This window comes from Bos taurus, chromosome 21, assembly GCF_002263795.3.
Source record: "Bos taurus isolate L1 Dominette 01449 registration number 42190680 breed Hereford chromosome 21, ARS-UCD2.0, whole genome shotgun sequence".
Classification (NCBI taxonomy): domain Eukaryota; kingdom Metazoa; phylum Chordata; class Mammalia; order Artiodactyla; family Bovidae; genus Bos; species Bos taurus.
Window position 1 is genome coordinate 45762663 of NC_037348.1, and position 250593 is coordinate 46013255.

Genomic DNA, 250593 nt, shown 5'->3' on the forward strand with positions numbered 1-250593 from the left:
GGGCTGCCGTCTATGGGGTCGCACAGAGTCGGACACGACTGAAAGGACTTAGCAGCAGCAGTAGTGTTCTCTTCAATCCAGCCCTGACTTATCTTTCCAAGCTCAGCTCCTCTCCTTGGCAGCATCTGCTCACCACAAAGGACATCAGACTTCTTGCCCACGTGTAGAGAATACAGTGCTGTAGTGCCCACGTGGCAGCAATCTGGGGCCAGAGAGTTTAAAGAACTTGTCCCAGTCGTAAAGCAGGTAAATGGCAGACTAAGAATTCAAACTCAGGCCTGACTCCAAATCATGGGTGAATCCACTCAACTACACTGTCTTCTGTCTTGGTATGTTTTGTGAATCTTATTTCAGTAAAACAAAATTAATTTTGAGCACACCAAAAGCTATGCCCCATCAGTGCTCTCTGGCATCATAACTGAGTATAAAATATCAGCCAGTCACATAAATGAGTCTGCTATTTCTGTAGAATTTATAGTTGCCACCAATGTCAATAGTTCTCCTTTACCTCAGTAATAATAATGATAGTACCTTCCATTCATTTAGGGCTCACTGTATGCCATCCGTTGTGTTAAGCCTTTAAAATACATTAAAATATTTAATGCTCAAAGCATTCTTTGAGATAATTGTTACTATTTCTATTTTGTGATAAGGAAACTGAAGCTGCAAAAATGCTCAGTAAGGTGCTTGAGATGAAACAGCTAGTCGTGGAGCTGGAACTGAACTCAAGACCATCTCACTTTATAGCCTGTGCCCCTGACGACTACACTATTCTGTCTCTCCATAAAGCTCCTGAGAGACAGAATAGTGTAGTTTAATCTGGATTAAACTTGTCAATAACCTCCATGCCTTGCGCCTGAAATTCCTTGTTTTCCACATAGGCAATCTTATCTTGCAAGTCTTGTCTTTCCATCTAAGTAGACGGCAAGCTTCTTTCTGCTCTCATTCTCCTGGTTTCTGGGGACTGAAGAGCTTGAGACAAAAACTCTGGTTTAGAAGCTGTTGTTTATTTTCCCTGGAGGAAAGGACTTCAGAGGAAGGGAGTGGGAGTGATTCAAGCCATGGGTCAAGCGAATGAGGTGGGGAGAAAAGATCTTTCAAGGATGTAAAAATTCAAGGAAGCCCTTTCTATTCCTCTCATTTTTTTCTGTACCAAGATTCCCAAATGTCTAGAATCTGGGATTCTTTATGACTTTGTCTCCCCTTTCTGTGCTCAAGGTGGGCTCTAGATTTATGGTTTGCAGTAATAAAAAAGAGATGCGTTTATTTCCTGAGTCAGAGAGTATGTTTATTATATTTTGTGGACAGTGCCAAACTTTTTTAAAGTAGTTGTACCGAGTTAGCATCCATTAGCAGTGTATTAGAGTTCTAGTTGCTCATGCCAACACTGAGATATTAACGGATTTAAATTTTAGTCATTTTGGTGGTGGTGTCAAAGCATTTTACTGTGGACTTAGTATTATATTTTCCTGATGATGAATGAATTTGAGCACATTTTCATTTATTTGGATACAGTCTTCTGTGTAGTACCTCTTGTTTCTTTTCTACTTGATTGTGTTTTATTGTTATTGAATTTGTAGAAGGTCCTTATAAATTTAGGATAAAAATCTTTTGTCACATATATGATGCAATACTTCTACTCTGTGCCTTTTTCACTTTTTTAAAATTTATTTTTTATTGAAGTACAGTTGAATTAAAATGTGTGTTAATTACTGCTGGTGTAGCAAAATGACTCAGTTATACACACACACACACCCACAGCCCCCATATATGTATATAATATGTATATGTATCTCCTTTTTCATATTATTTTCCATTATGGTTTGTCTCAGGATACTGAATATAGTAGGACCTTGTTTATCCGTTCTATATATCCCACTTGGCACAGAGATGCCTTTTTAAAATCCACTGGCTCACTATTTTAGTCATTAATTCATTTACAACTGTGCCAGACATTGTTCTAGATACTGGATATACAGCTGTGAACAAAACAAAGAAGAGCTTTGGGGGACAACAGGCAATTAACAAATAAACAAGTACATATATAATGTGGTGACAGATTGTGGTAAGTTCTGTCAAGAGAAAGCAAGGTGAGTGGTAGAGGGATAGCAAACGATGAAGGGTTCTAGTGAGTATGGGCTGCCATTTCAGGTCAGGTGGTCAGGGAAGGTTTTTCTGAGGTGGAATTCTTTAAATAAAGACCCCAGTGAAGTGAAAGAAGAAGTTGTGAGCATATCTGCGGAAAGAATGTTCTGGTGGGATGAATGGCCTTGAGGTGGAAGTGTACTTGTCATGTCTTGGGAAAATAAGGAGATCAATATGTATGGAACAAAATGAGGAAGAGCATGGTGGAAGTTGTGGTTTAAGAATCACAGGGACCAAGTCAGAGTTTTGGATTTTATTCCAAATATGGCAGGGAGTCATTTCAAGATTTTGAGCAAAAGAGTGAAGTGGTCAGATTTATGTTCTAATGGGATCCATCTTGCTGCCCAATGAGAAATACATTATTGAGGAGGAGGGGTGGAAGCAGAGAGACTGAAGAGAGTACTGCTGCTGCTAAGTCGCTTCAGTCGTGTCCGACTCTGTGCGACCCCATAGACGGCAGCCCACCAGGCTTCCCCGTCCCTGGGATTCTCCAGGCAAGAACACTGGAGTGGGGTGCCATTGCTTTCTCCGAAAGAGAGTACAGTGGAAGGGAAATCTGAGAAGTCTTCAGACTCAGGAAATGCTTGAGCTGACAAGAACTGTTCACAGATTGAATATGGAGTGTTTGGCTTCAGTCAGAAGTTTTTGAAATTTGGTTTAGGCAGCTAATTGAATAGAGGTGACATTTACCAAAGTGAGGATTAGGTTTAGGAAAATAAATCTGGTGCTTTGCCTTAGATGAATGAGAGGCCATTTAACTTACAAGTTCTTGCGGGAGAAAAGGCCCATAGCAGATGACTTGTATAGGGGCATGTCTGTGTTGAGGCGAGGCAGCAGAGAAATAGAAGAGATAAAGTTCCTTCTGAGTAATCATCTGATATTCAAGTGACTAGAAAGTAGGTCAGTTATCTGAGCTTGTCTTACATACACTATGATTTCAGGGCAAGAAGTCTCTCTCTGTACAGAAAATTTTTCCCATTGCTATTATCACAAAATTCCTGAATTTATGTCAAAGTAATTCATTCCATAATTAGAAATAGGAAAATTAAAATGCAGATAGCTTGAGAGAGAATTCAGTGTGTATGACTTTTTATCAAACTATACCAGAGCAGATGAAGGTCCTATTGTGTATTCAAAATGTCTTGAGTGGTTAAAAAAAAGAAAAAGTGTGATTATCAAGAGAAAGGATGTATTATAAAGAAAGCAAAGATTTCACAATCTTTCTAAGGGCTACCCTATTTATCATAATTTCTAAGTGGGAAAATGGAAAAAGAAGTGTTCATATGTTGAAGGATTATCTGGATTTACAGCTAAGTGGAGAGTATCCATCTAAATTATTTTTCTCCCCCCTTTAACCCCCTTTCTACCTTTTATTTAACCCCTAATCTCTCCCTCAAAGTTTTCTTCAACTGGAAGGCCATGGCATGATAGAGGCTTTTCATCTCTTTTCTGGGCCCTGAGTTCTGGAGAATGTTACTTAACTGTGCAATTCCCATTTGATGTCCCACGGTCATTTCTGCAACAGTGTCCTGGAGGAGGAGTACCACGTCTAATACCAGAAAGGATTTAAGACATTAATTTCCCCCCTCATTATCAGAGTGCTATATGCTTATTGCAAAGTTTTTTAACAGAATTTTTAAAAGAAATCTCTACTAATTAGAAGCAAATCCAACAACCTTCTGGCATATTTCTTTCTAGTCTTTTATTCATTTTGTACTTTCATAATTGAGCTTTTTATTGTACATGTAGCTTTGTAGCCTGCTGTTTTGCTTAACATAAAGACATACACATTTGTTAGTGTTATTGCATTTTTAAAATTTTTATTCATTTATTTTTGGCTGTGCTGGGTCTTCCTTGCTGCACAGGCTTTCCTCTAGTTGTGGTCTGTGGGCTTCTCATTGTGGTGGCTTCTCTTGTTGTAGAGCATGGGCTCTAGAGCACAGGCTCAGTAGTTGTGGCACATGGGCTCAGTTGCTCTGTGGCATGTGGGATCTTCCCGGACTAGGGATTGAACCTGTGTCTCCTGCATTGGCAGGCAGATTCTTTACCACTGAGCCACCAGGGAAGCTCCAGTGTCATTGCATTTTTATGGCTACATAATCATCTTTAGGAGAAGGCAATGGCAGCCCACTCCAGTACTCTTGCCTGGAAAATCCCATGGACAGAGGAGCCTGGTAGGCTGCAGTCCATGGGGTCACTAAGAGTCAGACACGACTGAGCGACTTCACTTTCCCTTTTCACTTCCATGCATTGGAGAAGGAAATGGCAACCCACTCCAGTGTTCTTGCCTGGAGAATCCCAGGGATGTGGGAGCCTGGTGGGCTGCTGTCTATGGGGTCGCACAGAGTCGGACATGACTGAAGCGACTTAGCAGTAGCAGCAGCAATCATCTTTAGTAGAGCTGCATCACAATTTCAAGGTAGTTTCAGATTATATACAATTACAAAAACACAGTGAAAAATGGCTTGTGCATGTATCTTTTCCCTTCTTTTGGATGATTTACTAAAGGAGGAGTTGGTGAATTAAAGGGTATATCTATTTGTTTTAAAGCTTCTGATATTCACTGCTATACTGATTTCCAGAAAGGTTGTTATCAAGTTACACCTGAGGGGAAGTGAGGGAGGACTATTAGAACTTGGATCTGTAGAAAATATTTGGTAGCAATTTTTCTTCTTTTTAAAAATAATAATGCTTTTTATTTTGAACATACAGAAGAGAAATGACTATGCGTTTTTTATGTGTGTCTGTGTGTGTGCTCAGTCTTGTCTGACTCTTTGCAACCCCATGGACTGTAGCCCGCCAGACTCTTCCAGAATCTTCCAGGCAAGAATACTTGTGTGGGTTGCCATTTCCTTCTCCAGGAGATCTTTCTGACCCAGGGATCGAATCTGTGTCTCTTGCATTTCTTGCATTGGCAGGTGGATTCTTTACCACTGAGCCACCTGAGAATTGTTACGTACTAATCATTAGTTGCTCTGTTTCATAGTGGTTGCTGCTGCTACTGCTAAGTCGCTTCAATCGTGTCCGACTCTGTGCGACCCCATAGACTGCAGCCCACCAGGCTCCCCTGTCCCTGGGATTCTTCAGGCAAGAACACTGGAGTGGGTTGCCATTTCCTTCTCCAATGCATGAAAGTGAAAAGTGAAAGTGAAGTCGCTCAGTCGTGTCCGACTCCCAGCTGACCCCATGGTCTGCAGCCTACCAGGCTCCTCAGTCCATGGGATTTCCCAGGCAAGAGTACTGGAGTGGGGTGCCATTGCCTTCTCCATTCATAGTGGTAACATAGGGCTAACTCAATACTAAGTAAGTATTAGCCTTAGCCTATGGGGTAGCCAATACAAGTGTTACAGAGTAGGGAGAATAGCAGATGCACTTGTGCTTTTAATGGAGGTCTGATGTTCACTGGATATTGAGAGAATGGGATGATGAGGAAAGGAAAGAACAGAAGAGGCATTCTGGGGAGGGGATGAGTGAGAAGGAGGTGGCTGTTTCCCCCAGAGGAGGGGTAATTGCAGCAACAGCAGAGCAACTCCCAGGCAGGCAGTCAGCTCGTCCCTGGGAAGCAATGAAGCAGAGCTGGTAGGAGGACGGGTCAGGAGCAAACCCTTTGGTAGCCCAGGTGATGCTGATGTCCAATGGGTCAACCAGAAATTTCAGGGTAGATTTCTGTAAAATGGTAGTCAGGAACAGAAATAGTACAGGCCAGACCCTCTTCTCCATGAATTTGTTTATCTGAAAATAAAGATAATCCTTGAACACCATGTTTCTGAACCATCACAGAAAGATTACAGAGGAGTTACTTGATCTGATTGAATGGTTGTACAGATGGAAGAAGACAGGATGTCTGGAAGCCAGGAGGGCTAGAAGGATGCTTGGATAGATGGATAGACACACTCACTAGCCATTTAACAATCAGAAACATTCATTCAAAAAATATTTATTGAATATCAGCTCTGTGCCAATCACTTCACTAAGTATTCTCACCTTATAACTGCCCTTCTGACTTTTCAAGTTTCCATAATTTTTTTTCCCTCTAGAAAATAGATCCACATTTTCAGAAAGGTGAAAGACTGAGGAGACTGCTTTATCTGTGTTTCCTTTTCTCTCTCTGGCAGAAATTTTAGGCAAAGATATTATCCCTCATGCAGTTTCAAAAGCAAATGTCACTCCCTCACTGTAAAACTTTAAGTGACTCTCTCTGCCTGTCCTGTGTAATTAAGTCCAAATTACATGACTTAGTCCTTTACATTCTTTTCACAGGCTGATATGCCATGGTTTTGCCTTCCACTCTTTTTTGGTGTGTGTGTGAAAATTTTTATTGTGGTAAAATATAACATATATAACAAAAGTGTCCATTTAAACAATTTTAAATTGTTTAAATTTAAACATGTGCAGTTTAGGCATTAATTGAATTCACAGTGTTGTCCATCTCTCACCACTACTAATTAATAAACCTTTTTCCATCACTCCAGAAGGAAATTATATAACCCTCTTAAGCTGTAAGTTCCCATTCCTGCAGCCCCTGACAACCAATAATAATCTTTCTATTTCTATGAATTTGCCTAGATATTTCATTTAAGTAAAATAAGGATAAGCATTCTTTTCAATAAGCATTATAGACATTTCATGTAAGTGGAATCTTGGAATATTTGTCTTTTTGTCTTTGGCTTATTTCAGTTAGTATACTGTTTTTGAGAGTCCCCATGTTGTAGTATGTGTCAGAACTTCAGTTCTTTTTATGGCTGAATAATACCCTGTCAGTTGTATACACTACATTTTGTTGTGTGTTTGTTGGTGGACACTGGGTTGTTTTCACCTTTGGGCTATTGTGGATAATGCTACATTTGATGGACATCAGTGTGCCAACGTGTGATTCAGTCTCTGTTTTCAATTCTTCTGTGTGTATACCTGGAAGCACAAATGCTGGGTCATATGGTTGACAGCAATTCTGACACGGTACTATGCACCCAAGGAAGAGCCACCCCCCCAAAAAAAGGGGCTATCGTAAAGTATTACAATTCTTATATTAGATTTTCCAAACCATACAGTATCTGGGTCATTAGAAGTAAGAGGAGAAAAATTGAGAAGTTGAGTTAGAAATCATACATAAAGTGGCACGTCAGAAACGATCAATTCGAAAAACAAAGCTTACCTATACAACTAAAGGACTCAAATATTGTAAGTAGTGATTCCGAATATTAATTTTGATCATAAAGTATCGGTTTATTTAATTTTGTATGGTTTCATGCTATTTAATGGGAGACATCATAATGATGGTGTTTTTCAACCTGTGGGACGTAATCCATTAGTGAGTTATCAAATAAATTCGTTTGTTATGACTAGCTTTTAAAAAAAATAAAATAGAAGTGAATAGAAAATACAAAAATGCATTGCACCTAGTTAAGGGTAAATGTTATTCTGTAAAACTTTTGTTTCATTTACCTGTGTGTTCTGTAAAATATTTCTTAATGTGGGATGTGATCAGAAAAAAAAATAGTTTGAAGACACTGGTCTAGTGGAAAGTCTGAGCTTTGGAATTAGTGAGAACTTGGTTTGATTCTGGGCTCTGGGTGGCTTCAGCCAGTGATACAACTTCTCTTGTGGCTCAGTCCCCTCATCATAAAAGGAGAATAATATCTACTTCTGTTTTGTGTTTGTGGAAAGATTAAAGATTACTTAAGTAGAATGCACAAAATATAGCCATTGATTAACAAATATACAATTACTTCCAAATTTTCCCTCAAATACTGCTCTCTATGTAAAAATGCTTCATGCACTAGAAGGAAGACGATATGTGTTATTGATGACTGGATCTGTTATGTCACAGTCTACTCTGAAAACATATTGGCTCAGTCTGTTTCTCCAATTTTACTTAGGCTTGAAGACACAGTTCTTTCCCCTTCCTATTCTCAGATTGTACTTGTCTATACCATGGATTTGGGGCACTTTACTATGCATCTGCCATATATATTCTAATTATTTTTCATAGTTCAACTAGTATCACAAACTTTCAGATCTCTTCTAGTGCTGAAAACAGTGCTGGATGAAAATGTATTGAGTTTTTAAAGGTCCCTATAGCACATCTTTGGCAAAGTATCTCTTACACAAGGGGAGCAGAGGAAATTCTGATTCCACCAGTATTTCTCACTCAACCTACTCCATGCTAAACAGTTCAGTTAGGCACTGTCATGTCTCAGGGTAGTACAAGTGGAAGGTGCGAACAGAGAAAGCACTTTATCTGAGGACAGTCGAAAATTAGATCCTGTTTTCCCCTCCCCGCTCCTATTCCCATGGGGAGGAGGCATTCATAAGCCCCGAGGACCGGGGCCCAGAAACCTGCTGGCGTCCTGAGCTCCAGAGGCTTGCCAGCACGCACGCTCTCCCGCACTGAGAGCCCTTCTTCCCAGATGAATTCTCATAGTATCACAGACGCGCGCAGCCTCGATCGATACTGGATGGCAGACGTGCTCCCACCGTCAAGTGTAGTCACAGGGCGGTGGAGTCAGCCGCCCTGCCGCTCTGTCGCAGCTTCTCATCAGCTCGATACCAGCAGAGGACGTTAACCCGTTCGCCGGCTGACACCCAACTCGTCGCCTCCCCGGCACCTGCTGCCCGGCGCCCTTCTTCTCAGCTCTGCTCCTGCAAAGTGGAGGAGGGGTGCGGGGGGGGGGGGGAGGGCTTTTTCATCAGCCTCCCACATGTGGCGGCAGCAGGGTCCCGCCCGCAAGGAGGGCGCTGTGAGGTGGCTTCTCTGCCCGGCACCCCAGACAGCCCCTGGAGGCCGCTGAGGCAGGGAGCGCCGAGCTTCCTCACTCTCCACACCTACCTTCTCGCGTCTTCGCCGGGTGGGCGGCAGGGAGGAGGCGCAGCTAAGCCGGGCCAGCACCGCCTCCCGCCTAGTGGACCCGCGCGAGCCCGGTCCCGTGAAAGCCCCGCCCCGGCGCCCGTTCCCACTCCTGATTGGCTGGTCCAGCCCGAAGGCGACCCGGCAGCCCCCCGGCCCTCGTCGCAGCTATAAAGGCGGCGGACGCATGACGGCCGCGGCGAAGCTCGGGCAGCTGCGGTGCTCGCCCTCTCGCAGACCCCGCGGCACCTCTGTCACTCTTTTGCCCCTGAGCCGTCCGACTCCACCATGCCTAGGGGCTTCCTGGTAAAGAGAACTAAACGGACGGGCGGCTCTTACCGAGTGCGCCTAGCCGAGCGGGTCTTCCCCCTCTTCCCCCGACCCCCGGGGACGCCGCCCTTCCCCGAGGAGGCTTCCAGTGCCCCTCAGCCCGGTGTGGAGCGGGAGGCACACCCAACTCCGGAGGAGGAGGAGGCCCGTGAACTGTCAGGGTCGTCCTGTCCGGCGGCTAGGGTGAGCCCAGCGGCGGGCGGGCGGGAAGGCGCGGAGTGGAGGGCGGATGGTAGGGAGGGTCCGGGGCCCAGCCCCAGCCCCACGAAGCCGGCGGGCGTGGAACTGCGCAGGGCATTCCTGGAGCGCTGCCTCAGCTCACCCGTCTCTGCTGAGTCCTTCCCCGGGGGCGCTGCCGCCGTGGCCTCTTTCTCCTGCTCGGTGGCACCAGCAGCTGCACCGACCTCGGGGGAGCAGTTCCTGCTGCCGCTCCGGGCACCGTTCCCGGAGCCCGCGCTCCATCCGGACCCCGCGCCCCTCTCGGCCACCTTGCACGGCCTGAAGCGGGCCACCGGCGGCGAGCGCCGCGCCAAGGCTCCTTCAGGCTGCGCATCTGGGCCCGCGGCCGCCGGAGTCAAGAAACCAAAGGCCATGAGGAAGTTGAGCTTCGCCGATGAAGTCACCACGTCCCCTGTTCTGGGCCTGAAGATCAAGGAGGAGGAGCCCGGGGCGCCGTCCCGGGGCCCCGGGGGTAGCCGCACGCCGCTGGGGGAGTTCATCTGCCAGCTGTGCAAGGAGCAGTACGCAGACCCCTTCGCTCTAGCTCAGCACCGCTGCTCCCGCATCGTGCGCGTCGAGTACCGCTGCCCCGAGTGCGACAAGGTCTTCAGCTGCCCTGCGAACCTCGCCTCCCATCGCCGCTGGCACAAACCGCGTCCCGCAGCGGCCAATGCAGCCACGATCTCCTCGGCCGACGGGAAGCTGCCCCCGTCGTCGTCCTCCTCGGATTCCGGGACTGTCGCATCTTTCCTGGCCGAGGGGAAGGAGAACAGCCGGGCGGAGCGAACTGAGGATCAGCACCCACGGGCCAGGGACAGCTCCGGGACGGAGCAGCACCAGGACAGCGCCCCACAGCCCGGCCTCCAGGTGCTGTCCCACCCCGAGCCTCCGCTTCCTCAGCTCCCTTATACGGCGGGGGTGTTGGGGCGCCGGGTGCCTGAGCCCGGCAGTGCCAGTGGTGTCGGGGGACCCGAGATCTTCGTGTGCCCATATTGCCACAAAAAGTTCCGTCGCCAAGCCTATCTGCGCAAGCACCTGGGCACTCACGAGGCTGGTTCGGCCCGCGCGCTCGGCCCCTGCTTTGGCTCGGAACGCGGCGGCCCCCTGGCCTTCGCTTGCCCGCTGTGCGGGGCGCACTTCCCGTCGGCAGACATCAGGGACAAACACCGGCTGTGGCATGCGGTCCGCGACGAGCTGCTCCTGCCCGCTCTGGCCGGGGCGCCTCCCGATGCACCGAACCCAGGCAGGGCACCCGACGGGGATGCTCAGCAAATTTTCTCGTGCAAGCACTGCCCGTCCACTTTTTTTAGCTCCCCGGGGCTGACCCGGCACATCAATAAGTGCCACCCCTCAGAAAGTCGGCAGGTACTGCTGCTGCAGATGCCGCTGCGGCCGGGCTGCTGAGGGCTGAGAGACGAGGAAGATTGTAAGGTGGGCCGTGGAGGAAACGATCCTGGGGATTTCTATGGGGTTTTCTTCAACTTGCGAGTTTACCCTCTTTCCTTATTTTCTCACCTGAAACTCTCAATAGTGTCAATGTTCCGCCTGAGGAGCGGACAGAGAAATGTAAAATCTCTCTCTAGAGCAGGTATGTATATGGTATAAGCGTTCCCGGTCAAGAAGTGTCAGCTTTAAATCTTCCTCACAAGATAGGATTCCCCCCGCCCCCACCAAACTCTGGAGACCCCAACGAATCCTATATGACTTGTAATTCCTATGGAAAGTCGCAGTGAGTGCGTGCATGTCTCTACAAAGGATTCTGGCTACCAAAAGTGGAGGTCCTTTTTTTTTTTCCTCTAGCCATCGCAAGCGCCTCTGTAGTTTCTGTCTCAATAGGGTCAGACGTCTTGCACTGTATATTCTGTGAATTAAAAGTTATGTGATTGGTGCCAAACTTACATTGGGTGGGTGGGAAATACAAGACCAGTGTCTGTGGGCAGGAAATGTAAGATGTTTACGCACTTTTGGGTGATGTGGAGCTCTCCTTGTAAACTTTCCTTTTCTCAATGCTTAGTCCACTCTGAAGCTAGTGTCTGGAGGTGGGGCATAACACCTCTTACTGAAAGGAGTTGAGACCCCTCCCAGATTCTCACCTCTAACCCTTTTGTGTGCAGTATTCAGGAAGATACTTTAAACCTTCAATATAAGCTTTTGGGAAATACAGAATTCATTTCCTAAAGTTTCAGTTTTAGTAGGGTTTCATCCAACTTGTTTTAATGCTTCTGTTGTAAATCTTATGTGTATTATATATGACACTGTGTTCAGCGTTAAGGAAGATGTTAATACTTATAACCCACTATGAAAATGAATGGCAATTCATTCAATATTTCAGCAGCAACCTGGTTTTGAATTTTTGTAAACCACATTTAGCATGCATTCTGTACCTATGCCCTAATAGCCAGAGTTTGGAACACTGGCTGAGTACTGCTGGACAGGTAGCCCATATTTGTAAGATGCTTACCACCAAATAAATGTACATAGCTGGTGCTTTGTTGTGTTCTGTGTTTGTCTAAAGAATCCCATTGAACACAGCCTGTTTCCAAATGCCACACTTCTCATCTCCCCAAAGCCAGTAATCTTGGTGACCCATTTAGTTGGAATACAGACAAGAGAAATTATATTTTGTAAATGATTATAATGGTGCATAAATGGGAGATTTTCCTTGGAAGTATGGCTGCATAGACTGAACTCCAAAAAGCAAGGGATATGTACTATTCTTCAAATATTAAAGATACTTTACCACCCAAAAATGTCAACAGAAAATATTTTACATATTTTCTTCTGTTTCAAAATTAGTGAATGGTTTATTTGAAGATGAGTAAAATGTTAACTGTGCTAATTAACTTCAGTCTTTTTAAGTTAGTATTTTCCCTCCAATTTGTTACATATTATCAAACCATTAACTTGTTCATTTTTTTAAAAAAAGGAAAAGCATTATAGAAATTTGTAAGTAGGTATTTTATCTTTTTTGCAGTTCTTCACTTTGGTTGTGGGAAACTGTTTGTATTGTTTAATCTTGTTCCCAGAGCTCTCTCTATCCATGTTTTTCCTTTATATAAGCTTTAATGGGAATTTTAGTTTATTTTCTACATAGTTTCATAGGAATTTTTTATTTACAAGGAAATCCAAAATTTTATGTGCACAGGAACTCTGAAAGCTTCCTTTACAAACTGTAAAAAATTTTGTTCCTGAATATATATTACCAAAAAAAGTAAAATTTAAGTAATCAAAGAAGCATTTAAGTGAGCTAAATAGAGGCTTTATTAACCAAGTGCACTGGAGGAAGTTTCTGGTGAGACGCTATGAAAGTGAAAAATCTCCTATTTTTAGTAATTGTGGTAGGATCTCCGAGAAATAAACTGGGGTGTATCCAAAGAAGAGAATTAGAATTCATTTTTCATGATTAGTTAAGATAAACCTAGGTTCATGCTTTATGGCCCTGCTTATTAAGTCTGAAAAAATATAAAAGACCACTCATGAACACAAAATGATAAGAATATTTTTATTGTATTATTAAATACCATCTTTTTTCCACTGTTACAAATTTGTAGATACTACATGAATGATGATACATAATTTATATTTTATAGTTTGCCGATATGATGTATTTACACATGCAGTTAGTACCAATGTCATGCTACATTTCCTTAGGAGATGCTCGTTCAAAAAAAAAAAACGTGAGCAAAATGTGAGCAGCTTATCTACTGTAGGAAAATATTTCTGGAGGGTGGAATGTATACCAACCTGCACCTGCATGTTCAGTATTAACAATATTAGATTAATTTAGACTCCTGGGTCATGTTCCCTTTTCTTTTAAAATAATACACATAATTTAAGCCACACACTTAGAAAAGTTTTCTTCTTTTTTTTCTACCCACCCCACCTCATTCTTCCCTTTTCGGTATTTAAGAAAGAACATAGATATACCAGGGTCCAGCAGCCAATAATAAGGGGCCATAATCTCAAAACAGAAGTGGCATTTAACCGTGATACCATTTAAAAAGCAAAACATTAGAAAAATATTTGGAAGCTAAACATGAATCAGAGTTCAGCAGTGATTTTTCTGGTTATTAGATATGTCATGGCATCACCTGCTGCACAGCCAAGAAATGAGACACTGCTTTGGGAAGAAAAAGGTAATGCTAAAATTATTTCAGCTGGAACTTGAGATGCTAAAAGACCATTTAAGTCGTTTATTTTGATAACATAAATAATCCATACACATCAAGTGTATTAACAGATCTGTAACTTTTGCCACAACGTTACAAATGTTTAAAGATGTACATTTATTAAAAAATTATATATTTACTGAGCCATGAAGTTGTAATGGGGCATGATAAAATCATGAGGCTATCTGTCCAATTATATTTTGGCTCAAAGTTAATTATGAAATTGAAAGTAAAACTACTTGGACATAATTATCGAGGGAAGGTAAAGGGTATAGAATAAAGCTTCACCCCTTACCCCCCATATGGCAGCTTGGAGTGTGGGGGAAAAAACCAACCAAATAAACAACCCAAATCTAAAATACTAAGTTACAAATTATTTAAATCCAGTGTTTTCTAAAATAAATGTTCAGGAAGGAACATGCATATTACGGCAAACACAAAGCCTGGAAGGGTTAACGCCATGTTCATGCTAAGGTGGCTACTGGTGACCACTGCCAGGCTGCTGTCTCCTTAGGATTTATTGGCGGAGCCAGAGGAGCGACGCAGCTTCATGGACATGCGGCTTTTGCTCGTTCGAGGAGACATTGGAGAGGCCAGGTCGGCCCCGTCTACCTGCGCCGCTGTGGGAGTTTCACTGGGTAGGATCTCTGGGTAGGAGCCTGTGGGAAACAGCAAGCACATTAGTGCAAATCCTCTGGCTCTCCTCCTACAAGAGTAATTTCTCTGCTACAGATCCAAAGACCTTAGTGAGGTCTTTTGAGAAGAAAGAGCAAGCCCCAAATTTGCTTGTTACAAAAGTCTACTAGTATTTTATTTAAAACCCAGTGATCTGGTGGCTCATGTCATCATAGTAGCCAGAAAGCACCAATAATTATTTCCAGAACCAGAACCAACCAGAGAGCTCCCCAGAAGAAGCAATGGGAAGCAAGATCTTTAGGACAGAAAGGACAGGGATCCAAAGCACCATCAGCATGCACGTGAGGGCTTAAGAAGCAGGTGAGAAGGACCAATTCCTATCTCTCGGGTACAGAATATAATCAACAAAAGGGCCTTCACTGCTCAAACTGGAAAATAAAACAGCACCAAGCATTCCCAAAAGGGACTTAGTAGTATAAGACCATTAAACATGCTAGGAAGTTAAATTTAAATATGTTTTTAAGAAGGAACAAGATAAATTCCAGGGGGAGAGGAGGGTGAGGACAAGATCTCTCATCTGAAAGTCAGTTCAAAAAGAAAAAACTGCTCTTTCTCAAAGTGTCTCAATTTAGAAGAGATAAGTGATGCTCTTGTTTTCTTAAACTTCTGTAGTTACCAGTAGAGTCAGTAGATGTAATATTTGAAAGAAGCAAAAAAAATGAGTTCAAATTGGAAAATTCTTCATACCATGTACAAAGTAGTTCTTCACTTTTGTATGTTATTTCTATGAATTATGATTCTCTACACACTTCACACACTATAGGCACTCAAATATTTCGTTAAAAATAAAAACCCCTGAAAAAACAAAAAATCTGCAAATAACAAAATTTTTAACATTCTGTATATTTTGAGGCACTTTAATCCAGGTTTCCTTTATGTACATAAAAATTATCTTTATGTGTGTCACAAACAAAGGTACATGACACAGGCTGCAGGCTTCAACCGACATAGCTCCTTACTCTGTAGGAAACTTTTGGCACATCTGTTAGCCACTGGAACTCCTCACTGACGCTCTGAGCTTGGGATACTTATACTACTACTTCCATATAATGAAACACTTGTGCCCAAGTTGAAGGTATGAATATTTAAAAAGAAACAATACCGTTCAATAGAGGTACAGATCCTACTGACATGTCTTAGGAAATTAAGAATGTATCTCTGTAGAACACTTCAAAATGTTTTCAAGGTCAAATAGTATACTCAAGAACAAGCGTATATTGTCAAGGAAAAAATATTTTATCACTAATCCTAATTCAGGTAAATTGTCCTCTTTTTCAAAGTAACTTCTCCAACATTCTTTTCTAACTGAAATGAGGTTGGCCTTCAAAATACAAGAAGGACATGTACTTCTCTGTTCACCTTTACTCTTCCCAAAGATCTGAACTGGTTCATACTGGACCCATACTGGAAATCTTAGAGAATATGAATCCACGGCCCTTTTGAGGGGAGCACTGCAGATGGATGGCAGAAGGAAGGTGAAGAGCAGTAGCTCATGCTTTTTGGGTAATGCATACTTATTTCCGGCCAGTCATGAGAGGCCTTCCCATGTCTGTTTACCTTGAGATGGCCAATGTTTTCTAGTGGAGGTTTTGGGAGGAAGAGAACTATCACTGCATTTCTTTCTTTGTTGTGAATGAAGAAATGGAGTAGCAAGCAGAAGTGAGAAAACAAAAGAGAAGAGAGATAACAGATATGAGCGACATAGTGCAGAATTTTACAGGTGTTAACAGAGAAGCAGAGAAGACAGTAATCAGGTTTTATGAAATACAATTGGGCATGCGATGTGTTAGGGTGATGAAGTTTTACAATGGACAAATGCTTTGTACATTCAAATGTTATACTTACCCACTAACAAAACAAGTTCAAATAGGAAAAAAGAAAAGAAAAAAAAGGTCTATGAGCAATTCTATAAACATCTACCTTTTAAAGTGTTCATTGCACTGGTGGCAGGTTATCCTAATCACTCAATCATAAATTCTCTTGGGCTGTACTGTCCAACATGGTAGCCACAGCCACATTACAGTTAATTAAATGAAAATTTAAAATTTGGCTCCTTGATGCACTAGCCACTTTTAAAGTGTTTAGCAGTCACAAGTGGTTAGTGGCAACCCTAATGGACAGTGCAGACACAGAATATTTCCATCATCACAGAAAGGAATGCTGCTTAGAGTATGCCAAATTCAAAGAATATTTTTCTTCAGAAACAGCAATTCCTCTATGTCCCCTTTACTGCCTTCAAGGTGAAACCCCTTTCAGTCAACTGAGTCAAATCAGACTTTTTAGTATGTGTGTGCTATACAGCTATTAGGACCTCCTCACGTTTTAGCAAAAGATATTTGTGATGGATACTCAGCATACCCAAATTCCATAAATAATCGATGGTGGATAGATCTCAATTTTAGATTTAAAGAATAATGTGATACTTGCACTTCATTTCACATCCTACTCTAAGTGTTGACTTACGTCACCTGAGACATAAAGAATATTGATTTATTTCTATCAATAAAATATTCTCAAGTATCAAGTTTAAAAAGTATACGCTCCTATGTTTTACAAAATGTATCTATTACTAATGTTTTTACAGTACTCACACAGACTGGTGTCTATATCTGGATGGTACAATATATTGATTCGTACTTTGTACACTGATTACAATGAACTTTATTACAAGAAACATGAAGAATATGACTTTGGGGATCTATAAAGATTATAAAAGGGCACTTAATGGATCATTATTTGTTGTGGCTTTGATTATACTACTTGCTGACAGGTATGACCCATTTAAAACTGCTAAAGTTACTGGAGGTACTAAACGATGCCTTTAAAAATGTGACTTTGAAAGCAGTTCTAAATAATAATGAACTAAGAGGTAGTGTCATGTTAGAAACAGCATGGGCCTGGGTTAGACAGACCTAAGTTAAATGACAAGTTTAGTTTGCTGGATACTGGGCAAACTAACCTGAGATAGTTTTCTTATTTGTAAAATGGAAACAATACTAGCTGTATTCCAAAGTTGTGGGAATGAATGCCTACAAATGCAAAGACCCTGGCATATAGCAGGTATATATTAAGTGTATACAATAAAACTACAATAAGAGCAAAAATTAACAGACTTTAAATCAAAACAGATGAAGATTAGAAAAGATGGGATAGAAACTAGAAATAGTTTTTGAAGAAAATGACCAATAACAAAATGTTAATTGGTAAAATGTGGAGAACATAACCGTTTAGTTTGGGGGAAAATAGAGCATTTATCCACTTTTATGTTAATATTCCTACAACATAACCTTTGTTAAAGAACAGATCACCCAAATAATCTTACTGCTTTAATATCGGTAAAGGAGTAGATACGTGGTTAAGATTAGTGTGGATGCACCACTGAATGTCATAAAGTTAACACATAATTTAAAATAAAATAACACAGAAATACAGGCAAACATGAGGTTTCTTATTAAGATATTCAAAAACTACCATTACTGCAGACTGAGAACATATCAGTCTAAACTTGTCATATTTTATCTCCTTACAAATAGGAAAACTGGATTTAAGATAAATGGATTCATTTGAGTTCATGGAGATAAACAGGAGAACTAGGATTTAAATCCAGATAAGTCTGACTTCCAAAGCCCATAGTTCTCCCATGGCAACCTTAAAACTATATAAAAAATAATGAAGATTTTTCAATGGATGGAAAAGTAGAGCCTTCAAAATAAAAATTTTTAACAAACTCTAATTTGCAAACAAGACCGGTTACTGGGCAATTTCTTTCCTCCCTCAATATCAAGAAGGGACTGAAAATATTTAGACTAAATGAATCATTATATTAGTTAAGATCATGCACTCTGAAGTCAGACTTGACTTTAGCAGGTGACTGGGTAAACTTTTTTGGTTTTCATCTCACAGAAGATTCAATGAGAGGATGCACAGTGATTGTTCAATTACTGTTATTTTCATCATACAAATTTTATATCTGAATGGTCTATGTGAAAACCGAACCTAATAATTATTGTTATTAAAGGTTAATGGACTTTAATATTATTTGCTTCTTGGTCAACATACAAGCCAAATTTCTAAGTTCAAAATACTGAAAAGAGAATATACTTGGTTGCTTTAAATTTCAGGCTAACCTACTGATAAATAAATATCATTAGGAATTTGTTTTTAAAAACACAGTAAACAAACTTATAGCTTATATGTCAAAGGTAGTTGATTTTCTATTGGCACTCACAAATAATATTTAGGATATATATAAAATAACTATCTTCTGAAAAGCTAAAATCTTTTCTTCTAGATCATTTCAAAGCCTGGGAAAAGGAGAAAACTTTAATGGCTAAATTTTGATGATTCATTCCATTGAAAGATTCAAAGAGATGGGCCTGACAATTGTAATACTGTCTCATCTACATGTGGCAATATAGATTTTATGAATTAATAGCAAAACTGGGGTTGGAATAAAGAAAGATTAGATTCTACTCTAGGTCTTCATAATCATTATTTGGATTATTTGAATCTTATTACTAATTTTTAGAATATTTACTTAGGAACCTATATGTTTTCTAAAGGTAATTATACAAAGTGGTATGTATATGTAGATATACGTATTACGAGTATATACAGCTGACCCTTGAATGTGGGGATTAGGGGTGCCAACTCTCTATGTAATGTGCCTGTGACTTATAGTCAGCCCTCTATAATGCAGTTCTCCCTATAGGTAGGTAGGTCTTGTTCCTCTGTATCTGTGGTTCTGCATTCACGGATTCAACCAAACTAATATTGTGCAGTACTGTAAAATGTGCTACTGAAAAAAAAATGCATGTGTAAGTGGACCTGTGCAGTTCAAACCCATGTTGTTCAAGGGTCAACTGTACATGTATATGCATATATGTATGTATATATGTGCATATTCAGAGGGAGTCAAATACCAATCAACCCTTTACTATTTAAAATACTAAAATTTCTAACACTTTGTAGAGAAACAAATCCAAAGGGAGGTATCTAACACTAGCTCAACTAAAATAATAGAGTATTAGAGGTAATTCTAGATATGCTACTAACAGAATGTATTCAAAAATACTTATGGCTGATGATAGTAAAAAAACATAACACTGGAAAAGACTTGGGATGGGGGAGAAAAGACAAGACTTACTTTGAGAAGATAATGTGACATTAGGGGAAAATATCAGGATTTTGAACTGCCAATATAATCTGACCAAAAAGAGGAGTAATTTCAAAGTTTAGAGTCAGAGGAGAGGTGTTCATGAATATTAAGACATTGAAAAAGAAAGTCACTGTAAAACTTTTGATATTTTCCACACACATGCCTGACAAAGATAAAGGGATTTTTTTCCTGTAATTTTTTTTAAAATAAAGGACATGAAAAATCTAATAATGTTTTAATGTGGTTATGGAAGATCAACAACGTGTGACATCACGATATCTCCCTCAATGACCTTAGGGATAAAAATAATTTCCCTTAAGTATCAGTCTACTGCTACAGACAGAGTCCATTTTGAGAAAATACAGTTATGAAATTTATGGATCAACTATGATACACCAAAAATGTTTTTCATGTCTATTTAAATAATACTAACAATTACCTAGAAAAATCCTCCTTGGATTTCAATGTCATCACAACTGATAAATTACTGTTATACAGGAAGTAGGTATTAAATAAGCTTGAGCCAAGTAAAGTAAACTTAAGGTAGTATTTTTCCACTATTCTACTGAATAGAATTATATTATTATAATATTATAATTCTATTGGTTTGAAGGAACAGATTATATCCTTTATATGATTATTATATTGATATTCCTTTAAAACATAATTTCAATTTATTGTATTAGTATTGATTAGTATTAGTTTATATAGATGTGGTATGCATAGGCTTATCTAAATTGATTCTCATCTGCAGTTCTGAATGCCATTTCCTCAGTGTGGCAAATCAATTTTTTCATTATATTAAAAAGTAATAATGAACCTAAAAATCTTCACACTACTATGCAATTTTTGCAAACCATAAGTCAGGTCCATATAGCTATTATGTGGCCTATTTTATGTCTTCTCTCTACACTTTAAAATAACTTTAAAGGGAGTTCTGCATGTATCAGTTGGTTTGTGATAGGAAAATAAAAATTTGAGCTGACTGGGGAAAACAATCATTCTTCAGATGTCATTATGTTTTTGCTACTGTAAACGGGTAAAGGTTTCCTTTTTTACATTATTGTGTTGAGTTGAAAACCACTCTGGGGTCTCTCTGGGGGTCTAGGGGTGAAGACTTCACTTTCCAATGTCAGGGAGCTAAAACCCCACATGCCTTGGGTCCAAAAAACCTAACACAAAACAGAAACAATATTATAACAAATTCAATACAGACTTTAAAAATGGTCCACATTAAAGGAAAAAAAAAAACCACCTTAAAACTACTCTGATAAAAATTTTAACTTTCATAACTATTCAAGTCTATAAAAAAGCATAAAAATGTATTCAGTAATATTGGAAAAGTTATTTACAGGTAAAAAGACCTTGTAAAAAAAATTCAAGGTCATGTTTCTAGTGTTTCCTAAAAGCAAAGACAACTGAAAAAAAAATTAACCAGGGACTTTGCTGGTGGTCCAGTGGCTGGGACCTCTGGGCTTCTTCTAATGTGGGGGCCAGGGTTCATCCGATCCCTGGTTGGGGAACTAGATCCTGCAAGCTGCGACTAAGACCAGGCACAACCCCCTCACCTCCAAATTAACCAAAGAGCCTTGACTTGGCTGCTGTATCATCCTTTACCTAATGTCTCAGAATGTGAGAATACTACTTACTTCCCATATTATGTATCTGGTCAAATGTGCAGGATAATACATAAAATATAAGAAAAACATTAAGAACAGGAATATGAAGGACTCCAGCTAGTAAACAACTACAACATAAAAACTGACAGCCTGTATACATTTAAGGGGAAAAGTTAGTCTGAACATGGTCTAATCAATATTTTCACTTGTGAAACTTATGGTTCAACTATATGATACACAAAAGTGTTCATGTCTATTTCAATAATGTCTGATATTTTATCAGATATTCTCTATTATTAAAAATGAAATGTCCAGGTATACTTAACTAGTTTTTACTTTGTTGTTCATTAATTTATTTTTAGTATCTTTCTTTTACCATCATTCTTAATGCCAAGCTGAGTAATTTCAGATAGTGTCAATCCACCAAAGCAAACATTAAAAGACTTTTTAATCTTTCAAAAGATTGAACCCAGTCTAATATAATTTTCTCTTTGTTAGGTATTTTATATTATTAATTGAAAGGGCTCCAAGTTTCTTTGTAAAATTATTTTTATAATGGCCAATTAAGTGGGTGACAGGAACGGAAACTTTAATTTCACAGACTAAACCTCAATTGAGAATTATTGTTATTTTTTTCAAACCAATTAGGCCAGAAGAGGAGTACTGTGCCTATTAAACTTATTTAATACAAAGAAAACTTATATAATATAAAGAGAATTTGAAGGCTTGTTATAATGAATTCCAAGTATACTGTATTCTTTTTTCCTGCTTCCCCTGAACATCATTAAAAAAGTCTTTGTATTTCAGGTGCCTAGTACAGTGTAAGGCACACAACAATAACTATTTGATGAGTAAGGATATCCAGTAACAATGCAACACATTACAAAATACAGACACACCATTTCAGTTCAGGAGGACTACTTTTTCATGCTGAGAAACAAAAAGGTCAATACAACAAGGTGTAACTAACTTCAACCAAGGGTTCTATTATTAGTTATTTTTATCCCAGAACCAATGTTAGTGTTTCATGCAGACCTAGGTTAGTAAGTAGAATTCTGGAAGAAATTTAGTGACAATTTCTGAAATGTTTAGTATGAACCAGGGCAGTGTTAAGTTTGCTTATTAACTGAGTTACAAGCTTAGTGCTTGCTAATTTTTAAAAAAGGAAATGGGGGAAGAACAAAGGGTGTTTTGTGTGACACTTTGTCTTACCTTCAGATAAACAGAACTGATATTTAATGATCTAAAGAGGGAAAATAAAATAAATGAAACAATCATAAGGAGTGCAAAGTATTACAGAATAGGAAGGCCATGAGTCATTTATTTTCTTACTGATTTCTTCAAAATTAGTTAATTGTAAAAATGCAGTACCCTCTTATAATCTTCAGTATTACAAATAATTTAATCTGTTAAGTACTTCTAAATCTAGACCAGTTATTTTAACTTTATTTGTAAAATCAGAACAAATAAGGCAATATTCTTGGCCATAAAATTTGATCCTCCGAATTTGAGAGTGCCTGCTCAACTGTGTTTCTTTTGCAGATACTTCAGCAATGATTCTGTGAAACAAAATTGTTACTGCCCTTTAGCTAAGATAAAATGTAGTGTATGTGTTTTTAATGAAGACGGTTGATGTTTAAAAGAACTGTATTTAGGTAAAAGAAAGTATAAATCAAATTTATAGGCCAAATATGAAAATAATGATGAAAAATATCTATACTTCAATGACTGGAATTGTATGCAACTAAGTTTTTCATTAAGAGTTTTTTTTCTCAGAACAAAAGGGTATTGCATTTCAAGTTCGAATAATGACCAGTAACTAATACTTGCTTTTAACCTTACCGGCATCAGATGGTAAATGATGGTAGGGAGCTGGAGAAAAAACCTGTGCTGCAAAATCTTCAAATGTCGTTGGTTCTAAATGGTGCTGGACAATCGTTTGCAGATACCGTGCTCTCTCCTCATAGCTGATTTCCTTCAGTTAAGGTTGAACTTAAATGCAGCTTACATTGGAAAAGAACAGATCTGCTCAAAAAGGCCTATCACTGCTAAGCCATTACTTCTTAATAAATATATTCGCCAACTATCCTTGCATATCACTAAGAGTATGACTTTGTAAAGAGTAAAAAATTATAGCTATTAACGTAAGTTTACTCTTCCAGACACCATTATACCTGGTAGCTTAACAGGGATACATTTATTAGAATATAACTAACAGAAACTGTTGGAAGAAAGAAAGGATAACAGTTTACTTGGAAGAGGATTCAACTGCTACCAGGGTAGCCTAGGCTCATCTTATCTGGTTAATCAGCTTCGATCTGCAATGTACTCTGAAAAGCCACATGATAAATATTATAATGCTGCTTAAAATACTATGTCTGAAATTCTATTTTTCATTTGCAATGATTTATTGTGAAAAATTCCTGCATATCTTCTTCTTTTTCTAAATCCCTGCATTTTCCCAACAATTGTTCTCATTTTGAATGGAAGACTACTGTTGCTGTAATCCTTGAATAACTCCATGCAGTTAAGATAAATACACAGTTGAATCTGTATGTCAGAAAAAAATACCTAGTCAATTATAACACTGAAACAGGCAGGAATATTTGCAAAGAGTCCACAGGACTCCTAAATACTGTCTAACAAAAGCATCTACAGGGCACTGACACTGACAGAAAAATACTGTACTTCCCTTTCACCACATTTTCTTCTCTGATATTATTGACAAGCAACCAGTACCTTGAAGTGTTGTTGCTTTTGAACAACCCACTCCAGGCTTCCTGTTTCAGCAGGCCTGATTGTGCTGTTAGCACAGAGAGGGCGAGAAAGAGAGAGAATATTTCTGTTGTTCACGAAAGCAACTATGGAAATGGCTGTCAAAATGTAGAGCAGCAGGCAGCAACATACAATTATCAGGAAAAACTCACATGCTGACTTCATGTCGTATAGTTCCTGAACTGAGAAATCAGTTAACCTTTCTGCCACAACTTTTGAAAGTTTTCCTGCTGTACTCAGTGTGCTATGTTGATAGGCTTTACATAAAACATATAAATAAGTATGAAGGATAATAAAAATTTGCCTATTGCTTCTTCTCTATTCACTGAATTTTTGCTAAAACCCATTTTAATATTTTACCCTCAAAATTCATTATTCTCTCTTTTTAAAATTGCAATTCAATTGTTGTTCTTCAGTTCTTTAAACTGTAGACCAGGTCTATAATCAAGACCAAGAAAAAAATTTGAGAGGAAGATAATTTAAAATGTTAATTCAGTGGGAGATCCCATAGCAAGTTGCATTTACAAGGCATTATTGAGAGAAACAAAGTTAAGTCTATATTCATTATGCACTTAAGACTGTGATGTCTTTTGCCATCTAAATGATTTGAGTAATCTCTTATACTACATTTTATGTATCAAATATTCAAATAATCTTAATTCCAATTCCTTATAATCCATTATTTTCACTTCTGGGGCTGAACTTCAAAATAATTTCACTCCTGCAATGGGGAGCAACAGGAAAAGATGCTATATTAAAATGATCAGCAGTAAGGATTTTATAGAAGGATCATGCAGACATTTTTGAGTGTTAACCTAGAAAAGTAATATAGCACTTTTAAAAGAGAGTATATGGTTATAAATGAAAGGGGATGAAACTGATGGTTCAATCTAAATAATACCACATATCTCACAACTTGTTGGAAAGTACTTTTTTCATTGGGGGAGATTCACAGCTGCCGAATTTTCTGCAGTTAATAGAGTCCTTTGATTCACAGCAGTGCCCCTTGTACAAAAAATACTGGCCTTTGTGTATTACCAGAAACTAATTTTCTATTTGGCTGAAAAGGGAAAAATGGGGTTATTGCTTCTCCCTCCTACAGAGCTTTTCATTATGCCTGATGCACTCAACTTCTAAGCTCTTCTGAGAAAAAAAATAACTGAAGAGGCAAGAGGTAGAAAAATGAGCTTGTTAGCACATTAGAAGTGAAGTATCTTGGTGGGCCCTAGAAATTCCCAGTGGTGTGTTAACTTATCACTCTATGCATGCTGGCACTGATAGTCTCCCAATTGATCACTCTCTTTTCGCACCAAAGGTGCTGCCAGGAAGCAAAGGCTGAAGGCCCACAGGAGAACAGTCTGCTATCAAAACAAGCTGTTTTTAAAAGTCTGCTTGAATGGGTAAAATGCTTCATGAAAAGTAGGGTGGAGACACCTACCTGCTTTTAAAATGCTCTACTTTCAGAGGGCCTATAAATGAAATATTTTACTTTATCTTATTCTATTTAGAGTTTACACAAAAATTAGGCAGAGAGAAAGCAAATTTAGTATTTCTAAAGCAAGGAGAATACTTCCAAAGTAGTAAAATTTATTAGAACAAGAAATGAATATCTAGAAAAGATACATTTTGGGGTATAATTCTATTTTACTATATAAAAGGTGATTCATAAAACTCTGAAGAAACTTCAATATATAAAACTATACAAACTGAAATTATCTAGACATAATGTATTCATTTTGTAGAAAAACCACATGATGTATTTAATAAAATTGCAAAAAACATTAGAGGTAATAATGCTCACTAAACAATTTTTAAAGTCCAAGTATAGGTGGCAGAGTAAAGGAAAACAATCACTGATGGTTGAATTTAAATGAAAAACTGTAACGGTGATGTCTGCAGTTTCCTTTTGGGGGATTATTTTCAGAAAATAGCTTAGTAACAGTAGACTACAGTAAACCACATTCTAAAAGCTAAATTCTTTTTAATTTTCCAAGTTTGCTGTAGTGAAATAAAGCACAAACAATAATATCAAAGCAACCCAATCTACATACTTACGTCTTTTCTTCTTTTACTTTGGAAAACATATATTAAGGTGATATACTGAACTTGAAGTACTTAAACCATAATCCTGAGTCCACAAACAAGGAGCCTTTTGTGACTAAGATGATTATAAAGTTCCAAACAGTGATGTTAGCATCTGCAATGGTAACCATAATTCCAAACAGTTAATTCCTACATGTCCTTAAAATAGGTTACCCACTTACTCCTTAAAAGGCAGCTCTCTAGGGAAGAGTTATTAGTACCTACAAATTGAGTGGCCTACACAAACCTGATGGATAATAACAATTCAAGCTATATTCCTACTGCAATTGTATGTTGCCATTGGCATTGAAATTACAAATGAAATGGGTGAGATGCTAAAAAGGTGATGGCATACTTACAAATTCAGAGTAAAACTTAAAGTACAAGTCTAAGTTGAATTAAGACAGTTTTTGTTGCAAATCTAAAACAACCCAAGCCAAAACTAGCTAGTAAAAAACCATTTGATGAAGGAGACTTTTGGCTGGTAGGAATCTTTAATACAGAACTAGCCAATCAAAAGAAATAACACACAGGTGCTGCAATCACAGCAATATAATTATCCACTAATCCTCCTTTCCTTCTACTTTCTGCAAAAGCAGAAATGGGGGGAAGAAGTATTACCCATTCTAAAAATAAGAAAAAGGAACTAAATATTTATAGTATAAATAGTTTAAACCCAATCTGTACTTCATTAACACAATGTTAACATCAGTATGCATTTTAAGTAACTACTTTTGATTTTAAACTTACATGTGAAATAATAAATAATGGCCCTGTGTCACTGGATCAAGATCAGCTGTCATGAAACTAGGGTTCAATTTCAGCCCACTCCTGGAAAGAGATGCATGAATTCTCTGTGCCACATCTTAATGTGAATGTTAAAAACAGTTATTTTGACCTCTGACTCAAGTCCTTCTATCAGGTTGGTGCAGAAGTGCGGTTTTTGCACTGTTGAAATTTGCCGTTTGATACTGGAACACATTCTAAATTAATGTGGTTATGTTATACATCATCTTAATTTGCAACTCTTGCTTTTTTTTTTTTTTTTGCTGACTTATTACTTGCTGTTTACATTTATTTTAGACTATGGAAATAATGTTAGATAAGAAGCAATTTCGAGCAATTTTCTTATTTGAGTTCAAAATCAGTCGTAAAGCAGCAGAGACAACTCACAACATCAACAACTCATTTGACCCAGGAACTGCTAACGAATGTACAGTGCAGTGCTGGTTCAAGAAGTTTTGCAAAGGAGACGCGAGGCTTGAAGATGAGGAGTGTAGTGGCTGGCCATCTGAAGTTGACAACAACCATTTGAGAGAGACCATCAAAGCTGGTCATATCACAACTACATGGGAAGTTGCGGAAGAACTCAACATCAACCATTTTATGGTCTTTCGGCATTTGAAACAAATTGGAAAAATGAAGAAGTTCGATAAGTGGGTGCTCATGAGTTGACCAGAAATAAAAACATTGTTTTGAAGTGCTGTCTTCTCTTATCCTATGCAACAACAATGAAGCATTTCTTGATCAGACTGTGACAGGCAACAAAAAGTGGATTTTATACAACAACTGGCAATGCCCAACTTAGTGTGGTGAGACCAAGAAGCAGCTCCAAAACACTTCCCAAAGCAAAACTTGCACCAAAGAAAGTCATGGTCACTGTTTGGTGGTCTGCTGCCCATCTGATCCACTACAGCTTTCTGAATCTCAGTGAAGCCATTATAACTGGGAAGTATGCTCAGCAAATCGATGAGATGCACTAAAAACTGCCACAACTGCAGCCAGCACTGGTCAACAGAAAGGGCCCAATTCTCCATGACAACGCCCAAGTGCGTGTCACACAACCGACACTTCTAAAGTTGACTGAATCAGGCTACTAAGTTTTGCCTCATCCGCCATATTCACCTGATCTCTCACCAGCGACCACTTCTTCAAGAATCTCTACAATTTCTTGCAGGGAAAATGCTTCCACAACCAGCAGAATGCAGAAAATTCTTTCCAAGAGTTCATTGAATCCCAAAACAACATATTTTTATGCTATAGGAATAAACCAACTTATTTCTCGTTACTAAATAATGTGTTGATTGTAATGGTTTTTATTTTGACTAATAAAGATCCATTGGAGCCTAGTTATGATTTAAAATTCACGGTCAGAAACCACAATTATGTTTGCACCAACGTAATAAATAGAAAGTGTTGTCTCCATGTGGACACTTTTCAGTACCAGTTTAAGAAATATATACATGCATTCATTTGCAAGAATGCTTTGATAAAACTTGTCTATGGTACGTACAAGAGGAACTTCTGAGTTATTCTGAGAAAACTGATTTCTCATGAGAAAAAAGAATATGAACAAAAGAGATGGTAAATAGTTAATTAGTGCCACTTATTTCAACTTTACTAATGTATAGGAAAAACAGACAAAAGGTAATTTTTTTAAAGGTAGATTTGGTTTTTAATTTTTCATTCTCCATAATAATTTTCTTAACAATACAGTGTAATCAGGGGATTTATACGTCCAATGTAATTTGTGACTAGCTTCAAAGAAATTGAAACTTGTGTGTATGTATGTGTGTTTATATATGTATATATGTGTGTACACATGTAGTATGTAAGAACAAATATAAAGTATAATTTTTCATAAAAAGGTGTTACGAAAATTATAAGCAGACATCAAAGGCCTATCACTGCCTAACTAATTCCTCGTAAATTCAAGTTTAATGTTTTCTTTCCAAAACAAACAAAACCCCTACTGACTCCTTTTTGAGTAAAGGCAAAGTATGAAGTATCTGTATCTGTGCTTCACAGCACAGCCTCAGGGATTCAAGGCCCATTCTGAAATTCCTAATGCAGTAAGCACTTGCCCACACTCATAGGAATGTGGTTTCTTTGCTGTTTTACCAGTTAGGAATTTCGTCTGCCTTCTCTCTATAGAAAATTCCAAGAATGGTAATTGCAGGAAGAGACAGAGTTTTGCATAGTGACTTAAATTTTTTTGTGAATACTACCTACCTTATTTACAAAGTTTGCAAGATGGTTGGTAGCTTGGTATTGACTCTGGTGGGAGTTTTCACATCATGGAACTCAATAAATGCCACCAATCGAGCCTCTTCCTGCTCTCCAGAGCCAGCTGTTAAGCACCAAGTGTGCCTCTTTCCTCATGCTTGTTCTTCTAATAAACTAGTGGGAGACTAATGTCTGAGGGCGGAGGCCATGCCGTTCTATCTTAATATCTCCAGCACCTAGTACAAGACCCAGTAGTACTCCTTGACTGTTTATAAACTATAGAAGGAATGAATCAAGTTGGTTGATAATTGATTAGGAGCCTGTTGACTTCCCTGGTGGCTCAGATGGTAAAGTGTCTGCCTACAATGCAGGAGACCTGGGTTCAATCCCTGGGTTGGGAAGATCCCCTGGAGAAGGAAATGGCAACCCACTCCAGTATTTCTGCCTGGAAAATTCCATGGATGGAGGAGCCTGGTAGGCTACAATCCATGGGGTAGTGAAGAGTAGGACACAACTGAGCGACTTCACTTATGCAGAGAGCCTGCTTCCTCTAATCCCAATTAGGCTCTCCAGAGACAAACCCCTTGGGGCAAATATAGTTGGGACCTTCCTAAGATTGAATTTAGAGACAGAGTTTGAATCTTACTTATGAGGAAGAGTTTGGTTCTACCCCTATCCTTAATCTAGCTGACTTTTTTTTGAAAGAAGTGAGTAAAGCACTGTGTATACCTATGTAAGGTATAACATTAAAAGAAAGCTGATATTAACATAAAATAACTGCCCACAGAAGAAATGCTATAATATTCAACGTAATCACAACTCATTACAATTTAGCACTGAAATAAACATTTTGTCCCACTGGTTGGGATAATTTTTTTTTTAAGAAATTAAAAAATTTTTCATCAATTCTACTTATCATCCAAGTGGCCATCTGCAGTGAAGGGAGAAAAGGAAAGAAACTGGGAATATCTCTGTAGATAAAATAAAATGAAAGGTATTTTCAAAATCATTTTAGGCAGATATCCAAAACTGCTCTGTACACTCTAAGAAGAGAGGTAAAAATATCCTTGAAAAAAATACTTGGGAATTTAAATATTTAAGGTTTTAAAAAGGCAATCTTGAGAGGACTGATCCCAAGGCATCATTTATAGAGAATATTTTAGGACAAGTCAGAACTTGAGGAAGGATACAACAAAGATCTACCAACATTAATTTCAGGAAACTCAGCAAAATGCTTATTCAACAATAAGCTTTGCCTTGAAGGAGAATATAAAGATTTGCTTAGAAAAACAAAGCTGCTGACTGACTGGTAGTTGGGACTAGAACCTTGGTCATTTAAGAGTCCAGTGCTTTTCTACAGACTATCTCAATGATACGAATTTTAGATGGAAAAAAAAGTATAAAAGGCATTTTAGTCAGCTCAGGGATGGCCAACACAATGACTATTAGCTTAACTTCTAAGATTGGCAATTTTCAAAAAATGTTTGTTTATATAGTTGAATCCCATATGTAGTATAGTAAAAATCTATAACATGATCTAAACAATGAGAAAATAAACCACATTTGGCTTTTCAGTTCTAAAAGGCCATGAAATATTTTCAAACATTCTGAAGTAGTATCATTATAGGATCTTGAAAACATAATGGAAAATTAGAATTTTATTGAGATATAGTATATAGGTAGATACATTTTATAAGTACAACTCAAGGATCTCATGACTATTATTATCAGGAGTAAAGTGGGATACCTTCCTGAAATACACAGGGCAATGAAGTATCCCACAGACTAAAAAGCACCGCTCCTTTATAAGATAAAAGTAAGGTATATTGCTTACTTTATAAAGATCTAGTAAATTAACACTCCATTTCTTTCCTACAGCAACTAATTTCTTTAAGGAACATGGAGTCTAGTTCATATGCAGTAAAAATAAAATTCTCCTACATAAACAGCATGAATCTTAGAATTGTTAAACAGAAATTCTGAAAATCCACAACAGGTTATGACAAATAATTGTGTATGATTTTTATGATGTCTAATATTAATGAAATTCTTTAGTAGTTGATACTATCTACACCATGAAGGAAAAGCTGTGATTTGTCAGAGTAGACAAAGCTGGGCTTTAATCCATCCTTTTAACCATACTGCCAAGTCTATATTGTTTTCACTGCGTCTCAATTAGGAGACAGGCAGGACACCTGGTACTTCTTTATCTAAGTCCCATGGGCTGCCAGATGACTCAAAATCCATAACAGGTGCTAAGGCACTGTGAGGATAGTCCTATTATTGAAAGCTGGAGTTGTATAAAATTTGGACCATATATAATTGCTCATAAATCAGTCAATTATTAAATGAAAACAGTAAGTAAAAAGTTGATAAACCCAATTCTATATAACAAAATTTATGTAAACACACTTAAAAAGATTAACCTTAAATAAATAGGATTAAAAATTTAAACCTACCTAAAGGTTCTGAAAATCCTTCCTGATTTAATAATCCAATAATCATTGGCAGCTTCTAAAAAGCACTAACATTATCAAATATGTATATGTTTCACTTTCATGAAAGCTGTATAAACCAAATCATCTACAAGAAAAACTAAGTTACTTGGATTTCAAATTTAATACAATTAAAATTTTGTACTCTCATTCTCAGTAAGATCTGCTTGAAAATATTATCACTAAGTAATAATGAGACTTTCACAGTCAACAGAGAACTGCTTCAGAACTACTAAGTATTAGAGTAAGAATTTTTAAAATATTGAGGGAAAATTAGAAACAATCACTTGTGTTTTTTCCTTTTAGGAACAAAAATTTCAATACATTAAGTTAAGGAAATCAATGTGTTTGGAATAAATACTAAACTTGGGTTATGTCAGAAGACTGCAAAAAGGGAAAAAATAACTAAGTGAAATTTTACAGTGTACAATTACTTAAGTGTTATCTCTACCTAAATGTGCACTAACTTAATTAAGATTCTGTTTAAATGCTATAATTATTGGGAGTACACAAAGTGATTTATTATCATGGTAAATAGTTACAGGGTACAGCAAACCATCATTTAAGACAGTGTCATAGAATCTATGATAAACAATATATTGGCTTAAACTAATGCACTATATGCCCCCAGGGAATAATAGGCTCAGAGACAGGACTTTAACATTAAAATCTACCCATTAATCTTGACTTAACTATAATCTATTCTGTAGTAAAAGGAAGAATGGGTATTCAATGAATTACTGTTTTTGAAATATTGCACTGGGTGCTCATTTACTAAAACAATTTAAGCGGATATGAGAGATGGAATAGTAGTTAAATTTTACAGAATGTTACTAATTTTATAAAACATGCATTTGATTTTCCTTCAGTTTAGCAAGGACATCAAAATTTTAAAAATTTATAGATTGAAAAACTTTTCTTAAAATAACTCTCCCTGATCCTTTGAAAGGACATGTTGTATAAATTACAATACTGCAGTATAATTTAGTCAACTTAATTTCTGCTGGAAAAAAAGAATCATCTATGGAAATATATTATGGGGTCAGGATCTTGGGGGCTGAAATAAGCTTTTAATATTTTTTTAAGTTGTACATCATTGTTTTTTTTGCATGAGAACTTCCAACTGCTTGATTAGACTGACCAGAAGAAAATGTAAAGACCTAGAGTGGTGTTTATATAAATATTACAGCATACACTGACTCACTTTTAAAAAAGATATCCAAAATAGAATTCAAGGAGAGAAAGATAATCATGAGTGACTGAAACAGGCATCACCTCATTTAAATGATAAATCTAGTATTTAACCTTAAGATTTGTGACTGTTATGCATAAAATTGATTTATATTTCTGTATCAGTATAGCTTATGTATATTCAGATGATATTCAGGAATTGTTAAAAGCACACAGTAAAGGAAATTAAGTCAAATTTGTCTCTAACCTTATGTGATGTATAAACTTTGGTGGTTTTAACCCACTGTCCTTTATTTTAAATTTCTATCAAGATTACAAAACATTATTTTCATTTCATTTAAACATAAAAATATCCTAAAGGAAAACTGATTTTTGCTCTGCTATAATTTTGTGGGCTGTTAACGGAATTACTACAGGTGGTTGCTTAAATATATTTATTTGCTTTCTTTTTGATAGCAGGTATGTGCTAAATAAAAATCAACACCTTTATCAAGAGAGAATAAGTAAATGTAGAAACATCAGTTCTACAACAGCTATTTTGCTGCTTCTCTTTTTCTCAACAGCAATTAGTAAAGCAACCCCTTCCCCTCCTCCCTAGTGCCGTCAAGCTGTTCAGAGCAGTTTGCAACTCGACAATGGTACCATTGTGAATGCTCTCTGGGCTTCCTTCCCACAGAGAGTTAAATGGGCAGTTCCTGCTGCCCATGATTGGTGTCCAGTGAAATAATACTCAAGAGCCAGGTTTTATCAGCTTCACGCCAAAGAAGTGAAGCCAGGGAACCCAAGCCTTCATATCATACTGGACCATATGCCAACCCTGATGGCCCCAAAGGTTTATCACTAAGAATCAGGATCCATCATGTCCCTTGTGAAATTTCACTTCACATACCTTATGTGAAATGCAAAGCTTCACTAAAAACCGAACCTTCTTTACAATTGGCATGAACAGATGGACGGTAACAGTGGTTTGGCAAGCAAAAGTTAAGATTTAAATAGGCTGTATTCTCGTGTTTGAGAGGAAAAGCAGTTAGAAGAAAATGCGGAGATCTGTGATCCATAGTTTAATTTTAATTCCATTATTGAGTTACTAAAAATTCAATAGCAAAATCCCTTATATTTAGTAAAGGAAATTAATGGATTAAAAGCACTGCAATTCCTTCATTAAACAAGGTTAGAGTAATTTCAGCTTTACATCCTTCATTCTTTGCTCTCTGAAATCCCCAAATAGCATATGAATCTACTACTGTTTTTTATTTTTTAAAGAAGACTAGAATAAAACTTACATATTATGTAGTAGGTATACTTAATAATAACGTAGGCACACTAGTGCATCTTTGTCACTAATATCAACAACATAAGGGTTTAATAGAGAAAAAGTTCCTTTCTAGCACAGGTCAGAAGTTCGTAAAGATACAGAAGTAGAGAAACTTCAAGTTTTGTTTTTACGGAAAAGTTGGACAATCACCTGATAGTTTTCTAGTTTCTTTCTGGTGTACTATGATATAACCCAACTATCTAGATTGGACCATATGCGGACCATACTGTCATGTTGGATGTGACAAAACAGGTAAGATGCTGGTAGTGCTTTCTTTTCCTATCAGAATAGGATAAAAATACTTCATCTGTCAATACATGTTAAAGTATAATAATATGTAAAAGCACATTTTCTGAGCTCTTGCTACATGGCAGACAGGCTGCTTAGTGCTTCATATGGATAATCTCATTTAATCCTTACAACATTCCTGAGTTTGGTACTCTTTTTACAGATTAAATAAAAATCAGACAGAAAGACAGTGACACACTTAATAAACGGTTCTGGATTCTGAAGCCCATGCTGATTTCCCAACAGTCAGCTGCCACACTTTAAAAAATAATTAATTTATAATTAAGGACTTAGGATAGTCTGTATTTATCAATATTATCTTTGGAGGAAATGATCTACAAAAGACAGTAGATATATAAATTTATGTAGTTTCTCAATAAACTCACTTTCTTCTAACATGAAATGGCAGCAATATTGATGGGCCTCCCTAAGAGGTTTTATAATGTTCTATCGTAATGAATGGCAAACTGCATTAGCGGAGCCAATCAATTACATTTCATTTCGTTTTGGCTCTTATACTTTTGCAACAGGTTCTTTACATTTGAGTAGCAGAACTGCAGGGATAACAAACTGTGACTAATTGAAGAATGATCATTGACTTCTGGTAATTTGTCTGATAAAGTTAAACAGAAACCCATTTCTGGCATTTACGAAAAAAGTCAAATCTAAACAGATTAGAAGAAATCAAATGATATTGGTTTGGTAGGGAAGAATATTAAATCTAGGAGGAAAGTGTTTTTTTAAAAGATAACCATTTAGTTTCATAATATTCCTTATAATGTATATTTCAGAATATTACATATGTATTATACACATATATACATAAAAATCTAAAAATATAAACGGCAAGGATTATAACAGACATGCTCCATTCCACCTACTCAAATCTCACCTTTGAGGCCCAGATTTTCTACACATTCTTCCCTAGTTTTCTGACTCCAAAGTAATGATTTTTTCTTCAGGACTCCCAAAGCATTTTATCTACAACCTGACCGTGACACATTTTACCTTGTGTAATTTTTAGTGTAAATATATATTCTCTCTCCTATTAAATTATAAACTTTATAAGAGATTACCATCTGATTTGTCTTTGCATTTCTCTCAAAATATTTACCATTACTATGTAAGTGATCAATAAATATTTTTGATAGAAGAAAAACAGTATAGTTCTATCTTCTTACCTGGTGGTGGTTAAACTAATTATTCATCATATTTAAGACTGATAAAAGTTTTTTCAAATTATATCTTGGAGTAAGAAAGGCTAAGAAGAAACCTTAAGAAAACTAAGACATGGGAGATGGTTAATTTTATGTCAACTTGGCTAGGCCATGGTACCCAGTTTTTGGTTAAATACCAGCTTAGATGTTGCTCTGAAGGTAATTTTTAGGTGTGATTACTATCTCTACCCTAACTCCCACAGATTTCAGACTTGCCAGTACCCACAACCATGTGAGTCAATTCCTTAAAATCAACCTCTCTCTCTATATATACTTAAGAACACACATCCTACTGATTGCTTCTCTGAGAACCCAAATACAATATGATTATATACTATAACTTCTGAAAATTTTCTATGTATAATAGGTCTCACATTAAAGAAAAATAGGATGTATATAATATCAACATATTTAACATTTATACACAGTCTTAATGTCTCTGGAATCAAAACAAATAATTTAAAATTTTTATTTAAGAAAAAGCCATGATATGACTTTTAATCATGAAACTGATGTTTTAGAATTATATTCTTACAAAAAAGTCAAAAACATCTAAAAAAACCCCAAACCCCACACCAAAACACACATACACTCTCTTTCAACAGGTAACTACTAAATGATGGCTAAACATCAACCTGAAATAGTCCTCAGGTCCAGTGGTTACCCAGAATGTGCCTACTCTTCCTCCCCAGTGATGCATTTCAATTCTAACTGCATGATCAAACCAACAAATTGAGCTCGAGACAAAAAAAAAAAAAAAACAACAAAACCAACAAAACCTAGCTGAGAAAGTCAGAAGTTGTAAGGAAATGCTTTTCAAGTACAAGTAATGCAAGAAATGACAAGTGAAGTGAAGGAGAGGTTTCAAAGCTTGAAAGACAGTCATCAATACTGACAGATTACTGTAATTCTGGCTGCCAGCATGATCGATTTGGGCAGCATATGACAATCAATATTGTCCTCGTTTAGTGAACAGCATTAGATTCATAGATACAGAAGATGTTCCTAGGATAAAATTTAAGCTGTATTTAATGATCATAAATAGCACAATTTATGCTGTGGAATCTTAGTGGGTACTTTTATTGGGCATAAAATAACTGACACAGCAGTTCAATTATCCAAATATAATTGAGTTTATTACATATTCTTTTACTCCATTTCTCTTATGAGGATTAAAATAGAACCTGATGGTTTTCAAAGCCTATTGAGATCTCAATTTTTATTGTAATTTCTCATAAGCTTTATTGATCTGTTTTAGAATACATGATTTTTTTCCTTAATGTGAGCTTATCTGAATTTGTCAAAACTGCATATTTAAAATTTTATTATTTCTGAAATATTCACTATTTAAAATGAAAGGAGATCTATAGTTTAGTATCTTAAAATGAAACCATCTAGTTGTAATTTATTATGTAAACTTCCACTTAAAAATCAAGTAATCTATCTATATTGTCAATTCCCTCAATGTTTAAAATTAATATACACCTTTGTGAACCTTTGTGAAAAGAGAATATAGTTCTTCAGATCAGCAAAGGCTAAGAGTATCTCTACAATATACTTAAATATTATGGGGAAACAACTTCTATACAGCTTCTAAATTCAAGCTTCTAAGTCAAGAAAAACTTGTTTGATTTGATTTAATATTTTTACTGATTGTTGCTGAAGTGGTTTTCCTGATAGAAGTTCCTCACATCTGCTGGGTAAAGTGTTCATATTTACTGTTTTCATCTTAAATTCTCTCTCTTCATCTTAGAATTTTCTCCAGTGTAGTATCTATTAATGTCTCAGCAAGATTAACTATAAGAACTTCATGAAACAAGCCTGAAAATCCAATTCAATCAATTAACCGACCAACCAACCAAATATAAAAACCCAATTAGGCAATTCCTTGCTGTTGGGTAGAGTTGTTTTATATTGACTGTAATCTTTACACATAACAGAATTAATCACGGCACAAAATAATGTACCTTATTTCATTTACTAGGCGCATCTAAAATTCATTATCTCATTTATTCTTTGCCACAATTCTGAGATGGTTATTAGCATGTTTGTTATTAAAGATGAAGAAAGTTAGGGTTAGAGATTCTGGGACTTGACTATGATCACAAGGCAGACCTCAGGTTAAAATCAATGTTTCTAACTGCAAATCCAGCTATTATACCTCTAGTGTAACATGCAAATGGGAAATAGTCCTCAAGAGGTGCAGGTAAAGGAAATTAAGCCATATCCTCACTTTTCATTGGTATACTTGAACTACTTAGTAAGATGTGCATCTTACATGCTGTTTGTCTCTCAGGCCAGAAACAGTTTGTGTTAGTTCAATAAATTGAGTTCCTATTGACACTAGAAGCAAGTAGAGGTTTGTATTACACTCTAATCGCACTCTCATCACTTTCCCAAAAGATTTAAGGCATTCTTAGAAGCTTTTGCACAACGAAGGAAACTATAAGGTGAAAAGCCAGCCTTCAGAATAGGAGAAAATAATAGCAAATGAAACAACTGACAAAGAATTAATCTCCAAAATACAACACACATTTCTCCAAAGAAGACATATGGATGGCCAATAAACACACGAAAAGATGCTCAACACTGCTTATTATTAGAGAAATGCAAATCAAAACCACACTGAGGTATCACCATATACCAGTCAGAATGGCCAGCATCAAAAAGTCTACAAACAATAAATGCTAGAGAGGGTATGGAGAAAAGGGAACCCTCTTACACTCTTGGTGGGAACGCAAACTGGTACAGCCACTATGGAGAAGAGTGTGGAGATTCCTTAAAAACGGAACGAACTGCCATAGGATCCAGCAATCCCAAATACTGTATATTACTGTATATAATGCATATATATGGAATTTAGAAAGATGGCACCAACGACCCTACATGTAGCACAGCAAAGGACACGCAGACTTTGGGACTCAGTGGGAGAAGGTGAGGGTGGGATGATTTGAGAGAATAGCACTGAAACATGTATATTACCATATGTAAAAGAGACAACCAGTCCAAATTCGAAGCATGAAGAAGGGTACCCGAAGCTGGTGCTCTGGGACAACCCAGAGGGATAGGGAGGGGAGAAAAGGGAGAGAGGGGTTCAAGATGGGGAGACACATGTATACCTGTGTTTGATTCATGTCAATGTATGGCAAAAACCATCACAATACTGTAAAATAATTATCCTCCAATTAAAATTAAAAAAAAAAAAAAAAGGCATTCTTTCTACTGTGTCTTAAATCAAATGATGGAAAACACTAACCTCAGGATGAACATCAGGATCAGGGGAACTATCAAGAGGCAAAGGTCACAAAGACGACAATTGTAGTAGAGCTGACAATGTGGACAGAATTAGTTTATGCATAATAAGCTTTCTAGAGATATTCAGGAAATAATAAACTGAATCTTTACATTTCATAACAATGACCACTTCAAATCTGAGTTTTCAACTAGAAGTAAATGAAGATGTAACCACTACAAATAAGAAATGCTATATAAATGTCACTAAGCTTAATTAATCAATGTAACACATCAGAATCTACCTATAATTCTATTCCACACTGTCAGAATACATGAGAAATTACACAGAAATCAGGTTACTTAAGTCAATGTTTCTTAAAAGAAGAAAACATATGCTGCAGACTTATGATACATCTATTTCACATGCAATAGGGTATTTTAAAAAGCCTTCCTTGTAAAGCTTAACATCTACAGTTTATTATGTAGAAGAGAAATAAGTGAAATGTTTTTAATCATATAGAAAAAGTATATGAAGACACAAATCCACTTTACGAATGAGTAACGAAAACAATTTAACTTTTAAAACTGTGTGCCTACAAAGACAGAAATATAGATCAATGGAACAAAATAGAAAGCCCAGAGATAAATCCACACACATATGGACACCTTATCTTTGACAAAGGAGGCAAAAATATACAATGGATTAAAGACAATCTCTTTAACAAGTGGTGCTGGGAAAACTGGTCAACCACTTGTAAAAGAATGAAACTAGACCACTTTCTAACACCATACACAAAAATAAACTCAAAATGGATTAAAGATCTAAACGTTAAGACCAGAAACTATAAAACTCCTAGAGGAGAACATAGGCAAAACACTCTCCGACATACATCACAGCAGGATCCTCTATGACCCACCTCCCAGAATATTGGAAATAAAAGCAAAAATAAACAAATGGGACCTAATTAAACTTAAAAGCTTCTGCACAACAAAGGAAACTATTAGCAAGGTGAAAAGGCAGCCTTCAGAATGGGAGAAAATAATAGCAAATGAAGAAACGGACAAACACCTAATCTCAAAAATATACAAGCAACTCCTACAGCTCAACTCCAGAAAAATAAATGACCCAATCAAAAAATGGGCCAAAGAACTAAATAGACATTTCTCCAAAGAAGACATACAGATGGCTAACAAACACATGAAAAGATGCTCAACATCACTCATTATCAGAGAAATGCAAATCAAAACCACTATGAGGTACCATTTCACGCCAGTCAGAATGGCTGCGATCCAAAAGTCTACAAGCAATAAATGCTGGAGAGGGTGTGGAGAAAAGGGAACCCTCTTACACTGTTGGTGGGAATGCAAACTAGTACAGCCACTATGGAGAACAGTGTGGAGATTCCTTAAAAAACTGGAAATAAAACTACCTTATGATCCAGCAATCCCACTGCTGGGCATACACAATGAGGAAACCAGGAGGGAAAGAGACACATGTACCCTAATGTTCATCACAGCACTGTTTATAATAGCCAGGACATGGAAGCAACCTAGATGTCCATCAGCAGATGAATGGATAAGAAAGCTGTGGTACATATACACAATGGAGTATTACTCAGCCATTAAAAAGAATACATTTGAATCAGTTCTAATGAGGTGGATGAAACTGGAGCCTATTATACAGAGTGAAGTAAGCCAGAAAGAAAAACACCAATACAGTATACTAACGCATATATATGGAATTTAGAAAGATGGTAACAATAACCCTGTGTATGAGACAGCAAAAGAGACACTGATGTATAGAACAGTCTGTTGGACTCTGTGGGAGAGGGAGAGGGTGGGAAGATTTGGGAGAATGGCATTGAAGCATGTATAATATCACGTATGAAACGAGTCGCCAGTCCAGGTTCGATGCACGATACTGGATGCTTGGGGCTGGTGCACTGGGACAACCCAGAGGGAGGGTATGGGGAGGGAGAAGGGAGGAGGGTTCAGGATGGGGAACACGTGTATACCTGTGGCGGATTCATTTCGGTATTTAGCAAAACTAACACAATATTGTAAAGTTTAAAAATAAAGTAAAATTAAAAACAAAAACAAAACTGTGTGCCTATTTCGTCCCAGGCAGTGCTCTAAGAGTTTTACACATATTGACTCATTCAGTTCTCAATACACTATAGGCTAGATATTATTATCATTCTTCATTTTATGGATAAGGAAATGAGGCGGATAAGTTAAATAACTTGCCCAAGCTGCAGGACTAAGGAAGAGGTGACCAATATTTGAGTCCAGGCAATCTGGCTCCAGAAGTCATGTTCTAAAACACTCCATGTCCTCTCATACTTCCATGTTTCTGTTTATGTTGTTCCCTCTGCCTGGAATACTCTTCTTAATCTCATCTACCTGATTAACTCATTTATCCTTCAAGATTGGGTCAAGCCTTATATTCTCAGAAGTGTTTGCTGATACCACCATCCCTTCCAGCTGAGAGGCCCCTTGTTATAATAACTTGCAGAACATTCTGTGCATAACTCTTATTACAGTATAGATACTGAAAACAATATATTTCCTCAACTAGACTGAGTACTTTGTAATGACTGTTTTGGTTATCTCCGCACACCCAGATTAGCAGACCACCATTAGCAGTATATGATGGGGCTCTAATTAATTAACCAAAAGACAAGTACTGACTACAACTGTATAAAAGAAAATACCGTAACTGTTTAAACACTGGGGAGGAACACTCCATCATCTATATGTCAATAAACAAGAACTCCATAGGCCTTAGCACATTAAAAGAAGTTACCTTGGAAAGTAGAAAACAACTGTTGAACCAACTGTTAAAAAGGATACAAGTTTTGATACAATGGAATCAGCGATTTCAGAGCACGGCTTGCATTTATAGCTGTTGCTCGAACCATAATAGGTAGGACCTTTCCATTCACAATAGCACCATCAAAGAGTGGACCAAAGAAGGGAACCTGATTGAGAAATTAGAATAATTTAACAATTCAAACTGGAAAAAGGCTGTAAATAACAACAATCAAAAAGTTTGCATATAAAACAATCTTTCTGCTTCCTCTTTAGTTCTTCCTTTAGTAGAAATGCTATTCCAATTTTCTGCCAAGATGGGTCATTCATACTAGGACAACAAACAAAACAAAAAATGCCAAAGGTCTACAGGGGTTCCATTCAAAAGAATTATGTGCTTCATGTAACTGATTAAACAACTTATACTACCTACCACTTTTCCAATTTTTGTAGCCTCAATTGTATACAAAAATCCAACACTTCAAGTTACTTTATTATTTTCATGCAATGCCAGCTTTACCAATGAACCTAAAACATTATTTTTTTTTATTATATGGTTTATTAGAAAAAGATCTGGCACTATTATCAAATGACTGATATTTTCAAAAGTATTCCATTTCAATATGGCTAGTACAAATGGCAGCTAAAGGCAAAGAATGAGCTATGGATAATACAATAAATATTGTATGTTTTGTGGCCACATATTGTCTCTGCTGTATATTCTTCAATTTTTCAACTGAGAAAAACCCATTAAAAATGTAACATTCATAGCTTGTGGGTTATATGAAAACAACAGGAAACGGGCCATCATTTGCTGACCTCTGATTAGATGAATCCTAAAAAAATTTGGCCATAAGCCATAAGCATTGTTTCACACACGGGAAACAATCCATTTCAAGAAGATTCATGATCAACAGTCAAAAACTAGTTTTTCCATAACAAAATGTCCTCAAAAAAAAAACACAAAAAAACAAAAAAAACCCAAAAAACAAACACCAAAATACTGCCAAACTTTTATTCTTTGAAAGAAAATACTTCTTCAGGTGTTTCAGCCGTATAAGACATTCAACTAGAACTACTTGCTTTTTTAAAACTTTGTAGAATTCTCATTTATTAAGTGACATAACTAATCATGTAACCTTAACAAAATGTATTAACTAAAAATATAGGAATCATACTGTTCTAAAAGGGAATGATTACCTTGTGTTTTAGGAAACTCTAAATTGTCCTGTTAATAAAGCTAAGTCTTTTTGTGAGGTTAGTGTAAAGGAACTTCCACTCTGGCGCTACCTAGCCTTGTCCCATTCAAATACATTTCTATCTGTTTTTCCTGTTTTAGCTTGTTCTGAACTAACCTTGGACAATTCACATAGCTACTTGAGTCTGTGTCTCATCTCCTCTCAATTTTTACATAGCCTAATTCATCTGAGAGAAAGAAACTCATAAATCCACATAGAACTCAAAATATTTTATTAAAATGTAAGATAAAGAATTCTTACCTCTGGTTTTTTCATTATCTGGATACTGAACATGTGGTTTTTCATCGGGTATATTACAATAAGGACATCACCAAATTCTGTAGGAATAATTCCTCTCCTGTAGTCTCTAGTATGCTCTGACCAAACAATGTGCACTTCATCATTTCCTAAATGTCTCAACTGGAAAACCAAGAAAATAGTTCACAGTGCTTGAGAAAGGCCCTGTGAATATTGTCATACAGCTACTGACAACATACTAGAAAAAGATTAAAAGGGAAAGAAATTTTAAAAATATTTTTAAAACTTCATTTGACCATTTTTCACAACATGCAAAACACAAACACTCAAAAAGATGTTAGGAGATGCTGCAGAAGACCAGATAATTTTCAACTGTCTACAGTCAATGGGAAACAGAGAAATTAGATTAAAAAAGATTCACATACAGTCCACTCTTCTTAACCAGCAATTGCACCAATTTTCCACTACCAAACCTTTTCAAAAATTGTTTAAAAGAGTGTTTTAAAGAGTGACTGATTTAAGACTGTTCTTTTTTTCTGACCACTCTTTGGAAGTGCCTATGACTGAAAGTGAAAGGGACTAAAGGAGGCAACAGGAAGAGAAGTAAAAGAAGTAAATAATTCATAAATTACCTTTGAAGTAAGAGAAAGATGATTATACTTGGCTTAACACATTTATTTCCAGGTTTTCTTTGCCTATGAAATTTTGCCTATGAAGGTGTTCTTGGCAATCAGACATTGTGTTCATTAAAATTATAAAAAGTATCTACAAGTTAGAGTTCTATTAAGTTATTAGAAAAATTAACTTAATATCCATCAGTACTGAGTTTTCTTCAAGGAAATATGTTTAAACATGTATTTTAATATACAGTTTGGTTATCTTGGTAAATTTATTGATTCTGCCACTGCAAACATTTGAGTCCATTATTGGTGCCTAACTCACGGGTTTTTCTATTACCTTCAGATAACTTGAGATACTGTAGACAGAAATGTGTGCATGAGAAAATTAGGATAAGTGTTGTCAATATTCTTAGTATGAGCTAAAATACAGGCAATTTCTGTTTTTGAAATAGTGATTTATTTTGGCTTGCTTACTACACGGCAGGATTACAAACATGTGATTTAAACAAAGAAAGGAATTAAGTCCAGTTAATAAAAGGTTCTCTTCTGTCATCCTTTAACCCTGGAGTTCCTAATCTGGGTTCAAGGGAATCTATGTATTTTGCAAATTCTATGTATTTTTCTGACAAGAGTCTATCATACAGGACTAGGTAACACAAAAAAACCCAAGAACCAATGTTATAGTGGTTCTTAAAAGTCCCCAACACCAATCTATCTAGAAAATCCTAATCACTATGAATAAAATTAAGTATGTGAAAACACAAGGTAAATCCCTGAACTTTAAAATTTATATTCCTAAGTAAGAAACGTCCTCTCTTCTTTGACGGATTATAAGATAGTGCCAGCTATTACTCTAAAGACAGTGCCTAGCTAAATCTATAGAGCAGGATCTATTATTTTAGAAATATAAAGAATTTTATTTTCTTTTAAAGACATTTTTTTTAGGTTTAAGTGGATTAAAGTTTCTTTTTGGAAAACATAAATGTGCTTATTGTCCTAAATACACGATGATAGACCTCAAACATCAAAACAATGTTCAAGTTTTAATTATCATTATTTACAACAAACACACACACACACACACACCTTGAATGATATAAATGCACAGCTTGGGCTTTGTGACATTTTTAAAAACCAAAAAAGATTACACAACTCAGAAAAGCTATGGCTCTGTAATTTCATTTTTTAATCAAAATACTTTAAAAATATCCTTCCTATACAGCCATCCCCATGTGTCAGCTTCCCTAATAGGTTTATGTTAACTGAATACAAAAGAAATGTGAAATAAATTTAACCAGGAGGGATGATCCAATCTAATTTTGATACATTAATGTCATATGCTGTACATGTTACAATAGCAGCCAGATCTAATACTAAGCTCCAGGCTATACTGAGATTTCCAAATGGCAGATTGTTCTAAGTGATATCAAGTATAATTGAAGTAATAAACGATAGTAAAAGCTGAGCACACTGTCAGGAAGAATTTAAGTATTTACTTTTTAAAATTAAATGAGTTAGGTTAGGAAAGACAAGACAACTGAAATAATGCAGGTCTCAATTTACAGAAAATTCCTTTTATTTATCTGCTACATTAACCCTTGAACTCTTGCCAAAGCTATCTATAATTTCTAGTGCCCACTTATCTAAAGAAATGAGAGAAAAGGGCAACTGTAGTTTTATTTTATAATGAAAGTTTGTCTTCAAATATCTACCACAGAGTATTAAAAGTCTGTTATGGAAGTTTAACAGAAAATAATATATTTTTACAAAAATCCTGTAATGCAGATATTTGTGGCATCAGATCAGATCAGATCAGATCAGTCGCTCAGTCGTGTCTGACTCTTTGCAACCCCATGAATCTCAGCACGCCAGGCCTCCCTGTCCATCACCAACTCCCGGAGTTCACCGAGACTCACGTCCATTGAGTCAGTGATGCCATCCAGCCATCTCATCCTCTGTCGTCCCCTTCTCCTCCTGCCCTCAATCCCTCCCAGCATCAGAGTCTTTTCCAATGAGTCAACTCTTCACATGAGGTGGCCAAAGTACTGGAGCTTCAGCTTTAGCATCATTCCTTCCAAAGAAATCCCAGGGCTGATCTCCTTCAGAATGGACTGGTTGGATCTCCTTGCAGTCCAAGGGACTCTCAAGAGTCTTCTCCAACACCACAGTTCAAAAGCATCAATTCTTCGGCACTCAGCCTTCTTCACAGTCCAACTCTCACATCCATACATGACCACAGGAAAAACCATAGCCTTGACTAGACGAACCTTTGTTGGCAAAGTAATGTCTCTGCTTTTGAATATGCTATCTAGGTTGGTCATAACCTTCCTTCCAAGGAGTAAGCGTCTTTTAATTTCATGGCTGCAGTCACCATCTGTAGTGATTTTGGAGCCCAGAAAAATAAAAGTCTGACACTGTTTCCCCATCTATTTCCCATGAAGTGGTGGGACCGGATGCCATGATCTTCATCTTCTGAATGTTGAGCTTTAAGCCAACTTTTTCACTCTCTACTTTCATTTTCATCAAGAGGCTTTTGAGTTCCTCTTCACTTGTGGCATAGAACCATGCATGTAACAAAGTCATTCAGAACATATTGAATCATTTTAACGAAAATCTTCAAGTACATTCCTTATCATTTATATCCAAATGCTAAAAAAGTAATTATTTTATGCTGTTATGTTGAGGCATGTTTTTATATCTTTGTCTTTAAAAACCTGTTATATAAAATTAACTAAATTACTAATTATTATATAATAATTAAACAAATGGAGAAATTGCTAATCACTACCATGTATCTTGGGAGTTTTTAGACTACTGAATATAAGGATTTTGAGTGGTTAACAGTTAATGGAAATTTCCAAAGTGTGTTTGACATTTGACATAAATATTTTATATAGTATTTTATATTTTAAATTATTTTATCCATACCTTATCTTATAAGGATTTAAAGGATTGTGTGTTATGTACTGGTTTCTCTCTGGGCTTCCCAGGTGGCATAGTGGTAAAAAATCTGCCCGCCAAAGCAGGAGACACAGGAGACTTGGGTTCGATCCCTGGAGGAGGAAATGGCAACCCATTCCAGTATTCTTGCCAGGAAAATCCCATGGACAGAGGAGCTTGTCCGTGGGGTCACAAAGAATCAGACATGACTTTAGTGACTGAACATGCGTGTAATTATGTATACTGAGAAAGTTTTTCTATATACTGAAAACTCACAAAGGAATTCCTACCTCCGTATTTTTGTACCCAGATGCCAATCACTTCTGAAATAGAGTATAAGAATTCTATATATGGGATAGGTCTGTTAAAATGACTGACAAGCAAAATACTCTTCCAAATTCACTTTGACTGCTATTGAAGTCATTTTGGAATTCAAGGTATATAACATAAGCTGCAGATTATCATTATCAATTTATGAAGACAAAATGGTTAACTTTACCAACATTCATTTTCCTGGATTATTATCTCAGTTTATTGATATTTCTACTACATTTTGGTGTGTGGAATAGAACAATATCACATGTGGAATGTGCTCAGTCACTCAGTTGTGTCCCACTCTTTGCGACCCATGGACTCCTCTATCCGTGGAATTTTCCAGGCAAGGATACTGGAGTGGGTTGCCATTTCCTGCTCCAGGGGATCTTCCAGACGGAGGGATCAAACCCGAGTTTCTTATGTTTACTGTACTGGCAGGCAGACTCTTTACCACTAGTGCCACCTGTGGAAGAGAATACAGTATCTACATATGCTCTACTACAACCAGAGGCTACTTCCTTTGTTCTGTACACTCAATTATTCTCTGCATTTTTACAACACTGGCTTAAATGGAAGCTGTAGTCAATTCAAACCCTTAAGACTTTTTCTTAGAAACTTTAAGTAGGTACAACTGACTATAAGAACTACAGCTCTTAATAAATTTTATCTTACCAGGTTCTGATTATCTTTAAACCTATCAGGGTCTTTTGTTAGCATGATTCTTCAACATGTTGGCTCTGACTTTTCTAGATTTGGGTTATCTTTAAAATCAAAATTTTGTGTCTTTATTTAGATTTTGGATAAAAATGTCAAAAGGGACAGATCTGGGTAGGAGCCTTATAGCAAGTCATTACAGATGTCCTTCTTAGTTAAATGAATATCCAACAGTTACTAAATGTTTTCTATTCTAAGTGCTCTGTGATAATTTAATGTTCACAACAACGATATAAGGTAAGTATAACTATTATTAACCTTATTTTTATAGGTGAGGAATTGAAGCTTAAAAAGACAAAGTTATATAACTAGTGTGGCAGAGCCAGGATTGAAACCCAAGCAGGTTAGTTTCAGAAACCACACTTTAACCACCTCTATACATTGCCTCTGATTAAATAATTAATTTATGTCTCTAGATATAATTATACAATCGGTCATGAATATACTTATTGAACTATTATTAAGACCACATTTCTTCAACCTGTCCACAACAAACGACTTAGTTAAATGCTTTATACTGTCTATTGCCTTCCCTGATGTAGTAATCCTATTAAAACAAATTAAGTTACTTTGATGTGATTTGTTATGGTGAACTCATGCTAGCTCCTAGTGATCACTACTTCATTACCTAAGTGCTCACAAACCATCTGTTTAATAATCCTATTTTGCCAGGCATTGACATGAAGCTCATGAATGTTAGTAATTTTTGTACTTGGTGGCCTGTTCCATGTCCTTTATGAAAATCAGATGTTTGCCTATCAACAACAGTGTTTCTCATTTTCCAGGATTATCAGGAGAGATTCCAGAGTTAATTCTAGATTTCCTCAATGAAAATCATTCATTTGATGCTGGAGACTAAAATTCAGGTAATGTAACTGTATCATCTCTTTTACAAAATCAATGTATCCCCCGATGTCCCTATTTCTATTAAAAGCACCTAACAACTAATTTGGAGAAGGCAATGGCACCCCACTCCGGTACTCTTGCCTGGAAAATCCCATGGACGGAGGAGCCTGGTAGGCTGCAGTCCATGGGGTCGCTAAGAGTCAGACACGACTGAGAGACTTCACTTTCACTTTTCACTTTCATGCATTGGAGAAGGAAATGGCAACCCACTCCAGTGTTCTTGCCTGGAGAATCCCAGGGACGGGGGAGCTTGGTGGGCTGCCGTCTATAGGGTCATCAGAGTCGGACACGACTGAAGTGACATAGCAGCAGCAACAACTAATTATGATTACTTAGAGTCAAAACCCTAAAGTCTTCAATTTCCGTCTTCCTTATAGTATCTCTGGGCTTCTCTGGCGGCTCAGATGGTAAAGAACTGGCCTGCAATGCGGGAAACCTGGGTTCAATCCCTGTGTCGGGAAGATCCCTTGGAGAAGGGAATGGCAACCAACTCCAGTATTCTCACCTGGAGAATCCCATGAATAGAGGAGCTTGGCAGGCTACAGTCCATGGGGTCACAAAGGGTCCGACACAACTGAGCAACTGCACTTATAGTATCTCTAACAAGCTCATAAAAAAATTTAAAAAGTATTATCCATTTTTGTACTTTCCTTCCTAATGCCTCTACTGTTGCTCTACATAAGATATAGTCATCCTAACAGCTGGACTAGTTCTTGAGTTCTTAAAAGGCCTTCCCTCTCTCTTTCCTATCTACCTTCTTTCAAACATTGGCAAATATTGAGAGCCAAATGCACTGTGAAAATGTTAAGTCGCTCAGTAGTGTCCCACTCTTTGTGACCCCATGGACTGTAGCCCACCAGATTCTCCTGTCCATGGAATTCTCCAGGCAAGAATACTGGAGAGGGAAGCCACTCCCTTCTCCAGGGACTGAACTTGGGTCTCCTACATTGGCAGGCAGATTCTTCACTGTCTGAGCCACCAGGGAAGTACTGTACCAGTTACTGGAGATACAATGGTGAGATACAGATGTGTTTTCTTTTCTCACAAAGCTTTAAGTCCAGTGGAGTGAAAGTAAAAAACTATTCAATTAATGAGTAATTAACAGCATAGGCAATGATATAAATATACTTCTCTGAATGCAAATAACAAAGACAACTGAACTATAATGGCATTTGAAGAATGCATAGAAGATAATTAAGTTAAGGCAGTTACTTCAGGGGATTAGTGGTAGATGTGTAGAAATTGAAACTGAGTTAGTACTCACTGTCCCAAGCCCTTCATTCTTTGCCCCTCATCCTCATATGTAGCAAAACATAGACTATCATATACTCTTCAACCATGTGAAAAAATATACTCTCATACATTTTCATAACTCACTTGCTGTCTGGATCATTCATTCCTAGTAATTAGGAAAAGCTTCTTGAAGGAATAGGAAGAGCATCTAGTATTACAATACTTCAGCAGAGTGGACACTTGATAAATATGCTATTAAAAAGATACACCATAGTACTTAGCAATTTTTTTTTTCTATTATTACATAGTGTACAGCATAAAAATAAAATCACCTGCACTGATGGCTTTACAACTTCCCTGGTGGCTCAGATGGTAAAGGGTCTGCCTACAATGTGGGAGACCAGGGTTCAATCCCTGGGTTGGGAAGATCCCCTGGAGAAGGAAATGGCAACCCACTCCAGTATTCTTGCCTGGAAAATCCCATGGACAGAGGAGCCTTGTTGGCTACTGTCCATGGGGTGGCAAAGAGTTGGACATGACTGAGTGACTTCACTTCATGGCTTTACTTAAATACACCATTTAGATGGTGATAAGTGCTTAAAAATATAAAATAGGATAATGTGGTAGTGTTACTGGGTAGAGAGGGCTTCCTTAGCTCAGATGGTCTGGAAAGATCTCTCTGAGGAACTGTCATGTGAGTCTGAGAATAGAACAATGCAGATGAGAAAGCGTGTGTGTGTGTGTGTGTGTGTGTGTGTGTGTGTGTGTGTGTGTGTGTGTGTGACTGTGTATGTGCGTGTGTTAGTTGCTGTGTGTGTGTAAGTTGCTCAGTCGTGCCCAACTCTTTTCCACTCCATGGACTGCAGGTCACCGGGCTCCTTTGTCCACGAAATTCTCCAGGCATGTATACTGGAGTGGGCTGCCATTCCCTCCTCTGGGGAGAAAGCCTGATGAGGTGGCAAAAGAGCATTTCAAATGGAAAGAAACAGTAAGTGAAAAGCCCAAGTTGGGAATGAGCTTGATGTGACGGCAGGTTAGAATGATAGCCAGTGAGGCCAGGTTCAGGTAAATGAAAAGGAAAGTGACAAGAGATGAGATTGAAGAAGTAGACAGGCAAATAGCCACATCTTGTAGGGCATGGAAGGCCGTGGTAAGCAATCAGTTTAATCTATGTGCAATGAGAAGCCACTGCTATACCATCCAAATTAAACCAGCCACAGTGATAAGATAAATTTACTCTGAACCATTTATATTTCCTGGTTTCTCTATCTTCGATTCTTATCAGGAGTGTATTTATAGAAACTGGGTTAAAGGTGTTAGTCATTCAGTTGTGTCCAACTCTTTGCGACCCTGTGGACTGTAGCCTGCCAGGCTCCTCTGTCCATGGAATTTTCCAGACAAGAATACTGGAGTGGGCTGCATTTCCTTCTCCAGGGGGGATATTCCCAACCCAGGGATGGAACCTGCATTTCCTGCACTGCAGGCAGATTCTTTACCACTGAACCACCTGGGGTTAAAGGTAGAGTTTATTATATTAAAATTATTTTATATAATGTGACTAAATTTGGGACTAAAATGATGTATATAATTCCACAGAATTATTAACTATTACATTAACTACACTTTTACTAACACAAAGAAAAAATTTTTATTATTCCTTCAATTTGTTTGTCATTTTCCAGACTATACTAGAATATAGTTCCTTGGAAAATGAAGTATCTTAATTCTATTTCTAGATAAAATTCAGAAAAATGGATTTAAAGTTAAAATCAGACCAAGCAGTTCTATAAAGCTCATTTACTTGCGAAACTACTGTGACCGAATGTCAAAACAGAAAACAAACGGCTGTCCAAGACACTAACAGTGTTTCAGAGGGAACTGACTTAAATAAAGTGCTTCTTTCCTCTCTTTTGGGGGGTCCAGGAAATGAAAGATAGGCTAGAGAGTCCAACTAAGTAGGTTACAATTATCTCAACTTGATCTTCATCAAATTCCTAAAAGGGTGATTCAGCTACCTATGAAGCAGAGTATCAGCAAGTGGCTAGAACAAGGAGACAGAGGAAATGAGACAAGCTCCTGTGAACACTTTATACCAATGCTTGCAGCACTTTTGATTTTTAGGGGTGAATAAACTCAGTTAAGTGGAAATTATTTTTAACCATTTTCCGTCAATCTTCCTCAGGTAGAGATAATTTACAGAACAGAAGGTTGGACTGGAGTTACATCAAGATTCTTAATATGGTGGTGTAATATTTCTGAGAGAGACTACTTTGTAGACTGAATGCTTGGTTAATTTGTTAAAAAAAAAAAAAAGTATAGTCCATGTTGTAAAAATTCTGTTGCTATCATTTTGATCCTTGAAAAAGCCTTTCTTGACAAGAAATAAACAGCTACACTTATTTACCTCTATTTAACAAAGATATTTACCTCTAATTCTAAGAACATAAAATGCTTAAAAATAATTTACAGAACTACCACATGATAGTTTAAATAATAAGTAAAAACTAAAATTAGTTTCTATAAAAAAAATATAAATGATTTTCTCCTATCAAGTTTAAAACAAAGAACCAGAGTCATAAATAATTCTACCTCGCCAGAGGCACAGCTATTTCTTTATACTGACTGTCGAGTATCTAATTTAATTAGAGGTATTAAACTCCATGCTGAGGTCAACAAGCCTTACTTCCTTCAATATTACACTTCAACCAGTGCTCATTAATGTGTCTACTGAATGGATTAACACACCTAAAGATATATGTACAAAGGAAAGGGGGACAACCTAATGATATCCAATTGTTCATTTGTAATAGGACACATGTTCTAGGCCTCAACTTATTACCACTAATGTGGAATTTATTAAATTCAGGAGAAAAAATACCAATACAGAAAGCGATTTTTTTATTAAGGAGAACTGGTATAAGACAACTAGTTTCTATGATGAAGTTTAAGCATTTAACCTTTTATTAAAAAGAAATTGATACTATAATAGAGCTAAAATATAAGCTTGTTACTTAGAAAAATCTTATATACTAGGACTCTGAAGAGCACTGAGCAGAGAAAATAAGTAAAAAGAAACTCATATAGAGAGCAATAAATATAAAGCTTTCTTGATATCTATGAAAAGAACATCTAGAATAATTTATACTGAATTATGAAATGGGGTAAATTTTTCCTCTCTACTGAATTAAGTGAAATATTGCATCAATTTAGTCCCACCTTGATAGAGAAGATTTTAAGATTACTTAAATTACTACTGGAGAAAATAAGAGAACTATACCTTCCAAAATGATATCACTTTATTACATACTGTTTATAATTTTGACAGGTTTTGTTTTTATATGGTGTTTTGTTTTTATATGTGAAAGAAGTGATATTTTGAAGATTTTTCACTACAACAAACAAACTCCTAAAATGCTTTAGGTTAAAAAAGTCTATCTAGCCAGGATAATTTTCTTCAATAAAACAGGTACAGTTACTTTAGCAACTAACATAACAGCATGCTTGCATTATAAATTTTAAAATGATAATTATGTGCTTACATTTTTTTTTCTACCTACCTACCTATTTATATATTTATCCTGGCTGCACCACAAAACATGTGAGATCTTAGTTCCCTGACCAGGAATTGAACCTGTGCCCCTGCTTTGGAAGTGCAGAGTCTTAACCACCGGACCACTATGGAAGTCCCCTGTATTTTTAAAAGTTACAATACTTCTTACATTTCAGTATTAAACAACTGGGAAATTATGCCATGTATCTGCCTGCATTCTTTTTTTAATAATTTGGAAAAAAAAAAAAACACCCACTAAGTAATTAGAAAAAAATACCTGTCCTATTCCACTTGGTAAATTGTTAAAATATACAATTTTACATTTATAATTAATTAACTTAAAAGAAGAGAAAAACTAAAATTTTTGTCTAGGGTGTTGTGTCAGCAAAATCGTGGACCAAGGAATTGTTTCTTTAGAGACACTGAAAAAACACAATCTTATATACAGAAAACCCTGATTCTACAATAAAATCTGTTAGAACTAATATGAATTCAACAAATACAAAATTAACACACAAAAGTCAGCTGCATTTTTAACAACAGAAGAGGAAATTGTAAAAACAATTCAATTTCTAACACATTAAAAGAATAAAACATTAGCATAAATTTGAGGAGGAGAAAGATGTTGACAACTACAAAATATTGCTGAAAAAACATCAAAGACTACATAAAAAAATGGAAACATTTCCCATATTCATGGATTGAAAGGCTTAATATTATTAAAATGACTACTGCTGCTGCTGCTAAGTCGCTTCAGTCGTGTCCGACTCTGTGCGACCCCATAGATGGCAGCCCACCAGGCTCCCCCGTCCCTGGGATTCTCCAGGCAAGAACACTGGAGTGGGTTGCCATTTCCTTCTCCAATGCATGAAAGGACTACTAAAGTGATCCAAAGAGTCAGTGCAATCTACTGAAATCCCAACAAGGTTTTTCACAGATATAGAAAAACCAATCTTAAAATTCATATAGAATCTCAGGTGACTATGAATAATAAAAACAATCTTGAAAAAGAGGAATGAAGTTGTAGAATTCATATTACTTGAATTCAAAACTCACTACAAAGCTGCAGTAATTAAAGCATTTAATTAAAGCAAAAGGACATTCAGACCAATGGAATAGAATAGGGAGTTCAGAAGTAAAAGTTTTACACAGATGACCAATTGATTTTTGACAAGGGTGCCAAGACCACTCACTAAAGGAATGCGTATCTTTTCAACAAACATTAGTGCAACAAATGAATAGCCACATGTAGAGGAATGAAGTCAGACTTTTACCTCATACTCTACACAAAAAAATAACTAAAAATGGATCCAAAACATAAACATAAAAGCAAAAATTAAAATACTCTTAGAAGAAAACACATGGGAAAATATTCACGAATTGGATTTGGCAATGAATTCCTCGATTCAGAAGCAACAAAAGAGAACATAGATAAACTGAACTCCATCAAAATAAAACTTCTGTGCATCAAAGGACACTATTAAGAGAGTGAAAAGACAACCCACAAAATGGGAGAAAGTATTTGCTAGCTATATATCTGATAAGACAGTAACATCTAGAATAGATAAAGAACTCCAATAACATAACCAGAAAATACAAGCAACCTAATTTAAAAAATGGGTGGAAGAGCTGAATGGACATTTCTCCAAAGAAGATATACATGTGGCCAATAAGCACACAAAAAGATGCACATCATTATTCAAAAGGGAAATGAAAGTCAAAGCCACAGACAGTATAACACTCTGCACCTATGAGGATAGCTGATAACAAGTAATGGCAAGGATGTAGAAAAACTGGAACTTTTGTGCATTGGCCAGTGGAAATGTTAAATGCCACAGTCAGTTTGGAAAACAGCTGGAAAGCCTCAGAAAGCCAAACATATACTTTCCATGTTACCCAGCAATTCCACTCGTTAGTCCATACACCTAAAAGAACGGAAAATAGGAATTCAAACAAATACCTGCATGACAATGTTCACTGCAGCATTATTCACAATAGCTAAAAAGTGGGAACAACCCAGTATCTATCAATAGATATATGGACAAACAAAATGCATTTACATATCATGGGATACTATTCAGTCATAAAAAGGATGAAATTCTGACATGCTTCAACATCAATGAAGCTTGAAAACATTATGCTAAATGAAATCAGACACAAAAGGACAAATACTATGATTCCAACTTATGTAAGATATCTAGAAGTGGAAAATTAAAAGAGAAAGAAAGTAAATTAGAGCTTACTAGGGGCTGGGTGTAGGTGGTAATGAAGAATTATTGTTAATGGATATAGAGTTCTGTTTGGGAGGATAAAGTTCTGAGATTTCCAGTTTCCAGCCTGGCAAGTAAGGAAAACAGAAGTTATCACTCTGTCCTAGCAACAAGTAAAAAGCTGAACAACTGAAAAATCAACTACAGTACTCTTCTTAGATCAGAGAAGTGAGGTCATAGGGAAAACTGCTGTCCCAAAATTGGATAGGCAAATATGATGAATAATAATTTAACAGAGCAGAAAGCTCTGCAGGAACCAGTGCCAGAGCAGGAAAACCTGAGTTGTTGTTGACAAACTGCTGGAGACTCAGTGTAAATTAGAGTGACAGAAAGAACATCAGAACCAGAGTAAGATATGGCAGGGATATGGGAATTACAACTATGATTAATATGCTAAGGGCACTAATGGAAAAAATAAACAACATGTAAGAACAGACAGATAATGTAAGCAGAGAGATGGACATTCTCAGAAAGAAAAAAAAGATGATAGAGATAAAAAAGAACAATGTAAGTAAAATGAGGAAAGCCTGTGATGGGCTCATTAGTAAACTGGACAAGGCTGAAGAAAGAATCTCTGAGCTTCAGGATATAACAACAGAAATTTCTGAAACTGAAAAGCAAAGAGAAAAAAAAAACCCTGGAAAAAACCTCCCAATATCCAAGAACTGTGAGACAACCACAAAAAGTGTAACATTTATGTATAGGAGGAGAGAAACAGAAGCAGTAAGATTGAGAATTGCCCCAAATTAATGTTAGACACCAAATAACAGATCCAGGAAGCTCAGAGAACACTAAGCAGGATAAAAGGCCCCCAAACTACATCTAAGCATATCACATTCAAACCTCAGAAAATTACAGATGAAAAAGCCTTGGGAGAAGCCAGAAGGGGGAAAAACATTTTATCTATGGAGAAGCAAAGATTAAAAATTACATCTGACTTCTCCTAAGAAATGAAAGGAGGAAGAAAGTAGGGTAAAATATTTAAAGGGCTGAGACAAAAAACTACTAATCTAGAATTCTATACCCTGTGAAATTATCCTTTACTAGTAAAGGAGAATAAAGACATTCTCAGACAACAGAAACTGAGGGAATTTGTTGCCAGCAGACCTGCCTTATAAGAAATACCTTTTCAGAGAGAAGGGAAATGATATACGATAGAAATTTGGATTTGCATACAGAAAGGAAAAGCATCAAAGAATCAATAACTGAAGGCAAAATAAAAACTTATTTTTCTCATTCTTAATTGATCTAACACATAATAGGTTAAGGTAATAAATGGTAACAATGTATTTGATAATGTATGCTTATGTATATAAGAGCTTCCCTGGTGGCTCAGACAGTAAAGGATCTGCCTGCAATGCAGGGGTCCTGGGTTCGATCCCTGGGTCAGGAAGATCCCCTGGCAAAGGGAATGGCAACCCACTTCAGTATTCTTGCCTGGAGAATTGCATGGACAGAGGAGCAGCGGGCTACAGTCCATGGGGTTGCAAAGAGTAGGACACAACTGAGTGCCTAACATGCTAATCTATATACATGGTTAAGTAAAAGTAAAATAAATGATATTGCAATGACACAAGGGATAGGAGGGAAAAACTGGGCATATAGGTACTTTTAGTGAAGCACCTTGTGTTATTTGAAAGAGAACTTAGTTATAAATGAATAGTACAAACTCTAGGGCAAGAACTGGAAAACAATTTTTAAAAAAAGCACAAACGATATGCGAATAAAAGAGAAAATGGAATCGTAAAATGCTGTTATAACCACAAATGGCAGGAAAAATGTAAAATACAAAACCAAAGAACAAGAGTAACAAACAGAAAATAATAACAAATATGGTAAATATTAGTCCAATTATATTAATAATCACTTTAAATGTCAATGATTCAAATACATAGAGACTGTCAGAGTGGATAAAAAAGAAAAAAAAAAAAAGCCCTAACTATATGTTGTCTACAAGAAATCAACTTTAAATATAGAGACACATACAGATTCAAAGTAAACAGATGTAGAAAGATATACCATGATACCACCAATAAGAAAGCAGGATATACTAATTTCAGAGACAGCACACTTCAGAGTAAGGAAGATAACCCAGGATAAAGGGGGGCATAACCTAATGATAAAGAGGTCACTATTCCAAGAAGACATAATCAATCCTAAGGTGTATGTACCTGAAAACAGGGTGTCAAAATATGTGAGGCAAAAACTGACAGCACTGCAAGGAAAACAGAAGAACCCACTATTATAGTTGGAGACTGTAATACCCCTCTCAGAAAACGAGAGACCTAGCAGGCAGAAAATTGGTAAGGATACAGTTGAACTTAACAGCTTCATCAATCAAGTGAATATAATTGACATTTATAGACTATTTCATTCAACAATAGCAGATTACACATTCTTCCCAGACTCGCACACAACATTCACCAGATAGACTATACGTGGGCCATAAAACACACCTTAACAAATTAAAAAAAAAATAGAAATCATATGATGTCTGCTCTTAGACCACAATGGAATTAAACTAGAAATCAATAACAAAAAGATAGCTGGTAAAGCCCCAAATGCTTGGAAATTAAACAGCACAGTTCTAAGTAACACATAGGTCAAAAAATATTTTTAAATAAATGGAGAAATTCTGGAAATGAATGTTTGTAATGGCTGTACCACACTGTAAATGTATTTTATGACAAAGAACTGTACGTATTAAAATGATTAAAATGGTAAATTTTGTTTTATATACATACTTTACCACAATAAAAAATTTCAATGCATATAAATAAAACAAACTATTAGTATTTAAGGTTTAATCCCTCAATATACTCTAATATATCCAATACTTAAAAATTTCACCATTTAGGGTATAATTTTAGTTAGAACTCAACCATTTAACTATTCTAAAATGGTATTAACACATTTCCAAAATTACTTTTGCTATAATGGATTGTTAAACATCCATTTCAGATTCTTCTTAAATAATTAAGGAAGACCTTTGTGACTGTTGTGAAGGAAATAAGAAATCTTAATTTAAAACATTTCTACAAAGGTTGCAAAAATACAACTTAAAGTACCTTATAACCATCAGGTTTAACATACTGAAGTAAAAATATCCTACATAAGTTTCTTTAAAAAATTTTCAACAAAGAATGATATACTTTGTTCTGCTCTTATGTTTGCAATTGAAGATACTATTAATTTTAGACTCTGCTCTGGGGTTTAAAAGTTGTATCCACGGTTCTGTGAAAATGAGGATCACTGACAAGTTCTTAATGATTACAATAATTTATCTTTTTGCACTATACCCATCAGATCAGATCAGATCAGTTGCTCAGTCGTGTCCGACTCTTTGCGACCCCATGAATTGCAGCACGCCAGGCCTCCTTGTCCATCACCAACTCCCGGAGTTCACTCAGACTCACGTCCATTGAGTCAGTGATGCCATCCAGCCATCTCATCCTCTGTCGTCCCCTTCTCCTCCTGCCCCCAATCCCTCCCAGCATCAGAGTCTTTTCCAATGAGTCAACTCTTCACATGAGGTGGCCAAAGTACTGGAGCTTCAGCTTTAGCATCATTCCTTCCAAAGAAATCCCAGGGCTGATCTCCTTCAGAATGGACTAGTTGGATCTCCTTGCAGTCCAAGGGACTCTCAAGAGTCTTCTCCAACACCACAGTTCAAAAGCATCAATTCTTCGGCACTCAGCCTTCTTCACAGTCCAACTCTCACATCCATACATGACCACAGGAAAAACCATAGCCTTGACTAGACGAACCTTTGTTGGCAAAGTAATGTCTCTGCTTTTGAATATGCTATCTAGGTTGGTCATAACTTTCCTTCCAAGGAGTAAGCGTCTTTTAATTTCATGGCTGCAGTCACCATCTGTAGTGATTTTGGAGCCCAGAAAAGTAAAGTCTGACACTGTTTCCACTGTTTCCCCATCTATTTCCCATGAAGTGGTGGGACCGGATGCTATGGCTTATTTTCATACAGATTTAAAATGAGAAGATGGAAGAAAGTGCTTAACTGAAGTTTTACGCCAACCCAAATCTTTACCATTTTCTTGTCAGTATTTATGTCTCATTCTGTATAACTAAAAACTATATGCTAAGATATTCTATAGAAAATCTGTGACTAAATATACTTACCTTCCTACACATCAATTACCTATACCTTTACTATTCATTCCAATCTAATTAGCATTCATATATTAGTTATTCTAAACATTACCCATTTAGTAGGTAATTTCCAACAGTACTCTAAAATGTAAACAAAAAACATCAAGGGTATTAATTCAATTTTATAAAGTATTTAAGAGGAATTCTGAAGTTCCTTTTCAAAACAGTATAAGTATGAAACTGTTTTCATAGGTTTTAATGAACTGTTACGAGCTCTGATATTAAGTAACATTAAGAGTATTGAGTAAAATGATCTGCTATATTAAGCAGGTTACATTCAGCAGTGGTTTTGAATAAACTGAGGTATAGGAAAAAAAGAAGATAAAAGAAATGGTGGACAAGGTTTCACTTGAAAATTATGTTTCTCACTAAAAACACCAAACATGGACTGAGCACACACAACTTTATTCCAGGATATGTCTGTGGTCACTAAAATGATTTTTGAATGCTGGCATCAGCTACAGCAAAATGGTGGTGTAGGTTTTAAAAGACATGGGCCATTAAAACCATTTCACTATACCTCCCATAAATTCTAAGGCAGTAAAATCTATTTTAATGAATTAAGACTTATTTTATCTGCTATATTAATTTTAGTTAAAATTTATTATAAAGCATATTTTATTTTTATTTTTTTTAAATTTTATTTTATTTTTAAACTTTACAATATTGCACATTTTAAATGCTTTATAATAATTTACATTTTCATTTTTTTCCCTTTCCCTTAATCAATATAAATGTTATACCCATCTCTGTGTGGGGACGTGAATTATAATTTCACCAATCTGAACATATACAGTAGTTTTTCAATTTGTCAAATGCCAATTTTCTTGAAGGCAAATGCTTTTTTAAGACTATAACCTTCAATCATATCATTAAGGAAAACAGTTTACTCTGCAACAATACTGTTCCTCAAGACAGTACTAGGTGAAGAACAGACTACTCAGAAATAGCTCTTAATCAATTAGATTACTTGCTTACATATTTTTCTAAGATTCTAACTCTGAGCACTTTTTTCCTTAGCACTTACTTTTTTGGTCAAAGAGTCATCAGAATCCGAAGGCATTCTTGTTGACACGTGAAATATTACTTCAACTGTAGAGGTAGCAAAATATGGTGTGGTCAATCCAGTGCTTTTATTTTTTTGTAGTCCTCCCATGAAACCACAATGGTTTGTAAGATTTACCTAGAAGCAATGAAAAGACACAAAATGTTTATTAACAAAACCAAACTAAACTCACTACGGAAAAAGACTCAAATCTCTCACTTTGCAAAAATATGGGGAATGAAGTCTTTTGCATACTACCAACCATGGCTTGTCCCAGAATTATTAGTTAGAGCTATTCTATACACTGGTAGATCTTCTTAAGTATCTGAGGATCTCTAATTAGCAGGAACTAATTAGCAAAGGAATCAACTGCTGAGCACTATGCATCTTTTGTTAGGCTGCTAGGTGTTAAACTGTAAAGTCTGTGGGGGAGGCACCGAGGGCAGAGAGGAAAAACCAAGTGGCAAAAATCAAGACTGGAAATGATCTGGGGAAAAGTTAAAAAAAAAAACCCAGTAATGTCATCTGATTAAGTAATTAGTTTGGTGTGACATATTTATTCATCAAAACTAGTTTCTTAATTATTAGTACCTATCATAGCCCAGGACAAAAATACAAAAACGCACACTTCAAATGCATTTAAAAAAAACTTCAAATTAATCTTTGCAAAGACTTTTAAATCTCTTTTTCCCAATTATAAGTATGATATATTTAATATCAGGGTCATTTCACTGGATGATATCCCCTGGACTTGTTCAACACACAGACCAGTAACTTGTGCTCATTGTAAAAAACCAAAGAAATATTGTAAAGAAAAAAACTAAAACTTAAACACTGCTTGTATCTCTCCATTCAGAGAAACAAGCTATGTATACGCTTGTAAAAAACAAAATATAAGTTAAGTGCAAAGCAAAGACTTACAAAAGCAAATTTCTGCATATTTGAACTGAACATGTCTCTACTAGCAGTATATCCTATTAATGGCTGAATGTATAAATAACAAGTTAGCTGTCATGCTATTACCATAAGATTTCCTCATTTATAATGTCTTAAATTTATTTTTAACTAAGTAATACATTCATACAATTAAAAGTTCAAAAGACTTATCACCCAGCAATCCCACTGCTGGGCATACACACTGAGGAAACCAGAAGGGAAAGAGACACGTGTACCCCAATGTTCATCACAGCACTGTTTTTAATAGCCAGGACATGGAAGCAACCTAGATGTCCATCAGCAGATGAATGGATAAGAAAGCTGTGGTACATATACACAATGGAGTATTACTCAGCCATTAAAAAGAATACATTTGAATCAGTTCTAATGAGGTGGATGAAACTGGAGCCTATTATACAGAGTGAAGTAAGCCAGAAAGAAAAACACCGATACAGTATGCTAACGATATATATGGAATTTAGAAAGATGGTAATGATAACCCTGTATGCGAGACAGCAAGAGAGACACAGATGTATAGAACAGTCTGTTGGACTCTGTGGGAGAGGGAGAGGGTGGGATGATTTGGGAGAATGGCATTGAAACATGTATAATATCATATAAGAAACGAATCGCCAGTCAAGGTTCGATGCAGGATACAGGATGCTTGGGGCTGGTGCACTGGGATGACCCAGAGGGATGGTACGGGGAGGGAGGTGGGAGAGGGGGTCAGGATGGGGAACACATGTACACCTGTGGCGGATTCATGTGGATGTATGGCAAAACCAATACAATATTGTAAAGTAATTAGCCTCCAATTAAAATAAATAAATTTTAAAAAAAAGTTTAAAAGATACATCAGTATTTTTTCTTCTTCCGTATTTCTCATCTCTAGCTACTCAGTTTCACTCTAACAAATCAATTTCTTAAGTATGCTTCCAAAAATGTTCTCTATATACAATTAAATTTTAAAAGTATGTATGTGCGTGTGCACACACACACAACATAGATATACAATGTTCTGCAACTTACTTTAATGCACTTAAAACTTCTTGAAAAATACTCCTTATTAGTAAGTAAAGAGACTCCTCATCCTTTTGTTTTTATGACTTCACAGAAGTCCTTTTTCTTGATATACAATAATTTAGTGCCCTACTTGAAGGATATTTAGACTTTCCCAATCTTTTGCTATTACAGTCAATGCTGCAATGGATAACACTGAACACATATCATGCTGCATTTGTGAAAGCAGATCTGTAGGACAGTCAAAAGTGGAAATGTAAGTCAAAGGACATGTGCATTTCTGATTTTGAAACCAACTAGCAAATTGGTCTCTGTAGACTGTACCAACAGTTGCATAAGTGTTTCTCTCATATGCTCTCAAATATATTATCAAACTGTATGACCTCTGCTGATAGGTTAAAAAATGATATTTTGAGTGTACCTTTTGTTGCTTTCTTTTAGAAAGTTATTTACTTTCAAGTCAATTTTCTGAGTACATAAAGGAGAAAGTCTTAAGTTTAGCACTCCTTGCTATACAACAGTTCTGTAACATGTGCAGATCTCTAATTTTTAATTAAATGTTTTATCTGGAGATTAATTATAGATTCTACAAAGTTCTAAGAAATAATAGAAAGATATACCCTTTGCTGAGATTCCCCCAATGCAGAACCATATTATAACCAGGATACTGATACTCATATGATTGAGACAACATTTTCATCACCACAAGGATTCCCCGTGTTGCCCTGTTACACAACCCACACCCACTTCCCCCCTACCCCACCTCCTTCTTAATGCCTGGCAATCACTAACTTGTTCTTTACTACTAGAACTGTCATTTCAAGAATCGTATGTAAGTGGATTATGTGGCACGTAACTTTTCCAAGTGTTTGGAGAGTTTCCCATTATTTCTGTTAATGATTTCAAGTTTGAGCCTACTGTAGTTGGAGAACACACTGTGTGATTTCAACACCTTAAAATGTGCTGAAGTTTCTTTTAATGGTTCATACATGGTCTATCTTGGTATATGTTCCTTAGACACTGAAAATATGTTATGATATAGCTGGGTGGAGTGTTTTATATAAATGTTAATTAGGTCCTATTGGTTGTTGGTGGTGTTGAGACCCTCTATATACTTGCTGATTTTCTGTCTACTCTCTCAGTTGTTGAGAGAGGGGTAAAGTCTCCATTTATAATTGTGAATCTGCCTATTTCTTCTTTCGGTTCTATCAGCTCTGCTTCACACATTTTGCAGTTCTGTTGTCTGCTGCACACATGTTTAGGATTTTTAAGTCTTCTTAGTGGACTGACCCTTTTATCACTGTTATAGAATGTCCCTTATCTCTGATAATTTTCTCTGAAGCCTACCTTATCTAATATAAATTCAGTCACTCTGGCTTTAAGATTTGCACAATGTAATTTTTTCTGTCCATTTACTTTCTACCAGCCTATATTATTACACTCAAAGTGAGTTTCTTTTACAATGCATATAAGTGAGTCATGTTCTTTAATCCACTCAGCCAATTTTTTGGGGAAAAAAAACAAACATCTATTTATTTGGCTGCCTTGGGTCTCAGCTGAAGCACATGGGATCTTTCGGCATGCTGGGTCTTTCACTGCAGCACGCTAGCTCTTTGCTGTGGTTTGCAGGCTTCTCTCTCAAGCGGTGGTGTACAGGCTTTAGAGCATGTGGGCTCAGCAGCTGCAGCACATGCATGGGCTTAGCTGCCCTGCAATATATGGGATCCTAGTTCCCTGACCAGGGATCAAACCTGCTTCTCCTGCACTGGAAGGTGGATTCTAAACCACTGGAGCACCAGAAGTCCCAACTCTGCCAATTTTAATTGTTATATTTAGATCATTAATATTTCCTGTAATGACAGATAAGCTCACCATTTTATTTTTTTGTTCTCTGCACATTGCTGTTTTATTTTTCTATCTCCTACAGGTTACCTGAAACATATTTTAGAACTCTGATTTTAGTTATCATTTTGAGTGTATCTTCTGTTATATGTTTCTTACTGGTTTTTCTTGGTATTTATTATATTAAACATACCTTATTACAGTCTACCGATGTTGTCATTTTACCAGTTTGAGTGAAACACAGAAACCCTATGTCACTTTATGTCCTTTAACCCTCCCCTGTTTGTAATATAATTACCATGAATATTTGCTTGGTGGTGGTGGTGTTTAGTTGCTAAGTTGTGTCTGACTCTTTTGCGACCCCCAAAGACTGTAGCCTGCAAAGCTCCTCTTCCATAGGATTTCCCTAGCAAGAATACTGGAGTGGGTTGCCATTTCCTTCTCCAGGGGATATTTCTAACCCAGAGATTGAACCCACGTCTCCTGATTTACAGGCGGATTCTTTTAACACTGAGCCACATGGGAAGTCCAATTTCCAGTATACTATAGTTATATATGTGTTCTTTACATATATTTCCCCTCACACCACAATTACTGAAGCCCACGTGCCTAGAGCCCACAACAAGAGAAGCCACTGCAATGAGAAACCCATGCAACGCAATGTAGAGTAGTCCCTGATAGACACAACTAGAGAAAGCCCACATATAGTAATGAAGACAGCACAACCAACAATGAATAAATTAAAAATAAAAATTCTAAAAGTGGGTTCCTCCATTTATATATATTTTAAATATGAATTAAAATTTTAAAATATGATGCATATATATGTATATTCATCAAATCTCAGAGCACAAATTTTGCTGATCCAATATATATAAAATGTCTGCTATTAATGACAAATCAATCAGCCACATCAAGTTCATTTTCTCTTAGAACATGTCTGCCTCACCATTTTACAATTTAAATAAACATACTAATTCAGATCTATTACAAACACCTCACTTCCCAGCTATAATTATTAACACAGACAAATTGGTTCAGGAACCTTGACATGAATTGGTTGCTAGCATGACACAGAGTGCAGCACCTTCCAATATTTTCTACTTTGTGATTGGAGATACTCTCTCTCAGGAACATGCCCTCTTGAATGAACTGTCTCTTTTTTGGGTACCAAACCTTAGAGGGCAATGTAGGCCTCAGGTGAGTGAGAGGTATACTTTAACAAAGATGAAGAACAGAAAATGAGAGGCAAGAGACTGGTAGAAGGGTTCTCACACATTAATTTTAGTTAAGTTGAGGATTAGAAACTTATCTCCTCATAACTAACCATGCCAACATGGTTAGTTAGAATCCTTGGGACAGTCCTAGAATATTTATATGTTCATTTTAAGATCACTAGTCTAATGGTCATAATTATGAGGAAAATCTGGATCTTTTAAGTCTATGAGTTTAGCACACTCTGACAATATATTATATGATAAAACAGTCAAAAGATTTCCTAAGTCCCAATTGCTGCTGTCTTTGTAGATGAGACATAAGGCAGAAACAATAACAAATCCATTGTTAAGTTGCTGAGTCTCCTAAAATAATGCTTCTAAAGTAAACTAAAAGGAAAAAGAAAACTGCTGCTTCCAAATAGAAATAAAATGATATTTATATAATTTAAAAACAATACCTCCCAACCAAGACCAGCTACAAAATCTTCATATGCTTGACTTCCTCCTGTATTGGTGAGAATGGAATGTTTGTCTTCTTGTCCTTCAGCAACATAAAATACTGCAATTTTGTGTGTCTCTCGGCTATAAAACAAAAAATTTCACCATTCATTTAATCATTCATTTATCCAATAATAAACTTCTAAATATGGAGCAATAAAAAAGATGAAAATGAATTAAACCTTATAATCTACAGAGAGTAGATTATAAGTAACTATAAATTACTTAGATTACTATAGTTACTTAAATTGTAAGTAACTATAAGTAAAAAATCCTGAAAGTTACAAAATTGTGATTTGAACAGGAGAAAAGCATGATTACTTTTGACTGAGAAATTAGATAGAAATTTAAAAGAGAAGGTAATATTAAGTTCGGTAAAGGTAACTAAGATTTGACAGATGAAGAAGAGAAGGTATCAGGAAAGACACATAGGTGTGAATACACAAAGCATCTGAGGAGCTGCCTGGTGTACAATGTAGCTGAATCCCAGAGTCAGAGGGACTGTGTTTTAGAACTAAAGCTAAGTAGGAGTAAAGAGATGAATAAGAAATGATCCATTTCTCCAAATTACTTGTAAGAAATTCATACATAAATACTATAAAACTTTATGAAATAACTGACAACTTCTGAGACATTTTAGTTTTAGTTCTCCCTAAAATTAAAAATGCTCCTAGCAAACTTGTTGTATGAAATTTGGGTTTCCAAGGTAACAATAAACGACTCAAGCAAACAACAACTACCAATGTACTTCTGATTCAAAGACACAAAGTATAAAGTAAAAGAAATGGAAAAAGATGCTATGCAAACAGTAAGCAAAAGGGCTGATGTTGCTATATTAGACTTTTAAATAAAAATGTTATAGGTAGTTCAGAGAGAAGTCTTAGGGTGAGATGGGGGTTGGTTTGGGTACAAGGGATTATTTTTTCCATTCTGTGTATGTATGTCATTAATCTGACAAGTCTCCTTACTCCCCACTTGTCTGTCCCCATTCCCATATCTGAATGGTACAAGCAATAAAGACTAAAAAGCTATTAGAGCTAGTAAATGACTTCAGAAAGGATTTAGGACATAGTATCAACATACAAAAAACCAACTGTACTTTTATAAACTAACAATGAACAATCCAAAAACAAAGAAAGCCATTTCTTTTATAATAGCATCAAAAATACACAATAATAAAAATGCTTAACAAAAATATTTTATACTAACAAAAGTACAAAACTTAAATACTCTGAAAGCCACAAAATGTTGTTGAAGAAAAGTAAAGATCTTTAAAAAAATCCCATATTCATGGACTCAGAAACTTATTATAATATTTACCAAATTGATTATAAATTTAATACAACTTTTACCAAAATCCTAGCTTCCCTTTTTTTTGTAGAAGTTGATAAGCCAATTCTAAAATTCACAAGAAAATGCAAAAATTCCAAATAGTCAAAATAATCTTGAAAAAGAAGAATGAAGTCAGAGGACTCATAATTCCCAGCCTTTAAGCCTGCTACAAAACTATAGCAATCAATGGACCGTGGTACTATCATGGAAGTGAAAGTAGATCATTCCTGGCCAACTCTTTGTGACTCCCTGGACTGTAGCCTGCTAGGTGCCTCTGCCCTGGAATTCTCCAGGCAAGAATACTGGAGTAGGCAGCCATTCCTTTCTCCAGGGGATCTTCCCAACCCAAGGATCGAACCTGGGTCTCCTGCAATGCAGGCAGATTCTTTACTATCTGAGCCACCAGGGAAGCCCATGGTATTACTATAGCAGAGACATATATATGTGGTCTTTTGTGACAGCATTTTTAGCACAGTGTTCGCAAAATTCATCTATGTTGCTCAGCATTTCTTCTTATCCCTGAATAATACTGCATTTGTAAATGTACATTTTGTTTATTCATTCATAAGTTGTTGGATATTTGCGTTAGTTTCACTTCTCAACTGTTATGAATAGTGCTGCTATAAAATATAAACATTTGTATCATTTTTTAATGGACAAAAAAGGCTTTCTGCAACAATACCAAGCCAATTCAATGGGAGAAAAAAATTAGTATTTTCAACAAATAGTCCTGAGGGAACTGGATATCTGAAATGCAAAAGAATAAAGTTGGAATCTTACCTCACAACATATACAAAAATTAAAAAGCATTACAGACCCTAAATACATGGTATAAAATGATAAAAATCTTATTAAAAAGTTCACAGAACTATAAAATGTCCATGTAAATAACGACATGAATGTTTATAGCAGGATTATTCATAACAGCCAAGAAGTGAAACTAACGCAAATGTCCATTAATTTATGAATGAATAAACAAAATGCAGTCTATTCACAAATGAATATTATTCAGGGGTAAGAAGAAATGAAGTGTTGACATATGCTGCAACATAGATGAATTCTGAGAACACAGTGCTAAAAAGCCCTCACAAAAGACCACATATGTTTGATTCCTATTATATTAAATATCCAGAATAGGCAAATCTATAGAGAAAGAAAGTAGATAAATGTCTACAGCTGGTGAGTAGGGGGTAGTGTTCAGGGGTAATGGAGAATGACTAGTAATGGGAACAATGTTTCTTTTTGAAGCAAATACTCTAAAATTGCTCTGAGAGCTGTCTATGAATATACTAAAAACATGTACACTTTCAGTGAACCTTATGGTATGTGAATTACATCTCAAGAAAGATGTTAAAGTTGGAAGTATGAAGTAAATTTAAGTTGGAAGTATGTGTAAATTCTGATCCTGGCAGAAAGGGGACCTCTCAGTGTTCTCAATATTCCAGGTAAAGGGCTATCAGCTAGAACTCATAAATCACAATTAATAAAGTTGAGCAGAGTTATATAGAAATGTTCACCTATTACTAAGTCAAAAAGAGAAATACATGTGCCAAATAGGAAAATTTAGAAAATAAATCTTTAAAATGCAAAAGTAAAGGAGGAATCACTTTATATTATCTATGCTCTTTCTAAAATTTGTAAAAGTAGAGCTTGTTGTTTGGTCACCCAGTCGTGTCTGACTCTTTGCAACTCCATGGACTGCAGGCCTCTAATGTGAAGGAGACTTTACCTGCCCTTTAAAGTCAGATGTTAATTTTTCACCATTTCTTGTTTTTCTACTTACTACTTCTACTAAAATGCTTGGTACATATCAGATTGCCATTAAATTATTAGGTACCACAACAGTGAATGAAGTAAAAAATTTTACAAAAAAATGAGTTTAGTGAACTTGTAGGCACAAATATTCTATAGGCAAAATATTATGAGCTTACTATTGGAAAATTAAAAGTGAAATATGCTAAGTTACAAGCACTCTTGATTCCTTATATATACATTGCAATAGAAAGAATGATAAAAATAATTGAGATTTGAAATTTAAAAATATGGTAGTTCAACCATGCAGAATAGGAATGAGTTAATCTAGTCAAAGAAAAGAGAGGATATATAAATGGTTGAAGAGATAAGACTATAAAGAAAGTATCTTTTCATTTTCTTTCTTCCTAATCCTGGAGACAAATAATCAGGTTTGTTTCCAGATTCTTGGCTTAAGAAGAAGCTCAAAGTTGTCTTACTATCTATCGCATAATTATAATGAAGTTTTACTTGAACCCATTATGTCAGAAGAAAGGGAACTGGTTTCATTATTTAATTCTTATAAAAAAGCAAAATAAATGTCATGTGTTCATTTGGCATATAATATCAAAAAGAGAATCTATGCTGTCTCAGTGAAGATGTCCTCCATACACTCCAGCTATATATGAGAATGGAAGTAGTTTAGCAGCAGCCAAGAAACAGAAAGGCATAAGGTAATGTAAAGTAACCATGAATAGCCGAGATTGGCTGGTATGGTCTGAGTTCTAAAGAATCTGATCAGGCACTGGGAAGTCACTAAGGAAAAAAATAAAAATTTTATTTTAAAACAAAGTAATTTTAACATGACTTTTGAAGCCAGGGTAAAAGAACATTTAAAGACAGAACAGACACATGGTAGAAAAAAAAAGAGAGAGAGAGAACAGACGACAGTATTGAATTTTTAGGGGATATAATACTCATGAGGTTGTTAGGGCAGAAACTATTCTGTATTATATTGTAATGGGGTATGTGCCCTCAGTCGCTTCATTTGTGTCTGACTCTTTTGCGACCACATGGACTATAGCCCATCAGGCTCCTCTGTCCATGGGATTCTCCAGGCAAGAATATTGGAGTGGGCTGACATGCCCTCCTCCAGGTGATCATCCCACCCACAACTCTTGTGTCTCCTGCATTGAAGGTGGATTCTTAACTGCTGAGCCCGAATGGTGTACATGTGTCACTATACATTTGTTAAATTTCATTATCTCATACAATACACAATGCCAAGAGTGAACTCTAACATAAAATTCAGTTAATATAGCAGTAACTATGTGTTACCCACAATCAAAGAAAACTAACCAATCTAATCACATGGACCACAGCCTTGTCTAACTCAATGAAACTAAGCCATGCCATGTAGGGCGACCCATGGGTCATGGTGGAGAGTTCTGACAAAATGTGGAGAAGGGAATGGCATACCACTTCAGTATTCTCACCTTGAGAAACCCCATGAACAGTATGAAAAGGCAAAGAGAGAGAGGACATTGAAAGATGAACTCCCCAAGTCAGCAGGTGCCCAATATGCTACTGGAGATCAGTGGAGAAATAACTCCAGAAAGAATGAAGGGATGGAGCCAAAGCAAAAACAACACTCAGTTATGGATGTGACTGGTGATAGAAGCAAGGTCCAATGCTATAAAGAGAAATATTGCATAAGAACCTGGAATGTTGGTCCATGAATCAAGGCAAATTGGAAGCAGTCAAACAGGAGATGGCAAGAGTGAACATCGACATTTTAGGAATCAGCAAACGAAAATGGACTGGAATGGGTGAATTTAACTCATATGACCATAATATCAACTACTGTGAGCAAGAAACCCTTTAGAAGAAATGGAGCAGCCATCACAGTCAACAAAAGAGTCCGAAATGCAGTACTTGGATGCAATCTCAAAAACAACAGAATGATATCTGTTCGTTTCCAAGGCAAACCATTCAATATCAAGGTAATCCAAGACTGTGCCCTGACCAGTAACACTGAAGAAGCTGAAGTTGAACGGGTCTATGAAGACCTACAAGACCTTTTAGAACTAACACCCAAAGATGATGTTCTTTTCATTACAGGGGACTGGAATGCAAAAGTAGGAAGTCAAGAAACACCTGGAGTAACAGGCCAATTTGGCCTTGGGAGTACAGAATGAAGCAGGGCAAAGGTTAATAGAGTTTTGCCAAGAGAACACACTGGTCATAGCAAACACCCTCTTCCAACAACACAAGGGAAGACTCTACACATGGACATCACCAGATGGTCAACACGGAAATCAGATTGATTATATTCTTTGCAGCCAAAGATGGAGAAGCTCTATACAGTCAGCAAAAACAAGACCAGGAACTGACTGTGGCTCAGATCATGAACTCCTTATTGCCAAATTCAGACTTAAACTGAAGAAAGGAGGGAAAACCCAGTAGACCATTCAGGTATGACCTAAATTAAATCCCTTACAATTTATACTGTGGAAGTGAGAAATAGATTTAAGGGACTAGATCTGATAGACAGAGTGCTTGATGAACTATAGATGGAGGTTTGTGACACTGTACAGGAGACGGGGATCAAGACCATCCCCAAGAAAAAGAAATGCAAAAAAGCAAAATGGCTGGTTGAAGAGGCCTTACAAATAGCTGTGAAAAGAAGAGAAGTGAAAAGCAAAGGAGAAAAGGAAAGATATACCTATCTGAATGCACAAAGAATAGCTAGGAAAGATAAAGCCTTCCTCCGTGATCAGGTCAAAGACATAGAGGAAAACAATAGAATGGGAAAGACTAGAGATCTCTTCAGGAAAATTAGAGATACTAAGGGAACATTTCATGCAAAGATGGGCTGAGTAAAGGACAGGAATGGTATGGACCTGACAGAAGCAGAAGATATTAAGAAGAGGTGGCAAGAATACACAAAAGAACTGTACAAAAAAGATCTTCACAACCAAGATAATCACGATGGTGTGATCACTCACCTAGAGCCAGACATCCTGGAATGGGAAGTCAAGTGGGCCTTAGGAAGCATCACTACAAAGCTAGTGGAGGTGATGGAATTCCAGTTGAGCTATTTCACATCCTGAAAGATGATGTTGTAAAAGTGCTGCACTCAATATGTCAGCAAATTTGGAAAACTCAGCAGTAGCCACAGGACAGGAAAAGGTCAGTTTTCATTCCAATACCAAAGAAAGGCAATCCCAATGAATGCTCAGAGTACCGCACAATTGCACTCATCTCACACACTAGTAAAGTAATGCTCAAAATTCTCCAAGACAGGCTTCAGCAATACATGAACCGTGAACTTCCAGATGTTCAAGCTGGTTTTAGAAAAGGCAGAGGAACCAGAGATCAAATTGCCAACACCTGCTGGATCATCAAAAAAAGAAAAGAGTTCCAGAAAAACATCTATTTCTGCTTTATTGACTATGCCAAAGCCTTTAACTGTGTGGACCAAAATAAGCTGTGGAAAATTCTGAGAGAGATGGGGATACCAGACCACCTGATCTGCCTGAAAAATATGTATGCAGGTCAGGAAGCAACAGTTAGAACTGGACATGGAACAACAGACGGGTTCCAAATAGGAAAAGGAGTATGTCAAGGGTGTATATTGTCATTCTGCTTATTTAACTTATATGCAGAGTACATCAGGAGAAACACTGGGCTGGAATAAGCACAAGCTGGAATCAAGATTGCTGGGAGAAATATCAATAACCTCAGATATGCAGATGATACCACCCTTATGGCAGAAAGCGAAGAACTAAAGAGCCTCTTGATGAAAGTGAAAGAGGAGAGTGAAAAAGTTGGCTTAAAGCTCAACATTCAGAAAACTAAGTTCATGGCATCTGGTCCCATCACTTCATGGCAAATAGATGGGGAAACAGTGTCAGACTTTATTTTGGGGGGGCTCCAAAATCACTGCAGATGGTGACTGCAGCCATGAAATTAAAAGACGCTTATTCCTTGGAAGGAAAGTTATGACCAACCTAGACAGCATATTAAAAAGCAGAGACATTACTTTGCCAATAAAGGTCCATCTAGTCAGGGTTATGGTTTTTCCAGTAGTCATGTATGGATGTGAGAGTTAGACTATAAAGAAAGCTGAGTGCTGAAGAGTTGATGCTTTTGAACTGTGGTGTTGGAGAAGACTCTTGAGAGTCCCTTGGACTGCAAGGAGATCCAGTCCATCCTAAAGGAGATCAGTCCTGAGCGTTCTTGGAAGGACTGATGTTGAAGCTGAAACTCCAATACTTTGGTCACCTGATGCGAAGAACTGACTCATCTGAAAAGACCTTGATGCTGGGAAAGATTAAAGGTGGGAGGAGAAGGGGACGACAGAGGATGTGATGGTTGGGTGGCATAACTGACTCAATGGGCCTGAGTTTGCATGAATTCTGGGAGTTGGTGATGGAAAGGGAGGCCTGGCGTGCTGTGGTTCATGGGGTTGCAAAGAGTCAGACATGACTGAGCGACTGAACTGAACTGAATATTCATTTTATGAATCTGGCTGTAACATTAATTTTAAAAATATGAGAACACACAAAAATTAAACTAAAATATTCTAACAGATGAACCATGCCCTAATTAAATATGAAATTGTAGTAAATTTAACCCAGCAAGAAGTCATAGGACCTAGGAAGGTTTATCCCAAGAATTCAATAATTATTTAATATAAACAATCTAATTAATATGTATCGAATAGGTAAGAAAGCAAAGGCTGAATGCAAAATAAATAAAAACATATGAAAACTTAAATTGATGCTGAAAAGGATTCCCACAACATTTAACACCTGTTCATTATGAAATTTCATAGGAAACAAGCTACTTTTTCAGCATGATAAAAATAATCTATTTCAAACTAATAACCAATATTTTACTTAAGGATTAAATAGAAGAATCATTTCTATTAAAAGTAGAAAAGACAGGGATGACCAGTCTTCCTATAGCTATTTAAAACTGTAGTGAAAGTTTCAGTCAGTGCAATAAGACATGATGATATAAGCAAAAGAAAGCATAACCTTTTTTTTGTCATTACTTTTTGAAAGGAGGTGATTTGCAGAAAATGATTACACACCTTAACAAATCCTAAGAGTGAGACAACTATAAAATGTTTAAAATCAATAAGAGTCATCCCAGGGTGCACTGGGATGACCAAGAGGGATGGAATGGGGAGGGTGGTGGGAGGGGGGTTCAGGATGGGGAACACATGTACACCTCTGGCAGATTCATGTCAATGTATGGCAAAACCACTACAATACTGAGAAGTAATTAGCCTCCAACTACAATAAATAAATTTATATTAAAATAAATAAATTCCTGATTTGGTAATGGCAAAAAATAAAATCAAATCAATAAGAGAATTCATTAAGGTATTTGGATAGAAAAAGAGTGAGGGGAAAGATTCTACTCAGAATATGCAACACAAAAGTAAAATATATCCCTAAGAGTAATGTCCAGGTCTCAGAACAAATAAAAAAACACTCTATGATTATGAATGGGAAAGTGAAAGTGAAGTTGCTCAGTCGTGTCCGACTCTTTGCGACCCCATGGACTGTAGCCTACCAGGGTTCTCAGTCCATGGCATTTTCCAGGAAAGAGTAATGGAGTGGGTTGTCATTTCCTTCTCCAGGGGATCTTCCCGACCCAGGGATCGAACCCAGGTCTCCCGCATTGTAGGCAGACGCTTTACTCTCTGAGCCAGAATGGGAAGAATGATGATAATAAGGGTATTTCCTCTTTCCACAGGAAAGTTTTATTGCAAATCCAATCAAAATATCAATGGGATTTTTTCCCCCTGGAAAATAACATCATAATTCTAACAAAACTCTGGAAGAAAAAACAGGTAAGAACATCTACAAAAAGAAGAATGTGTTTGGATGAAATGAGGAAGAAGACTGATCCTATCAAATACTAAATTATAGAGCTGTAATAAACAGTAACATCTCCAGAAAATTGACAAATTAATAGCAATAAACAGATAGCTTTAAAACAGCTTAATATTTGATAAAGATGATATCAAGTCAATGGGAAACATATGGTCTTTAACAAATTCTATAACAAATTATAGAAATAGACTATTTTCCAACATTCAATGTGGTTCCATTTCTCATTCCATAAATCAAAATACATTCCAGATGGGATAAAAAATTAATATAAATATTTAGAAACCTAGAAGGAAACATAACTATTAAGACAGATTTTAAGACAGAACTCTCTAAGCACAAATACAGAAATTAAAAAGAAGATTGAGAGATAATAATTACTACATAAAAATGAAAAACCTGTATGTTAAGCAACCTAAAGATGTTGAAAACTGAATTAGAAGAACTCCCACAATAAACACAAAAATTAATCCTTAAGACATATACACATGTAAAAGAGCTCTTATAATTAATAAAATTCCTAAAGAGGAATTTGGAAACATCAAAAATTTTTTAGAAATATATGAAAAATATTAAGTTTACTAGTATTTAAAAACTATACGTTAATAAGATACCATGATCTGCCCCTCAAATTATAAAAATTAAGAAAATGTGATTAGTATCTTGTGCTGAATAGGCTGCAGTTACACAATGTTGGTGGGATTAGAAATCAGTACTTACTGGAAAGCAATTTTATAATATATATGGCCTGAAATAAGTTCTTTTGCTTGACCTAAGAATTCTATTTCTAGGAATCTACCATAGGGGAAGAAATAAAAACTCATGTCAAAAATTCATATAACTTGGTGCCATAAAAATATATTTAAGAATATCAAAATGGTTGAAAAAAATACTTACAATATAGTTTTTTTAAAGACATAACTTACTACATATTACTATGATTCCAATTTTGTAAAACAAAAATGATAAATATGTCTATCAAAAAGATAGACTAAAATACATAAAGAAATGTTAACAATAGTTTTATGAATAACAATAGTGTTATTTTTCTATTTTCTGTAATAGCCAAAGAAATCATACATTATTTTAAATAATTATTATGAGGAATGCTAAAAACAAGGAAAAACAAGAATGACTGGAAATGAATAAAAACTATATTTTTTTATAAATCTGGTAGTAAAAACATGAAAGGGATGTACTATAGCTTGAAAGGATAAAAACTGAGGAAAGTTTTGTTTTAAACATATAACAAACAAACTTAGAGCAAGAGAAGTAGAAATACAAGATAAAGAAGGAATAACTTTCTGAAGATCCTAGAGCAGACTAAGAAGGTAGGAAGCAGAAGCATAGAAAGAAAAAAAGTGCTTTTCTGACAAAGAAAACGAGCAAGAGAAGATGGCTCAATACAGAGAAATTTAAAAAAAGAAGATGTAAGGTATGTGTGTTTGATGTTGGAATGGTCTGAATCATCTTTGCATTCCTACCGAATAGTGATGGCAGGGTGAATGGCTTGTTACACACTAGCTTCTCAATGGTCAGAATACAGAGTGACTTTTGATTATACTGACAGCTTGAGGAACAAAGAAATGGTTTATAATAATTAGTTTAAGAAGTAAAGTATTATAAAAGTGAACAAGGGATAAAAAATATGCCAAATAACAGAGATAGCATTGTCAAAGTAAAGATGCATGAATCTACAGTAACTTCCTGTATCATGTTGGTCTGATAATTTTCTCTAGTAATGTACTGCTGCCTAGGAGTAGAGAAAGGGGATGTTAAGAATGATTCTGATTAAAGAACTGGTTATAGAAATATATATCTATATCTATAAACTTAACAGTTTTGAAGTTGTAAGAGAAGGCGTTTTAAAAATGGTTAACAATATGTGAATCTGCTTGACAGGCAGGCAAGTGGAATCAGTGGTGGGTGGGTAAACTGGGAGAACATGAAAAGCAAAAACTGTAGACACAGAAGTATAAAACACCACTCAAGTAAGATGCTGAGACAGTGAAGAAATGTGAATGTTAAGGATGTGGATTTCAAATTTCAGAAATATAAGCATTCTTAATAATGGTAACATCCAAAGTGTTGCTTTACTAATGTTTTTCTAGTTATACTGCCAAAAAGCACCTATTCATAAATTTTATTTTTATGAACCTAAAAAGGAAAGTAGTACATATATGTAAGTTGACCGTATGGGAATTTCAGTTAAGTAATATTTTGTAGTTTCTAGTATGAATTTCCCAGGAAATCTCATCCAGATACACCAGGAATCTAGAGATTATTAAAATAGTGATATAACAAGGTTTTCACACCAAAAGCCATATAAAAATGGGTATGTATCCTAGGTCTTAAAAAGAAATCAGGTTTATAGCAATATAACAAACTATCTCCATCTTCTTCATTAATATTTTTGTAGCTACTAGCTTATACACATACACCAGTCATTTCACTTTGGCCTCTTATCATCAAAAGGGAATATCTAAGTATGGGGAAACTAAAGGACATTTTATAGGTTCCATCAGATTTATTCAACTCAAAAGATGATTCTGAAGTATATAAAAAGATACAAATAATCCAAAGATACCAAACATTTAAATGTAGCTGTACATTTTTTTAAATGCTTATTATTTCTAAGATATGTATAAGTGAAAAAAGTTTGTGTTCAGAAATTTATAATTCAATACATTATTATTCACATTATGAATAGAAACAGCTGAGGCGCTATATATAGACTTGAAAATTTCTCAACGACTTACCACTGTCTTGAGTCCAAGTTCCTAAGTTCTCTAAGTAGTTTTTCATTTTTCTTCAGGAGATGAAAACTCCTCCTAAATAGAGAGATTTATAAACATTTTCATCATCTTTGCAGTGAATGACATGACAGTTCTGGAAATACTTTCCACTCTACTCATACAATTCTTATACTTTTCTTGCCTTTTCATACTTCTAACACACAGGAGAAAAGACCCTAAAAAAAATGTAAAGAATATATGTCATTATTTCTACTGAGTCCCTCATACATTTCTGCTTGTGGATCATTATCTCTTGACCATGTAATTGTCTCCCTGCAGATGCTGTGAGTTTCCCAAACTCATATTCAGAAAAATAGATAAAAGCACTTTGTAGGTTCCTTCTCAAGAGTTTCATAAAAATGTGTGAGAAAGTTGTCCTTCATGAGAAATATTTCACAAAATCTAACTCTTTACCAGATAGGGATGTGTAATCCAGGTGGAATTTCTTTCTTGTTTTACATTATATGTATTTTTTACATTACAAAGCAGTGTGTAAATTTTACCAAATACATAAAATAGGTGCTGAATATGTATAAATTACATTCATGAAAGTAAAATAGAGCTTCCCTTTTTTTCCTCAAGAAACAATACATGGGCCATTGCACAGCAAAAGAGAGTAGCTGCTGCTGCTGCTGCTAAGTTGCTTCAGTCGTGTCCAACTCTGTGCGACCCCACAGACAGCAGCTCACCAGGCTCCCCCGTCCCTGGGATTCTCCAGGCAAGAACACTGGAGTGGGTTGCCATTTCCTTCTCCAATGCATGAAAGTGAAAAGTGAAAGTGAAGTCACCCAGTCATATCTGACTCTTAGCGACCCCATGGACTTCAGCCTACCAGGCTCCTCTGTCCATGGGATTTTTCAGGCAAGAGCACTGGAGTGGGGTGCCATTGCCTTCTCCGAAAAGAGAGTAGAAGAGATTTAAATTAGTAGCAATTACCTGTACTGGACATACCAAATTGTGTTCCTGATATAATCTTGCTTTCCCATAAGGCAGAGGATATACTCTTTTAATAAATGGAAGTATTTAAACCAAATTAGATTATAAACACTAGGTAAGAAAGTAGAATTCCAATTCAGTGCTTCACATACGTTTGAATTACTTTAAGATTTATTCATCCAGTTATATCTGAGCTGCCCTACTATAAATTGAACAAAAACAATATATTATACATATAAAAACATTTCTTCACTTCCCTACAGCTTTTAGTATCAGAGAAATTTAAAAAATAAATGTATGCTAATAATGCTTATACTTGTACAGTTTACAAGTTACAGCTTATACTTGTATAGTGTACAGTTTTACTATTTTATATACATTGTCTAATTTAATTCTCACCATCATGTGAGGTAGGAGTTATTTCCTCAATCTGCAGAGTGTGGATGGAGGCTCAAAGTTTACGTTTCTCTAACCTGGATCTTCTGATTTAAGTCTCATGCCTTTTCATTTAACTCCTACTTAACTTCCTACAAAACTCTGTGTGTACTGCAAGTTTTTAATGAGGTTTTGCAATATGTATGAAAGAAAACAAAATTAAATAACATTAAAAAAGATGAAATCTAAATTCATTTTGTGATTTGATGCTAAATACTGAGTTAATTTCTCTGATACAAACAAGAAAGTATCATATCACTGTTTGCCTAAAAAATAAAAAAATATAGGCTTATATGACACAGTAAGAAATATACACTGGGGCTGTGTCCCCAATTCCTCAAACAGAGCTCCTAAAACTCTTGTAATTTCCTGAGTATAGGAGGTGACAGTAGAGTCTTACACAGACTTCCTAAAACCTCTGGAGTTTCCTTTTAATTTTGTTCTAATAAGGTAACTCTTGGTGGTGTTCTCGTTAACTTCAGGATGGTGCCTCATCACCAGAAAGGGTAAACCACCAGAAAGAGCAAGCTTGAAACTTTCAGCCCTGCCTCTGGGGAGAGAGAAGAACTAGAGAATTGAGTTAATAATCAATCATGCCTACACGGTAAGACCTCCATAAAAATCCCTTGACAACAGGATTCAGAGAGCTTCCTGGCTGAAGACATTCAATGTGCTGGGAGGGTGGCATACTCCAACTCCACAGGGCCAGAATTTCCACACTTGGAATCCTTCCAGACTTTACTCCATGTATCTCTTCATCTGGCTGCTCATCTTTATCCTTTAATTGTCCTTTATAATAAACTGATAAACCTAAGTAAATGTTTTAAGAGTCATTATAATTAATTATCAAACCCAAGAAGGGGGTTGTGGGAACCCCTGATTTCCCTAGATTTGCAACTGGTGTCTGAAGTAGAGGGCAATCTCATCAGTCTAAGCTCTTGTCTGTGGTAACTCCAGGTATTGTTGAAACTGCCTGGTGTGAGAAACTCACACATTTTGTGTCAGAAGTGTTGTGAGAAAAAAGTTTTTCCTATTAGCTTACATGAAGGTTGGAAAAAAGATTTTTCTCAATTATTTGAGCTATGTGTTCTAAGTCAGATAGGTATACTAGTCATTTTGAAAATGTTAAGAGTTAATTCATTACATTCAATTATCTTCTTATTCCTCTGAAATCTGATTATGACTCTGTGGACTTAAAAAAGAAAGAAGATCTGCCTATTGGTCAAAGAACTAACTGGTAGGTAAAATTTAGTGAGGGAAAGGATGGAGACTAAAATGCTGATCATAAAATGAATAAGACCAATATTTCTTTTAAAAAAGGGAAAACCTGTCCTTTAGCCTTACCTTTTGTCCCAAGAATTCATTCCCAATATACTAAGAAGCAATCTGCAATAATAAAATGCTGACTGAGGTTTCTGAGGGGTTGGTTCATCTTGTTCTGCAGCTTTCATGTTTAAGTCATTGAAGTGTTTCTCAACAAATTCTTTTTCCTCTGTATGCTGCTTAAGGATAGCATTAATAACATCATTCTCCTGTTTTTCAGAAATGCACACAGGCTGTGGAGCAGGAATATTAAGTGAGACTCCAGTCCTCTGTAAGCATTCAGGACTGGTTACACCTAAATACTGCAAAAGCTCATCAAGAACATCTTCTTCATCTCTTATTGTGTCCCAAGTTGGTACAGTTTCTCTAAAACTTCTTTTAAACTGGAGGGAAATCCCATCTTTAACTGTTATATCTTCTAAGCATTCATTAGATGCAGAAGGTTCTTCTGGCTTCTCTTGGTGAGACAATGAAAGTACGAGAGATGTAGGTTCTGATAGACCACTTACAAGAGGTGGTCCATACAGGATGGCAGAATCCCATGAATATTTTCCAGAAAGATCACGTACTATAATTCTGACATTTGAATTGGCTGATGCAAGACCAGCAGATAAACCTCCTCCAGGTATACTCTCTTCAGCTCTGATCTGGATACAGGACACTAAGGTTGTATTGTTTAACACAAAAAACTGAATATTTGGACTCTCGAAGAGTTCCGGGGAAAGTTCAGTGCTTTCACTGTAATGATTGTCGTGATTCTCACACACCTGACTTGTTAACATAGCAGGACCGCCACTCATTGGATAGTGGCCCAAGTGATTCACCAGATGTGTAATAACAGTGCGGGCAGCTATGGAGATTAATCCTTGCTGCATTTGAGTTTTCACTAGGAATAAAGAAAAATATGAGTGAGTGAGAATACTGCTGCTTCCTAGAGAGTCATATAACAATGAAACAGATAGCAAATAGGGATTCCATCACATTATCAAAATCACATTCAAATATTAGAGCAAATATTTTCAATGTAGAATATGAACTACAAGAATGATGGCAAAGAAGAAGAAAACTACTCAGATAAAGTTTTGTTAATTTTTGTAAGAAAGCCCTTTTTGAAAATTTTGCTTATGGATTCGTATTAATAATTTAAATTGAGGCCCTTAAATGTACATCATACCTTCAAAGAAGGTTCAAAAGTGTTTTAAATCATGTGAAATAGTTTTGCTCCCAGATTAAAAAGTCAACGAAATCCAACTGATAAGTTTCTTATCTTATCAGGAGATACAGAGACATAGTTTGTAACATGCCTTAAATGTCATTTAACTATGGCTTATATGGATGATGTAAAAGTGTCAGAGAAAAGATATCTTTCAACTAAACTTCAGGAGTCAGGATCAATTTAAACAGTGAGTCAGTGTAGCCTGCATATGCCAAGGAAACTTTAAAGGAAAAATATTTTTGGCTTGCCTATTTTTCTAAGGCAGTAAACAGGTAAGGAGTACATCTATATGAGTAACTTAAAAAAAAAACAAAACATAGGAAATGGTAAAAACAGAAAACTCAAAGAATATAGCAGTAAGAGGCCTGAAGAGGCAAGGTGCCTAATGTCAGGACCTGAAGGAAGAAGAAAAAGGAGGAGAGGGTGGAAGGAAGACAAAGAACACAGAAAGAGAGTAAAGGGAGAAAGAAAAAGAGTAAACTCAACTTTTGAAAGTTCATAAGGGAACTAAGTTGTACATTGTTGGTATGATTACTTAAAAAGAGGCAAGAGAGAGAAATAGTGTCATATATTCCAGGCTACAGCCTGGAAGATCCAGAACTGACACCCCTTGGTACAGCCAAAGCGTAAGCAACAAGTCCCCAGCTATGCCATTAATACAAATAACACCTTCTTCATTATTCCAAATATAAAAAAGAACAATTTTCTTTGGACTTTGTTGATTTGGAAATATTACTGTCAAAATTTTAATCTTCTTCCATAATCAATCAAGTTTTATTACATATATGTATATATAAACATTCTTCAATTTACTTAAAAAGTTCCAATTTCATTGAGCTGTTCTTTGATTATAGTTAGGGCTAGCTCTGAAAATGAGCTATTTTAACACTAGATAACAAACTAAATGACTAATCTTAATTCAGTCCTACATTTTCAAGACTTATTATGGTAAAGCAAAAAGATATATCACTAAATGATGAGAAACAGGTAATCTGAATCTAGTGTCTGCTTTTGCTTCTCTAATTATGACTTAGAATATAAAGAGTGTTCACACTGTAAGGGGCTTTACAGATAAACTAGCCAATAATTCTCATTTTGAACAAGAAGACAAATGGGTTCACAAGTTCAGGGATTTGCCACAGAAGGTATCTGGGACAGTGTTATTTTCATCTTTATCACAACTCAAATCTCAGTATCTTTCTCTTTCGTTAAACTGTCCTTTTCTTCTGGCAAATTACTTTGACATACAGAAACAACGCATTCAAAAAAGTTTTTTTCTGTGTACAGAGTCAAAAAAGAGTACTTAGCATAAATTAATAAATGGCCAAGATCAACTGGAAAAGCTCATTTAAACCAAGCCATGAAAAAGCAAATAAATAAACTAAGCCATGTTTTAAATAGTAACAGAAAATTATGATTAAGTTTATGCAGGAAAGTTTCTTTCCCCTTTCTTCCTTTTGAGTGACAAACAGGTGACTCATTTAGGAAGTGAATCTTCTTTGCAGAACATTTCTAAAGAAGCAGAAGAATGTAATTTAATAGAAATGGACTACAGAAAAGAGAAGAATTTCTGACTTTGGCTTCTTCTGTGATCATGGACAAGTCACATAAAACTTCTTAAACTCCATTTTTCTCTAAGGATAACATGGGGGTTTTTGGTAAAGATGAATTGAAAACTCATATATAAAGCCTGATATAACTGAAACAATACAAATCAATTTTTAGAGCATTGTAAGTCACAAAGGTTTTATGAGTTCCTTTTGCAAACTTGCCTATAACTAAACTGTAAGAATGAGCCAGCTCCTTCGCTAAAACTGAAATAGCCTAAGTCTAGGTCCTGTCTGTTCTATACATGCTCCCCTCAAGGAGAGAGACAGTGAGAACGCAGTTTAGTGAGCTTGCTCACAAATGTCATAATTACTAACACCGAGAACATTTAACAAATGAACTTAGATTTCAGAAGTTGGTAAAAGCATTTTCTTTCCTAAACTGCCTCTCTAATTTCAGCATATCTATAAATATACAAGGATTAAAAAAAAAAAAACTCTCAACTTATTAATTTGGCAGTTAGGATTACTGAGATTTATTTTGAATCATTAGCTATTGAACGTACATATCTTCTACATATCTACCTAGATATAAAAAACATGAAATTCTCTAATTTAGAAATTAAAAATGAAATTCTAAAATAACCAGCCTTGTGAGAAAACGCAAAATGAAGATATCAGCGCTTCTAATGCTTTGGGTAACTATCATTCATTTAAATAAGTCTATTCAAGGTTGTCTTTTCAGATGGTCAGATTAAACAAACCCTACAAGCATTTGCAGCAAACCCATAATTACAGATTATTATGGCACACAAAAGCAGCAAGACATAAAAAGCTGCTGCAATTCACTGCACTATAACAGAACATGCAGAGGAAGTTAATTTTGGCAAATGCTTTAAATATTAGCTTTGCATAATATGTACAGGTGAAACTATAATTAAGACAAAATGAATCCTTTGGAGCCTTCTTTCACTCTGACCCTGCAAATGATGACTTTCTGCTAATAAGACTACTGCCATCTGACAAAAAGCCAACTTCACTATCTTGCTTTATTCTTTAGTAAATTTAATAATTACTGCTACTCCTGCCAATAGTTTTCAAATCAGACTTGTTCAGTCCAATACTGAGCTTATTAGGGACACTGTGTGTTTAGAAATCTTTGGCCAAAAAAGTACTTGAAGATGATGATGCATGCCTTAGACAAGGGCACAATGATTAGCCATTTTTGCCACATTAAAAAAAAAAACAAACCCTCAGCATGTAGTCACTACAGACCACAGAATCACCTGCTGTTAGCTCACAGCTGTTCCTAAAAGGTTCTGCATTTATCCGGCCCTTAATACCTTTAAGAAAGTCCAAAGGGAACAACTTTAATACATTTAGAGAATAGTACCCCATGGAGTATTTGGTATCAATATAAAGCTCATCTGTTTAAAATCTTTACACCTTTCTTTTACAGTGACTGTTAACGGCACAGTAAATTTTACATGAAATACATTAAAACTTCCCTTTTAGTAAGTAAAAATTAAGTAAACTATTTATTTCACAGTTTAAGAAATATACTATATTGCCCTGAACCAAGTTTTATCATTTTACACCTTTAAAAATGCAAAAAGGAAAGAATATTTTCATTTAACTTTGTTTTTAAGTAAAATAAACACTGTATTATATATGCCAAATCTAAAGAAATAAGTCACCTATATCCATTATTGTCTGAATTATTTCTATTGCATTCCTAGTTCACTTGTACATATGTGTTCTAGACAAACTATTAGGTATTTGTGGTTGACTCAAAACCCAAGCCCTGTATTTCCTTGATACGTAACTTTATACCTTCACTTGCATTTTACATCATCAATCCATTACCATAGCCACATTCTAGATGTTTTAATCGTTTATAACTATTCTATCTTTAAAAATCAAACTTTTCCTTAATTTATACTCCAACCACAACCTCCTAGTCTAGTGACTTTCCAATTCTGTTCTGTAGAGCCCTTGGAGAGGGCTCTTAGACATGAATGGGAGAGAAGTCAGCCGAATCTTTACTGTAGCACTACTTTAAGAAGTTTTACAAAGTAGACTTCCTTGTGAAATGTATCTGTAGAGTGTCTGCTGCTTAAAAACTCATTTAATAAACCACTGTCCTAACATACTGATAAGCTCAGCAGTTCTCAACCTTGGCTGGATATTAATCACCTGAAACATTTTAAAAGTCTGAGGAATCGCAGATCAATATATCAAAACCTCTATGGATAGGACCAGAATATCACTATTGCAATATGTAGCCAAGGCTGAGAATCATTGCTCAAACTTCTTATCACCAACCACATCTACTTTCTGATTCATAGGATCACCTCTACTTTCTTCCAGCTTACTAGCTATTTCCTAACACCAGTTCAATCCTCACCAACCCTAGACTCTATAATTAAACCATAAACCAATATTCTGAAAGCCATCGTTCCCTTGTCTATCTGCCAGAGCCAATTTACTGAATTTTGAGAGATGTAACCAAAACGTGTGGTTTCCCCTTTCTATTGGGTCCTCAATACTTCTGTCAGTCCTCTTACTTTATTTCAATTTTCTTCATCTTTCTGATTTCAGAAGAAGAGCTAATATTAATACCTAAACTTTCTAGCTCTCAGGAACTTCACTCTGTTAATGAACCCCTTACAACTTTCTTTCTCAGCTTATAATTGAGTTTAGCTCTTTTTGTCTTTAAAACTTCTTTAATCCTGAATAATCTTATCTGTTTTATCATTTTTCTTGACTTTTTTAAAGAGCACTTTTGACAAATGGCTCTACTTCCTTAAGTCCTGCTTGCTCCTTAACCCACAGCCATTCACTTCTGTCTCCTACTTCTCTGCTGAAACCGAAGTAGATGTATTTGTCAGTCTTTTTGTACTTAATATCTCTATCATTTAATATCTTTGACAGTCTCTCAAAAATCTTTTTCTTCTGTTTCTGAGGAACTACTCTTTCCTGGTTTTCCTTCCTTTCCAACCTTTTCTTCTCAGAACACACACATCCGTGTAAATACATATTCCTAACAAAGACCTCTCTGCTAAGGTGTAGATCTGCATGTACACTAAGTCACATGAACATCCAACAGGTGCTCCAAGCTAAACCATTTCCATTTCCAATACTGCTCTCCTTTCCCTTCCTAATTCTCTAAACTTTCTCATATTCTTGGTCTAGTTTGGGGAAGATATAATCAATTTAACCCTTTAGCAACTCTTGTTTCTCCTACTGCAACAGCATCATGATTGGTCTCTGATGCTGCATTAACCTCCCTAAAAATCAATCTAACATATTAGAGATCAAGCAAATCCCCTTTTCTGCAAAGGACAGACAGTAAATTATCTTTGGTTTTATGGGCCATGCTCTCTCTGTCCAAACTACTCAACACTGCTATTACTACACAAAAGCAGCCATAATGATACATAAATGAACAGCACGGATGTGTCTCAATAAAACTGTATTTAGGTGGCAGGTGTGGGCCAGTCTGCTCACTCCTAAAATACTACTCTCAAAAAGCTCTTAATATTAATTTTACCATGTATATCACCTCCTTAAAACCCTTCAATAATTGCGGGGTTCCTCTGGGCTACCCCTGCTTCTTTTTTTTGTTTTTAATTGAAGGATAATTGCTTTACAATATCGTGTTGGTTTCTGCCGTACATCGACATGAATCAGCCGTAGGTATACATATGTCCCCTCCCTGATGAACTACCCTCCCACCTCCCACCCCTCTAGGTTGTCACAGAACACTGCGTTTGAGTTCCCTGCATCATACTATACCCCTGCATCTTGGATGTACTTTTATTTTTATATGTAGTCATATCATAAGGTTACTTGTCTACATATTTCCTTATCTCAGATAGTAAACTCACTGAATATAAAAACTGTATGGTTAAAGAACTTAATCAGAATAAAGAACTTAATCAGAACTTAATATGGTTAAAGAACTTAATCAGTATCAGAATACTTATAAGTATAAAGGGAATGTCATCACGTTTCATCTTAGTACTTGTGTATCTGAAGTTATTTCTTAAACTAAAAATGAACTTTAGTTATAATATAATGGCAAGGTAAACAATTATAAAGTAAGGCATACTACCTTCCAGTATTTCTACGTAGGCCTCAAATCATACTCTGGCAGAACCCAAGCAACAATACTGTCCTGAAGAGAATTAATTTTACCTTCTGTTACTGGCTGGAGTTTAGAGGATCGTTCCGAATCAGGAGAGTGCAAAGGTTCAGGCTCTTTTAGGCTTTCCAAATGCATAAAAGGATCATAATCTACAGATGCCAAATCAGAAAGGCTTATTGGAAAATACCTCGGATTGCTAAAACACTGAGCTCCATAAACACACCCATGTAATACCTGCAAATACAGGGAGAAAAAACATACCAAATTTTCCTTTTCAGTGAAAATAAAGGTAAAAGGAGAAAACAACTGCTAATACAAGAACTTGACAAAATTTTTAAATATTTAAACACAGCTCTTCAATCAAGGTAAAATTTTTCTTAAAAAGAATGAGCAATATTTAACTAATGATTCTCACATTCAACAAAGATTTCACTTTTCAAAATTCTGCAATTAAACAGTCTTATAAGAAGTACTTTTTAATTATCCATAGGTACTGTAAGATAAATCTATGTTCTTAGAAAATTGCTAGATCTAAAACAATGAAAAATGCAATACTAAGAAATATTAATTCTTTAGGTTTCAAAAATCCTTGGTTACCAAATAAATAATAAAGCAAAGTTTACCTTATAAATACAGTTAAGGACAGATTTTTCTATTTTATCATTTTCTGCTCCTGTAGCATGGACTGGTTGGAGCAGTGTCTTAAGAGGTAAGGCCATGATCCAGTCCAGAAGACACAGAAGTAAGGATACCACCAACTGAAACAACAAAACCCCACATCCTCAGTATAACCAGAAAACAGAACATTCAAACTTCAAATTATCTGTAAGTATAAAATATACACAGCAAATGAACTTTCACCCCTTCTCCCACTGTAAGCTTTTGTGAAGAGCGAGCATAAAAGAGAAAGAGGAACTAGGTACCAGCCAGGTGATTTGGCATCTGTCCCTTGGGTGGCAGGCTTAAACGGTGGAGTGCTAGATGTATGGTCTAAATCCTTCTCTCCTCTGATAGGGTGTGAGTTGGGAGTTTTCTGACTGTATGGAGTTATGCTAGGAGTGGGGTTTATGACAAGAGTGCTACAGCCTTTCCTACCTATTTCTGATGTAGATATTTTCTCAGTCACTTGATGTGTAGAGGTCACCTGATTAGTTTCTGGATTTCTCTCAGAGGGAACTGCTCCATGTGTAGCTGTATCTTCCACAGGTCCAAGAGAGGAGGAAAACTCAGGAGCCCTCTAGGTCACTATCTGAGGACTCCCTCTCTGCCTATTCTTTAACTGTTACTCTTCAAGGTGTTATACTTCGCTAACCTATCTTACTCTTTAGCTTCTCCTTAAGTGATCACATACATTCCCAGTTTAATACAACTCATGTATTGACAATGCCAATAATTTTGTTTCCAGCCTCAAATTTACTACATTAGTTATATAGATGGTGGTCTCTACTTGGGCATCACTCCTTACGTGAACACACTAAAAACTGAAATTCATCTTTCTTCAAATATCCTGCCTTTTTCTTTATTCCTGATGCTAGTGATGGATGCCACTTTGTCAATATTAACCTTTATTCCTTTAGCTTTATTTCAGAACATTATAAATTCTCATGGAGATTACTGTAATTAACAATTACTGTATTATTCCTTTTGACTTTCACTCGTTTTTAAGTGATCTCTCACAAATCTGGCATTTTGTTGCATATTAAAACTGGATGCTTGGGGCTGGTGCACTGGGACGACCCAGAGGGATGGTATGGGGAGGGAGGAGGGTTCAGGATGGGGAATGTATACCTGTGGCGGATTCATTTTGATATATGGCAAAACCAATACAATAATGTAAAGTTAAAAAATAAAATAAAAAGAAAACAATTAAAAAAAAAAAATAAAACCTTTCCAAAAAGTCACTTTCAAAAAAACAACTTTCTCAAAAGTCCAAGGTTCTTAATGTAGAATTGTGACCCCATTCTATGTCTAATGCCTAATTTCCCAACCTTGAATCATGCATTTCATGTCCTATAATATGGAAATAATTGCCTTCCCATAACATTATATCTTCCCATAACATTAAAAGATGCTTGCTCCTTGGAAGAAAAGTTATAACAAACCTAGACATTTGGAGAAGGCAATAGCAACTCACTCCAGTACTTTTGCCTGGAAAATCCCATGGATGGAGGAGCCTGGTAGGCTGCACTCCGTGGGGTCGCTAGGAGTTGGACACGACTGAGCGACTTCTCTTTCACTTTTCACTTTCATGCATCGGAGAAGGAAATGGCAACCCACTCCAGTGTTCTTCCCTGGAGAGTCCCAGGGATGGGGGTGCCTGGTGGGCTGCTGTCTCTGGGGCCGCAAAGAGTCGGACACGACTGAAGCGACTTAGCAGCAGCAGCAGACAGTGTATTAAAAAGAAGAGACATTACTTTGCCAACAAAGGTCCATATAGTTAAAGCTATGGTTTTTCCAGTAGTCACATATGGATGTGAGAGTTGGACTATAAAGAAAGCTGAATGCCAAAGAATTGATGTTTTTGAACTGTGGTGTTGAAGAAGATTCTTAAGAGTCCCTTGGACTGCAAGGAGATCAAATCAGTCAATCCTAAAGGAAACTGACCCTGAATATTCATTGGAAAGACTGATGCTGAAGTTGAAGCTCCAATACCTTGGCCACCTGACGCGAAGAGCTGACTCATTAGAAAAGAGCCTGATGCTGGGGAAGATTGAAGGCAGGAGGAGAAGGGGATGACAGAGGACAAGATGGTTGGATGGCATCACCAAATTAATGAACATGGGGTTGAGTGAACTCTGGGAGATAGTAAAGGACAGGGAAGCCTGGTGTGCTGCAGTCCATGGGGTCACAAAGAGTTGGACATAACTGACTGACCAAATAACAACTGTCTTCCCATAACACATCATGACATTGTACACATGATTTTACTCATGCTATTCACTCCACTTGGAATAACTCTCTGACTCTACTTGTTTCCATTTATGTAGAACACCCCATTCATCTTTAAGCAATTGTGCCCTTAAAACAAGTTTCCTGCCTTGAAAGTTAATTACTTCCTCCTCTACCTTGTATTATACATTTTTCTACTTTTTACAGTAAGCACTTACTATACTGGATTGCTTCACTTGCCTCTCTAATCTTCAAAATCCATGAGAGCAGGGACCATCTTATTTATGTCTGTTTAACTAGCTCCAAGCAGAATACCACAGACATATTTTGTGATCAATAAATGTTTAGTGAATAAAGTAGGCAGGGAACAAAAACCTGGTAGTGGAGCTTTTTCTTATGAACAGCTAGGCCTTTGGAAGACAAAATGATAAAGAAGGAGGTGGCTCATTAGTGACCCAGATATAGTTCACAAATTGGATTTGGAATTCTTGACCATAGTTTAAGACACTAAAATGAAGGACTCCTGCCCAAAAATGGAGTAACAGGGTCTTTTAAAGATGAGGAAGAATGTATTTATCAATCATTAGATAATACGATCAAATGAGTTTTAAACTACATACAAAGAGGAAGAATAAAAAATTCTCAGGTAAACTCATGAAGTTAGCGATAAGGAAGACAACAGGAGAGACCAAAAAATGTTAAAAAGCATCACTGACTCAATGGACATGAATTTGACCAAACTCTGGGAGACAGTGAAAGAGTAGCCTGGCGTGCTGCAGTCGAAAAGAGTCAGACATGATTTAGCAACTAAACAACCACAACCCCACACAAGAAAATAACTGAGAATAGGTCCAGAAACATAATTATAACTGCAGAGTTCTATAAACAATGGGCAGAATACATGAGATTTCAACACAATATGATTAAGAAATTGTAACATTGAGATTTGGAGAAGAGAATTCAAGATTGGGATGTGAAAATTGGAAGGAATAATTTTCGGAGAAAATTAACAGGATCTAGAGCAGCACTGTCTGATAGAACTTTGTGCAATGATGGAAATGGTATATATTTGCCCATGTGGCTACTGAGCACTTGAAATGTGGCTGGTACAAACAAAGAATTAAAATTTTCATGTAAATGTTCAATTTAATTTTATGTAAAGTCACACATGGTAAGTAGCTACCATTTGGTCAGTACATATCTAGAGTCTCTATAACAAGCTATGTGCAAAAAATTAACAGACATATGAAGCAACAGCAAAGTGGAACCTATAGTCTTCAGGAAAAAAGTTCAATGGAAACAGACCCATCAATAATCCAGATACTGAATTTAGCAACTAGAACTTTAATTATAATACATATGTTAAAAATCTATGAAAGAAAATAGAGATAACTGATGAAATCATGCAGAATTTCAGGAAAGACATGAAAACTATAAACAGATATCAAATAGAAACTTTAGACTGATAAGTACAGTATCTGAAATAATTAAAGGAACCTCATAATAAATTTTTGGCTTCCCTGGTGGCTCAGACGGTAAAGCATCTGTCTACAATGCGGGAGATCAGGGTTCAATCCCTGGGTTGGGAAGATCCCCTGGAGAAGGAAATGGCAATCCACTCCAGGACTATTACCTGGAAAATCCCATGGACAGAGGAGCCTGGTAGGCTACAGTTCATGGGGTCACAAAGAGTCGGACACGACTGAGCAACTTCACTTCACTTCATAATAAATTTACTGAGGTAAATACAATCTTGTAGAACTTTTTGATGGCCAAAGGGTATGTCTTCTCCAAAGCGTCATACCTTTATACATTATATGAACTCTCCCTAATGGAAATTTCTTTACTTCCTATTAGTAATACTTATATAAAAATGCACGGCTTCCTTAAGAATGAATTCCTCACAATTAATAACTTTCAAGCATAAATAAGATCATAACAACTAAAAAAAATAAAATGGACAGAACCCTCCCAAGTTCCTTACAACCTTAAAATTTAAAGACTTTATCAAATGACCATGATTAATTTGAAATATGAACTAAAAATATAATTTAGTTATACTTAAATAATGGAAAGCTATATCTTTATTATAATTAATGTAAGATTGTGTCCCACATAAATATATATACCTTCACAGTTTAAAAATATAAATATTTTACTAGATAATCACATTGTTAAATATAAAAACAAATTTAAGTTACCCTCTTGTCCATTTCATAAGATGATGCTTCTGTACTTGGCAAAAGATGGGTAATAGTGGCTATTAGAATCTGTAAGAAATTAAAAAGAAGCTCAAAATATGTCAAACTAATGATGTATCTTAAAACAAACACTAATGCTAATAAAGTACTGGAAAATACATTGTTCAAAGTTTAAGCCAAAATATATTGTTATTTCAAAGTAATTTTTAATAGGTCAGTTTTTCAAGTATACTAACTATCAAACATTTACAATCTTAATGTACAGAACCAAAGTTATACATGCTCTCTTAACTATAAATGGTTTTTGTAGATTCAATTCTTGAATCAATATGTATAAATATACAAGTAATATCAGAAGATACAGATAAGCAAAATGACATATAAAAACCATTGGTATTTATTATTGAAGACATCTGCTTTGCTCAACAAGTTAAGAAGCAATGTATTTTAACATAATAAGCTCCATATAGGACAAGCCTGAAGCTAACAACATATTTGAAGGTAAAAAGTTAATGTCCTTTCCTCTAAAGTTGGGAACAAGACAAGGATGCTCTTAGCTGTCATTTCTATTCCACACAGTATGGGAAGTCCTACCACACCAATTAGGCAAGAGAAAGAAATAAAAAGCATCCAAATCTGAAAGGAAGAAATAAAATTATTCCTATTTGTAGATGACATGATCCTATACCCAGGAAATCCTAAACATTCCACAAAAACAACCCTAGTAGATTAGAACTCATAAGTGAATTCAGTAGAGTTGCAGGATGTAAAAATCAACACATAAAATCCAGTTGCATTTCTATACACCAACAATAAACTATCACAAAGAGAAATTAATTTAGAATAGCATCTAAGTCAATAAAATACTTAGGAATAAATTTAACCAAAGAGGTGAAAGACCTATATACTGAAAATTAGAAGACACTAGTGAATGAAACTGAAGAAGACAAATAAATGGAAAGATATTCCATGCTACAGATTGGAAGAATTAACAGTTTAGTTGTTCACACTACTCAGATTCAGTGTAATACCTATCAAAATTCCAGTGGCATTTTTCTCAGAATTAGAGAGAACTATCCTAAAATATCATAAAATTTGAATGGAATTCTACCCACCCCCTCCAAAACCAAAGAGCCAAAGCAATCTTGAGAAAAAAGAACAAAGCTGGAGGCATCACACTCCCTGATTTCAAGTTTTATTATAAAGCTAGAGCAATCAAAATATGGAACACGGACATGGAACAACTGATGGGTTCAAAATTGGGAAAGGAGTACAGCAAGGCTGTATACTGTCATCCTGCTTATTTAAATTATATGCAGAGTACATCATATGAGATGTAGGGCTGATGAGTCACAAGCTGGAATCAAGATTGACAGGAGAAATATCAACAACCTCAGATATGCATATGATACTACTCTAACGGCAAAAAGTGAAGAGGAACTAACAAGCATCTTGCTGAAGGTGAAAGAGGAGAGTGAAAAAGCTTGCTTGAAGCTCAACACTCAAAAACCTAAGATCACGGCATCTGGTCCCATCACTTCATAGCAAACAGAAGGGGAGAAAGTAGAAGCAGTGAAAGAGTTTTTTCTTGGGCTCCAAAATCACTGTGGACAGTGACTGCAGCCATGGAATTAAAAGATGCTTGCTTCTTGGAAGGAAAGCTATGACAAACCCAGGCAGCATATTATAAAGCACAGACATCATTTTACCGACAAAAGTCCATACAAAGTTATGGTTTTCCCAGTAGTCATGTACAGATATAAGAGTTGGACCATAAAGAAGACTGAGCCCCGAAGAATTGATGCTTTTGAATTGTGGTGCTGGCAAAGATCCTTGAGAGTCCCTTGGACTGCAAGGAGATTAAACCAGTCAGTCCCAAAGGAAATCAACCCTGAATACTCACTGGAAGGACTGATGCTGAAGCTCCAATACTTTGGCCACCTGATGGGAAGAGTCAACTCACTGGAAAAGACCCTGATGCTGGGAAAGATTGCAGGCAGGAGGAAAAGGGACAACAAAAGATGAGATGGTTGGATGGTATCACCTGACTCAAAGGACATGAGTCTGAGTAAACTCTAGGAGATAGTAAAGGACAGGGAAGCCTGGCATGCTGCAGTCCATGAGGTCGCAAAGAGTCCGACACGACTTAACAACAACAATCAAAATATGGGACTGACATAAAAACAGGCACATAGACAAGTGCATTAGAATGAAGTCTAGACATAAACCCACACATACAGTCTATTTTTGACAAGGGTGCCGAGAACACACACACATGTGGTGTTGAAAGAAACTGGGTATCCATGTGCCAAAGCATGAAACTGGACCCCTAATTTATACCACTCACAAAAACTAACTTGAAATGGATCAAAGTCTCAATACAAAGGCTTGAAACCTTAAAACTTCTAGAAGAAAACATAGGAAAAAGGCTCCGTGACATGGGTTTTGGTAATAATTTTTTGGAAATCATACCTAAAGCACAAGCAACAACAACAAAATAAACAAGTGGGACTATATAAACCAAAAGCTTCTGCACAGAGAAAGAAACCATCAATAAAGTGAAAAGACAACTTACAGAATGGAAAAAAATATTTGCAAACCATATATCTTAAGAGGTTAATATCTAAAATATACAAGGAACTTCTATACCCAACAGCCAAACAAATTATCTGAATTCATAAAAGGGCAAAGATTCTGAGTAGACGTTCTGCCAAAGACACATAAATGGCCAACAAGAACATGGTAAAGTACTCAACATCAGTAATCATCAGCAAAATGCAAATCAAAATTACAATGAAGTATCACCTCATATTTGTTAGGATGGCTATTTTTAAAAAGACAAGAGAGAACCAATGTTGGCAAGAATGTGAAGAAAAGGGAATCCTTATGTACTCTTAGTGGGAATGGAAACTGGTACAGTCATGGAAAACAGTATGGAGGTTCCTCATAAAATTAAAAATGTAACTACCATATATACTACTTCTGGGTATACATATGAAGGAAATAAAATCAGTATCTCAAAGGGATATATGCACACTCATGTTCACTGCAGTATTATTCAAAATAGCCAAGATATGGAACAGCCCACATGTCTTTTGACAGATAAATGGATATAGAAATTGTGGTGTACATACATACACTATTGAATATTATTAAATAATAGGAAAAAAGAAAATCCTGCCAGTTGTGAGAACATGAAAAAACCTAGAGGGTATTATGCTAAATGAAATAAGCCAGAGAAAGATAATATTGTATGGTATCACTTACATGTGGAATCTAAAAAAAGCTGATTTTATAGAAACAGAATAGTATGGTGGTTGCCAGGGGCTGAGGTCTAGTGAACTGGGGAGATGGAAGTCAAAGGGTGTAAATTTTCAGTTATAAGAATAATAAATTCTAAGGATTTAATGCATAGTACAGTAAATACAGTTAAGCATACAATAGTATCTTAAAGTTGCTAAGAGTAGACCTGAAGCATTCTCACCATAAAAAAAATTAACAATGTGTAATAATATGGTAATTACCTTGATCTTGGTAACCCTTCTACAATATCATTGCTTTATACATTTTAAATATAATATATTTATCAATTATTCCCCAATGAAGTGAAGGAAAAATAATTTACTCTTGTCTTCCTGGATATTGTGGTATATATACTTGCAAATATATGACTTAAAAAAAATTTTTATAATGTGGCTTTTTAAATTAACATATATTGTACACTGAATATAGTATGAACAAAATTGAATAAAGTATGAAACAGAAGACCTTATTAAAGAAAGCAAAATATTAATATAGTTCTATCATTTACCCTGAAAATTTCTTGATCTTATTCAATTTTTTAATGTGTATGTTAAAAATGTATTGAGGTAAACTTATTGTATTTTTATTGCATGCTATTCACTATTATATTTTTATAAATGAGTGCTTCAAGTAAAAAAATTCCTGTAAAGGTAATTTACACCGTAAAAGGTTTTACTCGCTAACAGAATGAATCTAATATATCAGATTAATACTTAATACTGGTAATAGAACTGGGATTCTATTCCTAACTATGCAAGTAGGTAGCCATTAGGGAATTCCTCTACTATTTTAGCATTTCATTTCTTCATTCAATTAGAGGTGAAGTATAACTATTTATCTATAGCCATTGGCCACCATAATTTATAGTGAGGCAATCTGCAAAAACTCTACACACCTAAGAATTACTTAGATAAGTATTAAAATACATAAACCGAGAAAGAAAATACAGGAAAGCATTGGGAGACTTTCAAATGAGAAAAAAAAAAAAATCTGCTTAAAGAATACCTTAACTTTCAACCGAATAACCAACCTTAAAGAGTAAAATTTTTAAGTTTTAAAATTTCAAATGCTTTAATACCTATATATATATGAACATTCACATCCAGCTATCAAGTCTTGCATGATTACGACAGTAGCTGCAGCCAATACACTTTTTAAAATTTATGTCCCATCACTTTTATGCCAAAATGTATCAGTGTTTTATATGTATTTTCTCATTTAGTTTCCAGAGCAACTCTTTGAGGTAGGTATTTTTATCCCAAATGCAAACATAAAGAAAGTCAGAGTTTAGAGGACTGAGTAATTTGTTCATAGTTACAAACTTAGTAAATGGCAGAGTCGTGGGTTAATTAAACCAGGTCTAAACTTCAAACCCAATCTCTGAACCATAATACTGTATTAAACTCAACAGATATTTATTTAAGAGATTCTATATGAAAGTCATCCTATGCATAAAAAATAATCAAGAAAAACTGTCACTGTCTTAAAGAAGCTTAGATTTTTTTACACAAATATATGTAGTGCTACAATAGGGCCTTGGTGGCATGGTTGACTGGCAAAAGCTTGGACTTGAAATTTAACAGACTTGGGTTTGAACTCTGTTTCTACCCTGGTTTAGCTTATGACTTTATATAGTTACTATATCCTCAGCTCTCTCATCTTATATAAAGGGAGAAGAGGAGGAAGAGATAACAATCTTCTTCAAATGACCTTTTATGAATTAAATGAGGTAACATATGAAAAAGTGACTAGTATAATGACTGATACATGGTAAGTGCTTAATAAGTATTACTGTCTTTCCTAAAAATGTTATAAGAACATAAAGATAAGAAAGATAAATTCTGGTTGGAAAGAATAAGTAATGATTCTTGTTTTTTGAGGAGATGGTGTTTAAACCAATCACTGAAAGATGAGGTGGGCAGAGAAAGTAGAGCATTTTAGGTAAGAAGATGAGTAAAGGGTATGTTTAGGGAATAATAGCTGACTCAGGTGCCTAGACTACAGGGTATTTTATCAAAGGAATCTCTTCATGATTCTGAAAACATGGTATGGGTTCTCATCTGGAGGCTTCCAAGTAAATCGCAACTAAAGATTTACTTGGGTCTTATTTTACAGGTAAAAGAAAACCACTTGAAGACTTTAGTTTCATTGTTTTTTTCTCCTTCAGGATAGTGACATAAGTTATGTCAATATGAATGATGACTTGGAGAGATGACCTCAGAAGCCAGGAGACCAGTTTAAAAGGCTATTATAGTATCTAGTGTTACAGGAAGCACATAACACACAGAATTAAAAAAAAAAAAAAAAGAAAGAAAGAAAACACTTTATATATGACTGGCAGAAAAGGAAAGGGAAAGAATGAACCAAAATAATGTTCTGATTTTGGTAACTGAAGGGATGGTATTTTTTCTAACCTAAGACGGGGAATGATACTGAATATCCATTATAAAGAGAATAGCAATAGTAAATTTTCACATAGCATTTAAAACCAACCACATAATCTCTTAATATATTAATATAACATAATATAGAAGAGGACTACCATGAATTATGGTATTTCAAATATGTACCCTGAGTGGCCACTATTTAGCTATGCAAAATTTAAAGAAAACTATTAAATAATTTTATATTTCAAGGTATCCAAATACAAGAATCCTTAACAAGTCATAATAAACAAATGAGAAATTACTTACTTGAATAATTTTCAAGGGAGAATCAGGCTGGTAAATCTGAAGTCTAGGTACATAATGAACCAGCATATGAAGCATGTTACAAGCTACATGGGCTACTGTTTTATTAGTAAACTGTAGTAATAAGAAAAAAAAGAAATATGATAAAAAAAATCTCTTCTTAATATTATCTATGCACTAGTTGTTGAAAAATTTTTAACTGTATATGCATGTTTATTTTTGTCATTCTATATTTATGTTTATTAAAATATTAGATAAATATAACCTACAAAATTAAAAATCATAACACATTCTAATATATAATTAACTTTATTTTTTCTTTGTAATGTTTGTCCTCATTAAAGTTTTTATTTCATTTCTAGAATGGCCTCTAAACTGCTCATCTTGTTATCCCATTTTTCCCCACGCCAATCTACTGTATACAATACTCCCAAATTGTCTTCTGAACTGTTCTGATGCTGACACTCTCTGTGCTTAAAAATCTTAGATGACTCCCCACTTATAAAGTCAAACTTCTACGCTTATCTCTCTATGACCAAATCTCACCCGCTCTTTAAGGCATGACTAGACGTGTCCTCTTTCTAAAGTCTTCTCTGATACCTAAGTCAAAGTAAACAGTAAACAGCCCTACATATGTTGTTAAATGACTGGTTTCCTTTATAGCAGTCATCCATAAGTATCTTAGGGACAAAGCCAAATACATAAAAAGTTGAGATAAAATAGGGCATCACTAAGATACCCTAAATTCAAGAGGAGAACTACTAAGGAAAACGTCAGAATCAAGGAAATACTGTAATGCACAAGATATAATTAACATCTGGGGAAAAATAATCATGCATTCTATACTATCTTAATATAGTCTTCTAAATATTTACTTACTTACCTTTAAGGAAACACAAATTACATTCAGAGCTTCCTTAATTTGAGGATGATGAGACTCATGGACTAATTCTTCACAAATCCAAATACCTAAACTGCAAAGTGCTACACATCTGCAAAAAGGCAACCAGAAATGATACAAATAAAAGTGGATGTGCCTGTAAATGAAATGAAACCACCACCACAACCAAAATATTCCCAACCAACCAACCTAGAGTGAAGATGCACAACTGAGGTGAATTAATCAATTTGTTACTGTTAATCAATTCATTACTGTTCATTAATCAATTTGTTACCTAGGAAGATAAAGTGGGAGAAAAGCATATTCCCCAAACTTTAAGCCTTATTTTTTAAGTTTAATTTAATTTTTATTTTATATTGGAGTATAGTTGATTTACAATGCTGTGTTAGCTTCAGGTGTACAGCCAAGTGATTCAGATATACATATATCCATCCTTTTTCAGGCTCTTTTCCCATATAGATTATTACAGACTATTGAGTAGTTTCCTGTTCTAAGCCTTATTTTCAACTACAATTTACTACAAAGATCACAGGTGGGGATAAAGACACAGGATCTTTCTAACAAACCCATATTGACAAATTGATACCATCAATTTCCCAAACAAACATGCAACCTGCTTTCAAAAAGGAAACTGTAATTTTATTGACTGATAGCAGTAATAAGATATTTTTCCTTTCGTATCTTTTAAATTTAACATAACTAGCTATGAATTCTCTTTAAAACAAATTGAGAACACAAAACTTATACACTTTATAAAGGAATTCCAAAAGAAACAGAGCTTGGAGAATTTTCGTTTTGTTTTCTAATGTGAAACTCCAGTTCCCTACTTCAACTGAGTTTCAGCTTGAAGAAAGTTATCTGATGATCAGAATCAGTAAAAATTCTATTAGTGTGTTCAAGTATAAGCTTCTAATGAAACATGTAATATTTCAAGATACAAAAATAAGTCAACTCCTTCTAGTTTTTCTGATATATCTTCCATGTCCCAATACTGATATTCTTAAATTCAGTATAGTGCTAAATTTTAGAACAATTCAATGCAGAAATATTTTTCTTCCTGAACGTAATGGATCAAAGTCCTCCTTTCAGTGCTAATGCTACTAATTTACTATCAAAACTGCAGAAAGTCTTTATGTGCAGTCTACTGCTTTCATTCTTTCTCAGTTTGTCTACCCATAAACTTTACACATTCACAGATCTAAATAACCAAGTGTCAGGCTTAGCAGTGGAAGGAGCTGTAATCCTAAAATAAAAATAAACTCTGAAATGAAACAAAGTTCTCCATGGATGCAGCTAACTAAAGGCACAAACTGGAATACAAATATTTAAGTTTTGTTTTTTGGTTGTATATGTATGTAAGGCCATACATTCCTGAAAAGTATAGGAAAAGGGTGTGTGTGTGTGTCTGTGGGCGTAAGGCCCTACATTTCTGAAAAGTATACGCAAAACAAGTTTAGCAAATGTTTAATGTTCAACTTCTGGGATTCTCCTATACTGTCAACACAAGCTGTTATGTTAATGATTCCTAAATCTGTTTTGGATAATTATGTTTTAGGCTTAAATATTCTTTCACTGGAAAGGCAATGACATTAAAGAAAGGGGGGGGGGGGCGGGCAGAAAATCTAGAATTGGAAGCTTAAGGTTCAAATCCAGTTCTGCCACTTATTACTTATATATCTAATAAGGCTCTGAAGACAAACTGCCAGGGTTTCAATTATGGCTCTACATTTTCTGTATGATAGGGCAGATTACTAAAATTCTCTGGGCTCCCAACTATAAAAAGGAGGATAAAAATTTCTGCAAAGATTAAGTGAGGTAATAAAGTATTTATAACAGTGGTTGGCACTTGGAAAAAAGTTTAATGAATGTTAGCTTTCTATGCTGCCAGTTTCTTGCTAGTAAAATTGGAAGAATAATGATACTAATAATTTCTTAGAATTGTGATGAGGATTGAATAGAACAGTATTATAGGAATATCCCTGTAAACTTAGAAGGTTGTCATCATTAGCACAGAAAATGCTCGGGAAAGAATACTGAAAATCGTAAAATTTAGAGTTAAAGCTAAATGAAATGAAAATGTGGAATAATGGAAAAGACAATATCATTTTCTAGAGTAGATGAATTTTAATAAGATTAAAAGAAATCATTTTAGATACAAAAGATGAAAATACTGAAGAAGGTAACTACGATTTTATTTTTACTGAAGGAAGTTAGTAATGAAAAATTTAATCATCCAAATAATTTAAATTTGTGATTCAGAATAGGTTTTGTGCATTTGAAACAATCTGGACTGCTAAATAATTCAATTAACTTTTAAAATAAAACTGCACACACAGAAGAGTTATGCCAAGTCTTAAGAAAGTCTGACTTACCGTGCAGGACCAGAGGGCTCATCTCTTGCAGAGCTTAACACAGTTTTGATTATAAGTTCCTAAAATGACGGAGAAACAGTAGCCATGACTAAGATTTCATTTATTTATTCAGCAAATATTTATTAAATAGCCACTATGGGCCTAGGTACTAGGGATACAACAGAGAAATAAAACAGACATTTTTGTTCTCATGTACATAATTTTAATATATTCCAATGTTAGTCATAATATTAGCTAAATAAATAAAACAGTATGGTCTGAATGTTTGTGCTCTCCTTGCAAATTCATACATTGAAATCCCAACCCCTGTATTAGGAGGTACTTAGACCATGAGGGTGGAACCTTTATAGATGGGATTAATAGAGAGACTCCCACAGAGTTCCCTAAGAACTTCTTACTCTGTGAGGAAATAGCAAGAAGGCATAAGCTAAGAACCAGGAAGAGGGCCTTCACCACAATGTGACTATGCTAGAGCCTTGATTTGGGGCTCAGCCCTCAGAACTGTAAGAGATAAATTTTGGTCACTTATAAGCTACCCATTCTGTAGTATTTTGTTATAGCAGACAAATATTTTTGGAAATTTATCACCAAATGTATATGTTCAAAAACTTTTTCCTGATTTTGCTATTGTTCAGTCACTAAGTCGTGTCCAACTCTTTGTGACCCCATAAACTGTAGCACGCCAGGCTTCCCTGTCCTTCACTATCTCCCAGAGTTTGCTCAAATTCATGTCCATTAAGTTGGTGATGCTATCTAATCATCTCATCCTCAACCATCTCATCTTCTTCTCCTTTTGCCTTCAATCTTTCCCAGCCTCAGGGTCTTTACCAAAGAGTCAACTTTTTGCATCATAGGGCCAAAGTACTAGAGCTTCAACGTCAGCATTAGTCCTTCCAATGAATATTGAGGGTTGATTTCCTCTAGGATTGACTAGTTTAATTTCCTTGCAGTCCAAAGGACTCTCAAGAGTCTTAATAGCACCACAATTCCAAAGCATCAATTCTTCAGCGCTCAGCTTTCTTTATAGTTCAACTCTCACAACTGTACACAACTACTGGAAAAACCATAACTTTGACTATATGGCCTTTGTTGGCAAAGTGACATCTTTGCTTTTTAATACACTGTCTAGGTTTGTCACAGCTTTCCTTCCAAGGAGCGTTTTTTAATTTTATGGCTGCAGTCACTATCCAAAGTGATTCTGGAGCCTAGGAAAACAAAATCTGTTACTGCTTCCACTTTTTCCCTTCTATTTGCTATAAAGTGATGGGACCAGAGGACATGACCTTGGTTTTTTGAATGTTGTGTTTTAGGCCAGCTTTTTTTCCCCCTGATTAGAAAAGCAATAATATGTTCACTATAAAGGTAATTAAAGCAGACGTAATAGGTAAAAGGTATGAACATCTTTTTAAACTTTTCAAAACTTTGAGAATTATCATTTAAAAGCAAGCTTCTTCTTTAAAAATTATAAACCATGATAATGTGTGAATTTGGGGAGAAGGGCCAGTTAATAGTTAATGTGTTTTTTAAAAATCATTCAATTAGAGGTTTTCAATGGCTAAGTCAAATATCTTTCTTGGTAAATGTCACATTGCACTTCAAAATATTTTCAATTATCTTTTGATATTGATTTCTAACATAATTCTGCAGTGATAAGAGAATAGATTCTGTATGATTTGAACACCATTAGGCCATGAAATTTTTTTATCTTGTTTTATGTCCCTGAATATGTGCCAGTGTCTCCTGGCTTATAGTCTATAGAAACTGGAATAGAATTTGTATTTCATTCACTAAAGATTTATCGCATATACAGAACTGTAAGGTCCTTAAGAGGAGTGAACTTCTACTTACCTTTGTGAATGTAGCATCTAGCCCAATGGCTAGGAATTAATAAGTAGGTGGAAGTTACCTATTGTTTAAACCCTAGAGCTTTCTATGTAAGCTCTTTCCTCTCTGTCCACGGAATTCTCCAGGCAAGAATACTGGAGTGGGTAGCCATTCCCTTCTCCAGGGGATCTTCCTGACCCAGGAATCAAACCAGGTCTCCTGCATTGCAGGTGGATTCTTTACCATCTGAGCCACCAGGGAAGCCCCTCTATGTAATAGTGTTATTATTATTATTTTTTAAATCACTTCAAGCATTACTTCCTATACAATGGCCAACAAAGTAAAAGGCCACTCAGTTCATGCAAATCACATATAGTAGGCTAAGCTAAGCTCAAACAAACTCAAAACTGCCTAAGAACACTGAAGCTCTTAACTTATTTTTGATTTTCAGAATCTTCTGAAAGTAGAAACCAAAGCCATTACATCCCTAAAGAGTAAAGGTCAATTTGTATAATTTCAATCAAGTATCATTGCAAATTCACATCAGCCCCTACGATTTTATGTTTCCGTGAAGTTCACTTGTCTAAAAAATGCCTGAGTATATTCTCCATGCCAAGCATCATGGTAAGCTTGAGGATGTAGCAGTAACTAAGACCTTGGTGTTTATTTGTCTATAAATCAGACACTGAAAAATAACAAGTGTGATAAAGAAAAATAAAGGTGGTATGGAAAGTATATGCAATACTCCAGACGAAAATTTGTCTTAAAATTTTTTTCAGAGAAAGCACATGTGTTTTGAAAAAGTCATCAGCATGACTCTCAAGGAGACAGAATGCTACTGTCTTGTCCCTTCTTTATTCTCTTTTTCCTTCTAATTCTAGGGCCAACTCAGCTCACAGAGACCATTTGGCAATTACTATAACAAGCACAACTTCTTAGGACTGTTAAACCCACAGGAATTTAGAGAGGTTTATTATCTGGGGAAACAATTGCATGGTCACTTCAATTTTGTATCATGTCTGGTTTAAGCCTATTAATACTTCAGGCACGTGGGATCCCCACCCCAATTCCACAGTTTCCTAGAGCAGAAAAGAATATTCCTTTACACTGTTTGATTCATCACCTTGGCAAACTAGAAGGAGAGAGTCAAATGTGCAGGCCGAGTACCATCAATCTTAGAAGCCTTATATTAGCAGCATTATATCTGACTCAGGATTTCAATAAATGTTCAGTGAGTGAATGAATGAATCCTAAGATAATGACACGTAAGTGGGTTCAATAGTGAGAAAATGTTTCCAGAGTAGTTACAAATAAAAAAGGCTATGCTCCTAATGAACATTCTAGCCTTTGTGTCTGAGGGGTACAGCTGGCTAATGCTCTTTAACAATTGTGTGGCTTTCTAGAGGAAAATAAAGAATACAAATTTTCCTGAATATACTGCTATGATTATAAATTAGTCTCTGACTTCTTACCTTAACATCTGTAAATTGAGACACAGCAATATCAGGGATGTTGGGATGGAGAGCAGGCAGTTCACAATACAAGTTGGGAAAGCAAACCAAAGATCCCAGAAGAACTTGTGCTTCCACTCTTGGTGCCTATGTATCAGATTTTAAAAATCTTTAACTTATCAGAAAAATTACTTTATTACCTAATCAGATTATACGGGGAAGTCAGAAAGAATTCAAAAAGGAAAGGGGAACACAAAAAGTGTAGGTTTCACCTATACTTTCCACATAAACTACTGTTATTCTCAATAAATGCAATGAACAAACAGAGCTTTCCTTAAGAGCAGCTAAAAAGCAGAAATGTGGCTGCAGCTAATGAGTATGTAGACAGGAATACAGTTTTAGCTAACAGCATAAAATTACCCTAATTTCAAGGAAAAATATCCTTTCATTTTAAAGGCAACTTACGCATTGTAATAGATTGTTCTAATGAGTAGAAGACTCAATGTCTCTGTATTACATCTGTAACAACCTAAGGATGAATAAAGTAACTAGGAATGAAAATGTTCACTGTATCTTCAAGAAACAGGCACTAGTCTAGATGAGTTTTATGATTTGTACATGATAAAAACACTACCTACACTACTTAATAAAAACAAAATTAAAAATTATGCTTGGACTGAAGATAAAGGTAACTTTTCATTTTTTCTCTTTAGCTATATTAAGCTATTTCTTAAGTATCAGCACTGAATGTTTATTTTTCTTCTTCTGCCTACTTGCATGCCCACGAACCATCAACATCCACCTACTGATACAATGCTTTACTTAACTTACTAAAATACCTACACATTGATGGCATGTTTAAGCACACCTAACAAAAATGCTAAAACAAATCTATTAGAAATTTAAAACATCTTCTATATACATAAAACAAGAATCTATCTCCAAAAGGGTTTCCTTATGTTAATAAATGCTGTAACAGAAGTGATGGAGTATTCTAATTTTCAACAAAATAACTCATTTCATATTTAAAACATAATCTAGATTTACGGATACAAGGCCAGAGGCATAATGGAACATGGTAGGCTCACAACCACTATCTCAGTTAAAAATCAATTTTACTACAAAAGTGGAAAAAAAAAACTAGATTAGCTATGGGTTTTCTTTAAAGCTGGACAATAAAATTGGGAATACTTGTTCAGGTATGTGGGGCATAATGGAAGGTACAACTAGAATGCAACTGTAAGTAAGAAAGGCAACACCTAATTAAATTACTCTGTAATCTGTCTAGGGATGGGGGAATTAACAAAAGGAAGATGATATGTGTGGGATCTAAAATGAGACTCAATTCTAATTAAATTATATATTTTCCTGAATATTAACTTGTCATATTTTATCAACAATGGCTCTTCCTTTGTTGCTTTGTTAGCTGCATCTTGGTTAACTGCTGTTTGTTATATTATGAAGGATAGGAAATAAAAACTTACATTGAGAAAAGCTGAAGAAGCCACTCTACCAGCTGCTACAATAAAATCCATAATAAGCATTGTGGCACCAGGCAAACCAAGTGAGAAAAATTGAGGTGAGCAGTGCTTGATGATTGTATTGACAATATCCTTAGGAATAAAGAGAGAAGGAGAAAAAAAAAAAATTACAAATGTAATTCTGAGTATCAGCTAATCAATATCCTTAAATACAGATAAGATATGAAATAATAAAACAAGTAATAACTATAAGTGCTTGCCTAATAGGAAAGACTAATTTTAATTCTTCCAAATAATCCATGCTTAGTACATATTTCATCAAAGGAAAGTAAACTTAAAACACTTTTTTTTTTTTAACTGACATCAACCCTGGAGAGTCAGTTAGAAGGCTCTTCACTTCACAGGGTTAAAAATCTAAGGCCCATGTGTTGTAAAACTTAACTGCAGAGTAGTTTCTCCTACCTCCTACTTGCTTCCATGAGACCACTTTGATGTCTGAAGCTGCATGACCTGCTATGTGGCAACTTGGAAAATTCTTTTTTAGAAAAACTGAAGCCCTTTGATGATAGACATCTAGCCTCAAAAATCTAGACTTAGGTATTCTTGAGGGAATATTCTTAACATGGTTATTCATTCATTTTGCCTTTGGAATTTACCATGAGATGAAGTGCACCAGGTTGTATTACTCAATCCAATTTACCTTAAATGAAGCTCTTTATCCATAATTAAGAGTGTAGGGTAAAACACTAATTATTTCAAAGTAACACAAGAAGTTTTTTCACTTTTCAGAAAGATATATCATCTTTTATATTAATTTAATGCTCCTTAAATGAACTGCAAGTGATGTACTGAGTCTTAGAATAGGAAAAAAAACTTCTGATCACTGCATGACTAGCTGAGCAAATCCTAAGTCTTAAGTGCTAGCTATGTGTGTGCTTCATCACTCAATCATGTCCAACTCTTTGTGATCCCATGGACTGTAGCCCGCCAGGCTCCTTTGTCCATGAGGTTTCTCAGGCAAGAATGATGGACTGGGTTGCCACTTCCTTGTCTATGGGATCTTCTGACCCAGGGATCAAATTCGCCATCTCCTGTGTCTCCTGCATTGCAGGTGGATTCCTTACCCGTTGAGCTATAGGGGAAGCCCTAAGCATGCGTGTGTGTGCACTTAGTCATATACTAGGACATTAAAGGAAGATGCTCTCAATGTAAGCAAAGGATGGTTCTTCAAAAACAAACTAGTTGGTATAACACTAGAAGAAACATGCACTTAATAATCAAGTTAATCTCTCAATTACAATAGCTTGTTTTGAAACCATTTTTCAGGATAAATGATGTTATAAATAGGAGAAATCCATAAATAAATCACTCACATAAAGGAATGCTTTTTTTTAAGTCTTGAAAGTCAAGAGTTAAACAGATTCAAGAATCAAAAATAAAGTCATAAAGCAATTTACCTGATCAATATGAAGTAATCCACAATGCATTATATTGTAGAAATGTGTTAGAAAATCTCTATTTGGAGAAACATCTTGTCTTCTTTTCATTGTATTACAAATAAGTTTATAGGCATGTAATTTACCTTGTTTATATTTATCAGTTAACATGGTTGCCTACAATTAAAAGATGTTGTTTTCAATACTCAAAACCAAATACTATTTGTTAAATACTGAAGCAACTGAATACAATAAGCAATATATTCGTTTTCATTTATTCCTGTGTTGGCCCATTTTCTTTATTGAACCAAATATCAGAATTACTAGAATTATCTTTATTACTAAAATTATACAATGTAGGTGTGAATAACTATACACCGTTTCACTTAGGGAAATGCACCAAACATATCAAATAATACCTAAAAGAATCAGTTCCTTAAAAGTACATAGCATACTCTAACAGAAAATTGAGGTTTACATTTCATTTAAATATAATAACATAATTTTCTATATTTTTATTTCAGTAATAAAAGTGATGCATGCTAAATAATAATTTTGCTAGGTCCACTCCTCTCTGCTGCTGCTGAGTCACTTCAGTCATGTCCGACTCTGTGTGACCCCATAGATGGCAGCCCACCAGGATGCCCTGTCCCTGGGACTTTCCAGGCAAGAACACTGGAGTGGGTTGCCATTTCCTTCTCCAATGCATGAAAGTGAAAAGTGAAAGTGAAATCGCTCAGTCGTGTCCGACCCTCAGCGACCCCATGGACTGCAGCCTTCCAGACTCCTCCATCCATGGGATTTTCCAGGCAAGAGTACTGGAGTGGGGGGCCATTGCCTTCTCCGCCACTCCTCTCTATATAACCCCTAATGGCTAGTTAAAAACTAAGTGCTTTACAGGGAACTATATTCAATATCCTATGATAAACTGTAATGGAAAACTACATGAAAAACAATGTGTCACACACATAACTGAATCACTTTACTATACGGTAGAAATTAACACAACATTGTAAATCAACTATACTTCAATGAAACAAATTTTTAAAATGCAAAACACAAAACAAAATTAAGTGTTCTAGAAGACTACACAACAGTCTTCTCTCTCTCAAATGTTTAAGACTACATACTTATTTACTAAATGCAATTTTTAAGTTAATATTTTATATATTAAACTTACCTTAAAAAGCCAAGGTGTAAGAATTCTCAGTGGAGGAATTAAAACCGGTGGAGAAGGGGAGGTCAGGTTATCAGTTGAAATGCCAAGATTATCTCTAATCTGTAATTTTCAAATAAAACACAACAAATCTATGATATGAAAAGTGTTCTCTTTTCTGGTTTACCTTATCTTAAACCTGAGATCTAGTTCCTACCACCAACTACATATTCAATCATGGTTAAGGCATCAGTCTGTAGTAGGGGACTGGGGAGGCAGTGTTATCTTAGGCTTTTTCTATACTTCTTAATACTTTATATTTCTTTCCTTCTCCCTTTTTAGCTTTTGCTTATTTTTTTTTTTTTACCTTAGCTAGATTCTGCCAAAGTTCACATAGGTAATCAAAAACTTGAGCATGTATTTCAGGATCCATAATAGCGTTGACATCTCCCAAAATACCCAGCATCCTTCGCCACATTACAGTAGCAACATCAGCATGCCATCCTGTAAGAGTGCCCCCTGCCATCACACTACAGCATTCAGATGGAAATTCACTGATTTCTATAGAAAAAAATAATATACAAGTGTCAGTAATTATTCCAGAGAATTGATCAAAAAAATACATAGGAGTCAAATTAATAATCTTAAATATCTACAAAAGTGAATAAGAGAAATGTCAATATGTCTTAGTGTTATTTTTTTCCTGGTAAGGTCAAAACCTCACTAGTTTGTAATTCCTTATTATGACAATATGGGCTTCCCTCAAAGCTCAGCTGGTAAAGAGTCCGCCTGCAATGTGGGAGACCTGGGTTCGATCCCTGGGTTGGGAAGATCTCCTGGAGAAGGGAAAGGATACCCACTCCAGTATTCTAGCCTGGAGAAATCCATGGACTGTATAGTCCATGGAACTGCAAAGAGTCAGACACAACTGAGCGACTTTCACTTTCACTTATTACGACAATAATTACTTCTTCAATAGAGCTTCTATCTAAATTTACCTAAGGAGAAAATGACACAGATACAAGATAGAGAAATTTATGTTTTGAAATAAGGATCTTATTTATAAGTACGTACTCTCTCTTTCATCTAATAGCTATTTCAAGTTACCTCATCAAATGTAACAGCAAATCTCAGGCTGAAGGCAAATCCTGTAGGAAACAAGTCTTCCTAAGCTTGTTTCTTTGTAATTAAAACTTCTAAAGAATAACACTTCTGTATTTCACAATTAAGTCAGGTCTAGCATCAAAAGTCAGAGAAGGCAATGGCACCCCACTCCAGTACTCTTGCCTGGAGAATCCCAGGGACGGAGGAGCCTGGTTGGCTGCTGTCGATGGGGTCGCCCAGAGTTGGACATGACTGAAGTGACTTAGCAGCAGCAGCAGCAAAAGGGATTATCACAATGGCATGAAAAAAACCCATAATCTAAAATCTTCATAATTAAATTTCTTTTATTAATATTGGCATGATTATATATAAGACCTACAGGTAACCTAGGGTCCTAGTCTAATTTCTGTCACTAATTATGTGTTATACTGTGTAAGTTATTCAATAATCTCACTAAGACTACAGCTCATCTGTAAAATAGATGGTTTAGGTAGGTATCATTATAGATCTCCTCCAGCTTAAAAAAAGTCATTATCCTATGCAATGTATATAATGGAAAATGTAAAATCATTAGAAAGTCAGTGAAGGTTTTTCCTGCTTGATAATATCTCAATGTACTGATAATCTACAAAATCATATGTAGTAGACATATATCCTTTCTGCTTAATGTTTAACTTTTTCCTCTTTGCATGTAGTGTGCAGTAACTGAGTATATTATTAAAAAGTTACTAAACAATCTTCCATAATAATAAAAACAGGCTTCTAGTGTAAATTCACTAAAATGAAATTTCTTAAAAAAACTAGTTAATCATCACTGTTAACATCTTCTCTGTTCTACAGAACCTTCATAATATAGTGATAAATCAACCGATTTATAACTATGAAGGATATAATTGGAACAACTGAGGATAACTGACTATAGACTAAAATTGTAGTAATACATCAATGTTAAATATCCTGAATGTGGCCCTTATTTTTCAGGAAGTGTATACTTATTCTTAGGACATAGTTGAAGTGTTTAGATGTAAAGAGTCTAATACTTGCTCTTACATGGCTCAGAAAAAAAAGCACAGGTACGGTGGAGGTGGTGGTGGGTGGGTGGGTGTGTGTGTGTGTGTGGGTGTGTGTGTACAGAAAAAGATACAGAAAATATTAACAACTGGTAAATTTATCTGAAAGATTTATGGGCATTCATTTTATTACTCTTGCAACTTTTCTATCAGTTTGAAATTTTTTCCAAATGTTGTGGGAAAAATAAAAACCAAAAAGCCAAAAAACTGCAGGCCAAGAGGAGGAAAGAAAAGGTCAGAAATAATCTATTGATACAAACCAGAAAATGAGGGCTATGTAATTACAGGGTAATTGGGAATTAAGAGTATGAGTACCTTAAAAAAAGCAGGAGGGTGGGGGAGTGGGGAAAGGAAGAAGCAGGGAGGTGGGGAGTGAGGAGAAGAGGAAGCAGGGAGGTGAGGATGGGGAGAGGAGGAAGCAGGGAGGTGGTGATGGGGAGAGGAGGAAGCAGGGAGGTGGAGATAAGAAGAGGAAGCAGGGAGGAGGGGAATGGGGAGAGGAGGAAGCAGGGAGGTGGGGATGGGGAGAGGGGGAAGCAGGGAGGTGGGGATGGGGGAAGGAGGAAGCAGGGAGGTGGGGATGGGGAGAGGAGGAAGCAGGGAGGTGAGGACGGGGACAGGAGAAAGCAGGGAGGTGGAGATAAGAAGAAGAGGAAGCAGGGAGGAGGGGAATGGGGAGAGGAGGAAGCAGGGAGAGGATGGGGAGAGGAGGAAGCAGGGAGGTGGGGATGGGGAGAGGAGGAAGCAGGGAAGAGGGGATGGGGAGAGGAGGAAGCAGGGAGGTGGGGATGGGGAGAGGCGGAAGCAGGGAGGTGGGGATGAGGAGAGGAAGAAGCAGAGAGGAGGGGAATGGGGAGAGGAGGAAGCAGGGAGGAGAGGATGGGGAGAGGAGGAAGCAGGGAGGTGGGGATGGGGAGAGGAGGAAGCAGGGAGGTGGGGATGGGGAGAGGAGGAAGCAGGGAGTGGGGGACTGGGGAGAGGGAGAAGTCATGTGGTTTTAAACTTCTTCCTTTGGCCAAAGAGTAAATTTGCTGCACCACCAATTAAAACTAGTATTTTATATTATTCATTATAAATATTTTATCAACTGTGTCCTTGGAAAAAGTTTTTAGCATATTCCCAAAATGATTTTTTATCCTGATGCTTGTTACTTCATATAGGGCACAGCAAAAATAACTTTTTATTAACTTTCAGTTTCTAAGGCATCCCAGTCACTTTTAAACATTTGCTTAAGCATAAAAATACTTCATTTGGACTGCCTACTTTATAATAAAATATCAAATAACAAAAATCAGCATGTAAATATCTTTAAGGGCAGGGAAAAAAATGTTACAGCAATAAATTTCCCAAAGACAGAACAATTCAAGACTTATAATACTTATATAACATATAAAAAATACATAATCAAATTTAAGATGCATTATTCAAGATCTCCTGACACTAATGCTCCCAAAAGAATAAATGGCAAAGATCTAATTTTTAAATATTGCCTAGGTCATCTGGTGTCTGAAGAACAGAGTGGTGGAGCTTTTCATCGAGCTGTAGATCCTTCTGTTCCATGTGATCTATATTTAGTGTGGAAGGAGAAGGTGTCTGTGACCTGGATCCCAGAGCTGAATGGACTGGAGAGGCACTTTCTGAACCTGTAAATATAATTTCATAAAATTACCATAAAGAGTATATTTAATACCCTCAACCTAAGAGGTAATGCTTAAAAGCCCAATAAAACACAAACTGAAAATATCAAAAGATAAAATAGATTACAAACTGGGTGAAGAATTCAATAAAATCATGATACTGTACAAGATTCATATCTAGCAGTCTCATTCCATGTCTACCTTGGGACTAGTGTGGAATGAGAACTGGATTAGCAGTTACTACTAACAGGGACCATCAGTGAAAGCAAGAATGTCTACTCCCATTCCCGGTCCAGCTACAGAAACTCTGGTACCCACCACTACTTTATTTCATTTACTTCAGGCTTGACACGATTCAGAAGAGAAACTTCCTTATTGCTATATGCCACTACCACTGCTAGCTTCAACATTTTTCATTTAAAAGCATATTTTTGAGAGCCAGCTATGGTTTTGCAAATGTAAGCATTTAATTTTTTTTTAATTGCTGAGTACAATTTCAATGAATACTGAATGAATGCATTACAATTTGATAATTTATTCACTGCTGCTGCTGCTAAGTCGCTTCAGTCGTGTCCGACTCTGTGCAACCCCATAGACGGCAGCCCACCAGGCTCCCCTATCCCTGGGATTCTCCAGACAAGAACACTGGAGTGGGTTGCCATTTCCTTCTCCAATACATGAAAGTGAAAAAATAAAGTGAAGTCACTCAGTCGTGTCCGACTCCTAGCGACCCCATGGACTGCAGCCCACCAGGCCCCTCCGTCCATGGGATTTTCCAGGCAAGAGTACTGGAATGGGTAATTTATTCACTAGTTAATGGATATCTGGACTATTTTCAATTTAGCTTCTATGAATAATGCTGTTATGAATGTTCACATACAAACAACTGAAATAAATACCTAGGGATGCTCATATAGTAAATGTATTGTTTAATTTTAAAAGATATTACCATGCTTTTGCAGTGGCCATATCACTTTGTGCTCCAATTAGTAATGTATTTGCAGGTGCTTCACACTCTGTTTAACATTGGTACTGTCAGGGTTTTTTTTTTTCACTTGAGCTGATTTATTATGTGTATAGTGGTATCTCATGGATTTTATTTATATTCCCTGATTACTAGTAATGTTGAGTATCTTCTCATCTAAATTTATGTTTCAGGACAACTAAAGTAAAAGGTATTATTGTAAAATAAGAACTTTTTCTAGTATTTCTCTTTCAGTAGTAATTTAAATTCTCCAACAATCAAATTGTGGATCCAACCTAACTGGCTCCTGTCTTCCATTCAGCCCTCACTCTGCAGTGGGCAGATATTTCACCTATCATCCATCAAAAGGGCATCAAACTACAGTGGGAACCAGAGTGAATTTGGATAAGACAGTGGAACTCTTGAATATGGGTCACAGGCTGCTCAGGCTTCCTCTGGTCATGGTACTACTCTTGGAATAAAGTGACACCTTTCATGACTCAATTTCTTGGACCCCACGTGTCATATGATTGTCAGGTTTAACCACACATAAAACGTTGCTGAAATTCATAATTGACTATATAAATACAGAGTATTAGTACAAACAGTTTCTTTTTGGCGGTGTGGTTTATCTTTTCAATAATATTTTACCAAAGAAATCTACAAAAATCTAGGCTTATTCTGAAAATCAATGAAAAAGATAAAGTGCAGTACCCCTTAACATTTTCTGGTTATTTATTTAAAAATTGCTGCAAGAAATGCTCTGGTGCAAACATCTATAAAATTTGCATATGATATTAAGAGTTCATAGAGTTCCCCAAAGCTTATCCATGTGGACTCCAGGTCAAGTGACTCTTAACATAATGTTTTTCTTTTTTATCCTCTCCATTGTTACATAAAGATGAGTGGAAAAAAAAATAACACTTAAATAGTAATAAGTAATAAATAAAATCTATCAAATAAAAGCCTGCAAAAGTTCTTTGGTGGCTTAAAAAAATGCATTTAAGGAATACATTCCCTTGAGTAACTTTACCAGTAACCGTTGCAACATCAGTACAGAAAGCTTGTTGATTAAGACTGCTTGTTTCCGAGTCGATGTGTAGTGTGGTTAGACTAGCCACCTCTTGCTCTTCAGCACTCTGATAATGGCCAGAACCTGAATCCATGTCAGCAGAGGATGCATTCCCAGTATCCGCTCCAAAACCAAAATCTACAGGAAGACGACATGCTAGTGAACAGACATTCTGATTACATAACAAAAATATTTACGAGACAGACAGAGCTACTTTATCAAAATAATTAAATATGAACATCCCCCCTAAATCTACTTCATATTTACATACCGTTCAGGCAAGTATAAACAATGTTAACACTTTGAAGTTTATAATTAGAAACAAATTTTTAAAGATCTTCAGAGCCTATTATTAACAAAAATAATGATAAAAGGACAGAAACACAATCATCACTATTCTTATGCATGTTTTCTTGTAGATGGAAATACAGCTAACTGCTTTTCAAGTTTTAGAATCTCTAGAACAGTGATATGTATCATAAAAATGGCACATATGTGGTAAAAGTAATTTTTCTCTTAAAACTCATTTCCAGTCCAAGATTAAAGTAGTATATAATCCATGAGGGCAAGAAATATAATTCTCCAATGAATCTCCCAGCTCTTCATAAACTTAGTTCCCAAGATTTTGACTCTCTTCTTTTAAATGTTGGTATCCTTCACTGACTGCCAAGTAGAATACAGAATTATAGCAGAAAAGCTATATGGTAGTAATACAGCACCAAGTAACATCACTGATGTCACTTTAACATGAAATGATTATTCAAGTAAAGTTCTGGGTAATGTAACATTGAATGTAACTGTACTGAACATACTGAAGCCTTGCCCCTAACTAGATGTTAAGTGTTAGTCACTCAGTCGTGTCTGACTTTTTGCGATCCCAGGGACTAGAGCCCACCTGGCTCTTCTGTCCATGGGATTCTCCAGGCAAAAATACTAGAGTGGGTGGCCATTCCCTTCTCCAGATCTCAACCCAGCAATTGAACCCGGGTCTCCTGCATTGCAGACAGATTTTTTTACTGTCTGAGACACCAGAGAAGCCCCATGACTAGACAGTGGTCCCCCCAAATGACCGCATGAAATAGTCCCTCTCATAAGCATGACTGTCCCTTATTCTAACACCAAGTCCATCCTAATTTTTCTGTCTTCTATGTTTCTGGTCTTAAGATACCATTTGTTTTATGAAAGAAAAGTTTTTTTTTTTTTTTTTAATGTCTTTAGTTGGCAAAACAAAGTAGTTTCAACTTGAAATGATTCCCCAAAAATCCTTAGTTTCACTGAAAATGAAATCAAAATATATGTATAGGAACCAACATTAGAGAGGAAGGTGATGGTATATAATCTATAAGTCAGTCTCGAACAGAAAACAAGTTAACAAAAAACCATATTGCTCAAGCAGTAAAAAGATACTTGCTGTCAAATTTTCGGCCATCATATTGGAAAGCGCTGAAAGAATCCGAATGACTATCTGAGCTGATAAGATCACTGCTCCCTGCACTGGCAGGAGAAGTCCATTCTGAGGGTACACCTGGGTCATCAATAGGACGCATCTGGTTTTGCTTATTTAGAATATCAGGAAGGTCTTTGGGAATTTCGAGGCTACCTGGACTACTTCCTCTTCGTGTCATAGTCTAAAAGAAAAATTTTACCGTTAAAAAAATTGTTTTTAATTCTCATGAAGCATCTGAAATCTTTAGTTTCCAAGATAATCATGATAATAAATAATGAAATTTAGGGCATGAAGCGGGGGGGGGGGGAAGGGACACTAACTGAAGAGTCTACGTTAACTGTATGGAACCAGAGCCTGAAGCACTGCTGGTCTGCCTAAATCAAAGAGTCAAATATCATACGGTGCTGGGCCTGAGATTCTGAAGACCTAAAAGGATCCACGGAGTGAATATTAAGAAATTCAAACGGAAAAAACAGAGGCCAATGGAAGAGGAAGTTCCCTGGTGGTCCAGTGGTTAGGACTTGTGGTTTCCACTGCAGGGGGCCCAGATTCCATCCCTGGTTGGTGAACTAAGATCCTGCAAGCTGTGCAGTGTAGCCAAAATAAAGAAAAATTTAAGAAGAAAGGAAAATGTAATGGAGCTACAGACTTTCTGAAGACAGCAGAAATCCAAGTGAAATAGTTTTCTTTTTTAAAAAAGCAACTCCACATATGTTTATTTATATAATTTCACATATATTTATATTTAAAATTGTGGGAATTGGGCCAGAAGACCTCTACTGTTATCTTTCCTGCTGAGGGCTGGCAGCAGGCCTCAGAGCACCCTAAGAGCAAAGACGAAAAACAAAGAGCTAGCAAGGTAGTGGCTTATAATGCAGTAGCTGAGCAAACAGGTATACCAGTCTTTCACTCTGGTCAAAACTAAAAGGCTGCTTGTTTTATGTCTTTGGATAAGGAATATAAAAATATAATTTAAAAATCTTAATTTAAAAAAAAGGCCTAAATTTGGGGTGAAGGCTGATTGGAATAAAATTATTCACATGGGTATCACACACATATATATGTAAAAGGTATGTATCTTTTAGTTTCGCTACCCTCCTCTCTAAAAACAAATAAATCAAATAACACTTACTGAGGCATTACCACTTCGAAGTCGCTCTGCTATAAACTCATCCATCAGATCAGGAACATTAGCATTGCTGCTGCCAATATCACTATTAAGAGGGGGCAGTTTTGTGCTCATGTCCTCTTTATTGACTAAAAACAAATAAACAACTATATATAGTGAGTAAAGACTTAACTACATTTCCTAAATTTAAAACAAACAAAAACAGCCACAACAAATTACCTATGCCATATCAATTATTTGCCAAACATGCATCTAAGAGTAATTTTTCTCCTTTTAGATTTAAGAATTAGTAAATTGATATGTACTTTATTTAACTAAGCAGATGTTAGTCAATCTTCAGTACAACCTTAAACAGCAAGAAAGCTTACAGATAAGCACTAGCTGGGAGTTAGGTTAATATTGTCTATAAAGAAACTGGTATATTTTTCTTTCTTCCTGTCTCTATGCTTCTATTTGGAGCCTCAATAATTTAGAAATTCATCTTCCCCAAAGAATATTTACAAGGAATATATCCCCTGAATTTTAAGTTTACATATTAATAAGTTAAAATTCTTTGATCTTGACATAATGTTGTTTCTGTTCACTACACTACAAAATCTAATTTTATTGTTTGAAGAAAAAAGATTTTCACAAAGGTTTTTCTATTAAAAAAAGTTACTTTGAATTTTTTAAGACTATACTGTGGTTTACATTAACATAGACGTTTTAAACCTTGGGAAACTGACAGAAAGTAAGATATTTACTTATTTCACTATTATGCCATTGAAAAGGAGATTTCTCCACATCCAAAGGAAATCAACACTGTTAATATTCCTAATGAACTTCAAAGCATTTCAGGTTAAGAAAATATACTGGTCAGGAACTTACTGTGAAATACCATTATCTTTATACTACTTGGCCAGGCTTTGCTAAGCTGTCAAATACTGCCCTCAAGTGGCATTAATGGCTCAGTGCAAGATGCAGCGTTCTTGTTAATCATGCTAACAAAACCATGTTAAACAAATAAAATCAAAACCTACCTTACTGCTGAAAGTTAATTTTCTATAACTGTACAGTTATTTTAAATTTGAATCAAGATAAAACAGTTACCATAATCTTGCTTTCTGTAATCTGTCCATAGAGGTTCCATATCTAAATCATGATTGGCTATCATGAAACCTTTATGCACATCTAAAATCTCAGAAAAAAGAAAGTAATGATAAGTGTTTTAAGGATATGACTTGCATTCTATACAAATGAATGCAAAACTAAAAAGCCTACAGCTTATTTGGAAATGGAGTACATGAAAGTAACGAAGCACACCTTGAGGTTTAAGACATAATTTCCTCTTCAATAACAATTAACTAAAAATGGTGGTGTTCACTGTAGGACCCTGATTTCCATTATGTTATATAATGTCAAAATAATTCTCTACAAGAAAAAATAAAACTACATAAATCAGCAGTAAAAATAAATGAAACCAATTATTAAGAGCTGGGATCCTTTTAAATGTAAACTATTGGGGGAGCAAGGGAGAAAGTATTCCAACTCCTCAGTAAACTTAATTTCAAGTTCATGTAGTAAACACTAAAAACATTTGATTTGGATAGCCTTTGGAAGGTCATTAAATTTTCCTGTATCCCCTCTTCTCTATCTTGTTCAGCAGCAAAGAGGTTTAACTAAATGCTTTATAAGGGAAATTAGTAATTTAAATCAACATTTTATGCTGGGAAAAATACAGCTGGGGAAAGGCGCATGCATAACCAAACAGAGAGAAAGCAGTGACCATCCCAAAGCTTTTTGATTGCTTATAGCTTGCTTCAGTTGCATTAAGCCAAACTGGTGCTGTCTTCTCCTTTTGCGCTCTGCACAGTTAGTGCTCACCTGCAGCTTTCCTTCCAAAATAGCCCATTACATGACTGTACAGATCCCTCAGTGGAGCCTCTGGTGGCATTCTGTTCTGCCTCTGTGGGGAAACATTTGCCTTCGGCTTCGAAAGAGCATGGACAACAGTTTTATAAACGCCACCCAGGGAGCCCTGCGGTAGTCCTGCCTCGTGACTTGATGACTTAATAGTACTACGACTACCTAACTGATTAGTTGCAATTCCTTCTTTCTGTAATATGGCGGTGGGAATCTCTGTTGTTTCCTTAATTGTTTCACTGCTTGCTGACGCTGCACTAATTGTATCTAGAGGCCTGTACACACCAGGTTTTACTAGCTCTGCAGCACTGTTGGAGCTGGTGTGGGGGTTGCTGATGTTGCTATTACTACCACTAAAGCCACTGAGCTTCCGCAGTCTCATCTTCCATGGAGCCTCTTTGTTTTCCAGAGGATTATAAAACTGAACTGACTCAGTAGAAGGTCTAAAAGTAACATGAACACTATTTCGCTTTTTAGTAGCAATTTTCATGATTTTGGCTCTGTGAGTTACTGTTTCAGACAAGCTCCTTTTAGTTGGAGAAAGCTTGCTAGTGCTTGTAACATGAGGCATTCTACGGTTAACAGGTGCTTTTAGTGTAGTTTTCTTGGCATGCAAAACATGTGGGACAGTGATTTTTTCATTAATTTGCACACCCTTAACCTTTTCAGCTAGTGTTATATCTATACAGGCATCTAATTCTGTGGCTGTTTGTCTATACAGATGTTTTCTCTTTTCTTTATCACAAGGGCTACCTGAACTAGGTTCCGATGACTGTTTATCATTGTTTAGTTGTTTACATTTTTCAGAAGTTTTTGTTTTCATAAAGCTGTCTAACTGGTTGGGTGCACTAATATTTGTGAAGACAGCGGAGTTTGGTTCTTTTTGAAACTGTATGTTTTCAGGAGTTCCAACAAAAGAGGTGGTATTTTCTGATTTACTTTCCTGGTCTATGTACTCTAATTTATCTGAGGATGATCTTTCATCCTTATTTACTGCAACAGAGATCACTTCCTGTGAAGCTGCATCTTTATCTAACTCGTTTTTACTGTGACTTTCTTGGGTTTCCTTAAAATATTCTTTCAGGGAGGAAAGAAGATCATCATCTCCTTCAAGGTCAATGTACTGGATTTGTTCAAAAGCTGAATCTGCAAGTTCTACTGGATCTATTAAGTGACAGAGATGGTCATATATGCTATCACCAACTTCCAGAGAAGACTCTCTACTATGAGTATCAGTGATGTGGCTCTCAGTGGATCTAGTTATTGAAGAAGCCTCTGTGGAACTCTGCAAGCTTGGTGCATGACGGGATGAACTGTCAATGACAGGCACTGCACCTTTGGCTCGTTCAACAGTGAATGGTTCCAAGATGTCAGAAGTGCTGCTACTTCGAGGCAATGGCTGCTCCTCACTCAAAGCACCAAAAACTTCATTTCCAGTGTCTTCACTTTGCGAAAAATGTCTGACTCTAGTTGGACGAGGAAGTATTTGAGCATCATCAATATCTGTAAAAACAAAGAAAGAAAGAAAGAAAAATTATAGAGTAGAAACTATACAAATACAAAAAAATAAGTATTAATTTCAACCATTTTCTAAGCATATGCTTAAAAATAAAAAATTTTGAGTTTTTTGTAAGCTCAATGAAAGAAAATCTACAAATTTGTTTTTAAATAATGATGGGCACAAGCCAATATAGCATGTAGTATAAATGAATTAGAAAACTACCAGAATACATTTTAAAATGTTAACATGCATAGAACAAACAGTGAGGTGATGAAACATTTGGAAGTGCAATTAAAGATAGAGCTGTGCCAATAAATCAAGCAATTCAAACTTGCTATTCAATTTTTCTTAATAAAGTTTCAGGCAGAAAAAAGTAGATCTTAACACAAAAAAGCTCATCTTAGTATCCCACTACAGAAACTCCATAGGGTCTCATAATTCCTCTGTTTCCTTCTTACCAGGCAAGAAACATCACCTTTTCTTCAAATTTTGCTTATTTGACCACTTACTACACTTGGAAATCTCTATTCTCTTCCTAAAGTTCTCTTTGTCAGGAAACTAGTTATCTGTTCTACTGAGGTATTTTACTTTATTTTATTACACTATTAAAATCTATTTACCCCTACCCTGCAAAATCTATTCACCCTATCAAATAAAATTAATACACTGCTAAAAAAATTCTACTTTTTCATGTTTGACACAAACAGCATTAATTTACTAGGAACCAATCTCCTCTGCCAAACACTGGCCCACTCCATTAGGTAACCATGGAACCCTAAAAACTGCACCTACAGCTTCTTACATTTCTTTTAAAAATTACAGATTTGAGAGTCAAAATGGACATTATAGATTATTTAACTCTCCTACTGAACAAACTGAGTCCTAAAGAGAGGAAACCACTTCTCAAGTTTGAGAAGCAGGCTTAGTGTTCTATGTCATTACATTGTTTTTAGTGCCTGAAGTGATAAGTATATGATAAATTTTCAAAAATATGTACAAAATTGAAAATTACAATATGAAATACTATTTAATTGTAGAGATATATACAAATTAAAACATTTACTACTGATAAAATGTCATGTCTACAAAAACATCTTGGCATTTTACTAAAAGACATGTTCAGAAAAATACCATGAAAAAGGGACAAAGTCAAAAAGTCTGATATTGGTACTCATTAGACTTGTAATGCATAGATTAAAAGTAACAGAACTATAACTGATGAAAATGAGAAGATTTAGATCCAGAGAAAACAGTTACTTGTCCAAGATCACAGATATATTTATTGAAATGGTGCAAGATCTAAAACTTAGGTTTTCTTACTCTAGACTCTGAGAAGTAAGTTTTCTCATTTATAAAATGGGGACAGTAATTCAAAATATTCTTGTGGATCTATGTGAGGGATGAAGAGAGGCTGGTACCTCTGCTATTTCACTGATATCACTTTCTTTGTATGAGATCCAAAAGGAGCCACCTTATACTAAATTCAAATCAAGAGCAGTTTGTGATATACTAAAATTGCACTATATTCCTGAAGATATACACTGAAACTCCCAATACATGTCAAATATAAACTATCTCCTAAAGTTGAAACAACTCTTTATCATTAAGTTGAAGAGAATACTTTAAAAAAATGTTAGCTTTCTTCTTCATACACTTTACTTACAAATTCTTCTAAATGAAAAACAAAGCATTTCCGCAGAAACTTTATGATATATTGTAATACTGTAGCAGATAAGTAATGCATATTTGTGCATCTTGACAAACGCGAAGTATTTTTGGTTTGTGTCCCATAATAGGTCATAAGAACCTCTGCCAAGAGATTATATTCACCATGCACTCCAGTTTCTTCCCACAAAATGTTCTAAAAGGACTCAACAAAGAATAAAGATTACATAATTTTTCTATAAAAATTAAGAATTTTATAGTAGGAATTATTTTTTTAGCTGCAAATTTAAAATCAAAATATTAAAACCTTATTAAAATCTAACGCTGAGATTAGAAAATATATGAACTTCAGGAAAAAAGCTGAATATTAGTATTAATGTCTAGTTTCCTTTATTGATAACCTCATACTTTTTCCATTCTAAAGAAACCAATAAAGATTACTGTGAAGTTCTGTTTTTAGGCATTTCCTCCCAATCCAGTCTTCATGTTGCATGTTAGGAAATTTAGCCATTATTTCAGCTTGTTTTTCCCCTAAACTTTTGTTAGTACATATGAATATCTAAAAAACGTTCAAGTCTAAGAGGGCAAGGGCTTTGAAGAAAATGAAAATATTTTTGTAACAATAATGTACTGTTAGTAAATCTAAGTTTCAAAAAAAAGCTTTCTGAAAGTTATAAGTTTTAAAATACAGTTCTTACCCGGGCATATAACACTAATACTAATCGCATAAAATCAAAGAAGAAAGTAACTGCAGAGAGGAAATCAAAATCAGCATTTGAAATTAAGCAAAATTGCCTCTAACAAGGCTTAAAGTTTAAAGAAATAAAAAAGAATAAAAATAAAAATAAAAAAAGAAGATAGGAGAAAAAAAAATGAGAATTTCTTTCTTTTTTGCCAAATGATAATTTTTATGAGTAAAATTCTATTTAAAAAAAAAAAGAAATAAACCTGAACCTTATTGAAGATAATGTCTAAATGACAGCTCAATCATACACAGCTGTCCGGTATTCATTGGGGACTGGTGTCCAGGAGCCCCCGTGGAAACTAAAATCCACAGACATTCAAGTTTCTTATATAAAATGGACAAGTACAATAAATACAGTTGGCTCTCCAAACCAACAGGTTTACTTGTATTCAACCAACCTTGGATATGAAGGACCGACCGTATAGTCCTTCCTACATGCACTGTTCTAAGTATCTTATGTATATTAACTCATTTAATCCTCACAATAGCCTCATGAATTAGGTGTATTATCCCCATTTTACACGTGAAGAAACTGTAAGACTTGCCTGAGGATACACAGCTAGAAGGTGGAGAGCTGGGATTTGAAGGAAGGCAAAAATTAGTCCAGGTTCTTATCTCCTGAATAATATATATTATGTATTCATGAAATAATTAAAAATTACTATTAATACATTATAAATCATTTATTTCCATAAAGCTAAGAATCTGAGGAATCAAAACTTAGGTCAACTACAAGTATTAGTAAATTATACAGAAAAACACAATGGATAAACTTTGTATTGGATTGCTGAAAATAATGGTAATAACAGGTTAAAACAGACATGGCCTTTAAAACTACTTAATTACGCTGCTTACATTTTACCTTGAACAAGTGTCTAATTAAACTAGTTCAGTCTAAAGAATAACTAACCAATGACCGAACAAAACAAGAAGAAAGTTTTTTAATAAACTTAAAAAAATAAGTGAACATTTGAGAAAATGCTTCCTATAGAGCCTAAAAAGTATTTGAAATGTCAAGTTTCACCTCTGGATTTGCTTAATGATGTTTTACTATTAAAGTGTTGGAAAATCATCTCTGGATTAAAACAGTTTTTTCTGAATGTTGTGTTTCCAAAAAGTTTTCTTTGATATTTTGAAAAGATAAGCTGTAAATGAAAGTGTAATATTAGTTTGTAACATGTTAAAAAAAAAAAAACTATTTTCACTGAAATTTACCATTTTTCAGGATTTTTTTTTTTTATATTAACATGACCATATCCCCATTGTCTGAAATAGCTCTTGTCACATAGTAGGGGCTCAATAAATACTGGTAGAAGGGAAGCATATTTTTTATATTAAAAACTGCTGCTGCTGCTGCAATTGCTTCAGTCGTGTCCGACTCTGTGCGACCCCATAGACAGCAGCCCATCAGGCTACCCTGTCCCTGGGATTCTCCAGGCAAGAACACTGGAGTGGGTTGCCATTTCCTTCTCCAGTGCGTGAAAGTGAAAAGTGAAAGTGAAGTTGCTCAGTCGTGTCCAACTCTTAGCGACCCCATGGACTGGCAGCCCACCAGGCTCCTCTGTTCATGGGATTTTCCAGGCAAGAGTGCTGGAGTGGGGTGCCATTGTCTTCTCTGATATTAAAAAACTAGTAGCTGCTAACTAGTAAAATATCAAGCTAGTTTCTCAAGTATAATACTAAGATACTATTGGAAAATTTTAATAATCTCTAAAATGAGGTACAGAAAAAAGTACCCAAATCCCTTTTACCAAAGCTAAATTCTATTCCCAGTTAATCACAAACAGCAGCTATGAGTGGCAATATTTTTACAGCTCTTGAATTCATAAAATCATTTATATTAATATATGTAGACACTGATGTTATTTAGAGGCTCAAGGTTTTTTTTTTTTTTTTTTAATTACTGAAGGAAAAGACAATGTTCCCTTATGTAATAAAAAAAAATTTTTTTTTTTTTTTTTTTGCCTATTTGGGCTATAATGAAAATGTACCTTCAAGGTAAGTTAAGAATTATTATTAGTAGAGGCTAGCAAAAACTCTACATCTTTTTAAAACTAGATATTCACTTTGTAGGTAATTCAAAGCAGTATCCACATCATTAAAATCATATGAAAAGACTGAAAAGCAACAAACCAAAATAATTAATTTTAGACTACTAAAATTTAAAATACGAAACTATCATCTACTCTTACCCTTTTAATGTTGTTTCCTTGACTCAAATTCTGGAAATAGATAAATGACCAATACATTTTTTATAAGAAAATTATACAGATTTAGTGTTTGTTTGCAAACACGTTAAATAATACCATGTTTAAGTTAGCTTCAAATTTTTCTTGAGATGTACTTTTAAAAGAATTAACACAAATTATTTCAGTGAAAAAAATTCTAGTGTAATTTAGAATTACACTAGAATCTGCTGGTGTTCTAGGCGCAAAAATTGTAGAAAATTACTATCACATATTGGTGAGAAGGAATAAATTTCTTTGTGCAAAGAAGGGCCTACTTGTTTGATTAGATAGGAAATTATTCTCCTGATTAGGCAGATCTTAGGAACAAGATGGGCCATGAGACATACCATCTTCTTTCTTCTGATACTCAGAAAGTAAAAGTTGAAAGATCAAAAACATTTTGCTCTACAGTGCTCAATTCAAATAATGAAGTACTGCTAATAACCTTAGCAGTCTATGTAACATGGTTTAGACAGCCTAGAATTTAACAGCATCAAATGTGGCAAAAAAATTAGCAGTTTTGAGAACTAACTGGGAAGAAAGTGGGCCTGTAAACAATTTCAGACTAGGACAGTACTTGATTAGAAAATAGCAACAACAGTTGCAAAAGTCAATTGCCTACCATGCTTATGTTCTTTTACATGCCTTCTATCATGAAAGTATTATTTTTGGCAGTGAAAGCTAATTTACTTAAGAAAAATTATTGAGATTTCTGACTTCTCTTGCTTTTTTCAGGAAAATAAAGACTGCTAGACTGGGCTACCATATATGTAAAAGTACAATCTGGTGGTATAGGAGACACGACAGGGAAAATGTGCCTGCCCAGACACCAGCACTACCTGCAGAGCTTTAAGAAATAAAGTAAGATCTTCTGAAACCCCCAGGATATTATATCAAAACCAAAGACAGACACAAGTCTGGGAAGAAACATTTGTTCAACATCAGATGAGTTCAATGTTAAGAACTCATGTCAGTGACTGTGTCAATGCTGTTGAAATAGTTCATGGAGCTTAAGAAAAACTCTCAAAGGATATTCAGCGACTCAATTAGTTTAGTCTATCTATATAAAGTTATACCATGCAGAATCACATTTACAACAATATAGACTGAATAGTCATCTAACCCAGAATACTGGAGGAGAAAAAAGGGCTAGATAACAATAGAGTACACTGAAAACTGACAGTTCATTCTTAGAAATCATAGTATGTTAAACAAATATAAAAGAATTAAAAGGAGTGTCTTTTTGCCATGTAAGTAGTCAAGAGTATCAGGTAAATATTTTTCTGGAAAATTATACTTCTAACCAAAAGCTAGAGTGATTGTCTATGGGGTAGTTTCATTGTCTTACTGGTAAAGCAGTTATAGAAACCTCAACTCTTGTTCTTAAGATGATGCACCCAGGAAATATGAGTTCAACTAAGCCCGCTTACATCAGGGGGACAGATTAAACTATGAAAAACATAGTTCACTTGCCTTTTTAGCTTTCACTTATGTACCTCCTCTTGGTTTGGGAAAAATCTCTGATCTTACCAGGATTAGGGATGGTGGAAGGGACCTTCATGAACTTGAAATAACATTATTAATAAAAATGCACCTTCTCTCGCATAAGCCTACAGTTCATTAGGAACTAAAAGGGTACAAAGATAGGTTGTTAAAAAATAAAAATCAGTAACCTCACCAAAAGTCACAATATGAAGGAAACACTCCTAAGAAAATGATAGGAAAGCACCCAAGAATGCACAAGTAACTTTCTTTAAGCCAGCACATTTTGCATAAGTACAGCTGACTCTTGAGCAGGGCTCTGAACTGTGCTGAGCTGTATCCAACTCTGTGGCAACCCCATGGACTACAGCCTGTCAGGCTCCTCTGTCCATGGGACTTCCCAGGCAAGATTACTGGAGTGGGTTGCCATTTCCTTCTCCAGGGGATCTTCCCAACCCAGAGACTGAACCTGCCTCTCCTGCATTGGCAGGCAGATTCTTTACCGCTAAGCCACCAGGGAAGCCCTTAAGCTGTGTGGGTCCACTTATTTGTGGGTTTTTACAAATAAATTTGTACTGTATCACTACACTATGTGTGGTTGATCAAATCTGCCCATGTGAAATCACAGAAGTGGAGGGCTCATTGTAAAGTTATATATACATGGATTTTGGATAATATGGAAGGACAGCAACCTTCACTCTTGCATTGCTCAAGTACCAAGTGTATATTGAAAACAAACTTGCTTCTGTCTAAAAGACAAGGCACTATAATTCTAGTCATACAGAAAAAAAATTTTTTTAAGAAAAAACTAAGCTAAGGTGGTAGAAATGACTGTGTGTGAGACAGACAGAGGGAGAGACTGACTTGAAAGTGTCACTAGGGAATTTTGGGAGTAATGGAAATATTCTATATTTTGTTTGGGGTGAAAGATGATGAGGGGTGTACAATTCTCAAATCTAATTGAAATGAACCTAGGAACTATGCATTTTATTATGTTAATTATGCCTTATTAAAGAGGAGATCATCTCAGTACTGCAGATAAAGGACCTGATGCAGAAGTGGAAAGTTGATCACTTTCTGAGCAAAGGTTCTGAGGCTCCTTAGAAATTGGGGCTTCACAGAATGGTTTTGTTATTTGGTTTAAAAATTAGTTATTAGAATTCTATACACTATTATAAAGATTTATTCCAAAGCAACTTTTCAATTATATACTTGATTCCCCCTAGCTTAAATTTCATTACTACAGATGATGGAGAATGCACTATTTAATATTTACCATATATTCAGTCAAATGATGACATTATAAATGAAATTCTAAATATACATTACTAGTTTACCTGACCACCTGAGAAGAAAAAAAATCAGACATGAACAGAAAAAAAAGAGAACCCTGGCCATTTACAGCCCCAAATATTGGTCATTGGCACAGCACTAAACTTAGCACTTCCAGAATGAACTGCAAGGATAGCATTAGAGTTCAAATAACTCAAAATGTTGATTTCTCAACCACTTTCCCAATTTCCCACACCTCCCCCAAAGAAATTAACTTTGAAGAGTTTATTTGATTAAGCAAAATTTGAAAGCAGAAGAATTAAAAAGTGAAAAAGGTGGTGCAGAAATTAGCAGAGGTGGCACTACCTGAAAGCTCATCAGAAAGGGGAGTGAGAACAATATCAGGCAAGAAGGGTTTGGAAGTATGGATCAGAACAGGAGCACTTTTAGCACTGCGTATATAGGCCGATGGCAGAGCACATTCACCAATGGATCGGCTTCTCATGGCTTTAAAAAAGGAACAGAAAGAAGTGGGGAAGGAAAAAAGAAGAGTGACTATAATGAAAGGCTTGTGTCATAGAAAAAGCAGCAACAGAGAAAACTAAAAGATACAAAGGAAGGAAATCTTAAATTAAAACATTTCAGCACGGCAAATACTGGCAAGCTGTAAGAAAAGAAATCAGAGAACACACATGACATTTCAAATGTAAATCTTTTTGTGTAAAGCAGGAAAATGATTTTTTTTGTTTTTCATTATTAGCAGTTACAATGGTATAGCATTAAAAACAGCATACACTTTAATTAGCACTATGTTCTCAAAACTAAAGACTGAAAAGTTTGTTGAACAGAAACACTGCAAAGACTCCATATCAATTGTTTCAAGAGATTTTGGGTACCATATTTGGGCATTTTTCTGAGCCACACTGAGCAACTCTTCTTAATGAAGCTGAATTCCAAGAGCAAATTCCTACTTTCATACTTTTCCCTAATAAAGTTTCAAAGTTACTCATAGGTCTTTTTTAGACAATTATATGTAATTCATAATCTAAAGGATTGAATCTCATGGTTAGTATCTGTTACTGATAGAAGAAGAATGCTTAATTACATCAGTATCTCTTATTTAAAGATAACAGTATCTAAATTTTAAAATTTTAAGTAAAAATATTTATAGAAAATAGCATTTGGAATCAGCATGAAGAATCAAGTTATTGAGAAAAATAAGTTTGTGTTTATGCAAATCTTAACTATATTACATAAAAACTTAAAAGATTAAATTAAAATTTTTTTCATTTGTATTTAGTTGTATTTGGTAATTTCTTAAAAGTAACCAGTTTGCAAAATTAAAGACAAATTTTGACACCCTTAGAAATAAATTAATAGTCAAGTTTATATCTCAAGTACTTTTTAACACTTAAGAGATTCTTGAATAAATGAAGGTATAAAGATTTTAAAAGATACAATATTGCATAAAATCTAGTGTAATGGTGACATAATACATATATATTTGAATGTTACCATCATTTCAAAAATCTTAGGTTTTCCTGATTATTAGAAACAGCTGGTTCCCCAATGCTTCAATCCCTTAAGTATAACAGGGCCTTTGCAATCCAACCACAATACCCACTGAAACTTGATCTCCTCCTACTGTTATTCCATTCTACTGCCACACAGAATTTTATACCATTTCTTGAAAATTCCATGCTCTTTCACAACATGGCTTTATGAGTCCATAATATATTTGGTCTTCTTTTCTTCTTGACACTCCTTCATATATAAAATGTCATCTCATCTGTGAAGCTTTAAGACTTTCCCACATAGTTAATTTACTAGCAATACAGCAGTTAGCAAAACAAACAAGAATTCCTCTTTTTTACAAAGCTTACAATCTATTTTTAGTGGACTGTACATTTTATATGCCTCCCAGTTTTTCAAAGGCAAAAACTGTTATCTTCTTATCTTTATATCTCCGGTGCCTGGCACATATGAGCTCAATAAATCTTTACTGACTGAGTACCTATATTTGGATAAGCACAGCAAAATCATTTGAAAAAAAAACTAAAGTTTTAATTGTGAACATATAGAAGAGAAAACCAAAAAAATTACTAACCAAAAACAAGATGCATGTCATAGAGTTTATCACTGGAAAAGAATAATCTAAGAGTCCCTATTCCCCAAATTTATTAATGCTAGCAAAATAACAGATTCTTTAAGAGTAGCTTTTTTATGTTTATGTGTAGCAAAATGTGGAAGGTTGGAATATATTCAGAAAAGGCAACAACGTGCCTTCAGTGTATGACTTCCCATGTATTATATTAAAGGTTAAGTGTATTTTAAATGGAAACCATATACAGAATGTCAGAGTCTGACCCTACTCATTTTTCTGCTGGCTTCCTCTCCCTCTTGTGAAAGTGGTCAACAATTTTATGATCCAATTTGAAATAAGTTATGTTGACTTCAAGATAATCATTCCTTAAAACTTGTTAGAACAAAGATATAAACACAAAGGTAAAACCTAAAGTGCTGCTTATCAACACAAAACGTAAAATACCATCTACAGTGATAATCAGATGTGATGAAAAAGAGATATTTCTTTTAGAACCAAACTGAATCAAATTGTCGATTCCACAGATGAATTACAAGCTGTCTTGATGTTTTCCCCCTTGGGTTAGGTAATTCCTTGGAAATAACAATTCTTTCTATTCTTTCTTTTCTACCACCAACTTGAAGCAAGAGCTTGGGCATTTCCCTTGGAACTTTCCCCATAATCACTATGATATAAGTTTGTGTGCTATGATCCTGAATGAATTCTTCAAAAAGACATCCCTCCGTCTGTTACTATCTTTATGTTTACCTGGAAATCTGTTAAGTGCCACACAGCTGTGCAATCTACACTATGGAAAATAACAATGAATTAGCTACAGAGATTTTGGGGGACTTACTAATTTAAAGCTTGTATCACAGAATCTCTGTAAAGCTACTGAAACTGGCCCAACTTCAATGAATTACCCTACAATGGTCTCTTAAGTGTTCAAGTGAAAGGAACTGTCACACATCTCTCACTGTAAATCAAATGCTATAAATAGAAATAATTAAGTTTAGTGAGGAAGACAAGTAAACAGTCAATATAGGCCAAGAGCTAGACTGCTTGCTCCCAACAGTCAAATTGTAAATGCGAAGGAAAAATTATTGGAGAAAATTAAGACTGAAGAGACAAATAAGAAAGCAACACAGTCTAATTGCTGGTAAGGAGAAAGTTATTTGGAAATATCAAACCAGCCACAACATTCCTTTAAGCGAAATCCTAATCCAGAGTGAGGCCCTAACTTGCTTCAATTCTAAGAAGGCTGAGAGAGTTGAAGAAGCTACAGAAAAGTTTGAAGCTAGCAGAGTTGATTCATGAGATTTAAGGAAAGAAGCTACCTTCATAACATAAAAGTACACAAGCAGCAAGTGGTGAAGTAGAAGCTGCAGTAAGCTATCCAGAAGATCTAACTAAGATCATTAACGAAGGTAGCTACATTATACAACAGATTTTTTCAATGTGGACACAACAGCTTCTACCAGAAGAAGCCATCAAGGACTTTCATAACTAGAGAAGTTACTGCCTGGTTTCTAAGCTTCAAAACATAGTGTTATTAACAAAAGTCTATAGTTTACATTAGGGATCACTCTTTGTGCTGTACATTCTACAGGCTTCTAACAAATGTATAACATGTATACACAATTATAGTACCATACAGGATAGTTTCACTGCTCTATTTAAACCCTCTGTGCTCCACTTATTTCTCCCTCCTCACTGGCCTGCTTTCCACTCCTTGGCAATCAGCAATCTTTTTACTGTCTCTTCAGTTTTCCCTTCTTCATAATATCATATAGTTGTAATCACCATGTATATAACATTATCAGATTGGTTTCTTTCACTTAGCAATAGCATTCGGAACTCTTGCATATTTTTTTCCATGTCCTGATAGCTCACTGTACCTTTTCAAAGAATAATATTCTACTGTATAGATGTACCACAGTTTGTCAAATCATTTACTTATTTAAGAATATCTTGGTTGATTCTGAGTTTTGGCATAAATTCCAAGTTTATGAATAAAGCTGCTACAGATATTTGCATGCCAATGTTTGTGTGGACATATGTTTCCAACTTACCTGGATAAAAGCTAAGGATGGTTTGATTCTACAGTAAGAATATATTTACTTTTCTAAACTACGAAACCATCTTCCAAAGTGGCAGTACCATTTTGCAGTCTCACAACCAATGAGAGTTACTGTTGCTCCATATCCTTGTCAGCATTTGGTGTTATAAATGTTCCGGATTTCAACCATTCTGATAGATATGTAGTGGTATTTCATTGTTTTAGGGCAATTTAATTTCAAATACTATAGACTAAACCTATAGACATATCCACATACAAGCACAAGTTATAGAAGTATACATAACTATATTCTGTGTCATTTTTAACACCACAAAACTAGAAATAAACTGAAAGCCCATCTTCAGGATACAAGTTAAATTATGGTACTGTTATGTAACATACATCTGATGCAAGGCGTTTGACATTTTCTGATATGCAATAATCATTAAGATATAGCATTACAGCTTGACTTCATCTCCTTGCACTCTTGTCTTTCTTACCCTACACTTCACTCACTCTGGCCTCTTTCAGTTCAGTCAGTTCAGTCGCGTCCGATTCTTTGCGACCCCATGAATCGCAGCACGCCAGGCCTCCCTGTCCATCACCAACTCCCAGACTTCACTCAGACTCACGTCCATCGAGTCAGTGATACCATCCAGCCATCTCATCCTCTGTCGTCCCCTTCTCCTCCTGCCCCCAATCCTTCCCAGCATTAGTCGTCCCCTTCTCCTCCTGCCCCCAATCCCTCCCAGCATCAGAGTCTTTTCCAATGAGTCAACTCTTTGCATGAGGTGGTCAAAGTACTGGAGTTTCAGCTTTAGCATCATTCCTTCCAAAGAAATCCCAGGGCTGATCTCCTTGCAGTCCAAGGGACTCTCAAGAGTCTTCTCCACCACCACAGTTCAAAAGCATCAATTCTTCGGCGCTCAGTCTTCTTCACAGTCCAACTCTCACATCCATACGTGACCACAGGAAAAACCATAGCCTTGACTAGATGGACCTTTGTTGGCAAAGTAGCTTTTGAATATGCTATCTAGGTTGGTCATAACTTTCCTTCCAAGGAGTAAGCGTCTTTTAATTTCATGGCTGCGGTCACCATCTGCAGTGATTTTGGAGCCCCCAAAAATAAAGTCTGACACTGTTTCCACTGTTTCCCCATCTACTTCCCATGAAGTGATGGGACCAGATGCCATGATCTTAGTTTTCTGAATGTTGAGCTTTAAGCCAAGTTTTTCACTCTCCTCTTTCACTTTCATCAAAAGGCTTTTTAGTTCCTCTTCACTTTCTGTCATTAGGGTGGTGTCATCTGCATATCTGAGGTTATTGATATTTCTCCTGGCAATCTTGATTCCAGCTTGTGTTTCTTCCAGTCCAACGTTTCTCATGATGTACTCTGCATATAAGTTAAATAAGCAGGGTGACAATATACAGCCTTGACGTACTCCTTTTCCTATTTGGAACCAGTCTGGCCTCTTTACTCTTCCTTAAATAACAAAGCACACTCTTAGACTAGGGCTTTTATTCTTTTCATTCTGCCTGGAACACTTTTCCCTAGATGCTTCCTCTCAGTTTATTCAGGTCTCTGTTCTTATATGATTAGACAGGCCTTCACTGACCTCCCTATCTAACAGTCCCATTTCTCTATCCTTATACTCTTGCCCCTTACCCTATTTTACTTTTCTTCATAGCACATAATACTGCCTGATGTTTGGTTTATCTGCTTATTATGGGTCTCCCCTGACACAAGAATTGTCAGCTTCAATGGAGTTTATTAAGTTTGTTCTCACATGTATCCTCAATGCTTGTAACAAAGCTTCCACTGTAAGTAGAAGTATTTTTCATTTGAATGACTAAAAGCCATGCATACATTATAGTATATGCACAATTTTAGAAAAATCCTCAAAAACTAGTAATAGCAGTTATCTCTAACGGGGTGACCTGGGTGGGTGAGGAGCAGTGATGCAGGAATGACTTATTAGAATACATATATGCTTTATCACAGTTTGAATTTTTAACTATGTACATTCCCTAAAAACATAAAAAATTAAAAATTTAAGAAAATATATGTCTAAAGAATATCCTAATTTAATGTGTTTCCCTTTTAGTATTTTCTAAATACTTTATGTAGGCACCTTTCTGAACAAAATTTATTATGCATTAAACTTTTGATTGGTCAGTCCAATGAACAAGCCAGATAAGATTTTGACAGAGTATCAGAAAGTAATTAGTCAGGCATGCACTTAAGATGAGTATTTTAATCATTATATGCTTTTATAAAGATTAGAAACATGCCATCATGTTAGCTATGATTTCTTCTCATTAGATACCTAAGATGTTTTTACGCTTCCTTAAACTTTTATCTTTCACATTAAGCATAAATCAGAAAAATATATATAACCTTTAAAAAATATTCTATTTTTAAGTAAAATAAAGTAAAATTTTAAACTTAGAATTCCTTCTTAACCAATACAGAAATATTTTCTATACATGTGACCTTAACATAAAATGAAGAAAGGCATTTCAGATGTAATCAACATGTTCCATAAGAATTTCAAAATATAATTCTATACCAAAATATCCAAGTATTATATTCATTTTTATCCAGTATCCTTTTTCCTTGTATAATTTCTTATTCTTCTTGCTTGACATACAATCAATATAATTCTATGGTTATTTTACAGGCAGGAGACAACTGTGAAAATATTCTTTTGAACAATTTTAAACTAAACATTTTAAATTCTTTTAAAACCTTTAATTTCCTTCTTTTCTTTTACTTGTTTCTTCCTTTAGAACTCTAATTCTTAACACTTTAGAACACCTCCTTTATAGAAGACATATCTTACAATTTTAAATTTATTTAAAATAAGTGTTTTTCATAGACTCTATAAAATATAGATACATTCCCACAGAAAACTCCACTTTCACAGAATCAGATTGCAAAGCCTAAAGTAACTTCTAGCAATTTTTGTTTCAGGCATATGAGATACTATCATTCCAACTACACAGATGAAGTAAATAAAGTCTAGAAAGTTCAGTAAATTATTCAAGGTTATCGAGCTATTTAGTGATGAGAGTGAAAAGAGATCAGGACAAAGTGCTCTTGCTTTTCACTGCAGCACTCTTTCTACTATGATGAAGACCAGGTTTTAAATCTGAGAAGAAAGGAGCAAGACGGTAACTAGGTCCACAGATGCCAAGTGATCTCACATCCAGAAATTCTTTCCGTCACTGCCCTCTGTGGATATTTCCAAGACTAGAAAGGTCTTCCCTACTTGTTAAAGGCAGCAAGGAACCCAGCAATATACTCTACCTTGGCCTCAGCTGTCTATAAGCAGAAAATGTAAATTCCTCACTGGAAGTCTGTGAAGCCAATACAATTATATAAATGTAGCACTGAAAATAAGCTACCCTATTTTTTCATGTTTATTAGAAACTACATCAGTTAATGCATGAGTTCTGTAGAGTGAATCAGAGTTCTACTTCTCAATTCTGTAAAATAACAATTTAAAATTATTGACATCAATGGTAAAATAAATTACAACAGTAATGTAAGATACATCTTACTAGCATAAAGGAATAACACAGTATGTCATCAGACTCCAAGTAGTCCTGAAATAAGTTTTGCTATAGAAGTTTTTCATTTAACAACAGAAAAACAACTGATATGAAAACTGTGTGTTTGCATACGTTGTTACTAAGAACTATAAACATATCACTGCATACAATTCTCATGATTTTAAAAAGTACATACCAACAGTTTTTTGCCGTACTATACTCCTTGCCTTTTCTGTGCCTGGGGAACCAGTGGTTGTTGCACTTCTCTGCCTCATTGGGGCTTGGCCAGGCTGATCGCGACTCCATCCTCTAGAAAATGACTTGTCAACTGAAACTTTCTGAAATTCATGTCCAACTCCTAGAAATGCAGATGTTCAATCTCAGTGCACTGTCATCTCATCAATAACTGCATCAAATTATGTATGCCATTCTGCCTCAGATTCTTAGGTTTACTCGTAAAGTAACTAGATAACATGCTTGTGTACTGAAAGGGTTTTTTGAAATTTATTGTGTAAAAATCACATTCCAAAACTGAGGCATCATCAACAATAAGTGATAATAAATCCTCTGCCACCCACTTATTTCATATAGAAGTGAAACATTTAGACAAGCAAAAAATGATAGAAAATGAACTAACCAAAATCCATCCTGTGAAGGAAGTTACTCTATCTTTACCTGCCAATAATAGCCACTTGGGAAATAAACAGTCCAGGAAAAAGTAGTTTGGTCACATACTTACCACTTTGGACTGTTAAGTATGAAATGTGACTCGTGTCATCTCTAGATAGCAACTAATTATTAATAACAAAAAATCCTAGCAAACTCAGTATTATAAAAGTCTTCCCCGGTGGCTGAGTAGGTAAGGAATCTGTCTGCAATGCAGGAGGCCCAGGTTCAATCCCTGGGTGAGGAAGATCCCCTGGAAAAGGAAATGGCAACCTGCTCCAGTACTCTTGCCTAAAAAATCCTACGGACAGAGGGGGCCTGGCAGGCTACATCCATGGGGTCACAAGAGTCAGACATGACTTTAGTGATAGAGCACTATTACTAGCATTATAAAGACATGTTTCTTTGATATAATCACTATGTTACCGGCCCTCTCCAGCTTTTTAACATTAGATAGAAATATAATCCATAGTCAGGGAATGTTTGCTTTTAGTTAAAACTAAGGAAATGCTTTCAAAAGAATTTCCCAAGTACTTCTTATCGAATATAGTAACATGAAATCACCTTCTAAGTTTTAATTAAAAATATGTGTTTGATAAAAAGGAAGAGTGTTTTATAATTTTTCAGTTTGGTTAATTGTTAAAAATAAAATATTTAAGATTCTGGACTACTTAGCTTTATTAGATATGCACAGAACCATTGAATTTAAGGTTCTTCAAGAACAGTTACCAGGTAAGTACATGCTTCACTGTTGAAAATTTTTAACCTTCAGAGTAAATTAAGGAGGGAATAATTAAGAGAAATTATGACTTTCACCTTCACTCCTCTCCCTGGCTTGATACTCCCAGAGCAAATTATTTAAACAAATTTATATGAAGCATCTCTGTGAATAACTCTTACCTTTCCCTTTGTGCTTTTTTTGTTTTTGTTCACTCAGCTTATCCAATGGTAAATCACTGAGATCCAAACTATATAAATTTCTAGCTAAAACTTTAGTTAGTGTCTCCATAGTCAGCGACCATTCAGTGGCTAACTCTTCCCAATAGGTCAACGATGACAATACCGAGAGTAAGTCATCCCAAAGTTCCCGAGAGATGTACACATTTAGATTTGCTTTAATCCAGGCAACTATAAGAGTCTATAAAGACAAATAATCAGAAATAATAATGAAATATGTTCAAAATAAATTATTAAAAAATTATCCCCAAACTAGTAGAACTTTAAATCACATAATATCCATGATATCCTTTCTTGGTACATAATACTTATAAAAGTAACACACGCACTCATTAGCATCTACTCCAAATTTCAAAAGCTGACAATTTCCAACATTCTAACATTAGGACAAGTTACCAAAACTGAAAAGAAATCTCCCTAAAGTTTAACTACCTTTCATGGTACATTACATTAATGTTAAGTACATGTTGTTCAAAAAGAGACAAGTCTCCACATTATTACAGGTTGAAATAACTGAGTAATTAGTAGTTACTGAACTAACTACTAACATTCTCAAAAAAAGATTGAAATCACTACACAATTTGAATATTCTAAAAGAAAAAGTTACTAGAGATGTATTTAACTTATTGATACATGTTTCTGAAAATTTGTATGTAAACTTGATAAAATTAAATTTGACTTTAAAGACACCAGTGGAATTAAAGGTGTTCCGTACAAATTCAATCATAGAATAAAAAACTTATTTATAAAAGGGCAGAAATTAATGATCAGACTATACTCTTGAGACTTTATAGAATTCTACTGAAGATAAAATCCTATTGAAGAAATAGTCACAAAGTGTTTTAAAAACATAACTCAACAAATTTTACATAAGTTTAACATTAAACATAAAGATAAAAATAAGCAGAGTTTATGACATAAAACAGTAATAACTAGTGCTTTCCACTCCATTCAGAGAACAAAAATATTATTCCATATAGCAAGCTAAAATTGTATCATCCAATAGCACTCACCATGGGGTTAGTTCTAATGATGGGGGGGGGAATAAAAGACTAATGGTCAAAAGGAATTTAAATAATAAATGTAGCTGATTTGAAAGACTTATTCACTATCAACACAGAATTTTAGGTAAACTAGCACCATCTGGGAAAAAAATATTAAATTGAAAAGCTACACTAAATGGCCAAGACTTAGATCTGAGATAGTTTTTATCCTTGACATTAAGAGCCATTTTATCCATGTGTTTATATTTAATGTTTTGTCTTTAAAAAAACATTATTTTGCTTTTTGTTCTCCAAATAATCTATTACACATGTAAAGTCAGTACTCTATCCTTGGGTTGGAAAACACAACATGTAATTCCTATATCATCAACTACTACTGATACTTCAAATGAAGACGTGAAGAGGATAAAGTCTAACGGTATATCGTGGTGGGAAAGAATCTTGATTTACTTTTTTTAAAACTACAGAACAACTTAAAAGAAGTTTTGTTTTTCTAACAACGCCAGAGACTTGGAAACTCATAACGCAAACAATCAAATCATTACCACAAAGCCTGCTGGCATCTTTTTGCAATCATATGAAAGTGTACCCCACAAGAAATAAAGTAAATGTCATCAGTTTAACACTTTTTTTCATAGGCCTGACTGGTATCTCATCTATTCTGCTAGGCTGTTAGTTTGTATGTATGGCAAACATACTACTAGATATACAACTTTTATTTGGCTCTACAAAAGCTCCTTTAATATGATTTCTGATTTAAAGCTTTTTTCCCCAAGAAACAAGTTCAGGGCTCAATGAATCTTAAGAAAAAATACGTATCTATCCACCTATTTATCTATTTATTTATTTATTTTTATTGCCTGGAAAAGTGGTCCTGCAAGTCGACCTGCCAAAGTCATGTTTTTTTTCCCCTGGAACTGCAGAAAAGCTTGTGATGGCATCTTCAGTACAGATTCCGTGACTCTGAGCAACACAAGCAGCATCTGTTCCCTTAAAGTAAAAAAATCAATTAATGTTTCCTTCTTGCGTATGTTTGCTTTTGGTTAATGAATAACTTTGAAATTAATATTTGCTATAAAAATGGTATTATCTTTCAATAATTCAAATATCAAATATCTTTCAAATTTTCCGAATTCTTTATACATTAAAATATAAATTTTCATTTTACAAATCTACACAAGCCATTTTTCAGCCATAATACCTCTCCATCAAATAAAAATTTGTACAAAAGCTGATGAATTAGGGGTGAGAATATGGAGACTGCTCCCATCCCCCCTTACGGAGCTGTTTGAAGAACACTCATTTGTCTTTACAATACAGTTCTACCTTGATGCCTGTCTACCTCACTCATCTTTACAACATTAGAAACTTCGTATCTAGAATTGTACCAGGTTCAATTTCAAAAACTGCATGATACTTTAAGACTAAAAGATCACAATGAGCCTGATGAGAAAGCAAGGATTATTACTCCATTGCTTCTTTCTGTCCTTTTTAGTTTGGTCATCTTTCAACTCTTTATCCTCGATGTGTACTGCAAGTCACCCAATCCTATTATATTATCCTTACCATGCCTCTCTTTCCTTAACGCTTAATATTAAGACCATAAAACTACCTTATCTGCACCTGGTAACTCAAAAACTGACCCAACCATATGCCAAAAAAAAAGTTTGAGAAGGGGATTTGGGCGGGTATATAGACAGACTAATAGCCCAAGTCTCTATCACAGCTTCCTCTTCTTTGGCTTGTCTGCAGGCCCATTCTGGGCACAGCAATATGTGGGACAGTCCATGTGAGAAATGTGCCAGAGGCAGCAAGAGGTCCCAGATGTAGGTATCACGGTTTTCTGGCAAGTGAGGGTAGAATTAAATATAAAAGTATCACTCAATAAACAGTGTCTGAACTTACTAACTAAATAAATATATGTATTCAGCTCATAAAGTAAAAATCAGAGGTAATGTATTTGTAACCTTTAGGCTTCCAGTTTCACTATATGAAACAAAAAGCCATTTAAAGTCAACTACACATTCAATAAATAATGGATTTTCCAAGTAAAACTTTCTGATTTGTGGTCAAGCTCCAATTCACTCATATATCTAACTTTTCACTTTATAATACAATAATGAATTATAAAGTCCTGTAAATTCAATGTAAATATGTGAGTAATCTTTCACAATGCTATGACTTCAAGGGAACTTACAAAAATTTTTAAACTGTGTTCCATACAGAAGTCTCTCACTTTAACCTGGCTCAAGACCACTGATTGAAAGCATACGAAAAGAAAAAAAAGGGAGGGACTAACAAAGAATGGTTCAAAGTAAAAGTTATTGGCTGACAATAACTTGGGCTCTGAAGTCAAAAGGACCACAGTTCAAAACAAAGCTGTGTGAACAATGATAAATTACTTAATTTCTTTGTGCCTAAGAATCACCATGTAAAATTATCTACCTTATGGGGGTGCTACAAGGATTAAGAAAAAATTAGATGTAAAAAGATTAAAAAGATGTGACACAGAAAAGTGCTCCAAATAAGTTAATAACAGTAACTACTTCTAACTATATCAATATGGATAATAAAGTTTTTTTTTTAAATAAAACTATTTTCTATATGTAACAAAACAAACTAGGCATATTGTTTTACTAAGTACTCCTACTTTTAAAGAATGAGTCAAAAGAGGAAAATTATATACATAATAAGGATGTTTACTGTCCTTCTCTCCTCCAACAACAAAACAAGTAACTACATGTCCACCAAGAGGTGGTTAGTTAAGGTTTGGTGCATACACACGGTATAACACTATGTGACTCGATGTGGTTTGGTCAGCCAAATGTTCACCAAAGGACAAACGATGATTACCTGTAGAGAACGAGCGTCCGGGAAACTTTTATTTTCTTTCTACAACTTTTCTTTGTTTGAATTTTACAATGAACAAGTATCTTTACAAAAACTGAAGAACTGCTCTTCTCATCTCTCTAAAAGTCCTTTTTTTATTTCAATTAAATTTTTATAGAGTATCTATAATATATGATACTATGCTAAGAAATGTAGGAAATATAAAAACAAGACAGCCAGTATATACCTTGTAGACCATCTTAATTCAGTGAGGTAAAAGACATGTATACAAGTAATTTAGGAACTAAGGCAATTCTGAAAAGATCTACAACACAGGTGGTGCTATTTTAACCATCTCATCCTCATCTCTGTTGTAGATCTTGTCAAAATTGTCTTAGTTCCTAAATTACTTGTATATGTGTCCATCACCAACTGAACGGACATAATTTCAGCTAACTCCAGGAGATGGTAAAGGACAGGGAAGCCTGGCATGCTGCAATCCAGGGGTTTGCAAAGAGTCAGACACAATTTAGTGACTGCAAAACCACAAAACGAAAGAGGTAAAAACACAGAATGAAAGGAAGAGAACTGAAAGAGGGAGAGTATGTGAGGAAAGGAAGGTAGAATCTAAGGATAGTTATGGTAACAACAAGAAAAGATGACAGGAATTAGATTCTCTAAAGAAAAGTTCAGACTGCTTAAGAGAGAGCAAACCTGATAAAGCTGGCAGGTAGGATTGCATCCTGCAGGACAGAATTTAGGCTTGAGAAAGGGCTAGAAAAGTAGTCAGGAGCCTGACTGTAAAAGGCCTTGAATATCAGGTTCAGGAATCAAGCAGTCATACATTCAAACATTTATTTAATCATTCATTCAAACATACATAAATTCATTTATTCATACATGCATGCCAGTATTCATTCTTGGGGAAGGCCATCAATGCCCACTTTAGAAAGATAAACAAAGGGATCTTGTAAAGTCTGATCAAAGATGTTTGAGATAAAGTGAAGGAGAACATTGTTGCCATCATGATTATTACCTAAAATATTACAGTCATTCATTAATAATGGAAGCCTGTACAATATTGTTACAAGCCCTATTCAGACACTATTCCTCTAGAAATTACTATGTGCATATACACTTTAAAAAAAAAAAAAAAAAGCATTTTTTTACCAAGTCTTTTTGTCCATTGATACTTGCACAACCATGAACCGATAAATGTTAAGAATTCGTTTACACATATCTGTGTGCTCATCCAGAAGACTTTTTATCTCATTTGCAGGTTCAAGAAGAAATATGTTTGAAGAGTTTATAATAAACACCTAAAGTAAAACAAATCATAAGCTGTTTGTTACAAAATTTAAAGGGAAAAAATTCAAGATGCTAGGTGATCTACAACAAACTTAAAAGCATTAGACTATAGGTTAATTCTAATCCTGCTTCTACCACCAGCTTGATATGGGAAATTAAAATTCATTCAATCTATTTTTATGTTTATCTAGACAAATATACAATTACTAGCAGGTATTGAAAGAAAATAAACCAAGTGAAAAACAGCAATTTTTAAAAGTGAGTCTTTAACAAAATAACCTTATTACTGTCATAAAATGGAAAGAATAAAAACAGTTTAGGATAAAAGAGGATAGATACCTCAATCAAGATGATAGATACCTCAAACAAGGTGAACTTTCTGAATGAGGTGTTCAAAATCATCTATTTTCTTTTTTCATGTTTATTGATTATGTATGCATATCTGTTTTGTTAATAACAGACTGCATATTACAGTACTACTAATCAGGATCTATCAATATGTATCTTTAATTAAATTTATTATAATATCATTAATTATACTTTGTTATAGAGGACAAAGTTGTTATATTAGTGACAGGTATGTGCAAAGGTTCTCAAAACACTTTGGAGGAATAGAACATTACATTTATTGTGAACCAAGAACATTACATCTTCCATACCCACAATTCTGATTTAAATTCCCTGGATGAACTCTGTAACAAAAGATAGTTGTAAAATCATGTGAGCAAAGAACACTTAAGCTAACTTTAAAATTGTGGAAAGAGCTGACTCTGTAGGTCTACCAACACTGACTTGCAAAAGAGAGGCACAAATAACATTAGAAATAAAATAAGAATGTACTTACATACCCAGTGGAGAATTTTAAAATGATAGTTTAGTGAATAACTTTATGCCAGTAAAACTGAAAATTTAATAAAATGGGTATTTTGTAGATAAAACATAAACTGCCAAAACTGACTCAAGAAACAGTAGAAAAGAGGTACAATACAAAGACAGTGAACTGCTAATCAAGGTATCCCTGATCCATCCCTAAACACCAGGCCTACGCTGCTTTACAGGCAGAGTTTTGTCCAATTTTTCCCAAAAATGATCCCTATTGTACATAAAATGTTTCAGAAACAAAAAAAGAAAAAAAAACACTACCAAATTTATTTTTATAAAACTATAACCCAGTTATCAAAACCAGATAAGGACTATATAACAAAAGTAAGAGGTACTTCAGAACACACAGACGAGAATCTTCAAAAAATAGCAATTCAACTCAAGCAAAATATAATACTTTATGACCAAGGAATATTTACCTCAGAAATATAAGAATGCCTTGACATCAGCAAAATTTAATAATATAATGTACCCTATAAAAAGTTGGCTTAAAGCTCAACATTCAGAAAACTAAAATCATGGCATCCGCTCCCATCACTTCATGGGAAATAGATGGGGAAACAGTGGAAACAGTGTCAGACTTTATTTTTGGGGGCTCCAAAATCACTGCAGATGGTGACTGCAGCCATGAAATTAAAAGACGCTTACTCCTTGGAAGGAAAGTTATGACCAACCTAGATAGCATGTTCAAAAGCAGAGACATTACTTTGCCAACAAAGGTTCGTCTAGTCAAGGCTATGGTTTATCCTGTGGTCATGTATGGATTTGAGAGTTGGACTGTGAAGAAGACTGAGCGCCGAAGAATTGATGCTTTTGAACTGTGGTGGTGGAGAAGACTCTTGAGAGTCCCTTGGACTGCAAGGAGACCCAACCAGTCCATTCTGAAGGAGATCAGCCCTGGGATTTCTTTGGAAGGAATGATGCTAAAGCTGAAACTCCAGTACTTTGGCCACCTCATGCGAAGAGTTGACTCATTGGAGTCAACTGGGAGGGGTTGGGGGCAAGAGGAGAGGGGGATGACAGAGGATGAGATGGCTGGATGGCATCACTGACTCGATGGACGTGAGTCTGAGTGAACTCTGGGAGTTGGTGATGGACAGGAAGGCCTGGCGTGCTGCGATTCACGGGGTCGCAAAGAGTCGGACACGACTGAGCAACTGATCTGATCTGATCAACAGATTAAAATGTGAAAAGGTAGAATCATCACATTGCATCAAGAAAAGCACTTAGCACTTATTCATTTTTTTAAAATTTAGCACACTAAGAAAAAAGGTAAAATTTCTTAAATCTGAAAAAGAGTATTTATCAGGAACTACAGCAAATATTTTAACAGCAATTGAACTTGAAAAGTTCTGCCTGAACCTGAATATATGGAAGTAATGCCAAAAGTCAAGAACAAGACAAGGATTCCTCACTATCATCTCACTGTCCCGTGGAACCCAGTAAGCAAAGGAACTGATAGGGAGCAGAAAATGAATATAAATAAGGATGACTTAAAACAGAAAAGACAAAGGTCAACTATGTAGCAACCTGGAAGAAAAATGTTCCTAAGAAAAGGAAAAGCAAGTTTAAATGACCTGAGGTGAGAGCCGGCCTAGCATACGTGAGGACTACCAAGTATAGAGTGAAGTGAGGAAGGGGAAAAGCAGTGGGAGGTGCGTTGAGAAACAGCCAGAGCACATGAAGCAGAGTTTCTTATACTGCCAATGGTGAGGTACAGGTTTTCCCCCGAGTCTTTTGCAGACCAATCTTATTGTAAAATACAGTTTAAAAAAATGAACAGGATAAAGGAAATGAGAAAAAGACATGCAAAATACAAACCCAAACTTCTCATCAGAATCAAGGGATATTAAATGACTTAAGTTTCTAAACTTTCACTCTCAATTTTGTAAGTACCTGTGGGCTGGCACTAGTCTGTGGACCACATACTTTGAGAAGCAATGATGTAAAGGCTTGATAGATCACTGGGAAAACTGATAATGAAAAGTCAACAGAGGCTTTGGAACAGAAAAATGACATGATCTGATTTATGGGATCCCTCTGGCTATTGGGTTGAGAATATACCAGGGTGATGGCAGGTGCAAGACCAGAAGCAAGAATAGTAATTAGAAATTTATTGCAATATTCCCGATGAAAGATTATCGAGGCCTGAACAAAAGAAGTAGTGTAGTGCCGAACAGTAGTCAGATTCTAAATAGATTCTGAAAGTTGACAGGATTTGTTGTCAAATTAGATATAGGGTATAAAAGCAACACAGGAAATAAGATGGCCTGAGCAACTGGAAAACAAGAGCTGCCATCAAATGAAATGAGAAAAACTGCAGGAAGACCATGTTTGTTGAACAAGATAAGTCAAGTTTTAGATATGTCAAATTTAAGATGTCTATTAGATAGTCAAGTGAAGATGCCAACTTGGCATTTGAATATTTGAGTTCAGGACTCTTAAGAATTCAGATAATAAGTCTCAGACTAGAAATAAAAAGTCTAAGTTGCAGTGTAGAGATGACACTTAAAGCCCTAAGAATGGATAAGATCAGTAAGACATCAATAAGTTTACATAGAAAAGAGAGCCAAGAACTGGTTCCTGGGTACTTCAACATGAAAGTTCGGAAACATTTTGAAAAATCAGTAAAAAAAAAAAAAGAAAAGAAAACAAAAACCTAAGAAGTAGCCAGTGAGTTAGGAGAAAATAGAAAAACAGGAGGGTATGATATTGGGCACCTCATGCGAAGAGTTGACTCATTGGAAAAGACCCTGATGCTAGGAGGGATTGGGGGCAGGAGGAGAAGGGGATGACAGAGGATGAGATGGCTGGATGGCATCACTGACTCGATGGACCTGAGTCTGAGTGAACTCCGGGAGTTGGTGATGGACAGGGAGGCCTGGTGTGCTGCGATTCATGGGGTCGCAAAGAGTCGGACACAACTGAGCGACTGATCTGATCTGATCTGATGATATCTGAAGGCCATCTGAAGAATGGTTTTAACAGAGAGGAATGATCTACTCTGTAAAATGCTGACAAATCTGGTAAAATTAGGACTGAAAAACTCCATGTGATTTAACAATGGAGAAGTCACATGTGGCCTTGACAAGAACAGTAAGATTTAAAATATGAATAAATACAACGAACTAAAAATCAGTAACAAAAAAAAAATCCAAAAGGATAATGGAAAAACATTAATAGGCCATACATAAGAAAAGATACTCGGTAGTGATAAAGGAAAAGTAAATTAAAACAGGGAAACACAAACTAAAAAGAATAACATTTCATATACACAGGAGCAGCAAAAATTAAAATCTGACAATATAAGCTATGAGGAAGAGACAAGGAAATAAGAACTTATAAGCATTACTAAGGGAATGTAAAATATAATCATGCTGAAGAACAATTTGGCAATTAATAGTTAAGTAAAACTGATAACATACAAATGCTCCAACCCAGCAATTCCACTTATACATATATATCCTAGGGAAATTGTCCAACACGTACCCAAAAATACATGTATAAGAATGTTCAATGCAGCATTATCTGAATATTGATAAACTGGAAACCATCTTAAAATACCAACTTAAAAAACCATCAACACATACATACAAAAACCATCAACAAAAAATTAAGAAAATGCAAAATAATCATAAATTATAATACCACAAAGAAGTTTTAAATGAATTAACTATGGCTATATATCAATAAGAAATCTCAAAAACATAATGGATAATGTAAAAAGTTGCTGATGACAGTATACCATGACACAATTTATAAAAATTTTAAAACTGTATGGAAAAAAAATGCAATGTTTATCAATACACATTATGATATGAAGGTTAAGGAAAAAACAACATTAATAGGATATAACAGTAATTGATAAATGTGTGTGGTGGGTTCATTGTATTTAAAAAATTACACTGAAATATTGAAATATGTATTTGAAATAGTTAATGATTTTTATTTCATTTTATAAAAATAAACAAAAAGTGATCTACCTGCAAAACTGCCTGGGCACCAGCTCGTATGTTTTGTTCTATGGCTTCTTCAGAAGCATTATGAAGAAGATCTTGGTAGGTGCCATTTTTAGGCCAAGTGGAATTTCGAACATGATCAGCAACATTGGTGTCATTTTCCTGAAGCAAAATATCAAGTTAATACTTTATCAATTAAGAATGCTGTGACAAGTCAGTAAGTTCAAGAAGTAAACTGGAAAGTACTAGGTCCCTCTGTTAAACATCTCAAAATAGAAGATATCCTATTTGACTACAAAAGTAACATATATGTACACTGTAAAAAAAAAAGTTCTCAAAAAAAAAAAAAATTCTCATTGACAAAAATATAAGGAAAAAAAAAATCACCCATCAGGACCAGTCAGAAATTGTATTATTTCAGATACGGAGACATTTTTCTACCTATCTAATGTATAAACCTCCCATCTTACACTTACACATTCAAAATGAGACTGTTTTGGCTTCCCTGGTGGTGCAGTGGTTAAGAATCTGCCTGCCAGTGCAGGGGACACAGGTTCCATCCCTGGTCTGGGATGATCCCACATGACGCAGAGCAACTAAGCCTGTGCACCACAATTTCTGAGCCCACAAGCCATAACTGCTGAGCCAGTATGCCTAGAGTCTGTGCTCTGCAACAAGAAGCTGCTGAAATGAGAAGCCTGCACACCACAACAAAGAGTAGCCCCTGCCCTGACTTGCCACTAGAGAAAGTCCCAGTGCAGCCAAATAAGTAAATAAATAAATCTTGAAAAGAATGGGATCGTATTATTTATAGCTTTGTAAAAGATAAATCCTCTTCTAAAGGAAATGCCAGAATCCAAATGACTTAAATAAAAGGAAATAGCTTCTATTTATCCTACTTAAGAAAAATAAAATTCCTGTTATCCAAAGATAGATGAATACAGACACTTCAAACCATTTATACTGCAGCTTTCTGCCAGTGTTAGCTGTCAAAAGTCCTGCTGATTAAGGAGTTCCCTCAGTTAAACAGAAATTTCACTCAATGTTGTTCTTTTTTTTTTTTCAGTTTCTAATTTCTTTCTGCTTCTGGTCATTCAATAGTATCCAGTATCTTCATTTTTTTTTTTTATTTTTTTTTTAGTATTCTGCCTAGAACTTACAATTTTAATATATGGGAGATTTAGTCTAATCAAACTATTGTTTCATTACCAGAAGCAGTATTGTAACTCAGCTTTGTCCAAGTAGCCAATACAATATATCATGGTCTAGTCTACACTGTTCTCTTAAGCTCCATACTTCTCCATCAGGTATCTTCTGAACAGTTCTTCCTGAATGACCCACAATTCAAGACACTTAAAAGTAAATTTATACAAGCATGCTCTCCTCATTTCTACCAATCCGAATATAGCCTCCTTGGACATAATCACCATACTTGCACTTATTTTCACTCCTGTTCATGTGTGAATGGCAACTAACTTGGTTGCAAAAGAAAAAGCTTGGGACACCTTCTCATTCCTCACATATAATTAGTCATCAAAACTTGATTTCACCATCAAAGGAGCTCATAAATCTGTCTTCTCCCTTATATTTCCATTGCAACTGCCACTGTCCTCTATCAGGTGCCTATTATCTCCTTCTGGTACTTCCTAGCTAGTGTTCTTGCCTCCAGACAAGGACGCTAGCTATCTTCCACTCTAAGCTTGGTATGAGCCTTCTGAGATTTGTAACTATCCATGCCATTTTTCTATTTATGAATATTTATGAATCTTTCCAGTGTCCAGAATGTAATCAAAGTCCATCATGACAGCATACAAGTTATTAAACAGGGTCTAGTTCTTGTCTATCTCACATTTCTTATCACTCTCAACCACCAACTCTTAGCTACAGCCAAATAAAAGTATTTTCAGTGTATGTACTACAGCATCCATTTTGATTTAGTCTCACTGTTTTGTTTTGACTGGGATGTGCAGCTTGCAGGATCTTTCTTACCCAACCAAAGATGAATCTGGGCCCCAGCAGTGAAAGCACCACGTCCTAACCACTGGACCACCAGGGAATTCCCACCACAATTTAAAATATTATACCTTTTGTAATAGTATCCAATTTTGATCTAGACAATGACTGAAAGAATCAGAATACAAGCTCTTTTAAAGTTGTGACATCAAAGAGCTTTGGGATAGAGTACTGAGATAACATATTATCTAAACTGTGAAATACAATTGACTGTTGAACAACACTGGGTGTAGGGCACCAACCCTTTGAGCAGCAAACATCTGCATATAACTTATCGTTGGCTCTCAATGGATTATGTGGTACTGTAATATTTACTATCGAAATAGATCCTCATATAAATGGACCCACACAGTTTAAACTCACGTTATTCAAGGATCAACTGTATACTGAAAAGTATCTTTATCTTCCCATCTATCCCATATCATCACACTTCTGTGAAAACCTTATCTATTACACTTAGGTACTAAAACACATAAGTCTTATTTTACCTCTTCTCTTTTTTCTCCTTCTTCCATTGAAATATCATGCTCTGTGACATTGTCAATGCATGGAAGGTCTGAAGAAGAGATCACAATTTCTTCAGGCTCTTGCATGAACAAAGGTTTCTCCTCTTGCTGGATCCATTCTTGATATACTTTTACCACTTTTCTCATAGCTGCTGCTTCGCAAATTGGTAATAAAAATGCCTAGTGAAAAAAAGAGAATATAATGACACCTTTTACTTTACTGCAAACTACTAAAATATACATTTCTATCAATAAAATGTGAGATATAAATGATTCTTAAAGAGCTAAAGTAAAACAACTCATTGTCAGAAAAACCCTTTTGTTTCCAAATAATCTGTAAATACATTAAGACAAATACTTTTGGTAGGTAGATATGGATTTCCAACCGTAGGAGCAAAGATTTATTTCAATAGTGCTATTTCTGAATGTAATTGTGCTCCTATAAGTTTAATGTAAATACAACTTTTCATAATAAATCACATTTTTGTAGATTAAAATAAATTTTGATAAAAAGATTTTAATTTTAAAAAATGACTCTAAAAAGCAATAAAAACAGTATGTAACAAGGCAACTTAGCTTTTCACAACATATTGTTTAAAAAGGTAAGAGTTTTCTTCTGTCATTTTACACACTTAAAATTTTACAAGCTAAACAATATGGCAAAAATATTTAGACAGTTTAAAGGAATACCTTACAATTATCCTTTCCTTTCAGTATTATCTTAAGTTTAAAGATAACATTTTCCTTAACACAAAAAATCATCAGAGAAAAAAAAAAAACCCTTTTATACAATTCATACTTATAAAGGAAGAAAAGCACTCAGTCTCACTACTCAAAGTCCTTCCCTTATAATATTTGTGTTTATGTGTTAACATTTTATTGTATTTTAACAAATAAAATTGGTATTCAACTTACTTGATTTTCTTTTGTATTTGTTTCATAATGATTATCTATGAATTTCAGCTGTAAAAATCACAAAACCTTTACCTAAAACATGATACTTTCTACTCTAGAATTATCTATGAATATTTAATAACAATTATGGGGTCAAAAGACTACTTTATCTGACTGAAACTAGCCAAGAAAATAATGATGAAAAGTTCATGTGTAATATCAATAGGGTATTTCAAGTTGTTTGGTAATCCTTTTATTTATTGCTATTGATTCCCTAGAAAACTGCATTACTTGCTACTTTCCTCCATCTAACAAACCCATTCCCAAATTCTCATTCTCATGTTCTGACAGTTTAATGGTCAATGGCATAATTTTGAACATCACTGCCTGCTCTAAGACTATTTTACAACTGAAGCAACAGTTCAGATTTCCTTAAAAATACTAGAAGAAAAAAGAAAGCTCAATCTCTAAAAGTTCTATTCTCAAATACTGAAAAATTTACTTAAAAATTAGCATGAGAAGTCTCTGTATTTTCTGCTCATTTTTGTTTTGAACCTAAAGAGAGAAGTCACTCAGTCGTGTCCGACCCTTGTAGCTGACCAGGCTCCTCGGTCCATGGGATTTTCCATACAAAAATACTGGAGTGGGTTGCCATTTCCTTCTCCAGGGGATCTTTCCGATCCAGGGATCGAACCCAGGTCTCCTGCATTGCAGGCAGACTCTTTACCATCTGAGACACCAGGGAAGCCCTTAAACCTAACACTGCTCTATAAAAATAAAGCTTATTAATTTTAAAAATATTAGACCCAGAGCTACGATTTTCATTATTGCAAAAATTATCACACTATATTCCAAGTGGCTGGATGTATCTATTAAAGACAAGAGTGAATACATATCACATTTGTCCTTATAGGCCACCATACTGATTTTGCCTACACACTAAAGGATCTTGAGGAAAGACTGATCTTAGTCATGGCTAAAAATCTGATGCATAAAAACTAGAGGGTCATTTTATACATTTACAATGAAAAATAGCTGTCTCAGACCAGAACGTTCAAATCCATATGAGTGAGTGAAGTTGCTCAGTCGTGTCTGACTCTTTGCGACCCCATGGACTGTATATAGCCTACCAGGCTCCTCCGTCCATGGGGTTTTCCAGGCAAGAATACTGGAGTAGGTTACCATTTCCTTCTCCAGAAGATCTTCCTGACCCATGGACTGAACCCAGGTCTCCCACACTGTAGGGAGACGCTGTACCGTCTGAGCCACCAGGGAAGTCAAATCCATATATTGGCACCTTAATCTTTCTACAAAGAAGTACCACTCACAATCAGATACAAGTATTAATTGATAATAAGGGAATCTGTCATTATAGGCAAGAATATGTGAATCAATACTCAGCCAATTTTCTCTCTACAGGTAGACCTACGAGGTCATCTCCACTTTTATGATTTTATGACCATAAAACTACATCAGAACCAGAAAACTACAGGGAGAAAAAAAATCAAAACAAGAGATAAAAAATAAGTAAAATATTTAATGGTATCAGCTTAAGGCAACCTGGTACACAGTTTTCTAATAAGTGGCTTCGCCAGTGGGATCTGATTTACTGGTAGCTAAGGCTCTCTTCTTTGGTGAAAAAACGCTAACAAACATGTTAGTCTCTGATTACTTTTTTTAATGGGCTTCCATTATTAACCAACCCAGATTGTGACAAACACATTCTTTAAAATTTAATTAATACAGTGAGCATTTAGCAGACCTGGGAATTTTTTGTCTCCTTAGAGACAAAAAGGTTAGAGAAAAATCTCCTTAGAGACAAAGAGGTTCACATTTTGTCTCAGAATACTTAATCTAATGTATGTTAACATGAATAATTCATTTTCCAAATAAAAAGAAGAGTAGAATTATTTACTTTTTTGTAAATCTCGTTAATGTTTAGCTTAATAGAAGACAGTTGGATTCTCTTATCTGCTTGCTTCCATATTAAATCTGATACAATATCGTATGCCAGGTATCCCGGGGAAAATTTCACTGTACACTTGTGAGACAGCAAGAGTGAAAAAGGTTTTGACCTTATGAACCTCAAAAGGTTCTGGGGATTTCTCAGGAGCCCCAGGTTATACTTTGCCACCCACTGCCCCCCATTTATGGAGAAGGCAATGGCAACCCACTCCAGTACTCTTGCCTGGAAAATTCCATGGATGGAGGAGCCTGGTAGGCTGCAGTCCATGGGGTCGCTAAGAGTCGGACATGACTGAGCGACTTCACTTTGACTTTTCACTTTCAAGCATTGGAGAAGGAAATGGCAACCCACTCCAGTGTTCTTGCCTGGAGAATCCCAGGGACGGGGGAGCCTGGTGGGCTGCCGTCTCTGGGGTCGCACAGAGTTGGACACGATTGAAGCGACTTAGCAGCAGCAGCAGCCCCCCATTTATGTATTTTTAAATTACATATAAATAAATCTATGGTGCTTTTAAAGGCTAAACTCTTTATGTGTTTTATTTACCTCACATCAAAGTATCTGTGGCTCCTCAGAAGTACTAACAACATACAGCACAAAGAATGGGTTTATTTATAAAATAGTGTTATTATGCCTATTCTATACTGAACTGAAGGGATATGGAGAATAATTTTATCATTTCAAATAATCTGGGCATTTACGCTTTACAGTTGTACCTTTCTTTTAAAGACACATAACATTATAGATACCCTCATCTGAGCCAGAACTCACAATCATTAAACTGGCCATAAAAAAAATTATCACCTATGTAACAAACTGTCTCAAGACTTGGCTTCTAGAAATACATGTTAGCCCAAAGCTAGCACTAACAAAGTGCTCAGCACTCAACAGTTACTGAGTTTCTTGATTAATTCACCAAATTTGATAATTCACTAAACAAATTCACCAAAATTTATTTGGTACCTAACTCACTTGCCAGGCACTATGGCTACAATGATGAATAAGTATTTATGGAGGGTAATAAGAAAGATCAAAATTAAACAAACATTAAAAAATTTCTAAAACTCAGGAGAGATGCTATGAAGGTGAGTATAGTTTTCAAAAACATCATTAAAGAGAGGTCCTTACTGAGAGTGTGTGTGTGTGTGTGTGTATGTACACGTGTGTGTACACCTGCTTCTGGGTGGGCAGGTGAATGGGTGAGGGTGGTCATGGAAGACTTTTCTGGTGTACTCACATTTAAGCTATGATCTTAAAGGTTGAGTAGCCAGGTAAGAAGAGGAGGTGGGAAGGAAAGACAGGAAGGCTTAAGACAGGGAAACAGTTAAGTGTAATGGCTATGAGGATGAAATTATTTGAAAGACAAAAAGATAAGACATTTCTACTAAACTTACCTACAGAGGGACTTGTGCTCTAGCTGGGATTGCTAAGGGCAAAAATCATCATATGCCTATATACCTAATAATTAATGAAATATTTCTGTCTATACCACAGTATGAAACATATGAGCCTTCAAATTAAAACAGAAATTATTACACAGATTCTCCGTTACGCAAACTTATCATCAGTATTAAGCAAGTAAAAATAGCTTTTCTACTACAATCTAATCTTAGAAATTGATTCCTTTCAAAACATTAATGATTCATTGGAGTCACCATCCTAAAATCTATTTTTATTTAAGTTTTGCCTTAAAAACCACTTTTAAAAAGCAGCTGTTACAATAAAAATAACATCTCAGAGAACTTCAGTTCCCAGCAGTATTGTAAGAAAGATACCCTAGAATCTACTTGCACAGAACACCTAAAAGTTGTCACATAAAAAGTATAATATACCTTTTAAATGAATGGCTCAGCTTGTAAGGATATTCTGAGTCTAGAACAAAATGAAAGTATTGATCTAGAGGGGCGAGTAAGCAATGCAACAGGTGGGTGCTGCCTTGGACAGCCTTCAGAGCTTTGCTTTAATGCCCTCTGTGTGGACCGGAGAGACCATATAAACGTGAAACCAATCATGGGTACATCCTCAAAATAATGGTGAGCTAGGAGAGGAAGAAAAAACTTGACTCCAGAGAAGAGTCAGTGAAGAAACTTGTCTGCTGACTTCGAGTAAGGAATACCAGTCTTCCCTGGAAACTCATATTCGCAGGCTGGCTATCACCTAACTTTGAGTGCTGCAAAGTGAGAAGAATCATAAGCAAAGAATTGTAATGTAAAGCAAACCAAGGTTGACAGGACTCCTGCATACCTGAGAGAAGCAAGTGCAAATCTTTTCTGGAGGAACACATGCTTCAACTCAGGTTTTAAAGTAATTTTCATAAGATTCCAAAGAAATGTAAGCTCTGAACATAAAAATCCAAACAAACAAATGAGGGTGAATAAACAAACAACAAACAAGGCCAGAACAGCAAAAACCTAAGTTACTAGAATTATTGGAATAAGGAATGTGAATATTTTAATATGTTTTAATATTAAGAAAGTGAAAATATGAACAAATAAGCCACTGGAAAAAAATCACTATACAGATATTTAAAAACAACCAACTATTAACTTCTAGAAATTAAAATATAAATAGTATCATTAAAAACCCAATAAGGGGAATTCTATTTCCAAGACTGTGATACTGGGTAAGCAATCGTACAACTGAAAAAAATATGTAATACATTAAAAAAAATTTTTTATCTTCTTAAATGCACTGATGAGCCAAAAAGTAGGGAGAAATATTTGAAAATAAAAACTTACATGAGGTCCAAACTCAAGAGAGGTCTTAGGTGTAGCAATAAAGTGGTTTCATTTTGAGTGGAACCAATTACTCTGGATTTTATGGATCTATAGGGGCAAGGAAGAAAGAATGATAGGGAAACTTCCAAAATTGGAATTCCAAAGGAATATATATCATCAGTGAAATGCCCCGCTGGATGAAGCATAAGCTGGAATCAAGATTGCTGGGAGAAACATCAATAACCTCATATATGCAGATGACACTACCCTTATGGTAGAAAGTAAAGGGGACCTATAAGAGTCTCTTGATGAAAGTGAAAGAGGAGAGTGAAAAGCTGACTTAAAACTCAACATTCAAAAAATAAAGATCATGGCATCCAGTCCCATCACTTAAAACTGCTGCTGCTAAGTCGCTTCAGTCGTGTCCAACTCTGTGCGACCCCAGAGACGGCAGCCCACCAGGCTCCCCCGTCCCTGGGATTCTCCAGGCAAGAACACTGGAGTGGGTTGCCATTTCCTTCTCCAGTGCATGAAAATGAAAAGAGAAAGTGAAATCGCTCAGTCATGTCCGACCCTCAGCGACCCCATGGACTGCAGCCCACCAGGCTCCTCGAGTAGCCTATATTTGTTATACAGTACTGTGCAACTTACAGTTTTTTTCTGAATATTTCTTATTTTTCCCAAGCCCTGTTTCCCAGGACTTTGATTTAAGACTTTGATCATTAAATATGTCTACCTTAAGGTTCCAAATACCTATGTCTTTATGAAAACATGTCGGGATAAATTCATTCTCTTTAATGTGACAAGCTACATTCTAAAAATGACCCCAAACCTGCTATATTGGTACAGGTTATGAAGTGTTATCTAAAGATCTGAGGGACGTTCAGGGGACAGACTCAGACCTTAGAAAGGGATTTTAAAGAATTCTAAATTCTCAAGAGAAACATTCTGGGAAGGGAAGAAGTGTTCTATAATCTAGGGCATGTTCCAGAGCCCTTGTTCTCATTAAACGTCTACCCCATTAAAAGTCTGCAAGGAAAACTGCCCATACATAGAGGCAAAGTAGATAACAGACATCTCCTCAAAAGCTGTAACCAAAAGCTAGCCTTAATACAGGTTTACACTTGTACGTTCATATTATCTGCCTGGCTTAAACTTCAGGAGTTCAGTTTAATGTGAGATTGAAGAGTTTCCTTGCATCTATCTATACGCAGTAAATGCACCTCCTCTCTGGAACAATCAATCTTTAACAAACCAAATCAAGAAACAGTCGTAAGTAGCAAAAGTTCAGAATCAAAATTCTGATCACAAAATATTTCAAGAGAATATATAGCACCACGAGGAAGAACATTCAGAAACAAAATATGGCAGACTCAGACCTTTAAAGACTTCGGGAATATCAGGAGGATCAATCAGTCAATAGAAAATAAAATATAAATATAATAAAAAAAAAAAAAAGTCAGATCAATACATAAAAAGTAAGGTATGAACTAGAGACCTAAAATTGACCAGACTGGCCAACTTTCAGAAACAGTTGTAATTAGAAAAAAAGTATCCAGAATGTAGCATGGAGAGACAAAGAGATTGAAAATATATATATGTGAGATTAGTAGATGTATTAAGTGGGAAGGTTTAACACATCTTGAAATGCAAAAAAAAAAAGTTCAGAGACAATATTTTAAGAGAGAATGATGGCTGGAAATTTTCCAGAACTGTTAAATTATACTAATCCATAAATACAGTATGCCCAAAGTATCCCCTGAAGAATAAAAGGAAATCTAGACCTGAACAGTGAAAAGTGAAAGTGGAAGTCACTCAGTGGTGTCCAACTCTTTGCAACCCCATGGACTATACAGTCCATGGTATTCTCCAGGCCAGAATACTGGAGGGGGTAGCCTTTCCCTTCTCCAGGGGCTCTTCTCAACCGAGGGATCAAACCCAGGTCTCCCACATTGCAGGTGGATTCTTTACCAACTGAGCCACATAGGAAGCCCAAGAATACTGGAGTGGGTAGCCTATGCATTCTCCAGTGGATTTTCCTGATTCAGGAATTGAACTGGAGTCTCCTACATTGCAGGAGCTATCAGGGAAGTCCCAAATATGGCACAGTAAAATACAAAATGCCAAATAGTTTAAAAAAAAAAAAAAAAAGGTATTAAAAGCCAGAGAAAGACAACTGACCTATAAAGTATCAACAGTTCAACTGCTGACTGACATGTCAACAGTAACATGGTAAACCAGCAAAGTGGGAAAGTACCTGAAATGTACTGGGTGAAAATAACTGTCAATCTAGAATTTTATATGCAGTGGAAAAAATATGTGGGCAAAATAAAGGCATTGTCAGAGCAAAACTTTGTAAGTGTTTGACATCCACTAAGCTTACTCCTTGAAAGGAAAGTTATGACCAACCTAAATAGCATATTCAAAAGCAGAGACATTACTTTGCCAACAAAGGTCCGTCTAGTCAAGGCTATGGTTTTTCCAGGGGTCATGTATGGATGTGAGAGTTGGACTATGAGAAAAGCTGAGTGCCAAAGAATTGATGCTTTTGAACTGTGGTGTTGGAGAAGACTCTTGAAGAGTCCCTTGGACTGCAAGAAGATCCAACCAGTCCATCCTAAAGGAGATCAGTCCTGGGTGTTCATTGGAAGGACTGATGCTGAAGCTGAAACTCCAATACTTTGGCCACCTCATGCAAAGAGTTGACTCATTGGAAAAGACCCTAAAGTTCGGAGGGATTGGGGGCAGGAAGAGAAGGGGATGACAGAGGATGAGATGGCTGGATGGCATCACTGACTCGATGGACTTGAGTTTGGGTAAACTCCGGGAGTTGGTGTTGGAGAGGGAGGCCTGGCGTGCTGCGACTCATGGGGTCGCAAAGAGTCGGACACGACTGAGCGACTGAACTGAACTGAAAGTAAATTCTCAATGATGAATTTCAAGCTGAGAAAAGTAATTCTAAATGAAAGACCTGAAAAGGAAGAAATCATAATCAAAAGGAGTGATGAATAAAAATAACTGTAAATCAACTGAACACACAGATAATAATGATACTGGAGTTAAATATATAAACTGCAAAATAGAACTGAATTATTTGTTAATAACAATATATTATTTGGGGAGAAATCCGAATAATAGGGTTCTATTAACCTTGTATTGATTAGGAAGAGGGTAAAAAAACAATAACTTTACATTTGGAAAGTGAAGTATGTATGTTAAAATTTAGATAGTTATCACTAAAGGAAAAGGAAAAGAAAAAACTTTCAAACCAAGTGATAGGAAGGAGGATATAGAATGAAAAAACATCAATTAAAAAGAAAGTAAAAAATAAGAGGAATATAAAAAATACAGACATAAGAAAAATAAAAAGAACAAAATAAGATCATACCAATAAATCCAAACATATCAGTAATTATAATAAATATTCCATTAAAACACAAAGATTTTTTAAAATCTAATCATATTTACAAAAGACATATAAAATGTAATAAAAAGAACTTAAAATTAAAGAATTAAAAAAATATACATGAGGATAATTCTAATAAAAAGTGGTATTAATGTACTAAAAGTAGATAGACTACTATAGGTAGATTTTAAGCAAAGTAAGTTTTCTTTTTCACTACACATAATTTCTACAGATTAAGAGGTCCATAAACAAAAAGTTTAACTCACCAAGAAGATATAAAATTATAAATATGTATGTACTTAATTATAAAGCTTCAAAATATACAAAGGAAAATTTATGGAACTACAAAGAAAAAAATAAGCAAATCACCATCAGAACAAAAGATTTTAATACACCCTTCTCCATAACTGTGAGGTAAAGCTGACCAAAAATTTTAGGTAAGAATACAGAAAAGTTCACCAACACAATAATATGCTTGATTTAATAAACTTTAAAAATCATGAACTTCATAGAAAAGAATACATTCTCTTCAAACACATAGGACATTTATGAGGACTGACTACATACTAATTACACAAATTATATCCTCTGACCAAAAAGAATCACATTAGAAATCTGTGAGAAAAAAGAAAACTAGAAAAGTCTTATTTGTTTGGAAGATGGACACCTAAATAACTCACAGGTCAAAGAAGGTATTAACATGAAAATTATAAAACATTTAGAAGTGAATAATACACATACAAAGTTTGTAGACTGTAGCCAAAACAGCATTAAGAGGTAAAATAACTGTCTCAAAAATGCTTATATGAAAAAAATGTGAGACTAATTAAATTAGCTAGCAAAAGAACCATCAAATAAAATCAAGAAAAGTAGAAAGAAATAACAAGGAGCAAAATTAACAAATGAGAAAATGAACATAAAACACAGAGGATCAACAAGGCCAGAAGTTCACTCTTTGCAAAGACTAATAAAACTGACAAATCTCTGGTAAGAATCATCAAGAAAAAACAAACAAGGAACAAATACTAACAGGAATGACAAGGAAAAACATGAATATAAATGCTCCAGAGATTTAAAAAGATAAGAGAATGCATTTAAAAACAAATGTAATGAACAAATTCCTACAAAAACAAACATACTCAAACTGACTTAAGAACTAGAAAACCTTTATAGTTCTATAAGCTTTATATTTTCCCATAAGCAAAGTAGTCCACTCATACTTGTCAAATACTTTTCCCTTCGCACTTGTCATGTATTCTGTCAACCCAAACCCTAAAGCTGGCAACTCACTGCCAAAGCTGGACAAAATGTTACAACTTGTTTGTTTACCTTAAACTGACAAAGCTAATGCTGCCTCATGCTTTCTTTTACATATCAACAAACATGTAGGAGATGAAAATTTGCTTTGCCTGGAGAGCTCCCTGGCATGTGAAGACAGTGTAGCATAGAATAAAGAGCACTAACAGATTTTTAGTCCAGGATCTACCACTTACTTGCTGTGAGACTTGAATGATCCCCTTCAGCTACAAAACTCAATGATGTTTACCTGTAAAAGTTAAGTACCTTTGCTATTAAGAGCAAATGATTAGTTTTCAAAAGGTTTATTTTCCCATAAAATTTCTATGTAACTGAAAATGTGCACTTAGGAATTTTTAACTATCTTTATGTGAAATAGCTTTTATTATTTTCCCTTCCCTCTTCTTTATTTTATTCCCCAAACAATATATGGCTTAAGCAAATTTAATTTCAGAATGCCTTAGAAGACAAAACCGAGCCTCCACGTGGAGGATAAAGACACTCTGTATTCATAAATCATTTTTTATTAATTTTAGAGTGAAAGATAAATAACTTTACTATAACTTATTAATAAATTATAGGAAGAAAACTTTCAAACCATAAAGTGAGTCACTAAGAAAATCATTCTGGTAACAGAAGAAATATTGGGGGGATAATTATTAAACCAAAGTTATCATAAACTAAAAAAATAACTGAAAACATTCAAGGATTAAATGTAGTAAGTTTTATAAATAAACTAAATATGAACTTAAAAATTTTTTTTCATGAAGAATAAATTCTAAATAGCTAAAAGTCAGTATATTCAATATTAAAGGCAAAAGTTTATATTACAAATTAAAAATATTGAGAGATATTTTACCTGACGAAATATCTCTGTGACAAAGTTTACGTTACTTCTTTTAGAAGAAAAAACTCGGCGAACTATTTCAATGTCTGTGAGATGCTCTTCATCAATACTACAGAGACTAGAAGAGCTAGGTTCTCGCTCCGTGAGAGTGCTTGTGTTGGAATGAGACTGTTCAGGTTCTGTACTTCTATCTGTTTTATCAGCATTATCATTTTTGTTTTCTTCTCTGGATACCAAACTAGCAGCTGCTCTCTAAAATAAAAACAAAAGGGGGAGAATATCACGATCCTTTAACTCAATATTTTGTCTTCCAGTAGCAAATACTGACAAAATTCAAAGCATTCTATAAGTAACTTATGGCATTGTTTAAAATCTAGGAATAGATTTTAATTTCATTTAGAATCCATGCTAAATAATTAAATGGCAATGAAATAACTCAATATCTAAGTGACATAGTGATACTCACCAAACATCTACTCAATTAAGTTTTTCAGTGTGTTTGCAGCACAAACAAGTTACGATTAGACTGGGTAAAAGAATAATGTCAATGGAGTGAGCTTGATCTTCAATAACAAATACCTTAAAACTGGATTATTTATTGTCTTAAATGTGTAAAGTCATCTCTATTTTATCATAAACAAAGATTATGCAAGCAAAAACTTCTTAAAAAAACCAAAGGAACAGAAAAAAAATGACAGAAAAAGTAGAAATGAAGCTAACATAAAATATATATTAGAAAACTCTGCATTCTAATAACTTAACAATTTTTACCATGACTGAAGATGATGGCTAAATTTAGGGAAAAAGCAAAAGTCTTAAGGCAGTAATAAAGAAATTACTACCATGGTATGATAGGTAGCACTATACACGTCACTATACAGTAACATGATAATATACTTTCTGGTACATTATTCAATTTTTGGTCTCAGTTCTATCATCTATAAAATAAAAGGGTTTAAAGTATGTAAATGATCTCAAATATGCCTTCCCAACTAAAAAAAAAATCTTATGTTTAGTTTATTGAATTCTGGGATCTGAAAGAACAGTTCTGCTTGAGAGTATCTACATTCAAAAACTTTTTGTAGAGAACCTAGAACATAATGTTTTGGGGAAAACGCATCACGTAATCTGCTATAGACAAATAAAAGGCTAGAGGGAATATAAGTAAAATTTTCTGAATGTTAATGAACATACTTTATACCTCCACTTAACTTTTAAAGTACTTAAAAGAGGTTGTATAAAAAGCACACATATATAAAATATTTTTAAAATGAGGAAATATGAGAAAAGGAAAAATAAAAACACTGCAATAAAGACAATTTCAGGAAAAAAAATACACATTGAGAGGAGGGGCAAGTGAAAAAAGAGGGTAATGGTTTAATTAAAAATACAGAATTTTAAATATTAGTCCTTCCACTGCATAGCTGTGTAACTTTACATCACATTTCTAGAGTCGGTGTTCCTGAAAAAAAAGGGGGCATGACACGGTGACAGGACTTTAAAACAGTACTCTATGAATGGGATTTCCTCCCTGGTGGTTCAGTGGTTAAGAATCTGTCTCCCAACTCAGGGAACGTGAGTTTGGTCCTTGGTTGGGTAACTAAGATCCCATGTGCTACAGAGCAACTACTGAGCCCGTGTGCTACAACTAAGACTTAGGGCAATCAAAATAAGTAACTAAATATTTAAAAAGTAAATAAAAAGTAAATAGAACTATGAAGGTCATTTAATTGCAAGTTGTTTCCAACTGCAAGAATTTGCACAATTCAGAATATTTTTATTTGTACAATTGTTAATTTTACAACTGTAAAATTAACATGAAATAAAGAAATAACCTGAGACTTATATATGACTGAAATTATCTTCTATACTTTACAAATTCCATTTTTCATTAAGAAAACTATTGTTTCTATAATGCTTATTAAAATCTGGATTTACAAAATACATTTATAAAAAGAATGTAGTGTTATTATTTGTTTTAAATGGGTTCTGCATCTAAGGAACTGAAATCAGTGGACAAATCCCTAAACCCATTTTTAACTTTAACAAGTTTGCTCTGGGTGTGTATTACCTGAATATTTTTGGGCAAGACTTCACCTTCCATCCCAGGAATATGAGGTCCTGTATGCGGCTTTGGCTCCAGCCAGAATGAAACCAGCCAACGAATGACAATAACACGAGCCTTAATGAAAGGCTCCTTTGTACAATAGATTGCCTCATTGGTTTCAGCATCCTTCTTGATCATGACATAATGTGGCTTTGGTCTCATCTGTGGGATATCTGCACACATTGAAACAAAAACCAAAATAGGAAAGGAATTATGCTTAGATAAATCTATGTTTTTAAATATTTCAGAAAATGTGATAATATCCTGATTTAAGAAATAGAATTAATACATTTTAAAATAATTTGCTAGATATTAGCATGGGAATCTAGAAGACTGAAACATATACAGCTGATACATGAAATGTGCAAAAATATCACTAAAAAAATAATTAAAAATATTAAGAAATTTCCAGAGCCATTTAAAATTAATGAGAGCTCACTTCAATTAACTAGGTCTGAGACACATATTTTGATATCATACAAAGTATGAGAATTTTCATAGAAAAATTATTTTTAAAGCAAATATTGTTTTCAATGGTAAAGGTCTGCTACTCTAATTTAAGTCATTTCTACCAGCCTTAATGACTGTGCCTAAGCTTGTGAGCTGTCTAAACTTGGCAGAACTTAAAACAGAAACATCTTTGTGCAAAAAAGACAGTTCTACATACAGGCTGTCAATGGCTTCTATACATGGCAGTGGTCTACTTCTAACCCAGGCTTTGTCCTTGAGGCTATAGCTTCAAGGTTCCGAAAGACATTTTGGCATAGTCACTAAATACTGGAACAAGATATGATCAAAATATATGACAATATAATTATTCATATAGAATTTGAAAAAGACATACAAAACCAAACCTTTGAAGGACCTTTAAAAAGTTTTACAAAATAGTTTAAAGATGATACCAAACATTAGAATTAAATTTAATTTGTAATCACAAATATTCCTGGTAGGCTAACTTCTCCAAGAGGTGATACCCAGAAATAAGTTTTTGATAAATCTCTTCACTCGGAATGAAAATTCTACACTAATAAAATTGTACTTTCAGTATGACATTCAGTATGAATCATGGTATACTATCTCCAATTAATCAATACAAATTAAATGTGGCAAGTTTTCTGCAGATAATAAATGCTAAATTTCTACTGATGAATGTTTTACTATTATATATTTCAGAAAATTACAAAGATTACTTACCAAGTACAGGATGATATAAACTATTCTCCTTACAGATGTTTGGGAAAATATAAGGCAAATAATATTTCTTAAAATGTGAAAACAAAAATGAAAATCCTCTTTCTTGGTTTTCTTTGTTCTTCCACTCTAAACTTTTTACCTAAAAATAAACAAAAAATTAGAATCATTCTAGGAGGGAAAAAAAGAGGAAAAAAAAAATACTAGCTGTTAAAAACAAGCTTATAAGAGGCTACCTAAGCAATAAACTAAACTTAGACCACAAAGATAAAAAGCTAAATCTGTGTATGTACATATGTTTATATAAATAGAATATTTATTCTGCCATGCAAATACAATACACAGCTGACCCCTGAACAACCTGGGGGTTGAAGTGCCGATCCTCCGTGCACTTAAAAATTCATCTGTCATGTTGTGGTCAGCCCTCCATATTCATAGATTCAAGCAACAGTGGCTTGTGTAGTAGTGTAGATCGTATTTATTGAAAAATATCTGTGTATAAGAGGCCAATGATACATGTTATCTTTCAAAAATCTTATAATGTGCTCTGGAAAACTGTCAAAGTTGACTTAAAACTCGGCTCTACTACTGACAAAGATGATAGTGTTCTTTCCTCTTTCTCCCTTCCTGAATAATTCAACCTAAAAGTCAAACAAAACAGGCATATGTGGGAGGGAAGAGTGGAAGGTATGAAAGAGTGTCAGTCAAGTGCAGGCAATCAGAGCCTGACCACAGGAGGCATCCATGGAGGGAGTGTAACAGAGGCAGTAGTTAAGGGGGGACTCAGAGTCTTACAAAGTATCCACGAAGTGTAGAGGGGAGTAAGCCAGAAGGAGCAGAGTTGTGAAATAGAGGGTGTGAAAACTCCAGTAGGCTGAGGAAGATATCCAAATATGGGGACAATAAAGTGGACCTGAGTGGACCACAGCGAGAGACTACTATACATTAACTTTAGAATGACTAAAACTATAGACTGACCATATCAACTGATGGTGAGTATATGAAGCAATCTTTTATAGTTTCAAACATAGCTAGTGGAATATAAAAAGGTACAAGCACTTGAAAAGAGTCAATATACACCTTACCATAAAATCTAGCTATTCCACTACTAGGTATTTGCCCAAGGGAAAAGAAGTCTGTATTCACACAAAGACTTATTTACCAATAATCATAGTAGTTTTATCTGTAATAACCCAAAACTAGAAACAATTCACCATACCATCAGTAGATGACTGGATAACAAATCATAGCATATCCATACACTGAAAAGTTACTCAGCAATAAAAAGAACCAAACTGTAGATACATACAATAATAAATATTTTTTAAATTATTATGTTGGGTTAAAAAAAAAAAAGCCAGACCAAAAATAGAAGAAAAATAGAGGTACAATATGATGCCATTTATATGAAAATACAGAAGATGCAAACTACGGTGAAAGTAAATCAGATCAACAGTAGCCTGGGGAACAAGATGATGAAGGGTGGCAGGCAGGTACAGAAGGGTGGATTACTATGGAATCTGAGAATTTTTAGGGGTGATAGATACATTCATTATCTTGATTGTTGTGATGGTCTTGGGGGGGGGTTACATGTAATAAAATTCATCAAAATGTACTTTTCTTTTTTTTTTTTAATTTTATTTTATTTTGTGATTAAAATGTACTTTTCAAACATTACAGTTTACTGTATCTCAATAAACCAGTAAAACAATTTTAAAAATGTACATGAAGTACAAAAGACATTTTAAAAATAAAAACTGGTAATACAGTAACAGTAACGACTCACTACAAAACACATACTATATATCATAGTTGGTTATTCTAAATACTATACACTAATTACTTAAGCCCCAAACACCAAAATGGAATATGTATTATTTTTTTCTTTTTACTTGATGCACAGAGAGGTTAAGTCCTTTACCAAAAGTCATACTATCAGTAAGATGCACAGTCAGGATTCAAACCCTGGCCATCTCATTCAGGGTGCATATTAACTTCATAAGGTTTGTTTCTGAGACACAGGGAATTTTTGTGTTCAGAACAATTAAAAGAAATGTATATATGCTAAAAGTGTTTTATCAATCAGGATATGCACATTTCATATATGAAAACAAACAGGTTATCCTACATAATACATGTACCTAAAATTTTTGAAAGTACAAGTAGGTTTAAGTAAAAATAACATCTCTCCACTCTCTAAGGGCATCCTCAGTCCACCTCCTCAATTGCTGCCTCTAGTCAGATTGATCCCTAAATCAAACCATCTTTCATTTAAGTGCCACAGCTGCTAACTATAAACGAAAGACTAGAAAGTAAACACAATTGGCTCGCATAAGGTATATACACATAAAATTCAGATTCTGTTCAGTTCAGTCGCTTAGTCGTGTTTGATTCTTTGCGACCTCATGGACTGCAGCACATCAGGCCTCCCTCTCCATCGCCAACTCCTGGTACTCAAACTCATGTCCGTCGAGTCGGTGATGCCATCCAACTACCTCATCCTCTGTCATCCCCTTCTCCTCCTGCCTTCAATCTTTCCTGTATCAGGGTCTTTTCAAATGAGTCAGTTCTTTGCATCAGGCGGCCAAAGTACTGGGAGTTTTGGCTTCAGCATCAGTCCTTCCAATGAATATTCAAGACTGATTTCCTTTAGGATGCACTGGCTGGATCTCCTTGCTGTCCAAGGGACTCTCAAGACTCTTCTCCAACACCACAGTTCAAAAGCATCAATTCCTTGGTGCTCAGCCTTCTTTATAGTGCTACTCTCACATCCATACATGACTACTGGAAAAACCATAGCTTTGACTAGACGGACCTTTGTTAACAAAGTAATGTCTCTGCTTTTTAATAAGCTGTCTAGGTTGGTCATAACTTTCCTTCCAAGAAGTAAGTGTCTTTTAATTTCATGGTTGCAGTCACCATCTGCAGTGATTTTGGAGTCTCCCAAAATAAAGTCTCTCACTGTTTCCCCACCTATTTGCCATGAAATGATGGGACCGGATGCCATGATCTTAGTTTTCTGAATGCTGAGTTTTAAGCCAGCTTTTTCACTCTCCTCTTTCACTTTCATCAAGAGGCTCTTTGGTATTCTTCATTTTCTGCCATAAGGGTGGTCATCTGCATATCTGAGGTTATTGATATTTGTCCTAGCAATCTTGATTCCAGCTTGTGCTTCATCCAATCCAGCATTTCTCATGATGTACTTACTCTGCATTTAAGTTAAGCAGGGTGACAATACACAGCCCTGATGTACTCCTTTCCCGTTTTGGAACCAGTCTCGTTCCATGTCCAGTTCTAACTGTTGCTTTTTGACCTGCATACAGATATCTCAGGAGGCAGGTCAGGTGGTCTGGTATTCCCATCTCTTGGATTTTCCACAGTTTGTTGTGATCCACACAGTCAAAGACGTTGGCATAGTCAATAAAGCAGAAACAGATGTTTTTCTGGAACTCTCTTGCTTTTTCCATGATCCAGCGGATGTTGGCAATTTGATCTCTGGTTCCTTTGCCTTTTCTAAATCCAGCTTGAACATCTGGAAGTTCACAGTTCACATACTGTTAAAGCCTGGCTTGGATGATTTTGAGCATTACTTTGCTAGTGTGTGAGGTGAGTGCAATTGTGTGGTAGTTTGAGCATTCTTTGGCATTGTCTTTCTATGGGATTGGAATGAAAACCGACCTATTCGAGTCCTGTGGCCACTGCTGAGTCTTCCAAATTTGCTGGCATATTGAGTGTAGCACTTTTAGAACATCATCTTTCAGGATTTGAAATAGCTCAAATGGAATTCCATCACCTCCACTAGCTTTGTTTGTAGTGATGCTTCCTAAGGCCCACTTGACTTCACATTCCTATGGCTCATATCACTTCACAGGATATCTGGCTCTAGATGAGTGATCACACCATTGTGATTATCTGGGTCATGAAGATCTTTTCTGTACAGTTCTTCTGTGTATTCTTGCCACCTCTTCTTAATATCTTCTGCTTCTGTTAGGTCCATACCATTTCTGTCCTTTATTGAGCCTATCTTTGTATGAAATATTCCCTTGGTATCTCTAATTTTCTTGAAGAGATCTCTAGTCTTTCCCATTCTACTGCTTTCCTCTATTTCTTTGCACTGATCACTGAGGAAGGCTTTCTTATCTCTCCTTGATATTCTCTGGAACCCTGCATTTAAATAGGTATATCTTTCCTTCCCTCCTTTGTCTTCACTTCTCTTCTTTTCATAGCTGTTTGTAAGGCTTCCTCAGACAACCATTTTGCCTTCTTGCATTTCTTTTTCTTGGGGATGGTCTTGATCCCTGCCTCCTATAAAATGTCACAAACCTCTGTCCATAGTTCTTTGGGCACTCTATCAAATCTAATCCCTTGAATCTATTTGTCACTTCCATTGTATAGTCATAAGGGATTAGATTTAGGTCATTCCTGAATGGTCTACTGGTTTTCCCTACTTTCTTCAATTTAAGTCTGAATTGGGCAATAAGGAGTTCATGATCTGAGTCACAGTCAGCTCCTGGTCTTATTTTTGCTGACACTATAAAGAGTCTACTATAAAAATCTCTCTCTCCAGCTCCCTTTCTAAGAGGTTCATAATCCCTCTAATGATTTTATTTCAGGAAGAGCATACTAACATATATTTTCAGAATTAAAAATCTGTTACTCCTCCTTTAGGAAAATAAGCAAGTATCTAGTATGACAGCATAACTGGAAGGAGTTGAAAATGAACTACCCACAGGATAGTAAGAAGGGTGATATAAAAGAAGATTACACATACCTGAATTACTATATATTTTAAAAGTGCTTCAAGAAAATAGCTTGTAAGATCTTCTTGTCCTTTATCTCCTGATTGTGGGGGGACAAGTGGAGTGATTTCCTCTATAGTGACTTGAGCTATCCAAAGACAAAAGTTTGGTATAACCACAAATTTAAGAATATTTAACTATTTATAGTTAGTATAAAATTTAACTACAAAACGGATAAGCAAAGAATAAGCAAAGCTTGAGAATATTCTAATGACTGAAACTTGAAATAAACCTAAGGTCATATTGACAGCCCATCACAACCACCAACAACTTTAATAATCCACTGTTTCATGAAGCCCTGATCAAGGAAATGTGACAAGGGATGGACAGATATTCAGGGATTAAGAGTGAATAACGTTGGCCTGCAAAAGAACTGCTCATATTTTCAAATTCAGATTTAAAGTGTACATGACAAAATTCCATAAATATTATAAAAACATATAATACTATGCTTATTCATCAATTAAAGGACAATCTGATTACCCTAGGTAATGTCCACACTTCTTAAGGTAGCATCTTTATTCAAAGGATGATATACTATTAATATTTCCCTTCCAGAAAGAAAACTTACCTAAGGATACAAGCTGATATATGACAATTCAAAATTAAATGTAAAAATGGCCTATATTAAACAATAACAGGGGTCTTACAGGCCCTAGTGAGAAAGCCTCTCGCACAGCTAATTCCTAGAGAGAGAAAACTACAGGCCTGAAAGTTTGCCTTTCAAATACAAACTAAATATCCAGAGCCCATATCTCTACCACTTCCCCTGTTGGGCTCTTATACTCAGGGCTGCTGCTGCTGCTGCTGCTAAGTCACTTCAGTCGTGTCCGACTCTGTGCGACCCCATAGACGGCAGCCTACCAGGCTCCCCCGTCCCTGGGATTCTCCAGGCAAGAACACTGGAGTGGGTTGCCATTTCCTTCTCCATACATTCAGGGCTACTAGTCCCCTAACCTAATGACCCTTAGGACTAGGTAGCCAGACTTAGACATGCTCACCCTACTTCACACATTTCTGACTGAGCTCTTGCCCATGATATCCACCCCTACCCTCCAAGCCCCATCCTCGACTGACCCTGGTGTTTCCCTGTGTGACCACCCTCCTTGGTGTGGCACAACCACTTCTCCTGGGAACTATGAGTAACAAGCTATCTTTTAACAGCAATCATCTCCTGATCTGTTGGCCTCATTATACCTGGATGTTTTAAAATTATTTATTTACATTTTTTACTGACATACATTATATTAGTTTCAGGTGTACATGATTCAACATTTGTATGCACTGTAAAATAATCACCCGAATAAGTAGTTACCATCTGTCACCAAAATTACAAAAAAAATTTTTTTCTTGTGGTAAGAACTTCTAATATTTAGTTTCTTAGCAACTTTCAAATTCACAACAGTTGTCATCAACTACAGTTCCCATGCTGTCCACTACATCCTGATGACTTATTTTATTTACTTTCTGACAAGAAGTTTGTAACTCTAAATCCCCTTCACCAATTTTGCCCACCCTCAAATCCCACGCGCTCCCCTGTTCAAACCACCCCCCGCCTCCCCCAGCAACCATGAATCCTTTCTCCATGAGTTTTGTTTTATAAATCCCACATTTAAAAACATGGCCTTGGATTAACCAGTTAAAAATGTACAGATATTTTAAAATATATATTAACAAACTACACAAAATTTTTAAAATAATGATGGAAAAGATGAATCTTACTTTCTTGAAGGTTGAGTGGAGGATTAATGAGGTTATCTAAAGTTCGAGGTCCATATTCAGACTGTGGTGCTGAAAATCCGGGGATTAAGCATGAAAACATCCAAAGCTGTTCTTTGCTACAGTTATTCTGAAGAGCTTGCAACCATAATAAGAAAAGCCGAACACCTTCCCGCCTAATCTAAAATGAAATGAAATGAAAAACAGTAGTTTAATTTAAAATGGAAATATTTTCTTCCTTCCACGCCAAAATTCTCTGGAAGATGGTTACAGACTGATACTCTCCAAAGAAGAGGAAGAAAAGGAAGGCAGGCAGGAGAGGGAGACAGAATGATAGCCATGATAATTTACTGACCCCCTTAGCACTTATAAATCTAAATTTATGGATTCTGAACAAATAAACTTGGTGTCTAACTACCTAAGGAGTTCATGATCTGAGCCACAGTCAGCTCCTGGTCTTGTTTTTGCTGACTGTATAGAGCTTCTCCATCTTTGGCTGCAAAGAATATAATCAATCTGATTTCAGTGTCGACCATCTGGTGATGTCCATGTGTGGTCTTCTCTTGTGTTGTTGGAAGAGGGTGTTTGCTACAACCAATGTGTTCTCTTGGCAGAACTCTATTAGCCTTTGCCCTGCTTCATTCTGTACTCCAAGGCCAAATTTGCCTGTTACTCCAGGTGTTTCTTGACTTCCTACTTTTGCATTCCAGTCCCCTATGATGAAAAGGACATCTTCTCTGGGTATTAGTTCTAGAAGGTCTTGTAGGTCTTCATAGAACTGTTCAACTTCACCTTCTTCAGCGTTACTGGTCGGGGCTTTAAGAGATTTAAGATTTAAGGGACTAGATCCGATAGAGTGCCTGATGAACTATGGATGGAGGTACGTGACACTGTACAGGAGACAGGAATCAAGACCATCCCAAGAAAAAGAAATGCAAAAAAGCAAAATGGCTGTCTGGGGAGGCTTTACAAATGGCTGTGAAAAGAAAGGAGCGAAAAGTAAAGGAGAAAAGGAAAGGTATTCCCATTTGAATGCAGAGTTCCAAAGAACAGCAAGGAGAGAGAAGAAAGCCTCCCTCAGCCATCAATGCAAAGAAGTAGAGGAAAACAATAGAATGGGAAAGACTAGAGATCTCTTCAGGAAAATTAGAGATACCAAGGGAACATTTCATGCAAAGATGGGCTCAATAAAGGACAGAAATGGTAGGGACCTAATGGAAGCAGAAGATATTAAGAAGAGGTGGCAAGAATATACAGAAGAACTTTACAAAAAAGATCTTCATGACCCAGATAATCACGATGGTGTGGTCACTGACCTAGAGCCAGACATCCTGGAATGTGAAGTTAAGTGGGCTTTAGGAAACATCACTATGAACAAAGCTAGTGGAGGTGATGGAATTCCATTTGAGCTATTTCACATCCTGAAAGATGATGCTGTGAAAGTGCTGCACTCAATATGCCAGCAAATTTGGAAAACTCGGCAGTGGCCACAGGACTGGAATAGGTCGGTTTTCATTCCAATCCCAAAGAATGGTAATGCCAAAGAATGCTCAAACTACCACACAACTGCACTCATCTCACACGCTAGTAAAGTAATGCTTAAAATTCTCCAACCCAGGCTTCAGCAATACATGAAACGTGAACTTTCAGATGTTCAAGCTGGTTTTAGAAAAGGCAGAGGAACCAGAGATCAAATTGCCAACATCCGCTGCATCATCAAAAAAGCAAGAGAGTTCCAGAAAAATATCTATTTCTGCTTTATTGACTATGACAAAGCCTTTGACTGTGTGAATCACAATAAACTATGAAAAATTCTGAAAGAGATGGGAATACCAGACCACCTGACCTGCCTCTTGAGAAACCTATATGCAGGTCAGGAACCAACAGTTAGAACTGGACACGGAACAACAGACTGGTTCCAAATAGGAAAAGGAGTACGTCAAGGCTGTATATTGTCACCCTGCTTATTTAACTTCTATGCAGAGTACATCATGAGAAACGCTGGGCTGGAAGAAACACAAGCTGGAATCAAGACTGCCAGGAAAAATATCAATAGCCTCAGATATGGAGATGACACTACCCTTATGGCAGAAAGTAAAGAACTAAAGAGCCTCTTGATGAAAGTAAAAGAGGAGAGTGAAAAAGTTGGCTTAAAGCTCAACATTCAGAAAACTAAGATCATGGCATCCGGTCCCATCGCTTCATGGCAAATAGATGGAGAAACAGTGGAAACAGTGGCTGACTTTATTTTTCTGGGCTCCAAAAGCACTGTAGAAGGTGACTGCAGTCATGAAATCAAAAGACGCTTACTCCTTGGAAGGAAAGTTATGACCAACCTAGTCAGCATATTAAAAAGCAGAGACATTCCTTTGCCAACAAAGGTCCATCTAGTCAAGGCTATGGTTTTTCCAGTGGTCATGTGTGGATGTGAGAGTTGGACTATAAAGAAAGCTGAGTACTGAAGAATTGATGCTTTTCAACTGTGGTGTTGGAGAAGACTCTTGAGAGTCCCTTGGACTGCAAGGAAATCCAACTAGTCCATCCTAAAGGAAATCAGTCCTGGGTGTTCATTGGAAGGACTGATGCTGAAGCTGAAACTCCAATACTTTGGCCACCCCATGCGAAGAGTTGACTCATTGGAAAAGACCCTGATGCTGGGAAAGATTGAGGGCAGGAGGAGAAGGGGACGACAGAGGATGAGATGGTTGGATGGCATCACTGACTCGATGGACATGGGTTTGGGTAGATTCTGGGTGTTGATGACGGACAGGGAGGCCTGGCGTGCTGCGGTTCATGGGGTCACAAAGAATTGGACATAACTCAATGACTGAACCGAACTGAACTACTTAAAGCTATCAGGTAATTTCTACACTATAACTTTCACTTATAGAAAATCAAAATCATTTCCTTCTTGTTAACTTCCGTTCTTCCCCACATTGCCACTCTAATCCAAGAAGAAAGGAGAGACGGCAATGACCACTCCTTGGTATAACTATTAACTGCTAAAAGGAGGAATGGTCATGGAGATCCGGATGCACTGCTAACTCACTGCTCCTGTCCTTTAAAGGCTTAGCAGCCTGAAATTATCTCATGTATTTAATTTGCTTCTAAAGGGCAAATTTGGCCTATTACTGTATCTTTAAACAACTAGAACAATGCCCAATACACAGAAAATACATATTTAAACTGAAGAATGCTCTTTCAGGAAGACAAAAGGAGAAAACAAAGCAAACTCCAAATCGCCAAGCAAACCACAAAGTTCTTCACTAACCTAACTTCACTGATAGCTTCAGATATTCCTCTATCACAGCTTTGTACACAACTGAGCTTCCAAGGTGGTGCTAGTGGTAAAGAACCAACCTGCCAATGCAGGAGATGTAACAGAATCAAGGCTCAATCCCTGGGTCGGAAAAATCCCCTTGAGAAGGGTATGGCAACCCACACTTGTATTCTTGCCTGAAGAATCCTGGACAGAGGAGCCTGGTGGGCTACAGTCCACAGGGTAGCACAGAGTTGGACACAACTGAAGCAACTTAGCACACATGCATGGTTTGTAAACAGCCACTGCCAAAGCTAGACATCTGTTGCCACCCTCTCAGTTCAGTTAGAAACAGGACAAAGCTGTACGAAGGCTTATCCCGTTGTACTGCAAACCCAAACCTTGACACCAAAAGTACCTACAACAATGAGACTTTTACCCAACTTACAGCAAGACGCTTTTGGACTGAGAAGCTTTTCTAACCACAGCACAATGGAATAATAAAAAAGAAGACAAAATAATAATAATGAACAAACCATTTTTAACAGATGTACTACTTCCCTCTATATCTCAGGATAGCTATGGTAAAATGAAGAATTATTTGTTGAATAGCTTAATAATTTTTATCTTCTGGGGACCACAGGGCAAAGCACAGTTGTCCCTCAGTATCTATGAGGTAATGCTTCCAGGACCTCCCCTACCATGGATACCAAAATCAGCATATGCTCAAGTCCGATATATAAAATGATATGGATGTAGAGCCCATGGACATCAAGAGCTGACTATGTTTCTGCCAAATGAGTCAAATGCAGTGGTAAAGCCACAAAAAGTTTTCAATAGCATGGTCAACCTCATGTATACTGAGCATGCTGCTATTTTTTAAGTGATTTCACTTCAATCCAGGGAACTGAAGATTATTCATATTTATTTAGGAAAACAATGATGCAGGCAAGTGGAGCAGTTGACTATATGCTTTACTCAGTTAAAAAAAAAAAAAAAAAAACCTACAGAAATGGGGCTTTCCCGGTGGCTCAGTGGTAAAGAATCCACCTGCCAATGTAGGACACAAGGGTTCAATTCCTGTCCAGAAAGATCCCACATGCCACAGAGCAACCAGGCCTGAGTGCCACAACTACCAAGCCTGTACTTGACAGCCTGGGAGCCACAAGAAAAGCCACTGCAATGAGAAGCCAGGACACAACTGGAGTAGCCCTCGCTTGCCACAACTAGAAAAAGCCTGTGCAGCAACGAAGACCCAGCACAGCTGAAAATAATCAATTCAAATAACTTTTTAAATATAGAAAAGAAATATAATTACATTATACCTTCAAGGAGTTTCCTGTGTGTAGTAGTTTCTTTAAAATCAATCCTGAAAAGAAAACATGATTTTAAACATTCATATCTTAATGATCATTTCTAAATGTCAAGAGTTATCAGTAAGACTTGAAAATACTTTAAAAACAAGTCCCTGGTCACCTCCAAATTATTCTTGGTGACCTTAACATCCCTCTGGCCATAGTCTTGGGATAGAGGGCATATAAAAAGTCACCATTTTAACACATGGTTTACTGGAATTAAATATGATTTATCCTATTTTTAATAAACAAACAATAAAACCAAAATTGCATTTAAGGCAACAATCTATATATTTTACTGAATTGAACTGAAGAATATAAATAAATACTTTTACCATCACTAATACAAATAAAAACCACTGTAGAAAATTTTATAGTTAATCAAATAAACACCTGAAACTGTAGTATTTCTTAACAAACGTTTCCCCTGTACTACTTTTTCTTTTCAAAATACTCAGAGTATTCAAAATACTTTTTCTTATAATTATACAATATTTCAAAGCTATAATAAAATAATGAAATAATATTCAAAACCAGAAGTCCACCATTCAGTTTGAACAAATCTAAATAGTCTCATGTTTCCTATAATTTCAAGATTTCATTTATTTGTTATTTATAATGTTTTATATAAGTATCACTTAAGCCTCCCATGAACTCATCCTGAATCATTTTCCTGCTTCCCTCCCCAAAAGAAATCTTATCCAGATTTTGTTATTATCTCCAAAAATATTTTATTACTATTTATAAATCTATAAAATATTTAGAAATAGTTTCTATGTTTAAAATTTATACCAGTAACAAAATTTCCTCTACAGCTATTTGTTCTAATCTTGCATCTTTATTCTTTCTAGTAACACTAAGATTACAAATTTTTATATGAAATATATATATAAAATGATTAAGACTGTGACTCTATTGCTTAAGTTTTATTTATCGTACTAAAATAAGTTTTAATATTTCAACAAATCGTGTTGATTTATCTGCAATTCCCTTCCTCGTGTCTGAGCAAATTCAGCTTCTTAAAACAATTCTATATAAAGCCTTGGTCTTAATTAGCTCTCCTAAAAAATCTATACATGCTAAATGCATTGTAGTATCACCGATTGAACCCTGGAAGAGAAAAAGAAGTGGAAAACTAATCACATCTGATAAGCGTTTTTAATCATGCATGGGCAGTAAATTCTGTCGGATGCTTTTTCTGCTACTGGCATTACAGTCAAGTAAACATCACAGTCAGCATTACAGGTGGTTTTGTCATTTATTCTATTAATACTGTATTTTTCACAAAATGCTTATCAAATATTAAACCAACCTTGCATCCCTGAGATAAATCCCAATTGGTTACCATTTACATAGTCTTTTTGTCATACTACTAAATTTAGTTTGTTAATAAATTATTAAAGATTTTTGCCTCTGTGTTTATGATGGATATTGAACACTACTGTGTTCTTTTGTGAGGTCTTTAATCTGGCTTTATTATCAAGATAATAATAGACATGTACATAGACTGGGAAGAGTTCCTTTATTTTCTGAAAGAGTTTGTGACCAATTGATATTACATCTTTTTAAGATATTTGGAATTAAGCTTTCCTTTGTGAGAAGATTTATAATTGTTACTTTAAGAGCCCCAGAGATTAAAAAATTATAGAAATTAGATGGTATATTTGAAATGAAACCTTCTCAATTAGTAGATGTTTTTAAAGTATTCAACAACAGGGAACAACGACAGACCCAAGGAGATACAAAATGGAATACAGCTTTTCTGGCAGCAGCACTGAGAGTGAGTAATCTAAATGAGGGCTTCCAGGTGGCTCAGTGGTAAAGAATCTGCCACCAGTGCAGGAAATGTGGGTTCAGTCCCTAGGCTGGGAAGATCCACTGGAGAAGCAAAGGGCAACCCACTCCACTATTTCTGCCTGGAAAATGCCATGGAAAGAAAAGCCTGGCAGGCTACAGTCCACGGGGTCACAAAGAGTGGGACACAACTGAGGGACTGAGCACATTCTTTTTTGAGTCAGTTTGAATAATTTCTATCTTTCTATAAATTTGCTGATTTTATTAAAACTGCCTTGGGTCTTCCCTGGTAATCCAGTGCCTAAGATTCCATACTCCCAAATATAGGGGGCCTGGGTTCCATCCCTGGTCAGGGAACTAGATCTCACATGCTGCAACAAAGACTCAGCATAGTCAAATAAATAAATATGTTAAAGAAAAAACTGCCTAACTTGTTAGCGTAAAGTTGTTCAAGTTACTTTTTTTAAGGATTCTTACTCTTGCCTGGAAAATCCCATGGATGGAGGAGCCTGGTAGGCTGCAGTCCACGGGGTCGCTAAGAATCGGACAAGACAGAGCGACTTCACTTTCACTTTTCACTTTCATGCATTGGAGAAGGAAATGGCAACCCACTCCAGTGTTCTTGCCTGGAGAATCCCAGGGACGGGGGAGCCTGGTGGGCTGCTGTCTATGGGGTCACACAGAGTTGGACACGACTGAAGCGACTTGGAGGAGGAGGAGTGACAAAGAAAATGACCACTGATATATCTTCTCAAATTGGACATTTACTGGAATACTACTAAACATGACAACTAGATAGCCCAAAGCTCTTTTACATATTGAAGACTACATTCCTCAGTAGAAAAACTTTACAAGTTCAGATGTCTAGAGAAGTTTCATAGATAACCAAGAACATTTTAATGATTATGAAATAAAAAATAGGATTTCCCTATTCTATTAAGCACCTTATCATGCTTATTAGCAATTTATATGTCTTCTTTGGTATGCTGCTGCTAAGTCGCTTCAGTCGTGTCCGACTCTGTGCGACCCCATGGACGGAAGCCCAGCAGGCTCCCCCCGGTCCCTGGGATTCTCCAGGCAAGAACACTGGAGTGGGTTGCCATTTCCTTCTCCAATGCATGAAAGTGAAAAAATAAAGTGAAGTTGCTCAGTTGTGTCCGACTCCTAGCAACCCCATGGACTGCAGCCCACCAGGCCCCTCCGTCCATGGGATTTTCCAGGCAAGAGTACTGGAGTGTGTTGCCATTGCCTTCTCCGCTTTGGTATGATATATATGCAAATATTTTGCATATTTAAAAAACTTATCTGTCTTACTGAGTTGCCAGAGTTCTTTATATATTAAGGACACATCATTTTTAGTCTTGAGCTTTATCAAAAAAGTTTATTCTCAACAGGCTTTATTATCACTGATGTACAGAACAGTCTTTTGGATTCTGTGGGAGAGGGAGAGGGTAGGATGATTTGGGAGAATGGCATTGAAATATGTATAATATCATATATGAAACGAGTCGCCAGTCCAGGTTCGATGCACGATACTGGATGCTTGGGGCTGGTGCAATGGGACGACTCAGAGGGATGGTACGGGGAGGGAGGAGGGTTCAGGATGAGGAACACATGTATACCTGTGGTGGATTCATTTTGATATATGGCAAAATCAATACAATATTATAAAGTTAAAAAATAAAATAAATTTTTAAAATAAATTAAAAAAAATAAAATTTTGTCTTTTTTAGCCCCTGCATCAATATCCATCCTATATGTAGTTTCTTTTGCTTCCAGAACTGCTAATTGGGATGACGTATAGTTTCAAAGCCTCACAGATTTTATTTGCTACAACTGATTAAGAATTGTAGGGCCTAAATAAACCTATGACTCTTTTTTAAAAGGAAAATACAATTTTTACAAATGAATATAAGGCCTATAACATTCTACTTCAACAACGTAGATATGGTGGCTGGCTGTGTATTCACCACAAGAGAAAGGCCACGAGAATCACTAGCAATCACCTTTGTTCTAAGTGAGACACTGAACCAAAGCCAGAAATTGCCTACCTGCAGATTCCTTTTTCATCCAAGAGGGAAAAAAGGCTTACAATGAGAGTCAGAGAGTCCTGTGGCAATGCTATGATTATGAAAGAACCAGACTCCAAGCCAGCCAGCATCTTGGCTTAACTCCTTGTAAGAGAAGCCTATGACCTGCCTATCTGGTTCTTCACAGTAATCTACAGCAGGGCTGCATGTTTTTCCTTTCCCCTTTTCCTTTTCAGCTTCATTTCTTGATCTGGGAAGTTCTACTTTGGCTCTTCAAGCAGTAAGCTAAACCCCAGGTTCCCTCTTTTTTTTTTTTAATGGAGCAAACTGCCAACTTTACACTGCTTGCTTTCAAACCTGGAACCCATGGCTCTCTTATACTTGGCACTTTGCATTTCGTCTTCCATTTCTGATTACAGAATATTTACTTTGATGTAGAATCTACTTTTATTTTTAGGCTTTATAGTTCATCATTATTGCTAACATGTTCACAGTAACAACAGGTGGATCAAAGAAATTTAACATGCCACTATGAAACTTAACAGGCCTTCATGTATGTTTTTATCTTATATTCCCAGTAAGTTTAATTCTGTATTCTTTATTTATTTTTACTAAAATATAAACTATGAACTCATTTCAAGTAATAACCAACTCATTAACAGAATATGTTCAAATATTATCATTTATTTCAAATGTGAAATAGTATTTACATTACTTACCAATACTATGAAACTGCCATCGCTGATGAATTCTTTCTGGAAGAAGTTGTAAAATTTTCTAAAAATCAATATGAATAAAACAAAGAAAAGTATGAAAAGCAAGTAACAAGTCCACATCTTGAACAACGTGAAAAATTAAAGAACTTACACAAAGCCTTTAAGAGTTTCTTATGCAGAAGATAGTATTACAAATACAAAATCATCTCTGAGCTAGTCTGATGGTAGTGGCACTACTTCAGCACTGGCATACTGATCATTATCTGAAAACTCCAGAAATCAACAAGCTATACTAACTAAGTCTTGGAACAGGATATTGATGAAATTTATCTTTTATAATGATGTAAAAATTATATTTCTCTTTAGTGAATAAATGCTGTATTTTTTAATGCTTGTTTTCTATTAGACTTTCTGTGGAAACTACTGATCTGTTCTAAATTCTTTTAGATACTAGTATCTTATATTTTCTCTTCAAGTAGTTCTTTCTTTCTCCTATTTTGATAAACCTAAGAGGGGAAATATTTTGCTTTCACAAAAATCCTATCAAATACTTGTACTAAATTAATCACATGAACCCAAAGATACTTATATATTATAACGGCTATAGGTATGAGAAAAAATTTTTTAAATTCAGGAGCCCTATGGTTAAGCTAACCCATACATACTTCTACAAGTTTGGAATATTTCTTACATATAATATCTTCAAAATTTTGTCTTTATTTTCCTCTACATATTGCACCTGTATGAATTATTCTACTTCAATAGCTGCCTTACTATGCTGTTGAACTATGTTCTCAATACTCATCTGCTTGCTGAATGGTATTTGTTATTATTGCTGCTCTATTTTATTACTATTTAGAGTCAACATTAATTGAATGTTCATAAGGGCCAAATAATAGACACTTTATATAAAGGATATTTCATTAATCCTCAAAACCATCCTAAAAGGAGTGATTTCGTTTGCCATAACAGGTTAAAAAATGTGCTTAGGTTAGAAAGTGGAAAAACAGATTCCAGCTTCCATATTCCTATTTCCAGAATTAGTGCTTTCATACTATTCTGTTCAAAGAATGGTATGCCTGTTTTTACACTTCTCTATCTTCCTTTTGATAATCGTCTCTAGTCCTTCTTATATAAGAGGATGATAAAGAAATTATAAAGTTCTTCACAGACAGGTGCTATTCCCACATAAGATACAGAAAATTCTTCAGCCTTGCCCTCCTACATTTCTCCCATACTTAGCCAGCAACTGTATAATTATATTTATTGCGGTATGGAAAGAGCTAAAATTATAGAAAACTAAAAGGACAAGTTTGTGAACTACTTAAAGTACTTCTACATTATCACTACTAAATTACACTTTATCATCTTTTTATTCAGTAATATAAAGATGAAAGAAATCATGTACACTCTTAACTACACAGAAGAAAACAGAGTATCAATCCTATGTCATAACGTTCCACAATGATGCACCTTATTCCAGAAAAAGGAAATCAGTTTATTTAGATAATTTCTTGATCTTTTAAATCATTAGTCTCTAAAGGTGCAAGTCAGATATTGTTACCATCATAAGTACAAAAACAGCACCCAGGTTAAGTATTTTTTCCAAAAGATAAAAACCCTACATTTAACAGTTCTTTTCCTAATGAAATTTAGTGATGGATTATAGACAAACATTTCAGTTCAGATTAACAAATGACCAGTATATATTACATACAGAAAACTAAGGATTATGCTTTAATAGAAGGAATACCCTGAAAGAGCTTCTATTAACTAGTCAATGATCTCAATTTCCTAAATATAGTTTCACAAATGTCTGAAGGAATACTTTCCAGGAATTATCTTTTCTCTGTACATACTTTTTTATTCTTTCTCAAAATATCCATGCTTTAATATTCCCCTTGTAAACAATTAATGCAAACACTTTGGGAGGTAAATATGAGCAAATTCCTCAGGGTTAATGACTAACGAAAATTAACTGCAGAACTAGGTATCAAACCAGTTACTTCTTTTGGAATGCTTAAAAAAAAACTCTTTTTTTAAGCTGTGACTGACTCAGCAACTGAGAAAGATCAAATTCTTTAAATTCTTCTAAACCATACTAAAATAGTCAATATACAAAACAGTGAATTTTAATTAGCAGTAAATAGAATAGTTCAATCTTTAGAAACTGATTTCTAAATTCTTTATGCCTTTCAAAACACAAGGTCTAATTAATCCTGGCTGTTTCCTGATTGCTAAAATCCTCAATAAAGATTGGAATACTCCTATCACTATTCGATTTGAAAACCAGAATGAAGAGTAAGGAGTTATTTGAAAAGCATGTGTGTCCCTCATTTTTATCACTGTGCCAAAAATAAAACAGAAGTTTTAACAGAGTATCATATGTTGTTACTTCTTTCTGCTTATTTAGCAATACAAACTTGCCCCGCCCCAATAAAAAGTAATGTGGTAGAACAACAATGTATAAAATGTTTAAAATTATTCTATACAAGTTTTCAATGAAAAGCAGTTAAAGCAGAAACTATGAACTCCTTAAGTATATAACAGTTCCATGAATTTATCCTCTCAAGTAAGCATGTTTTAGAATTTCTTAAAAAAAATTCTCCATTTGTGTAAACATCCCACAAATTAAAATTTTTATTGCTTGTAAACACCATAAATATTGTACCAATTGTGACTTCAAATGCATAAAACCATTAATTCTATCTGTACCTAAAATATACCTCAGAAATTTTTTTAGGTTAAACAATAGAATTTAGTTTTTAAAAAGCATGGCAGATTCACAGTGCTTGTTAATATTCAATATATTCCTTTGTATGTTCCAAAAATTAATTTTGGGAAAAAAGTTACATGGGTAGGTACGTACCTCAAAAATAAAAAGTATAGCATCCAATTCCTCCCTTTGAGACTTGTGACCTAAAACATTTTTACAGAAAAATATTTAAACATTATCATTTTGTCCTCAATGTCAACAACCACTTAAAAAGCTTAAAATATTTCAGGCATAGTTTTTTCTCAGTGATTCTTTAATAAAATATTTAAAGTGTATTCTGTTCAATGTGTAGACAATATCATAGCATCTCTACTTTTTTTAGACAATTACATTTAGGTTCTACATATTTATGTCTAAAAAATAAATAATAATATATTGTGGTAAACACTTAAGTGAGCTCTTAAAAATGAAATTATGAAAATGACTGCTCAAACCTGACACATGGCCCTAGGGCAGAGTAAAGGTGAGAAAACAAATCTGACCAGAGAAAAGGCCAATCTTCTAAGCCTTTTCAAAATAATAAGGGTATTATTAATACTACTAACCCACAGTGTGAGCAGGGTGTCTACAAGCCATCTGAGAGGAGAAGTGAAATAATACTAAAATTCCAATGTGAAAAAGTCTATTTTAAGTGAATGTTTATGACAATTATTTGAAACATCAGTGTAAGCCAGGATTGATTTTAACATCTTACCTTTCTGTTTAAGACTAGCTTCAATAGTAACAAAATTCTCAAAAAACACATAATATATATGTGAAAAATGTTGGTCAAAAAACTGTTTAAGATCAATGGATTCTGCATTCTCTGAAAAATAAATGAAAACAATTTTTAGTGATTACTATTTATATCATGTTCAGCAAATATTTACTGTGGCAAGTTTCCTTCAAAAATGTCAAAGAACTGCTCTTAAACTTCTATTAAAATATTTGAGAGATTTATTTATACCTTATTCTCACAACTTAAGTTTTTAAAGATTTTATTTAGTTTTAATTTTAAAAACTGGCCAAATCAGGTTATCATAATCTTTGAAGAAAACAATGTCTCAGAAAGATTCACCCAAAATCATTAACCAAACCAAGTTTTATTTTCAACTCACAGCTTACATTTTGTAACTTCTCCCCAGGACAGTTAAAAATCAGTATTTCTAAGAGTAATAAAACATGACTAAAATACATTTTATTTTAAATATCTAACAGCCGGCTTTACAAATAGGGATTTAAGTATTACAAAACTCATAAAATACTGTTATAAGAACTGTCAGTGTAGTCCAGAGCACAGAAAACTAAACATTTAATTGTATCCACAGCAGCAAGAGAAGGCAATGGTAACCCACTCCAGTACTCTTGCCTGGGAAATCCCACGGACGGAGGAGCCTGGTAGGCTACAGTCCATGGGGTCGCAAAGACTTGGAAAAGACTGAGCAACTTCACTTTCACTTTTCACTTTCATGCACTGGAGAAAGAAATGGCAACCCACTCCAGTATGCTTGCCTGGAGAATCCCAGGGACGGGAGCCTGGTGGGCCGCCGTCTATGGGGTCGCACAGAGTCGGACACAACTGACGTGACTTAGCAAGCAGCACAGCAGCAAGTGTTAGGTACTAACACAAAATTACTTTCGAAACACAGGAAGGAGTGAAGGTGGGAAAAGAAGAAAAGCTTTGACAGAGAATGTATTATGTGAAAAGATCTTTACGGACAGGAAGGTATTTGGATATGATGTGGTGGTTTTGAATAAGTAAGACATATTTGGCATAAACAAAAACATGAAGAAACAGGATAGAATGCAGAAAATTCATTTATTTTGGCTAGCTTTGAGCATTTTGATAAAAATAAAATGGAAAAAATAGCCTTGATATGTCATGAAATGTCTTAAGTGCAAACTAAGGAAATGGCATTTATCATTTAAAGCAAGACACCTATACAGGTATATAGGTGCTTGTGCTTAGTCACTCTGTCTTGTCCAATGCTTTGCAACCTCATGGACTGCAGCCCGCCAGGCTCCTCTGTACATGGGGATTCTCCAGGCAAGAATACCGGAGTGGGTTGCCATGCCTTTCTCCAGGGGATCTTTCCAACCCAGGGATCAAACCCAGGTCTCCCACACTGCAGGCGAATTCTTTACTGTCTGAGCCACCAGGGAAGCCTTAGAATAATGGAGTGGGTAGCCTCTCTCTTCTCCAGGGGATATTCCTGACCCAGGATTCAAACCAGGCTCTCCTGCATTGCAGGCAGATTCTTTACTTACACATTTTATTGTTTTCAGAGGGAATGAGAAAGTTGGGGAAAGGGGGAGGAATTAATAACTTTTATATACTTCCAACTATTCAAATTCATTTACAAAAAGCACGTGTCTCTTCTATAACAAACAAATTTGAAAAAAGCAACTGGAAAAAAAAATTTTTTTTTTTCACACCCTGGGAGTAAAATATAGGATAAACTGCTACTTGTTGGTAAACTCAAGTTAAAGGTAAGAATCAATTAATTTCTTGGAATGCTTTAAGGCTGAATAGAAGATTTCAGTATAAAGTTAAATATTAACAACATATACATAGCACTTTAAACTCTTTGTGGTATATTATCTTATCCTATGGATATTCTTAATAACTCCTGAGTTGATAGCTCATCTATGGAGTTTTCCAAGACCGTTTCCCTTTTCCTTCACCCTCCCAAAGGAAGGGATGGATGCCCTCTCCTCTCTATTTCTTTCTGTTCTCTACAATTCTCTCTCATGAAAGTAATTATGTCTCAAGTGTTTCCTTGTCTCTTTTCCAGCATTAGTCTATAGCTTCTTTAGGACAGAAAGTGTGTCTACCTTAGCATTTATAAAACCTAAGCACAGTGCTGAACATGCAAATGTGTTTTATTATAAATAAATAAATAATTTTAATTTTATTGTATTCACTTTGTAGCTCGGAAATTTGTATCTTGGAAAACACTGCATAACCTACTGACAAGCAAAATAGCATTGCTTCATCTTGACTGGAATAAGAACACCCAGGTTCTATTCCTATCTGTAACAGTATCTGTGTGACTCTTCAGAGAACTGTGGGGGGTAACACCTAACATAAACAATATTTCCCATATGCCAGACACTCTTCTAAGTTCTTTATAGAAATTAATTCCTGTATTCCTCAAAACAGCACTATGAAAGAAGTACTATTATTATCCTGACTCTAAAGATGAGGAAACAAGCATAGAGAGTTTAAGTAATTCAGTTAGTGAGAAACAGAGTCATGGATTTAAACTCAACACAGCCTGGACTGGGCTTCCCCGGTGGCTCAGACTAAAGAATTCACCTGCGATGTGGGCAACCTGGGTTCGATCCCTGGTTTGGGAAGATCCCCTGGAGGAGGGCATGGCAACCCACTCTAGTATTCTTGCCTGGAGAATCCCCATGGGCAGAGGAGCCTGGCACGGTACAGTCCATGGGGTCTCAAAGAGTGAGACACGACTGAGTGACTAAGCACAGCACACACAGCCTGGACTTACTGCTGATGCTCTTAACCTCTATGTTATTCGGCCTCCAGTGTTAGCACATTTATAAGAAAAATAAGAAAAGAACAAAGATAAGAATAATAGTCACTGAATACTAGTTAAACATATTTTAAAGAATACCAAAATAAAACACATACAACTAAAATAAACAGGAAAAGTATTCTATTTTCCCCATAGACTAGTTTGAAATAACAAAAAACTATGAAATCAGAATGAAATAAACTGCTATAATTATCACTAAATTTCCTGAAACTAATGTTTCTAACAAAACTAATGTCCCCAGGGAAAAAAAGAAAATGAGAACAAAAACAAAGCAAAACAAAAAAAAAATCAAAACATAACAGAAGCAAACGTGAATCAACTTAAGATTTTGCAACATAATTTAGGAGCCAAGACAGCCTCTATTTCCTTCCCATATACTAGGTTAAACAAAGCCTGGAAACTACATACTAATAAAAAGTACTGGATCAAAATTAAGAAGTTTGTTTTTTAAATCTGTGTCTATTTATAATGATCTAGTTAGCAAATAAAAACTCTTATAAAATACTTTTGCTCATCAATTCACAAAATTTACATGGTCGGGGGAAAATAGGAAAAGAAATACACAAAAAAAGTGGATATAAAAGGATAGGTATATATAAAATAATAATATAAAAGAAGGCTTCACTAATTTAAAAACAACTCTTTAAAATTATACCACAAGAGAAAGGAAAATATAAAAAGAAAAGAAAAGTAGGAAGAAAGATTATGGGAAAAACTTCTATCCAATACCTTTCTCCCCCTGTCAAATGACCATAACCCATTATGGGTATTGTTTTTTTCTCTTTCTGTGAATGCTTCCATTAATTTCAGTCAATATGGATCCTAATTATGTCACATTAGCTGGTACAACTGTCCCTGTGTATCAGCAGGTGATGGTTCCAGGAACCCATCAGATGCCAAAATCCAAACATACTCAAATAAGTCCCTTACATAAAATGACATAATATCTGCATATAACTTACACACATCCTCCCACACATTTTACACAATCTGTAGATTACTTATAAAACCTAACACGATATAAATGCTATATAAATAGCTGACTGGGTGCAGCAAATTCAAGTTTTGATTTCTGGAACTTTCTAGAACTATTTTTTTCTAACTATTTTGGATCCATGGTAGGTTGAATCTGAGGATGCAGACCCACCACTCCAAGATGGGGTGCCAATTATATTATTCTCTTATAGATACTGGATGCTTTGGGGGACAGGAAGCATGCCTTAGCTTCTTTAACCTTCAATATTTTTTTCAAAATTTTAATCTGAGGGAGTGCTCTGCATAGTGCTAAACTGATGGCTGGAACTTAAAAGCTTAAACATTCAAAAATTTCCCCAATTTTAGAAATACTTTTGTTTGATTTGTTTGTGAACTAGAGGTTCCTTAAAGTAATCAAATAAACATTTCAACTATAAATTAAGATTGAAGTTTCTGAGATTGTAAAAAACTGACTCAGGCTTAGGAATGCTTTGAAGACCTTTGGGAATACTAACTTCAAGTGGCAAAACAGTTCCAGACCTCACTGAGTTTTCACAAATAAAATTTCAGATGTCTCTTTAAGATCTTTTTACGAATAAGGTTAACCTATCTATTTTCTACTACATACTTTGAAGATATTTAAGCTCTTGGTAACATACATAATTAAAAATTACAGTTTAGAAGCCAGTGTTCCTGAGCTTAAATTTCAAACACCTGTACTAATACCTCCCTTATAAAAGTTATCACATAACCCAAGTTGGAAGACCAAAAATTCAACAAATTTTGCAATATCATCATTCTTCCTTCTCACCTGTTAAAAAAAAAAAAATTACCATTTAGAACTTTTTCTCAAATGATGGCATTATATTACACTAAACTATGAAGCGTACTACAAGGAATCAGCTTCTAATAATAAAGTAACAATGCAAATTATTTCCTTAAAATAACCAATAATAATGAGGACTGATGCAACAATATGGTGAATAACACACCAAAAACCTCTCCAATTGCAGAGACACAGAAATGCTGGATAAAAATAAATACAAGCTCAAAACGAGAGGGTAGGAGTGGAAATGAAGAAAAGACAGTAAGGAGGAAAGGAGGAAGTGGGATGTTGGAAAAGGGCTAAGAGGGGAGAGGAAGATGCTAAGAATGTGGAATGGTGAAAGGTAGGAAGGGGTTGAAGGGGAAATATGGAGGGAAGGAGACTGGAAGGAAGGATGAAGAGAAGGGAGAAAGGTAAGGGGAAAGAAACACAAAAATACAGTATTAAGATACAAACAATATGGAGTTAAGCACAAATAAGGAGGAAAGCAGAAGAGAAAAGTAGGAGGAAAAGAGGAGGGGGGGTAAAACTACACAAACAGGCTGGAAAAGTATAAATAATACATTATCAAGTTCTAAAAAGAGGCAGATATATGAGAAGTGAGAAGAAACTGAGAAAATGGAGGAAGAAAAGAAAGGACAAAAGAAAGAAACAAATACTTGGAAGAGGGCCTGGTGCTCTTATTCAGAATGTTCTAACACAGAAGAAAAGCATGATGAAAATATTATATAAAGATGACGAGAGAAGATGGTAGAGTAGGAGAATGTGTGCTCATTTCCTCCTGCAAGAGCACCAAAATTGCAACTAGCTGTTGAACAACCATGGACAGGAGGACGCCGGAACCCCCCAAAAAATGATACTCCATGTCCAAGACAAAGAGACCTGTAGTGAGACAGTAGAGCAGCACAATCACGATAAAATGAAATCCAATAACCGCAGGGTGGGTGACCCACAAACTGTAGAACAGCAATACCAAAGAAGTTCTCCCACTGTTGCAAAGGTTCTGGACCTCACCCCAGGTTTCCTAGCCTGGGGATCTGATAAAGGGACTGGGAATCCCCATGCAATCAGACCTTGCAGGACAGCGGGATTTGATTACAGGACTTCCAGGGGCCTGGGGAAGAGGGAGACTCCAGTCTTGGAGAGCACAAACAAAATTTTGCACATACCAAGACGGAGAGGAAAGGAGCAGTGACCCCATAGGAGACTGAACCAAAATTACCTGCTAGTGTTGTAGGGCTGCCTGTGGAGGCATGGGATGGCATGCGGACAGGGGCACTGGCAGGATCAGGCCAGTAAGGGCTCCCTTAGTGTAAATGCTCTTGGAGTTCACCATTAACGCTACCATAGAGCCCATAGACCCTAAGTCTGGGTCAGTTCAGTTGCTCAGTCATGTCCAACTCTTTGCCACTCCATGGACTGCAGCAGAGTGCCTGAAGAACTATGGACAGAGGTTCATGACATTGTACAGGAGGCAGTGATCAAGACCATCCTCAAGAAAAAGAAATGCAAAAAGGCAAAATGGTTGTCTGAGGAGGCCTTACAAATAGCTGAGAAAAGAAGAGACGCTAAAGGCAAAGGAGAAAAGGAAAGATATACCCATTTGAAGGCAGAATTCCAAATAGCAAGGGGAAATAAGAAAGGCTTCCTCAGTGATCAATGCAAAGAAATAGAGGAAAACAACAGAATGGAAAAAACTAGAGATCTCATCAACAAAATTAGAAATACCAAGGGAACATTTCATGCAAAGATGGGCTCAATAAAGGACAGAAATGGTATGGACCTAACAGAAGCAGAAGATATTAAGAGGTGGCAAGAATATACAGAAGAACTACACAAAAAAGATCTTCACGACCCAGATAACCATGATGGTGAGATCACTCACCTAGAGCCAGACATTCTGGAATGTGAAGTCAAGTGGGCCTTAGGAAACATCACTATGAACAAAGCTAGTGGAGGTGATGGAATTGCAGTTGAGCTATTTCAAATCCTAAAAGATGATGCTGTGAAAGTGCTACACTCAATATGCTAGCAAATCTGGAAAACTCAGCAGTGGCCACAGGACTGGAAAAGGTCGGTTTTCATTCTAATCCCAAAGAAAGGCAATGCCAAAGAATGTTCAAACTACCGCACAAGTGCACTCACCTCACACATAGCAAAGTAATGTTCAAAATCTTCCAAGCTAGGCTTCAACAGTACATGAACTGTGAATTTCCAGATGTTCAAGCTGGTTTTAGAAAAGGCAGAGGAACCAGAGATCAAATTGCCAACATCCACTGGATCATCGAAAAAGCCAGAGAGTTCCAGAAAAACACCTACTTCTGCTTTATTGACTATGCCAAAGCCTTTAACAGTGTGGATGACAACAAACTGTGGAAAATTCATAAAGAGATAGAAATATCAGACCACCAGTTAGAATATCAGCAACAGTTAGAACTGGACATGGAACAACAGACTGGTTCCAAATTGAGAAAGGAGTACGTCAGGGCTGTGTATTGTCCCCCTGCTGATTTAACTTATATGCAGAGTACATCATGAGAAATGCTGGACTGGATGAAGCACAAGCTGGAATCAAGATTGCTGGGAGAAATATCAATAACCTCAGATATGCAGATGACACCACCCTTATGGCAGAAAGCAAAGAGGAACCAAAAAGCCTCTTGATGAACGTGAAAAGAGGAGAGTGAAAAAGCTGGCTTAAAACTCCACATTCAGAAAACTAAGATCATGGCATCTGGTCCCATCACTTCAGAGCAAATTGATGAGGAAACACCAGAAACAGTGACAGACTATTTTGGGGGGCTCCAAAATCACTGCAGATGGTGACTGCAACCATGAAACTAAAAGATGCTTACTCCTTGGAAGGAAAGTTATGACCAACCTACACAGCTTATTAAAAAGCAGAGACATTACTTTACCAACAAAGGTCCATCTAGTCAAGGGTATGATTTTTCCAGTAGTCATGTATGGATGTGAGTTGGACTATAAAGAAAGCTGAGTGCTGAAGAACTGATGCATTGGAACTGTGGTGTTGGAGAAGATTCTTGAGAGTCCCTTGGACAGCAAGGAGATCCAACTGGTCCACCCTAAAGGAAATCAGTCCTGACTATTCATTGGAAGGACTGATGCTGAAGCTGAAACTCCAATACTTAGGCTACCTGATGCAAAGAAATGAGTCACTTGAAAAGACCCTGATACTGGGAAAAGGTAGAAGGCAGGAGGAGAAGGGGATGACAGAGGATGAGATGGTTGGATGGCATCACTGACTGAATGGACATGAGTTTGAGTAAACTCCAGGAGATGGTGATGGAGAGGGAGGCCTGGTGTGCTGCAGTCCATGGGGCTGCAAAGAGTCAGACATGATTGAGCGACTGAACTGAATCTATTTTGATAAAAAGCTCTATTTACCAGGAAGTCTTAATTTCAATTCTGCATGAATAGTTATAAAATATAAAAAGCAAAAACCAACAGCTATCTAAGGAAAAGCAACGTCACTTAAAGTGTGGTAGATTTTGCAGAGGGTGGGATGTATGGAGAAAGTGACATGGTAACACACATTACCATACCTAAAACAGAGTGCCAATGGGAATTTGCTGAATGACTCAGGGAACTCAAACCTGGACTTGTAACAACCTAGAGGGGTGGGATGTGGAGGGAGTTTCAACAGGGAGAGGACATATGTATACCTATGGCTGATTCATGTTGATGTTTGGTAGAAACCAACACAATACTGTAGAGCAATTATCCTTTCATTAAAAATAGATAAAAATTTTTAAGTATGGTAGATTTTAACACATCTGTCTCATATTTAGTAAAGGTAAGGCTAGTAACTATGCATAAGATTTGAACACACAATTAGCACTTTACCCTTAAAACTCTGAATTCAATACAGTATACATCTTTTCATGTAAAAGTGAACTAGTAAGGACACAAACTAAAGAGAAAAAGAACCCCAAAAAACAGCACATACCATGCTCTCTGGACTTTTCTGGTGGCTCAGAGGTAAAAACTCTGCCTGCAATGTAAGAGACCTGGATTCAATTCCTGGGACAGGAAGACGCCCTGGAGAAGGGAATGGCAACCCACTCGTCTTCTTGCCTGGAGAATCCCATGGACAGAGGAGCCTGGTGGGCTACCGTTCATGGGGTTGCAGAGAGTCAGACACAACTGAGTGATTAACACGTGCTCTCCGACAAAATTAAATAAAATTTAGAATTAATTACTAAAGTTAACCCCCCATATAAAAGGAGGAAAGTGCTGGAGAGTACCTAATTCCCACAAGCCAGACTAGGAAAACTCACAATTGATGCAGCAATTAGCCCTAGAATGAACATTACTCCAGAGCCACCTAACATATCATAAAAAGAGATACAAACAGATCAAACTGTTCTCAAGGTCATCTGAACAGAGCTCAATTTTATAGGTATACAAATATCCAGGATGAAATAAATTTATCTTGTCCGGTATTTAATTGAAGACTACCAGGCATGCAGAGAAGCAGGAAAACCTAAATCATAATGAAGAAAATAATCATCAAATCAAATTTAAACCAGATTTTAACACAGATGTTAGGCAGGCAGAAAAGGACATGAAGACAGTTATTCTAACTACATTCCACATATCCAAAAAGTTGAGGATGGAAGCTGTATAAAAAGAACCATTCACATCGAGCTTCTAGGTATCAATCAAAATTACAATGTCTAAGGTGAAATGTTAAGAGATGTGTATATATAGGTACAAGGGATGCAAAAAAGCAAAATGGCTGTCTGGGGAGGCCTTACAAATAGCTGTGAAAAGAAGAAAAGCGAAAAGCAAAGGAGAAAAGGAAAGATATAAACATCTGAATGCAGAGTTCCAAAGAATAGCAAGAAGAGAGAAGAAAGCCTTCTTCAGCGATCAATGCAAAGAAATAAAGGAAAACAACAGAATGGGAAAGACTAGGGATCTCTTCAAGAAAATCAGAGATACCAAGGGAACATTTCATGCAAAGATGAGCTCGATAAAGGGCAGAAATGGTATGGACATAACAGAAGCAGAAGATTTTAAGAAGAGATGGCAAGAATACACAGAAGAACTGTACAAAAAAGATCTTCACGACCCAGATAATCACAATGGTGTGATCACTGACCTAGAGCCAGACATCCTGGAATGTGAAGTCAAGTGGGTCTTAGAAAGCATCACTACGAACAAAGCTAGTGGAGGTGATGGAATTCCAGTTGAGCTATTTCAAATCCTGAAAGATGATGCTGTGAAAGTGCTGCACTCAATATGCCAGCAAATTTGGAAAACTCAGCAGTGACCACAGGACTGGAAAAGGTCAGTTTTCATTTCAATCCCAAAGAAAGGCAATGCCAAAGAATGCTCCAACTACTGCACAATTGCACTCATCTTACACGCTAGTAAAGTAATGCTCAAATTCTTCAAGCCAGGCTTCAGCAATATGTGAACCGTGAACTTCCTGATGTTCAAGCTGGTTTTAGAAAAGGCAGAGGAACCAGAGATCAAACTGCCAACATCCGCTGGATCATCGAAAAAGCAAGAGTTCCAAAAAAACATCTATTTCTGCTTTATTGACTATGCCAAAGCCTTTGACGGTGTGGATCACAATAAACTGTGGAAAATTCTGAAAGAGATGGGAATACCAGAACACCTGATCTGCCTCCTGAGAAATCTGTATGCAGGTCAGGAAGCAACAGTTAGAACTGGACATGGAACAACAGACTGGTTCCAAATAGGAAAAGGAGTTCGTCAAGGCCGTATATTGTCACCCTGTTTATTTAACTTCTATGCAGAGTACATCATGAGAAACGCTGGGCTGGAAGAAACACAAGCTGGAATCAAGATTGCCGGGAGAAATATCAATAACCTCAGATAGGCAGATGACACCACCCTTATGGCAGAAAGTGAAGAGGAACTCAAAAGCCTCTTGATGAAAGTGAAAGTGGAGAATGAAAAAGTTGGCTTAAAGCTCAACATTCAGAAAACGAAGATCATGGCATCCGGTCCCACCACTTCATGGGAAATAGATGGGGAAACAGTGGAAACAGTGTCAGACTTTATTTGCATTTGCAGCTCCAAAATCACTGCAGATGGTGACTGCAGCCATGAAATTAAAAGACGCTTACTCCTTGGAAGGAAAGTTATGACCAACCTAGATAGCATATTCAAAAGCAGAGACATTACTTTGCCAACAAAGGTTCGTCTAGTCAAGGCTATGGTTTTTCCTGTGGTCATGTATGGATGTGAGAGTTGGACTGTGAAGAAGGCTGAATGCCAAAGAATTGATGCTTTTGAACTGTGGTGTTGGAGAAGAGTCTTGAGAGTCCCTTGGACTGCAAGGAGATCCAACCAGTCCATTCTGAAGGAGATCAGCCCTGGGATTTCTTTGGAAGGAATGATGCTGAAGCTGAAACTCCAGTACTTTGGCCACCTCATGTGAAGAGTTGACTCATTGGAAAAGACTCTGATGCTGGGAGGGATTGGGGGCAGGAGGAGAAGGCTACAACAGAGGATGAGATGGCTGGATGGCATCACTGACTCGATGGACGTGAGTCTGAGTGAACGCCGGGAGTTGGTGATGGACAGGGAGGCCTGGCGTGCTGCGATTCATGGGGTCGCAAAGAGTCCGACACGACTGAGCGACTGATCTGATATTATAAACACTGGGCGGCCCCAGGTGGTTCAGTGGTAAAGAACTGTCACCTGCCAATGCAGCAGATGTGGGCTCGATCTCTGGGTTGGGAAGATTCCCTAGAGAAAGAAATAGCAACTCACTCCAGTATTCTTACCTAAGAAATCCCATGGATTGAGAAGTCTGGTGGGCTACAGTCCATGGGGTTGTAAAAGAGTCAGACATGACTTAGTGACTGAACAACTACTATAAACATTAAAGCAACTACAAAAATAAAACAAAAACATATGGGTAATAAGCCAAAAAAAAGAATATAAAAATCACAAAAATACTTTATTAATCTAAACAAAGGCAGAAAAAGAGAAACAATAATCAAAGGGGGTAAGTAGAAGATAAAGAGTAGATGACAGACTCTACATAAATAATCACATTAAATAAAAATGATACTCTCAAAATGTTAAAGACTATCAGATGGATAAAAAAGCAAAACTCACCTACACTGCTCACAAGAAATATAAAGTGTGCACTTAAAATATATGCAGTTTACTATATGTTGTTATAACTAACATACATTTTCAACAGCTCAATAAAGCTGTTTTAAAAATCTAATTTAATATATATTCAACACTATGTTCATTAGTTTCATTCCAGTATGCTTTTTGAAGTGAGAGTTGGTGAAATGGAACTTCAAAAATAAAGTTTCTGGAATCACTCTAGGAAATGCATTGATCTACAGAGTATTTCCTCAACACTTAAACCTATGCTCCTCTGTGTCCACAGAAGTTTTTACACATGTGAGTACATTCTTGTACTGGCAAGCAGATTCTTTACCACCGGCACCTGGAAGCTCCCCATGCATGCATTCTTAAGAAAAAACCCCCAAAACTTGGAAAACACTCGTAACACATTTACAAAGGAATTTAAAGCAATATAAACAAAACCAAAAAACGACTTTTTTCTTAATGCTTTCAAAAATAGTCTACTGTCCCAACATTTTAACTAGAAAAAAATAACTCAGAATATAATTACTAAAATCTATTTTTATTTTTATATAATAAATCATATTAACGTAAATGAAAATGGCAAACTCACTCTTGTATTTAACAATGTAGCAAACAGGCAAGTCAATCTCTCTCTTGATAACTGTCCTGAATGTTTTAATTCATCAAAACAAAAGCTAGGAACCTATCTCCTGTATAAATACTTATTTGTTTTTTTAATCTTTCAAATACTTATTATTCATTAGTCCTTTACCATGAAAAGCAAGCAGATACAAATCATACTAAAAACATGCTAAAATTTCAAAGCAAGCAAAATCGCTTAAGATAAGTAGCTCCTCTCTTAACCATACTGATGTTTCAAAATAACTGCAGAAAAGCTCCTGATATGATAGGAAGATAAAAATGTATAGAACTGAAAGAACAAAAAGCACTGAAGGAAGCATTAATATGTGATCGTGATCTGAAAGCATATTAAAAAGCACAGACATGTATTTGCCAACAAAGGTTCACCTAGTCAAAGCTATGGTTTTTCCAGTAGTCATGTATAGATGTAAGAGTTGGACTATAAAGAAAGCTGAGCGCCGAAGAATTGATGCTTTTGAACTGTGGTACTGGAGAAGACTCTTGAGAATTCCTCGGACTGAGATCCAACCAGTCCATCCTAAAGTAAATTGGTCCTGAATATTCATTGGAAGGACTGATGCTAAAGCTGAAACTCCAATACTTTGGCCACCTGATGCGAAGAACTGGAAAAGACCCTGATGTTAGGAAAGATTGAAGGCTGGAGGAGAAGGGGATTACAGAGGATGAGATGGTTGGATGGCATCACCGACTCAATGGACACGAGTTTGAGTAAGCTCCAAGAGTTGGTAATGGACAGGGAAGCCTGGCGTGCTGCAGTCCAAGGGGTTGCAAAGAGTCGGACACAACTGAGTGACTGAACTGATGATGTGAAAATATTTATAAGCACTTTAATTTTAAGATTAAAATCTATAAAGTAAAATAAAATTTTTTCTCTTGCCTTCAACGATTCCACATAGGCACAGAGGAAATGAGATACAGTGAAAAAGACAACCTAATAAACAAAGATACAATGTCCTATTTAAGAACAAAGTCAATTCTGTCTTATCAAACATACAAGCTAAGTATGGCAACATAAAGATAAGGAAAGGCAAACAAGTTGTAATCACTTATGCTTAGTTAATAGTTTATATCTGCATAGATAGCACTTTTACAGTTAGATAGCACTTTTACAGTTACACAAACGTTATCTTACTCATTCTCCACAAATATATTTTTGAAATTCTCCACACAAAGCTATTTAACAATTCCAAACCAGCTCTTCTGAGCCCTCAATCAACACCACCATATTAGCCACACTTGAGGTGGTAGGCCAAAACATAAACTTGTGGCCAATTTTAACTGAATTCATTCTGAAAGAACAGTATTTTTAAAGAATTATTTGAAAGCTACACAGTCTAGCAAGGGATGAGACAGGAACTCTGAAGTTTAGGACAGGCAGGCGCTGCAAATTACCAAGAATTCAGAGGATTTAGTGCAGTTGCATGCATACTACCTTAAAGTATCTCCTGACACTGGCTGATTACAGCCTATTCAGTTTATCAGAATACCTAAATTTTAACTAATTAAATCCATTTGTGATACCAAACCACTCTAACACACAGTGTAAAGAGTTAAGTACCATTCAAACATTAGTATCAATTGGTACTAACTGCTTTCCGCACAACACAGCAAAGGAGCAAAGGAATTCTCACACAATATGAAGATGGGGAAGAAAGAAGGTAATATCATTTACTGACACCCACCATTCTCTAAAGACTGAGCCAGATACTTCAGTTTCATTAATTCTCATGGAGATAGGAACCTATCAATTTTATTTTACCTCTTTATTAAAAAGTTAAAAATAAACTCAAAACCAAGTTTCAAAGAGACCAAGACACTAGATCAAACAGCAATTAACAGAACCAAACTGAACTAAGAATAAAGTATGCCTTACTCTATGCTACCTCCCAAGACACATCAACAGTTGTGACATTAAAGTTTAGGCTGATACAAGTCCATGCTGAAGGAAGAGGATGCAGAAAAACTATTACAATAATGTTAGCAACGAACTGTCTTTTTCCATGTTCACTATGAACTTTTCTTTCTGTATACTCTCTCTAAATTGTAGTGTCTAACAGGAACATGTCCTCCTCCTCCATCTGATACAACTTGAACTCTATCTACATAAAAATACTTCCCTAATCCTTGGGCTTTGGTGGCAGTAAAGAAATCAGCCCGCAATGCAGGAGATGTGGGTTTGATCCCTGGGTCGGGAGGATCCCCTGAGGAGGGCATGCCAACCCACTCCAGTATTCTTGCTGGGAAAATCCCATTGACAGAGGAGTCTGGTGGGTTACGGCCCATGCGGTCACAGAGTGGGACACCACTGAAGCAACTGACCACCATCAATCCACAGCTACTATTTATTTCATGCTCTTTTCTGAGATTCGGGCTTACATTACCTATCCACTTACATCTTCCACAGGTGTTTCAAACTCAACTTGGCCCAAAATGAATCCACCATCTTTCCCCTCATCTTCAAGTTCTTTATTATTAACATTCCCTTACTACATTGGTAATATTATCTATATCTTAAACCTGACATTCGATTCAGATTCATCCCCCTCTTTTCAGCTCCCTCCACTCCACACCACCCCACCCCCACTACTCAACGAAGCACTCATTTTTCACCCTAAACAGCTCTGCAATGCATTTCTTTCTCTCCATGCCTGCTGTCATTTGATACTTCATGATCTCTTGTCTGAATTTTATTAGTAGCCTCCTTACCTATTCTCACAATATTCTAAGCCCACTTTTTATCCATCCTCCACACACTGCTACCAGAATAATTTACCCAAACCTAAGTCCAACTATCTGTATCACTCATCTACTTAAATACGTACAGGGCTTCCCACTGCAAACAGGATAACGCCCAGGTTCCCTCATATGATATACAAGTCCTGCTCTTCTTCCCTAACTTCTACTATCTTGTCCACTACCCACTACACAGTAAGACACTAAATGAATCATGGTACATACATGCAAGTCAACAGGCAGTCACTAAAAATATTCATAAAAGAATATTTTAATAAAACTAAGAACATTAAGTATTTATAACTTGAAAAGCATGTTATAAGATAATATCAGCAAGTTAGCGGAAAAAAGAACTCTGAAAATCTCCATTAAAAACAATTAAGAAAAAGTAAACACTAAAACCTAACTTTTTTGGAAACCTAGAAATTAATCAAAGGTTTGCAACAAAGACATTTATTCATGAAAAATGGATGAATCTTAATAAAAACAGTAAGCTTTGTGGCATTTCAAACTTATTGTGTTCCCATCCTCCATCCTCATCTCCATCGCAGCCTTAAAACCAACAGCCCACGAGCACAGTGACAAGCAGCAGCCTATCAGTCACTGGAAGAGTCAGAACAGAATCAGAGTTCTTTCAATGCTTTACTCTGAGAAACATCATTATTTGACTTACCTATCTGCTCCTTCGAAAACTGAGCTCACAAAGCTTGTCTTTATTTAACTTAATTTAGAACTCACCCAGTGCAACAGTTTTTCTCTTGGAGTCATTTGTGAAAAACAATCACTGGCAATTGTTTAACACCACAGCTGCCTGAGGCAGCAATCACTGATGAGGCAAACAACTAACCAAAAAATTTTAAAAAGGGAAAAGCCGGGGGATGTGCTTTCCATAGGGAACTTTAAAGAACACCAACACTATAAAGGGAGTACAGATGGCCATGTGCACGAGCTACAAGCGTATTAAGGAAAGACTGGAAAAATATTTAAACTTTCACCTCTGGCTGATCTTGAGACTGCACAAGAAGGATGTGAAGGCTAAAAAAGTACTGTAAACTGTTTCCTGAATACTGATAGTATGTCCCAAACACATACACAGAGCCCCTTGGTGAAGACTAGGAGACTTACAGACTCCAAGCTTGTAAATAAGTATCCATCCAATCCTTAGCTGAATGAGTGAAGAATCCAGTGGACATAAATAGAAGAAAACAGACTGCACACAGTTCAGGAAAGTCATTAAAGAATCACACAGCAACCATAACAAACAGAAGAAACAACAAGTCATGGGAGAGAGGGAGAAACTGGTTTCCAGGGTTGCTGTGCTATTTAAAATGTTAACTTATCAACAAAAATTACAGGATACAAAGATACAAGAAAGTACACTCCGTGTGAAAGAGAAGTCAATAGAAACTGTCCCTGAAAAAGCACAAACATTAGATACACTAGACAAGTGTGATAGTATCAAACACTATCACAAGTTTTAAATATGTTCCAAAAGATAAAGAAAACCATGTCTAAAGAACTAAAGGCAAGTGTGAGAATGGTATCTCACCAAGTGCTGCTGCTGCTGCTGCTAAGTCGCTTCAGTCATGTCCGACTCTGTGGGACCCCATAGACGGCAGCTCACCAGGCTCCCCCGTCCCTGGGATTCTCCAGGCAAGAACACTGGAGTGGGTTGCCATTTCCTTCTTCAATGCATGAAAGTGAAAAGTGAAAGTGAAGTTGCTCAGTCGTGTCCAACCCTCAGCGACCCCATGGACTGCAGTCTACCAGGCTCCTCCATCCATGGGATTTTCCAGGCAGGAGTACTGGAGTGGGGTGCCATTGCCTTCTCCGCTCACCAAGTGAGAGAATGTTAATAGTAAGGTGGCTTCCCTAATGACTCAGTTGGTAAAGAACCTGCCTGCAATGCAGGAGACATGGGTTCGATCCCCAGTGTGGGAAGATGCCTTGGAGAAGGGAACAGCAACCCACTCCAGTATTCTGGCCTGGAGAATTACATGGACAGAGAAGCCTAGCAGGCTACAGTCCATGAGGTCCCAAAGAGTCCGACACGACTAGGCAACTTTCACTTCTTTATGTTTTAAAAAAAAGTTTAAAAATACAATAAACAAAATGAAAAGCTCACTAAAAGCTTAACAGCACATTTGAAATGGCAAAATTAAAAATAAGCAGGGCTTCTCTGGTGGTTCAGTGATAAAGAATCTCCCTGCCAATGACTTGGGTTCGATCCCTGATCTGGGAAGATCCCACATGCTGTTGAGCAACTAAGCCTGTTGAGCAACTAATCCCATAACTATTGAGCCTGTGCTCTAGAGCCCACATCCCACAACTACTGAAGCCTGTGCACCCCAGAATCTGTGCTCCAAACAAGAGAAGCCACCACAACATGAAGTCCACAACCACAACTAAAGTAGCTCCCACTTGCTGCAACTAGAGAAAAGCCCACGCAGCAATGAAGAACCAGCACAGTCAAAAATAAAACAATTTTTTTCAATAAAATACAAATAAGCAAACTCAAAAGGTAGGTTAGTTGAAATTATCCAGTCTGACAAATAGGACTTAAAAATAATGAATAAAAATGAACAGAACCTCAAACATTTCTGGGTCACCATCAAATGTAATAATACATATATATCAGGAGAATCAAAAGGAGAGAAAAGAAACACAAGAATTTCAACAAATAATGGCTGAAAACTTCCCAAATTTGATGAAACACACTTCTCCATATTTTTAAGAAACTCACTGGGGCTTCCCTGGTAGCTCAGTAGTAAAGAATCCACCTGCCAGTGCAGGAGATGTGTGTTCAAGCCCTGGCTTGGGAGGATACCCTAGAGAAGGAAATGGCAACCCACTCAGACCCATATCTAAGCACCTCATAACAAAACTGTCAAAAGTCAACAACAAAAAGAATCTTGAGAATACAAAGAGAGAAACAACACATCAGTTAACAAGAAAGCCTCAAAAAGAAAAATATAATTTGTCATCAGAAAACAGGGAGGCCAGAAGTCACTGAGATGATACAGTCAAAAAGCGTAAAGAATACACTTGGCAACCAAGAATTCTGTATCCAGCAAAACTGTCCTTCAAAAATTAAGGCAAAATTAAGGCATCCTTAATTGAATTTGTTGTTAGCAAGTGAATCCATCAAGATGAAATGAAAAGATTATAGACAGTACATTGAATCTGCTGGAAAAAATACTTTGACCTGTAAGTGAAAAAATAATAAACCAAACACATGGCATCCAGCTAAAACAATGCACAGAGTTAAATTCAGAGCTCTTGTAATGGAATATGGAACTTCAAAATGATTAGCCCATTCTAGAAAGAAAACAGCTGGGAATTAAGGTTCATCCACTGGAAACTGTTTTACAATAATCAAAACATTTAAAACCTCAAGGCTCAGGATCCCATAGGTCAGAGCCAACCTTTTTGATAAACTCTTGGTAAAGTCTTAGAGACTAGAAGCAAGATAGTTTGTGACACATAGCGTTCTAAAAACTAGAATAGATTTTTACTGAATAGTGGTATAACTGATGGTATATGTTTCTTAAATGTCCAAATGTAATAAAAAAATGGAAAAAAAAAAACACTTCAATACAGATCTGAACATCAATAACCTAATGTTCTACTCTACAAAACTAGAAAACAAAGAGCAAAAGCATGGGGAAGAAAGGAAATAATAAATATTTGAATGGAGATAAGTAAATCAGCGACAAGAAAAACAATACTAAGAAATCAAGGAACCAAAATGAGTTCTTTGAAAAGATAACAAAATTGACAAATCTTTGGCTAGGCTATCCAAGATAAAAAGAGATATGATTCAAATTACCAATCTGGAGTGGAAAAGAAAACATAACTGCCAATCTTAAAGTAATAGAAAACATATTAAGAAATACTAGGAGCAACTGCATGTTAGCAAATTAGGTGATCTACATGTAAAGAAAGCTAAGCACAGAAGAATTGATGCTTTTGAACTGTGGTGTTGAAGAAGACTCTTGAGAGTCTTTTGGACTCCACAGAGATCCAAACCAGTCCATCCTAAAGGAAATCAGTCCTGAATACTCATTGGAAGGACTGATGCTAAAGGTGAAATTCCAATACTTTGGCCACCTGATGCAAAGAACTGACTCATTGGAAAAGACCCTGATGCTAGTAAAGATTGAAGACAGGCGGAGAAGGGGATGACAGAAGATGAGCTAGTTGGATGGAATCACCGACTCGATGGACATGAGTCTGAGCAAGTTCCAGGGGTTGGCAATGGACAGGGAAGCCTGGCGTGCTTCAGTCCATGGGGTTGCAAAGAGTCAGACATGACTGAGTGACTGAATTGACATATAATGGACAAATTCAAAGGAAAGACATAAAAGAAACTACCAAAACTGCCTCAAAAAGAAACAGAAGATCTGAACAGATCCATAAAAAGACAGACTTAATAAAAAAGAAAACTGACCTCAAAGAAAAGACCAGGCCCAAATGGCTTCATAGATGAATTCTAAGAATAGAAAGAACACTTTCAAACTAAATCAATGAGGCCAGTATTATCTTCACTCCAAAATCAAAGACATCACAAAAAACCTGCATTTTGATAATCCTTATGAATAAAGACACAAAAATCCTTAACAGACTACTAAAAAACTGAATATGACAACATATAAAAAGAATTACACATCATTACCTAGTGGGATTTATCTCAGAATGCAAGGTCAGTTCAACAAACAAAAATCAATCAATGCAATACACCATATTAGTAAAAGGATCAAAACCCACATGACAGTCTCAATAGACAAAGAAAAAGCACTTGACAATAGCCAACATTCTTTAATGATAAAGACACTCAGTAGGTTAGGAATAAAAAATATATATATATCCTCGGGGCTTCCCTGGTGGTTCAGTGGTAAATAATCTGCCTGCCAATGCAGGTGACACAGGTTCAATCCTTGGTCTGGGAAGATCCCACATGCCATGGAGCAGCTAAGCCTGTGTGCCACAATTATTGAGCCTGGGTACCGCGACTACTGAGACCACGCACTGCAACTACCAAAGCCTGAGAGTCCTACAGTCCATGCTTGGCAATGAAAAGCCACTGCAATGAGAAGCTCATGCACCGCAATGAAGAGCAGCCCCTGAGCTCACTGCCATGAGAGAAAAGCCTGCACCACAACGAAGACCCAACACAGGCAAAAATAAAAAAAATTAAATTATATATAATCACAGTAACATCCCCAATCTGATAAAGGATATCTATGAAACTCCCATACCTAACTTCATAATGACTGGTAAAAGACCTAAAGTTCTACCCCTAAAAACATAAACAAGACACAAGGATGTCTGCTTTTACCACTTTTATTCAACACTGTACTGCAAGATTTTGCCAAAGAAATTAGACACTAAATAAAAATCACATATATACTGTAAAGTGAGAAGCATTACATCTCTATTCACAAAAGACATAATTTTGTATATGTATATTAAAAAAATCAGACTGAAAAACTATTTTCGCTAAATCTTGAAACCTGTTCTCGATCTAGTTCTGTACCTCCAAAATAGAAAAGTTTCTCAATTCATATCCCTAAATTCAAAGGCATTCTTTTGAATACTGAAAATAATTAAACATACACACATTTTAAAGTACTAGTAAGGGAAAGTAAATGCTATTACACTAGGAATAGAAGGCATACTTTAAAACAGAGGGTGAAAACAAGATAAAATAGGATAAAAACAGAATGAGTCAGAATGTGAAAAGTTAATTTTAAACACTGTGTAGATCATGCTTCTCAAATTATATATAGGGACAGCTGCTTTTTGTTTTTTGGAGATTTTGTTCGTTTGTTTTTAAATTCCAATTCAAAACAGACTAATGCTTTATAATAAATTGCTAGAAAATACAGCAAAAAGCACCTATACTCTATTCAATGGTCTATACTCTATATTCAATAAGGCAAGTCCTCAATCACACAATTGGATGTCACAGCATTATCACACTGAGATGAGCTTCTCAACACCTCAACTTCTGCACTTAACATGTTAGACCTGTAAATAAATAGCTAAAAAACTAGCACCAGTCTGTAGGCTACATTTTGAGTAGCAGTAGCATTGACTGGGAAGAATGATGCAGAGGTTTTGATATATAGGCTGAGTATCCTTAATACTGGTACTTGAAATGAGCAATCTGTTCCTGCAATGAATTCAGGAACCTTGCCATTAAATTTTAATTTCTAGGATGAGGCCTGATATCTTTATTTTTTAAAAGCTTGAAAGATCACTGCCCTCAACATTCCTGCATTTATAGCTGAGCTCTTCTTTTACATCTACTAAAATTTCAATCATCTTTCAATGTACACTTCAAATGACCCAGCTTCATTTCTTCAAAGCATCTTGTTTATATATGATCCCTCTGAGACTACAAGATCCATCCTCCCTATCCAGGGGGCCGAGGTTCAATCCCTGGTCAGGCAACTAGATAAGACCCAGTGCAACCAAATAAATACTATATAATATATATGATCCTTTTATGTTTCATATTTGACATGATTCTCTTATTATACCACCAAGTCCCTTATTCTTTTGCAGTTGCCCCAAACCTAGCAAAGCGTTGTATCAGCTATTCAAATGGTTGCTCAGAACTATTATTTTCAGATTTTTAAAGAAATGGAGGCAGAAATTAATAATTATTTTTCTTAAAGACAATTTACAAGAAATGGCATGATTATAAGCAGCAGCTTATGGTAACAACCAACTTGCCTCCAAAAAGTCCTAAGGACAACTGACAGAAAAGAAAAGATGACTGGGTACTCTGAAGCTACTGATTTTTAAAAATTCAAACACTGACAAATTTTTGGTAACACAAACACACCTTTTACTATCTATGACACTTCAGTTTGGGATGGTGAAGCAAAGAATAATGTTGCTAAGTGATGCAACTTAAAGATTTGGGTTATTCAAAATAAAACATGAACCATGAATTTCACTTCCTTTCATTTATTCTTTGTTTTACCAAAATATAATTTTTAAATAAGTTCCTCTCTACCCATTTTTAATAGGCTAGAAACTGAAAATACAGAATCAAGACCATCATCAAGTATATTCAGAGGTTTGTACTCATTTTTTAAAAACAAAACTCTGCTGACTTTAAATAGATCATTAATATCTGATTCAACTTTAGCACCTTTAAGGTTCCACTTAAAATTCAAATGTTTTAAATTTTTCCATAAACTCTGTGCTTCAAATGCATTTTTTTTCATATAATACCTGAAATTATGTTAATTTTATATACAGCCAAAGCATATAGCTGAGATCAGAACCCAGATATTCTGATTGTACACACTATATACCCATTACTAGTTATTTAATACTCAAATTTCCTTGGAGATCAATTACTATCTGCCACACTGGTCTGTTGAAGGAATTAAGTCAGGTAACACACATGAAATGTTTGGTCCAGCACCTGTCACATGTAAGTGTTCAAAAATAGTAACTCTTATTTTTATATATGATAGCTGCTTCTATAAACAATTCCATTCCTTAAAAATTTCCAAAAGATAGAGAAGAGATAGACCCACATCTAAAATGTACTTTGAGTTCAAAGGTCAAACTAAGTAATTTTAGAATGCTAACAATTTCTGAGAATGCAATGTTCATCTAAAGGAACATACCTAAATTCTAAAATCAATCCCGAAATAATATTTAGACTAGTTCAATTTTTTCATTATTCTAAACAACACTGCGGTGTTTAGACACACTCATCCACTTAGTTCCTCAGGCGAAAAAATACTAAGAAACGGAAGTATTGGTTTCAAAGCATATACATGTATACATTTAAAATTCTCACACTTAATGAAGCCCTCTAATTTACACTTGGCCAGCAATGTATGAGAAAATCTCTTTCCATTATGTCTTGACAATGCCCTTTACAATTTTCTCCCAATTTCATACATTTTTAACAGTTCATAAATTAAGGAAATTAACTCCTTTAAACATGTTGCAAATGTTTCTTAGCTGTTTATCTTTTAATTCTGTTAATGACAGATTTTACCATTAAAAATTTTAAGTGTTTTATAAAGGCAAATTTATCCAACATTTCTATGGCAATTTCTAACTTTAAGTTTTAAAAGCTGTCTTCTCTATCCCAATATTGCAAATGTATGTATTTGCCTTCCTTTTTATACTGAAGAATCTAAGTAATGTAGAACATACTCTGCTAAAAGATATAAAGTAGTGATCTATATATGCTTTTTATCCAAATGAACATCCTTTCTTCCTAATCTTTATCTAAACCACCATTTAATGAAGTGGTCACCTGAGTTCCTTCTGCAGCAAAGAAGCCATCCCTTTTAACATTCTTTTTAAATGCACCTATTCCTGACCATAAAAGATGTGCCAATCTTTCTCAGAGAAAAATATAAAATTTCCTTTTATTAACTTTAAGCAAAGCCTAATTAAATAAATGGGGACTCCTTGAGATAGGAAAAATATAGCTGACCCTTGAAAAAGACAGGTTTGAACAGTGCAAGTCCATTTACACATGAATTTTTTTCAAAAGTAAATACTACAGCACTACACAATCCACAGTTGAATCTGCAGACGTAGAACCAGCAATGTGGAAGACCAACTATAAGTCACATGTTGATCATCAACTGTGCAGAGGGTTGGTGCCCTAAACCTCTATGCTGTCTTAGGTTCAACTGTAGATATACCACAGATGTCAATCTCCTTTAAATTAAATGTATGGATTCAAGGCCATCCAATTTTTAAAATCCTAACAATATTTACAAAATATAATTGATTTTCAAATTCATATGGAGAAGCAAAACAACAAAACACTAAAAGATTTATATCAGTATACTGTGGCTGCTGTGACAAATTAAGAGCCACAAACTCAGTATTCTGTTTCATCCTCTCCTCCATGTCTATCTACAAGTCAGTTTATTCTGTTAGATATGTTGGGGGGTGGTGGTATATACTTCAAACATGACATGTTGTTGTGCTCACTGATTCATAAGTTTTTTGAAAATCAGATGTTATATAAGAGTCACGAGTTCTTTCAATAATGGTGAAGATTATACAATAACCTCTGCCATAATGCCATAAGAATTCTTCATTTAACATCTTATTTTTTTGCCTTTATTTTTCTGTTTCACACGGGACAAATTTTAGATTTTGAGCCAATTTTTTGCACAGGAAATTAGGATAACCCAAGGGGGGTTCTTTCTGATACTGACTTTAACAGTTTTTTCTATCATTCTTTATTGAAAGGAAGTTGTTCAAAGAAGAGCAGCTTTGCTCTCCTCATACCTACTATATTCCTTCATGAATTACGTAATATTTACTGAGCACCTAATTCATGCTGGGCACTATGCTGAGGTTAGGGATACAAAGCTTAAGAGACACACTTCTACTCTCAGGAAGGTTGTAAGATATAGGCATGCAAATAAGTAATTACATGGTAGTAAAATAACCAAATTGCTAGAAGTAAATCGGAAAAGTTCCTATACCTACCAGATGACAGAGAAGGCTTCAGCAAAGCTCTACAGGTTTCCTGCTATTCTTAAGGAAGAGGTTTTAAGGCTTAAGGCTTTCAGGTGTAAGCATAATTTTTATCCCCTGCTTTCCTTTGAATACAGTTGCCATCTTACACTGTGTAGGTGCCTTCTTGATAGCATCTAGTCTACTTTTTCATTGCACCAGTGGGCATCCAGAAGTCTTATTACCACTCATATTCACGGAGTACTACTTTCACATACAGCATACGTAATTCAAAATTAGTTTGTAAGTAATAGTGATATTTTCTAAAAATGGATTAATGCACCCATCCAAACCATATTAGGTTTTCAACTTAAGAGTTCACACAAAGTCTACTTCCTTTCTATAGTAACTGTCCCTCCAGACTGTAGTTTTGAAATCCAATAGGTGGGATTATCATTTTGTTGCTGATGCTTCTTTCTTTCTTCCTTTCTCCTTCCCTCCTCCCTCTTATTCTTTCTTAGTAAGAAGGTTAAAAGAAATGGCTCATTGATTATGGTACAGTAAATACCATTAGCAAAAGCATAGGCATCGCAGAAAGTGATTTCTCATTCAATATTAATGAAATGTAAAATACCAGAGGGGGTAACAAGAAGTTGAAGAAGAAACTAAGATAAAATTTTCTTTTTCTACCACATTGTCAAAGTTTTATGTCTTAGTGAAAGATGGTGATGTCACTTATACAAATAGAAAAAAAAATTATAGACATTTGTTTGTAGACATTTGATTTTGTCTGTTAGAACAGATCTAACAAACATACTAATTGACTATTTTTCTATTTTCTCCAAAATCTATTTCTACTACATGACCTTTCTAAAAGAGACATTAGATAATATATGAACGTACGTATATACACAAATTGTGATTGAACTCAGAATAAAAAGTTTTAACTAAAAAAAAAAGTATGCTTTCTTTTCTAAGACACTGTAAACTTGTAACTCAACATGCTTCTCTTTTTACTTTGGCTGCCAGGAAATCTAAGAATCAAGTTCAATGCCTTACAGCTATAACCAGCTCATCTCTGGAACCTGATGATGTTACCTTTAAGTAATGGCTATTCAGCTGTTTATCACTAATTGTTCTAGTCTACATTTTATTCAGTCCTATAAGCCATGCAAAATTCTTTGGATGGAATAAAATCCTTAATAAAAGAAGTGTTAATGCAAAAATACAAAAAAAAAATTGGTATATTATGCAACAGTTTGGTTTACTAAGCAAATTAATCAGTAACATTGTTTATGTAAATAATCTACTCAGTATATCACTTCTTTGTAAATATACAAAGATAAAATAGTTCAAGAGTCAAACTAAAGAATATAAAGAGTTTGGTATGGGGAGGGAGGAGGGAAGAGGGTGCAGGATGGGGAACACAGGTATACCTGTGGCGGATTCATTTCAATATTTGGCAAAACTAATACAATATTGTAAAGTTTAAAAATAAAATAAAATTTAAAAAAAAGAACAATAAAAAGTCTAATGACATGTATATAGGATTACTTACTAACTTTGCATATCGAATCCTAAAAACATATTCAAATATCAACTTAGTTTATTTTTATATGCAGTTTACAGTTCACAGTTCACAGTGATTCCTATACATTTTCAGATTTCCAGGCATAGCTGTTCCATGTTAATCTAAACTGCTTTCAAGTTATTTACTTAATGAACATAAACAATACTTGTTTCTGTCTTTATACATTACTTTTTATATCTAATGAACACTAGTTTCTCATTTTCCTGATTGAAGATATTTTAATCCAACTTTCTTTTTGAAAACATTGATATATTCAGATTAGAGAACAATTAAATATTTTTCACAGATATAATCAATAGTCAACTGACCATAAATTTCTTCTCTAAATATAAAAGTGTTAAAAAGTAGGGGCCAAGTTGAATGACTATGAATCCAATTTTCAGTCTCATTCATTTAGGAGAACTTATTATCAGCACCTGATGTCCAATGTTCTGAAAATTGTTTATGTTTCAGGGGTTTTTCTGTTCTTTGGTTTGTATGTTTCAAGCAGGTACAGACATCAGATAGGGAAAGTCATTCCTGACAGATGGCAAACAAATGAAGTATACCTTTGACAGCTCCAGTTTACTGACTTAAGAGTTTACAGGCCACGCTGAGGGAAAAGGGAATCTAGGCAGAACCAGTGGAAACCAAGCTAAGAAAATGAGCTGACAGTCCAAGGAAACCAAGGTAACTCGAGTCCACATGACAAAAGTTCCAAAGATGAAAGAGCCATACCCAGTAAGATCCTAGAAGACTGGAGGAGGTTTCCTTTCAGTCTGAGCATAAATACGTGCAAGGAAACGTGCCAAGACAGGAAAAAGAACTATGTGAGGGAATATGAGAGAACAGTGCCAGAGGCTCCCATACGCTGGCGAACAGTGCCTGCTCCCAAGAGCTGGGCTACGAAAAAATCCCTCATACCTGTGGGGCACTGAATGGAATATTCATGAAGGTATTGCCTCATAATACATAATTACCCTTAGATGGATCCACTCAACAAACTCTAAAGGCAAGACTTGAAATAATCAAAGTGTTTTCAAGTAATTTAACAGCATCTCAGTAAAAAGCTCAAGAATTTACAGAAATATAAAAATACTTTGAGGCTAAGAAGGCAAAATTCACAATGAGACATCCAAAGATAACTCAGCATTAAAAGAAGCAGGAAAAATAACCCAGGATGAGAAGAATAACCAACTGATAGAAACTGACCCAGAATAGATAGAGATGTTAGGATGAGCAGAGAATATTACAGAGGGTATTTTACTTGTATTCTATATTCAAGAAGCTAAAAAAATATACAGATGATATAATTTTATATGCACAGACAGACAACACATACACAAAGAAGTAGATAAAAACTACAATATCTGAGATGAAAAATAAACCAGTGGGATGGCAGACTAATATAGCAAAAGAAAAGACTCATGAATTTGAGGAGTAGCTATAGGAACTACCCAAGATAAAACACAGAAAAAAGAATCTAAAAAAAATGGAAAGAATACCAGTTCTTTTTCAAACGCTATAAGATCTTCCAATATAATACTTCCTAATAGATGAGCCTGATATTAATACCTTTTTATATGCCAATAAGTCAAACAAAAAAATAAAAGAAGGGAGGGGAGAAATAACTGGGAAAAAAATGGCCCAAAAGTTTACCAACTTTATGAAAATGCTAAACCTACAAATCTAAGCATCTCGATGATTCTATGGCAAGAAATATTGAGAAAACTACACCACTGCACATCATAATTAAATTGTTCAAAACAAGTGATGAAGAGAAAATCTTAACACAGTATTGAGCATTGGTCAGAGATGTATTAATGCCACAGGCATTAGTTTCAGCAAAAATTCCATGCTCAATAATGTGTTAAAAGTAGCCAGAAAAAAAGAGAAGAAAGAAGATATACAAGATAAGGGGAAAGCAGACTTCTTATCAGAAACAATGCAAGCAAAAAGACAGTGGAGCAAAATCTTTATTTAAAAGACTAAGGAGAAAAGCCATCAACCTAGAATTCCAATTGCAGCAAAACATCTTTCAAATAAGAAAGCAAAATATAGATTTTGACATTAAAAAAGTAAAGAATCCATCACCCGAAGAGCATCATTACACAAGAAATGTTAAAGGAAATCCAACAAAAACAAAATGATGCTGGATGGATAGAAATCTCTCTGCAAAGGAATGAAGAGTACTGAAAATGGCACTAAATGGGTAAATACATATCTTTCTCTTCATTATTTAGAAGTCCTTAAAAGATAACTGCTTGTTTAGACAAAATGTGTAAGTAAATGTATGATCAAAAAAGTATAAAGTCTGGGAAGACAAATGAAAGTAAACTCTTGTAAAGTTCTTATACAAGAAGTGGTACAGTGCTCGCTTCGGCAGCACATATACTAAAATTGGAACGATACAGAGAAGATTAGCATGGCCCCGGCACAAGGATGACATGCAAATTCGTGAAGCGTTCCATATTTAAAAAAAAAAAAAAAAGAAGTGGTACAGTGTATTACTTAAATAGTAAATAGACTCTGGTAAGTTGAAAATATTAATTATAAATCTTAAATCAACCAGTAAAATATTAAAAGGTTATAGCTAATTAAGACAATAAAAGAAAAATGTAAAAAAATCATACATTTATTCAACTAATACAAAAAAAGGGCAAAAAAAGAGAACTATGAAAAGATAGATGGTGGCTTCCTGGTGGCTCAGAGGGTAAAGCATCTGTCTACAATGTGGGAGACCTGGGTTTGATCCCTGGGTTGGGAAGATTCCCTGGAGAAGGAAACGGCAACCCACTCCAATACTCTTGCCTAGAAAATCCTATGGACAGAGGAGCTTGGTGCAGGCTACTGTCCATGGGGTCACAAAGAGCTGGGCACAACATAGCGACTTCACTTTCACTTTTCATGAAAAGATAAGCCAAATAGAAAAAAGCAAGATAACAGACAAATATAACAAAGACAACAAATTTAAATCAACTCAAACAAATCAATAATGACTTTAATTATACATCATCCAGTTCTAAATGATAAGTTACCGGTCTGAATCTGAACAGAACAATTAAGAGTAAGAAGACTAAATCACTAATCAAAAGTATCCCAACAAAGAAACATCCAGAACCAGCTGGCTTCAATGGTGAATTCTACCGAATCCTGTCGTTTGCTACAGCATAGGCAGACTTTGAGGGCATTACGCTAAGTGAGATGACAGAGAAAGAAATCCTGTATGATCTCATTTACACGTGACATCTAAAAAACCAAACTCAAACAAACAGATCAGAATGGTGGTTGAGGCAGTGAGTATGAGGGGAAAATGGGTGAAGAGGGTGAAAAGGTATAAATTTTTAGTTATAAATAAGTTCTGGGAATGTAAGGTACAGCACAGTGACAAAGAAAACAAAAGTCATCCAACTATCTTAATTAAAAGGCCAAGATTACATTATATTAAAAATTAAGATTTAAACATATATGCTGGCTCCAAAAAAAATCTTTTATATAAATGCAACAAAACAGATTAAAACCAGAAAAATACATATCCTAGTAATGCTAGTCAATGAAAGCAAAAGTCTATATCACTATTAAAGTAGATTCCAGAGCAATGGTTATTACCACAGATAAAGATCATTTCATAAGGCAAAAGAAGTCAATTTATAAAGATGAGATAATAATCCCAAATGTTTAGAAACCTAGTAACAGAGCTTCAAAATACATTAAGCAAAATCTGATAGAACTTAAAAAGAAAGAGACAAACTCCAATTACAGTCAGAAATTTCACATCCCCATGTTTAATAATTCATAAAACAAGGAGAAAGAAATTCAGCAAGGATATAGGAGACTTGAACAATACTATCAAACAACTTGTCCTGACACTTTTCAAACACTCAACCCAACAACAGCAGAATATATACTGTTTTCAAGTAAATATGAAACATCCATCAAGTTAAAACATATTCTGGGCTATCATATTTCAATAAATTTTGAGGAATTCAAGTCACAAAACACATGTTTTCTGAAAATAATGAAATTATCACAGAAATCAATAACAGAAAGATATCAGGATATTCCACCAATATTTGAAGCTAAAGAACACACAGGTTAATAACCCATAGATCAAAAAAGAAATCAAAACAGAAATTAGAATGCATTTTGGACCTAGATGAAAATGAAAATACAAAATACCATAATTTGTAGGACACTGTTTAGAGAAAATTTCTATCAACATATACATACATTATAAAGAAAAAAGGTCTCAAATTAATAACCTGTTTACACTTAAAGAAACTAGGAAAAGAGCAAATTAAACTAAAACTAAGCAGGAAAAAGAAATAATAAAGACCAAAGCAGAAATCTATTAAATAGAGAAAAATCAATGAAGTCACAAGCTGGTTCTTTTAGAAGATCAGTAAAAGTGATAAGCATCCAGCCAGACTGATTAGGAAAAAAAGATAAATTATCAATATCAGGAATGAGGGATGACATCATCACAGATTCTATAGGTATCAAAGAACAACAGGAAGCATTATGAACAACTTTATACCTATAAATCTGACAACTTAATATGAAATAAGAAAATTTCTTGAAAAGACACAAACTTCTGTTTCAAGAAGAAACACATAACTCAAACAGCCCTCTACCTATTAAAGTAGTTAAAAACCTTCCTTCCAAGAAAACTCCGTATCTAGATGGCTTCATTGGTGAAGTCTACCAAATGTTCACGAGAAAAAAAAAAAGATACAAATTTTCTATGAACAATTTCCAGAAAACGAAAAAGAAAGGAATGTTTCTCAATTAATACTATAAGGCTAACATTATGTTAAAAAAAAGCAAAATACAAGAAAAGTAATATCCCCCATAAACATAACTACAAAATTACAAACATTCTAGCATATAAAATCCAACATTATATGAAAATGACACGATGTCACAATTAACTTAGGCTTACAGAGGACTGCAGAGTTGATCCAACATTTGAAAATCCAGACTGGGATTTATCATATTGACAGAATGAGGGGCTTCCTTGGTGGTCCATGGGTTAGTTCAGACTTTGCGTCCCAGTGCAGGGGGTGTGGGCTCAATCCCTAGTCTTGAGTTAAGACCCCACATGCCTCAAGGCCAGAAAAAAAACCCATAAACAACAGAAGCAATACTCTAACAAATTCAATAGAGACTTTAAAAAAAGTTAACAACAACAAAATCTTTAAAAAACAAAATGAAAAAAAATTAAAAAACCTGTTAACCTCAACAGAAACAGAAAACAGCATTTGACATACCTAGTATCCATTCTTGATGAAAACTCTCAGCAAACTAAAAGAGTAAGACTTTCTCAACATGACAAAGAACATTTATTCAAAAGCCTACAATGAACATGATATTACATGGTTAGTTTAAAAATAGATCACCTTACCCTTAAGATCAATAAAAAGACAAGGATATCCACTCTCACCACTTCTATTCTACACTGTACTAGAAATTCCAGTAAGTGCAATAAAACAAGAAAAAGATACAAAGGCATCCCAGATTAAAAAGAAGACTTAAAGGCTCTATTAATGAGTTCATGTATGTAAAAGATTCAATGAAATCTATATAATACTAATAGAACAAGTGAATTTAGCAGTTTCAGGATATAAGCTCAATATATAAAAATCAACTGTATTTTACTATCAGAAATAGTCATGAAGATACAATTTACAAGGATATAAAAAGTACAAAATATTTAGGGATAACTGACAAAAGATGCATTTAAGACCTGTATATTAAAAAATACAAAACACTGCTAGAGAAATTAAAGGAGGTCTATATAAAACAACAGAAAAGGCCCTGGCACCCCACTCCAGGACTCTCGCCTGGAAAACCAAATGGACAGAGGAGCCTGGTAGGCTGCAGTCCATGGGTTTGCTCGGAGTCGGACACGACTGAGCGACTTCACTTTCACTTTTCACTTTCCTGCATTGGAGAAGGAAATGGCAACCCACTCCAGTGTTCTTGCCTGGAGAATCCCAGGGACGGGGGAGCCTTGGTGGGCTGCCATCTATGGGGTTGCACAGAGTCGGACACGACTGAAGCGACTTAGCAGCAGCAGCAGCATATAAAACAAAGAAACATACCTTCTTCATCTACAGATTCATAACAATCTCATTCCCAGCAAAATTTTTTATTTATTCATTTATTTATTTTAGAAATTGACAAGCTAATCTTATGGAAAGTTAAAAGACAAGCATAGCTCCCTTCTCCCACAGCAAAAAAAAAAAAACCTTTGGTAAGGAAGAAAAAAGTTGGAGTGTCTATACCATCTAATTTCAAGATTTACTATCAAGTTATAATAACAACAACAACAATAAAAAGCACTGTGGTATAGGCAGCAACACAGACAAACAGATCACCAGAACAAAACAGTCCCAAAATAATTCTATACATATAGAGACAACTGAATTTTGGAAAAAGTACAAAGGCAATTCAGCAGAGAAAGGGAAGTCTTTTTCAACAAATGGTGCTAGAACACTTGGAGATCCATGTGCAAAAAAAAAAAATCCTTCCGTATCTCAAACTATATTCACAGCTAACTCAAGATGGATCGCAGACATAGATCCTAAAATGATAAAGCTCTAGAAGAAAGCATAGGAGAAAATTTTTATGATCTTGGACTTAGGCAAAGGTTTCAGATACAAACCATATAAGAAAAAGTTGATATATGAACTTAATCAAAATTAAGAATTCCTATTCATTCAAATAAAATGTTAAGCGAATTAAAAGATAATATTTAAAAAAAACGACTCTGCAAATCATGTATTTGATAAAGTACTTATATACAGAATACAGGGTTTCCCAGGTGCCGTTAGGGGTGGTAAAGAACCTGCCTGCCAATTCAGGAGACATAAGAAACGCAGGTTCGACTCCTGGGTGGGGAAGATCCCCTGGAGGAGGGCACAGGAACCCATTCCAGTATTCTTGCCTGGAGAATCCCATGGACAAAGGAGCCTGGAGGGCTACAGTCCATATGATTGCAAAGAGTCAGATGTGACTGAAGTGACTCAGCACACATACAGAATATATTCAGAATCTTCAAAACTGGGTAAGAAAGCAAACAGTTCAATTTAAAAGTAGGTGAAAGATTTGAACTTGATTTCATCAAAGAAGTCATATACAATGGCAAATAAGCATGTGAAAAGAAGTTCAATGTTATCAGATATCAGGGAAACAGTAATTTGCCAAAGCCTTTGACTGTGTGGATCACAATAAACTGTGGAAAATTCTGAAAGAGATGGGAATACCAGACCACCTGACCTGCCTCGAGAAACCTGTATGCAGGTCAGGAAGCAACAGTTAGAACTGGACATGGAACAACAGACTGGTTCCAAATAGCAAAAGGAGTACGTCAAGGCTGTATATTATCACCCTGCTTATTTAACTTATATGCAGAGTACATCATGAGAAACGCGGGGCTGGAGGAAGCACAAGCTGGAATCAAGATTGCCAGGAGAAATATCAATAACCTCAGATATGCAGATGACACCACCCTTATGGCAGAAAGTGAAGAACTATAAAGAGCCTCTTGATGAAAGTGAAAGTGGAGAGTGAAAAAGTTGGTTTCAAGCTCAACAATTCAGAAAACTAAGATCATGGCATCTGGTCCCATCACTTCATGGCAAATAGATGGGGAAATAGTGGAAACAGTGGCTGACTTTATTTTTGGGGGCTCCAAAATCACTGCAGATGGTGACTGCAGCCATGAAATCAAAAGACGCTTACTCCTTGGAAGGAAAGTTATGACCAACCTAGATAGCATATTCAAAAACAGAGACATTACTTTGCCAACAAAGGTTCATCTAGTCAAGGTTATGGTTTTTCCAATAGTCATGTACGGATGTGAGAGTTGGACTATAAAGAAAGCTGAATGCCAAAGAATTGATGCTTTTGAACTGTGTTTTGGAGAAGACTCTTGAGAGTCCCTTGGACTGCAAGGAGATCCAACCAGTCCATTCTAAAGGAGATCAGTCCTGGGTGTTCTTTGGAAGGACTGATGTTGAAGCCAAAACTCCAATACTTTGGCCACTTGATGGGAAGAGCTGACTCACTGGAAAAGACCCTGATGCTGGGAAAGATTGAGGGCAGAAGAAGGGGATGACAGAGGATGAGATGGTTGGATGGAATCACCGACACAATGGACATGGCTTTGGGTAAACTCAGGGAGTTGGTGATGGACAAGGAGGCCTGGCATGCTGCAGTTCATGGGGTCGCAGAGTCGGACACAACTGAGCGACTGAACTGAACTGACAAGAAAAAGAAATACCATATCTGGTGGTATTGGTGCATTTCTACAGGAACTATAACTCTCATATACTATTTGTGAGACTGTAAACTGGTTAAAAAAAAAAAAAAAAAACCAAGAAACAATACATTTGTTTTAAAAAATACAACTGCCATAGGATTCATCCATTCCATTCCTAAGTATTGACTCCAAGAGAAAAGAAAGCATATGTCTACACAATAGGTGTACCTCACAGCAATTTTACATGTAATAGTTGAAAACTGAAAACCCACATGTTCATCAACATGTGACTGGGACAATCAAATTATAGCATATCCATACAATAAAAGCAGTAAGAGCAATGTATTACAGACACATCATCACACAACAAATATAGAGGAATTTCAAAGTGTGCTGAGTAAAAGAAACCAATCCATAAGAGTAAGCACTGTTAATTCCATGTATATGTTATGCATGGGCCTCCCAGGTGGCACAGTGCCAACGCAGGACATGTCAGAGACCTGGATTTGATCCCTGGGTTGGGACGATCCCCTGGAGTAGGAAATGGCAACCCATTCCGTGTTCTTGCCTGGGAAGTCCCATGGACACAGAAGCCTGGCGGGCTACAGTCCAAGGGGTCACAACGAGTCAGACAGAACTGAGTGTGTGCATGCAGGCATGCACACACATACATACACACGTATGTATATAAAAGACACAAACTAATGTAGAGGAGAACAGATCAATGGTTGCCCTGGGGTAGGATAGCAGGGAAGTAAGGGTTAGAGGAAGGGATTACAAAGGGGTAAAAGGCAACTGGGAGATTACAGATGTCATTTGTTTCTTGATTATCTGACTATATTCCTAATCATGATGTCATGATGGCTTCACAAAGTGTATGTATGTCAAGAAGTATTCAATTATGCCCAGTGTTCACAGCAGCATTATTTACAATTGCCAAGATATGGAAGCAATCTAAGTGTCCATCAATGGATGAAGGAATAAAGAAGATGTGGTGTATATATACAACAGAATACTGCTGCTGCTACTGCTGCTAAGTCGCTTCAGTCGTGTCCGACTCTGTGCGACCCCACAGATGGCAGCCCACCAGGCTCCCCCATCTCTGGGATTCTCCAGGCAGGAACACTGGAGTAGGTTGCCATTTCCTTCTCCAATGCATGAAAGTGAAAAGTGAAAGTGAAGCCACTCAGTCATGTCCGACTCTTAGCGACCCCATGGACGGCAGCCTACGATGCTCCTCCCATGGGATTTTCTGAAAACTGGAGTGGGTTGCCATTGCCTTCTCCCACAACAGAATACTACTTAGCCATAAAAAAGAATGAAATTTTGCCATTTGGAGCAACATGGATGCACTTGGAGGGTATTACACTAAGTGAAATAAGTCAGAGAAGGACAAATATGAGATATTATTTGTATGTGGAATCGAAAAAATAAAACAAACCAGCAAATGTAACAAAAAAAGAAGCAGACTCACAGAGAACATAGTAGTAGTTACCAGTGGGCAGAGGGAAGGGGAGAGGGGCAAGATAGGGGTAGAAGATTAGGTACAAACTACTATGCATAAAATAAGCTAAAAGGACACACTGCGTAACATGGGGAATATGGCCAATTTTATAACTATAAATGGAGTATAACCTTTAAAAACTGTGAATCACTATATTGTACACCTGTAACTTATACAATATTGTGTATCGCCATACTTCAACTTTTTAAAAAGCATTCAATTATATGCTTTTAATTTGTGTGACATATCATTTATCAATTACACCTCAATAAAGTTACTAGAAAGAATGAGCCAAAATAATATATTAGCTAGGTAAGCACTTACCTTTTTTTAAGCCAAGACGACTGAACTGTTACCACGACATACAAGAAAATTAACATTTAGTCAATATCCATTATATGCTAAGCATTATGCTAGCCACTTGTTAGATACTAAATTATGTGCTTAGCGTCATCTTAAGGCCATTCCTTGCGGGGGGAAAAGGCGGGGGGATGGGGCAGAGCAAGATGATAATATGAAACTTTAGCAACTAGACAAGGTTTTATTTCTAGTCTGTAATAATTCTAACTTCCAGTTCCTAAAAATCAAATATACAACATTATCAATAAACACAGTAGATTTAAATCTAAATCCTCCAAGTTCTATAAATTCAGCTGGAATTGTCCTTCAGTGGGAATACATGCCAGGACAAAGGTTTACATAAGATGCTTAAATTATGTTCTCATATACTGGTACGCCTGAGAAGGCAATGGCACCCCACTCTAGTACTCCTGCCTGGAAAATCCCATGGATGGAGGAGCCTGGTGGGCTGCAGTCCATGGGGTCTCGAAGAGTCTGACACGACTGAGTGATTTCACTTTCACTTTTCACTTTCATGCATTGGAGAAGGAAATGGCAACCCACTCCAGTGTTCTTGCCTGGAGAGTCCCAGGGACAGGGGAGCCTGGTGGGCTGCCTTCTATGGGGTTGCAGAGTTGGACACGACTGAAGCGACTTAGCAGCAGCAGCAGCAGCATACTGGTAAGCCCTGAATTCTAAAAATACCCTTAGTGAATGGCAGTTTAATTTAAAGGTTAAAAATACAGTTTAGATGGAACCAAAAAAAAATCAAAATCCTGTGTAACTGGGAATACCCTATTCTGCAAACTAGTTTCCTTATAGTGGTTATGTATTAATAAAACCTGCACTTAACTTGCAAAAAGGATTGGAAGTGGCTCTCCCATCTGCAAAACGGGAGACCCTTAAGACATCTTTCAGTCTTTGCAGTTCTACCCTCCCCTACTCATTTGCCTAGGAATTATACTAATTATATTTCAAAGTCACAGTGACCACTCAGAAATACAGAATATTTAATTCAATTAACTGTTAGAACCAAGTATAGTACTTAGAGGTCCATGTTTTTTGTTCTACATTTGACAAGGTTTACTTCAGCACTCTTGCCATTTGGAGCTAGAATACTGTTGTGAGGGATTATCCTGAGCATTTCAAGATGTTCAGCTGACCTGCTACCCACTAGATGCCAGAAGCACCTCTCCATAGTTGTGACAATCAATAGTGTCTCCAGACATTCTCATTGTCCTCAGAGGAGCAAAACAGTCCCTGTTGAGAGTTACTGTCCTAAAATGAGTGCAGTAATCTCTCTATATGGACCTGCTTCACTCACAGGGCAGGGAGTCTGAAAACAGAGTCCTCCATTTGAAAGTTCTTAAGAATATTTTAAATGATTATAGATAGTATATGCTCCTTTAAAAAAATAATAATAAATTACTAAAAAGCAAAGTTTTTTTTTTTTTTAAACAAACAAACACTGTTTTTTGTTTTCAAACTGAGAAAGCTAGGCCCTACAAAATACCTGATACCTCTTCATTCAGATCATGTCTCCAGGGTGGGAAAAAAACTTCTAAGGCCAAAGAATTATAAACAAACCATTCCTTAACTAACGAACCATGGCAATTAATTCAGAAAATGTCAATACTCTATTGGAATTCAATTTTAGAGCTCTGCCATTACCCAACCTACATCTTGTCCTAAGTAGGTTATCAAATATCATTGTCCTCAATTTCAAACTGCCATTATCTGTGGTAAATCTCCTACACATTAACTTTCCCTGTCACAGTCTCCTAGCCAAATTTTTTCTTCAATGGCTTAACTCTCAAGTAAAATGTAAAGACCACAATGTCAACTGTGTCTAGAAAATATTTTCTTTCTTGAAAAAATATCTTTTTACATTGCTAAACTGGACTTAATCGCTTTCTTACTATTACACAAGAATAAATATAATTTACTTGGGATACAGATTTGCTGCCATAAATGCAGAAAGAGTAAAAAACAAACGGGAGACATGAAATCTGGGTTCCGGCTCTGACTCTGCCTCCTAATACTTGGATGACCAGGTAACAGTCCCGAACTTCAGCTCTCTTAGTTGTAAAAAAAAAAAAAAAAGAAGAAGAAGAAGAAGAATTTAACTAACTCTAAAGTTATTGTGTGGATCAGTTACCACTTATGTGAAATAACTCTGTACACAGTAAAGTGTCATACAAAGGTTGGGTACTGGTAGTATCCTGTTGGTGTGAGTAAACCACATGGTAGTGAAACATGCACCTCAAATAAAAGACTTAATTCACTGTATAAACGTCACTTTTCAAAAGGAACATTCCTTACGAAGAGAGCCTTAGATGATAAACCTTGGACTAGGATTCAGGCATCTGGGTTCTAAACTCGTTCTGCCATTAACTGTCTGTATCAACAAAGGCAAACTTTCCTTTTCACCTCAAATTTCGTATAAAAAGATCCAAGTTCTGGACCAGTTGTTCCATAAATACTGTTACAGCCTACTGGCCCACGAAATTACCAAGTGATCCAAAATGAGTGGGTTAAACTCATTTAACCCTATATCCACAATTCAAGAGTAGTTCGGTCGGACGCAAAAGAGAAGGTAACAGACGGTAAGAAAATTTTATTTAGAAATAGAATGCTGTATGATTTTCCAAAAGAAAAGGAAGCTATAAACTACCTTGTTTTCTACAATTAATCATAGCTCTCCCTCTAAATGATAGTAATTATGAACAAGGTGCATTAACAAGGGCGGGGCTCTTTCCCACAAGCTTTTAGGGAACCACCCACTTCCCAAAGAGGTGTAACTGCTTCCTCCTTGCCCTCCTTAGCCAAGAAACTTGAAAGATTAGGGTTTATATTGTCTGAGTTTTTTTTCTTTTCACTTGGGTGGGGATGGCGGTAGTCATCTGACAAACATATCCTATAAACACCATTATCTGCAACAACAAGTCTCCAGAAAGTCTAAAAATAATCTAAGTTGTTGAATAGTGTTTTTAAAACAGTTAGGGCTATTAACTCAAAACGAGGTAACCCTGTGTGTGATTAGCGTTTGCCAACTACCAAGTGTTCCCTTCCCCAAATTATCCGCCCTCCCGCGTCTCTGTAGAGGCGATGCCTCGCCCTCCACTAGCGCATCGCGCCAGGGCCGAAGGGAGAGTCCCCAGGGGCTCCCAGAAGAGGGAAGGCCGAGCAACCCAGGCCTCCAGACGCCGTCACCCCTCGCCCCTCACCAATGACGATGCGCAGGTGCTTCAGGCGGGTCAGCGCGTCCTTCTTGGTATCCAGCACCTTCTGGGTAGACTTCTTCACGTCCCCGTGCGGCTTCTTGGAGAACATCCTGCCGCCGCCACGGCCGACTCCGGCCCCCTCCCGGCCAGGTCAAAGCGGCGGAAAGTGGAGAGAGTGGGCGGGGAGGAGACTACAGCGAGCGGCTCATTCACTCCCCAGCCTTGCGGGCCCCGGCGCGGCCGACTCCTCCCAGACCAAGGCCAGGGCCGCCACCTCCACCCGACTCGCGCGGCGTCTGCAAGGCACCTTCGCCTCTAGCTCCAATATGGCGGCTCCCCTCTTCCAGTTCTGCACGGAGGGACGGAGACCCGGGCGGGTCGCCCGCCGCCGCCGCCGCTCCCTGCGGCCGCCGCTCGCCGTCACAGGCCAGGGCCGGGCACCCAGGACCCGTAGCCGCGGAGGTGCGGCTGTCGGCGGCAGCGACAGCACTCGTCTCTCCCTGAGGCCCCCTTAAGGTTAAATCTTCTTTAGCAGCCGCCAAGGAGACGGAGTGTGGTGATGGGGTTTCACGACTTTGCCGTCGGTGGCGAATGGTCCCCGTGGCAACCGCCTTCTGACGTCAAGAGTTCTTGACGTCACGCCAGCATGAGATCACCCGTGGCATTACCTTCCTTTAGTTTTCTGTGTAAGTAGCCAGAGGAGTAGCCTGGGGAAGTCAGGGAAGGAAAATCCTGCGTGCGCCTTTGAAAGCAGGGTCTTCTAGCCAAGCCCCCAGAGTAGTCTGTTTTTAAAGGTCCTCCTCCTGTCCCTGCTATTTACTATGTAACTTAAGAACATAGTTCCAGAACATCAGAGTAGATGTGCAGTGTATTTTAGACGCCATTTCTGAAGGCTTTGTTTTTAACACCCCATTTCCGTAATTTGAATTTTGTATACAGAATTTTTGTTTATATTGCAAAGTGATGGTTAATAATTTACTGTAGTTTCTAGATTTGTGGTATTATAGTACATCCTCTTGGTTAAAATTGTCTTACACAAATGAGTTCTCCCAAAAGCTTGTTGTAGTAGAAAGAAAAATTACAGGGAAAAGAAATCTGGAGAACTGTAAGGGTTAATTTTCTTCATCTGTAAAGAGTTCACAAATCCAGGAGAAAATTGCTAAAGCACAAGTAGAAGTTAGTAGAAAACATGAAATAAGTATTACAGAAGTGTGTACTCAACTAAAACATGTGAAAAATGTTCTCACTTGTGGGTACTTTTTTAAACTCAGATTAAAATAACATATTTAAACAATTTAAACAGCTTTTATTGAAGTGTACTTGATATACAGTGAACTGCACATTTTCAAAATGTGCAATTTGGTAAGTTGGATATTTGCATATGACCATGAAAATGTAAACAGTCAAAATAGTGAACATACCCATCAGCCCCCAAATGGTCCTCTTGCCCTTTTGTAATCCCTCCCTCCCACTGCCCCCAGCCTGGTCTTTGGGCAAACACTGATTTGCTTTTTGTCACCTGGAATTTGCATTTTCTAGAGTTTCATGGAAGTGTATGCTTATAGTATACTCTTGTCTGATTTCTTACACTCAATATAGCTTATTTTTAAATAATGTAACATTTTATCGGTCAAACTAGGAGTTTGTTTTAAGTTAGTCATCTTACAGCAGGTGAAGGCAGCAGCAGACAATCCTATTGCTTACTAGAAAGAAGCGGTAATGGCTACAAAAGTTGACATTGTGTATCAAGACACTTAAAAATGTTTATATATACTTTGGTTCATTAGTTTCACTTTCAGGACCCTATTCTAAACTATCAGAAATGGGAAAATACTTATATAAAAATATTTAAGCATGATTATAACACTGAAAGATTGGAAATGATTAATATTCATCAGGAGATAAAACATTCAGTAGGTGGAATGTCACGGAACCATGAAAATTATTAATATGAAGACTTTTTAATGACATAGAAAATACTCAAGATACTATTAAATGAAAAAGCAATACAGTGCTGAAGATATTATCAAAACTATGAAAGAAGCTATGCATGTAAAATGCAGTTAGAAAAAAATTCAAAACACCTCCAAAATTGTGATTATAGCTGCACAGTAAAATCACAGGTGAATTTAATTATTTTCTTTACATTTTTGCATAGCTTTTTTAAAACTAAAAGTCATATGTTGCTTTCACAACTTAAAAAACAAGTCTATTTAAAGAAAATTAAGAAAATCTAATGTACCAATTTTAAACTCACAAAACAAATTAAGATGTATGTGTAGGAATAGAAACTCCTTGAAAATAAAGGCTTTTTTGAAAAATTTATATGTCTCACTGTGGTACAGAACAAATATTTGTTGATATTTAAATTATGTTTACATTAAAATGGGTTCTTTTGCTAGTATTAGAGTCATCCAACCCCATGATTCTGGCTATCATTTATTTGGTGATTTTGGACACCTATGTCCCTATTAGTAACCCAAGTCTCCTTTCTGAGCTTCCACAAGCTACTCAAATTCAGTATATACAAAACAACACTCATCATCTTTGTCCTTTCCACTCCCAAACCTGATCTTCCTCCTTCATTAAATATCTCCACTGGTACTACCACTATTACCTCAGATTTTCAATCCAGCTGTTTGATCTAAAGGCTTCTTCTCTGTCATCCAGTCAGTTACCAACACCTGATGATTCTACTACTTAAGTATTTCTTGATTTAGTCCTCTTCTCTCCATTATCACCACCTTTGTTAAGGCTCAGGGCTTCACAATTTCTAGCCATATATGCTAGAAATGGGGAAGGAAATGGCAATCCTAGGAAATGGCAATGCTAGAAATGGCAGTGGTTTCCTCCCTATCCCCACATCTTAGTAAGATTTGAGTATCCATTCCTTTTTAAGTAAATTTTAAGAGTTAAAAAGAGATGCCCAATGGTCTTGCAGTCAGTACTTGAATATCTGTGTTAATGAGGAAAAGATGTGGCATGAATAAATCAAGACATCATTTCTTTTTCTTTTTTTGGTATACATATTTGCTTAAGGATATATTTTATAGTCAGGAAATGCACAGCACTTTTTGGATCAAAGAACAAAACCCATATTGAGCAAAGGCTATAAACGTCCAGATTTTATACGTTGCTCCCCCTTCATAGTGATTATAACCAATCTCTAAGTTTGTCAAGATGATGCAGGAAAAGCTGACCTAGACTCTTGCTCTTTCTAAACTTGTTGAAGTGAAATTTTAAAAAAAAAGGTAATTAGCCACATTGATTGTGGTGGATATATGCTGGCTTGCCTACCATCTGGTAATCATACCCAGATTTTTCTTTGGAAAGCCACCCCTCTCTTGGTCTCATTTGATATCCTGCTGCACTGCCCTCTTTGACTTTGGTATTCTAGCACTCGAATACCAAACACTCGAAATAACACTCGAAAGAGTGTTAGGGATGGGCACATGACCAATTCAGTCTAATAAAACTCTCTCCTACAACTACTGCAAAAGAGAAGTTCATTTTTCCAAGATGAAGGCCTGGAACTGCTAGGAATTAACAGGTGAAAAGAATCTGCTGAGGATAAGGCCAATACTCTTGAGCATAGAGGGGATAGTTAAGTAGAGAGTAAGTCTTGAATTGCTTGAGCATTTGGATCCAACTTGCCTGAAGTACCACGGTCTTTTCTATTTCCCAGGTCAACAACGTCCTTATGTTGCTTTAGCCAATTTCACTTGGGTTTCAGTCACTTGATAGGAAAAGTTCCTAACTTAGACATTTTAAAGATACTCTGCTAGGCTGAATAGGGAGTAGAAATTAAAAAAAAAAAAAAAAAAAACGACTTGAAAACAAGACTACAACCCTCCTCTGAAGTCCTCCAGCAGCTTTTTCTTTACCATGACACTCACCTTACTCTATGTTGTAGTCTTCTATGCTTCATCTCCATTATATTAAGCTGTAATCTGTCTTTAAGGCAGGTTTTTAAAATTTTTCCTATGTTGCATAATTCCAGGCTCCAAGAGTTGCTTCCTCTCCCTCTTTTACTCTGTCTTCTCTGTCTCTCTCTCTCTCTCTGCTCTCTCCAGTGTTACCAGGCATGAGGTAGGCACCCAATACATATTTATGGAAAGAAAAAGTAAACACTAGGCACTCAGTAAATGCTTACTGAATTTATGCAAAGATAATAGTTGCAGTTTCTGCTGAGGATGGTGGAAAGAGGACTAAGAAAGGAGAAACAATGCTCAGTAGGGGCAGACAAGTCAATCTTTGTCTTTATTAAATGTTTCCATGATTTATCCATGAAAATTAACATAAGTTGTGGTCCCCAGAGACTCAAGCAGAAAGATAAACTTGGAGGCTATATTTTGGGCAATTCATTCTGTCCCAAATGTATTAACTAAGAATATTTCACATACTATTTCTGTGTTTGTTTCATATATTTTTTCCATTTGCTATATAATATCCCAGTTTTTTTTTTTCTTGCTGCAAACAGGCTTCTAAGCAGAGCTATATGCTTTCTGTGAAATTAATCTTGATTTCCTTTCCTATTATTTTAAAATCCTCTTTCCCTATTTGTACCTCATATAAACATGGCTATGCAAAGAAAAACATTTTCCTCTGCAAAGAAAAATTCAGGATGTCCTATTACATTGATGGAGTCACCAAAAGAATCTACAATAGCTGAAAAAAATCCTGAAAATTCTGAACAGTATAAATTGAAATTGTGCTTGGAAAATTTCTTCTATAAAATAAGAGTGAATCTGCTTGTTTGCAAAACTGTTTTCCAGACCCATATCAATAGCCCTGTCTAAAATACAATGAAATACTTGCTTAGCATAGAAAAAATTTTAAATTCAGCTAAGAGAGCTGTAAGACCCACCCCAACATGTTAAAAAAAAAACCCACCCCAATGTGTTGCTTAATAGTAGTTTATTTCAATGACAATATATCCTTTTTTTAAGTTTACAAAAATTATTCATTTCCCACATGCATAGCTTGTATCATGAAAGTTACAGAGCTTGTTTTGAGGAAACATTATGATTCAGTGGAAAGATAAATGAATTATTCAAGGGATTTGGGTTCTAGTTCCTCTCAGCATCAGTTTTCTCATTAGGAAAGTCAAGATAAGGTGTGCTCTCAGTGATTTATGAAATTCAGGAAATAATAGTGTTTTCAGTCACGATCTTTAGAGTTAGGTAGATTTGAGCTGGACCTTTCCTTTCAGGATTTACTTTATCAGGGATCTCTGGCATATAGTTTAATCTCTCTGAGCCTCATTTTCTTCATACATAAACCATATCAGTAATTGTGATAATTAGGTAAGAAGTGGTATTGAAAGCTACTTCTACAATGGCTGACATATAATGTTACGTCCCTTTCCTTTCCTTGATAGACTTTTAGTGGAGCAACTTGTATAATTGTTTAAAAATTTGCTCCCCTGCTATCCTATATCCCATCTTCTTGCAAAATGCCCGATACAAAATGCTCTCAACAAATACCTGTTGACTGGAAGAATGAGTGTCAGTCCCCTTCCCTTTCTCTTGCAGGGCACTCAGTAAATGATTGATGAATGAATGGAATAATTTTAGAAAACAAAAAATGTAACATATTCATAATAATTATATGGCTGGCACACCTGAGGAAAAAGGAAACACCATAACACTGTAGCAAAACAAGCTGGCACAAAGGTAATTTAGAGAGCATGCCCAATCCACTGCCTGATTTTCTCTTTAAAAGCTCTCCCCCCTGGAGACATATTTATTTTGAAAAGACAAACCTAGAAAATTATAATACTGCTTGTGAAAACTAGACTTCAAACTTAAGTTTAAAATCATGAGCATCCCAAGAAAAATATGTCATCATCAAACTCCCACATGTGAACATTACGTTACTATTTTTTATAAAGTCAGGTTTATTCAAATTGAAGAGACCTTTAAAAACTGTTTTTAATGGGCTTTATTTCTGTAAATAAGTTTTAGGTTCACAGATGCTCCTTGCCCCCACACGTGCACAGCCTCCCCCATTTAGCAATATCCCCCATAAAAATGGTACATTTGTTACAACTAGCAGGCCTACACTGACATATCCTTGTCACCTAAAGACCATAGCTTACATTAGGGTTCACTTTTGATATTAGGGTCCATACACATTTTATAGACTTGGACAAATGTATAATGACATTTTTCCACTACTATAATATCAAATGGAGTATTTTCACTGCCATAAAAATCCTTTATGCTTCTTCTATTCATCCCTCTCTCTAACCCCCAGCAACCACTGATCTTTTTATTGAACAGACTCATTTTTTAAAACAATTTAAAAACGTACAGGAAAATTGGGTCAATAGTATAAAGACTTTTCATGTGCTCAACTGCTAGTATGGTATATTTATTACAATAATAAACCAATAAGAGATTTCCCTGGGGTCCAGTGGTTAAGAATGCACTTTCCAGTGTAGGGGATGGGAACTAAGATTCCACATGCCTGGTGGCAACTAAGCCCTTGGGCTGCAATGAAGACCCAGTGCAGCCAAAAAATAAAAATGATATGTTACCATTATTAATGACATTCCACAGTTTTATTTTTTATCTGATGTCCTTTTTCCGTTCTATGATCTTATCCAGTATACCTCATTACATTTAGTTATTATTTCTCCTTAGGCTCCCCTTGGCTGTGATAGTTTCTCATATTTTCCTTGGTTTTGATGACATTAAAAGTTTTGAGGCATACTGGTCAGGTTTATTGAAGGATGCCCCTCTACTGAAATTTGTCAGTTGTTTTTCTCATGATTAGACTAAAGTTGTGGGTTTGGGGGAGGAAGATCACAGAGGTAAAGCCATTTTCATCACATCATATCAATGGTAAATACTATCAACCTGACCTCCACTGTTGATGTTGACCTAGATCACCTGACTGAAGTACTAGCAGGTTTCTCCAATGTAAATTTTTGTTTTGTTTTGATTTGTTCTTGGTTTTTCCCTACCATCCTCGAGGAAAATCACTATGTGAGTCATTATTTGTTGACTGCATTTTATTATAAAAGCTGTACATTTTCTTCTATTACTTTAGACATGGTGTCTCTTTTAGTTTAATTACTGTGAATGAGAAGGTTGAAGTTCCAACTGTGTTGCATTAGTAAAAGGACAAACAATGCTTACCAGCTGAATCCTAATGAGACATGAATGCCAAGGAACTGAAGTTAACAGAAAATTAAAAACCAAAAGAAGTAATCAGCAGAGAGACTAATAGTTTTCAAAGCTCTGGTGTCTCAGGATCAAAATTATTGAGGGCCTCCAAAGGGCTTACTCAAGTGGCTCAGGTGGTAAAGAATCTGCCTGCAACGTGGAAGGCCTGGGTTTGATCCCTGGGTCATGACGATCCCCTGGAGAAGGGAATGGCAGCCCACTCCAGTATTCTTGCCTGGAGGATTCCATTGACAGAGGAGCCTGGTGGGCTATGGTCCATGGGGTCATAAAGAGTCAGACATGATTGAACAACTAACACAAAAAGAGCTTTTGCTAATCTATAACATTATCAAAATTAAAGCTGAGGAAACTACAAAATTCAGATGAAAGAAATTATATATATAGAGAGAAATTACATATATATATGTATGTATGTATGTGTGTGTATATATATATATGGAGAAATGGACTTCAATGGTGGTGCAGTGGATAGGAATGCACCTGCCAATGCAGGGGACACAGGTTCGATCTCTGGTTCAGAAAGGTCCCACGAGCTGCAGAGCAACTAAGCCCATGTGCCACAACTTCTGAGCCCGCTATAACTCTAGAGCCACAACTATTGTAGCCTACACACCCTAGAGCCTGGACTCTGCAATAGGAGAAGCTACCACAATGAGAGAGCTTCCCTGGTGCTTCTGGGGTAAAGAATCCGCCTGCAATGCAGGAGTCACAGGAGATGCAGGTTTGTTCCTGGGCAGGGAAGATCCCTTGGAGGAGAGCATGGCAACCTCCCCCAGTATTCTTGCCTGGAAAATCCCACGGACAGAGGAGCCTGGTGGGGTACAGTCCATAGGATCTCAAAGAGTCAGACACGACTGAAGCGACTTAGCACGCACGCACGCACGCACACACACACACACACACACACACACACCACAATGAGAAGCCTGAACACCATAATGAAGAGCTGTGACCGCTCACTGCAACTTGAGAAAAGCCCACGTGCTGCAATAAAGACCCAGTGCAACCAAAAATAACTGGAGAAATATTTCATGTTCATGGAATGGAGCATTCAGTTTTTTAAAGATGTCAGTTCTTCCCAACCTTATCTGAACACAATACCAATCAAAACCCCAGGAAGCTGTTTTATAGATAACAACACACTGATTCTAAAGTTTATGTGGAAAGGCAGAAGATCCAGAATTAGCCAACCAACACTGAAGACGAACAAAGTCGCTACCTCCTTATTTGAAAACTCACTTAACAACTGTAATAATCAAGACAACAGTGTGGTATTTGTGAAAGAATAGACACAACCATCAGTGGAACAGAAATAGAGTCATGCAAATATAGTCAGCTGATACTTGACAAAAGAGCAAAGGCAATTCAATGGAGAAAAGATAATCTTTTCAATAAATGTGCTGAAACAAGTGACATTCACATACCAAAAAAAAAAGGGCCTAGATATAGACCTTTCAACTTTCACAAAAGTTAACTCAAAATGGAGCATTCCTGAAGGTAATGTACAAAACTATAAAACTACTAAAAGAAAAGGGGAGAACACCTAGATGAGCTTTCATTTGGCAGTGAGTTTTTAGATATAGCACCAACAGCATCATCCATGGCAGAAAAAAAAAATGATGTCAGATTTTATTAAAGTTTCTGCTGTAGGAAAGACATGGTTAAAAGAATCACAGGATAACTCACCACCTGGCAGAAAATCTTTGCAAAATACATATGTGATAAAGGACTTCTTTAAAATACACAAAGAACTCTCAGGAAAACAAGTGACCCAATTAAAAAAATGGTGAAAAGACTGAATAGACACCTTGCCAAAGAAGATATACAAATGGCAAAGAAGCAAATGAAAAGATGCTCAATATCATTGACCATTAGAGAATTACAGATTCAAACAACAGTAAGATACTACTGCACACATATTAGAATGACTAAAATTCATAACAATGATGCACTAACTGCTGGTGGGAAAGTATGCATTGCTAATGGGACTGTAAAATGGTACAGCCTGCTTTGAAAGGCAGTTTGGCAGTTTCTTATAAAGTTAAGCATATTCTTACAATATGACCCAGCGGTTACACTCCAAGGTATTTGAAATTGAAAATATGACTGATTTGAAAATATGGCTTCACCAAAATCTACACACAAATATTTGTATTATCTTTATTCATAACTCCACAATTTGGAAGAACCAAGATGTTCTCAATAGGTGAGTGAATAAAACACTGTGTTACATCCATACAATGGGATACTATTCATCAGTGGGAACAAAAAGCAAGCCAAGAAAACATAGGAGTGAATCTTAATTGCGTATTACTAAGTAAAAGAATAAGTCTGAAAAGGCCACATACTTTATGATTTTAATTATATAACATTCTGGAAAAGAATATGATAGCAACAGTAAAAATTAATGGTTGTTAGGAGCTTGGAGAGGAGGGAGAGAGGGTAGAATAGGTAAAGGACAGGCAATTTTTTAGGGGGTAAAATTATCCTATATGACATTTTAATTGTGGATACTTGACTCTATGCATTTATCAATATTCATAGAAACTTACAGAATATCTGCTGCTGCTGCTGCTGCTGCTAAGTCGCTTTAGTCATGTCCAACTCTGTGCGACCCCATAGACGGCAGCCCACCAGGCTCCGCCATCCCTGGGATTCTCCAGGCAAAAACACTTAGAGTAGGTTGCCATTTCCTTCGCCAATGCATGAAAGTGAAAAGTGAAAGTGAAGTCACTCAGTCGTGTCCAACTCTTCGAGACTCCCATGGACTACAGCCCACCAGGCTCCTCCATCCATGGGATTCTCCAGGCAACAGAATATCTAGTGAACCTTAATACATGCAAATTAAAAGAAATCATTTAGAAAGCTATAGGATCCCAAGTTGGAACACAGAATGTGACAAAATAATTTAACACTATTATATGTATGAGCCAGCTTCACTGAAGAAGGTAGGGAAAACATACTCATTTGAAAATGAAAGAAATCTCTAAGACTAAAGACTAAAGAAAATGTACGTGAACACTGTACTCTAGTTGATTAAGTCTTTTTCATGAGGGTATGGCTTAATTCTGATACTGGTATACATGTATACTGAAATTAAATAACTACGTAAGTGGATAGCAGATGGCAGGACTCAAGTTTCTTCCTGTTAGAGTGAGAGTTTTTCAGATAAGCACAGGGAGGTGGGTAGAATAATCCGTTTGGTAGTGGATTTGAGTTGAAGAGATCACCAGGAACTTGTTTATCTTAATATAGATGCAGGCAGTTACATGTAGAAATATTTACAGATAGGTATATGTGGATGGATTAGTAAACACATGTGTATTTCCTTGCTCTGTCAGCTGAGAGGACTTAGAAGCAATGACACCCTAGTAGCAGCAAGCACACCTATAGCCAGAGTTGGCTTTAATACCATTTTCCAATTAAAAAACAACAACAACAAAGCTCTTTGGAATAATGTCTGGTTCTAGGACTGAAGCTGATTCTAGGTTTCATATACAAGATGAGCCTGGAGCATTTTGTAGTGCCAGAAATAAGGAAATCCATCACACACACACAAAAATGACAGGAATATATCAACTGAAAGAGCACTCAATAGCAAAAGTTAAGATAATGTGAACAACAAAATAAATAAGGTAATCTTAGATTACAACCACAAATATAAACATCCATGAGTCCATATAGATATAAATAATAATTGAATAAAAGGTAAATGGGGGAGAAGAGACAAATCTCCCATTCAAGAAGATTTTCAAAGAATTTATATAGATACTCAAGGAGATGGAGAGTAACTCCCTAGTTCTTAAGTGTGGTCTGCACATTAAGAGTTTCTTCCAAAGAGTGCAGTACAGAAGAGGCAGGGGGAGTAACCTTACAGTGGAGAAATGACACACACTCAGCCAGGTGATCAAGGTTAAAATCAGCAGTGAGGTATCACATTAACAGTATGTACCCTTGGTATAATATAATGAAAATGGCGCTTCCGTGGTTCCTATTTAAAACCTATAACCTCAGTCTAATCATGAGAAAAGCATTAGGCAAATCCCAGTTGACCAGTGCTCCTCAAAACTGTTAAGGTCAAAACCAAGGAAAGTCTGAGAAACTATCATAGTCAAGAGGAACCTAAGGAGAAATGAAAACTAAAGGTAATAAGGAATTCTGATGAGATTCTGGGATACAAAAAGGACATTAGGTAAAAACCAAGGAAACCTGATAAACTATGTACTTTAGTTAATGATGTATCATTGTTGGTTCATTAATTGTAACAAATGTACCATATCATTTGTAAGAAAAGAAAACTGGATGCAGGGCAAATGGAAACTCTCCGTTTATTAGTTCAATTTTTTGTATAAATTTGAAACTTCTAAAAATAAAGTCTCTATATCATGTATGAAACGAGATGCCAGTCCAGGTTCGATGCATGATACTGGATGCTTGGGGCTAGTGCACTGGGACGACCCAGAGGGATGGTATGGGGAGGGAGGAGGGAGGAGGGTTCAGGATGGGGAACACATGTATACCTGTGGTGGATTCATTTTGATATTTGGCAAAACTAATACAATTATGTAAAGTTTAAAAATAAAATTAAATTAAAATAAATAAATAAATAAAATAAAATCATTAAACCTGAGAAATTGTGAAGCTATTTTAATATGCATAAATAACAATGACATGCCATTACAAGATAACATTCATAATTTTTTGAAAAATGTATTTTGAACTGACATATTTATGAAAAAATAAAATATCTTTTTTTAAAAGACATGTTTTGTGAGAACAAATATATAATTGGAAAGGGGGAATATTTTAATAAATTTTTTCAGATAATTGTGGCCACTCTACTAAAACTAAACTCAGTGAAGGGTAGTTTCTTAAATATTAGTTGTAGCATGGATTTATGAAAGCATATCAATAAACTTTTTGTATTCCTTACATTAAAATCTTGCACTTTAAATGGAACTTTTACTCATGCATAATTTTGTAGCATTATACACTTTCCATTTGGAAAATAATTGTTCACTGAGATATACAGATATTCCAAATGTTAATACATTTCATTAAACAATATAAATATTTAAAAAATCAAATGCATCAGAAAATCCTTTAAGTATTAGAAAGTTGTCATGCTCACCATGGTGAATAAAAGTTTTCCGAATTCCTAATTATCATTTGGAAGCTTGAATTTAACCTTTAGTAACAAATACTGTCAACTGTTTTACTAAAAGTGACAGGCCCACTTTGTTTATTTGATATATTGTGAAAATATTTGCCAAATATCCAAGCCTGAAAAACTATAGTTTGTCAGTTCTTTCAAATAAAAATGTCATTCCTTGAATCAAGTTGCTAGGTTAGCTTACAACTCAACTGTGCAAATATTTTTCCTGAAGACCACCATTGTACTTTAGTACGTAGGATTTGCCACAGAAAATATTAAAAATGATGTACTCAGTGCTTTGGTTGATTAGGTGCTAAGTTGTGTCCAACTCTTTTGCAACCCTATGGACTGTAGCCCACCAGGCTCCTCTGTCCATGGGATTTTCCAGGCAAGAATACTGGAGTGAGTTGCCACTTCCTTCTCCAGGAGGTCTTCCTGACTCAGAGATCTTGACCCATGCCTCCTGCATTGATAGGAGGATTCTATATCACTGAGCTACCAGGGAAGCCCACTCAATGCTTGGGATCACATAAAGAATAATCTCTCCTGATTCATCTAGGATGTTCATAAGTGAACTTGGTGATGAAGAATACAATGAATGTTGGTATCGTTTGGTACCAATGCCTTCATGCTAATGTGCCAACCATTTTACTTATCACTGCTTTTGTACCTTCACTTCCAATGTCAATAAATTTTGTAATTTCTTTCTGTTGGAATTTTATAAATTATGATTTAATTTTTTGGGAAAACAGGTAGCATTTATGTACAAGTCAAGAAGGAGTAGGAGAATTAGGAATGTAATACACAACATGGTAAATATAATTAACTGATGTATTTTATGTATGAAAGTTAATAAGAGTGTAAATCCTGAGTTCTCATCACAAGAAATTTGTTTCTCTATTTTTAAAATTTTTGTAACTATATGAGATGATGGGTCTACCCTCAACTTGTGATAATCACTTCTTAATGTATGTAAATAAAATCTTTATATTGCATGCCTTAAACTTTTGCAGTGCTGTCAAGGATATCCCTTGGACTGCCAGGAGATCAAACCAGTCAATCCTAAAGGAAATCAGTCCTGAATATTCATTTGGACTGCTGCTGAAGCTGAAACTCTAATACTTTGGCCACCTGATGCGAAGAACTGACTCCTTGGAAAAGACCCTGATGCTGGGAAAGATTGAAGGCAGGAGGAGAAGCAGACAACAGAGGATGAGATGGTTGGATGGCATCACTAACTCGATGGACAGGAGTTTGAGTAGGCTCCAGGAGTTGGTGATGCACAGAGAGGCCTGGTGTGCTGCAGTCCATGGGGTTGCAAAGAGTTGGACACGACTGAGCGATTGAACTGAACTGAACAAGGATATCTCAGTAAAAATGGAAGAAAAAAAAGCATTGGAAGAAACTTTATGATTGGTTAAGGTCAGAAAGTGCTGAAAATAGTATCACAATGAATATAGAAGTTCTTAAGCGAAATATATTTTTAATGAGATGTGTTGATGCAAAGGCTGCTAACATTATTTAATAGCATCAGGAAATTAATTCAAAGAGAAGATAGATAAGTAAACTGTATTGTATATCCTTTCTCTCATGCCCCATATTTAATCCATTAGTAAGTTTTGTTGATTTTTATCTCCCATTATCTCAAATTTGTCCATTTCTTTTTGTCATACAGCCTCTACTCCTGTCCAAGCCACCATTATCTTACCTCAATATCTGATTGATTTTTTCCTTTATTACTCAATTTATTTTCTACTAAGCAACCAGTGATCTTTTTTTTTTTAAAAGACCTGATTTTAAGATAGTATAATCTTACCACTAATCTAATGGCATCCCTGCATACAAACTTCCTAATGGCAACCCACTGCATTTAGGATTTAGAAAAAAATCAAATATCCTTATAATCTACTAGGCCCTGAGAGATGTGGCCTTTCTCTAACTTACCTCACCTTGTGCCCCTTTTACCCTTAAATAGTGACTGTCCATAGTGATCTCTTAATTCCTCTAACATGAAGGTGAGAAAGCTCTTTTCTACATCAGGACCTTTACATATCCTGTTCTTTCCGTTTACGATATTCCTCCTTTCCATCCAAGCTGGCCTAATGCCAAACTGTCAGATATTAGCTGAAAGATTACTACTTTAGAGAGGTCTTACCTGATGCCCACTTCCACAGGTCTCTGTGTTATACTCTTGTAACACCAGTAGAGAACATCCCTTAATTTGCAGAGTTAGCTGTTTAATATTTACCGCTTTACTTTTCTCTGAGCTCTGTGCAAGCAGACACTGTGTCTGTTGTGTTCATCAATGAATCTCCTGAAGCCACTGCACTAGTGACACACAATACACAATAAATAGCTAATATATAAGTGAACATGAGAGGGAACTTTTGGTAAAAACAGAGAAGAAAGTATGATAGGAGATTTTAAAATATTTTACTTGCTTTTCAAAACACATTTTAAAGAAAAAATAATTAGCTGTCTGTTGTACTCAGAACTCTTTCAGCTGAAAGAATAACCAGAAAAACCACTACAATAAGAAGGGTAGCTCATTAGTTCATGTAACTGAAAGTCTAAGGCTTAACACTGAGCACATGTGGATCCAGGTGTTTAAAGTTATCAGGAATCTTTGCTTTTTCTCTCTGCTCTTCTGTTGCTTCCCATGCCTGCCTCCCTGCTTCTCCAAGTTGCATGTAGAGGAGAAATGGCCCTAGCAAAACTAGGTTCATAGGCTTCATGGAACTTTTAACTTCTAAAGACGAAAACTCCTCAATAGCTCCAATAAAAATTCTGTCAATGTCCATCATGGCCTAGGTTAGTCCACGTGTCCATCCCTGGACCAAGAGAATATAATATTCTGATTGGCCACTTGAACCACATGGGAAGAATAAAGTAGAGGGAGTTACTGAAGGGAAAATCAAGGAGCTATTGCTTCAAAAAGGGGATAGATATTGAGCAGGCTAGAAGATTCCCACTGTAACTATACAGAAAAATTATCTGAAGAGGAAAAATACAGATTAAAAATAAAACTATGTAAAATATTTGTCATTGAGAAAAATCTTCAAAGAGAAAAGAAAATTTTATCTACTTTAAAAAAATCAGTTATTGACAACAGAAAAGAACATAATATGAGCTATGAGATAGTGGAATAATAAAAACATAAATATGCTAATAGAATATTATCAGGTTTATAGTTGAACTAATCCAAGAACTAATTTCTGCAAATAGACAGTTAATACAGGGATGGGCCCTATACTGTGAACAGGCTATTTCAAGCACTTTTAAATAGTTTCATTCTTCCCAGGAGAAGGGCATGGCAACCCACTCCTATATTCTTACCTGGAGAACCCTATGATAGAGGAGTCCTCCAGCTATAAGACCATTGGTTCACAGGGAGTTGGACACAACTGAAGCGACTTAGCATGCATGCATGTTCATTATCTTGGCTTGGTAAATAGGATTTAATTTAAGTGCAAACATAATATGTAAGATGCCAAGGCCATCATATTGATGACAGAATCTATTCTTTTTTTTCCAGAATCTATTCTTATATTAATAATAATTATAATAATTTTATATTAGGCTTCCCTGGTTTCTCAACTGGTAAAGAAGCTGCCTGCAATGCAGGAGACCCTGGTTTGATTCCTGGGTTGCGAAGATCCCCTGGAGAAGGGATTCTTGGACTTCCCTGGTGGCTCAGATGGTAAAGAATCTGTCTGCAATGCTGGAGACCTGGGTTCAGTCCCTGGGTTGGGAAGATCCCCTGGAGAAGGGAATGGCTTTTTATTAAAAATAATTGTTAATCATCTTATACTTAACTTATATTGTTAAATGTCAGAAGTGAAATAGTTTCATTCTTTCTAAGTGAAAAGTTGTGTGTAAATTGAATAAAATTAGGTATTTTGCTTACGTAAAATAACAATTTGGAATGTTTTATAATTTTTTATTTCATTAAGCATGCCCAGATAGTCCAAACTTAGTAAATAACATGTTTTAAAAAGATCAAGTAGCATTATTAGCAGAGGAAGCATTGTTATCCCTAGCATGAGTGCAATGGTGATATGAAAAACTGTCATCTGTCTTATTATAACAATAAAATGATTAACATTTAAAAAAAGTTTCTTTAAGCAACTGAAATCATAGTGCATGCTAATGTGCTTTATTTATGTCTGATCTTTGTAACCCTATGCACTGTAGCTCGCCAGGCTCCTCTGTCCGTGGGATTCTCCAGGTAAGAATACTGGAATGGGTTGCCATACCATCCTCCAGGATCTTCCTGACCCAAGGATTGAACCTGCATCTCTTATGTCTCCTGTATTGGCAGGCAGGTTCTTTATCACGGTCTCATATAATTGATAATAAATTGGTCTTATTTACTTGTCAATGTAGATCTCTGAAGACCTAGATTTAGTTTGAATGATTAAAATGTTTCCCCTGATTTGAGTATTAGCCATTAGTTACTGCCTCCTGCCTTTGTTTTTCTAGCTACTGGCATCTGGCCTGGGTCCCTCAGTTGGGACAAGGTTTGTGGATGTACAGTTGATGTCTCAGCTCCACCATGTGGTAGTGTTTGGAATTAACTTTGTGTGTGCTGCTCAGTTGCGTCTGACTCTTTGCAACCTTGTGTACTTTAGCCCATCAGACTCCTCTGTCTATGGAATTTTTCAGGCAAGAATACTGGAGCAGGTTGCCATTTCCTTCTCCAGCGGATCTTTCTGACACAGGGATCAAATCTGCATCTCTTGCATTGGCAGGTGTATTCTTCACCCCTGACGCACCAGGGAAACCCTAATGAGGATAAATCAGAGTTAAAAAAAATGGGCTTGTAGCTTCCTCCCTCAGTTCAGTTCAGTCGCTCAGTCGTGTCCGATTCTTTGCGACCGCATGAACTACAGCACGCCAGGCCTCCCTGTCCATCATCAATTCCCAGGAGTTCACTCAAACTCATGTTCATCGAGTCGGTGATGCCATCCAGCCATCTCATCCTCTGTTGTCCCCTTCTCCTGCCCCCAATCCCTCCCAGAATCAGAATCTTTTCCAATGAGTCAACTCTTCACATGAGGTGGCCAAAGTACTGGAGTTTCAGCTTTAGCGTCAGTCCTTCCAAAGAACACCCAGGACTGATCTTTAGAATGGACTGCTTGGATCTCCTTGCAGCCAAAGGGACTCTCAAGAGTCTTCTCCAACACCACAGTTCAAAAGCATCAATTCTTTGGCGCTTAGCTTTCTTCACAGTCCAACTTTCACATCCATACATGACCACAGGAAAAACCATAGCCTTGACTAGATGGACCTTTGTTGGCAAAGTAATGTCTCTGCTTTTCAATATGCTATCTAGGTTGGTCATAAGTTTCCTTCCAAGGAATAAGCGTCTTTTAATTTCATGGCTGCAATCAGCATCTGCAGTGATTTTGGAGCCCCCCAAAATAAAGTCTGGCACTGTTTCTACCCTATATCTACTTTATTCCAAATAAAAATGAAATTCAAAATTTTATACACAGAAGTTTTAATCTTTCTTCCTATCCCCTAGGCTATACTCGCTGAATACACACACTGTACTTTGGAGACATTGACCTAGAGAAAACCTCACACACAGGCCCCAGAAGATAAATACAGGAATATTCACAGAGGCAACCATTTTCAGTAATGAAAAAATTGGAAGCAACCTACCTGTCCATTAACAGGTGAGTGAAACTTTTTTGTGTGTGAGTGAAACTTTTAATATTTATTCAATGGAATATGTGTACTCAAGAGACTACCGTAACACATCAAAGTTACCTGGATTAGAGCTACCTGTATCATAATAGATACATCTCAAAAACATTGTTGAGGATAAAGGAAGTTGTAGTATTACATGTCAGATCAGATCAGATCAGATCAGTCGCTCAGTCATGTCCGACTCTTTGCGACCCCATGAATCGCAGCACGCCAGGCCTCCCTGTCCATCACCAACTCCCGGAGTTCACTCAGACTCACGTCCATCGAGTCAGTGATGCCATCCAGCCATCTCATCCTCAGTCGTTCCCTTCTCCTCCTGCCCCCAATCCCTCCCAGCATCAGAGTCTTTTCCAATGAGTCAACTCTTCGCATGAGGTGGCCAAAGTACTGGAGTTTCAGCTTTAGCATCATTCCTTCCAAAGAAATCCCAGGGCTGATCTCCTTCAGAATGGACTGGGTGGATCTCCTTGCAGTCAAGGGACTCACAAAAAAGTCTTCTCCAACACCACGGTTCAAAAGCATCAATTCTTCGGCGCTCAGCCTTCTTCATAGTCCAACTCTCACATCCATACATGACCACAGGAAAAACCATAGCCTTGACTAGATGAACCTTTGTTGGCAAAGTAATGTCTCTGCTTTTGAATATGCTATCTAGGTTGGTCATAACTTTCCTTCCAAGGAGTAAGCGTCTTTTAATTTCATGGCTGCAATCACCATCTGCAGTGATTTTGGAGCCCCCAAAAATAAAGTCTGACACTGTTTCCACTGTTTCCCCATCTATTTCCCATGAAGTGGTGGGACCGGATGCCATGATCTTCATTTTCTGAATGTTGAGCTTTAAGCCAACTTTTTCACTCTCCACTTTCACTTTCATCAAGAGGCTTTTGAGTTCCTCTTCACTTTCTGCCATAAGGGTGGTGTCATCTGCATATCTGAGGTTATTGATATTTCTCCCGGCAATCTTGATTCCAGCTTGTGTTTCTTCCAGTCCAGCGTTTCTCATGATGTACTCTGCATAGAAGTTAAATAAACAGGGTGACAATATACAGCCTTGACGAACTCCTTTTCCTATTTGGAACCAGTCTGTTGTTCCATGTCCAGTTCTAACTGTTGCTTCCTGACCTGCATACAAATTTCTCAAGAGGCAGATCAGGTGTTCTGGTATTCCCATCTCTTTCAGAATTTTCCACAGTTTATTGTGATCCACACAGTCAAAGGCTTTGGCATAGTCAAAAAAGCAGAAATAGATGTTTTTCTGGAACTCTCTTGCTTTTTCGATGAGCCAGTGGATGTTGGCAGTTTGATCTCTGGTTCCTCTGCCTTTTCTAAAACCAGCTTGAACATCAGGAAGTTCACGGTTCACATATTGCTAAAGCCTGGCTTGGAGAATTTTGAGCATTACTTTACTAGCGTGTGAGATGAGTGCAATGGTGCGGTAGTTTGAGCATTCTTTGGCATTGCCTTTCTTTGGGATTGGAATGAAAACTGACCTTTTCCAGTCCTGTGGCCACTGCTGAGTTTTCCAAATTTGCTGGCATATTGAGTGCAGCACTTTCACAGCATCATCTTTCAGGATTTGGAATAGCTCAACTGGAATTCCATCACCTCCACTAGCTTTGTTCGTAGTGATGCTTTCTAAGGCCCACTTGACTTCACATTCCAGGATGTCTGGCTCTAGGTCAGTGATCACACCATCGTGATTATCTGGGTCGTGAAGATCTTTTTTGTACAGTTCTTCTGTGTATTCTTGCCATCTCTTCTTAAAATCTTCTGCTTCTGTTAGGTCCATACCATTTCTGTCCTTTATCGATGTCATCTTTGCATGAAATGTTCCCTTGGTATCTCTAATTTTCTTGAAGAGAACCCTAGTCTTTCCCATTCTGTTGTTTTCCTCTATTTCTTTGCATTGATCGCTGAAGAAGGCTTTCTTATCTCTTCTTGCTATTCTTTGGAACTCTGCATTCAGATGTTTATATCTTTCCTTTTCTCCTTTGCTTTTCGTTTCTCTTCTTTTCACAGCTATTTGTAAGGCCTCCCCAGACAGCCATTTTGCTTTTTTGCATATCTTTTCTCTGGGAATGGTCTTGATCCCTGTCTCCTGTACAATGTCACGAACCTCATTCTATTGTTCATCAGGCACTCTATCTATCAGATCTAGGCCCTTGAATCTATTTGTCATTTCCACTGTATAATCATAAGGGATTTGATTTAGGTCATACTTGAATGGTCTAGTGGTTTTCCCTACTTTCTTCAATTTAAGTCTGAATTTGGCAATAAGGAGTTCATGGTCTGAGCCACAGTCAGCTCCTGGTCTTGTTTTTGCTGACTGTATAGAGCTTCTCCATCTTTGGCTGCAAAGAATATAATCAATCTGATTTTGGTGTTGACCATCTGGTGATGTCCATGTATAGAGTCTTCTCTTGTGTTGTTGGAAGAGGGTGTTTGTTATGACCAGTGCATTTTCTTGGCAAAACTCTATCAGTCTTTGCCCTGCTTCATTCCGTATTCCAAGGCCAAATTTGCCTGTTACTCCAGGTGTTTCTTGACTTCCTACTTTGCATTCCAGATGCAAAGGACATCTTTTTTTGGGTGTTAGTTCTAAAAGGTCTTGTAGGTTTTTGGGTGTTAGTTCTAAAAGGTCTTATAGGTCTTCATAGAACCATTCAACTTCAGCTTCTTCAGCATTACTGGTTGGGGCATAGACTTGGATTATTGTAATACTGAATGGTTTGCCTTGGAAACGAACAGAGATCATTCTGTCATTTTTGAGATTGCATCCAAGTACTGCATTTCGGACTCTTTTGTTGACCATGATGGCCACTCCATTTCTTCTGAGGGATTCCTGCCCACAGTAGTAGATATAATGGTCATCTGAGTTAAATTCACCCATTCCAGTCCATTTCAGTTCGCTGATTCCTAGTATGTCGACATTCACTCTTGCCATCTCTTGTTTGACCACTTCCAATTTGCCTTGATTCATGGACCTGACATTCCAGGTTCCTATGCAATATTGCTCTTTACGGCATCGGACCTTGCTTCTATCACCAGTCACATCCACAGGTGGGTATTGTTTTTGCTTTGGCTGCATCCCTCATTCTTTCTGGAGTTATTTCTCCCCTGATCTCCAGTAGAATATTGGGCACCTACTGACCTGGGGAGTTTCTCTTTCAGTATCCTATCATTTTGCCTTTTCATACTGTTTATGGGATTCTCAAGGCAAGAATACTGAAGTGGTTTGCCATTCCCTTCTCCAGTGGACCACATTCTGTCAAATCTCTCCACCATGACCCGCCCGTCTTGGGTTGCCACACGGGCATGGCTTAGTTTCATTGAGTTAGACAAGGCTGTGGTCCTAGTGTGATTAGATTGACTAGTTTTCTGTGAATATGGTTTCAGTGTGCCTGCCCTCTGGTGCCCTCTTGCAACATCTACCGTCTTACTTGGGTTTCTCTTACCTTGGGCGTGGGGTATCTCTTCACGGCTGCTCCAGCAAAGCGCAGCCATTGCTCCTTACCTTGGAAGAGGAGTATCTCCTCACCACTGCCCTTCCTGACCTTCAACGTGGGATAGCTCCTCTAGGCCCTCTTGCGCCCGCGCAATGTTGCATGATATAATTGTTTAGGTCTTCCCTGTGCCTCAGATGATAAAGAATCCGCTGGCAATGCAAGAGACATAGGTTCGAACCCTGGGTCAGGAATATTCCCTGGAGAAGGAAATGGCAACCCACTCCAGTATTCTTGCCTGGAGAATCCCATGGACCGAGGAGCCTGGAGGTTATGGTTCATGGGGTCACAAAACATCAGACATGACTGAGTGACTAACATTACACTACTACATGATTGTTTAAAACATGTTAAATAATCATTTCTATAATATACAAAAACTGAAATGTACACATAATCATTTCTAAATACAGAAAAAATGAAATGTACACATGCATGGCAATCAAAACACTGAAGTCAGAATAATGGTTATTCTGGAAAGGGAAGGAGAAAATTGGGAATGAAGAGGGATGTGGAACAAATGCAATAACATGATAAGATCTGACAAAGCTTAGAGGGTATTCTATTGTTGTATATATAATATTCTGAATTACCTTTCTATGTGTTTAAATTATCATGTCAATATTAAAATTTTAATAAGGCAGATTTAAAAGTTATACCAAAGAAGGTATAGGAGAAAAACTAGAAAGAAAAAGCCAGAATTATTTTATGTCTACTCTATGCCAGAGTGGGCTTCCCTTGCGGCTCAGCTGGTAAAGAATCTGCCTGCAATGCGGGAGACCTGGGTTTGATCCCTGGGTTGGGTAGATCCCCTGGAGTAGGGAAAGGCTACCCACTCCAGTATTCTGGCCTAGAGAATTCCACGGACTATATAGTTCATGGAGTCACAAAGAGTCAGAGCGACTTTCACAAGCCAGAGCAAACCCAGTAGGAAATGGAGTGGTATAGGCCTATTTGCTGCTGCTGCTGCTAAGTCACTTCAGTCGTGTCCGACTCTGTGAGACCCCATAGACGGCAGCCCGCCAGGTTCCCCCATCCCTGGGATTCTCCAGGCAAGAATACTGGAGTGGGTTGCCATTTCCTTCTCCAATGCATGAAAGTGATAGGCCTATTTACTGAATACTAAAATGACTAAGGATTATGGTGGGCATACCATGGGAGAGAATGAGCCAAGAGCTAGAATCTCCAAAAAATGAGGGGGGATGAGCCTGGGAGGTATGTACAGAACAGCCACAAGTAAAGAGACTGTGTGGTATATCCTGATGACAAGCTGGGGGCTTTTAGGGAGGGGAGGTGGAAATGATCATCTAGAAGGAACGAGGACACCAAGCATACCTACTCCATGACAAGGCTCCTAGGGGAGCGCCATGTTCCCTTTAGAACAGGAAAGTTAAGGGACCTTTCCAGAGAAGAGGGTAACGATATAGCAGATTTTGCTGATGACCGACCATGAGTTTTAGAAGGCTCTCAATAAATGAGTGCTTATTAAGGATTAATGAAAAATGAGACTTAAAATGTATCTAATGACTGCATGCTCAAACTACCACACAACTGCACTCAACTCACACGCTAGTAAAGTAATGCTCAAAATTCTCCAAGCCAGGCTTCAGCAATATGTGAACCGTGAACTTCCTGATGTTCAAGCTGGTTTTAGAAAAGGCAGAGGAACCAGAGATCAAACTGCCAACATCCGCTGGATCATCGAAAAAGCAAGAGAGTTCCAGAAAAGCATCTATTTCTGCTTTATTGACTATGCCAAAGTCTTTGACTGTGTGGATCACAATAAACTGTGGAAAATTCTTCAAGAGATGGGAATACCAGACCACCTGACCTGCCTCTTGAGAAATCTGTATGCAGGTCAGGAAGGAACAGTTAGAACTGGACATGGAACAACATACTGGTTCCAAATAGGAAAAGGAGTTCGTCAAGGCTGTATATTGTCACCCTGCTTATTTAACTTATATGCAGAGTACATTATGAGAAACGCTGGACTAGAAGAAACACAAGCTGGAATCAAGGTTGCCAGGAGAAATATCAATAACCTCAGATATGCAGATGACACCACCCTTATGGCAGAAAGTGAAGAGGAACTCAAAAGCCTCTTGATGAAAGTGAAAGTGGAGAGTGAAAAAGCTGGCTTAAAGCTCAACATTAAGAAAACGAAGATCATGGCATCCAGTCCCACCACTTCATGGGAAATAGATGGGGAAACAGTGGAAACAGTGTCAGACTTTATTTTGGGGGGCTCCAAAATCACTGCAGATGGTGATTGCAGCCATGAAATTCAAAGACGCTTACTCCTTGGAAGGAAAGTTATGACCAACCTAGATAGCATATTGAAAAGCAGAGACATTACTTTGCCAACAAAGGTTCGTCTAGTTAAGGCTATGGTTTTTCCTGTGGTCATGTATGGATGTGAGAGTTGGACTGTGAAGAAGGCTGAGTGCTGAAGAATTGATGCTTTTGAACCGTGGTGTTGGAGAAGACTCTTGAGAGTCACTTGGACTGCAAGGAGATCCACCCAGTCCATTCTGAAGGAGATCAGCCCTGGGATTTCTTTGGAAGGAATGATGCTAAAGCTGAAACTCTAGTACTTTGGCCACCTCATGTGAAGAGTTGACTCATTGGAAAAGACTCTGATGCTGGGAGGGATTGGGGGCAGGAGGAGAAGGGGACGACTGAGGATGAGATGGCTGGATGGCATCACTGACTCGATGCACGTGAGTCTGAGTGAACTCCGGGAGTTGGTGATGGACAGGGAGACCTGGCGTGCTGCGATTCATGAGGTTGCAAACAGTCGGACACGACTGAGCGACTGATCTGATCTGAATGACTGCATTCTGCTAAGTCGCTTCAGTCGTGTCCGACTCTGTGTGACCCCATAGACGCAGTCCACTAGGCTCCCCCGTCCCTGGGACTCTCCAGGCAAGAACACTGGAGTGGATTGCCATTTCCTTCTCCAATGCATGACAGTGAAAAGTGAAAGTCAAGTCGCTCAGTCATGTGTGACTCTTAGGGACGCCATGGACTGCAGCCTACCAGGCTCCTCCGCCCATGGGATTTTCCAGGCAAGAGTACCGGAGTGGGGTGCCATTGCCTTCTCCAATGGTTGCATTATGTCTACCTTTTAAAATGCCTCAACTGAGAAAACTTCATTCTGCTTTCATTTTTTTTTAACATTAATTTGTATTTTCTGTAAGTGACAATATTCTTTTCCAGCCTTATTCATTTTTCCCCTTATGGTTCCTCTTACATTTCCTATGTATCTTTTCTAAAATCTGTTTGGGGAGAAGAGAATGAAACTCCTTTTAAGCCCTACATCTTTGTGCAACTCTAATTGCTTAATCTCCCATTATTTTGTCTGCCTTAAACATAAATACATCAATGACCGGAATTTTAGAGCTTGACAAGAACTTAAAGATAACATAATGCAAACTTCTCATTTTACAACTGACCAGAGAGTATATGATTTGCCAAATTGTCTTGCCTGGTTACTAGCAGAAGCAGGGCTAGAATCCATGCCTCCTCTCCAACTTCCTTCTGTTTTTCTCTAAATAGCAGAAACACAGAAATCATCTGCTACAGGGACACTGTGTACTGATAGTTGACTGCAGGCTCTGAGGTCAGACTACTGAGGTTCAGATCTTAAATCTGCTACTTATTGGCTGTGTGACCTTGGCCAAGCAACCTAACTGCTTTGTGCTTCAGTTTCTCCATCTACAAAATGGAAGGCAAAATTGTATCTACTTCATAGAGTTGTTATAATGATTAAATGAATTAATGTCCTTAAAGCACATACAGTGCTTGGAACATGAAGAGCGACCAGAAATTCAAGTTAGTGTTACTATTTAGCACACACTCGGCTAGCTGCTGATATAACAGAGATTAACAGAGGCCAGGGATATTACTCACAGCTGCTTTTGTTTGGTCTGGAGTTTAATAAACCAAACCAAACCAAAGTAACAGCAAAAAATGCACTTGAAATAATGTTTACAAATCTGGTTATTTCACATAAAGTTCTAAATTTCCAGTTTCTCTTGAAAATCAGAAGGTCTGACATCTAGTCCCAAATTCAGATGTAGCAACAGCTGGCTGGAGCTAAAAGCAGCTACCCAGCTTTAGTCCACACCACTCACATAATGTATTCACATGCTTGCCTCTGAAACTGCATCCCAGGCTAAGACAATCCCTGTTCTCAAGGAATTCACAATCCAATAGGCGAGATGCATCAGCTAAACAACCCACAATACAGTGCGACAGAAACAAGTACAACGTTGCCAAGCACTAATCTGAAGGAACAGGGGCATGTACTGAATGGTGGAGGGGTTGCTGGTGATGAATGTTGTCAAGAAAGTGGCTTTGAAAAAAAGGAGTGCAAGAGGGTTGCAGAGAAATAGGATACTCAAAGAACATTGAAATGGCCAGCAGTTCATCTGTTTCTCAACTGATGAGTCCAGTTTTGGAGACTACAGTGAGAAAAGGACAAATAGGCTGACACTAGATAATAAAAGCCCCTTAATTTGGATTTTGGCCAAGAGATGGATAGCCCTTGAGATGTTTTCTGTCATTAAATTCTAAATCTAACTTTAATGCATTTATTCTTGGATACTCTTACCATTCTCTGTCAAATGTCTTTGGACCTTGTATTTGAGAAAGAAATAATTTAAAACCCACAATATTCTATGAAATCTCTTTCAATAGCAAATTGCCACTTCAGGAAGAAGCTTTGCCTTTATAATTGATAAAATACAGCTTTTAGGTTTGTCTGCAAGTAGTTTCCTTATCTGTAAAATGGGTATAATAGCACCTAACTCAGGGCTAATAAATTGGGAATTCAACTCAATGTAAGTGATGTAAAGAACTTACTAGGGTATTTGATACAGAGTAAAAGATGCTTACTTCTTGGAAGGAAAGTTATGACCAACCTAGATAGCATATTGAAAAGCAGAGGCATTACTTTGCCAACAAAGGTCCGTCCAGTCAAGGCTATGGTTTTTCCTGTGGTCATGTATGGATGTGAGAGTTGGACTGTGAAGAAAGTTGAGCACCAGAGAATTGATGCTTTTGAACTGTGGTGTTGGAGAAGACTCTTGAGAGTCCCTTGGACTGCAAGGAGATCCACCCAGTCCATTCTGAAGGAGATCAGCCCTGGGATTTCTTTGGAAGGAATGATGCTAAAGCTGAAACTCCAGTACTTTGGCCACCTCATGCAAAGAGTTGACTCGTTGGAAAAGACTCTGATGCTGGGAGGGATTGGGGCAGGAGGAGAAGGGGAGGACAGAGGATGAGATGGCTGGATGGCATCACTGACTCAATGGACGTGAGTCTGAGTGAACTCCGGGAGTTGGTGATGGACAGGGAGGCCTGGTGTGCTGCGATTCATGGGGTCGCAGAGTCGGACACGACTGAGCGACTGATCTGAACTGAAAAGTGGTCAATTAGTATGTTATTATGATTAAGA

The 250593-nt window shown here is 36.3% G+C and overlaps 2 protein-coding genes, 1 long non-coding RNA gene and 1 other non-coding gene across 9 annotated transcripts; 3 read left to right on the forward strand and 1 right to left on the reverse strand.

Moving 5' to 3' along the window:
• The first annotated feature begins 9277 nt into the window (after window positions 1-9277).
• INSM2 (INSM transcriptional repressor 2) lies at window positions 9278-10942 on the forward strand. The gene has a single exon (NM_001144080.1). The coding sequence runs from the start codon at window positions 9278-9280 to the stop codon at window positions 10940-10942; it is 1665 nt and encodes a 554-aa protein (NP_001137552.1).
• A 2073-nt stretch (window positions 10943-13015) lies between these two features.
• RALGAPA1 (Ral GTPase activating protein catalytic subunit alpha 1) lies at window positions 13016-224114 on the reverse strand. Of its 6 annotated transcripts, XM_010817182.4 has the most exons (42): window positions 223570-224114; window positions 184047-184157; window positions 183446-183495; window positions 180580-180637; window positions 176007-176050; window positions 171426-171603; window positions 169676-169791; window positions 164908-165046; window positions 163678-163886; window positions 161619-161858; window positions 150466-150663; window positions 147989-148126; window positions 142986-143134; window positions 139847-139976; window positions 137926-138163; window positions 136556-136717; window positions 129029-129169; window positions 119731-121272; window positions 117871-117995; window positions 116703-116919; window positions 115253-115429; window positions 113109-113261; window positions 109812-110005; window positions 109469-109567; window positions 108310-108465; window positions 106856-106984; window positions 105393-105518; window positions 102097-102155; window positions 99707-99815; window positions 98827-98937; window positions 92831-92899; window positions 88364-88498; window positions 87791-87974; window positions 80849-81713; window positions 78098-78169; window positions 66327-66450; window positions 60836-60991; window positions 43094-43252; window positions 41637-41764; window positions 23023-23147; window positions 22393-22423; window positions 14278-14366 (listed from the first exon to the last, which is right to left on the reverse strand). In XM_010817182.4, exons 1-41 carry the CDS (start codon window positions 223673-223675, stop codon window positions 22416-22418), a joined length of 7629 nt encoding a protein of 2542 aa, XP_010815484.1. In that variant the 5' UTR covers window positions 223676-224114; the 3' UTR covers window positions 14278-14366; window positions 22393-22415. The 6 variants fall into 6 exon arrangements, with proteins under 6 accessions (XP_059735326.1, XP_010815482.1, XP_005222137.1 ...); XM_059879343.1 differs by lacking the exon at window positions 22393-22423 and having other exon boundaries at window positions 13016-14366; window positions 121105-121272; XM_010817180.4 differs by lacking the exon at window positions 22393-22423 and having other exon boundaries at window positions 13016-14366.
• Window positions 46784-80551, forward strand: LOC101907132 (uncharacterized). The gene is made up of 3 exons (XR_003031514.2): window positions 46784-48545; window positions 75202-75298; window positions 79987-80551. It is a non-coding gene; the product is annotated as an uncharacterized lncRNA (long non-coding RNA).
• Window positions 212604-212710, forward strand: LOC112443358 (U6 spliceosomal RNA). The gene has a single exon (XR_003031691.1). It is a non-coding gene; the product is annotated as a U6 spliceosomal RNA (small nuclear RNA).
• Window positions 224115-250593: the final 26479 nt, after the last annotated feature.

Bases quoted from the DNA above. Each gene is read 5' to 3' on its own strand.
- INSM2 (NM_001144080.1), top strand. From the start codon at position 9,278: ATGCCTAGGGGCTTCCTGGTAAAGAGAACTAAACGGACGGGCGGCTCT.
- RALGAPA1 (XM_010817180.4), bottom strand. From the start codon at position 223,675: ATGTTCTCCAAGAAGCCGCACGGGGACGTGAAGAAGTCTACCCAGAAG. The intron at 106,985-108,309 runs GTAAATTGCTTT...TTTATTCCTAAG, and splicing joins GATTACTTCATATTGATCAG to GATATTGTCAATACAATCAT. The intron at 14,367-23,022 runs GTAAGGTTAAAA...TGTTTCCCACAG, and splicing joins TCATTTACCATCTGATGCCG to GCTCCTACCCAGAGATCCTA.